Below are 288,358 nucleotides of genomic sequence, written 5' to 3' on the forward strand. Positions count from 1 at the left end.
TTAGAAGAGAACATAAGACAAAAAGTTTCAACCTCTAGTTAATTTAAAATTTTTTAGGACACAAAAAAACTCCTTAAACCTTGTTATAAAGAATGAATTAAGAAAATGAAAGATAAAATTGAAAGACAATATAATAATATTTATAAAACATGTCTGATAAAATACCAGTACTCAAAATATATAAATAACTTTGTAACTCAATAATAACATAACAAACAACCCAAAATAAATAAAAAATATTTTAATTAACATTATATTATAGAAGATATGTGGTTGACAAAAAACACATGAAAAGATGATTAGCAACATTTATTTATTAGAGAAATACAAATTAAAAATCACCATTAAATTATACTACACTCTTATTGAAATGATTTTTATAACTGACAATATTGAATTCTGGAAATGTGCAAGCAAATGGAACTTTTATACACTGCTGATGGTACTGTCACTTTGCAAAAACAGCATTATAATTTTCCTACTAATAAGAAAACTAAGACTCTGAAGCTCAAACTTGCCAGAGAACACATATTCATTGTGGTGCAGATCTTAAACTCATATCTAATTTAAAATACTATTCTCTTTCTAGTATACTCTACTATCGTTGTCTGAAAAAGTAAGGAATGAAACAAATGCATACACCCTCACAGAATAATAACTTTAATGACAGTTGGCAATAATTCCCAGCCGCAAAGTGCATTACAGTGACTGAATTTGTAGAACTCTTGAGAAGTCTGTGTGAGTTGCAGGCATAGGGTATACAGAACTCTGCTTCCTATCCTCCATCTGAAGCACTCACACTCTTTTACCCCACCAACCTGTGCTCATGCTCATTGTCAATTGGCGGTCTTCACAGGAGAGGGGCAGACTGTGTGTCTAACGTAACTCTTCATGATATACCAATTATTCCAGCCTCAAATCAAGCAGAGGCTAAAATACTGGTACAGCCCAGAAAATCAAAGATATCTGAAATGAAACAGAAACCCTAGAACTTTGAAGAGTCTTCTGTTGTTTTTGTTGTGTTCTCATTGTTAGGTCACAAGACAACCAATTTTCTTCTCACAGATATAGTGCGAGCGTTTGTTACCGTCAGAAGAAATAATCTTCCCTTCTGTCGTCATCCTTGCACAGTTTCCTTTCTTAGACTCTTCAAAATTGCTTAACATAAAATAGAAGCATATAAATGATGTAAAACATTCATTCACTATTGCAGACACAATAAAAAATATTGACCAAAGTTAAGGTGGTAGGTTTTTCTTACATTATATACATTACCTCTCGGTGCCCTAGGGTCTCTGAAAGAGTATCTTAAGAGAAATATAAGCATGAAGTTCTAAAAGCTGCAAAGACTTTTTCTCTCCATTTATTCATTTACTGAGTTTAAGTCGTTATGATATGTGTGTGTACATGTATGTACATATATATGTATGTATACATGCTTATATATATGTGTGTGCATTTTTCCCTGTACACTTTCAGAAGTGTAAACCAGAATCTGTGATTATAGAAATTCTTACTTTGCTTCTATTCTAGAGACTTACATTTTGTTAAATGGGTGTGAGCCATCTTCCCATGACCATTGACTGCTGGTTCCTTTACGGTACAACCCAATCCAAGAGAGAGAGTGCAATTGGCTTTGAATGAACTTCTGTTATAAAAGAAATATGTTTTGTTAGTAAGAATCCTTTTATAATTCTAAAATAAAGATGACCTTGTTGATATTTTTATTATTGTGAAAAACCAAAAATATAGAGATCATCTTCATCCTGATTTTATTTAAATTGTAAAATAATGGAAGCTCAGCTTTTGGTATTTTTTTAAATATAGAGGTATAATTGTGACAAAAAAAACTACTCTCTTAATTTACATATGTTTATTTAGAATTACTGAAATCTTTTAATTTGCTTTCAATACTATGGCTGTAGCTTAAAAATGAGTTCTGAGGAAAGTCTGATTTCTGCTTTGGGCTCCAGGTGTGAAAGCTCACACTTTTCACTCCTTTTCTAATATTTCTGTAAGAATTCAGGGTGGGTTTAGTATAGTTATATAAGTATTTTTAAAAATCTGGTCACCATTCATGTAAATCTTATATATATTTATCTCTAAAATGTCATCAATTTATGATAAACAGAGATAGTATTGAAATATCACATTTGCTCCCTTACCAGGCCATTTGTTTTAAGGTTTATCTTTTTATTAATTTTAGAGAGAGAGGAAGGGAGAGAGACACACACAGACAGGATAATTGATCTATTCCTGTATGTGCCCTGACCCAGGGATTGGACCAGCAACCTCAGTACTTTGGAAGGATGCTCCAACCAACCGGTCTATCTGGAGTTTGGCCAATTCTCAATATAAATATTTTTATATAAGCTCTTTACCTTGTCAGTAAGCAAAATCGATTTTTAAAAATTTGTTTTATTAACAGCAATTGCAATTTTCTGGTTAAAAATGGAAATATATTGATATAAAAGTTTATATTAATTTTAGGTGTATAATGTAGTAAGCTCCTATTTGTACATATACAAAATGATTACCACATTGTCTAGTTAACATCTATTGCCATACAGGCAGTTATCTGTTGTACTAAAAATAAGATTAATTCAGACTTTGCAAATGTTTATTTTCTAGATTCAAATTTTTCTTTGTTTTCTGGATCGTTTTTAAGTTTATATTCTTTTATAGTGACTCTTGAGTTGTTGAAAGCCATAAATATGGATAATTGGATTATCCAATCACTAAGAGTGATTCTAGTGTCTTTAATCTATCTTTGACAGAATATTTAAAAACTAATCTTGACATGGACTATTAAGATATATTGCTTTTTTCAGAAATAATAGTAAATAATTTTTGCATTCAAAGCAAAATAAAATGATAAAGATTATGAAATAAGTCAGTTCAGTTTTCTTTGGAAGCTAGTCTGTATTAAAATTTAATAGGATTTAGAAATAATTGACCATCACCTTTAAATTCATATTGTTTTTCTTTTTACCTCTAACTCAGTGGTAATGTTATATTTTATAACTTTTTAAGTGGTAAGATGATTTTTTTTCAGAGGAGCTGAAGCTAAATTTCTATAAAATTATCAGTATAAGACATACAATTTTTCTTCATAAAATAACATATTTTAAGGCTAATATTTTTCTAACAGCATTATTTTTGACTTTGTATTTGCTATCTTGTGGAAATTCTACTTATGGAGGAGTTAGATAAATAAAATTCTAATTTAATTTCCATTTGTATTTCTGACTTTAACATAAGCACTTTGGATCTGAGTCATGTTACTAACGTACACAGTGCTGAGACACTCAAATATTGTGAAGCATTGAGATTTAGCCAATAACTAATGGCCAAATAAATACAGGTGAGAAAAGATAGGTTTATAATTTTGTATATGAAAAACCATTTTCTTGTATTTTATTTATTAATTATTGTATTAGTTATTTGATTACAACTCTAAAGCTACTTTTGCCCACCCCTGTATGGTGTGAGTTGGAAAACAAAGATATACATCACCATTTCTTTTTCATCGTCTATCTTAACAAGTGTGCAGTCCATTTCTTTGCAGAATTTCTTACTGTCTTCAAAGTTCTTAAGTTCATCCGAAAAATAATAACAACTGTTTCTACCACATGACCATTTATAGTCACACGTCCTGCTCTTATTTCCTTGAAAACAAAAGATATTGCCAGAGCAGTTAGTGTGTCTCCTGAAAGGATGTGGAGATGTTGAGAAATCCTACTTAGTCCTTCTAAAACCATTTGCTTTATGAGACTGATAAGTTTCTTTCAGATTACTAAAAAATGCCCTTGCCTGGTTAAAGAGTTTTATTACTTATATTTCTTCAAGTCTATGCATAATATTATTAGAAATTTTAAAGAAATTTTCTAAGATTGATATTTTTCCTCACAACTCAAACTGAAAGAACTTTACAATAAGATGTGCTTCTTTGTACTATCTAGCCTAGTGACTCTCTCTCTTTCTCTCTCTCTTTTAGCAAGAGAGAGAGAAAGAGAGAGAGAGGAACAAAGGAGGGAGAGATAAGAACAGAGAGACAAGAAGGGAGAGAGATGAGAAGCATCAATTCTTCACTGCAGCATCTTAGTTGTTCTTTGATTGCTTTCTGATATGCGCCTTGTCTGGGGGGCTACAGCAGATGAAGTGTCTCCTTGCTCCAGCCAGCAACCTTGGAATCAAACAAGTGACCTTGGGCTTCATGCCAGTGATCTTTAGGTTCAAGCTAGTGACCATGGGGTCATGTCTATGATCCCACACTAAAGCCAGCCACCCTGTGTTCAAGCCAGCGACCTCAGGGTTTCAAATTTGGATCCTCTGCATCCCAAGCCGATGCTCTATCTTCTGTGCCATCACCTGGTCAGGCTAGACCAGAGATTTTCAACCGCAATGGCAGACTGGGATGTCATAAGAAATTTTATAACATGCAGCACGTAACTATTTATTCAGGAGCACTGGCCTCTTTTCCCTTAGATTGTCAAGTAAAAAATGACAGCTAACAAAACAATAGCTGTATGGTGTGAATGAATCAAAATTATACTTAATTTTTTTTTGTCAGATTGACAATAATATATTTTCTGAAGTGCTGCCAAATTTTGGTAATCACCTTATGTGTGTCATGTGTAGAAAAGGTTGAAAATTACTGCTTTTGACTGAATAAAATCTGTAGGTACAGAGACAATCTAAACTTAGTACCTGATCTACATACCCATAATAAAGGTCCTAATAATGAGTACAGGGTCTGGTAAAGAAAACCTAGATTTTTTGTTTGTTTTTCTATTGAACTGGTACTAATTTTAAAAATATAATATTATGCATATAAAAAAATCTAACCTCAAGGACAGGCTGATTTATTTTTGTTCAATTAAATAAAGAAGAAATTTGGACTCCATAATTTGTTTATTCTATAAGAATATTCAAGTTAAGCAGAATATCAGATGATTTAGCAAAACTGAGAAACAATTGTTGGTCTCAGTCTTCAATCCATTTACCTGCATACCTGTGTTAGGTGGTTCCTCTTTGGGAGTTAGGTTTTTAAACGTGGAATTGTCTTCCTTTATTCTGCAGTCCAGTGGCGATTTCTGTGTTTGGCATTTCTGATGAGCCTGGAAAACTTTACTCAACATCATTAGCTCAAGGAGAATATAACATGGCGTTGAATAAAAAGCAGCATTTTAATTTTAATATATTAGTCAATGGTGAAGAGTAAGGGGTATTTTTATTTGTGCCCACTTCAGGCATTACCTCTCAGCATATGATTTACACAGACATCTATCATTTGTTGAAAATACATTAATTAATGAAAACACTTTTTAGTGAACCTTGATGACAGAACAATGAATTATGCAAAGATTTTGTCCTCAAGAAATTCACTCATTGTGATGCTCAGAGTGAGCAGTTAGAGTACTATATGATGGGTGATACAAAGAATATTGAGTGTTGCTGCTGGAACTCAGCAGAGAGTTGAATGACTAAATGGAACGTCTAGAATAGTGTTATGCAATCAGCAAGACTTCACATATTAATGTCTATCTTACATTTGTCTTTTCTTTATGAATGAAAGAAAGGCAAAAAAGTGAAAAAGACACCAAAATTCTAGTTTGCTGCAATAGTTTTCTAAAGTAACAAATGGAATAAACATGAAATATTAAAGTAATGTAATCCAAAGTTATTCAGTACATCAAAAGATAGGTTTCATATAAGGGATTTTAGGGAGATAAGAATGGAAATACAAACAAATATCATGTCATAAAAAGATCAGGTTTTACTCTAAAAAGCACATTAAAATAAAAAATACACAATGCCCCTCACACAATGGTGGCATGATAAGCTTAGCAAAACAGCCAATATGAAATCAACTATTATGAAAAGAAACAAAACAAAACATTTAATATATTTAAAACTTGTCTTAAAGATATATTTTAAATTAAGAAATATCTACTAAATCATGATAAGAACAGTAAGAGTCTGTAAAACTTGAGTCATAACCTGTTCTATTACCCCACCTGAGGTCAACGTCATGGAGTATACACTATAAGTGGTTGTCACCAGAAAAAGTAAGCTCCTTTTCATCTCAGGTCCCAGTCTATGATATCTCTACATAGACATCATGAGCTAAGGCTATCTCTCCAGCATTTTTTATTCCTTCTAGTTCTATGTTGTACAAGTTAAATTCTAGGCAATGCGCTATGGGATTGGGGCTCCTCTCCTCCACCCAACCCATTCCTATAGAGTAGAGAGGAGCTCCCTCGGTTGGAGTAGGTCAAGAATATTGGAGCATTGTTTGCTCTCATGCTCACATTCCAGACTACCTCTCAGTAGGAGAAAGGTAAGCCGAAAAAACCAGAGGTTACTCTGCCTTCCTTCCATGACCTGGCTCATAAAGCAAAGGTGTTACCCAGAAAAGTGGGCCACTGTCTCTGTTTCAAGCATTTCATTAGACAAGGAGCTTTAAATTTTCCCAAAGGAAGTAATTTTATTTGATCTGGAAAGTTCAAGCCTAAGGATGCTCTTGATAACCATGGACACTGAAGGGACTGTGGTGGAGGTGGGACGTGAGGAATAGGGAATGGTTGTAAAGAGCTAAGAAGAGGTTTGTATCTCCATGAAAGCAATCATTTTAAAAATAGTTGAGTCAATTTATTGGAGAGAACGGAAGACGTATCTAAAAAAGCCTTCTTGGGGTGAGTACAAATGTCAAAGACTGGTCTCAATTACTACCCCTGAAAAAATGACAGGCCAAATTAGATTAGACTTTGGGGGAGTTTATTCCTCAGAACATCATCAAAAACTAGAGTCATCAGCCAGCAATTAGTAGAGTCTAACAGATGGCTGTGATACCAACACAAGCAGATATCTTAACCATCTTAAGTGAGATCGGGGAAAGACGGAGTCAAAGAAGACTTTGCTAAAATCACTGTCATCCTTGGGCAATTGTGCACATGCTCAAAGCTCTATCTTCTGGTTGAAAGGCTGAATGCTCTTCCCCTAATATTAGAAACAAGATGACAATATGCATGTCAACACTTTTATTCAACATGGAACTTAAAGGTGTTAATTAGTTAAATTATCCAAGAAATGACATAAAACTATCCAGATAGTCTACGGAGAAAATCTGAAGACATTCACAAAAACTTCTAAGAGCTAGTGAACTACAATGCTACATGGTGTAAGAGCAATATAGAAATATAACCGTATTTCTTTATACTAACAGCAATGTTAAAATTAAATTAAGAGAAAATATTTATAATAGCATAAAAATAATAGAATTCTCATAAAAAAATTTTAAATAGGTAGTGTAAAAATCTACTCTTAAAAATTAGACGACTTTGGAGAAATATTAAAGAACTGAATAAATGGAAAAATGGCTCATATTCACCTCATATCACTTAACAAACATTAACTCAAAAGTGATCATACATGCAAATGTGAAAACTAAAAGTATAAATATTTTAGAAGATATGTGTAAACTCTTGTGATCCTAAATTAGGCAATGGCTTCTTAGATATAACACTCAAACTACAAGTAACAAAAGAAAGAAAGATATATTGGACTTCAAAATTTCAAAGGTTTGTATATCAAAATTTACCAGCAAAAGAGTAAAAATGTAACTAAAATGATGGGAAAATATTTTCAAATCACATATCTGATAAGGGGTTAATATACAATTTAATTCTATATACACAATAAAATATTTTTTGGCAATTTAAAGGAATATCAGACTGATATATTCCATCACAGATGAACCATGGGAACTTTATGTTAAGTGAAAGGATTAGATTGTTGAAAGACATTTTATTATATAATTTTATTTTTATAGAAAGTGTAGAATTGTATAGTAGGAATACTATATTTCATAAACATTGCACATGCAGACATCAAAGAGCTTGGTTTGCAAACCAGGAAGCTTAGAGCCAAGGTCATTAAACAGGATGGTGCTCTTTAAAGTTATACACAGAGAACTATAAATACTCACTGACTGTGATTGACTCTAGCTTCCTTTAATGCAAGACTTCTTAATTATTTTTAATTACCCACAATGTCTAACATGAATAGCAAATAATCTAGAGCCGTGGTTCTCAATTGGGGCTAATTTTTTCCTCCAGAGGGCACTGGCAATATCTGGAAACTTTTAGATGTAACTGCTCTCATCTAGTGAGAAAAGTTCAGGGATGCTGTTAAATATCCTATAATGCATGAAACAACATCCCTAACAAAGAATTACCCCACCACCTACCTTATGACCCAGCAATCCCTCTACTGGGTATATACCCCCAAAACTCAGAAACATTGATACGTAAAGACACATGCAGCCCCATGTTCATTGCAGCATTGTTCACAGTGGCCAGTCCATGGAAACAACCAAAAAGCCCGTCAATAGATGACTGGATAAAGAAGATGTGGCACATATACACTATGGAATACTACTCAGCCATAAGAAAGGATGACATCAGATCATTACAGCAAAATGGTGGGATCTTGATAACTTTATACGAAGTGAAATAAGTAAATCAGAAAAAACCAGGAACTGCATTATTCCATACGTAGGTGGGACATAAAAGTGAGACTAAGAGACATTGATAAGAGTGTGGTTGTTACCGGGGGAGGGGGGAGAGGGAGAGGAGAAGGGGGAGGGGGAGGGGCACAAAGAAAACTAGATAGAAGGTGACAGAGGACAATCTGACTTTGGGTAATGGGTATGCAACATAATTGAACGACAAGATAACCTGGACATGTTATCTTTGTTTGTTTTTTTGTTTTTTTTTTTGTTTTTTTTTGTATTTTTCTGAAGCTGGAAATGGGGAGAGACAGTCAGACAGACTCCCGCATGCGCCTGACCGGGATCCACCTGGCACGCCCACCAGGGGCGACGCTTTGCTGCGACCAGAGCCACTTTAGCGCCTGGGGCAGAGGCCAAGGAGCCATCTCCAGCGCCCAGGCCATCTTTGCTCCAATGGAGCCTTCGCTGCGGGAGGGGAAGAGAGAGGCAGAAAGGAAGGAGAGGGGGAGGGGTGAAGAAGCAGATGGGTGCTTTTTTTATGTGCCCTGGTCGGGAATCAAACCCGGGACCTCTGCACACCAGGCCGACGCTCTACCACTGAGCCAACCAGCCAGGGCCTGGACATGTTATCTTTGAATATATGTATCCTGATTTATTGATGTCACCCCACCAAAATATCAATAGTACTGAAGTTCAGAAACTATAATCTAGAGGAAAACTTGTGAGATGATAATAATAAAAAGTGATAAAATGGGTTTTAGGAAGAAAGAATTAACATCTAGTTAAGGAACTAGAAAATATGTCATGGAGGGTTTTGAAAAGTCATCCATATTTTATAAAACGGGTATGAAATGCATAGGCAGAGATGGGCTGTAGGCAGAAGGCTGTCCAGTGAAGGGAACAGCATGAGCAAATGTGTAAGGAAAAGAAGCTTAGAAAACGTGCGGGAAACAGTGGGTGATCTAGAATAAGTTGAAGCTAATTAGAACATGAGTAAAACTTAAAATTGTTTAGTTTAAATTAGATTATGATTATAAAAGCAAATATAAGTAGGGGAGTTTTAACATAATTCAGTGGAGAATGAAAAAACCATTAATGATTTCTTGGCATTTTAAGGACATGATCAGAAATATATCTGGAGAAGTTTTTGTGCCAATGTCAATAGGATTTTGAAGTCTGTTGATGTTAGGACTCATGAGGAAGCAATTACAATATTATAAGAGAAAAATATATTAAACTGAATTAGGCATTTATAAGAATAAATAATTAGAAAAGTAAATCTGAGCTGCAAAATGAAGGTTCCAAGAGGACTTGATAGTAATTAAAAAATGTCAGAGAGGAGAGAGAAAGTTAATGTGCACACAGCATGATCAACCAGCAGCAAATGCTCATTATACCATTCCTGGCAATATCCTGGATACAATTCAGGCATTATATGTAAAAAACAAAAAACAAGAACAAAAAAACACACACAAACAAAAAACACCAAAAGCTTTTAATGAACTTTGAAATGGCCCAATGATTACATTCGTGATGAAGGCAGAAGGAGGGGTTTCCTCGGTAGAAATGGAGATCATGGCTATGGAACTAGTAGGAGAGAAATACTAGTAAAAATAGTGACTTCTAAGAAAAAGATAATTGATTTAGGCCACAGGTCTTGTTTAACTTACCCATGAATCCCAAGATTCCAGTTGTTAAAAGGAGAAAGAAACAGAAGATTCCAAGAATGAGGCACCAGGTAAATAGAACTGAAGAGAGGAAAAGAGAGATTGAGGAACTCAGCAAATAGAGGACTGAATTAAAGAGGAGAGTTTACAAGGAGACTCCATAATTTAAAAACCTTACCTTTTGAATGTCTTCAGATTTGAAATCATAATTTAAATTGGATACTGACCAATTGGAACCAACAATAGACTGAGAATTAGATGCCTGGGTTCTGCTTTCGATTCTATCCCTGTGTTCTCTTGAGGAAATCATTTATTCTAACTTTACCAAAATAATCCCCTAATTTATCTCAATGATTTATGAATACAAAGAAATATTAGATCTATGTACTTGGTTTTAAAAATGTCATTTTTAAATATACTTTTAAATAAGTCATTTTTATTGATTCCAAATCAAAAGATATATATTATTTTGGAAATATCATATGCTTGCATACACATAACAATTTTCTCATTGGAGCCTTTCTCACTAGTGTCCTTCAACAGTAAGATTAACCACAGCTATTGCAGAGAAGAAATTATAATCCTACCTTTGTATCAGATCATGTTCACTAAATATTGTCTCTTGAAACTTTGTAGAATGAGCGATAGTGATATCAGGAGAGTCACAATTGTTTCCAAAGAAGTTGAAAAGAAACGCTTTTCCTACTTAGTAATGCATGTGTGTGGACAGAACTCAAACTACATTCATTCTCTGGATATTTAATTTTCAATACTGCTTTTTATGAAGGAGTTTAAATTATAAAATATGATTTAAAAAACCTCATGAAACTGGAACACTAATTCAGAACAAAGTTTTCTGCCACATTTTACTTGAATTATGTACACATAGGCTCTGCAATTTGAGGACATATAAGCTGGTCCTCTACATAAACTCTACCTTTTTCTTTAGGTGATCGAGGTCTTGTTATCTTCGTCTGACTGGACTGTGAAGCAGATGTTTTCACATCTGAATAAATATGCTGCTCTTTTATCTCTGGAGATTAAAACAGAGATGTGGTTACTGCTTCATAGTCACGCTATTTCTCACAAAGCATTAGGCTATTAATATGTGTGAATAGAATTGACAAAAGATTTTATTTCTCAAATAAAAGAAATCCATGTAATTGTTTTCTTCTTCCTAGGTAACGTCCATTGGGTAAATCTTTTAAATGACAAAATCTGAAAAATAAGTTAGATATAATATGTCATGTGGTAAATTATGATGAAAATCTTTAGAGAAATGATTTAACAAAGAACAGAAAATTATATCAAGATTCAATAGAAATGGAAAATAATACTCACTTTTTTTTTGTTTCTGCTTCTTAGAAGGAAGATATTTTACATCTGCATATGTTAAATTTTTTTCATTCATTTCTGAAAAATTTTAAGATACATATATAAAAGGCACAAATTGACAGTCTTTTTCTTTTTTTTTCTAAGTTTTCAGGTTCTATCCTTTCTAGGTTCTCTATACATAATTATATTATATTTCATGTCATATAACTATTGATGAATGATTTTACCTTTGTCATTTTTTTCAAGAAAAATTTTTACAATCGGTTATTTTCTTTCCCTTTTTTTAAAATAATCAGTTACTCTCTCTCTTTAGATACTTGGATATTGACATTTTACTTGCTACACCTGGACTTCTCCAAACATAAAATTTAATTTTAAAAGGTTAAAAATGCTATGATTTATAAAATTTTTATACTACTCTTAAAAATTGTCCCTGTCCAGAAAAGTACCAAGTAAAATTTTATGAGTCATTTGTATTGTAAAGTTATATCATGTTACATAATGGATTATTATAAATTTCTCCTTCACAAGCTCTCCTGATACATTTTTTAAAAATTTATCTTCACTTTTGTAAAGACTCAAAGGCAATTTGCTTCCTATAATCTCCTAAAGATTGTTGCCATCTCTATCTACTAACATGATGTTAGAAATGAATTCCTTACAATGGAATGCAAATTGGTTAACGGGTACTCCTATTGGGTGAGTTGAGGTATGCCATAAATTTGAAGGTATATGCTAAAAGCAACTAATTACCTTGAAATATTGATTTTACTTGCAAATTAAAAGTAAATTAACTTGTTTTAAGTACTTTAAATATTATTTAAATATACAGAAATTTATATGGAATAGAATTCTGATTACAGAAAAAGTTTAAATATTCTTATGTCCACTAGTTACTCATGTACCATCAACTTAAACCCTTTTTGCATATTTTTATTTGTTCAACATCATGCTCCATTGTTATATTTTATGAGTAACAAATATATAAACTTCGGTGTGTTTATAATATTCACTATGACATTTAATTATTTCACACAAGATAACGTATCATAAGAAAACAGAAATATATTTATAATGCCTTTAAAAATCCTTACCTCATCTGGAATATATCAAGAAAGTGAACATGTATCACATAAATAGCAAAGTTTAGAGACAGATGTAATATAGAGAATCAAAAAAATAATAATTGATTACATAATTACTTAATTACCCATATCCTGTCCTCAATGATATGCTCTTTCTACGCATTTGTTAATCCAACAGATATATTGAAATATTTGTTAACAAAACTATATTCAACGTTAAACCAAGAAAACTTCATAGGAAGTAATTCACTTACAAAACAATTTTTAGATCTGAATTGCTCAGCTCATGTGCCTGCAAGAATGAATGTAATAGATTTCAAAAAAAAATTTATTCTTTTTGCTCTGTAAATGCAATCAAGTGGCACTGATAACAACGAGAGGTGCTGAGCCCACAGCTGTAGAGATAGTTGGTGATACCTGTGTCAGTGTGGGAGAATTGTTGATGGCAGTGGAGTCTGGTCCAGATGGAAGAGGTGGCCCTGCAAGCAGATGGACTGGATGTGGGTGAGCTGGAGCACAAGGTGATTCTTTTGCGCTCTCTTTCTTATCTGCCCTTGTTACCCATGAGCCTTCAGTATTGGTCAGCTACACAGAGATGTGAGAAAACAGTTCATATTTAATCTTTAGATTTCACCATCTGCATCCTTTCTCATGGAAGAAGGCAGTTATTTTTTAACAGAGGAGATGAGTGGGAAAATTAATTTAAAGGCCATGCCGATTTTGCATAGAATACAAAGTGCACATTTAAAAAAAAAAAAGATCACTATCACCACTATGACAACCACCACCAAATAGCCAAATAGTAAGAATCTAAATATAATCTCTATTACAGAAAATAATGCTATGGGCTTTCAATGGAAATTGTACTTTATGAGAATTTTACATTCACCTTGTAAACTACTATAATATTAGCTAAGTAAAAATACACGAACACTAATAGTCTCCCCACATTCATCTGAAAAAAGTTTGAATAATAAAATTTAAGGTCTTGAGCTTTATTGGAGTGAAAGCCACTTGAACCCTGGTTCTTTTAAAACATATCTAAAACATTTGCTTTATTTTTTGAAACAGTTTTCTATAATATTTTCATAGTCTCTTTTTCAGTTTATTTCAGCATAAATAAAATATACTTAGACAAATCTTCAGGCTTTAATGATTTTTGGTTCCCTTCCCCTCTAGTCTGTGTTCTAATTACAAAAAACAGAAATATATTATCTTTCTCTTCAGTAGTCTGATATAACATGGCCCATGGTGTAATGGGTGAACCATGACTATGTGGTTGAAATACATAGATCTTATCTCAGTAGAAAAAGATTGAAATAGTTTTACTTGTTTCCACCATTCACTAGAATGAAAACACAGTGAAGAAATATATTTCAACTGTGGATTTAATTTATTAAAAAAAAAACATTTGAGTTGGCACATTTGCAAAATTTTTTCATTGGGTTCTAGAATAGAGAAATGATGATTAACCGGAAATTGATTTTGATGTAAAAGTACGTTTTTATAGAAATGATAAAACTGAATGAGTGTAATCAAAAGATTACCACAGGGTGTGAAAGAGTAATGTTTTTATGTTCTGGCTATATGCTCTTATTCGTTTTGTGTGGTCATTTCTCATTTTGTTCTTCTCTCTCCAACTGCTAGAGTTCACTGAGAAACAGGCATCTGGAAAGCTCAACACTTAACACGGTTGTGACTGGAATATGAGAGCTTGAAAGTATTCGCTTAGACTCTAGTTTCTTACATTTGTGAACCCGTCAAGTTTTCTTCAGATCTTCCTAGTACTACTTTCTCCACTTGATCATAAAGTTGTCTCTGATCTACTTCTTGATTCTTTTTTCACTATTATACTTTTGAACAGCAATTTATCTTTTCAAAACAATGATATAATGTAATAATTATTTTCAGCATAAAACACATCTGCTCCATTATTATAAATATTTCACTAATTTTTAAATCTTTCACAATCAACAGAATCGACTATGATTATGTCACTGTACAAATTAGCTTCTCCAATTTTAAAATATTAATTCACTCAAATTATTGAACACTTGGCAAGATGTCAACATTGTGTTAAGCATTTGCAGGTATTATCTCATTTAATCCTGAAATAATTTTAAATTTATAAAAAAATAATAACACATTTTATTATTAGATAATAATACTAACTAATAGGTATTGTTAACATTTTGTTCGGTGTCCTTCTATCTTAATTTCAATACAAACATGTATATAAACACAAAAACATCCAAAACATACAGTATACTGTAGAGTATGTTCATTTCATGTAAGACTCAATTAGCCTTCAGTTAGCACCATGACCAAAAAGCAATCTTCAAGGACTCAGAATTCAAAATACAGAAAGGAGAATAATGCTAAGAAAATATTATCTCTGAGAACAGAATATATATCATCTATGAAGTATACAATATTTTAGAGAAAGAGAGAGGAAGGAAGAGAGGGACAGGAAGGGAGATAGAGAGGGAGAGGGAGAGAGAGAAACATCACCTTTTTGTTCCACCTACTTGTCAACTGATTGACTGAAGTATAATTCTATTCAAAAGTATTTTTTGTGTACTTAATTTTTCAAAAGTTTTTTTAAGCTTTATTTCTCTGATTTAAAAATTAAGAATTCATTTTTATTTTCTAACTTCCTTTATACACTAAACACTAAAAAGTGTAAGTTCATTTTTCTTTCTGTCCCATCTAATATTTCATAATTTGAGCTAATAAGTTACATTTATTAGTATTCAGTATTTTGCCTTTTTTTTAAGCGAAGGAGAGAGACAGATAGGAGTAGAGAGATGAGAAGCATCCATTTGTAGCTGCTTTACTTTAAGTTCGTCGATTGTTTCTCATGCTTACGTTAACTGGGGCACCAAGGGAGGGGGCTCCAGTTGAGCCAGTGAATCAATCCTTGCTCAAGCTAGCAACTTTAGGATCAAACCAGTAACATTTGAATTCAAACCAGTGACATTGGGTTCAAGACAGCTACCATGCTCAAGTCAGCACCCCTGTGCTCAAGCTAGCGAGCCTGTGCTTAAACCAGATGAGCCCACATTCAAGCCAATGACCTTGGGGATTCAAAGCTGAGACCTCAGTGCCTCTGGTCAACATTCTATTGCGCCACTATAGGTCAGACAATATTTTGCTTTTGATGAAAGAAATGCTTTTTACCATGGAAGCAGCATTAAATCGAATTTTAACACGACAATAATCACTCACTAAAATGTTTTAATATCAGTCATACAGAAAATTCTCTCTGACCTTTTGAAAATTGGTGATAAACTTCTATATATATTTTTTGAAATGATTAATAGAGTTAGGTGTTACAAGTTGTTGCATAAAGTATAGTCTTTAAATATAATTTAAAAAATAAATTCATATTTTAGAGTAATTTTGATTTACAGAGAAGTTGCACAGATAGTACATAAAGTTTACTTACAGTCTTCATCTAATTTCCTTTAATGTAATCATCTTACATTACTATAGTAAAACCCAAATTACTAAACAAGGGTACATTAATAATAGTAAAACTAAAAATAAAATAAAATAAAAAAAATAATAGTAAAACTACAGCTTTTAATAGGATTTTATTACTTTTTCCACTCAAGTCCTTTTTCTTTTTAAAGATTCAATTCAGGAAACAATGTGACATTTAGTTATCATGTCTTCTTTATTCTGTGACACCTTCTGTCCTTACTTGTGATGGGGTTTTTTTTTTGTTTTGTGTTTTTTTTCTTTTCTGAAGCTGGAAATGGGGAGAGACAGTCAGACAGACTCCCGCATGCGCCCGACCGGGATCCACCCGGCACGCCCACCAGGGGCGATGCTCTGCCCCTCCGGGGCGTCGCTCTGCTGCGACCAGAGCCACTTTAGCTCCTGGGGCAGAGGCCAAGGAGCGATCCCCAGCGCCCGGGCCATCTCTGCTCCAATGGAGCCTCGGCTGTGGGAGGAGAAGAGAGAGACAGAGAGGAAGGAGGGGGTGGGGGTGGAGAAGCAAATGGGCGCTTCTCCTATGTGCCCTGGCTGGGAATCGAACCCGGGTCCCCCGCACGCCAGGCCGATGCTCTACCGCTGAGCCAACCGGCCAGGGCCTGTGATGGGGTTTTATGTAAAATGGCTCAATTTTTTAATTTTTATTCATCCTGATGTATTTCTCATGTTTAGACTGGAGATATGGGCTTCTAGAAACACTGTTACAAAGATGAAAGCACCCAACTAATAGTTTTATCAGGATTGCAGGGAACCACATGGCATTGGAGGTGATATTAACCTTATCATTTGGTTAGTATAGGCCAGTTTTTTCCATGGTAAAGATACCATTTTCTTCTTTCTTTACTCTGTTTTTTTGTAGGAAAGCCATCAAGTTCAGTCCACCCTGATTAGGCTTAAATTCTCCTCCTAAAGAGGGAATATTTTAAAATCTTCTGTAAGGATTTGTCTTTTCTCTCCCATTTTATAAATTATTCAATTATTTAACCATAATAGTATGGGCTCACAAATATTAATTTTATACCTAAATTATAATCCAATACTCCTTTATTTATTTTGTTGCTTAAATTGTTCTAGCATGGGCCATTGGGAGGTCTTTCAGGTTAGCTCCTTTGTGTCTTTGGCACGCCCCGATCTTTTTATTTTTTGAGTACTTCTTTACCTTCTGGCATTTAATATGGTCTGAGCTCATCCAGCATCTTCTCTGCTGTGTCCTTCGAATCATTTATTTCTCTAAGGAGCTCTAGTTCCTTTTACTGGTGAATAGTATTAGAAACCATGTTCTGGGTGCCGGGTATGTTTGATGCTCCTGGGACTTCATTGTTTCTAGGATTGTTATGCGAACAGAGCCAGGTGATACTAAGCCATGTAGCACACACATATATATTTGTTTATGTATAATCTATTGCATATACATTAAGCTAAACATGAGTTCATACAGATGTTTCTCACTCTAATCCAGTAGCATCAGATTTATTCAAACCTTCTTTCATTGTTATTTGTAGCTTGCCTCTGAAAGTGTTAAACTTGTCTCCCAACGACCACCATTTATTATTGTTTAAACCTAGTATACATGTAAATCAGTTTCAGAAGTTTTAAACCATACCATCATGAGAAACAAACTGACCAAATAGAGTAGTGTTTATGTTCTTTTTCTAGACTTTTCCAACCTTTGACCTTACAAATTTCCAGTCAAATGCCAGTTTCCAAAGCTATTTCAGTCAGTTTTTATATTTTTTCACCACCTTCTGTAGAGTTGCATTATATGTTTGTATATATATTCACAGTCTGCTTGATGTGATACCCTGACATCTCGATTAGTACACAATTCTGTGGACTTTAACAATGTATAGAATCATGTACCTACTAGCCCCGTGTAGTCAACCTTTTTATACCTACCGCCCACTTTTGTATCCGTTAGTAGTAAAATTTTCTAACCGCCCACCAATTCCACAGTAATGGGGATTTATAAAGTAGGGAAGTAACTTTACTTTATAAAATTTATAAAGCAGAGTTACAGCAAGTTAAAGCATATAATAATAATTACTTACCAAGTACTTTATATTGGATTTTGTTAAACTTTGGCACAATAAATCCTTATAAAACAACCTACTATAGTTAAATCTATCTTTTTATTTATACTTTGGTTGCTCTACTACTGCCTACTGTGAAAGCTGGAATGCCCACTAGTGGGTGGTTAGGACCAGGTTGACTACCACTGTACTAGCTTGTAGGATACTGAATAGTCCTTTTACCACAAAAGTTCCCCTGTGCTCCCACTTTGTATTTAATCATTTTTCCCTCCTCTAACGCCTGGCAATTTCTGATTTGTTTTCTGTCTCTATAGTTTTGTTTTTTGCAGAGGTCATATGAATGAAATAATAAAATATGTATTCTTTCATTTAATTTAGTAAAATCACATGATTTATTCCTGTTGTGTGAATCAAGAACCCATTTTATAAAAATAAATTTATTTTGGAAAACTACATAACATAGAATTTACCAATGTAACCATTTTTAAGTGTGTAAGTTAGTGACTTTAAGTACAGTAACAATGTAGTATAACTATCACCACTACCCATTTACAGAACTTTTTAAAAATCATCCTAAACAGTCACTCTATTTTCATTAAACAATTACTGCCATGTTTTTTCTTCCCAGTCCCTGGTAACCAGTATTCTATTTTCTGTTGCTATAATTTGCCTATATTTTCTGCCTTTATTGAATTCCAGATACTTAATATAACTAGAATGATATATTTTTCTGTTTCTTCTAGCTTATTTTGCTCAGCATATTTTCATTGGTCATCCCTGTAGTAGCATGAATCAGAAGTTCATTCCTTTTTACAGGTGAAGAATGTCCTAATATATATATATATATATATAGATATAGATATAGATAGATATAGATATATAGATATATATAGATATAGATATAGATATAGATATATAGTACATTTTGTTTATTCATTCATAAAAACAAAATGTTGGTACTTCAATTGTTTCCATGTTTTGGAATAATGCTGCAATGTGTATTTGGTGTACAAACATCTGTTAGAGTTCCTGCTTATAATTTTTTGCTATATACTTTATATTTTTATAGACTTGCAGGAACATATGGCAATACCTATGTTTAATCTTTGAGTAATTGACAAGTAGTAGTTTTTATACGGGCTGCATCATTTTACATTTCTCTCTCTCTCTCTCTCTTTTTTTTTTTTTTTTTTGCCTTATGATAGACTCTCACATGTGCCCCACCAGGATCCAACCAGCAAGGGGGTTATGCTTTGCGTATCTGAGGCCACTGCTCCGTTGCAACTGGAGCTAGGTTTTAGTGTCCGAGGGCGAGGCAATGGAGCCATCCTTAGTACCCAGGGCCAACTTGCTCCAATTGAGCAATAGCTGCAAAAGGAGAAGAGAGAGATAGAGATAGAGATGGAGAGAGAGAAGCGAGAGTGGGAGGTGTGGAGAAGCAGATGGGTGCTTCTCCCGTGTGCCCTGACTGGGAATCAAACCTGTGACATCCACACGCAGGCCGATGCTCTGCCGCTGAGCAAACCTGCCAGGGCTTTACATTTCTTCCAGCAATGCACAAGAGTTTCAATTTTACATTTTTGCCACCATTTATTTTATTTTAATAGTAACCATCTTAATGGGTGTGCAATGGCATCTCATTATAATTTTGATTTGCATTTCCCTAATAAATATGATGTTGACTAATGACTAATGATCATATTTGTATATCTTCTTTATTTTTAAAAAAGATTTTATTTATTGATTTTATAGAGAGAGGAGAGGGTGGGGAGAGAGAAGTATCAACTCATAGTTGCTTCCCTTTAGTTGTTCATTGTTTGTTTGTTGTATGTTTCTTGATCGGGAAAGTCCAGGGTTTTTAACTGGCAATCTCAGCATTCCAGACCTATGCTCTATCCGTTGTGCTACCACAGATCAGCAATTTGTATATCTTCTTTAGGTAGTGTATATTCAAGTCCTTTGCTTAGTTTTGAATTGAGCTGCTTTTTGTTGAGTTGTAAGAGTACCTTATATATTCTGGATGCCAAACTCTTAGCAGATACATGATTTGCAAATGTTTTCTCCCATTTGAATACTCTTTAGCATTTCTGTATAAGGGCTTTTGTTGACAAACCCTCAGCTTTTAAAATCTGGGAATGGGTAAATTTCTTCCTCTTTTTTTTAAAAGAGAATAAAGCCAGATCTATACTTTTAGATCGACAGTTTTCTATCAGCCCTTTAAATCTGTCATCCCAGTGCTTTCTGGCCATAAAGTTTATGATGATAAATTGGCTGACAACCTTATTGAGAATCGCTTGTGCATGATGTATAATTTCCCTCTTGTGCCTTCAAGATACTCCATTGTCTTTGCCTTTCAACAATTTTATTTCAATGGGGATTGGTGTGGCTTTCTCTGAGTCTTTCCTACTTAGATATTATTCAGCTTGAATTTGTAGATTTTCATTTTAATCAGATTTGAAAAATTTTCAGTCATTATGTCTTCAAATTATCTTTCTGTGTTTTTTTTTTTTGCTTTCTCTCTTTTATCTTCTTAGACTCTCATAATGCATATTATATCTATTTGATGATACCCCACAAGTTCTATTTTATTTTTACTATTTTTTTCTATTTCTCCAATTTATAATTTCAATAATTCTGGGTTGGGTTTTTTTTGAGTTTTAATATGTATTTATTAAAAACATTATCAGGAGGACAATGATGTTTGATTTCTCTTTAAAAAAATGTTCTTTTTCTTCATGCTGTATAATAAAGGTAATGCAAGAGGCTAAGGAGTTATGAGCTTCTTCCTACCTGATTATTTAACTGTATAGCACAGTGTAGTCATTTCTGAAATGCTAGAATAAATAAAAATGTCTCTCTTATGCTTCTCTTTAAAAAGTGATGAATAATGACAGAAAATAGCATAACAAAACTATCTTTTTCTATTCATTTTGTGGTATTAGAGCCAGTAGTTTTACCATCACATTCTACAATTTTTACTTATCCACTTTAATAAGTTGTCACCTCTCTAAATTTAACATCATTCAATACGGAAGTTCACACATTACCACAGAATCTGTACATATTTAGAGAGCCCCTGAAATTGGCTCTGTTCCTGATCCTCTGAGCCAATACTGTATCTATAACCTTATTTAACTGAAAGAGAATTTGAAGGGCAAGTTGGGGGTGATCTGTTGAGACTGTATGAGCTCATCGAGGCTTACTTGTAGACTGTTTCCAAAGTGGTATTTCTGTGTAACTGGTATTCCATGGCTGAGACGGAAGAAACCATTTTTCTTGTTCAGTCTTGCATTGATGTCCTATGAGGAAGGCACTCCCTGCTGCTGCATAGCTGACTGAAGCAGAATGGTCAGGAGCACAGCAGGATGTACCAACCACCTCTTCCCTACTGCCTGTTCCACAGCCGCAGGAAAAAAACAACTCAATAATTCTGTTTCTAAGTTCACCAGTTATTTCTTATGCCTGTTCATCTGTGTTGTTGAAATTTTCCAGTGAATTTACCATTTCAGTTATTTGAATTCCAGTTCCAGAATTATAGTTTGGTCTCTTATTATAATTTTTGTCTCTTTATTGATATTCTCATTTTGTCATATGTAATTTTCTGATTTCTTTTAGTTTATTTTTACTGTTGTTGTTCTTGTTTGTCTCTCTTGAGCATATTTAAGACAGTTGTTTTAAAATCTTTAGTTATTAAATCTGATTTCTAGGCTTCCTCACATTCTCTGTCAACTTAGTTCCTATTAAAAAGCCCCATTTTCCTGTCTCATTGTATGCCTTGTGCTTTTTTTGTTGTTGAAAACTAAGCATCTGATTATAACAATGTAGCAAATCTAAAAACCATATTATTTCCATTCCCCAGGGTTTGTTGAGGTGTTTTTTTTTAACATATATATTATTAAAGATAGTCCATTTTTAAGTGAATTTTCCTAACTATTTTTGCAAAATATATTCCTTGTCATGTCTGGTTACTGAAGTCTAATCTCTGTTCATTTAGTTTGTGTCAGCTAATATTTTGAAAAGATTTTCTTTAATACCAAGACCTAAAGAAACAAACAAGACAAAACACACGCACACAAACATACCAACACACTCAAGAAAGACAGAAGACAATCAAAAAGAACACCAACCAGCCATTAGCCTTTGTTGATTGGCTTTGTGCTGGGACACTCCTTAAATACTTGGTAATTATTGTTCTGAACTAGGAATAGGACTAAGTTTAATGTTTAAGGTCTTTTTGGTTTGTTGCTAAGGATGTGTCTTGTTCTGAGCATTCACATCGCTTTCTAAATACTTCTAAACACATGGCTGCTTTTCATTTTCCATAGAATCTTACCCTAGCTTTTTCTACAGGCTTCAGGCATTCTCTTGTATGTCTTGACCTGTAATATCTTGCTTCGGGGTTCTTTGTGTCTTAGTCCACCTTATACATTTTATAAACAGTGACCATTACTTTCCCTGCCAGAGTTCTGAGTTAGTGAAACAGAGATAAATGCTTTGCATCACTCCTTCATGAATTCTCCAGACAGGTTGGCACTGTTGTGCACGATAATTTGTAAATATTGTTTGTTTTTCTCCCTCTGGTTTGAGGAATGCAACTAGTATCAGACTGCCACCATTTGAAGATCAAGACCACTGCTGTATTAGAGAGGGAGGAATATGGGCAAGTAAAAATGTACAAACTTTCCTTTGACTTTGAGAGTGGCTTTCTCATGATTGGGCATTGGCTTGATTGCTCTAAAATGTTAGACTGTTTTTCAGAGCTCCAACAAAATTGGATCTGCCAGAATCGGCTTGTTTTCAATGCTGCTGTGGGAGAGTGGAGCTTGGAACTTAAAATTGAATTGCAGTAGTATACATCTTTTCTAGTTCTTTCTCAGTTCTTAAAATGCTAGTAGAAATTATGTATAGCATAATTATAATAAGTTCCACGTTTGCTATAGAGGAATTCAAATTTAATCTGTTTCTTATTCTGTTTGTCTCCTCTTTCTCTCCAGATTAATTTTGTATTTTTATGCCCACATGTGGAGAAAGTCAATTCAGTGGCACATTTTATTATCTCAAATGTTTAGTTGAAAATAAGTGGCATACACAGGTTTTGCATTGCATAGCAGCTTTTATGTTTAGTCAATATTACTATGATGTTTGTGGTGGTAGGCATTGAAAAGGAAAAATAGAAAAAATTCTATACTCCAGAGTTACAGTTTTACTTTTCAAGTTAGAATTTCACAATACCTTTTAGGAAGTATGGATAGATGGGGAGAGCATTATACTGAGTGAAATAAACCAGTCAGAGAAAGACAATTATCATATGATTTCACTCTTATGTGTACTCTAATGAACAAAATGAACTAACACCCAAAATAGAGATAGACGTATGTATAGAGAGCAAGCTGACAGCTGTTAATTGGTGGGGCAGAGTGAGGGAGGTGGAGGAATAGAGAAAAATGGATGAAAAAAAGAGGAAAAACTTGTGGACACAGATAACAATGTGGTGATTGTGGGGGAGAGGGAGGAGTGGAGGACAAACGGCGATGGATGAAGACTTGACTTGAGGAGATTAACACACAATGTGCTGTACAGAGATGTCTTGTATAATTGGGCACCTGAATCCCATGTAATAATGTTAACCATTGTCACCCCAGTAAATTCAATTAAAAAATAAATTATTGCTTTGAAAGAATTTTACAGTACCTGAATTTTAATAATAAATTATATAATTTTGGAATATGTTATATATAAATCTCTTAAGAATGTAATACAAGAGAAAAACAACAGGTCAATCTGGTCTATTGTTTGTTTAAGACAAAATGTCTAAGCAATGATCCTTGACTAATAGTAATCTCAAAAATATGTTCAGGTTTGTTTTGATACGTGTGTGTAGGAAGCAGGAATTTTTGTAAAAAGCAACTCCAGTGTTTTATGTATAACATTAATGAAAAATATTTGTTTGCAGAGTTTGCTTAATAAACCATACTTTTTAAGTTCCAGTGAAACAAACAAAAAAGAAATAAGTGCACATCCATACAATTTTGTGATTGAAGTCAGTGTTAAAATGTAAATAAAATGTTGGAAGCGTCCTCAGAGACTGTGTTGTTTGTATTATTTTCCTCTAATTTATATACTGTTCCTTGTAAAGAGAGGAAAACCAGAATCATTGCATTTCTTAATATAACCAAACTTATTTAGTATCTGCAAATAGCAATTGACTTATAAAACTGAATCTCTCAGAGCTATTTATATAGAGTTTGTATGATGATCCAACTTTGTTAACTCCAGGTATGTTGACTTCAACACTGGTTTTCTGAAACAATATGGCATTTTTTTAAAATTATACTGTAAAGTCTTCAATTCAGTTAAGTCAATAAAGCCTTAGATTTTCAAGTTGAAGTGAGGAAATTCTACTGTAAGACATAAGGCTGTATAAAGTTTGAACAAAAAGATTAATAGTGATGACATTCTTAAATAAATATAAGTAACAATTATTAAATTTAGAAAGGTAAATGGAGAGCAAGGATACATTTGTTATGTGTCTATCATTCCTAAATTAAAAAGGAAAAATACATTAACAGTAGAAAAAATTTTAAATAATAGCCTGTACTGATATGAAAATGAAAGATGATGAAGAAAAGATATAATATTTTTCTATTTTATTTAACAATTTTTAGTATTTTGTGTTGTTCTATATTCTTACAAATGTAAAGCATATTCTTTATTGAAAAAATTTAAATGATGCATTAAAATAAAAAAAAGACAATAAGCAGTAGTCATGCACAGTGGTATCTACTGCTAACACTTTAAAAATATACAATTCCATTTTCTTTCTATGGTGGTATGATTTTTAAGTTACACATTTCTATTTATTCAGCTTTATTGAAGTATAATTGACAAATAAAATTGTTAGATATTTAAATTTTTACATTGTGACTATTGGATAAGGTGAAAGGATACTTCCCATCTACTGGTTAACACTTCCATCATACTTTATATATATTTTGAGGGGTTGGGTGGGAATGAGAACACTGAAGTTCTACTTTCTTAGCAAATTTCAATTACACAACACAATGTTATCAACTGCAGTCCCTTGTTTTGTGAATAATAGACCCTCAGACTTTATTCATCTCATAATTGAAAATTGGTATCTTTTGACCAACCTTTTCCTCTTTCTTTCCCTCATAAAAACCACTTTCTACTCTGTTTCCATGAATTTGACTTCTTTAAAAAAAGATTTTTTTTCTAAATGACACCATGCAGTATTTGGTTTTCTTTGTCTGGTTTATTTCACACTTAACATTAATGCCCTCATGATCCATTTGTGTTGTCACAAATGGCAGGATTTCCATCTTTTGAATGGCTTTATAATATTCCATTGTGAGTGTGTGTGTGTGTGTGTGTGTGTGTGTGTGTGTGTGTATGTGTATAAATGTATACATATACTTTTGGAAGGTCGGTGACATTCACTCCCTCCCCCCCACAAATGTATATAAATATTGTTTCTATTTCTTGTCTAGGGAGACTAATGCAGCCTGAGCATGAGATTGCAGATATCTATGGGAGATCCCCTTTTCATTTTCTTTGGATATATACCCAGAAGTGGAATTGTTGGATTATATAGTAGCTCTAATTTTAATTTTTTTGAGGAATCTCCATACTGTTTTCCACAGTGGCTGTACCAGATTACATTTCCATTAACAGTGCAAAAGGGTTCCTTTTTCTCCAAGCCCTCGTCAACATCTGTTATTGTTATCTCGTCGCTTTTTCTTAATAGCCATTCTAACAAGGGTGAGATGCTATGTCATGGTGATTTTTGATTTATTTTTTCTTATTGATAACTGATATTAAGTTGTTGAACAGCTTTTCATGTATCTGTTGGCATTTGTATATTTTTTTTGGAAAAATGTTTCTTCAGTTCTTCTGCCATTTTATTAGTCAGATATTTTCTGCTATTGAGTTGTATGAATTTTAAAAATATTAAATTTTGGATATTAACCTTTTATCAGATATATAATTTTTAAAATATTTCTTTCTTTGTATTTTTCCAAAGTGAGAAACAGGGGATGCAAGGGTGGGGGAAGTCAGACAGACTCCTGCATGCGCCTGACTGGGATCCATCTGGCATGCCCACTAGGGGGTGATGCTCTGCTTATTTGAGCCTTGCTCTGCTGCAACCAGAGCCATTCTAGTGCCTGAGGCAGAGGCCATGGAGCCATCCTCAGCGCCTGGGTCAACTTTGCTCCAATGGAGTTTTGGCTGCAGGAGGTAAAAAGAGAGAGAGAGAAAAAGGAGGGGGGGGGAAGGGTGGAGAAGCAGAAGGGCGCTTCTCCTGTGTGCCCTGGCCGGGAATCGACCCGGGACTTCCACACATGGGGTTGACGCTCTACTGATGAGCCAACTAGCCAGGGCCCTAAAATGTTTTTTCTTATTTTATAGGTTGGCTTTTTATTTTGTTGATGGTTTTCTTTACTGTACAGCTTTTTAGTGAGATGTAGACTTTTTATTCAATTAATTTGTCTACTTGAACATATATCTATGTCACAGAGTAATCTTCAACGTAGTGATTATATAGTATTTCATTATATTAATGGAAAATTAACTAACCCCTCATTTATGGATGCACATCTTTTCTAGTAATCTGGTCCTTGGACACAGTACTGCTATAAGCATTCTCTGTGATAAAGTTTTCCTACAACATGAATTTTTTCTTTATGCCGAGTCACTCCTTTTGCTTTTACTTTCCTATCTCTGTTAGAATTTCTATAAAAACTGATAATTGTAATACATATATATATGCTTATAAAATGAAGGAAATATAAATCAATTTTTACTCTACAGTCCCACTTACCTATGATCATCGACATAAACAATTTTCTATACTAATATGAATTAAACATATTTGCACATATTGTTTTTTCTTCTTTATCATTTTCTCTTTCTCTTGTTCCTTTTTAATTTCCCTCCTGTTTTCCTTTTTTATATGCTATTAAATGTGTTCAATATAATATGCAATTTGCTCTTTATTTCCTTAAACAACAAAACAGATAGAATCTTCCTTCTAGTTCATTCTTTATAGAATTCTCTCTTTAAAATGCATAGCTATTTAATTATCCAAGTAAAGAGGTGGTTAATTATATCATAAGGCTACACAATAAATCAATTTATTTTATTTTACTAGAATGGATGCATCCATGAATGTGATATAGCATACTTCCATATAATTTTTTTTCATATTTTGATTATAAGTGATGTTCAATTATTAATGATTAATACCCCCTCATTTATCTGAATCCTGACCCACTTTGATGTAATCATATCTTTAAATATGGAATAAATAAGTTAAGAAAGAAAAAAATTATTTATAATACAGGCAGAAGATAAAATGGAATATATATTTTTTATTAAATTTTTTCTCTTTTTATTTTATTAAATCCCTGACTTTACTGAGTTCTTTGAGTGAACAGTACTGATCTAATATTCTTTCTATTTAACCAACCTTTATTTTATATATTAAAAGATAAAATGTGATATATATTACTTGTAAGACCACTTGATATGTACTGGACATAAAAGAATGGAAAACATATGATAATTGTTTCTACTTGTGGTATCTGTGTGGTTTCAACCAGACTGGCTCAAGCATACATTAGTTTCTATGAGGTTATGACCCCAATGAGAAAGAGTCATATATCTATTTTTGTTTATGTACACTATCTATTTCTATCCACTGCAAATACTGAGCTTCTTCATGTTAGTTCAATAAATAGCAAAAATAGATTGTTGGTGGCTACCCACACATATTTCTGTGAATAGAACTTTTTAATTGAATATAGTTAGGGTTGCAATGTTACCAAAACACCTTAAGCCAAACTGTCAGTGGATGGATATATAAATTTTATTATGAAATTTTTATTCTCAGATGCCATTTCTTATAAGATATCATTTAAATCTACCTTTGATTAATCCATATCTGTTTTCTTCCCCAGTGTTCTTCTTTTTATTATTAATCTGGTTATCTAGACTCTAGATTCCATATACTTGATGTTTTCCTTCACTATATTCTCAATTCTCATGAGAATATTCACTTTACACTATTCAATTACAATTTTGTTATGAGATTGGTGTTTCTTAACTTGTTTCCAGAGTGATGGAGTGTTACTTGCACAAACCAGATGCTATTAATAAGCTTGTTGTACATAATTTTTATTGTTGTAAACCTACTAGAAATATGTCCAGTAATTGATTCACATGTCCTCTGTGGTTTTTACCAAAGTAAGTTAGTATCATACAATTGTACATAGTTACCACACTTTAGGCCAGGTCTGGACTTCTCATCAACTCTAGGGGGATAGTGACAGCAATATTCTTCACTCACCTACCATCACCTCTGAAGGCTCCCCTTCACCATTCAGCCAGAGAAATAATCCAAAGGCTCCATAATGTCAAGTGCTTCAGACTCTGAACAGCCTCCAGGTGCTCTTTTAATTTAAACCTCTTTTGCCATTTTACTATCTAAATATTTATTTATCATCAATGTTGGTTATGTTTATAGCAAGGACATAAATGTCAAATACTTTCTTTAGTATTTCACAGGCATGGCTGAAAGAGTACTTTTACCTAAAATTAACAAACAATTCTGTATTTCTTGGCTATATATGAAGTTTAACCAATCAATTTAAGTAGTTTTAGGAAAGCTGGATGGGCTGTTGGGTGGAAATGTGATTTGAGTGTTTGAGTTTACTGCTCCTACATTTGTATTTCTATCTTTAAAGATAGTAATAATCTCTTAATTTGAATTCTAATCTCATTTTCTTTAATTATATATTAATTATATAATTTCTATGTTAAAGAAATCACAGAGCAGACAGAGATGATTCCTGTTGTGGACTTGGAATCACCCCTCGCTCTTCCTCTTCCTCCTCCTCCTCCAGAGGATGAATGGGGACCGATTCCCGAGGGCCCCAATGTGGACGGTAAAGTGTACATACTCAATAATTTTATTATTTATATTTTCTCTGTGTTATCTTAAGATACCTCATCCCTTGCTTTTACTGTTCTCCAAGTGGTTATTATTTGGATATTTTAAAATTTAGAGAAAATATAGAGGTTAAAATTTTTTCAAAATGTGTATGGAAGTAAAACAAGAACATTTTATCACAGAGATGTTTGATCATTGTATATATATATTAAGAAGCAGTAGTATGAACCAAACAATTTAACAACCAGCTCTCTGCCTTTATGACCATTTTAAATATAAAAAAACAATATACCAAAAGGTAGTTTATTATTTCATGCACTTAATACTTAATAGAACAATACAAGAGGTACACAAAACACTATAGATTGTTATAAGAGTTTTAAAATGTTAATAAAAATATTAAATAATTCCTGAAAAAAACAAAAATTATTTAAAATATTTCCATATTGCTTCTCCATTGGTGTCCTCACTTGCAGTTTTTTTCACCTGTGGACGGATTGAACATTATTATGGGAGCTTAGAATATGCTGTTGCGCAGATGAACATTACAAAAGGAATGTAAATTTGTGATTTTCACATTGGGCAGCTGCCCAGGCGCCCACTTTAGAGAGAACCCTGATCACAAGTGCCATTTTAACAACTGGTTTGCCAAACTCAACAAAAAAATATCGTTTTTGTTGAACTGGTGCTAACCGGTTGAATCCCACCACTGTTAAGAAGCATATTTAAGGATAGAAGAAGCCATTTTTACAAATTTGGACCAGTTTTCTCATGTGAAAGTGAGACACTTAGATGCACTGAAGGTATAAATTTCAGCAAAATTGTAAAAAGAAAAAAAGGAATTACATTACTACATGACTGTCACCTTTTGATCATAATTAAATTTCACATTGTTTAGTAGAGCAGGGTCTCTCAGTTTCACATTGCTGACATTATGGGATAGAAAGAATTCTATCTTAATACTAGAATCAATTTCACATAATTTAGTATTTCCCTCATATAATGATACTAATGAGGATAATGTAATCTCAACTGAAATTTTATACCTAGTGTTTAAGGATATTTAATAATATCTATATGTGAAATTTTTATCTGTGTGGGAAGTCCTCAAGACCACACTCATGTTTAATGATTCTCTAAAAGAACTCATAGGACTGGGCATACAGTTTTCTTAAGCTGAGATTTATGGCAGCAGAATTGCAAAAGCAAAACCACCAAAGGGAAAAGGTATGTGAAGTGAAGTTGTGGGGAGACCAGGCTCAAGTTATAAGGACCCTCTCCCAGCAGAGTCACACAGGTCATGTGAATTTCCTCAACAACAAGTTATGACAACGCCTGTCAAATGTTGCTCACCAAAGAACTCACTGGAGAATCAGTGTTCAGGGTGCTGACTGGGAGTTGATCACCTAGGCAGCCCCTGGTTGGCATGTAACAAAGTTTCAGTCATCTAGAATGAAAACATGTGTTTATCACAAAGTATAATATATGGTTTGCAGAAACAGTTTAGGCCCAGTGAGCCACTCTTACCAGGTCATTGATGTGGGAACGCTCCTGAAATCTAAGTTTCCACATGCCAGCCAAGGCAGTCTTATAAGCAGGCCTTGTAGGACAGTAGCCAGGTTCATTCTTTTCTTCACCTCCTTTTAAATAGTTTTTATGTTTTTCATTCAACCTAATAGTTTATAATAAATCACACATTGGATTTTATCATTCATAAAATTGAGGATATTTTAAAAACAATAATAAGTGAAAAATAATGACATTAATTTTCAAATAACTGGAGCTGACATTATCTCTGATTTTCACTCTGTTTCTTAGCTTTTACCTTTCCCTATTCACTATGTGAAATAACTCTTGTGATCCTGGGAATCTTCAGTCTGCTGCTCTTGATGTTATGTGGATTCCTTGGATATCAGTGTAAGTTTCATTACCGTATTTCCCCATGTCAAGATGCACCCTTTTTCGAAAAATTTGGAGTCTAAAACCTGGGTGCGTCTTATACAGTGCTTGTAGATATTTTTACTTGCTTTTCACACTTGTTGTGGAGTTGTATGAATTTTATGATGAATAAAACTTGAGTTCAATAACTTTATGTAACACAGTTGTTGTTTTTTTTTTAATTTCGGGCCCCAATATCAAGATGTGTCTTATACATGGGAGCATCTTATCATGGGGAAATATAGTAATTATCGGGAGTGGGTATGAAAATTAATAGCCTATTTGTCAAATTGTCATACTTCTTTAAACCATTTTCAGATACTAGTTTTTGGTAAATGTATTATTGCCATGCTGAATAGAAAAAAAGAGAAATGACATGAAAATATCACAACTTTTAACTATATGAATAAATTTAATTTTGTGACCTCTCAAGTGTACATTTTTTTCTAGGGGGGATATATTATTGCAATACTCCATAAGATATTGATAGTAATGATTAAGTATTATGATTATTTTGAAAATTATAACTTACTAAGAAATTTACTTCAATGAATTTGCTGTTGTCTTTACTCTGAAAATAGAAAACTTCTTTGACAATTTGTTCAAATTATTCATGTGGCCAGGAGCTTATATTAAATCAATAGAATGCTTTTATTTTTAAAATCATTTGCTATCTGTTATTTTAAAATAGTAAGTTGTCTTTGATGACATTAGTTTGAAATTCAAAAATTTAGACTTTTGTTTAGGAAGTGAAATTCTACCAATTAAATCAACCAGTCATAAAAACAAAAGATTTGGGACAATTGTTATTGTTTTTGTTTGTTTTAATTGCATTGAACCATTTTTCTAATGATAGAAACACTTTGAAACATAAGAAATTATGACAAATTATAGATTTAGACTAGACTTTAGAAATAATAGTGAATAAATTAAAATATACTTAGCTAAATATTTTTTCTAGTTTTTGAAAACATTTATAGGGGAATTTATTAAAGAGAAAACTAAAATTTAAACTTCATAGTCTAATACAGTACTGTTTCATAATGGAGGATGTACTTTATATGTATTTGGGATTCTTATTCTTAGACTTTCAAAGTGTTCAGGCATCAGAGATCAAGATGAAGAACCTTAATGAATGGGTTGAGTATTTCCAAAACAAAACAGAAAACTTTCTTCAGATTCAAGAAGTTCTTGAACAAAATAAAGGTAATATCAGAACTAGAATAAATTACTTTTACAGAATGCTAGATTGTTTTTCTTGTATCAGCCCTCAAATTGTTGTTTTCACTGTGGAATAAAAAACTCTCTAATATAGCAATATGCACTGTGGAATAAGAAACTCTCTAGTATAGCAACATGATGTCTTCTTCCCTCTTTAATTCTTCATTCCATCTTCTGAAACTCAGTCTTGTATTTACCATAGTATCTTCCTATATTAATTTATTGGTCAATAATTCATTTATTTATCCCATTTATTCAGTGCACACTAGATGCCAACCACTAGGCTGGTAATCAAAAATAAATATAATATGAACTCTGCCCTTGGGAGGCTTAGAGAAAACATATAAGCCAGAAATAAAGTGTCAAGGTGAGTAGTAAAAGTTTATGCAAGATATTCAGGGACCATAAAAGTAGAACTCAAATATCTGAAAAGCAATCATGTTTTCATTATATACAAAGTAATTAGAAATTTTTTTATGATAATTAAATTATAATATAAAAGCAGTCTATGTTTATGATAAATAAATACTTTGCAAAGACCTTGCATTAAAATGTTATTTTTTCATGTGATGTATTAAACTTATATTGAACAATTAAATGAACTATTTGAGTCTATTTTAATGACTTATCATGTTACAAAACTAGTTTAGTTTTGTTTTAATTGAGATGAGATTAACATATATTGTGCAAGTTTGAGGGTACGATATGTCGGTTAGATACAGTTATGTATTGCAATATGAGTCCTACAGCAGTGTTGCCTAACACCTTCATCATGTCACGTAACTGTCACTTCCTTTTTGTGTTGAGAACACGTACGATCTAGTCTCTTAACAACTTTGAGTTTATAGTACTGTATTGTTGCTTATAATCACTATGTTTGTGCATTTTAAAAGGCTGGTATCTAAGCAATCAATTATTTCCACCAGAGATGAAACTAACTCAGTAGGGAAGGAAACTGGACTAAAATTACTTGCATATTTTGCCACTTGATCATTATTATGACTCTTGAAATGGTGAAAAAAAATCAGATGTAACGTGTTCCTATCTAATGACAAGTCTCTTTGTCCTCTACAGCAACCATCAAGTGGCTCCGAAAGCAGAATGAGTATCTCACTGAGGCTTTACAAGGACTCAATGCGAAACAAGGTAATTTAGAAGTGAGATAATTCTGAGTTGTTGACAGTTCTTAATAACAGTCTCATTCTTTTTTTTTTTTTTTCTTTTTCTGAAGCTGGAAACGGGGAGAGACAGACTCCCGCATGCGCCCGACCGGGATCCACCCGGCACGCCCACCAGGGGGCGATGCTCTGCCCACCAGGGGGCGATGCTCTGCCCCTCCGGGGCGTCGCTCTGCCGCGACCAGAGCCACTCTAGCGCCTGGGGCAGAGGCCAAGGAGCCATCCCCAGCGCCCGGGCCATCTTTGCTCCAATGGAGCCTTCGCTGCCGGAGGGGAAGAGAGAGACAGAGAGGAAGGAGGGGGGGTGTGGGGAAGCAAATGGGCACTTCTCCTATGTGCCCTGGCCAGGAATCGAACCCAGGTCCCCTGAACGCCAGGCCGACGCTCTACCGCTGAGCCAAGTGGCCAGGGCCAACAGTCTCATTTTTTTAAGAGGGAAAAGCTATGAAGCAGTAAAGCCTTGTTTATGAGCATCTTTCGGCTCTCAGTGATAAATATTTTTTTTCCTAGGAGACCAGTGTGGACTTCCTCTGCATCACTGGGTGCAATACGGAGACCAGTGTTACCACCAAAGCGTGGCCATGGTTTCTTGGTTAAACTGTTCTGATCTTTGTGTTTCATTGAATGCTACATTTTTAAAGACAGAACGGAATCAGTTGATGGTGAGATTGTATTTCATTCTTTAATTCTGAATTCAGACAAACAGCAGGTACCAGTCAAAGGAAGAGTTCAGCTACAGATCTAAAACCACGGAAAAGGACACTTTCTCATTTAATTTTTTCCTCATCTTTCTGGTGTGCTCCACTTCAGCGTGCCACACATGCCCGCCCTGCAGAAAACTTGCATTTGTCCTCCTCTGTATGTGTTGCTCTTTCAGCTATAATCACAGCTGATTGCTTTTTCTCCTTCAGTATTTGTTCAGTTGTCACTCTCTCAAGAAACCTAGCCAGACAGTCCTATTTAAAATGGCAACTTGTATGTCATGGCTCTTCTCCCCCACCAGATGCCCTCCTCTGTACTCTTCTCACCTTCCTCTAATTTTTAAGAGTACTTGTCACATTTTGACATATCATATCATTCATATGTTCATTTATTTCATCAGGTCCAACCACCCCTCAGGCAATTATTTTTCTCATTTTTACTGAATGATATATCTCAGACTCGAAGAACAGAAACAGAGTTGAATAAATAATAAAAATGAGTCTTAGAAAGTAATTCTTTTTTTTGCTGTAGTGTCCTCTTAAATATAAAATTTTTCATTTGTTTTGTTTCTTCTTTTTTATTTAATCCCTGGTTTGAGAAATGTATAGACAACAGCAGTCTAAATCTTTTTTGATATTTTATTTATCAGTAGGCATGCATAGTTTTTATTATCATATTATTTATTTCTCACTTGATACAAGTTCCATATATTCAGCCTTAATACCCTTTTACTATGAATACCTTTGTGGGTTCTGGCTCCCTCAGAATATCATGAAGTTACTTGCAGTGAATCAGACTTGGCTTGGCCTGTCTTATAAGGAAGCAGACAATGGATGGAAGTGGGAGGACGGCTCCTCTCCTTCTGGCCTGTAAGTACATAATTCAGTTCCTTATTATTTTTTTGTGTGTGTGTATTTTTCTGAAGTTGGAAACGGGGAGGCAGTCAGGCAGACTCCCGCATGCGCCCAACTGGGATCCACCTGGCATGCTCACCAGGGGGCGATGCTCTGCCCATCTTGGGGCCCCGCTCTGCCGCAACCAGAGCCATTCTAGCACCTGAGGCAGAGGCCTTGGAGCCATCCTCAGCACCTGGGCCAACTTTGTTCCAATGGAGCAAAAGGAGGGGAAGAGAGATACAGAGAGAAGGGAGAGGGGGAGGGGTAGAGAAGCAGATGGACACTTCTCCTGTGTGCCCTGGCCAGGAATCAAACCCGGACTCCTGCACGCCAGGCCGATGCTCTACCACTGAGCCAACCGGCCAGGGCCAGTTCCTTATTTCTTTTGCAATATTTTTTTGCTTGAAGAATTGAAAAAAATAGAGATGATTACTGGGGACAGAATTTAGGCCTTTTTATTCCTTGCTCTCATTATTTCATATTATACTGTTAGCATGTTATAAATTAGAAAGTCATTTAGATGTTTCATAATTTGTATATGTATGCCTCTAATATTAGATGCTCTGATGATTACTATCTTAGATAATGAATATTATATAGGGATGACCCTGATTATATATAAATTTGGAACATCTTTAGTACAGAATTGCTGGTCCTTAGCCAAAGAATTGGGCCTAAAAGTTTCAAGAACATATTGTGAAATTGTTATCCAGAAACATTGCATTAGATAACTATGACAATTAAATTAACAAGTGATTTTATCATTCCATGACAATCTTATTTAATATATCAAAGTATCAAAGTTTTGATAGCTGATTATTTTAATTTTGTTTTCTTAGGTTATTTTCTGATGTTTAGTGAGGCTGTTTTACACGCACACACACACATATACAGGGTAGGAAAAAGTAAGTTTATAGTTTTTTATATGGAAAAAAACATGCAGGTTATGATTATTACAATAGTTTTATATTCTCTGTTTTGTGTACTAACAGTTGTAAAGCTACGGTTGCCCAACCCTGTATGTTATCAACACATACCTATATAGTATTCTAAGCTTCATGAGTAATTTTGGCTGACTTTTGTATCTAATGTAATGTATTCACAAGCTAACTTTCCTTTCTTGGTCATGCATGATTTAGTAGTTTCTATTGTGCTGATCTGTACTTAAAGATCATTTTATAACCCAGGTTGTCTAAGCACTTACATGTCTGTCTCATCTCTCCTATAAATGTGTCAGTTCTTTAAAAAGAGGGAGAAAGCCTTTGCTTCCCCACAACTCCTGGTATAATACATTTCACATAGTATGTTCTTAAATAATGCTATTTAATCTGAATACAGTGCGTATGGCTAATGACTTGTGTTTTTTTTATTTCTCAGGGGTTTACCAGAACCAAGTGTGGATTTCCAGGGGAAATGTGTGTATGTAAATGCAGGCACCATTGGGACTGATAACTGCACCAGGTCCTCCTCATGCCTGTGTGAGAAGGCTGTCAACTAATTAGGCAGAAGAAGAATGTGAAAGAACAGCTAGGTTGTTTTAATCCCAGTATTTAAGATTCAAGATCTGCCTGTCTTTAGTCTTGTCTACTATTATTTCAAGTTTTTCTTGTCTTTTTTTCCCATGGCAGAAAGAAATAAATTAGTTTATGGTTAAAGGACCCAAGATATATGATTATAGAAAAAAAATAACATGGTAGCCCCCCAAACTTAGAAGTGTCAGAACTTCTTTGATTTTGTGAAAATTGTATAATAGTTAATAAACATGCTATTTATCATAAATAATTTTGAATCTTTTTATATTTAAAAATGTATTCATTTAGAATTGTGATTTCATGGAAACAAGCCTTCAGAACAAATGTAATCAAAGAAATAAACGATAAATAACATTTACAAAGAATGACAAACATAAAGAAATATGAATAGTTACATGAAGCAAAAATTAAAAACACAAATTCAACTAAAACAAATTTCTGAGGCAATTTATAAAATTGTTTGCAGAAATCTTCCTAGCAGATTGAAATGTCAGTTTTACTTACATCTTTAATCCCTTATTTTCATCTTAATAGAAAAGATATATTTCTTGTGAAAGGCTACTTTTGAATGGACTCTAATCCATCTCCTACTTGCATTTTGTTTCAACTTTTTATTACTCCCCTCACATACAGGTAACCACTTCCATTTAAAATGCCTTACCTTTAATACATTAATATAACCATGCATTGCTCTCCATCCCATTAATCTTTTATGAGTTTTTCTTCAAAGTAAACGTACTTGCGCAAAGAGTCAACACTGGTTATACAGGTTCTCACTTTCCAATCATTACTCAGAATATTGTTACAGATCTTACCTTTTTCCTCTTTATTGAAACTGCTTTTGTGTTTGCTCAGGTAGTTTAATTCATAAATTCAATTTATGTTAATGCTTAAACTACCAACAGTCTACTGTTGCATTTTTGACATTATTATTATTACATCATCATTATTATTGTTGAACACAGTATTATTTTGCTTTCTGCAGTTTGTCTTTCTTAGTTTTCTTTTGACCATTCTCATCCTATAGACTATCTTATTTGTGAAATTTTCTCTAATTGCTTTCTTATATTTTTTAGCTTGAATGTTTCATTAGAGAATATTTATTTCACTTGGGATGATAATTTCATTTATTGACACAGGTTCAGCAAAGAAACTTTTGGTGTATAAGATAAGAGACCAACCCTAGACTCAATATCTTTTATTATGCTTCCTATATGCTTGACGTTCCGCATGTTATTCTACATCCATGAGTCTCAGATTCTTAATTCATAAGAGTGGGATGATAATAGCTATAACTCATAGATATTTGCAGATTAATTTGGATAGGACGTTTGAAGCATTTAGAAGAATGACTAGAACACAGTAAATGTTCGATAGGTGTTTGCTATTGCTTTTATATGAGAAGAAAAGTTTTAAGCTCTTTGTAAACTGTAAAACACTATATGATTTAAAAGTGTTCTTATTATGTACGATGATGGTACAATGTAGAAATTTTAGTGATTAAAATGCTTGCTATTTATAAATATCACATTAAATTTTTTATATCTTTATCTGCCTCCCCTTTTATGTCTTTCACTCCTACCTATTCTCTTATTTTTTTCAATTATCTATATTCTTTTATTTACTATCTTTTTTTCTTTTACTTATTCTACATGTCAGGTAGGCTTTATTTATTACAAGTGACAAAAACAAGGTTCAATCTAGTGTGGGTATAATGAGAAAACTTTTGGAAATACACTTGATGGTTATATATAAGTGAAGGAAACTTTGACTTGACAAACCATAAGAAAGGTAATGATACAGCTTAGCCACAGGGAAACCAGGAGCTAAGAGCTTGAACTCTACCAGAATTCTCTGTTGCTTTTTTCTGCTTTTTCTTTTCAGTTTGGTATTTATTATTTTTTATGTATTTAGATTTCTTTCATTTAATAGAAAACATGGAGAACATTCTCATTTGATAGCATCTATCAATGAGAGATTCTTCTTATTTAGAGTCACATGAAAAAAATAATAAATAATATCATGTTAAGAAAGAGCTTAGCCTAACCAGGCAGTGGCGCAGTGGATAGAGTGTTGGATTGGGATGCGGAGGACCCAGGTTTGAGACCCCGAGGTTGCCAGCTTGAACGCAGGCTTATCTGGCTTGAGCAAAATAAAAAATGCTCACCAGCTTGGACCCAAGGTTGCTGGCTCAAGTAAAGTGTTACTCGGTCTGCTGAAGGCCCGCGGTCAATGCACATATGAGAAAGCAATCAATGAACAACTAAGGTGTTGCAACAAAAAACTGATGATTGATGCTTCTCATCTCTCCGTTCCTGTCTGTCTATCCCTATCTATCCCTCTGACTCTCTCTCTCTCTGTCCCTGTAAAGAAAAAAAAAAGAAAAGAAAAGAAAAAGCTTAGCTCTAAAAAAATTTTGGCCACCTCAGCCATAGCCATATGTATTGGAGGGCAAGAAGTTCTTAGGGAATGGATGTGTGCTGGTGGACAATAGCATAAAACCCCTTACAATTATATACTATTTTCCTTATACAAATAAATGTGCCAAAAATCAAACACATTCTTCAAGGAAGCCTCAAAATTTTTTGAAAAGTAAATAAAATAATAATTAGCATATATTTAAAATTTACATGGTGTTAGCCAGGCCAGATAGCTTGGTTGGTTAGAGTAGCATCCTCATGTGCAGTTTGCTGGTTGATCCCTAGTCAGGGCACATACAGGAACAGATAGATGTTTCTGTCTGTCTATCTCCTTTCTCACTATATAATCAATAAATAAAGAATTTAAAATTTACTTGGTGCCAAGTGGTGTTATAACTGATTTACATGTATTAATCAATTCAATTCTGAAGATAATTCTATAAGTATATTACAATATTTTTTACAAAAGAGAACTGGTTAACTGTTCTAGTATCATAAAACTTGCTAGTAACAGAGATAGAATTTGAACTCAGATAGCTTAGTATCAATGTCTACACCTTGAATTACACTAACATGTATATCTGCTCACACACCTACTCAAAGAAACATTGAGGTTAAGTATAATATGCCATATAATGGCAGGTAAGATCATATTGGAAGCCTTAGAAAGCAGTAAATATAAATTTTTAATGATTCCATATTTGATACAAACTAATGAGGAATTCAGAAGATGACTCAGGCTTTTGCAGTTTTGCAAAATTGCAGTAATATTTAAAGAACATGTTCTCTAGAGATTACATATAAAGAGACACAACTCAGACCTAAGTGTGAATTAGGACAGGCATTCTAGTGAATTTATGCCTATAAATATACCTCAATATATAGCAGAAATCTTAAATTGTTTTTTTAATATGTGGCCAGTCAGGTTCCTAGGGATATATTATTTGAAACAAAGACTGTTCTCATTAAAAGTCCTCTTGGGATCAACACTTTTTGGGAGGGAAGATAGTTTTAGACAGAAAAAGATGTGATGAACTGACTACTCAGTTTTAGGCAACTTCATAAGGATCTCAATAGCTAAGAAAGTCCTTCAGAGTAATCCCAAATTGGGGTGTGGGTTGTGTCTTTACACTTCTTGTGTCACCCAAGCATGGGATGGCGTGGCCATAAAAAGGGTAACAATCTTGGTGAAGCAGATGTCTTAAACTGGGGACAATGTCTCTGGACTGAGACCTAAAAGCTCTCATGTGTCAGCATTGTTAGCATTTGTGGAAGTTAGTACTGTAGACATAAAGGGGAATCAGGATACACTACCACATTTATAACAGAATAAAAAGAAGCTCAAACCTGAAGGACTGAGTTGGAATTAGGCAGAAGAAACTTGATGTTATAGAGAAAATAGCATATGTAAATGACATAAGGAAGTGGTAGAATCGATTTTGGCTGAAATACAATGTAAGTAAAGACTGAAAAGCACTAAAGAACCACTTATGGTTTCATATTGTTTAGGAGTTTGTGCTTAACATGGTGGAAATCTACTCAAATATTTTAAGCGAAGAATATTTAATCATATTTGTGATGTATGAAGATCTCAACTGCTGCGATATGATCAATGACTGGCCTGGGATTAATGTTGGAGACTGAGAGTAGTAAAGAATGTATTACAGTGGTCAGAAAGAGAGTTGTTGGAAAATAAAAAAAGAGTGAGAGAATTATGAATTGAATTGGGAGGAGTCAATTTATATTCTAGGGTGCTTAGACACTGCCCATTGTACAAAAAGGAATACTCAGTAATCATTCAACTCCTAGTGAAAGGTGGTAAAATATACAGGGGCACTTTTATTACCCACTTGAATCAGACATTTAGATTAGTGGATCACATCCAGTGATATGGGTGGGCAGCCATTTGGCTCATGACTCCATTCAGGAGGGATCACAGAAGAAAAGAAAGTTTATAGAAGTCCAAAATAGTAAGATTTGGGCATAGTAAATTTGATATATATATGTGAACTATACAGCTGATTATATGCTCTGAAAAAAAGAACCTGGTTTGTTTCATGAAACAAAATGCTGAGATCCTGTTTTATAAACTCCTACTTTTCAACTCACATGCATATAATCAACATAGAACAAATATAGCTTGAATAAAAATGCTCAAAGTATAATTTATCTAGCAAGTAAACTTTATTTTCACCAGTAAAAAGAGGGTTTTTAGATATTCCCTAATGAAATAGAAGCAAATGAGAAAAAGGCACTTTTGAAAAGTCTCCTCTGATTCATTCAGAATGATGTTGACCTTAGGGCCTCCCATCCTGTTTGAATGCTGGACAGGTTTTGTTGTAAAGAAGAAATGGCAAGAAATTTCTAAAGATATCAAAGGGAAAGATAAGGTTTATTTCATCCTGGGGTAGTGGCAAAGCTTTGAAAAAATTCAAACTGAATATGGTTTTTGAAATCTACTTTAACCCTGACGATGTTGTTTATTTGCAGAAAAAGAAATCCTCTGCAGGGGAATTCCAGTCATTTTATTCATATCACTTCTGAGTGGTTGTAATGAAAAAGCATCAACAGGGCAACATCAAAGATAAGGGAAAGTTTACAAGTCAGGTTTCTCATTCTCACACAATCATTAAATAGAAACAAAAAGTAAGGACATCTAGAAGATTAAAACACCAGACAAGAAGTTGGTTTTGAGATAACAATCTATGTTTTAAAAATAATCCACATTTGTCAGTGAAGCTCTGAAAGTGTCAGAGTTTCATAAAATACTTTTGCCTAAATACAAAATTTATTTACAATCTCTTGTCTCATGTTGACTTATTTCATTACTAGATTACAGACTTAAGGTTAGAAGATGGTTACTGTGTTATGAGTATTATTGTATATTATCATAGCTTTAGAGCAAATCAAAAAATAATTTACATTTCTTAGTTCCTGAAAAATAACTAGCTTTCCCCGAGATTGAGTCGCATACACTGAAACAATAATGGAGACTGTAGAATACAATGCACAGTTTGACTTTGTTAATTAACTTTTGCATTTCATAAATAAATAAATAAATAAATAAATAAATAAATAAGGAGGGGAAATTTTTCTTCTTTCTAAATCCTAGCATTAAATAGAGTTAGTTAATTAAATGCTTCCCCTGGGACTTGCCGTGTAAGATGACATATTTACAGGGGGGTTATGTGAACGTCTTTGGGAGCTATTTACTCTGTCTTCTTTGTGGGAGAATTTTGGAACTCTGTTCTATGACCTGCACTCACCCTGGACAAAATTTTTGAGCATAGGTCTGATGCTAATTTGCTGATGTCCAGTGACACTTTTCTAGAAGCCAGTGCTTAGCAGATTGAAGGGTAGCAGCATCAGGTTGACTCTTCCTATTATCAATTTATTTTTGTACAGACATTGTTTTTAATGGGATGTCAATAGCAACTGTATTGGCAATACTATACAGACACAATTTAGAACTGGAAATGTCCTAACAAATTATAACAAATATACTTTATTTTATATCTTCTTGGCTCTTCATCTTTTCATCTGAGCTATATGGAATTCATATTCTTTAACCAAATTTAATGTTACTATTATATTGTTTCAAGAACACATTTTTTTAAATTAATTTTTCAACAAATACTAATTGAGCCTCTCCTTTATGCTGAGCAGTCTTCTAGAATCCAAAAATATATAAATGGACAGAACTAAAAAGTCACTGTCCACAGGGAGTGGTTTTATAGTGTAAAAAAGGCAGACAGTGAATGAATAAATTACATATGTGATAAACAATTACAAGTGCTAGTGAGAAAAATAAAGCAGTGAAGGGTGTCAAGTTGCCAAAGGAAGGATGCACAAGGCCTGGTGAGTTTTATAAGAAATTTATTATGCATCTGGGAACAGATAGGCTTGAGACCCAAGTGCTGTCCGCAGTCAGAAGAAGAGAAGCCTTAGCGGATATAAGACGGGGTTTGGTGGTACTTCCCACAGCAGGGCCACACTTCTGCTACCTGAGGCTGTTAAACAACGGGGAGAGGAGGTGGTGCTAAGTAGCAGAATGTTCAGATAAATGGTGGGGCGTGTGTGGGGGGGTGTTAACTGGCAGGATGTCTGAGGGTTGGGCGGAGGAAAAATATCAATCAGGATTGCTCCAGTGGAGAGCTGGGGGGGGAGGGACTGCCCCGCATCGGGTCACCTAAAGTTCAATGTGGCTGGCTGAGGTTTCAGTACAGGGCCCTGGACCGGAACCTAACAAAGGGTATTTTGCAGTTGAAGGAGGGACTGCATGTTTAAATAAAGCAGTCAGGGTGTGCCTTAGCTAATCCATGTTAAGTTCTGTTTTCATTTTGATAATTAAATAAATTTTGACATTCTTTTTTATTTTTATTATTTCTTATTTTTGTTGTTGTTAAATGCCTTCTTGACAGTATAATTATTCATTATTAATAAAACACATGAAAAACTAATAGAACTGTAATTTATGCATAAAAGATTAAAATAAATTACTGAAGTTAAACAGTTTGTAGAAAAGTAGAACATTGATAACATTCTACTTCTTTGTTTTATTGTTGTTACTTCATGGCACAAAGGCCATGAGTAAGGAAAAACAAGGCGGGATGGTTAATGTTTCCTTCATGACGTCAAAAGTGGGTAGAGAGCCCGTCTAAAAAATATTGATAGAGAGATAATGACAGTTATCTAAATCCAAATTTCCTAATATAACCTAAAAACATATATTTATGACATAAAAAATAAACACAAAATTTACACAAATTTAGTATGACTAGGAGCCAGAAAACATCAAAACTTCAAATTACCTGTAAATAGAAATATAACTACCAATTTCTAGTGTAGTTATTTCTAAGCAACCTTTTATGAAGCTCTAGAGACTTTAGAAAACTGGGGACTTCTCCAGGAAAAGAAAGATCACATTCATTGTGAAAATCCTAAAAAAAAGAGTCCTAGTTGATGTGGGCTGGAAACAAGAAAAAGACTTCCAAGTGCATTTTAGAGCCTTACTCTTTAAGAGTCAGTCTCGGGAAGAAAACACTGGGGAGAAAGAAAGGCTGAAGACAGAAGAAGCACATCTAGAACCTGCGCAGTGAAGGGAAAATAAGCAAGTATATGTGTGTAAAGTAGGGAGGGTGTTAGGGTGTGTTAGACAAACTTGACATTTTAAAAAACACCTTCCTTCCTCTCTCCGAAATCCACTTAAGAGGCTGCATTGCAATATCTTGACAGAAGAGGCCACTCTTGACCTAGGAATCTAACAATACCCACCTGCACTCCCAGTCCACAAAAACTATTTCTCACCTAATTAAGATATAGGAAGAACACAGAAAAGGACAATAAAAACATTTAAGCTGATGTAAATTCTCCCATTAAAAACAAATGTGAAACATAAAAGAACTAACCCAACACTCTAAACTGATTTAAATAACCTAAAATACAAAATTTAGAAACAAACCAAAAATTCACAAGGAACAAGACCAAAGTAGAAAAAAAAAATACAATTGTCTTTTTTCCCCCATTTTCACTCACCTACTTTTATAGAAAATTTTGTAATCTAAATAATAGAATGGCTAGCTACAAGATGCTTCCTAGGAACATTCTTTATTTTAGTCTCTTTCAATATTAACTTTCTTATATAAATATTTACTAAATTTACATTTCAGCATCATGTACGTTTTTTTCTGAAAACTTCAATGTTAAATTACTTCTGACATTAATATATTTTCATTTCTTTCTTTATATATATCATACCAAATGACATACCTGACTCCTTCTGGCTATCAAATCATATCTAGTTTCTTTTCTTCATGTTAATTTTCACCATATTCCTTATATTTGGATATTATATTATGTAATTTATGCTGGATAAACCCTTTATAAGACATTTTAAGTAATATTTTTCTAACAATTATAGACCATCAAAAGACCAGAAAAATTGGGCCAATGAAATAGAAGTTATCAAAAATCAGATGGTTAAGTTTATATACAACTTGGGAAATTAAGGTAGGAACTAAGAATGTGGCCCTGCACATTGAAGAAATGTTTGTAGTTTCAACTCCTGAGGAAGTTTTCAATGAAGCTATAGTTGATACTTGTTCTGTTCTTTTTGCTTTAGTAATTTAGTGAAGAAATTTTAGTTGATCCATAGATGGCTGTAATTCTCTAACTTTCCTTAATAATAAAAAAAAACCTTTTCTCTAACTTTAATCACAATTACACCCCCCAGAAAGATGATAGGTGTGTAGATATAGACTTTCTGTCATTAAAAAAGTATTTCTTAAAATAAATGTTCATTCATATCCAACTCTAGGTAATTTTTTTTTTATTACTTTTTTTTTTTAATTTTTAGAGAGCAGAGAGAGAGAGAGAGAGAAAGAGAGAGAGAAGGGGGAGGGAGGAGCAGGAAGCATCAACTCCCAAATGTGCCTTGACCAGGCAAGTCCAGGGTTTTGAACCGGCGACCTCAGCATTCCAGGTCAACGCTTTATCCACTGAGCCACCACAGGTCGCTATTCATATCCAACTCTAGAAGTACCGATTGATTTTATATTATTTATATAATTTTTTCATTTTAATCATTTTTAACACTGATGCCAAGAGAAAAATCAAAACAAAAATGAGTATTTAAAAATATGTATATCTTTATACATTATCCTGGAAAACACTGAAAAAACCAAACTCTATATAGAAAAACTTGAAATTCTTCAGAATTTCAGAAACGTCAAAAAATCTAAAACTTTGCCAGAAATCTGGGTTCCTACCTCACTAAAGTTGACAAAGAAGTAATTTGAAATATAGACCCTTCATCTCATTCTGTGTCTTATTCTGTTTTTGATCTTATCTCTAAAATTATTTTTCTTATATTTGACTGGCAAATTGCAATGTTATTATTAGCACATAATAAATATTACTTATTCTCTTGGAGTTAGTATTCAATATAAAACAAAAGTCCATACCTGTGACAATAAAAATATTTGGGTAGCTTTCTCTATGAGATAGAATGGAGTTGTTCATAACTGATGCAGATTTTTGTCAAGAAAATGTAGGTATGCAGATAAATTGCCAAAGAAAAACTCATATGGAAACATTAGTCAACTATCAAACTAAAACTGGAAAATTTCCAAATTTTTTGTCTGAGAGCACTGAATATGTACAATGTTCAGGTAGCAGAAAATTGTAGGTTTATTAACTTCAAGAGACAATGAAATATGTAGTGTGAAAGGAAAAAAAGAAATTTCAGGAGGGACTTCGGAAAAGAAAAGTCATAGAATGGGTGTGCCACAAAATACATTACTATAATCACCTTACTTTTTTGCTAAACACATAACTATCTATACAGGTGCAGAGGAGAGCAGACGGAGGCCAGTGAAAAAAGGGGATCCTGTAAGCTGAAAGCACTAATCGGAATTTCCGTTGTTGGCCAATACAATGGAGAACAAGTTTGGAGTTTGACTACAGCCATGTTTACTGACCCATGAACAAAAATTATTCTTTAGAGGAACACAGTAGAATCCAGAGTTTTGAAAATATATTGTTTATGATATCCAGTGTTCAATAAATGTCATTAGCTATGCAAAAAAACCAAGAAAATAAAATCCATATTTTATTTTATTTTTTAAGTGAGAGGAGAGGAGATAGTGAGACAGACTTCTGCATGTGTCCTGACCAAGATTCACCTGGCAACCCCAGTCTGGGATTGATGCTCAGACCAACCGAGCTATCCTCAGTTCCAGGGCCACACTCGAACCTATGGAGCCACTGGCTGAGAGAGGGTAGGGAGAGAGGGCAGGGAGAGAAGCAGATGGTCTCTTCTCATGTGTGCCCTGACAGGAATTGAGCCTGGGATGTTCATACGATAGCCTGGTGTTCTATCCACGGAGCAAACCAGCCAGAGCCTGAAATCCATATTTTAAGTATATATTAACCAACAGAGCCCAATCCCTAGGTGAACCAGATGTTGCAATTAACAGTCAAGGCTTTTAAAGCAGCTTTTACACATATACTCGAAAAGTATATGCTTATAATGTTTATACAGTAAGAGGATATCAGCAGAGAAGGAGAAACTTTAAATTAAATAACTTAAAATTATAAGCTATAATAAACAACTGAAATGAAATATTTTTTGAAGGATTAAGCAACAGATTAGAGATGCCAGAAATTTAAGTAAATGAACTTTTAAATCTATGTGAGTGCATCAAGCTTCAAAATTATTTGTAATTAAAATATTTTGAACTGAATAGGAAATAAAAATAGAATGTAATGAACATTTGTGGAATGCAGGTAAAGTAGTACTTAGAAATTTAAAACTTCAAATGCTTTTAAGAGAAAATAAGTTTTCATATCAGTTAATTATAAGCTTCCACTTAAGAAATAATGAAGTATAGAAAATGAAATATAAAACAATGTAGAAAGGAACTAATTAAGATAAGAGTAGAAATAAAACAAAAACATAAAATGAAAATCAGTAAACCAAAGCCAGTTTTTAAAAAGAATAAGAACATTGATAAAGCTCTAGGTAGATTGCCTAAGAGAGAGAAAAGAGAAAATCAGAAATGAAAAAGACATAGCTATAGATTCCACAAATATTAAAATAAAATAATATTTGTTAAAAAATAATAAACCATACAGGTAGATCCTTCCCAACCAGGAACATCTATTCTGTTTCATTAATATATTACATCTACTCTTATGCTAATAGCCACACTGTCTTGATGTAATCTATAATTATTGCCTTTCATTTTTGATGTCAGTAATTTGTGTCTTCTCTTTTGCTTGATTAGCATGACTAGAATTTTATCTATTTTAATGATATTTTTAAAGAGCCAGGTTTTGGTTTCACTTATTTTTTCTCTTTTGCTTTCTGTTTTCAATTACAATTATTTCTGCTCTAATTTTTATATATTTGCTTTAGGCTTAAATTACTATTCTTACTCAAAGCTAGGATTTTAGATATTTTTATTTTTCTATTGTATGCAGACAACGCAAAATTTTTTCCCATAAGCACTGCTTTTTCTATACCTCACAAATTTTGATAAATATTTTTTCATATAGTTTAAAATATATTTTATTTTCTCTTTAAACTTCTTCCTTTATGCATTTGTTCTTATAACAGTCTTGTTTAATCTTCAATTATTTGGAGATTTTTCAGCTGTCTTTTATGACTGATTTTTATATTAATTCCATTGTGGTCTATGAAAATACTTTGTATGACTTTCATTTGTTTAAAGTTGTTAAAGTATATTTTATAAATGTAAATATAGTTTATCTTGAAGAATGTTCCATGCAAGTTTGAGAAGTATATATATTCTGCTATTGTTGGATGAATTATTCTAAACATGTAAAGCAAAGGAGATATTTATTTGAGTTACATCTTAAATATTATTTTGTACTTTTCTATATGTGGTTCAGAAAAATAGAAGTTCTAGAAAATAGCATTAATCTTATATGTTGGTCAAATAAGTTTGTAAATATGATATATATGTTTGCTCGCTTGTGACTTTTATTGGGTGTGGGGGACAGGCTATAAGCAGGCCAGGTCGTTGTAGCCTAAGGTTTGGTTTTGGGACTAAGCTTTTCCCCACACCCTTGACTGATTGTATGATCTGGGTGGTGCACTCTCATGAGGAATCCAATTATGCCTTGGATGGGTGACTTTGTATCGGGGACTTCCTTGTTTGTATATTGGATTAAGGGATTTTGGTTTTCTACACTATAAAGTGGGACAGACCAGGAGCTTGGACACACAGTTCCTGCTATCACAATTGCAGGGGCTTCCCTGATCCCTGGCCCTTCATGGGAAGAGCTGGTTTTCTGCTTTTCCCTTGTCTTCTTTTGTGGTTTGCCTGTCTTGGTGAGACACCAATAAATAGGATGGCCCCCCATCCTCTGACTCCGCCATTTCTTTATCGTCTGCCTGAATCCAATGGGAACCTGCATGTAAATGGCCACGATGGTGGCTCCTGGCCTTACACTATACCATATATTTATTCACTGAATTCACATTAATTGAATTCACATTTTTGGTTAGTTACTTTGTTAGTCTTAGAATTGTGAAGATAAGTAAACAATGCATCAAGATACTTGTTGTTTATGAGGGAGCAAGACACAGACATAACAAAGCAGAGAAATGTGACAACAGTAAAGGTGAGCCTAGGTTGTGTTAAAAAGATGTAAAATAGGCCTCATACTGCTGTGAGCCAGTGTGGCTAGTAATTCCAGGTCCTAGGTGGGAACGGCACAGAATTAAGAAAATAGGCTTAGAGAAAAAAGAACATGGGATCGAGAGGCCTCTGCAATGCTGATGGCAAGAACAGAACGCTGTCAACACCCACTTCCTGCTTTATTTATAGGGCAAAGTGGGCCATTAGCAAGTCAAAGAAATCTCTGATCACATTTCCAAGGCAACTCAAGAATTCTACCAAGCGCAGAACACCCCCACCATACATAACATCTTAACTTCACAAGGCGAAGGATAAAAGAAAACTTGCCTCCAGTCTTTCCAGCGACATGGGGGGCAGGATGAGCATAAACAATCCAGCAGTATAGCAAAATAGCCTTTAACAACTTCACAGAACAAGTGAGGTAGGCGGTTGGGCAGACTGTCAGTTTACTGCCAGTTCCCCACACCTCTGTCCCCCAAAAATCTAAACTGCAAAGACCCTGTTGGCTTTCAGTCCCCAACATCATACAAATGTAGGTTATGAAATAAATTCTTCTAAAAATAGTTTTCTGCAATAGTGAGATTTAACCAAATGAAAGAGAGTAAAGATTATTTCAGACATCCTGACTGGTGGTGGCACAGTGGATAAATTGTCAACCTGTGATGCTGAGGTCCCAGATTTGAAACTTCAAGCTTGCTGGTTTCAATCTAGGGTCATCCAGCTTGAGTGCAGGCTCATCAGCTTGATTACAGTTTCACCACCTTGAGCACAGGTCACCCGTTTGAGTGTAAGGTCATAGACATTATCCCATGGTTGCTGGCCTAAGCCCAAAGATCACTGGCTTGAAGACCAAGATCACTAGCTTGTCCAAAGGATCATTGGCTTGGCTTGAGCTCCTTGGTCAAGGTACATATGAGAAGCAATCAATGAACAGCTAAAGTGATGCAACTATAAGTTGATGTTTCTCATCTCTCTCCCTTCTTGTCTCTTTCATTTTGTAAAATATTTGATTGTCTAATCATTATACTGTACACCTGAAATTAGCACAAAATAATATTGAATGTAAATGGTAATTGAAAAAATATATGAAATTTTTTTTATTGAAAAAGAAAAAGTAAAGCCGTTACTGTCTGCAGATGACATGATACTGTGTATAGAAAACCCTACAGACACCACCAAAAAACTAGAACTGATAAATAAATTCAGTAAAATAACAGGATATAAAATAAAAATCCAAAAATCAGTTTCACTTTTACACACCAATAATGAACTATCTAGAAAGAAAAACTGAGCAAACAATCTCATTAACAATTGCAACAAAAAATTTTAAAACATTGGAATAAATTTAACCAAAGATGTAAAAAATCTGTATTTGGAAAGTTATAAGACACTGAAGAAATAAATTAAAGAAGATACAAATAAGTAGAAGCATATACCACATTCATGGATAGAAAGAATTTACATTATTAACATGTTCAAGTTACCCAAAGAATCTATAAATTCAATACAATTCCTATCAAGATATCAATGGTATATTTCACAAACATTCCAAAAATTTATATGGAACCACAAAAGACCCCAAATAAATATAATAATCTTGAAAAAAAAGAAAAGAATAAAGTTGAAGGAGTCATGTTACCTCATATCAAACTATACTACAAGGCCATAGTAATCAAAAGAGCATGGTACTAGCATTAAAACAGACATACTGTATAGATCAACAGAACAGAGTAAAAAACCCAGAAATAAACCTATGCCTTTATGGTCAATTAATATTCAAAAAAGGAGGTAAGAACATACAATGGGGTAAAAATAGTCCATTCAAGCTCTGGTTAGTTAACTCAGTCAGAACATTTTGTCCTATACATTGATGTTGTGGGTTCTATCTCTGGGTGATGGCACATATGGGGAACAACCAATGAATGAACAATTAAGTAAAAAACAAATGTCTCTCTCTCTTTCTTTTACTCTCTCTTTCTCTCAAATCAATAATAATAATTATTATTATAAAAAGATAGTCTGCCTTTTCTTGTGGCACAGTAGATAAAGTATCATCCTATAGCACCAAGGTCACTGGTTTGATCCTAGAGTTGCCAAGTCCAGGGTTGCAAGCTCCAGCTTGGGGTTGCTGGCTTGAGCTGGGGTCTCTGATCCCAAGGTTGCTAGCTCTATCTTTGGGGAATCAGTAATGCCTGATTCTGGGGTTACTGGCTCTATCTTGGGGTCACTGGCTGCATCCTGAGGGCACCAGCTCAACCACAAGGTTTCTGGTTTGTGCCTTGGACAGATCTTGATCCCAAGAACACCAGCTCAATTCTGAAAATGCTGGTTTGATCACAAGGGCACTGACTGAACTTCCAGTTTGAGCACCAGTCAGGGTACATATGAGAAGCAATTAATGGCACAACTAATTGGAACAAGTTGATTTCTCTCTCTCTCTTTTCTCTCTCTTCCTTTCTCTCTCTCTCTCAAAGACAGTCTACTCAATAAATGATATTGGGAAAACTGAACAGATATGTGTAAAAAAATAAAATTATACCACCTTCTTATACCATACACAAGAATAAACTAAAAATGGATTAAAGACTTACATGTAAGACATGAAACCATAAAACCCCCAAAAGAAAACATAAGCAACATAATCTGAAACATTTCTCATAACAATATACTTTTCTGATGCATCTCATTGGGCAAGGGGGACAAAATAAATACATAAATAAATAAATGAGACTACATCAAACTAAAATGTTTCTGAACAACAAAAGAAACCATCTCTATAATGAAAAGACAAACCACTGAATAGAAGAACATATTTGTCAATGATACATTTTATAAGGGGTAAATTACCAAAATTTATAAAGAACATATACAACTCAAAACTAAGAAAACAACAATACAATTAGAAAATGGGTGAAGGATCTGAATAGATGGCTAATAGTCATACAAAAAAAAAAAATGCTCAGCATCATTTATCATCAAAGAGATAAAAATTAAAACCACAATGAAGTATCACTTCACACTTGTCAGAACAGCTATCAACCATAAATTAACAAATAGCAAGTGCTGGCAAGAATGTGGAGGAAAGGGAACCCTGAGGTACTCAGTCTGTGCAATTAGGAAAGACAGGGATTTAGATAAGAAAGAGCATCTCAGAAAAGGTCTCCGCAAGCTGAGACATTTGACTTCTGCCCTCTGAACGATCTTTAACAGCAGCTCTTTCATCAGATACTCCAACTGGAAGGGCACTGCTTGAGAGGACAGCTACAGAAACCACCAAAGGCAATTTTTTGGGTTGAAAGATAGCCAACATTAATAGTGCTTACACATGTTCCATGGGATGGTCTCTCAACATACACTGACTCAGCCCATGTGCAGGGCCAGGAAACCTCTAAGTTCAACTCCATAGGATTGGGTAAAATGTATAGTTTAATAGCTGAGACGTGTCTAGCTTCCTACATAAGTCCACATCCTCTCCTGTGCTGTCACTCAATATCTGGAAATACTGGTACAAAGAAAAAAACAAGGGCTCCATTTTGTAGAAACAGAGGTGAGTCCTCCATCCAAATATAGCTTAACAATTCTGCCTACATGCCATTTCTGGATGAATAGTCAAAATGTCAGACCCCAGCCATGTTGTCATAGCAGAAAAGTGACCTCAGCTCTTGGGATCTATAGTCAAGGAACATGACAGAACCCAGGTCATTCTTTTTTGCTCACTTAATCTACAAAGATGACCAGCTATCCTGCCTCTCACTGTTGGCCTATTAAACACCCTTTATCAACTTCAACTTAAAACAAAAACCTCTCCTTGCAGGTAAAGATCTCACGGGTGCCAATGACCTTTGTTGGTGGAACAGGTGAGCTGTGAAGCCCAGAGTTTGTTCCTTAAACTGGAGAGACCTGCGCCGGAACTAAGATTGAGAAGATGGTTCCCATGTACTGCTTCCTCTTTGTTTTCCTCTGTTGGCACCTGCACTGTCTTTCCCATAAGGCCTTAAAAGTTAAAGACTTTCTGTCTCAATGTTTTCGTATACCTGTCAAGTAACAACAACAAAAAGAAAAAATATTTGTTGGCTCTCAGGAACTATGAACAATTGGAAAAGAGGTGGTGTAACCTCTATGCTCAGGAAACACAAGTGAAACATGACCAATAAAATTAAATGTATACAAAAACTAAAAATATGTATAACAGAATAATAAATAGAAAAATCACTGTGAGTGTGAGTGGGTGTATGCAGCAGGCATCTTTGTTCACACCTGTAGGTGTATAGCAGGAGGCAGATTTAATGGCGGGCACACAGGGCGCACGCCCTGGGCCCCAACTTCTGAAGGGCCCTGCAAAACCCCAACTTTACACTTTTTTCTAATGATAAGGGGCCCAATATTTTCTTTTGCACCTGAGGCCTCAACCGACCTAAATCCACCTTGTGTACAGCAAACACCAGCACTGCCAAGGCTGTGGTGGAGTCTCTGTGGCTTTCAGGGGATGTGTAGCTCAGCCCATGACGACAATATGGTCAGAGGTGCTATTTACTGTTTGGCTGAAATAATGGTTTGAAATATGTGTGAATTACTTAATGCAAAGGTTTGAAATCAGGTATATCTGTAAACATATTTTTTGACAACAGAAATACTAAAAATAAGATAAAATAGACAAATTTTATAGCAATATAGTGAAGAAGACACAAGCAGAGAAAATGAGATTGATTTAAAGATATTCACAAATATTTTAGAAAGCAGGAAGAAAGACTAAGCTTTTATATACTTATCAGCATTATAAAGTTACCCATGCATACAGAAGTGGAAGGAAAATTGAAAGGTTAGGGATTATGTGAATATACATTATATCAAAATTAAATTACCTTAAATTCAATTGTTAGAAATTATTAAATAAATATATAAATTAATTATTCAAAGTGAAACTACTATCCATGAATTAAAAAATCACTACTGATTACTGGATTATACATAATCGAATACTGTAGGCAGTGTTTGATCAAGTATTTCAACAATTAAACTTTCATGCTGTGAATTTCAACTGTCCACAACATTAGACTGAGATATTTATTATTAACTCTGTGGGTTGACATTTAAGGCTAGCACAACATCTTATTGTCACACTTTCAATTTGAAAAACATCCTATGTATCAGTGAAACTTTTCTCCTGATGTCAGAATATTATTTTGAAATTTAGCTTTGGTTTTAGAAAAGATATAGGGGCCTTTGATTCAGAAATGACTTGGAACCTCACACTGTTTACAATGGATTAAGACTGATGATTCCCAAAGTACCATAAATGCAATCCTACTGGGTTCCCTCTTCATCCTTTATGTTTTGAATTTTTGGTGTTTCAATGGTGCAACTTTGATCTTTGAGGGGTTTTTTTTTTCTACACTGAATCTATAAAGCCAATATTGTCATACAAGTCATGGATAGTGCTGAGATTAAAATGTCCTCAAATTTGAAAAACATCAATGTCTTTAAGTAGTCCATCTTAATCTGGTGTTGTCCATTATAATTTCTCAACTGCTGCATTTCTTCAAATGAAGTTATTTGAGATATGGAATATGATCTTTTCATATGCTTTTAAGTTGTCATTTCATTGCCCTCAGATTGTAGTTTATTCAGCTAACACTTTGAATCTTAGGTTCTCTTTGAAGTTTTTCCAGTCTGAACTTCCGTTCTTCCAATAAAGCCTGTGGGTAGGCAACAATGGCACATGCCATACTCAACTTCCATGTTCACTTATTCTATCCACATGTACTAAAGTAGGGTTCATAAGGTGCTGGATACTGTTTCTGCATCATTATCAGAATGGTTTACAAGATTTGTAAACTCAAAAGTGGGAACTCCTTCTATAGTGAACTGCAGGGAGTTTATTTGAAGAAACTATAATTTTGAAAGCATATTTGTTTTGTGTTGAATGACCAGCACTGGAGGAGAAACTGTAGAGATGGTTAGTGCCTATGGCTCAGCATGTGGAAGAATGATGAAGAATAAAGCTGTCATCTTTATTCCTACAGACAGCACAGACATATTCCTACAGACAGCAGAAGCTCCAGAGTCTGTGGATATGAAAAATATGGCTGATTCTGCATGACATGTTCATCTCCTGTGGTGGCATTAGCTCAAATATAGATCTTAGATTGATTACTGTACACCACCATATCAATACTTAGGGTGCTGGAAGCTGTGTAAATAAACAGTGGGATGATTTCTATTTAAAGTGTGACTAATGACCAAAGAGGAATTTTTGGAGGTTTGTGGTCTACAGGATGCAATTTTGAAGAATTGTTTCTATGTGCTAATTCTGGTTTTATTTCAATTTCTTTGAACTCCTGTTGAAATAGTCTGAATATTGTATTGGCAATTAGCAAAAGACTTTGAGCTATTTAGTAAATTGTTGGTGATTCTGAAATAGTTTTGTGAATTGATGGGCATGTAGATGTTACAAGTATGGTGGCCTTCCTAATCTGGCTATTGGGTTTAGATATGTGACAGAGGACTACATTTAGGAGAGATAGTCAAGGGATCAGGTTTTAAAGACTGATAGAAAAAGTTCTACTTCCATGAATTTTATTCCCTTCTCTTTCTTGTGGTGAACATTCTGCAACTGCAAATTCAAGTGGACAGAAATAATGTGATTACATAGACCAGAAATTCCAAAATCAGCTGTAAAATAGAAGTCTCATTCACAATAAAGACACTTTGCACTGTTTTGAGGAAGAACAGCATAGGAGACATCAAAGTTGTTATGATTATATAACATGACCTGGATACAACTTCCAGCACTTTAGGTTAACAGAATTGTCAGGGTTCTTGGAATTATATTGAGACACTCAGTCAAACCACTGGTCAACTAGAAGTATAAGACCTAATGTAGCTAGAATATCCCAATAGTAGTCATCTCTCAATTAAAACATTTTTTTCTTCTCCCTTACAACCTACAACAACATGATGGTTTCAGATTCGACCCATAGGGGGTACACCTCAGCCCTGGGTCCTCCCTTTCTTAGTTGAAGAAGAGGAGTGGAAAGGGAGAGAGTGGTTGCATCATTACTCCCAAGTTCCCAATCCATGGCCTCAGTTGGTGTGGTCCTTCCCCTCTGACAACCAAACCCTCTCCTTTCTCCCCTCCTCCTTACTCCTTCTCAACCCAACCACATTCTCATCTCTTTTGCAATGGCTAGTCCCCATTATTTTTCAGAGTATTAATTCATTTTTTGACTCTATTTATGAGGAACATGGAATAAAATAATAGCAAATATATTGTTTAAAAATCTATAGTAAAGGCCCTGGCCGGTTGGCTCAGTGGTAGAGCATCGGCCTGGCGTGCCGGGGACCTGGGTTCGATTCCCGGCCAGGGCACACAGGAGAAGCTCCCATTTGCTTCTCCACCCCCCCTTCCTCTCTGTCTCTCTCTCTTCCCCTCCCGCAGCCAAGGCTCCATTGGAGCAAAGATGGCCCGGGCGCTGGGGATGGCTCCTTGGCCTCTGCCCCAGGCGCTAGAGTGGCTCTGGTCACGGCAGAGCGACGCCCCAGAGGGGCAGAGCATCACCCCTGGTGGGCGTGCCGAGTGGATCCCGGTCGGGCTCATGCAGGAGTCTGTCTGACTGTCTCTCCCCGTTTCCAGCTTCAGAAAAATACAAAAAAAAAATCTATAGTAAAAAAGACTCTTAATTAACAATTCTGGGAACAAATTGATTTTATCACTATCATATTTCATTGTATGTTTTATATATATAGTATTAATATATAACATATAATATTATGATGTCCTTTATATAGGTTATATTTTCTCATACTTTAATAAATAAAGAGTATTTTTCCCATGAACATATCATCTGTAGCTCACTAACACAAAATGTGTTAATAAATGGCTCTTCTAAAAAATCTATATTTTAGAATTTTCTCAGTGCTATTGCATATACATTATTTCTTATTATTTTAATGACTATAATATTTTATGGTATGCATTGCATACAAGATAAAGAAAAAGTAAGTTTACAGTTGTTCACATGGAAAATCATACAGTAATTAATAAATAATAATACAAGAGTAAACTCCATGTTTTGTGTACTCACAACTGTAAACTTACTTTTGCCAAATCCTGTATTTAAACATTTCCTTTCTGAAAGATATCAGTCATTGACATGTAAAAATATTATGAACTTTTTGACTCCCCAGAGCCATTAGTTCATTAGTTAGTATGAGAAATTTATGTACAGAATAAATTTTCAGATATGTATATTCAAACATTTCTACATAACCCCTAAAAACATGTTTGCCAATCCTAACATCTCTTTTCTCATCAATTTTACCAATACGATGATGAAAATGAATGATCTTAAATTTATTGAAATTATATTTCACTTATCAGTGAGAATTCAGCATTTTTTCACATTTAATCAATTTTAGTGTGTATGTGTGTGCAATGTGTATTTATATTTTTTCCCATTTACCAAGGTTGACTGTCTTTTACTTATTGATCTGTATGTGCTCTTAATTTTTGTAACTATACATTAACTCTTATATAAATGATAAATATTTTGTTTTTCTTTTGTCTGGCTAAATATGTTATTTTTAAAGTTTTCTTTATTTTGTATTCTTTGTAGCTTTTCTCAAACAAAGATTACAGATAAATTTTATGTTTTCTTCTTTACAGAATTACTTATATTTAATATTTCATTCACTTACTGTAAGCTTTTAAGCATAAGAAGCTGTTTTTTTCCAAAAACATATCTCAAGTTATTCATATTTAAGTTATTGAATATTTTATAATTTATTGCATGCTAACACTCTTAAGTAGCATTTTTGGTGTCTACAACATCTCAAGTCATAGAATGATAAGAAATAACAGACATAGAGTCTATCCTGTTGTAACTTCAAGTTTTTGGAGAAAAAAAATCTATTAGTCCAATGACCATAGAAATTATTTAAAAATTACACTTTTAGTGTTTCTAAAGAAAAAAAAAGTCAAGTCTAAACATGTATTTAAAGGCATAATTGACCTAGTTTAAGAGTTCCCTGAAGTTTAACTAAGGGAGAAAAAGTTAAAACAGGTATTAAAATTTGAATTCCTATAGTTACTTAGGTAAAGAAAAGAGGAGAAAGTATATATAAAGACCCAGTGATGTTAATAGGATTGGCTCATACAATTAATGAAGATGCAGTGGCAAAAGCTGAGAGATGGGAGCCAGTGTGTTATCAGGTGGAGCTGAAAAGGCAGGGTCAGAGCACAGGCAGGCAGTTTGAGAATCATTTATTATCTAAAATTGGACAAACCTTGTAATTGAGATAGATGTGCAGAGAATAAGTATGAGAACTCCAAGTTTCTCTTTTAACAAGATGAAAAATTGTGACTTTTACTAAGACAAGAACATATTTGAGAAGATGATATTGTTTGTTTTGTTTTTATTTTAAGGGTGTTGCATTATAGTTGTTAATATTTAAAACATTAAGAGGAGATGTTACCTGACAAGGAAATAAGTGAACTGACACTTGAAGTACTGCTGGCACATACACATTAAACACTTGCTTATAGGTGGTAAAACAGGAAGTGTGAAGAGACCAAGAAAATACAGAATAAGAAAAGAAGTGTTTAAAAAGAAGGGAGTGATATATGGTGTTGAATGCTATGAAAAGCTCAAATAAAAGAGAAATAAAAAATCAATTTAGTGAAGTGAGATGACTTATGACCAAAAGGAGAGCTGATGCCATAGAGTCATCGGGCAGGAGCCAGGTTGTAATGACTTGAGCAGTGGGATTAAAATATAAGAAATGGAGATGAAATGCAGACAGAACTTTAAGAACTTCATTTTTTATGAGTGACAGAGTGTAAGGGTAGTAGGTAAGCTGGTGAGAAGACTACTACTAAGAAACCATTGAATATTCAAATGGAAAGAGGAGTGATGAATAGTATGTGGATTGTGGGTGGCAGGAGTGGATGGATCCAAATACAGATGACATTGGCCTCATGGAAGAGGAAGTAGAACACGTCTCTAACAGAGAAGAGAAAATGTGGGCATGATAGAGAAAGCAGAGAAATTTTTAGTCTAATAATCTGGTGGTTTCTATCAATCTGTGAAGTAGGTCATCTTCTAAAAATAGGAGAGGATGTGGATGAACCAGAGATTTGTTAAGAATGAAGAATGTGTGATAAAATTAACTTCAGAGAATGTGAAAGAGTGGTGACCTGAAAAAAGCAACAGAGCTCCTAACAATTGTAAAACAATTTTCTTTCTTTAAATTTTATTTTATTTTTAAATTATTTTTTTATTTTTTAATTACAGTTGACCTATATTAGTTTCACACATACAACCTGGTGGTTAAATTTTTTAGTGATCATCCTGATAAATTTTGTACCTATCTGACATCATACATAGCTATTAAATATTACTGACTATATTTCTTATGCTATATATTCCCATGACTATCTGTAAAACTAATTTGTACTACTTAATCCCTTCACCTTGTTCTCCCATCTGCCCAACTGCTCTCCCACTTGGCAACCTCCAAAATGTTCTTTGTGTTTATGAGTCTGTTTCCGTTCTGCTTGTTCATTTATTTTGATTTTTAGATTTAATTTTTGACAGGTATATATTTATTGTTTATAATTTTTTATTTTCTTCTTTTTTTTTTAAAGAGGACCCTTTAACAGTTCATGTAATACTGGTTTAGTGGTGATGAACTCTGTTAGTTTTTTCTTGTCTGGGAAACTCTTTTATATCCTTCCATTCTAAATGGTACCTTTGCTGGGTAATCTTGGTAGTCCTTGCTTTTCATCATTTTGGATATTTCTTGTGACTCCCTTCTGGCCTGAAAGTTTTTATTAAAAAATCAGCTGACAGTGTTATGGGAGTTCCCTTGTAATTAACTAACTGTTTTCTTTTTACTACTTTTAATATTCTCCCTTTGTTTTTAACTTTTTGTATTTTAATTATGATGTATGTTGGTGTGGACCTGTTTGGGTTCCTCTTATTTGAGACTTTGCACTTCTTGGACTTGTATGTCTATTTCATTCATCAGGATAGAAAATTTTTTTGTCATTATTTTTTCAAATAGGTTTTTAATTTCTTGCACTGTCTCTTCTCTTATCAGCATCTTTTTTGATGTAATGTTGATACCCTTGAAGTTGTCCCAGAAGCTTCTTATACTATCCTGATTTTTTGGATTGTTTTTTCTTTTGCTGTTCTAATTGGATATTTTTTGCTTTCTGATATTCCAAATTGCTGAGTTGATTCTTGATGTCACCTACTGTTGATTCCCTGTAAATTATTCATTTCAATTAGGGTAGACTTGATTCCTGATTGGTTCTTTTTTTGTGGTTTCTATTTCCTATTTTATGCCTTTGAAGTTCTCACTAAGTTTCTTGAGCATTCTAATAACCATTGAATTAAATTCTGTATCTGGTGGTGTGTTTGCGTCCATTTCAATTAGTTCTTTTTATGCAGACTTCTTTTGTTCTTTCATTTGGGATTTGTTTCTTTGTCTGAATTTTGACCGCTTCCTTATATTTGTTTCTAGGCATTAGGTAGAGCTGCTACATCTCTCGGACTTGGTAAGGTACCCTTGTATAGTAAGTGTCCTGTAAGGCACAGTGGTGCAGCCTCACTAGTCACCCGAGCTGGGTTTTCCAGGGGCACACCTGTGTGGACTGTGTGCATTGTCCTTGTCTAGTTGGGCCTCGATTGTTGTTGGTGTCGCTGGGAGGAATTGAGTCCCACCCAGGCCAATTGGCTGTTATGATTGGCTATGACTACAGCAGAGAAGCTACTGTGTAAAAGCTGACCCAGTGGAGCAAGACTTGCTTCAGTGTGGCTTTGGTGCTCATTGAATCTATCCTTTGAGTATATCATTTGCAGAGGTAATAGAGTTGTAATTTTTTATGGTCTGAAGGTGTCAACCTATTGTGCTGGCTCTGGGGTCTCCAGGGAGGTTCAAGGTCAGCCACTGCCTGTGCCCTGCTTGGGACCACCCTGCATGAGCTACAGAGGAATGCGCATATGGCTTCTAGTTGTACTGGGTTTGGAGGTGCCCAAGAGAGGTTAAGCTGCAAATCAAGGCTGGCTGCTGCTACTTCCTGGCCTGGGGTCACTGAATAAGAGGTACTGGGTATACAAAGGACAGATGCTGCTTGATTGAGAGATTTTAGGAAAGTCCAAATCACAAGGCAAGAGATTCCATACGTATGAAAAAGCCACTAGAAACAGTTTGGGTTGGCCTACACAATGAGTGGGGAAAAGTCTCAGGAAATCACCAAGATGAGTGAATGGTGTAAGGCCATGTGGATGGAGATGCAGATATGGTACCTGCCTGCTAACTCTGTGTGTGGGGTTCTTAAGAAAGGAATACTGGCTTATGCCAGTGTTTTTGTCTGTCAAAAAGCTGCCACCAGCTCTTGCTCTGGTTTCTTTCAAGCTGCTGCCCCAGTGCTGGAGCTCAGAGGGAGTAAGTCCAAATAAGCCTGAGGGAGGGCCCTTTACAAGAAACTGTCTGGTACTCCAGCAGCCCTCTGACTCATTTAGCCACAATCCCTGCTGGTTTTTAAAACCAGAAGTATGGGGACTTCTCTTCTTGGTAGTGGAACCCAAGCCTGTAGGGTCCAGTATGGGGCTGGAACCTCTTGCTCCTCAGGGGCATCTCCACAGCTGAAATATCCCTTCTGGTTTTAAACTACCACATGTGGGTATAAGACCAGACTATCCTGTGTCTCTGCCCCTACTATCAGTCTTGATGCAGCGATTTCTTTAACTTATTAGTTGCAGGATTTGCATTTAGCTTGATTACAGGTAGTTCTGAATGATGGTTGTTCTCTGGTTTTGTTTTAATTTTGATGTTGTTATGGGAGGATTCAAGTACCACATTTGCTTATGGCATCATCTTGACAAGATGTCTAAAGCGATTTTATGTTAGTGACTACAAATTTATATTACAATAAATCTGATCTGTTTTAAAAGCACTTGGTTTCTCAGACATTGATAAAGAGAAACAGTAATTAATTTCACTTATAGGATCAATGATTTGTTGAACATTGGAATAAAAAGAAGTTCAAGGAAGTTAGTGTATTGACAGAAGAGAAACATGTTATGAAATCAAGTCAGACATGAAAAAGGTGAAGAAAGAAGCAGACTGACACATTAGAACAAAGTGGAGTTACAGACTGGGCTAGAGACACTAATGCCATCAAAGACTGGCTAATTGTAAATTTATATTTAAAAGAGATGAACCAGCAAGCTAGAAAGTTAAGGGTGCTTCTGGAGGGTAGGAGACCTTAATAAGACAGTTTTGAGTGAAATCATATATAGGATATAAAACTGAAACTCATAGACACAAACAATAATATGGTGGTTACCAGAGGGTGGGGAGAGGGTGTAAAAGGTAAGGGTGGCCAAATGCATGCTAACAGAAGATGATTTGAGTTTGGGTAATGAGCACACAATATAACATATGGATGATATACCACAGAAATGTGCACTTGAAGCCTATGTAATCTTACTAACCAAATTTAATTTAAAAAGACAGTTTTGAGACGAAACATTTAAACCGATGACAAAGACCAAACTGTGCCCACAGAAATGGTTGGCTGCGGCACAGTGGGGAAGTAATTTGGTGATGGGGAAGCAATGTGACCGGGTGACCAGGGTGTAGAAAGTTCGTAAACACTGATGAATCAGAAGGCTGTGATTAATTGTCACTGATGAATAAAGAGGCTGCCTAAGAGGACATAGGCAACACTGAGAAGCAGAAAAGTGAATTTTAATAACACTCATAGGTAAGTGGGAGAGGCTTGAGGAGAAATCAGTACTAAGGTTCTGAGTTAGCAGGTACCAACTGACAAGAGAAACACATTTGGAAATATTTAGTAAGGCAATTTTTTTTTATGTCCACCATCTGGTGACCCTTGAAGTCCTTCAAATTATATATGGTTATTATTCAAACTATATATAGTTACTTATTATAACACACCAGACTGTGTTATACTATATTATAATATATATGGTAATAAATAAATGTAATATTGAAACTCATAGGGTAGGGAGGTGGCAGAGAATAAAGGGTAATGGGGGCCAAATATATTATATATGATGGCAGATTATTTGAGCCTGGGTGGGGAACACATAATATAATATAGAAATTATGTATCATAGAAAAGTATACTTGAAACCTATATAATCTTATTAACTGATTTTGCTCTAATAAATTAAAATTGAAAAAGCCAGTTTTAAGAGAAAATATTTGAAGGTATGACATAAACCATCATAGGTGTTCCCATGGGGGTGGTTGGCTGAGGCGCAGTGGAGAAGTCATTTGGAGATGGGGATGCAGTCTATGGCCATACCACCCTGACCGCGCCCGATCTCGTCTGGAGATGGGGATGCAAAGAGACTGAGTGGCCAGGATGTAAGAGGTTCGTGAATGTGGACATAAATTATTTATTACGACTTTAACAAGTAAAGCCAAATACTATAAAATTTATATTCTGACAAATCTTCATACACTTTCTATGAATCCTATGATACTCTTTTCCCATGTACCCTCTAACACAATATATCATTTGGCTCACTTTTTTTTCTTTAAGACCTTAGACTTGATATGGGGATATTCTTATTAAGCAATATTTAAATTTAATATTTTTTCATCATTTTTATATTAAAACGTCTATAGTTTATATAATACTCTTCATATTACCAAAGACCACAGCATACTAAAGCAACATTTTTACTTCCTGATCAGCATTTTGTGAGGGAATCAAACTACAAATCAGTTTTTACAGAAGAATTTCCTTTGTAGATTTTCACAATGTTTTGATTAACAAAATATGTCATCATTTGATTATTTTTTATCTAAAATTTTGTCTGGAGGTTTTTAAGCCACATTATCTACTGTATAATTTTATTAATTCCAGTCTGCAACAATATTATATATTTTTTCAAATCTATGATTCTCTTAATAAAATTATTTTCAGCGTTAGTTTTCAAGTCAGTGAGTGTGATTGCTTCTGCTTATTTCCTTCTCTCAAGAAGTTAAAATTGTACTCCATTTTATATTAATTTCAAATATCATTTTAGAACATATTAAATGACAGTTTGGGAAAATATAATTTCTATAAAAATGAGGTACATGTTTATTTCATAAACAATGCTATGAAATGTAAGTATAGTTATTCCTTTTACTTTGTAATGCTTCTTTGCCTTGAAATATTTCTGTTGTTTTATTTTTTCAACTGTCGAGTCTCTTTTCTCAGATTAAATCATTGAATAAGCCAGCAGTTTCTCAGTTTTTCGAAACCTTGGATAAGTTGGTGTGTTTGTTTTCGGTTTCTCTTTTTTTGTTTATTTTTTGAGAGAAAGAGACAGGGAGACAGGAACGTTGAGCTGTTCCTGCATGTCCCCCTGACTGGGGGTCTAACCAGAAACCTCTGTACTTTGGGATGATTCTCCAACCAACCGAGCTATCCAGCCACGGCTTAATTATTTTTATCTATTGATTGATTTTTAGAGAGACAGAGAGAGGAAAGGAGAGAGGAGAGAGTGGAAAGAGAAGTATTTATTTGTTGTTCCATTCAGGCATGTATTTATTGGTTGTTTCACAGGTGTGCCCTGACTGGGATTGAACCTGCAACCTTGTTGTTTTAGAATGATGCTCTTAACCGATTGCGCTACTTGGCCAAGGCCTGTTATTGGATTTTGATAAACACTGACAAATTATATCCCAGAAAGAAAATATTTAGATTAATCAGAGGTTAATAAAGTTATACAGGTTTAATTAACCAATGTCACCCCAACACATTTAATAAAAAATATAAAAAGAAGCACGTGTAAACAAAGGTTTGAGAGTTGTTGTTTTTTTGTACATTGTCCAACTCTGTGTGATTACATTTAGTTTATACTTAGTAACTTTATAGGTGAAAATGTAGCATATCAATATTTTAGCTTGATGTCTGATTAGTGATGAAATAGAAAGGTTTTATTTTAAACTTTACTTTTATTACAAATATGGCTTATGGTAACTAATGTAATAATTGTTCAGTTCACAATGTTAGATTGAAAGCTACTGTTAGGCCATTTAACATTTATACTGTATTTTATTTTTATGTTTAGAAAGAGAGAGACAAGAAGAGAGAGAAATGAGAAGCGTCAACTCATTGTTGAGTCACTTTAGTTGTGCATTGATTGCTATTCCTATGTGCCTTGATCGGGGGCACCAGCTAAGCCAATGACCCCTTGCTCAAACCAGCAACCTTGGGATCAAGCCAGTGACCATGGGGTCATGTCTATGATCCTACGCTCAAGCCAGTGGCTCCGCACTCAAGCTGGTGAGCCCGCGCTCAAGCCGGCAACCTCTGGGTTTTGAACCTGGGTCGTCCACACCCCACGCTGAAGCTCTATGCACTGTGCCACTGCCTGGTCAGGCCATCTGCACTATCAATGCCAGTTATAAGTCCTAAAGGCCACCTGTGCTTTGGAACAAGTGGTTATAAATTCAGAGTTTTTTACAACTCCTTCCTCAGATTGATAATTCACTATGATAATTCATAAAACTTTAGGAAAACATTTATGTTTGCCAGCTTATTTACTCAGGAACAGCCAAGTTAAAGACACACATAGGACATGTGGCATGTACTCATCATGGAATATTATTCAGCCTTAAGAAAGAAGGGAATCCTGCCATTTCTGTCAGCATACATGGACCTAGAAGACATGCTAAGTTAAATAAGCCACACACTGAGAGACAAATACTTTATGATCCAAATTTTATGAAGAATCTTAAATAGTCAAACTCATGGAACCAGAGTATAGAATAGTGATTACTGGAGATATATTGTAAAACATAGAGTTTAGAGTTCACATTTCTGTTTTGTGTATATCAGTTTTATTAAGCATTCTTACCAAAAAAGAAAAAAATGTTTTTAAAAATAAGGGTGGTGGTGGCCCTGGACGGTTGGCTCAGCAGTAGAGTGTCGGCCTGGCGTGTGGGGGACCCGGGGTTCAATTCCCGGCCAGGGCACATAGGAGAAGCGCCCATTTACTTCACCCCCCCCCACCCTCTCTTTTCTCTCTGTCTCTCGCTTCCCCTCCCGCAGCCAAGGCTCCATTGGAGCAAAGATGGCCCGGGCGCTGGGGATGGCTTCTTGGCCTCTGCCCCAGGCGCTAGAGTGGCTCTGGTCTCCGCAGAGCGACGCCCCGGAGGGGCAGAACATCGCCCCCTGGCGGGCAGAGCGTCGCCCCTGGTGGGCGTGCTGGGTGGTTCCCGGTTGGGTGCATGCGGGAGTCTGTCTGACTGTCTCTCCCCGTTTCCAGCTTCAGAAAAATACAAAAAAAAATAATAATAATAAGGGTGGTGGAACTTTTGGAACTGCTGATTAGTTTATAAACTTAATTTTGTCGATTGTTTCATGGGTGTATTTTATTTTCAAACTCTTCAATTTGTATATATGAAATATATATAGTTGTTTGTATGTCAATCATACCACAATGAAGTGTTTTGTTTTTTTAAAAACAACTAAATTTCTTTTATACATGTAGGATTTCTCAGATTTTCTGTTTGTTGTATTGTATTTTGGTAATTTATATTTTCTGAGAATATTTTATTTTGTATAGATAGCAATTATATAAATAATTGTTTAATATCTTTAAGAATTATAAAATTGCTTATATTTCTTTCTACATAAAAATTATTTAAGTCTTCTATTTTTTTCTTCAGTAATTTTATAATGGGTTTTCAATGAAAATCCTGTGGCCTTCTTAATCATCTCTATTGTTATTTTTGTTTTTGCCATTAAATACTAATCCTTATTGTTTTTATATACTTTGCCTTCGCTTACTTATTTTTTAAAATTTATTTATTAATTTTTTAGAGAGAGGAAGGAAGGAAGGAAGAGAGAGAGATACATAAACATCGATCTGTTCTGTATGTATCCTGACTGAGGATTGAACTGGCAACATTTGCATATTGGGACATTGCTCACCAACTGAGCTATCCAGCCAGGATTATTAATTTAATTTGCTTTTCAAATTTAACTTTTTATGATACATGCTCAGATATTGATATTTGTTTCCTTTTTACCTACTATGTGTATTTAGCCAATTAATTTTACAGTAAAGCCATTTGATATATTATATTTCTCTTCTAACTCTCCTTTTCCAAGAGAAAAGAAGGGAGATAAAGAGACAAACTCCCGCATGCACCCTGACAGGGATCCATCCAGCACCCCCATCTGGAGTAGACATTCTGCCCATCTGGGGCCATGTTTGCAACTGAGCTATTTTTAGCTCCTGAGGCAGAAACCCACAGAACCATCTTTAGCACCCAGGGCCAATGCACTGGAACCAACTGAGCCATGGCTGTGGGAGGGGAGGAGAGAGAGAAAGAGAGAAGACAAGATGGAAGGGTGGAAAAGCAGTAGGTTGCTTCACCCGTGTGCCTTGACAGGGAATCTAACTGGGACATCCACATACCAGGCCTAGCTCTACCACTGAGCCAACCAGCCAGAACTTTTTCATTGTAATTTATATAAAATTATAAACATGCATTGTAACCTTTAATCTATCTATATGTTTTTATCAGTATATTACTGAATTAAAATCATATAAGGATTTTCAAAAATATTTTTAGTTATTTTTATTTAAGGTACACTGGTTAAATAACTTGTAATAATGAAATGCTTTATATCAATTGTTAAAATATGGCTAATGTAAACCAAGAAATCAATTTTTAAATTTGATTTCTTTTAAATGAACTAAAATTAATATAACTTTAGCATCTTTAGTGTGGCAATTTTCTACTGGTTTGTATTACATAGACTCTATTTTGTTTTTACTTTTATCTTTTCATTGCTTATATTAAAGGTGTGTCTCAAAAATGAATAGATAAAAAAATAAAATACATACATATGTATAATTGAGTAATAGATAACCATAAAAAAGAAGGAAACCTGTCATTTGCTACAACATGGATGAACCTAGAGGCAGTGCTTCATATTTGAACTGAAAATTATTTTATTTATATTTAATACAATTAGTATTTATTTGGGTCCAAATATATCTTTACTATTTTCTTTCTATTTAAAGTATAGACATATGTTATTATTTTATTTTTATAACTTCTTTAAAATTAATTTTTTTTATTTTCCTATTTTCCTCCACTAAAGATTGTTAATTCAATAAGCCTTAACTATATTTTCAATATCAGGGAGAACACTTTGTATAGTATATGATTGTCTAATTACAATGCTGTACACCTGAAGCTAATACAAAATAATATTGAGTGTAAACTGTAAGTGAATACTAGAATTTAAAAAAAAGAACTGAAGCAGAGAAATGGATATGCTGTTTTGGGAATGATAGACTTTGTGCCAGGCACAATATAATTAAAAATTTGGTAATTTCTCAGTATAATTAGTGACAAATACCATTAAATACTTGCCAGTATGGAATGTTATTTTAAGACTTTTTCTATGATAATGCAAGTAAAATAATATGGATATGAGGAAAAGACATATGTAATGCCAACATTTAGCATCCTACTTCTAAAGGTAAAATTTAAGATAGTTAACAGAAATAAGTTTGCTGTGTTTGTGACTGAGTTGGCAACAAATTAACTGCATGGGTGGTTAAGCCTATCCCTCATACTTTGTAGAACATGGAAACAATTTCTCAGAAGTGTTTGAAAATGGACAATCTAAGTGACACACTTAGAGAGGTATATTTGTCCTTTCAGCTGGAGCCCAAAGTCTCCTGTATTCTGGAGGTGTGTGATGAGAAGAACTGATTTCAAAATAGCCAAAGTGTGAGGATTTCCTGTTCAAACCTAGTGATACATTGATGAGATATTTACTTTTTCCACTATTGCTTCACTCTGAGTCTTCACAGCGCAGTCTGTGAAGGTCACAGATATTGTTTATTTTGGTCCTGAAATTATATTTTAAAATTTCTTCTTTTATTATCCAGCTATCACCTCCCCTTTAAAGGATGCACGGCACTCCAGCTAACAGAAGGTATGTGTCACTACTCTCCTGTTTCTCTACTAGACCATCTCATACAGTGGGAGAAAACAAAGGCTAAATGTGATGCAACTGAGGAAAAATTAGTAAACAACAAAATCAAATTGGAACATTAGTGTTTTTATTTGAATAATTCAGGGTAGAAAGAAACCATAAAATAGGAATTATGTTGAAATATTTCTTAAAGTATTCAAATTATTATCTGTAGAGAATTAATCAAGTGCATATACTCATGCATAATTTGGTTTGTAAATTATAATTTAAACTGAAACTCACGATAAGAAAAAATTAATTTTGGATTTCATAATCAGTACAAGGTCTGTTTTCTTTTTGTATGAAAATATGTTAATTTATACTTTGCCTAACTTTCTAAATAGACACTTTAAAAATAATTCATCTCATGATGAAGATTAAACAAATTCCTTATACATGTATTATGTTGAATAAAATCAGCTTGATTTTTACTAAAAATCAGGATAAGATTGTTTTTCTAAAATATGAAACTAGGCTTAATTATAAATAAACAAAGTACTTTTTAAATTTTTGAACAAACATTGCATAAAAGATATACCATACTGATTAAACTTCTGTTTACTAAATTATTTTACAAAGTATAACTGATATGAAGCAGAAATAATAACATGAAAATTGTGACTGAAATAATAATTAAGATAATTAATATTTATTGAGAGTATGTGTCAGGTAGAGTGTTAAATTTTACATGCAATATATCTTACATATTACTTCCATTTTAAATTACTAAAGTAGGTTACTTAACACCAAGCAACTTTTTAAAGGTCAAGCGTTGTAAGTTTCAAAGCCAGGATTAATTCCTGTCTCTCTGACTACAGAGCCCTTTGACTGAATTATTAAATTACATGATCATCTTATGGGTTCTGATCATACCCATTAAATAATAAACTAGTTTTGTAAAAAATTATTTAAAATATTTTTGTTTTAATTTTTATTATTTTTAGTTTATAGATAAATTTAATGTGTCAGGTAACATTTTCCAACATATTAGACATTTCTTTAAATTTTTAATTATTTCTCAGAACTGTTCAACCACTCAAAACAAAGGACCTTTTGGTAACAATTTCAATAAATAAATATAAATCACTAAGTAAATACAATTCAGTACAGGAAAATAATATATATGCCAACACAACCATTTTCCATTTTTAAAGCACTTAGTCTTTAGTATTGGATTTTAAAATTATCATAAATGCTGTGTCTCTTTTTTCTAATAAAACATTTAATTTTGAGACAGACATTCTAATGATCTCTAAATATTTCTGTGGAATCTGACTTTAAGTTAATGAAAATGTTATTAGTGTACTTCTATATTCTTCACTAATTATGTCTTTTTATAGCTCCAACAAATAATATATCAACAAATGTAAAGTAACTTTTAAAAATGTATTTTACCATGAGATATTGTTTAAAACTAGAAGGAATTTAAAAGAATTTTAAATTCTTTAACTGGGAAATGAGCCAAACATTCACCGTCTACCCTGTCCATTTTTTTCTATAAGGGATCTCTTCATTGCATGTAACATTTATTTGTAAGTACACTTAGAGCACAGTCTTGGAAACCACTCAGCTGCAGAGATGAATAACCAAAGAGTAACCTATGCAGAACTGAATGTGGCCAAGTATTCAAAGAGGCAGCAGGTGAAACATAAAGGGACTAAAGGCTCCATTTTAGTAACTGAGCAAGAAATAACCTATGCAGAATTAAATCTTCAAAATGCTTCTCAAGATCTTCAAGGGAATGACAAGCATGACCACTGCAAAGGTAACACGCTTAATAGATACACAGTATAACTGTCTTAGGATGTGCATTTGGGGTGCAGAGGTGTGGGGGAACAGTATAAGATAAGCTCCATTATTTTTCATCTCTAAGGATCAAAACTTGAAGTTGGAATATGATATTCTAAGATGAAAGTTAGGACTAATTTTATTCAAGCATTGTTGTAAGGAGTAGTCTTTGACCAACAACTCACAGAGAATTCTATTTCCTGAAAATGCAGTGGTATATTCTGAGAGAAAGATTATAGTGGGAAATAAGAGTTTGGGGTCCAAGTTTATGTATATGATTCTCTGTGTAAACTGTCTAACAACTGTCTCCACCTCTTCTTTACTAGTGTTATTTTTTCTCTTCCTGCAGATTCCCCATCACCCCCAGGGAAGCTCATTGCTGGGGTGCTGGGAGTCATCTGCCTTGTCCTGATGTCCACTGTGGTAACCGTAGCTGTTATTCCCTGCAAGTAAATTTTTTTAAGATTATACAGAACTTTTCACTTTAATGATCATCAGTGCCTCTAAACACTTCATGAAATTAAGGACTAGAGTTTTTCATTTTAAAGTATACATTTAAAATAAATGTAGAATGGTTTTCTTTTACTTTATCAAATGCATAAAATAATGATATTAGTAAAGAATATTTTACATGTACTCATGTATTCTGACTTTATAAGTCAAAGAAATGCTTGAGGAGACTGAAAGACATTATGAAGAAATGCAAATTCATTTCGAGTTTGGTTAAACCAATATACCTTAAAGAAGGTTGATGAAGTATGGTCCATTAGCCTTTTAAAATATTTCCCCCTAAAACTTTATTAATTTTTCTTGTTAAATCAATTTTATTACAGATATTTCTCATCCTAGACAATACAGTAATCTTCATCAAGAAACAAAAATTGTTATGATTTATTTAGATTAATTAATTTTTTTAAGAATTACTTTAATTTTGTAGCTACTGTAATGCTGGAGAAGAACACTTCATCCCCAGAGACAATGACCCACAAAGGTACATGATGAATTTCAAAGTTTTGACATTAGAAGATTTTATTTTGTCTCTATCTTAGGCTAGACAAAAATGATAACATATTTTTGGGGGGAGACAGAAAAAATAAAATGAACAACAAATTTTTATAAATAATTAATATAGAAGAGTTGTCTCTTTTATGCAACAATATAAAAATGTTCATTTAAAATCACTGTAGCCATTGCTGGTGATTCATTTAAATTTTCTACTGCTCTAATATAACAAGAGATAAGTAATTTTTCTTTTCTTAAAAAGTAGTTTCATTCATTGAGTTTTAGGACATGTAGAGAGTGGATATTTTTGTTTGTGTGTTTTCTTTTTATGGGTATATAAATTAGATGTCAGGCTGACCCTTCCCTGTGAGTGTGTATGGGTGTGTTTTTTTTATATAGCTCAGCTTGTGGGATTGCATAGATATATTATACACCTATATATTTATTCCTATGCAAGTACATAAGTTGATTTTCATTTTTAAAAATTCAAATTGTTATTGGGTAATAATCCATAATCTCTTTTCAGAATATTACTGTGGTCGTTGTCCATCAGAGTGGTTTACATATTCCAACAATTGCTATTACATTTTTACTGAAAATAAAACATGGAAGGAGAGTCTGATGGCCTGTGCTTCTAAGAACTCTAGCCTGCTCTACATAGATAATGAAGAAGAAATGGTAAGAGATTACATATTTCATGCACTTTATTAAAGGCTTGTTTCAGTTAGTATTATATTTGCAGAATCCATCCACATTTTTGTACATCTTTGTAGCTAATGTATGTATAACATTCATTGTTTATAATATTTTATATTTTTATATCACTAATAAACGTTTGCTAATTTCCAGTCTTGCTTTTCATAGAAAACTGTGCTTCTATAAATGTTTGGTTTCTAAAATAAACTTTGTTATTTAATTTTAGTTTGTCTCAAGGACACTTAATGAATCATAATTGAGCAGATTGATTTCAAGGGGTATAGAAACACGTACTTACAAATCAGGTCACAGAGTTTGCAGACTCCTCAGCCCTGCTCCCGTGTATTCTCTCATCACTTCTCCTCCCTCATCACTTACCACTGTGCTGACTTAAAATTATAGGCTCTTTGTTTGCTTATGAACCTCATAAAATGAAATTGTACATATACATTTCTCTTCCGTCTCTTTTCACTCTCATATGATATTGTTGCTTCTCATTTATTGAATTTATTAGTGGTTTGTTAATTTTCACTGTTGAGTTATATGAATGCATCATTTTCAAATCCATTCTATCTGATGTCTTTTATTAAGGAATGTGAATTTCATACCCTCAGGGAAAAAGTGCCTTGCTGAGCGGATTACTTTTAGTCATAAGATTCTCATTGCTGGTCCCACCTCCAATCTGCCTAGCCTGGTTCTCTCTTCGGAGGAGGAGAATCTTTTCTTCTGATTGCTTTTGTTAGCAGGTGTCCTGGGATCATCTTCCTGGGTTTGCCTGGTGTTGCAGGGCAGGATTCTCTCTGCAACACAGAAGAGAAATGGCTTCCTTGAGCTACTTCCTATTGACAGGTTGGGTGTTGGAAAGTATCAAGCTTAAGCCCCTTTCTTCAGCTGGGTGGGGACATAAGGTACCCTGTCAATCTGTTGTTTCCTAATCCTGGGGTACTGACCATTTTTCCTTTCTCTTCCCACCTTTCCGAATCCTCCTTGACTTCTATCTTTCATTAATTCCTGAATTTACAGTTGTAGTTAGCAGAGAAATGAGTCTCTGACCCCTGGATCGTGGATTCTACCTACACAGACACCGATCAGTTTGGGGCTTGTCTAATTAAAGAATGATGTGGGGTCTGAAAAACAAATTTTTGGCTTTCACGCCATTTATTCATTTTTTTAAAAATTTTATTAGAAAATTAAATTTGTCAGGTGACATGGGTCAATGAATATATAGATTTCAGATAAACATTTCTATATCATTTGAACTGTTGATTATGTTGTTTGCCCATCACTCAAAGTCAAATAATTTTCCATCACCTTATATTTGTCTCTTTTTATACCCTTCCCTCTACCCCTTTTCCCCATCCCTCTCCCCTATGTCGTCCTCGCCCTGGTAATTACTTTACTTTTAACTATGTCCACGAGTCTCAGTTTTATATTCTCCCTATGTGTGAAATCATACAGCTCTTAACATTTTTTGATCTACTTATTTCACTCAGTATAATGTTCTCAAGGTCCATCTATGTTGTTGTATATGCAGAGACAGATTAATGCTGGTTGAGGTCCCAGCTGCAGAAGAAAATATTGGACCCCTTAAAAAAAAGACAGAAAAAAATACCTGTTAACCATATTTTTAAGTAAATAAAAATATTATGTGCTATTAATGTTAAAATTGCACATATGAGATCAAATTTGGTGTCAGTAGAAAGAAGTATAAAGTTGGGATTTTGCAGGGTCATTCAGAAGTTGGGCCCCAAGTGTGTTACCGGTGTACGCACTGTTAAATCCGCAGCTGCGTAAATGTCACTATGGTTGAGTAGTATTCCATTTTATATATGTACCACATTATCTTTATCCAATCCTCTATCAAGGGACACTTTGGGTGTTTCCATGTCTTAGCCACTGTGCATAATGCTGCAGTAAACATGGGGGTGCACGTATCTTTACATACAAATGTTTTTGAGTTTGGGGGGTAGATACCCAATACAGGGATTGCTGGGTCATATGGTAGTTTTATTCTTAATGTTTTGAGGTACCACCATATTTTCATCCATCTCTACCAGTTTACATTTCCACCAGCAGTGAATTAAGGTTCCTATTACTTCAGAGACTTTCCAACACTTGCTATTATCTCTCTTGTTGATAATAGCCAATCTAAGAGGTGAGAGGTGGTATCTCATTGTAGTTTTGATTTTGTATTTCTCAAAAAGCTCATGAAGATGATCATCTTTTCATATATCTGTTGGCCATTTGTATGTCCTCTTGAGAGACAAGTCTGTTCAGTCGTATCCCCATTTTTAATTAGATTGTTTGCTTGTTTGTTGCTGAGCTTTGTGAGTTCTATATATAAATATATTTTGTATATTAACCCTTTATCAGAGATGTAGTTTGCCAATATCATATCTCATTTAGTTGGCTGCTTATTAGTTTAGCTGTCAATTTCTTTTGCTGTGCAGAAGCTTTTTAGTATGATGTAGTCCCATTCATTTATGTTTGCTTTTATTTCCCTTGCCTTTGGGGTAAAATTCATGAATTGTTCTCTACAGCCAAGGTCCACGAGTTTAGTACCTATGTTTTCTTCTATGTAATTTATAGTTTCAGATCTTATATTTAGGTTTTTGATCCACTTTGAATTAATTTTTGTGCAGGTGAACAGAATGTAGTCAAATATCATTCTTTTGCATGTGGCTTTCCAGTTTTCCCAGCACCATTTTTGAAGAGGCTTTCTTTTCTCTACTGTGTGTCTTTGGCTTTTTTCATATATATGTGGTTTTATTTCTGGGCTCTCAATTCTCTTTCATTGGTCTGTATTTCTGTTTTTCTGGCAATACCATGCTGCTTTGATTATCATGGCTTTCTAGTATAATTTGAAGTCAGGTAGTTTGATGCCACCAGCTTCATTCTTTTTCTCAGGATTGCTTTGGCTATTCGGGGTTTTTTATGGTTCCATACAAACCTGGTAATTTTTTGTTCTATTTCTTTAAAAAATGGCATTTGGATATTGATAAAGATTTCATTGAATTTATTTATTGCTTTGGGTAATATAGCCATTTTCTCTATGTTGATTCTTCCAATCCATGAACAGGAATATTTTTCCAATTCACTGTGTCTTTTTTAATTTCTTTCAATAATGTTTTGTAGTTTTCAGTATATAGGTCCTTCACATCCTTTGTTAAGTTTATTCCTATTTATTTTATTTTTTTTTCAAGTGTAAATGAATTGTAAATGGGTTTTTTTTTAGTTGATTTTCTGAAGTTTCAGTGTTGGGATATAGAAAAGCAATAGACTTATCCATATTGATTTTGTATTCTGTGACTGTACTGTATGGTTTACTGTTTCTAATAGTTTTTTGGTTGTCTTTGGGGTTTTCTATATACAGGATCATGCCATATGCAGAAAGTGATACCTTTACTTTTTTCCCCCTGATATTTATGTCTTTATTTCTTTTTCCTGATCGCTCAGGCTACGACTTCCAGAACTATGTTGATTAAATAAGTGTGGAGAGAGTGGCATCCTTGTCTTGTCCTGATTTTAGAGGAAAAATCTTCATTTTTTTCACCATTTAGTCGGATAATAACTGTTAGTTTGTCATATATGACCTTTATTATGCTGAGATACTTTTCTTTTAGTCCTATTTTATTGAGTGTTTTAAACATAAGGAGATGTTGTATCTTATTGAATGCCTTTTCTGTATCTATTGATAGGATCATATACTTTTTGTTCTTTGTTTTGTTGATGTGACTTATTACATTGATCGATTTCCATAAGTTGAACCATCCTTGTGTTCCTAATCCTTGTTTTAAAATGCTAATCAAGTGAGAATGAATTCAGTTGATTGTGATGTATTATTTTTTAAATGTGGTTTTGTATTCGATTAGCTAGAATTATTTTTAGGATTTTTGCATCTATATTCATTAGAGATATTGGTCTATTGTTTTCCTTTTTTGTGTTGTCCTTATGTATTTCTTTAATTACAATACTTTAATTTATAAAATAGATAATAAAAACTCTGATCTCTAAGAAATAGTAGAAAACTATGTTGATTTAGTCATGATACCAAATACTTTAAATAAGTATTTGTAATTGTATTTAAAGTTTTAGTATGCTAGTTTTGTCAACATGGGTAACTACTAAATAGAATAAATCAAAATTTTCTTTTTTAACTTAAGACCTAAAATGCTAAGCATAAATGTTTCAGTTAATTTAAAATCATACATACAAACATGGCTGACAGTTTTTTAACTACATTAAAAGTGATATATATATATATATATATATTTATATATATATACCAACATATTGGTTTATAGAAGCTTCACTTACTATAACTCTAAAGTTGAAAAAACCCAAAGGTCCATCAAGAGGAGAAAGGACCAACCATTTATTTAGTGTTCAATTAGGATATAACACTTTTGTTTTGTTCTAAATTGAAGAATCCTTTGAAAAAATACATTGCTTGCATTTAAGAAACGTATAAACTTTCATAAGAGTTATGTAAATAGAAATTCTTTATTTTAGGTAGAAATTTCTGCATTCCATATCGCCTCCATCATGGACTGGAGTCTTTCGTAACAGCAGTGATCAGCCATGGGCTTGGATAGATGGTTCAACTTCCAAACCAAAGTAAGTTGTTCATACTTAGATGCTACATAAAAAAAAGATATAAGAGAGAACAAGTCAGTATTGAACAACTGTACTACATTTGTTTAAGTACAATTCTAAACATGAAGAATTATGATCAAAGTTAGTGAAATGTTGACATCAATATTAAAAAATGCATACCCTGTTTTCCTAATAACTGGACTCTTACTAATATTATATAAAAAATATCATTACCAATTTTCAAAATATTCTTCTATTACAGTTACATGGAAAATGCTACTTATTGTTTTATGGATTGCCCCCATGCAATGTAACAACAAAATTATGCATTTTTATCTGTTACAGTGTAGCAGAGTTGTCATCTGATGGAGGTAACTGTGCTGTGCTAACCCAATATGGCCTCACATCATGGAGTTGTGGATCTCTAAAAGCATATATTTGCAAGCATAAACTTTAGCGTTAGGACACTTGAGTTTGGATTCTGTTGGGTAACTTTATTATTTGTGAAATGTAAATAAAATTATGATTGCATAAGTCTTCAAATGAATTATGTTATTTTTTCTAATAATAAAAAAACTTCATAAAAATTATTGGAAAGTAATGTACATATCCTAAAGTTTATTACTTTTAGTTTCTGGCATTTTTATGTGAATATATTTGTGGCATTCAACTTTCTACAAGATCACATGTTGCATGAGTTGATTTAAATGAAATATCAAGAATAGACAAACCCACAGAGGCAGAAAGTAGATTGATTCTTGGTTATCAAAGGCTGAGAGCATGTGGGAATAGAAAATGACTGCTAATTGCTACACTGCTTCTTTGGGGACTGAAAACATTCTAAACTTTGATAGCTGTCGCCACAGAGACAATGACTTCTCAGAGACCACATGACGTGTACCAAGGGACCTAGGGGAGACTGCCTCACAATTCCCTATACAGGTTTTATGAGATAGCCCTGACACCCAGTCCTTACAGGTACTTACTGATACACACAAAATAGAAGCAGGGACAAGAAGGAGGAAGTCAGAAAGCATAGAGAGAATGTGGAAGTCACGAAGGAGAACGTCTTTAGAGCAGATTAATGGGCAAGCAAAACAGCTCAAATGTCCCCATCCAACTGATTAATCAGATTTGCTAGTTCTATTCCTATTGTACTGCATTCAGCACAGTGTTGTGTTCAGTATTTTTGTCAGTAAGGTCACTGTGGCCTTTGCCTCAGGGCACTGAACTCTGTCCCTACTTTATATTCCTATTCCGGGCCTCTACAAGCTGAAATGGTGGCAAATATTTTAAATGTAATAAAAATCAGCAATATATACACTCTAAATGCATAAAATTTATGCTTTGTAAATTATACCTCAGTAAAACTTGGGATTATGTTTGGGACTTTATTTTAACTTAAAGTAACTTATAAATTATTTAAATCTCCATTTATGATTATATACTTCAATTTTTTACTTATGTTGAACTTATTAGGCACATTCAGATTTGTAAGGCCAGAGGCCACCGCCATCATCATGTCTGTGCAGGTTCTCATTGAATTCGGACAGATGGTAAAGAACAGTAGAGCCAATGAAGGTGGGCCATTCTGTTTATTAAAGTCTCGCATTGGCCGATGAGCAAACAGGCAGGAAAACATTTCCCTTTCCTTCAGAACTCCCAAAGCCCTGACGCATTCTCTGGTTCCACAATCAGGAGAATCTTTTCCTGGTTCCTCTTAGAATCAAAGGCCTCCAGTCTTAGTAGAGCTCGCAAAACCCCTCAGCTCTGGTTCCCCCTCTGCATTCCTTCTTCTCTCTCAGCAAAACTGCCTTGGCCCATTCTGGCCAGTTCACTCAGCAGTAGAGTGATGGCCTAGCGTGTGGAAGTCCCGTGCTTGATTCCCGACCATGGTCACACAGGAGAAGTGCCCATCTGTTTCTCTGCCCTTCTCCTTTCCTTTCTCTGTGTGTCTCTCTCCTCCTCCTGCAGCGGGGCTCTATTGGAGCAAAGTTGGCTTGGGCACTGAGGATGGCTCCATGCCTCTGCGTCAGGTGCTAGAATGGCTCCAGTTGTAGCAGAGCAATGTCCCTGATAGGCCAAACATAGCCTCCTTGTGGGTATGCAGGTTGGATCCCGGTCCAGTCCTTGCAGCAGTCTGTCTGTCTACCCCCCACCCCTCGCGTCTCACTTCAGAAAATACAAAAAAAAAAAAAAACCCAAACAAACAAAACAAACAAACAAACAAAAACTGCCTGGGGTCACAAAGATCCCTCCTCTAGCAAATACTAGCAAAACAATGGCTGTGCCAAGCAGGAATACAATCTGCAATTTGCAATCAACTGCACTTCTCTGAGGGCAAGCACACACATGGCTGCCCAGCATCATTTTAAAACAAAAGTGAGCAAACAAAATACAAATTTTACAAACTTATTTGCCCAACAAGATTCAAAAGAAAAAACATTGCTAATGGTTTGGACACTCAATCTGTTCTTATAAAACCTCATTCATCTCCACAATGATTACTACCTTATATTGTAACAGTGCTGTAACAGTTCCCTACTGGTGTGGTGGCATGATTTATTTTTTCATCTTTTTCCTGTGTTTTTTTTTTCTTTCTTTCTTTTTTTTTTTTTTTTTTTGTATTTTTCTGAAGTTGGAAATGGGGAGGCAGTCAGACAGACTCTTGCATGCGCCCAACCGGGATCCACCTGGCCTGCCCACCAGGGGGTGATTCTCCGCCCATCTGGGCCATCGCTCTGCTGCAACCAGAGCCATTCTAGCACCTGAGGCAGAGGCCACAGAGCCATTCTAAGCACCGGGGCAAACCTTGCTCCAATGGAGACTCAGCTGTGGGAGAGGAAGAGAGAGACAGAGAGGAAGGAGAAGGGAAGGGGTGGAGAAGCAGATGGGCGCTTCTCCTGTGTGCCCTGGCCGGGAATCAAACCCGGGACTCCTGCATGCCAGGCCAATGTTCTACCACTGAGCCAACCGGCCACGGCCTCCTCTGTGTCTTTATGTTTATGTAAAGAAGTGCCTCATCAAGGCAGAAGACAGTTATTTAAAATAAAACATTCTTGAAATTTAAATTGAAAATTATTTTATTTATATTTAATATAATTATTGAATTATATACTATTATTTATATCTTCTATTTATATGTGTATAGTTATAATTAAGTATTACATATTTATCATTTAACTGGGATAAACACTACCATTTATTTAAACTTTATCTTTTCTTGGTTTTTTAATCTTTCACAAGAAACACTTTTATTTTCATTTTTTTTTACAAAAACTTGTTAATTTATTATGCTTTAAATATTCTTTTATTAGTGCTCTGCATATTAAAGAATATATTCTTTACTCATAAACTCTCACCAATTAGTGCATTTATACTATCACAAAAGTTGATCTACCATTTAAATTTATTTACTGCTTATGTTGTATTTGTTCCCTTCAATTCCAATACAAATATTTATTTATTTATTTATTTTTTATTTTTCTGAAGTGAGAAGCAAGGAGGCAGAGAGACAGACTCCCATGTAAGTCTGACCGGGATACAGCCGGCATGCCCACCAGGGGGTGATGCTCTGCCCATCTGAGGTGTTGCTCCGGTGCAATCAGAGCCTTTCTAGTTTCTGAGGCAGAGGCCATGGCGCTATCCTCAGCACCCAGGCCAACTTTGCTCCAATGGAGTCTTGGCAGTAGCAGAAGAACAGAAAGAGAGAAAGGAGAGGGGGAAGGGTGGAGAAGCAGATGGGCACTTCTCATGTGTTCCCTGGCTGGGAATTGAACTAGGACCTCCAGAAGCCAGGCCGTCACTCTACCACTGAGCCAGTTGGCCAGGGCTCAATTATTTATTTTAAAATTTGAAACCTTATCATTAATATTCTATTCACCCCATATCCAGATAAATACATTCACATAATTTATTTTATGCAACACCACTTTTCTTTGTGTACATCATTGTTTTATAAATTTTTAAAAAATTCATTGATCCTAGGAGAGGAAGTGGGAAAGAGAGAGAGAGGGAGATAAAGAAACATCCATTTGTTGTTCTATTTATTTATGCATTCATTGGTTGATTCTTACATATGTCCTGACTGAGGACTCAAACCCACAGCTTCAGGGCATCAGGATGACGTTTTTAAAAGGCGAAAGATTTATATGCGATCTGAAGAGAAACCAGAGTATAGGATGATGTTTTTAACCAACTGAACTACCTGGCCAGGTGTTGCAGGTTAGAAGGAGAAACAAGATGTCTTCAAAGTGACAAAAAACAAGGACCTACAACCAAGATTACTCTACCCTGAAAAGCTATCATTTAAAATTGAAGGACTTATAAAGAGCTTCTCAGACAAGAAAAATTCTGAAAGAATTCATCACCAAGCCAAAACTACATAATTTTTAAAAGTTTTCCTGTTGAGAAGAGAAAATATGAACAATAAAATGGTAATAAATATATATTTATTAACAATTGAGACTAAAAAATCAAAATAAACAAACAGAACAGAAAGAGATTCATAGATACAGAGAATGTTTTAATGGTAGCTAGGCTAATCAAGTAAAAAAGAAGGTCCAAATCAATCAAATTATAAAGAGAAAGGAGATGTTACAATTGAAATGACAGGAATTCAAAGGATCATAAAAGGCTACTATGAACAATTATATACCAACAAATTGGACAACTTAAAAGAATTAAAATTATTTTATTATTATTCTAATTAGTTACTTTTTATTTATTTTTATTAATATTATTTATTGTGTTAACATAAACTGAAGTCTTCCACTCAATATAACCACCTCACCCGCCCCACGTGTCCCACATTACACCCCCTTTCTTCCCCTCCCCCAAATTTATCCCCACCTTCCCTCATCCCCTTCCCTCTGACAGATGCCCCTATGTTCCCTGTGACCCTGCTTCTGCCTGTATTCTGCTACTAAGTTTACCTTGTTCATTAGATTTCACATATAAGTGAGATCATATGTTCTTTCTGGTTCTATATAAATTTTTGAAATATTTGTTCTGTATCTTTAAAGTATGCCATTAGTACTTTGATAGGAATTTCATTGAATTTATAGATTGCTTTTGGTAATATAGACATTTTAATGATGTTTATTCTTTCTCTCTATGAACATGGTATATGCTTCCACTAGTTTGTATCTTCCTTGATTCTTTTATCAATGTTTTATAGTTTTCCTCATCAAGTCTTTTATCTCCTTGATAAATTTACTCCTAGGTATTTTATGTTTTTGTTGCAAAAGTGAAGGGGATTGTTTCCTAAATCTCTATTTCAGACTGTTTATTGTTGGTGTGTAAAAATGCCACTGATTTCTGAATATTAATTTTGTATCCTACCACCTTGCTGAATTTATTTACCAGGTCTAGTCATTTTTTGACTGAGACTTTAGGGTTTTCTATGTACAGTATCATATCAAATAATGTACAGTATCAAGCAAATAATGATAGTTTTACTTCTTTTCCAATTTGGATGCCTTTTATTTCTTTTTCTTCTCTGATTGCTGTGGCTAGGACTTCCGGAACTATGTTGAATAAGAGTGGTGAAAGGAGGCACCTCTGCCTTGTTCCTGATCTTAAGAGATTGCTTTTAATTTTTGCCCACTGAATATGATCTTGTCTGTTGATTTATCATAGATGGGCTTTACTAAGTTGAGGTATGTTCCCTGTATTCTGACTTTGCTGAGAGTTTTGATCATAAATGGGTGCTGGATTTTATCAGATGCTTTTTCTGCATCTATTGATAAAGTCATATGATTTTTATTCTTTATTTTCATGATGAATCACATTTATTGATTTGCAAATATTGTACCAGCCTTTCCCAGAATAAATTTCACTTGATCAAGATGTGTAATCTTTTTGATGTATTGTTGGATCTGCTTTGCTAATATTTTGTTGAGAATTTTATCATCTATGTTCATCAGAAATATTGGCCTATAGTTCCTACAGTTTTTTTTTTTCTTTGCTGTGTCTTTATTTGGTTTTGGAATGAGGCTAATGCTTGCCTCATAAACAGAGTTTGGAAGTCTTCCCTCCTCTTGAATTTTTTGAAATAGCTTGAGAAGGATAGGTGTTTGTTCCTTTGAAAGTTTGGTAAAATTTGCCTGTGTAGCCATCCGGTCCAGGAATTTTGTTTACTGAGAGTTTTTTGATAATTGTTTCTATTTCATTTGCTGTAATCTGTTTGTTTAAGTTTTCTGATTCTTACAGACTGAGTTTTGGAAAATTGTGTGTTTCTAGGAATTTATCCACTTTGCTTAGGTTGTCCAATTTTTTGGCATATAGATCTTCATAGTATTTTCTTACAATCCTTTGTATTTCTGCTGTGTCAGTTGTTACTTCTCTACTTTCATTTCTAATTTTATTTGAGTTTTCTCTCTTTTTTTTCTTGATGAATCTGGTTAAAGGTTTGTTAATATTGTTTACTTTTTAAAGAACTAGATGTTGGTTTTATTGATTTTTTATTTATTTTTTAACCTCTATGTCTTTTAATTCTGCTCTGATCTTTATTATTTTTTTTATTCTACCTCTATTTTATTTTTTATTCTTTTTGATGCAGGGTTATGTTGTTTATTTGAGCTTTTTCTTGCTTGTTTAGGTATGTCTTACATGCTATGAACTTCTCTCTCAGGACTGGTTTTGCTGTGTCTCATAGATTTTGAATTGTTGCATGTTCATTTTTATTTGTTTGAAGGAAATTTTTGATTTATTATTGATCTCATTGTTAACTCTTTTATTATTGAATAATATACTTTTGATCCTCAAAGTGTTTGAATATTTTTTAGTTTTTCTATTGTAGTTGATTTCTAGTTTAATGTAATTGTGATCAGAGATGATGGTTGATATGATTTCAATCTTCTTTAATTTATTGAGATTTGTTTTTTGTTCTAAAATGTGGTCTATCCTAGAGAGTGTACCATAAGCAATTGAAAAGAATGTATATTTTGCTGCTTTGGGGTGAAAGGTTCTGAAGATATCAATTAAATTGCAGTTGATCTAGTGTGTCTTTGAAAGCTGCCATTTTATTGTTCATTTTCTGTCTCAAGGACCTATCCATTGATATTAGTGGGGAGTTAAAATCCTCTAATATTATAGTATTGTTGTCAATCTTTTCCTTTATGTCCATCAAAATCTGCTTTATATATTTAGGTGCTCCTGTGTTAGGCACATAAATATTTACAATGGTTATATCCTCCTGTTGGATTTCTCACTTTATAATTTTGTAGTGACCTTCTTTATCCCTTACAATAGCCTTTGTTTTACAGGCTATTTTGTCAGATATAAGAATTGATACCCCAGCTTTTTTTTCATTTCTGTTTGCATAAAATAATTTTTTTTCATCCCTTCACTTTCAGTCTATGTGTATCTTTTGATCTGAACTGGGTCTCTTGTAGACAGCATATGTATGGGTTTTGTTTTCTTATCCATGCAGCTAACCTATGTCTTTTGATTGGAGCACTTAATCCATTTACATTTAAGATTATTATTGACATGTATTTATTGTCATTTTATTTTTTAAATCTTAAAGTAGTCTTGGTTGTAGTTTCTTGTTTTGCATCACTTTAAATATTTCTTGCCAATCCTTTCTGGCCTACAGTGTTTCTGGTGACAAGTCAGATGTCATCTTTATGGGGGTTCCTCTTTAAGTAATACCTGCTTTTCTCTTGCAACTTTTAGTATTCTTTCCTTTTCTCTTAACTTTGGCATTTTGATTATGATGTGTCTTGGTGTAGACCTCCTTGAGTTCATCTTTAATGGGACTCTATGTGCTTCATGACTTTGTATGACTTTTTCCTTCATCAATTTAGGGATATTTTCAACTATGATATCTTAAAACAGGTTCTCTAGTCCTTGTTCATTCTCTTCTCCTTCAGGAACCCCTATGATGTGGATGTTGTTTTTCTTCATGTTGTCTCAGAGGTCCCTTAGAGTTTCAACAGTGATTTTGGACAACTTTTCATTTTGCTGCTTTGCTTCTGTGCTTTCATTCATCTTGTCCTCGAAATCACTAATTTGATCCTCTGCTTTATCCAGGCTGTTTCTGATCCCTTCTAGTGCAGTCTTCATTTCTGATATTGTATATTGTAATTTTTATTTCTGGCTGGTTCTTTTTTATAATTTCAATTTTTGTTTGTTTGTTTGTTTTGATGCTTGATATCTCTTTATTTAGGTACTCATTATGACAAGCCATTGTTGCTCTGTGGTCCTTGAGCATCCTTAAAATCATTATTTTAAACTTTGTGTATGATAGTTTGTTTACTTTCATTTCACTTAGTTCTTTTTCTTGAGATTTCTCTTGTTGATTCATTTGGGTCAAATTGCTGTGTCTACCAATTTTGTCTGTGTATTAGACAATGCTGTCTGACTTTGAAATTTGTTGTGGTATCTTTATGAGGAAGATAAGCTTAGTGGTACTGACCTCCAGGCCACGTGCATTCCTTGCTTTAGGAATGCTTCTTGAGGGTACTATTTTTCCTCATGTTGTATGTGAGTATTAGATGCTGTTGGTCCTTTCATAGGTACTGTTATCCCTTCAGGCTAACTGATTCTAAGAATGAACCTTGATCATGTATATTAGACACTCTTCAGTGTCTGCCCTATTTGGCATCTTTATTCTCCAGTGTGTGTGTGTGTGTGGTGCCTGCTGTAGTCCTCCTTTATGCATGCTGATTGTGTAGTTAGCTGAGTTGATGCTGTCTGCCATCCACTACTGGATGTGTTGGTTCTAGATCTTCTTGGGTTGTGATCAGCCATTATTTGTAATTTTCCATGAGTTACTTGTCTGGAGCTACTGTTCTGTTTGCTGTTTTTGTTTGTGTTTCTTGTGCCTAGGTAGTGTGAGAGGGGCCAACCTGTGTGTAAGGATCAGCTTCCTGCTGCTTAGAGATGACAGCAGCTTCATAAAAGCCCAAAGCTCCATAAGATTTGCCTCCTCGTTACAACTGCTACAACTCTATTTGCAGCTGCCTAGTCTTCCCACAGAGTCTTCTGTAGAAAAACTATAGTGTGGGCTCAGACTGACCTCACTCAACCAACCCCTCTACAGTTTGCAGGCTTGTGGATAAAAGCAGCTGAGGTTGGGAATACAACTATAGTCACACCCCCAACTTCAAGGAGTCTCTTGTTCAGGGGCTAAAGAGGGGGAACATAGCCTCTACTCTATAGTCTGATCCCTCAGCCACTGCTGGGTACTCAAATTTTATTTCTTCCAGCAAGTTAAGCAGCAGGTTTAGATCTATTGGAGCTAACAGTTCCCTCTGTAGAAGTTCTTACAGCTGATGAGACCCTGATTTCAGGAAGGAAGACTGAGAGAGTATTCCCCTAGGGCTGACTGTGCCCCCCCCAGAAAGTGTCTGAGCCCCTTAACCAGATTCAACAATAGGCTCACAGGGATTCACACTTTAAATATCCATGCTGTAAGCCTCTTTCCCTCCCCCCTGTGGAATCTAGTCCAGTAGGACAGAATATCCAGCATCTAGGCCAACTCACTGTGAACCTCCACCCTATCCAATGCACATGAGCCACGGTGCAGATGCTGATCATTGATAGCACAACTGAACTCATCTGGGCCAAGTGTGAGGAGCCCTTCATTGAGATACCTACTAACAATGGTTGTTAGGTACTGAACCGATGATCCCCACCAACTCCCACTGGATCTGTCAGCCCTGGGCCTCCCTGGAGAGAACCCAGCTCAGACCAGTGGAAGACACTGCCTGTGACTGGCCCTCTGCAATCATCTTGGAGCTTCAAGCAATTTAGAGTTTTTGACTGCCTCTGCTGGGCCCAGGTGCACATGGAAATACCAAGTTTCACAGCTAAGCTAGCTTTTAGCCACACAGGACCTGGTGGAAGGTTTGCATAAAAAGCCAAGGTTCTCTGAGCCTTGCTTCTTGCAACCTCTGTCTGCTGTCTGCTTGTTGGGTTCAGCCACTGAAAAATCCTCTGGTAGAGTCTGGATCCTGGAGTTATTCAGGGATTACAAAGGGTGGTGGCTGTGGTTCCCGCTTCTCAGTCCCAAGTGTCAGTTTGTCCAGACTTTTATCACAGACATCAAAAGGGCCCCCCAGGAGTTTAGTGGGTATGTCCTCTGAAAGCCAGATGTGTGGTCTGTCTATAGTCTGGACAGTTTCTACTGAGTTTCCTGTGAGGTGGAAACATCAGTAATAGACTTGGGATCTTGCAGGAGAAGCTGTGGCCTCAACATGAGAACACTGAGTCATTTATGCTCCCACTGCCTCCAGGTTTCTCAGCAGACCCTGGTCTCCTTGGCTGGGGCTGGAGAGACTCCTGTCCTGAGTGGGACAGTGCTTTACCCCAGGTTGATGCTGCTCAGAGTGGACTGTTCCACACAAGAAAGATAGTGACTGCAGTATTGGAGAATGACTCAGCACAGGGATTTTAGTGGCTGCCCCCTACGATGTCTCTCCTTGGCCCTCCAACTTCACACTCTCCTCATGCAACTCCCGTCTTCTCAGCTCTCCCTTTCCAAAACACCGAGTAATGGGCTATGAATGAGTTTTTCTGCATTGACCCTTTCAGAAGGAGCCTGCTTTTCTAAGAGCTCCCATCTCTTTCTCACAGACAGAAACTTTGGCTCTTTTTACCACTAAATGCTGTCTGGGCACCTCTTCTAGGCTCTGGAGTTCTAGGCTGGGGATCTAGGCCTGGGGCTGAGCACCCACACCTTTCAGGGTGACCCTCCCTGCTGTAAGAGTCCATCCAAACTCTCAGCCACCACTTGCTCCTGGGAGCGAGGCAGCCCTTTCCATGTAACCGCCCTTCTAACCAGTCTCGGTGTGACTTCTGTGATTCTTGGTTATAGACTCCTCTTTGTTTAGTCTGAAGTTGATTTTTCAAGATGATTGTTCTTTTTTTTTTTTTTTTTTTTTTTTTTTTTTTTTTTTTACAGAGGCAGAGATAGACAGGGACAGACAGAGATGAGAAGCATCAATCATCAGTTTCTCGTTGCGCATTGCGACTTCTTAGTTGTTCATTGATTGCTTTCTCACATGTGCCTTGACCGTGGGCCTTCAGCAGACCGAGTAACCCCCTGCTGGAGCCAGCGACCTTGGGTCCAAGCTGGTGAGCTCTTTGCTCAAGCCAGATGAGCCCGCGCTCAAGCTGGCGACCTCGGGGTCTTGAACCTGGGTCCTTCCGCATCCCAGTCCGACGCTCTATCCACTGTGCCACCACCTGGTCAGGCGATTGTTCTTAAATTAAGTTATAATCTAACTTGGTCTTGGGAGGTGGCAATCAGAACTTCCGCCTACTCTGTCACCATCTTGGAATTGACAAATTAAAATTATTTTAAAAACTTACAACTTATCAAGACTTAATCAGGAAGAAATAGAAGATCTAAAGAGACTGATATAGTAAGGAGATTAAACCAGTAATCAAAACGCCTTACAAAGATAAGCTAAGAACCAATGCCTTCACTAGAAGATTTTACAAAACATTTTTTTCTTTCTCCTTTTTTATGTTTTATATATATATATATTTTAATTAAATTTATTTGCATTTTAGTTATTTTACTGTTCATATTGCTACTTTAAAAACAATTTTGTGAAGAAGCAAATGTTGAATACAAAATTTTTTAAGATATTCAAAAGTTAGATGGCTTGCTCTAACACCTTCTATAGAGTATGTTCTACTATTATTTGAGCCTCTTTGTTCATATTTTTTAGGTTTAGACAAATGTCCTAAAATCCTGGAATCATTTTTCAAATAATAACATATCTAAGATATTAATGTATTTTGTACATAATCAAGCATCTATTTTTCTCAAAATGATTCAAAAGATTGAAGGTGAATACATTTTAACTACAGAAGTTAGTCTTACTTTGAATGACTTTATCTTTTAATATAAATCTCATTTTGAAGAAAAATTTTTTTCCTTTAATTATAAAAAGAAAATTGTCAGACTTAGTTGGTTCAAATCTGGACATAACAGAAAAGTTTATAAATGAAGTGCAGAATTTTTACCAGACATGTTTTCAATATATCAAAGAATGGTCTGAAACAAACAGCACAGAAAAAAAACAGTTTTCAATGGTGTTTTTTGACTTCATCACAAATATATTGGACAAATATTAAATCTTGTCTTGAGTTTTTATCTAAAGAAGTGCCAGACATCAAAATAGATGACAGTTGTCTCTTTGAAGAAATTAGAAGACTGAATGTATATTTAAATTCTAAAAAATTAATACAATCGGAAAATGAACACATCGAAATTGATAAAAGATTGGGTGGAAATATTCAGCCATTTCTGAAATGAACATATTCCATGTGAAAATTTATTTATTTTTGTTAAATTTACATAGTGCTGCCCTGGAACTAATGCAGCAGTTGAAAGAGTTTTTTCAATTGCTAATGATTTTTGGACAAGTGAGAAATCAAGATTGAATATTGATGCTCTAGCTGCAGCACTTGCTGTAAAATTCAGTATGAAGAATATTTCTTGTTCAGATATTTCCAACACATTGTCAATGACACATTGACAAAAAATATTCATTCAATGGAAAAGTACTCATTTAGATAATATCTAGAGTACCATTTTTCTTACAATTATTATTAAAAATTAATAGGCATGTAAGCATAATTACAATATAAAATATTAAAAATGTTTTTATTATGCATTTATCATATTACAGTATATTATTGTTGCAATAAATAAAATGTTTCTTTAAATTATGATAGTTTTCTATTTATTTTTGTCCTCCTTTTCATTGTAAAAATGTTAGTCACCTTAGTTATAATCAATTATTAAGTATTATGTAGTTATCATTTAATTAGGATAAACTATCATTTATTTGAAGTCTAACTTTCTTATCTTTCACAACAAATATTTTTATTCTCACTTTTATCTATAAAAGTTAATTCAATACGCTTTAAATATTCTTTTATTAGTTTCCTCCATTTAATTGCATACATTCTTTACTCATAAATTCTAAAAATTAATATGCTTACACTCTCAAAAATAATGAGATATCATCTCACACCAGTCAGAATGGCGCTCATCAATGAAACAACACAGAATAAAGGCTGGCGAGGATGTGGAGAAAAGGGAACCCTCCTGCACTGCTGGTGGGAATGCAGACTGGTGCAGCCACTGTGGAAAACAGATGGAGATTCCTCAAGAAATTAAAAATCGAACTGCCTTTTGACCCAGCTATACCACTTTTAGGAATATACCCCCAAAACACCATAGCACTGTTTGAAACGAAGAAATGCACCCATGTTTATGGCAGCATTGTTCACAATAGCGAAGATCTGGAAACAACCCAAGTGTCTGTCAGTGGACGAGTGGATTAAAAAGCTTTGGTACATATATACTATGAAATACTACTCAGCCATAAGAAATGATGACATCGGATCATTTACAACAACATGGATGGACCTTGATAACATTATAATGAGCGAAATAAGTAAATAAGAAAAACTAAGAACTACATGATTCCATACATAGGTGGGGCATAAAAATGAGACTCAGAGACATGGACAAGAGTGTGGGGGTTACAGGGTTGGAAGGAGGAGAAGGAGGGGGTTGGGGGAGGGGAGGGGCACAAAGAAAACCAGTTAGAAGGTGATGGAAGATAATTGAACTTTGGGTGATGGGAATGCAGCATAATCAAATATCAAAATAACCTAGAGATGTTTTCTCTGAACATATGTACCCTGATTTATCAATGTCACTCCATTAAAATTAATTAAATAACAAAAAAAGTCAAAAATAAATGAAACATCTACTTTTATTTACTGCTTATGCTACATTCTTTCTCTTGAATTCTAATACCAGTATTTCTTTTAAAATTTAAAACATTATCATTAATATTTTATCAACTCAATAGAGAGATATATTCACATAATTTATTTCATACAATTTCTCTTTTCTTTCTATATATTTGTTTTTATCTAAAAATAAATATTTCATATTTAGAGATTCAAATATTTTCTTTTGTTAGTGTCAGTTAATAATTCTCTCCATTTTTAAAGTTTCTTGAAAATAATTGCATTATATTGAAAATGTATTTTCACGTGATATTGAACTTGTCTATCTCCTATGTGTTACTAGATGTTATTATTAAAAATAATCATAATCAAATATAGTAAGATATATATTTATATATATATAATATATATATATATTTTTATACCATAAAATTAAATTATAATTATATTATTTTGAGTAATTTTTATTGTATTTATATTGTTTGAGTACATGTTTAGATAAAGTTAAATGCCAGAAAAAAACCCTATATTATTACATGTAACAAAGGAAACAATATAAAAAATGTTATTTTATTGGAAAAACAAAAATGATTAACTATAAGAATATTAATTCTATAAAGACAGCATTAGTGCGAGTTACATTATTTGGCATTATTAATAAATGACATGATAATTCTACAATGTGGTAATGGAAAAGAAAATATTATTAATTAAATTTAAGAAATAAAAATGTTCCACCATGGCCATATAACTTGGTTGGTTAGAGTATTATCCTGTTGTGCAGATATTGCTGGTTTGATCCTCAATCAAAGCACATACAGAAACAGATGGATGGTTCTGTCTGTCTCCAGAAGTGGATTAAGGTCTGTTGAGGCCCTAGGGTGCAGAAGAAAATATTGCACCCCTTAAAAAGAAGAAAGACAGGGAAAATAATAATACATGTTAATTCTATTTTAAAATACATGAAAATATTATGTACTATTAATGTCAAAATTGCATATATAAAAGCAAACTTGATGTAGTTAGAAAAAAGTGTGAAGTTGGGATTTTGTAGGGTCCTTCAGAAGTCGGGGCCCAGGGCACCCATCGTTAAATCCTGGTGCACCCATCGTTAAATCCCCTTCTTTTTGCTTCTCTCTCTCTCCCTTCCTTTCTCTCTAGAATCAACAAATAAATTTTTTTATAGCGAATAATGCTCTGAAAGCCAAGTAACTCTGCATCTTTTTTTTATTTATTCATTTTAGAGAGGAGAGGGAGAGACAGTGAGAGAGAGAGGAGAAACAGAGAGAGAGAAGGGGGGAGGAGCAGGAAGCATCAACTCCCATATGTGCCTTGACCAGGCAAGCCCAGTGTTTCGAACTGGTGACCTCAGCATTTCCAGGTTGATGCTTTATCCACTGCACCACCACAGGTCAGGCCACAAATAATTTTTTTAATTAAATAATGTTCATAGGTACAAATGAAATTGGAAACACAACACACTAAAACAAAAACAGTTTTAAGAGGAAAGTTTATGTCAAACAATCTATGTCTTACAAAAGCAAAATATTCAAACTGAACCCAAATTCAGCAGAAGAAACAAAATATAGATTAGAGCAGATATAAATGAAATAGAGAACTGAAAAAGAATATAGAAAGGATTAAGTAAACTAAGACTTGGTTCTTTGTTTTTTTGTATTTTTTCAAAGTGAGAAGCAGGTGTGGGGTGGGGGGGTTGCAGACACAGACTCCCTCATGCACCCCACTGGGATCCACCCTGCTTGCCAACCACATGGCAATGCTCAGCCCCTCTGAGGCATTGCTACAGTGCAATCAGAGCCATTCTAGTGCCTGAGATGGAGGTCATGGAGCCATCCTCAGTGCTCAGGCCAACTTTGCCCCAATGGAGCCTTGGCTGCGGAAAGGGAAGAGTAAGATAGAGGGGGAAGGGTGGAGAAGGAGATGGGTGCTTCTCCTGTGTGCTCTGGTCGGGAATTGAACCCAGGACTTCCACATGCTGGGGTGACTCTACTGCTGAGCCAAACGACCAGGGCCAGAGCTAGTTCTTTGAAAAGATAAAAAAAAATTGACAAATTCTTAACTAGTCTAATCAAGTAAAAAAGAGGTAGGACCCAAATCAACAAAATTTTAAATAAAAAAGGGAAACCACAGAAATTCAAAAAATCTAAAAGAAGCTACTATAAACAATTATATGCCAATAAACTGGAAACTTAGAAGAAATGAAAATATTTTAGAAATATAAAACTTACCAAGACTTAATCAGGAAGAAACAGAAATCTAGATAGGTCAATTATTACTATGAAGATTGAATCAGTAATCTAAAACTACCAATGAAGAAAAACTCAGGATCATATGGTTTCATTGAAAAATTTTACCAAATATTTTTAAAGGTATTTATATTCTTTATAATTTAGTTTATTGGGATGACATTGGGTCCCCAAAACACATCAGCTCCAGGTGTACAACTCAAAAAACTATCATCTACACACAACATCATGCACCCATCACCCCAAACAACGTCTCCAACTCCAGCTCTACCAAGAGATTCTCGCAGGTGGTTTAGGTTGGATGCAGCCAGTTGACCCCTCTGCAAGAATAAACACATTTGGGCAGAGCTGTAGGTCTCAGGAGGACAAATCAAGAGTCCCTCATTGGGGGTTGTGCCTGCCAAGCCTACAGGAGGGGGTCAATCATTTCATTCCAGTTCCAGACAATAGATTCAAAGAACACACACTCTGAATACCCAGGTCCAAGCAGAACTCCCTTCCCTGTGCAGACCTGAGCTAGCAGGGAGGAGTATATGAGATTGATAAGAGCAGATCCAGTCTCTTGTTGTGGGTGGTGGCCACAGCCAGTAGGAGCAGGGCAGACACTTCTTCCATTTCCCAGGGTAGCACAAGCTGAGCTCACAGGGAAATAGGAGTGTTCCCCCATCCTCATGCAATGTAGCCACACAACCCAGCACCTGCTCACCGGATTCCCAGACAAAACTCTTCCCAGAAGATATTGTCCGAGCTCTGTGTGACACTCTGATTTCCCTACCTGACTGTATTCAGCAGGACAGGCTGCTCAAGTGATTCAGCAGAAGAGAGGAGAGTACTTACTTACTGGCTGTGCACTCAAGGTGAGGAAGACCAGTCCCCTTTCTAAAGCCACATGGTTCAGTCATTATCTGAGTTTCTGCCAAGACCCCAAAGGTCATTGCTGGGTACAGCCAGCAGACCACTCTGCAGCACCCGAGAACAGCAGAGTGGCATCACCAGCAGTCAGGCAGTGCACTCCCCAGGCTGGTGCTGTAACAATAGGAGTGCTCATCTTTGGGAATGTGGCTTCTGGGTCTCTGGCAGGCTCTCTTCTCTCCCAGGCAAGATGAATGTCCATCGATTTTCATCACCAGATATTATGTGAACTCTGCCTCATATCTCTGTTGCTCTGAGTTGGGGATTCCTGTGAGCTTGAGACCCCACACCCTGAGCAGAGGAAGTTTTCCAACAAAATAGTCCTCCAGCTTCTCAGCCTTTGCATGTGGGTGCAGAGCCAGCCCTTTCTGTGTCTCTGCCCTTCTTATCAGACTCTGTGTGGCTTCTTCTGTAAATCCTTGGTTATATCAGTTAACCATAATCAAATGTAACTTAACTCTGGGATGCAAGGATTGTTTAATGTACACAAATCAATCAATATAATACCTCATATTAACAGAATGAAAGAAAAAACAACATGGTTATCTCAATAAATGTAGATAAAGCATTTAATGAAATTATCCTGATAAAACTGGTCATAGCAGTAACATATCTCAACAAAATCTGTAACATTTCTACACACTAACAACAAAACTTCTGATACAGAAGTATAAAATTTACTCACTTTACATTAACAAGAGCAATAAAATACTTAGAAATACATTTAACTGAGGAAGTGAAAGATCTTTGCGCTGAAAATTACAAGACACTGTTGAACAAAATTGAAGACATAAAGGGGAAGGTATTTTAAGTTCATGTATTGGAAGAATTAATATTGCCAAATTGCCAATACTACCAAAAACCATTATATAGTCAATGTAATAACTATCAAGATTCCAAAGGCATATTTTTAGAAGTAGAAAATACACTCTTACATGTATGCAACCATAAAAAGCCTGGAAAAGTTTTTAAAAATTTGAGAAAGAAAAACAAAACAGGAGGTAGCACATGTCCTGATTACAATCCACACTATACAGCTTGAGTCATCAAATACTGTATGATCTCTTATGTAGAATCTAAAAACAGAAACAATAACAAAAAATAAATTTATTGAAAAAAATCAGACTTGTGGTTGTAGAAAGTGAGGGTTGGGAGAGAGAATAAACTAAAGGAAGGTGGTGAAAAGTACAAAGTTAGATATACGATAAAAAAGTATATGGGATGTTATGTACAACATGACTACAGATATAGAGATAACACTTCTATAAGATATATAGTAGTTTTTCCTGTGTCTGCAGGGCATACATTGCAAGACTTCCAGTGGATGACTGAAACCATAAATACTACCATACTCTGCATATACTATGCTTTTTCTCATACATACTTATGACAAAATTTAAATTATAAATTAGACACAGTAAGAGATCAACATTAACAAATAATAAAATAGAACAATTTTAACAATGTACTGTAATATAAGTTTTGTTATTATGGTCTCTTTTTCTCTCACACACACAATATCTTACTGTACTGTATTCACCCTCCATTTTTGTTGATGTGAGATAATAAATACATATGTAGTTACATAAAGTGAGGTGAAAGACGTAGGTATTGTGACATTGCAGTAAGCTACTGTTAACCTGTCAATATGTCGGATGGAAGATAATCTGTTCAGGATGATGCTGGACCATTAAGTATGACAATGTCAATGATTCGAAGTCAGGAGCAGACTATGTCAATGCTTAGGGATCAATAGATGAAGGAGTTATTTTGCTGAATAATTTTTGAAGAACACTGTTACTGGCAGTTGTTGTGTCTTTCTTTTTGACTCATCATTGTGTTGCTGCAAAGGTTATAATGCTTTGGTGATCACATGAGTCACTTTAAGGCTGCATTCCATTAGATTATTTTATTCCATAAATTTTGGAAAATAAGGGTTATTTGAACAAAACCACTGTGATGCCACCATAGTCTATCTAATAACCTGGGTAGCTACTATGTGATTAATAGACAGGTAACATTTATAGGGTTAATATGCCTCTTTATTTTCTTTTATTGTATCTATGTGAGAAAATGAATATTAGCTGAACCTACTGTGGTTACCATTTAGCAATATATGTAAATCACAGCACTATGCAGTAAATTTGTAGTTCTTTTGATGATCATGTGTCATTTAACTAGTTCTTTATTAGTCTACATTTTCTGCCCTTTCTATTTTTTTTTAAATAAGAGAGAACATAGTAAGTTACTTTTGTTTTCCATTACATGAATAGGGTTTGTCATTTACAACAAATATTTCTATGAAAATACAGACAATGAGTAAAGATTGAAAAACAAATCAACAAAAAATATAATTAGTAGTTATGTACTAATTTAATCTTTGTCATAGTGATATAGTTCAATATTGTTTAATATTTTGTCCTTCACAGAGACATTATTTTACCTAGGGAAATTTAAATAACATTTAAGAATAATAAAATAAGGGCCTGACCGGTTATCTCAGTGGTAGAGCAGTCTGTGAACCACAGATATTGTTTGTTTACAAGAGTAACCTGGTCTCCCACTAAAGGATGCACGACTTTCTGGCTACAGAAGGTATGTGTCTCTACTCTCCTGTCTCTCTGTTAGCCTATCTCATGTGGTGGGAGATTACAAATGCTAGATGTGATGCAGGTGAGGTACAATTACTATACAACAAAATCAAAGAGATGCTGTTATCTTTATTTAAATAATTCACGAGGAAAAACAAGAATAAAATATAAAATATTTTGTAGAATATTTAAAACTTCACATTTTTGTTTATATGAAATTATTCTAATTTATAGATACATGTATAACTGAGTGTGTTAATCAAAACAATTTAAATTAAAATCCTATAAGAATTATGACAAGGAAGAGTTATTTTTATTTTATAATAAATATAGGTATAAGTATGTATATTATTTAAGTTTATCCCAATCTTTAAAAGAAATCCAAAAAATAAATTCTTTAAATTATGGAGGTCAAATATAATATCTTCTACATTTACATAGATTGAATCTTAGGTAGTTGGCTTTTAATAAAGTCAGAGTAAAATAGTTCCTATTTAGAATAAGTGAGAAATGATTATTCTGACTTTATCTAAGGTACAAATATTAAAATGATTTTAGAGGATAATATATGATTACATGTCCATATATATGTGCATATATCTATATTTATATATATTAATTTTATAACTCAAGACATGCTTTAAGGCACAGTATTGAGAAATATAAATTAATTTTTGAGATTAGTTAATCGTTAATCCAAATTCTTTTTTTTTTTTTTTTTTTTAAATAAATTTTTATTAATGGTAATGGGATGACATTAATAAATCAGGGTACATATATTCAAAGAAAACATGTCTAGGTTATTTTGTCATTAAATTATGTTGCATACCCCTCGCCCAAAGTCAGATTGTCCTTCGCCACCCTCTATCTAGTTCTCTGTGCCCCTCCCCCTCCCCCTAACTCTCCCCCTGTCCTCCCTCCCCCCACCCCTGGCAACCACCACACTCCTGTCCATGTCTCTTAGTCTCATTTTTATGTTCCACCAATGTATGGAATCATGTAGTTCTTGTTTTTTTCTGATTTACTTATTTCACTCCTTATAATGTCATCAAGATCCCACCATTTTGCTGTAAATGATCTGATGTCATCGTTTCTTATGGCTGAGTAGTATTCCATAGTGTATATGTGCCACATCTTCTTTATCCAGTCCTCTATTGAAGGGCTTTTTGGTTGTTTCCATGTCTTGGCCACCGTGAACAGTGCTGCAATGAACATGGGGCTACATGTGTCTTCAGGTATCAATGTTTCTGAGTTTTGGGGGTATATACCCAGTAGAGGGATTGCTGGGTCATAAGGTAGTTCTATTTGCAGTTTTTTGAGGAACCACCATACTTTCCTCCATAATGGTTGTACTACCTTACAGTCCCACCAACAGTGAATGAGGGTTCCTTTTTCTCCACAGCCTCTCCAACATTTGCTATTACCCGTCTTGCTGATCATAGCTAATCTAACAGGTGTGAGGTGGTATCTCATTGTAGTTTTGATTTGCATTTCCCTAATAACTAATGAAGCTGAGCATTTTTTCATATATCTGTTGGCCATTTGTATCTCTTCCTGGGAGAAGTGTCTATTCATGTCTTCTTCCCATTTTTTTATTGGATTGTTTGTTTGTTTGTTGTTGAGTTTTATGAGTTCTTTGTAAATTTTGGAAATTAGGCCCTTATCTGAGCTGTTGTTTGAAAATATCATTTCCCATTTAGTTGGCTGTCTGTTTATTTTTATATCAGTTTCTCTTGCTGAGCAAAAACTTTTTATTCTGATGTAGTCCCATTCATTTATCTTTGCCTTCACTTCTCTTGCCATTGGAGTCAAGTTCATAAAATGTTCTTTAAAACCTAGGTCCATGAGTTTAGTACCTATGTCTTCTTCTATGTACTTTATTGTTTCAGGTCTTATATTTAGGTCTTTGATCCATTTTGAATTAATTTTAGTACACGGGGACAGGCTGTAGTCGAGTTTCATTCTTTTGCATGTGGCTTTCCAGTTTTCCCAACACCATTTGTTGAAGAGGCTTTCTTTTCTCCATTGTGTGTTGTTGGCCCCTTTATCAAAGATTATTTGACCATATATATGTGGTTTTATTTCTGGGCTTTCTATTCTGTTCCATTGGTCTGAGTGTCTATTTTTCTGCCAATATCATGCTGTTTTGATTATTGTGGCCCTATAATATAGTTTAAAGTCAGGTATTGTAATGCCCCCAGCTTCATTCTTTTTCCTTAGGATTGTTTTGGCTATTCAGGGTTTTTTATAATTCCATATAAATCTGATGATTTTTTGTTCCATTTCTTTAAAAAATGTCATAGGAATTTTGATGGGAATTGCATTAAATTTATATATTGCTTTGGGTAATATGGCCATTTTAATTATATTTATTCTTCCTATCCAGGAACAAGGAATATTTTTCCATCTCATTGTGTCTTTTTCTATTTCTCTTAATAATGCCTTGTAGTTTTCGTTATATAGGTCCTTTACATTCTTTGTTATGTTTATTCCTAGGTATTTAATTTTTTTGTTGCAATCGTGAAGGGGATTATTTTTTTGAGTTCGTTTTCTAATATTTCATTGTTGGCATATAGAAAGGCTATGGACTTTTGTATGTTAATTTTGTATCCTGCGACCTTACTGTATTGGTTTATTGTTTCTAATAATCTTTTTGTGGAGTCCTTCGGGTTTTCGATGTATAGGATCATATCATCAGCAAAAAGTGATACCTTTACTTCTTCTTTTCCAATATGGATGCCTTTTATTTCTTTGTCTTGTCTGATTGCTCTGGCCAGAACTTCTAGCACCACGTTAAATAAGAGTGGAGAGAGTGGACAACCCTGTCTTGTTCCTGATTTAAGGGGGAAAGCCTTCAGTTTAGTGCCATTTAATATGATGTTAGCTGATGGTTTATCATATATGGCCTTTATCATGTTGAGATATTTTCCTTCTATACCCATTTTGTTGAGAGTCTTAAACATAAAATTGTGTTGTATTTTATCAAAAGCCTTTTCTGCATCTATTGATAAGATCATGTGGTTTTTGTTCTTTGTTTTGTTGATATGGTGTATTACGTTAACCGTTTTGCGTATGTTGAACCATCCTTGAGATTCTGGGATGAATCCCACTTGATCATGATGTATTATTTTTTTAATATGTTGTTGTATTCGGTTTGCCAGTATTTTGTTTAGAATTTTAGCATCTGTATTCATTAGAGATATTGGTCTGTAGTTTTCTTTCTTTGTGCCATCCTTGCCAGGTTTTGGTATGAGGGTTATGTTGGCCTCATAAAATGTGTTCGGAAGTATTGCTTCTTCTTCAATTTTTTGGAAGACTTTGAGTAGAATAGGAACCAAGTCTTCTTTGAATGTTTGATAGAATTCACTAGTATAACCGTCTGGGCCTGGACTTTTATTTTTGGGGAGGTTTTTAATAGTTTTTTCTATTTCCTCCCTGCTGATTGGTCTGTTTAGGCTTTCCACTTCTTCATGACTCAGTCTAGGAAGGTTGTATTGTTCTAGGAATTTATCCATTTCTTCTAGATTGTTGTATTTGGTGGCATATAATTTTTCATAGTATTCTACAATAATTCTTTGTATATCTATGATGTCTGTGGTGATCTCTCCTCTTTCATTTTGGATTTTATTTATTTGAGTCCTGTGCCTTTTTTCCTTGGTGAGTCTTGCCAAGGGTTTGTCAATTTTGTTGACCTTTTCAAAGAACCAGCTCCTTGTTTTATTGATTTTTTCTATAGTTTTTCTGTTCTCTATTTCATTTATTTCTGCTCTGATTTTTATTATCTCCTTTCTTCGGCTGGTTTTGGGTTGTCTTTGTTCTTCTTTTTCTAGTTCCTTAAGGTGTGAAGTTAAGTGGTTTACTTCGGCTCTCTCTTGTTTGTTCATATAGGCCTGAAGTGATATGAACTTTCCTCTTATTACTGCTTTTGCTGCATCCCAGAGATTCTGATATGTCGTATTTTCATTTTCATTTGTCTGTATGTATCTTTTGATCTCTGCGCTTATTTCTTCTTTGACCCATTCATTTTTTAGAAGTATGTTGTTTAGTTTCCACATTTTTGTGGGTTTTTCCCCCTCTTTTTTGCAGTTGAATTCTAGTTTCAAGGCTTTATGATCAGAAAATATGCTTGGTACAATTTCAATTTTTCTAAATTTGCTGATATTGTCTTTGTGGCCCAACATATGGTCAATTCTTGAGAATGTTCCATGTACACTAGAGAAAAATGTATACTCTGTCGCTTTGGGATGAAGTGTCCTGTAGATGTCTATCATATCCAGGTGTTCTAGTATTTCGTTCAAGGCCACTATATCTTTATTGATTCTCTGTTTGGATGACCGATCTAGAGCCGTCAGCGGAGTATTGAGGTCTCCAAGTATGATTGTATTTTTGTTAGTTTTTGTTTTAAGGTCAATAAGTAGCTGTCTTATATATTTTGGTGCTCCTTGGTTTGGTGCATATATATTAAGGATTGTTATGTCTTCTTGATTCAGTGTCCCCTTAATCATTATGAAGTGACCATTTTTGTCTCTGAGTACTTTTTCTGTCTTGTAGTCAGCATTATCAGATATGAGTATTGCTACACCTGCTTTTTTTTGGGTGTTGTTTGCTTGGAGTATTGTTTTCCAGCCTTTCACTTTGAATTTGTTTTTATCCTTGTTGCTTAGATGTGTTTCTTGTAGGCAGCATATAGTTGGATTTTCTTTTTTAATCCATTCTGCTACTCTGTGTCTTTTTATTGGTAAGTTTAATCCATTTACATTTAGTGTAATTATTGACACTTGTGGGTTCCCTACTACCATTTTATAAATTGCTTTCTGTTAGTTTTGTATCTAGTTTGATTCTTCTCTTTTGTTTTTCTATCATTTGTTTCTGTTTGTTTGTGTTCCATACTTCTTTCCTCTGTTGCTACCTTTTTTAAGTCATGTGTTTTTGTGGTGGTTTTTTCAAGGGTGGTTACCATTAAGTAATGAAAAGGGTACCTACCATATTCATTGTAGTACCCTATCTTATAAGTATTTCTGCACTTCATCGTCCTTTGCTACTGTTAATCTCCATTCTCTCCCCCCCTTTTTTTTTCCTTTGTTGTCACAGTTTAAGTTTGGTTTTATTGTGTTCTTGGTGGAGCTGTTACTTGTGGTGTTGTTTTATTTTGTTCTTTGAATCTGGTTGGAAAACCCCCTTTAGTATTTCCTGGAGTGGGGGCTTTCTCGTGATAAATTCTCTCATCTTTTCTGTATTTGTGAATGTTTTTATATCTCCTTCATACTTGAAGGATAGCTTTGATGGGTATAGTATTCTTGGCTGAAAGTTCCTCTCTTTCAGGGCCTTAAATATTGGGGTCCACTCTCTTCTAGCTTGTAGAGTTTCTGCTGAGAAATCTGATGATAATCTAATAGGCCTTCCTTTATATGTTGTACTCTTCTTTTCCCTGGCTGCCTTGAGAATTTTTTCTTTGTCATTGGTTTGTGTCATCTTTATTATGATGTGCCTTGGAGTGGGTTTGTTGGGGTTAAGAAAACTCGGTGTTCTGTTTGCTTCTTGAATTTGAGGCTTTAGTTCTTTCCACAGGCTTGGGAAGTTCTCGTCTATTATTTGTTTGAGTATATTCTCCATTCCATTTTCTTTCTCTTCTCCCTCTGATATACCTATTATTCTTATGTTATTCTTTCTGATGGAGTCAGATAATTCCTGTAGGGCTTTCTCATTTTTTATTATTTTTGAGTCTCTTTCTTCTTCTCTCTGTTGTGCCTCAAGTTGTTTGTCTTCTATTTCACTAATCCTATCTTCAATCTGGGTTGTTCTGCTAGCTAAGCTTGTTACCTCGTTTTTCAGCTCGTGAATTGAGTTTTTCATTTCTGTTTGATTTGTTTTTATAGTTTCAATTTCCTTGGTAATATATTCTTTGTGTTCATTGAGTTGTTTTCTGATCTCCCTATATTGCCTTTCCGTGTTTTCTTGTATATCTCTGAGTATTTTTAAGATTTCTATTTTAAATTCTCTGTCATTTAGCTCCAAGGCTTCCAATATGTTAAGTCTTTTCTCCATAGATTTTTCCACATCTATTTGTGTTACCTCTCTTTCTTTTGTATCCATAATATTCGATTTCCTCTTTCTTATTGGCATCTGCGGGTGGTCTTGTTGATAGCACACCGGCGCACTTTCTCGCGGCTTGAATGAACGTCCCTGCGGTAGCTTCCTCCACACCCTCGTCTCTCAGATTCGAGTGATAACAGTCCTTTTGCTTTCAGTTTGCTCCGAAGATAAATTTTCCTGTTTCTAGTTGATAAATTTGTTGTGATTTTGGGGAGATCTGTCGGACGCGCTGCTCACGGCGCCATTTCCGTGACGTCACCCAGATCCGTTAATCCAAATTCTGTAAGAGAAGGTGAATTTTGATTTTCTTGGCTTTTGTATTATTTTTCTTCTAAATTACCATTGCTTTATTAATTTTTTATAAAAATAATTTTATTCCAAATTATTATAATCCTAAACAAAACACCATATTTCAATGTAGAAAAAGAAGGGTTATCATTTTATTTAGATCAATATTTTTTTAATGAAAATTATTTTTCTAGCTAAAGAAAACCAGAAGAATAATTCTTCCTCGACAACCAAGAACCAGACAGGGACAACAGTATTTTCTAAGTTATGATATTAGTACAGTTCATAATTTTTTCTGACATAAAGAAGTAAAAAAATCATAGTTTTGGGGAGGGATCATTAATTATAATACTGGGCAATAAATGTTCATACTTAGTGAGTATAGAAAAGTGTTTTCTTATGCAACAATATGAGGAAACATTTATTTAAAATCATCATAACCATTGTTGCCAATACATTCAAAGATAATTTTTGTATTCTACAAAAGTAGTTTTATTCATTGGCATTCAAGATATGTATAGAGTGGATTTTTTGTGTGTGTGTTTGCTTCATATGGGCACATAGATTAGAAAAAGAGAGGCTGTCCCTTCTCTGTGAGTGAGTGTGAAAGTATTTTTTTTTATATGGGCCAACCACTGAAGGTGTATACATATGTTTCTGCATGAATGTGTCTATATCTATGCAAATTAATTTAATTTTTTTTAAATTTGAAGTGATTTTGGATAATAACTCAGGATCTTTTTTTAGCATACCACTGTGATCGTTGCCCAAAGGAGTGGTTACTGAATTTCAACAACTGCTATTACATTAGTACTGAAAGAAAAGCTTGGAATGAGAGTCTGACGGCCTGTGCTTCCAAGAACTCTAGCCTGCTCTACATAGATGGTGAAGAGGAAGTGGTAAGATTCTAATTGTTTCCAACATTTTACTTAGCAGCTTAATTTACACAATATTTGTAGAATTCATTCCTATTGAATATATATTTATAGTTCATTTCTTTTAAAGGCTGCTAATACTACATTGTTTGACTCTATATTTTATTCATATTTTATGCCATTAATACTCATTTGAAAATATCTCGTTCTTGCTTTTTAAAGACAACCATGCTTCTATAAATGTTTTTTCTAACATAAACATTGCTACTTAATTTTGCAATACCTCATGCAAAGTAACGATATCATGATTGTGCAGATTAATCACAAACTGAGAAGCCTCATGTAATTACAAATCATATCATGAAGCAGAAGTGGCCAGTCCGCAGTGGCCCTGCTCCTGTGCACTCTCTCATAGCTTCTCCCCCTTCTCACTTAGGCATGGTTCTGACTGTTTAATACAAACTGTTTGTTTTATTTTGAACTTTATATAATGGAAATGATTCGTTATACATTTTATGTGTCTTCTTCTACTCCCCTTATGATATTTTTGCATTTTGTCCATAATACTGGATTCATTGTTAGTCGTTAATTTTCACTGCTGTGCTTTGTACGCATGACACTTTATTCTACTCAGAATATAGTTGTTTTTTAATGTGTAGCATTATGAATAATTATTTTATAAAAATCCATGACTTTGTTACTAATATTGTATTTTAAATAATTTACATTATATATAAATGTCATATATGTCTTATTTATATAGTATAAAATTATATTTATAATAATATAAAAATAATTACTAAATACAATTATATTATTATAGTTGTATATGTGTACAATTATAATTTATTGTCTTCAATGCACAGTGAAATTGTATGGACATAAATATATTCATATGTCAAATTCATTAGATTATCCCATCATTTTCTAGTTAATTGTTTAAATACACATTTATTCAATAGTTTTATGATTTAAAACTCAGTACTCTCAAGGAATTTTAATGCTATAAATTCTGATTATTAGATAAAAGTATCATTATCACACTAATGGACATTTTTCTGATTACTGATAGATTGAATACATCTTTCTCATCACTCATCATTATGAAATTCTCTATTGTGAGACTCAGAAGTGACTATCTATGTCTCTCAACCATTTCTCCTGTATGTGGCCTGTCATTTTCCTTCCTAGAAATTACTATATTTTGAGTATGAGCTATTTTTTGAATTTATAAGATGGAAATAACTTATTTAACTGTTACTTACATTTTTATTCTTATTTGGTGTCTTTTAATGACCAAAATACATTAATGTTCCCATAGTCCAATATCTTATTTTGTATGTTAGTGACTACTTTGGACCTATTTCAAAAGTTAACCAAAGTTCATGAAGATAATCTCCTACCTTGCACTTAGGGTTTATCTTTTCTCTTTTTTGACTAACTTTTACACTAAAAACTATAATATATTGAAAATTTATATATTTCTGACACTGTATTTGTGTTGCTGTGTGGTAAAAGTAAAGATTACATTTTCCTACATAATTGTTTAATTGGTATATATAATTTATAACAGATGATCTTCTTTAAAAAATATATGCATAGGTTTATTCATTTTAACATAAATTTTTTTTTTAAATAAATTTTTATTAATGGTAATGGGATGACATTAATAAATCAGGGTACATATATTCAAAGAAAACATGACTAGGTTATTTTGTCATTAAATTATGTTGCATACCCCTCGCCCAAAGTCAGATTGTCCTTCGCCACCCTCTATCTAGTTCTCTGTGCCCCTCCCCCTCCCCCTAACTCTCCCCCTGTCCTCCCTCCCCCCCACCCCTGGTAACCACCACACTCTTGTCCATGTCTCTTAGTCTCATTTTTATGTTCCACGATTCCATACATTGGTGGAACATAAAATTTAAGACATGGTTCATTCATTGTGTCTCAAAAATTATTTTTCTGTCTCTCTCTTAGAGAGTGTTTACACCAATGTTGATTATCCTAATACTGTTTCAAAGGTTTCAGAGTCTCCATTAATTTTTCTTTCTTTTTCTCTATTTTCTCAGGAATTAGTCATTCTATTATTCCATTTTTAATTTCATCATTTATTCTTCTGAATTTTAAAACTTATGTACATATAGTAAATTTTTCAATGTATTTTCCAACTCAGAAATTTTATTTGATTCTTTCATATAGGTTTTAGTTTTCTAATTGTTGTCAATGCTATCAGATTTTCATATAGTTATTTGAACATAGTTTTTTATACATAAATACATATTTATAATAATTTCTTTAAGATATTTTTAAAATAAACCCAATATCTTATTCCAATAAAATTTAGATTTTATTGAGAAATTTTCCCCCGAGTATGGAAGATTTTTTTCAGTTCCTTGGCATGTTCTCTAATATTTTATAAGTATATATTTTTCATAATATAGTATAGTAAATATGTAATCTGCATCTTTCTTTGATTTATTTTTTTTGTAACTTGAATAAACTATTACTGAGAATCTTCTGTTTTGAGATTCTGCTTATTCAGTTTTTTAATTCTCATTTTTTTTTAAAATCTGGTTTACCTGGGATTCTCATTGTTTATTTTTTTTAGTGTGGCTTATCTGAGATGCCTGTGTATAAGCATAACTTAGTTGACAACCAATGATTTTTAAAATATATTCTATACCTCCTACAGTCAGTATGTCTTCTGCCTCTGCTATTTGATGCACTTATGTGTGTGTTTGTATAAGGAAGTACTAAAACTTTGAAATCAGTTTTTAAAGTCCACTTGGCTCTTTTTTATTGAACCATCTAGTTTCTTCTACACATGTGCACATTTCTTTCTTTCATTTGAGCATATGTAGAGAGATGATGTCACCTCTCTTATTGTACTCTCATTTCTGGTACCTTCTTGTTATATTTATGGCTGACACTATGCCTGACACCATGGAGAGCACAACCTTGGACTAGGAAATGGATGGTTCTCCTCATTTACTATGTACTGCTTACAGCACTCTGAGCTGAAAAAGTAGTGGACAATATAACAACCCCTTCCACTGCTAACCAAGTCTGCCCCAGTGACAACAACACCATAAATATATGCAACTTTCCCCAAATTGTAAATAAAATTAGAATTAAAGATATAATTAAAAATTATAATTCTTAGTGAGCTCAGATGGGAATTGAGGGAGACATGGGAGCATGCTAGACAAGAAGACACAAATTTGCTCTATTCTTACTTGAATCCGTAGCAACTTTTCCAATAATAAGTAACCATAAGTTATTGTTAGTCTTTCATCAGAGCTATGAAATAGTCTGCTTCACTTAATCATACCAATATTTTCATGATGTGTCCAATTGAAAGACTATAAATTAGGGAGAAGTAACTTTATTTGCTTTTCTCATTCTTAAATTTATTTAACTTTAAATATTTTAATTGAAAATACACAATTTACATAGTTACTTAATATTTCATTTGTTCCCTTTTGAAGTCTTATAGCTTGCCATTAAAATGTTACCTTTGCTATCAAACTGCTAAGAAGAATATAATTAAATACAAAATATAAACAAAGATAATACTTTCTACAGTATGGAGAATAGTGCATTAAAACAAAATTTTTTTAAAGAAATAAGTGAGTTAATTGGCAAATATTTAATTCTTTGTTTAATAAAGAATGATACGGAATGATTACCTATGTATGAAAGTGAAGAACAAATTGTAGTTTTTAGGTTTTGAAACTTTTATTCAAAAGTTGTGTTTAAATTGCCAGTTTTAAAACAGTTAAGACAATGCAAAGCACAACATAGAGAATATAGTGAACACTATTCTAATAACCATGCATGGTGTCCGATGCACACCAGATTTATTGATGTGAGCACCTCTCAGGTTATACAAATGTCCATTCAACATGCTGTACAACCAAAACCAAAACTAAATTTTAGCCAACTACCAAAAAAGTTTTTTTTTAAAGTTAATTTTGAAAACAAGGTAGCTGAAAATACTAATTTGGCCTCTTTTCTGAGGTAAGTTTATTAGTTTCTGAAATCATTCTTTAATATGAATAAATAATAATATAAATAAAAACCACATTCAAAATTTTACATACAATTAAAACCCATAGGACAAATAATTATAATATAGTCATTTAAATTGCAAAGGTTAAAAGTTTTGTTTGGATTTTCATTGTTAACTCAGTTGTAGATTTCCATATTTTTTTAATGGCTTGTGCAACTCACAACTACATTCAGGAAACTTTTCTCTGATATTTGCAGCCCTTGACAGTTGCTGGTTGGCTTGTTGGACATGCACCCCTACATTTTCAAGTTTGGTTTCTTTACTGTCATACCTCCTTGATCATAAATTGTCATTCCCAAATTTTTAAATAGTTCATTAACATCCATAATGTCAATTTCAATATCCCTAACAAAAGGCTCTTTCTTGAATAAAGCAAGGGTCATTCTCTGTCATTTCTTTATCCTGCACCTGCATTTCAGGATGAGTGTGGCTTTCCCAGGATACAAGATTCCTATGTTTGAGCTCTCCTCGGAAAAACCACCAGATTCTCTGAAACAGGCTCCCACTTAAGCAACAAAGAGTTTCTCTTTTTTTAGCAGCTTATTCTTGACCTATGGAAAGTTTGTCAGTGATGTGATCTCAGCCACTAAGCGTCATCCTGTATTTTCTGTTGATGTTGTTTAATGGGGGTGGTGGCCAGAAGTCCAAACTCTTTAAAGTACTTATCTATTTCTTTGGAAAGTTGGTTAGGACACTGCTACTTATGTGACAGCTGTTGACTCAGTTCACTTAAATCTTGAGGTGTCCCATGTTGCTTTGAGTCCTCTGTATTGCAAGAAAATATTGTGTGATCATGTGGATGTTGGATATACTGGGTCAGCTGGGTGGTTCACCAACAATTTATGGAGTGTAAGACTTGATTGATTTAATAAGTCTCCAATTTCATCAGATATGGTTTGATTTTTTTTTCTTACTGATTTCATCAGATGCTGGTGGGCTGTGTGCAGTTTGTTTGGCAGTCACCCTGAGCTCACGGGATTCCTCCTCCTCCTCCATCTGCAGGCTTACTTTATGTTTCCAAATACAAATCTGTATGCAGCGTTTACTTAATTTCTCATAAAATTGTTTTCTCATAGACTTTTTTGAGCATTTTGAATATATTTCCATGGATTCACTCTCCCACAGACACAATAATAATTTGTGGCTACAGCCAAATGGCTCTACTTTCTTTTCCAAACTGTAAGTCTCCTGAGACTTATATAATTTATGCCTTCATGCTTGCTAAGTTAGGAATTAACCTTAGAAAGAAAAACAATGTGTGAAAAATTATATAAATAAACTAAGCTTTTCTGTAGAGAAATTATGAGAAATATTCTGATTTACATATGTAATTATTACTCTAAACTATTTATTCAATACAATATTAAGTTATATATTACCAAATTAATGATATATTATCTCTGTATTTCAGATTCTCAAAAACTTCACATTTGAACAAGAATTTTACATTTGTGACATTTCAGAGACACATGGTCTCTTCTAAACCTTGTTCAGAAAAAGGAACATATGTTTGTAAGCACCAAGCACATTAGATTACCTAAATTTGGTACAATGATATTCTGACCATCACTAACTAACACAGTTTTAGTTTCTTCATACACTATGTGTTATTTTAGGTAAAACTATTTATAAGGTATTATTTTGAGACTATTTTTTTTTCTGAAGTTGGAAATGGGAGGCAGTCAGACAGACTCCTGCATGCGCCTGACCGGGATCCACCCGGCATGCCCACCAGGGGGCGATGCTCTGCCCCTCTGGGGCGTTGCTTTGTTGCAACCAGGGCCATTCTAGCACCTGAGGCAGAGGCCATGGAGCCATCCTCAGTGCCCAGGCCAACTTTGCTCCAATGGAGCCTTGGCTGCAGGAGGGGAAGAGAGAGACAGAGAGGAAGGAGAGGGGGAGGGGTGGAGAAGCAGATGGGCGCTTCTCCTGTGTGCCCTGGCGGGGAATTGAAACCTGGACTACTGCACGCCAGGCAGATGCTCTACCACTGAGCCAACCGGCCAGGGCTATTTTGAGACCATTTCAAGTTCACATCAATATTAATAATAAGGTGCTGTGAAGTGTGCAGAATGTTCCCATGATCAACATCACTAACCATAGTGCTACAATATTACTGAGAATAAATCTACTTTGAAACATCATAGTCATTTAAAGTCTACAGTTCATCTAACACTTTACCTTTGGAATTGTAAAATACTTTCAAATCTATGTCTATATTAATTTTTAAATAATCTTTATCCAGGTACATGTTATATATTTGTAAAACTTCTGCTAGAAATTAAAATAAATCATGTAAAAATAATTATGAATTATAATATCAAGAACTTTTAATTCTTAGTCTATAATAAAGTGAATAATATCACACATACTTTCAGGTTAATTGATTTGTCTTAGTTTTTATGTGTTGAAAATGAGGACTAAACATTCTTAAGCAGCAAAGTATATATATAAGTCAGTCGACTCAGGTAAATAAAACCATGAGATATTTGATATAAAGAAGTATTAACTATTTTGGGGGGTAACCTACAAAGAGGACATAAAAGATAATTATAAAATATACCATAGGGTTAAATAAGAGTACAAAGGGTGGAATCACATGGAACAAAGGTCCACTTCTTTAGCATGGGTGTTAGACTTCACGGAAGACAGTTCACTACGGAAAACTATACAGTACACCTGTTTTCTTGGAGCAGTTTCAAGTCTGCAGCCAATATTGGAGAGGATGGATCTCAAGCTCTGCCTGATAAGCAGGAAGACCTCCCTGTCAGTGTCAGCAGGCAGGGGCTGCAGGAAAGGGAACTCTAACTCTGACTAGCTGCAGAAACTTTGTGAGAGGTGGATACCACAAGCACTGCCTGCATGCATGCAGCTGTCCAACACCCCACTGTAGCCAAAAGGAGAAAACACTGTGAAAGCAGGAAGAAGAGCCCTTTCTCTGAAATTTCTCTTCATTGCCTTTATTGGCAAAACATCAAATGAGCTGATGAAAAAAAAGGTTATGGGATCTAGCACAATTGTCTCTGAAAGAGCAATGAAGATAGAATTGGAGCTGAGAGTACTAAATTCTTTTTTCTATTTTTTAAATTTCTCTATTTTACTGATGTGAGAAGCTGGGAGGCAGATAGAGAGACTTCAGCATGCGCCCAACCGAGATCCACCAGGCATGCCCTCTAGGTGGTGATGCTCTGCCCATCTGGGGCATTGCTCCATTTCAACCAGAGCCATTCTAGCACATGAGGGGGAAGCCATGGAGCCATCCTTAGCGCCCAGGCCTACTTTGCTCCAATGGCGCCTTGGCTGCAGGAAGGGAAGAGAGAGACAGAGGGAAAGAGGGGGGGGATGGTTGAGAATCTGATGGTCCCTTCTCCTGTGTGCTCTGACTGGCAATTGAACCCAGGACTTCTACACGCCAGGCTGATGCTTTATCACTGAGCCAACAATCCAGACATTGAGAGTACTAAATTCTTAATTGGCAATCAAGGTTATCATGCAACAAAACAAGATTACTATATATTTTAATATGCTCACTTTCTCAAAGAATGGAACCAATACATACATTTTCAGAATCTATTTTTGTGCAACATTATCAATGATTAGATTCATTTTTAATAGAAATGAGTGGTTTCATTGGAAATAATCAGTGTCCTTTCATAGTTTTTACATGTTTTTGTTTTTCTCTTCTGGAGTTTAGATACTTTCAAAGTACTTTGTTTATTAAATTCTCTGCCTTTCCCTTTTGACACTCTTAATTACTATGCTTAAGAGCATACTTTGATACAATAAATATTCAATAATGAAAAGAATAAAAAATAAGAAAATATTCACATAAGTCAAACTGTCAGTTACTGAGAATTTGGATAAACTTTAATACATTGACAGTCATTCAAAGATATTTTCACTATAATTCAATTATATCAGTATGCTTTATTTGCAAAGTAAAATAATTGTCATATACATTTATCTTTTTGAATATAGATGTAGTCTCTACATTCTCTATAGTTATTATTTATATTCACATAGAAGCAATATGTCAAAATTCAAAATAGTTTTCTTACAATCTGTACTTTGTAGCTGTATGTAATTGATAAAGTTGAGTTACAAACAACAGTTACATTGGCATTTAAGAACAAACATTTATTTCATTCAATTATTTCTCATTCCCATTTGTGGTTTGGTTGGCTTTCAGTTGACTAGGCTGGGCAAATGTGTGCCTAGCTGCAAACCACAAATTCAGTTCAGGTCTTTTTTATATCCTTTATTCTCTGCACAATGGGCTAGCTGGCACATGACCTTCTCACTGCAGTGATTAGTCACTCTCAGAGGGTCTAACAGAAATGTGTTTCTCAATGCTTTTGCTCAAAACTCATAAACTGTTACTTTCACAATCACATTATATTTTCAAAATAGGACACACAGCCAACATGATTAATTGTCTTCAAAGTGTACTTTTCTCTGAATTGTCAGAGGGAATAAATGTATGTGCAGCAAAAAAAAAGTCATCTAAGCTATAACAATAGCCATGGGATCAAGTGGAGAAGAGTAGCATACCAGTAGTTATGACCATATGTATGAGTTACAGAAATTCTAGAAGTCAAAATATAAAATCCCCACATACTTTGTACAGCCACATTGCTCCTTACATAATTTCAATATTGCTAGATATTTCTTTGTATTTTAACTAAATTACTTAACAAATCTATGGAAATATTATATCATGATAGAAAACATTTTTCTCATATTTAAAGTACCAGTTATCATTATGGAGAGACAGAAATCATTATACTTATGAGGAGAAGTCACTAAACTAAATGATCAGAAGGAGAAGTCTGAATGGGTAATTAATTAATCAAAGCCAGTATTTACAAATAAAAATAATCAGACTTTCTTGGACACCGTTGGAGAAATGATGACTTGTCTGATGACTTGTTAAATTCTTGTTTATTTCAACAGCTACGTCTTTAATATAAAATTACTCTGACAAGGAGCATCATAGTGACTAAAGTGTTTGTCTGAACCTTCCTACCCTTCACAGATATTCAGCATAAGTAGCAAAAAGAGAAATAATAAGCAAGATATGGGAGATGGAGAATCTTCTTGGAACCATAAGAAAGACAGATATTTTGTGATGGTTAGGAGCAAATTTGTCAACACTGCTGGTTTTCACACCAACTTAATGTCTTTATCTAAATATATTATAACATTCTGAATGTATCTCAAGGAATTGCAATTCCTTTTGACAGATGGTACTCCCAATTCCTCAATACTTTGTTCAAAATATTTTCATGCATCATTCATTACTTCCTAAAATCTTATATTTTAATGTTCTTGGCTTACACCAGACATACTTATTTTATTTCTTTCTCTTTCTTCCTTTCCCACAACCATGACTCGATTGGTTCAAGCACATTGGCCTGGGTTCTGAGGATGGCTTTATGGAGCCTCTTCCTCAGGTGCTAAAAATAGCTTAGTTGTGCCTGACTTGTGGTGGCGCAGTGGATAAAGCTTCGACCTGGAACGCTGAGGTCACCGGTTCAAAACCCTGGGTTTGCCCAGTCAAGGCACATATGGGAGTTGATGCTTCCTGCTCCTCACCCTCCTCTCTCTCCCCACTTCTTTAAAATGAATAAATAAAATCTTTAAAAATAGCTTAGTTGCAAGCATAGTCCCAGATGAATAGAGCATTGGCCCCAGATGGGGGTCACTGGGTGGGTCACTGGGTTGATCCCAGTAAGGGCACAATTGGGAATATTTCTCTCCCCTCTTCTCATTTGGAAAAGAAGTAAAAAAAAAGCAAAAAGAAAATGGGATAAAAATCATATTATCAAATTTTTTTTAATTTTTGCAAATATTATTTTATTTATTTTACAGTGGATATTCAATATCATTTTATATTAGTGTCAGATATACAGCCTAGTGGTTATATATTCATATAACTCATGAAATGATTCCCAAATAAGCCTAGCAACAACATGATACCATATGTAGCTAGTTCAATATTATTGGCTATATTTCCTGTTTTACATCCCCATGACAACTTTGTAACTAATAATTTATAGAATTTTTTTTAGACTTTTCCTATTTAGCAGGGTTGCATATCAATTGAAATTTTTATAATCTGGGATTTATTTTGTTACTTTCACCCCCTTTGGGAAAACATTAAAGTTATATCTCTTAGTAAATTTCAATTACAAAATACAATATTATTACCTGTAGTCACTATGTAATACATTAGATCCTTAGGCCTTATTCATCTTATAATTGAAAGATTAACTCTATTACCAGCCTCCCCTATTTTCTCCACCCTCAGCCCCCAGCAACTGCTTTCCAACCAATCTGATAGTTTTAAATTCCACATATAACTGATACCATACAGTTCTTGTCTTTCTCTGTCTCACTTATTTCACTAAGCAAAATGTCTTCAGGTTCCTCCTTGTCACAAATGACAGAAATTTCTTTTTCTCATGACTGAATAATAACACTGGGGAACAAAATTTTTGTTGCATCCACAAAAACACATGTTCTTACCTAATTCGAGTGTGCAGATCTCAAATCTGACATTAGTTTTTCTCTTTAAGCTACAGTTTTTTTTGCAATTTAAGGTTTTAGGTTTTCATCTTATTGTAAAATTTTCAACATTTAGTTTAACATAATGAAGTAGAATGTCTTCTTGGGCATCATCTTTGTGAAAATATAATAATTTATATAATGCAGTAAATACACTAAAAGATATGATTGCATCAGAATTTGTGTACAATTTCAAAATAGAACATATTAAAACACTTATTTTAATCATAAAATTTGTGCAAAACTTATATAATTCTATTCAGGAAAAAATTTGAGTTTGTAGCTCTTGCATTTGTGTACTTGTTGAGGACAATCTCGTTTGATGCTCCAGCAGTAATTTGCTCATCACTAACAGCTCCAAGATTTTCAGGAAACTTATCAAGATGACTGTTCAGGAAGTAAATCTTAACGCTTATGTTATATCCAATGTCACAGAAAGCCAACAGCATTCTTTGAACCAGAAGTTCATAGTTTTCTGCTGTTTTGTTGCCAAGGAAGTTTTTTGTAACTGCCACAAAAGACTGCATTGCTGCCTTCTCCTCCTTATTCATCTTCCTGACAAATTCTTTGTCACATATGAGGGTTTGAATTTGAGGTTCATTGAATACACCTCCTTTTATCTTCTCAAAAGACAAGGCAGGAAAAGCAGAAATATTGATAATATGTTGAAAGCAATCATTTTCTCTATTCAAAGTCTGAACAAACTGCTTCATTAAGCCAAGTTTAATGTGAAGTGTGTGTGGGGGGGAATGATCCTGTCTCGATTAACTACAGAGTCATTCACAATATTTTGCATCCCTACTTCCAGAGCTTCACGTTTTGGCCGCTCTTTCTGTGTCCAGCATTTCTCCCAAGCTCAGCTATCCCACAAACACAGAAAGCAAGGATACTTCGTGAAACCTCTCTGTTGTCCTAGCAGGAAATTTACCATTTTAAGATCCACACAAATGATCCAGTTATGCTCCTCATACTTCAGAAAGTCGAGGACAATTTTTATGTCATTCTTACTAAGTCATTCAATTTGGGTTGGCTAAACTGCTGAGGGGTTAATGACTGGCACCAGAAGAAGACCCTTCATATTCTACAACCATTTCCTCATGCATCTTATCAAAATACACTTGATCAGCATGTTTGCTTCCTTTGTCCTTAGAAAAAATAAAATCATTGAAAACTGGAACCGGGAGTGTCTCAGAGTGTGGGATAAGTTGTATTGCTGAAGGAATATTAGGATATGTGATCATATGTCGTTTTTCCTTCCCGATACCCTTTGTATGGATCAGACAGAAATAACAGTTACTACTGTGGTCCGTAGGTTCACACCAAACCATGGGAATAGCAAAAGGCATTCTTTTGCATTTTCTTTTTGTCCAGTCATGAAGCGTTTCCTCACAATTATGACACACAATATAAAGAGCCCAATTCTTGTCTTGATCGCTAAGGGGAACTTGAAAATAGGCAAAATATGCACGTGTCACAAATAATGAACTATTGCGCCTTTGTGGTTAAAATGTGTAACAGCCACATATATAACAGAAGGTGTCAGGACTATTCTTACATTTACGCCCACTCGAAGAAGCCATGATTCAATCTTAAAACAAAATAAGAGGGTGTTTTTATCAGATATTTTTTTACATTTAAAAACAACTACAATTATGTCAAAGTGATGTTTGTAAAACATTAATTGCCTTGTGGTTGTGTTCAACCCAAGATTCGTTGCCCTTTAACTCCAATTTAAAAACCAGTGCATGCCAAAACTGTAACAAAAAGAAATTAAAATTGCATAAAAACTAGAGCATGCACCAAAAAACAGGTTTCAGATTTAGAATCAGTGAAGCAGAAATATATAGAAACAGTTCTAAAACCTCAAGCAACAAAAATTAAAAAAAATTTCCCCAGTGTAATCCATTTTGTGTGTGTGTCTGTGTGTATCATTTTTTATGCACTCATCCATGAGGACACTTAGATTGCTTTTATATGTTAATTATGGTGACTAATACTTCAATAAACATAGGGGTACATATATTTCTTCAAAAATAATTTTGTCATTTTCTTTAGATGTATACCCAAAAAATATTTATGGTAGATCATATGGTGCTTTTAATTTATGTACCAATAATATATAAACATTTTCTCTTTTCTTGATACAGTATGACAAAGATGAAAAGAATTTATCTTATACACACTAGACAATTTAGATTTAAAGTTTTATTTCTTCTTATATTCATGTGTCATTTAACTTGTGCTTTCAAAGTTTACCTTTTCTGTTCTTTCTAGTTTAAGTTCAGTAAAATTTTTTTAAATTACATTTGTTTTTCTTTTACACAGTTAGACTTGGGCTTTTGTCATTTACAACAGATATTTCTATTGAAACACAGGCAACTAATTATAATGAATTAATGAATAAAATCATGAGTAAAATATAATACTTCAATCTCTTATACTATGGTATAGTTCAATGCTGTTTAATGTTTTCTCATTCATAGAATCATGGTGGGTTTTTTTTTCTTTTTTTAAATGAGAGAAACAGAAAGAGGGACAGGTAGGGACAGACAGGAAGGGAGAGAGATGAGAATGATCAATTCTTTGTCCCAGCACCTTATTTTACATTGATTGCTTTCTTACATGTGCTTTGATTGGGGTGCAGGAGGCTCCAGTCGAGCCAGTGACCCCTTTCTCAAGCCAGCAACCTTGAGCTCAAGTCAGCCACCTTGAGCTTCAAGCCAGCGACCTTTGCGCTCAAGCCAGCAGCCATGGAGTCATGTCTATGATCCCACACTCAAGCCAGTGACCCCGCACTCAAGCTGATGAGCCCCTGTTCAAGCTGGTGAGCTCAGAGTTTTGAATCTGGGTCCCTGTATCCCAGGCAGACACTTTTTCCACTGCGCCACCACCTGGTTAAAAAGAAACATTTATTTTTATCAGAGGAGATATAAATAACATATATAAAAATAATAAAATTAAATGCTACAATTTTAAAAACTAGGGCAGAAACATTGAAAAGATAAGTTTTGGAATTAATATTTGTGACATCTACCATCAGTTGAAAATATAATCCTTCAGATTTTCTGTGACAAATATAATTATCTATTGTTAACAAAATTCTGACTTTAAATATTTTCCATTATAATAAAAATAACAATGAGAGTATAAATAAAATTTGGTAATGCCAGTATTTAGTAACCTTGACTTATATTTACATCTAAGATACTCTGAATAAGACCTAAATTTTCAGTGTGTGTGATTTTAAGATGGAATTAAGTTATCCACATGGATGTGCATATCTTTTGTCCAAGAAATCTGTTACAATATAAAAAGATTGTAAAAGATTTCTCAGAGGCACTTAGAAATAGACGAACTAAATGACACACTACAAGCTGAAAGTCTCTTATATTCTGAAGGTGTGATGAGATAAACCATTTTCAAAATTGCCCAAGTGTAAGAATTTCCTGTCAAAACTTTAAGTGACACAGTGATGAGAAATGAACATTTTTCTACTTGTGCTTCTCTCTGTCTTCACAGGGCAGCCTCTGAACCACAGATATTGTTTGTTCACAAGAGAAACCTAGTTTCCCAGTAAAGGATGCACGATTTTCTGACTCCCAGAGGTATGTGTCTACGCTCCTCTCTCTCTCACTGGCTCAATTTATTTAATGGGAAATTAAAAATGCTAGATGTGATACAACTGGAGTTCAATTAATATACAATCAAATCAAAGACAACATTGTTTCCTTTCCTTATTTGTGCAATTTATAGAGTAAAAAGATTAAAACATAAAATATGTTGAAGGAGATCTTAAAATATTCAAATATTTTCTTGTGCTAAACTACTAACTAGCATACATACATAGATATTCTGTTATGAAAATCAATGTAATTTAAATGAAATTTCATTAGCATCAATAAGAGAAAGAGTTAACTTTGAATTTGTAATTAATGGATATAATTATTTATGTATATTATTTTATATTTACCTAGATTTTAGAAATAGATTCTTAAAATAAATTCATCAGATCATGAAGGTCAAACATATTGTCTCATACATGCACTTCAATTAAATAAGAGCAGTTTTACTTGAAATAAAACTCAGGAATTAGTAGCCTCTGTAAACTGCTTATTTAAACTAAACCATATACAATCTAAAACTTTTTAGAAATTGAACAGAACTGTAAAATGAGATGCCACACTGATGAGAGAGTTCTGTAGACCGAATTATGTTACATTGATATGAATCAGAAATAGTAACATGGCAATCGTGTCAAAATAATTAAATGAGTTTCATATTGAAAGATTATAAATGCCATATTGAGGATCATGTTTTACATGCTTTGCATCTTAAGTATTTTTATTACCACTTTAGATTAGTAAACTAGGTTGCTAGACACCAAATAACTTTGAGTCATATATTGTAAATATCAAAGCCAGAATTTATTTTTGATCTCACTGACTATGGAGCCCATTGATTAAATTATTGAATTGCATTATCTGATATATAGTTAAACAACCTTTTTTGACTTTGACAGCCATAGCTCTCATTATAAGTTTTTACCAACAATATTTCTCCATAAATTATCTGTGTGTTTATTATATTATGGATTCATAACTATTAAATGAAGTACAAGTTGCTTGTGTAAAATAGTTTTTAGAATCCATTATTCTTCTATTTCTTTTGTTATTTATTAATTTTGGGGTGTAATTAACTTTAGTGTGTCATGTATCATTTTTCAACATCTAAAATATTTCATTAAAATTTAATGATTTCTCAGAATCCAACAATCACTCAAGATAAAATATCATTTGATACCATCTTATCTGGTCTTTTAATAAATGAGTGCAAGTGACTAAAATAAAATTAATTTATTGCAGGAAATTACTATGTATGTTAACACTGTTGTGCCCCCAAGTGTAGAACACTTGACTTTTAACCATTAGTGGATTTAAAAATTGTCATAAAAATTAATGCATCACTTTTTTCTCTGTACAGCATTTTAATTTTTACAGTTATCATAACAATGTTAAAATGTTTTAGTGGACTCTGACTTTAATAAAGATATTATTCTGACCTTCTTCTTCTTTACCTACTCATTACTTTTGATTGCTTCAAAGAATATCATGTCAAACACAGAGTATCATTTTAAGAGCTATTATTCTAACATTAAACACTATTTTAAATCTCCAAGCAAATTAGAATAAGCTTTACATTGGTTACATGTAAAGTGAGTCCTACTTATCTCACACTCCACCCACATCAACTATCCTATGGATCTTGTAATTATTCACATCATGTATTTACTACACAAGTCCTGTAATTGTAAGAATCATTCCTGATATTACTCAGCTGCAGAGATGGATATACAACAAGAAAACAACTCTGAACTAAATCTGGCTAAGTACTCAAGAAGACAGCAAGTGAAAGGTAAGAGCTTAAAAAGCTCCATTATTATTACCTAAACTGCAAATATCCTATGTGGCAATAAACTTTCAAATACTTCTCAAGATCTTCAATGGAATGACAAAAATGGCCACTGCAAAAGTGACACATTCAATACACACACAGTATAACTGTTCTAAGATGGACAGTTGGTGTGCAGAGGTTTGGGAGAAAAAGCAGTGAATTAGTTCACATTTTTACTCATGAGGATCCTAACTTAAAGTTGGAATACCATATTCTAATATGAAATCTGAAGACTAATTTCTTTCAGGCATTGTTATAAGGTGTAGTCTGTGACCAACAGCTCATGTGGCATTATATTTCTAAAAATACAATAGTGTATTTTTGAGAGGAAGATTACAGTGGTAGATATGGATTTGGAGTTCAAGATTATGTATATGAGTCGCTGTGCATGTAGGTTCTCTTGTATGTAAACTGTCAAAACAATGTTTCCTTTCTCTCCTGGCAGGTTCATCATCTCCTCCAGAGAAGCTCATTGCTGTGATCCTAGGAGTCCTCTGCTTTATCCTGATGTATAGTATAATAAGAGCGTTACAGTTTATTCCCAGTAAGTTTTTAAAAGATTTTAAGGGAACTTCTCACTTTAATGAATCTTAGTGCTTCTAAAATTTCATAATATTATGGAATAGAACTCTCATTCTAATGTATGTATTTAGATAATCATGGAGTGTTTTTCTGAATTAGTCAAATGCATAAATAACAGAATGATTGTAGAGAGTATGTTACATATATTTATATGTTCTAGTTTCATAACTCAAAGACATACTTTAGAAATCTAAAAGACCTTATTGAGAAATGCAAATTAATTCTTGAGATTGTTTAAACCAATATTGTAGTAATAGTGAAGAGTGATGCTATGGTCTTTTAAAATTTTCTCAAATGTTTTTTTTTTATGGATTTTTTCTTGATAAAATCAATTTAATCCACATTTTCGGCTCCTATACAGTATACCAAATTTCAAACAAACAAAAAACAAACCTAAGATTATTATTATTTATTTATATTAATGTTAATTTCTATAATAACAATCACTGCAACTTTTTCAAGGTACAGTAATACTGGAGCAGAGCCGTTCACCCCCAATAAGAGAGATGATACCATCTTATCTGGAGAAAGGTACATTATGATTTCAAAGTTTTGTTATTAGCACAGTTTTTATTTTTCTCTGTTTTGGGGAAAGCAAAAATGTAATATGTTTGTGGAGGAGAACATAAATTATAAAATATAGCAATAAATGTTCAAAAATAATGGTTATAGAAGGCTCCTTGTTATCTAACAATATGAAGAAGCATTCATTTAAAATCAACATACCCATTGTTGCCCAGTGGCTCAAAATTCCTACTGGTCTATAGGATGAGACAAATATCATTGTTATTCTAAAAAAAAGTCATTTTATTCATTGACTTCCAGAACATTAGAGAGTTAATATTTTGATTTGTGTGTATTCTTTACATGATCACAGAAAATAGAAAATGAGAGGTGACTCTTCTCCTTGAGTGTGTAGTTTTATTTTTTGCTTTATATGTATCTGCCCATGATATGTAGACATAATACACAAATCTGTAAATACCTATGCACGTATTTAATTTTTATACTTCAAATTATGTTTGGTTAAAAATCTATAATTTTTCTTTAGCATATTATTGTGGTCGTTGTCCACCAGAGTGGTTTACTATTTCCAACAATTGCTATTACATTTTTACTGAAAATAAAACATGGAAGGAGAGTTTGATGGCCTGTGCTTCTAAGAACTCTAGCCTGCTCTACATAGATAATGAAGAAGAAATGGTAAGAGATTAACTATTTCATACAATTTATTAAAGGCTTGTTTCAGTTAGTATTATATTTGCAGAGTTCATCAGCATTTTTATACATCTTTGTAGCTAACGTATGTATAACATTCATTGTTTATAATATTTTATATTTTTATATCACTAATGAACGTTTGCTAATTTCAAGTCTTACTTTCCATAGAAACCTGTGCTTCTATAAAAGTTTGATTTCTAAAATAAACTTTGTTATTTAATTTTAGTTTATATCAAGGACACTTAATGTATTATAATTGAGCAGATTGATTACAAGGGGAATAGAAACACGTACTTACAAATCAGGTCACAGAGTTTGCAGACTCCTCAGCCCTGCTCCCGTGTATTCTCTCATCACTTCTCCCTCATCACTTACCACTGTGCTGACTTAAAATTATAGGCTGTTTGCTTATGAACCTCATAAAATGAAATTGCACAGTATACACCTTTCTTCTGTCTCGTTTAACTCTCATATGATATTGTTGCTTCTCATCTATTGAATTTATTTGTAGTTTGTTAATTTTCACTGTTGAGTTATATGAATGCATCATTTTTAAATCCATTCTATCTGATGTCTTTCATTAGAGAATGTGAATCTTATGCCCTCAGGGAAAAAGTACTTTGGTAGGTCCATTACTTTTAGTCATAAGATTCTCATTGCTGGTCCCACCTCCAATCTGCCTATCCTGGTTCTCTCTTGAAGGGGGGGAGAAAAATCACTTCTTCTGATTGCTTTTGTTAGCGGGTGTCCTGGGATCTTTCTCTTGGGTTTGTCTGGTGTTACAGGGCAGGATTCTCTCTGCAACACAGAAGAGAAATGGCTTCCTTGAGCTACTTCCTATTGACAGGTTGGGTGTTGGAAAGTATCAAGCTTAAGCCTCTTTCTTCACCTGGGTGGAGACATAAGGTACCCTGTCAATCTGTTGTTTCCTAATCCTGGGGTACTGACCATTTTCCCTTTCTCTTTCCACCTTTCAGAGTCTTCCTTGACTTGTATCTTTCATTAGTTCCTGAATTTACAGTTGTAGTTAGCAGAGAAATGAGTCTCTGACCCCTGGATCATGGATTCTACCTACATAGACACTGATCAGTTTGGGGCTTGTCTAATTAAAAATTATGTGGGGTCTAAAAAACAAATTTTTGGCTTTCATGCCATTTATTCATTTTTTAAAAAATTTTATTAGAAAATTAAACTTAATATGTGACATGGGTCAATGAGTATATAGATTTCAGATAAACATTTCTATATCATTAGAACTGTTGATTATGTTGTATGCCCATCACCCAAAGTCAAATCATTTTCCATCACCTTATATTTGTCTCTTTTTACACCGTTTCCTCTACTCCCTTTCCCTGTTCCTCTCCCCTACGTCACCCTCGCCCTGGTAATCACTTCACTTTTATCTATGTCCACGAGTCTCAGTTTTATATTCTCCCTATGTGTGAAATCATACAGTTCTTAACATTTTTTTATCTACTTATTTTACTCAATATAATGTTCTCAAGGTCCATCTATGTTGTTATAAATGCAGAGGCTTACTAAGGCTTATTGAGGCCCCAGGTGCAAAAGAAAATATTGAGCTCCTTAAAAAAAAAAGAGAGAGACAAGGAAAAAAATACTGTTAACCATGTTTTTTAAAAAATAAAAAAATATTATGTGTTATTAATGTTAAAATTAAACATATAAAACCAAATTTGGTGTCATTAGAAAGAAGTATTAAGTTGGGGTTTTTTGGGTCTTTCAGAAGTTGGGTCCCTAGGCGTGTGACCGGTGCTCCCACCATTAAATTCGTAGCTGCGTAAATGTCACTATGGCTGAGTAGTATTCCATTTTATATATGTACCACATTGTCTTTAGCCTATTCTCTATGAAGGGACACTTTGGGTGTTTCCATGTCTTAGGCACTGTGCATAATGCTGCAGTAAACATGGGGGTGCATGTATCTTTACATACAAATGTTTTTGAGTTTTGGGGGTAGATATCCCATAGAGGGATTGCTAGGTCATATGGTAGTTTTATTCTTAATGTTTTGAGGTACCACCATATTTTCATCCATAATATCTCTACCAGTTTACATTCCCACCAGCAGTGAATGAGGTTTCCTTTTTCTTCCCTGACTTTCCAACACTTGCTATTACCTCTCTTGTTGATAATAACCAATCTAAGAGGTGTGAGGTGGTATCTCATTGTAGTTTTGATTTGTATTTCTCAAATGCTAGTGAAGATGATCATCTTTTCATATATCTGTTGGCCATTTGTATATTCTCTTGAGAGATGAATCTGTTCAGTCCTCTCCCCATCTTTTAATTAGATTGTTAGCTTGTTTTTGCTAAGCTTTGTGAGTTCTTTATATATTTTGTATATTAACTCTTTATCAGAGCTGTTGTTTGCAAATATAATCTCTCATTTAGTTGGCTGCTTATTAGTTTTGTTGACAGTTTCTTTTGCTTTGCAGAAGCTTTTTAGTATGATGTAGTCCCATTCATTTATGTTTTCCATTACTTCCCTTTCCTTTGGGGTCAAATTCTTGAATTGTTCTCTACAGCCAAGGTCCACGAGTTTAATACCTATGTTTTCTTCTATGTAATTTATAGTTTCAGATCTTATATTTAAGTTTTGATCCATTTTGCATTAATTTTTGTGCAAGGGGACAAAATGTAGTCAAGTATCATTCTTTTGCATGTGGCTTTCCAGTTTTCCCAGCACCATTTTTGAAGAGGCTTTCTTTTCTCCATTGTGTGTTTTTGGTTCCTTTGTCAAAGATGATTTTCCATATATATGTAATTTTATTTCTGGGCTCTCAATTCTGTTCCATTGGTCTGTATGTCTGTTTTTCTGCATATACCATGCTGTTTTAATTATTGTGGTGCTCTAGTATAATTTAAAGTCAGGTAGTGTGATACTGCCAGCTTCATTCTTTTTTCTCAGGATTGCTTTGGCTGTTCAGGATTTTTATGGTTCCATACCAACCTAGTAATTTTTTGTTCTATTTCTTTAACAAATGGCATTTGGATTTAGTAAGGATTGCATTAAATTTATATATTGCTTTGGGTAATATAGCCATTTTCTCTATGTTGATTTTTCAAACCCATGAACATGAATATTTTTCCAATTCATTGTGTTCTTTTCAATTTCTTTTAACAATGTTTTGTAGTTTTCAGTATATAGGTCTTTCACATCCTTTGTTAAATTTATTCCTAGCTATTTTATCTTTTTGTTTCAATTGTAAAATAAATTGGGTTTTTCTAGTTCATTTTCTGAAGTTTCATTGTTGGCATATAGAAAAACAATACACTTATGCATATTGATTTTTTATTCTGTTACTGTACTGTATTGATTTCCTGTTTCTAATAGTTTTTTGGTTGTCTTTGGGGTTTTCTTTATACAGGATCATGTCATCTGCAAAAAGTGATACCTTTACTTTTTCTTTCCTGATTGATACCTTTTATTTCTTTCTCTTGTTTGATCTTCCTGGCTAAGACTTCCAGAACTATGTTGATTGAGTAAGAGTGGAGAGAGTGGGCAACCTTGACTTGTCCTGATTTTAAAGGAAAAGCCTTCATTTTTTTCACCATTTAGTCTGATAATAACTGATAGTTTTTCATATATGACCTTTATTATGTTGAGATACTTTTCTTCTAGTTCAATTTTATTGAGTGTTTTAAACATAAAGGGATGTTGTACCTTATCGAATGCTTTTTCTGCATCTATTGATAGGATCATATAATTTTTGTTCTTTCTTTTGTTGAATTGACTTATTACATTGATCGATTTCCATATGTTGAACCATCCTTGTGCTCCTAATCCTTGTGTTAAAATGCTAATCAAGTGGGAATAAATTCTACTTGAATATGATGTATTATTATTTTTTTTTCTTAATTTTTCTGAAGCTGGAAACAGGGAGAGACAGTCAGACAGACTCCCGCATGCGCCCGACCGGGATCCACCCGGCACGCCCACCAGGGGCGACGCTCTGCCCACCAGGGGGCGATGCTCTGCCCATCCTGGGCGTCGCCATGTTGCGACCAGAGCCACTCTAGCGCCTGAGGCAGAGGCCACAGAGCCATCTCCAGCGCCCAGGCCATCCTTGATCCAATGGAGCCTTGGCTGCGGGAGGGGAAGAGAGAGACAGAAAGGAAAGCACGGCGGAGGGGTGGAGAAGCAAATGGGCGCTTCTCCTGTGTGCCCTGGCCGGGAATCAAACCTGGGTCCTCCGCACGCTAGGCCGACGCTCTACTGCTGAGCCAACCGGCCAGGGCCGATGTATTATTTTTTAAATGTGTTTTTGTAATCAATTTTCTAGTATTTTTTTTTTTAGGATTTCTGTATCTCTATTCATTAGAGATGTTGGTCTGTAATTTTTTTGTGTGTTGTCTTTATTTATTTCTTTAATTACAACTCTTTAATTTTCAAAATAGATAATAAGAACTCTGATCTCTAAGAAATATGTTGATTTAGTCATGATACCTTATACTTTAAATAAGTATTTATAAATGTATTTAAAGTTTTGCTATGTTAGTTTTGTCAACATGGGTAACTACTAAATAGTATAAATCAAAATTTTCTTTATTAACCTAAGAAGAACAAAAATACTAAATTAAATGTTTCAGTTAATTTAAATCATACATACAAACATGGCTGACAGTTTTTTAACTACATTAAAAGTGATTTATATATATATATATATTGGTTTATAGAAGCTTCACTTACAATAACTCCAAAGTTGAAACAACCCAAAGGTCCATCAAGAGGAGAAAGTAACAGCCATTTATTTAGTGTTCAATTAGGATCTAACACTTTTATTTTGTTCTAAGTTGAAGGATCCTTTGAAAAAATACATTGCTTGCATTTAAAAAACTATAAACTTTCATAAGAGTTATTTAAATAAAAATTCTTTATTTTGAGGTAGAAATTTCTGATTTCCATATTACCTCCATCATGGACTGGAGTCTTCCGTAACAGCAGTGATCAGCCATGGGCGTGGATAGATGGTTCAACTTCCAAACTAAAGTAAGTTATTCATCTTTAAATGTTATGTAAAGGAAAGATATAAGAGAGAACAAGTTAGTATTGAACAACTGTACTACATTTGTTTAAATACAATTCTAAACATTAAGAATTATTATCAAAGTGAATGAAATGTTGATATATTAAAAAATGCATAACCTGTTTTCTTAATAACCAATTCTTACTATTAATATATAAAAAATATTATTACCCATTTTCAAAATATTCTATTACAGTTACATGAAAATGCTACTTATTATTTCATAGATTGCCCCCATGCAATGTAACAACAAAATTATGCATTTTTCTCCCTTACAGTGTAGCAGAGTTGTCATCTGGTGAAGGTAACTGTGCTGTGCTAACCCAATATGGTCTCACATCATGGATCTGTGAATCTCCAAAAGCATATATTTGCAAGCACAAACTTTAGCGTTAAGACACTGAGTTTTAATTCTGTTGGGTAACTTTATTATTCATGAAATGTAAATAAAATTATAATTGCATAAGTCTTCAAATGAATTATGTTATTTTTTTCTAATAATCAAAAAAATCATTGTAATTATTGGAAAATAATGTACATATCCTAAAGTTTTATTACGTACACTGTCTGGCGCATTTTTGTGAATGTTATATTTGTGGCATTCAACTTTCTGCAAGATCACATGTTGCATGAATTGATTTAAATGAAATATCAAGAATAGGCAAACCCACCGAGGCAGAAAGTGGATTGATTCGTGTTTGTCAAAGGCTGAGGGTATGTGGAAATAGGAAATTACTGCTAACTGCTACACTGCTTCTTTGGGGGCTGAAAACATTCTAAACTTTGATAGCTGTTGCCACAGAGACAATAACTTCTCAGAGACCACATGGCGTGTGTAAAACCAGTAGCTCCATACTCTATCACAGCTACCTGGCCCATGCAGGTTCGCAATAGCTTCGGACAGACGGTAATGAAACAATGGAGCCAAAACTGGTGGGCCATTAGCTTTAATCCTAGCTTGTACCTGTCAGCCAAGAAATACACACAGTGCGAAAACACTTCCCTTTCCATTTAGGGCTCCCAAAGCCACTGACTCATCTGAGTATTCCTAGGATCAAAGGTTTCTACCTTACCAGGCTTACTCACCTCTGTTCTCTATCCCCTTCTCTCTAAACAAACTCTGCACTAACTGGCTTCTTCTTCAGCACTCTACCATCTTGGCTGCCTCTCCTCTCCTTTATGTAGCCTTTTTCTGCTCTGCTATAGCATGGGCTTCTCCTAGAACATAATCACTCTTCCCCTGGAACAACAGTCTCTCTTCCTTTGAAAACCTTTTGGCACGAAAGCACTCCCTGACATATATTAACATAATCACGCCCATCCCAAGCAAGAAGTGCAGCTAATATCATCACCTGGACAATGGGCTTCCATGTGGGCAATGCCATCTTTAACAAAGTGTGCATAATATATTTTATCTGTCAAAAAATCCACCTCTATGCTCACTTTACTACCCACAATCTACACTACCAGTATCCCTGTGCAAAGAATTTAGGCACATTACACATATTACAACAATATGACAAATCATACAATTTCAACAATTACAAAGGTACATTTCACCAGTCTCTGAGCACTTTGCCAAAAGTGCAAAATGTCCTCGGACTTCTTTCTAGCCTTGGGAAAAGCTTCCTGGGGCAGGGGATGGCCTCCAGCTAAGCTGCCCCTCACCCCCATCAGAGTATTTCACATTGTCCAAATTCTGTAAGTCCATCCAACAAAAGAACCAGTTCCCACTCTGGTCATAGTCTAGGAATCAGTCCACACACATGGGAACTCAGCCACCCCCATCATCCCTGGCATTTTGGCAGATCTTACACTCTCCCAAAGAGGAGCATGTGGCAATGTCAATCAACATTTCCATCTCTAGAGAGCTTGATAACATCAACCCCTATGTCCCAAAATTGCAGACATACCAAGGGCATAGTAAGTACTCCTTGCTGTTGGGCTCTCACCTTCTGGAGACTGCAGATTGCAACTCCAGCTTGATTCTCCCCATCCTCCAATGAAGAACTGAAAACACCAGCTCCTGCTGACTGGCTTGAGCCCTTGGCCTCCTGCCGCTGCTGACTCTCCATAATGTCCAGGGCAATCTGCAACTCATGAACCTGTGATTCCTTCTCCAGTGGATTCTTCATTTCCAGGTGAATTTTGTGAACCTGGTCAGCCTCCTCCAGTGCTTACTCCAGCTCCACGGTTGGCATCTCTTTCTCCAATGTTTGCTCCAGCTCCTTCTACTGCTCGGTTTGCAGGTCCCGGGTAGCCTCTTCCACAGAACTCTCGATTTCCTCCCACATGGCTGTAGAAGTCAGCCAGCCTACAGCCCCCAAAGGATAGCCATGGGGACCATAACAGCAGATAGTTCTTTACTCCACAGCTGTAAGGTGACGGTGGCTCCTTGCTGATCTGTATTGAATCCTGCCACAGACTATGCCAAATGTAAAGCCAGTAGCCGAGGTCACCATCAAGCTACCTGGCCCATGCAGGTTCACAGTAGATTCGGACAGATGGTAATGAAACAATAGAGCCAAGAACTGGTAGGCCATTAGCTTTAATCCAAGCTTGCACTCATCGGCCAAAAAATACACACAGTGGGAAAACAATTCCCTTTCCATTCAGGGCTCCCACAGCCACTGATTAACCGAGTTTCCTAGAATCAAATGTTCTACCTCACCAGCCTTACTCACCTCTGTTCTCCATCTCCTTCTCTCTAAACAAACTGCACTAACTGGCTTTTCCTGTAGCACTCCACCATCTTGGCTGCTTCTCTTCTCCTCCATGTGGCCTTTTTCTGCTCTCCTAAAGCACTGGCTTCTCCTAGAACGTAATCACTCTTCCCTTGGAACAACATGATCTCTCTTCCTTTTAAAATGTTTTGGTGTGAAAGCCCTCCACCAACACATATTAACATAAATACGCCCATCCCAAGCAAGAAGGGCAACTAATATTATCACCTGGGTGACAGGCTACCATGTGGACAGTGCCATCTTTAACAAAGTAAGCATAATATATTTTATCTGCCCAACATTGTGCAGCTAGAGACCTAGGGGAGACAGCTTCACAATTCCCTATACAGATTTCATGAGACAGCCCTGACACCCAGTCCTTACAGGTATTTATTGACACAAAATATAAGCAGGAACAAGAATGAGGAAGTCAGAAAGCATAGAAGAGAATAAGGAAGTCATGAAGGGGAACATCTTTAGAGCAGATTAAAGGGCAAACAAAGTAGCTCAAATGTCCCCATCCAACTGATTAATCAGATTTGCTAGTTCTATTCCTATTGTGCTGCACTCAGCACAGTGTTGTGTTCAGTATTTTTGTCAGTAAGGTCACTGTGGCCTTTGCCTCAGGACACTGAACTCTGTCCCTATTTTATATTCCTATTCAGGTCCTCTACAAGCTGAAATGGTGGGAAATACTGTAAATGTAATGAAAAATAGCAATATATACACTCTAAATACATAAACTTTATGCTTTGTAAATTATACCTCAGTAAAACTTGGGATTATGCTTGGGACTTCATTTTAATTTAAAGTAATTTATAAATTATTTAAATCTCCATTTATGATTATTTACTTCAATTTTTTACTTACATTGAACTTATTAGGTATATTCAGATATGTAAGGCCAGAGGCCATGTTGGTCAAATAAGTTTGTAAATATAATATATATATTTGCTTGCTTATAGTTTGCATTGGGTGTGGGGGCAAGCTGGAAGCCAGCAAAGTTGTTATAGCCTAAGGTTTAGTTTTAAGACTAAGCTTTTTACAACACCCTTGACTGTTGCATGATATGGGGTGGTGCACACTTATGAGGAATCCTATTATGCCTCAAATAAATGACTTTGTATCAGAGACTTTCTTGTTTGTATATTGGATTAAAGATTTTGATTTCTACAGTATAAAATGGGGCAGACCGGAAGCTTGCTCTCTCTCAGTTCTTGAAATTAGCATTGGAGAGAAGAATAGAGAAAGGCCACTTGGAGGATAGGAGAAGCAGCCAAGATGGTGGAGTGCTGAAGGAGAAGCCAGTTTGTGCAGAGTTTGTACAGAGAGGAAAAGATGAGGAACAGAGGTAAATAAGGCTGGTGAGGTAGAAACTTTGATTCTAGGAAACTCAGATAAATCAGTAACTTTGGGAGCCCTGAATGGAAAGGGAAGTGTTTTCCCACTGTGTATATTTCTTGCCCATAGGGTGCAAGCTAGCTTTAAATGTAATGGCCCACCAGTTCTTGGATCCATTATTTCATTACCATCTGTCCAAATCTAATGCAAATATACATGGGCCAGGTGGCTGAGATTGTGGCCATGGCTACTGGCTTTATATTTGGTGAAGTTGGCAGGATTTGATACAGATCGATATGGAGCCACCACTACCTTTGAGTGGTGGAGTAGAGGACTGGCTGCTGTTATATTTCCCTATGGCTGTCCATTTTGGGGCCGTAGGCTGGCTGACTTATACAGCCATGCATGAGTAAACCGAGAGGCTACCTGGGACCTGCAAACCGAGCAGTGGAAGGAGCTGGAGCAAACGTGGGAGAAAGAGATGTTGACCCTGGAGCTGAAGCAAGCACCACAGGAGGCTGACCAGGTTCGTGAGACTTACCTGGAAATGGAACAAGTGTTGTAGAAAAAAATCATAGGTTTATGAGTTGAAGATTGCCCTGAGCCAGGTGCAGCAGGAGACCGGGGCTGAGGCCAGGGCCAGGGTGGCAAGGACCATGGGGAGGCAGGTGGAGGTGGCTCAAAGCTCAAGCTCAGTGGTGGGAGCTGGCATTTCCAGCTCCTCTCCTGAGGATGAGAAGGCTGAAGATGCTGCCTGCAGTCTCCAGAAGGTGAGAGCACAGCAGCTAGAAGTACCTACTATGCCCCTGGTAGGTCTGTGATTTTTGGGACATAGGGGGAATGCCATCATGCTCTCCAGAGGAGAGATGGAAATGCTGACTGCCATTGCCATGTGCTCCTCTTTGGGAGAGTGTAAGACCTGCCAGGATGGCAGAAATGAAGGGGGTGGCTGAGGCCCCATGTACGTGGATTGATTCTTGGACTATGACCAGAGTGGACACTGGCTCTTTTGTTGGATGGACTTAAAAATTTTGGACAATGTGAATACTCTGATGGGGGTGAAGGGTGGCTTTGCTGGAGGCCCTTTCCCTGTCCTGGGAAGCTTTTCCTATGCCTAGAAAGAAGGCCAAGGATATTTTGCACTTTTGGCAAAGTGCTCAGAAACTAGTGATATGTACTTTAGTAATTGTTGAACTTGTATAATTTATCATGTTGTTGTAATTTGTGTAATGTGCCTAATTTCCTCGTGCAGGTATACCTGTGCTTTAAATTGTGAAGCAAGCAAAAGGGGTAGAATGTGGTCAAATAAGTTTGTAAATATGATATATATATATAATTTTTTTTTTTGCTTGCTTATAGTTTGCATTTGGTGTGGGGGGCAAGCTGGAAGCCAGCAAAGTTGTTATACCCTAAGGTTTAGTTTTAAGACTAAGCTTTTCACCATACCCTTGACTTTTGCATGATATGGGGTGGTGCACTCTTATGAGAAATCCCATTATGCCTAAAATAAGTGACTTTGTATCTGAAACTTTCTTGTTTGTATATTGAAATAAAGGTTTTAATTTCTTATAAAATGGGGCAGACTAAGAGCTTGCTCTCTCTCAGTTCCAGAAATTAGCATTAGAAAGAAAAGTAGAGAAAGACCATGTGGAGGATAGGAGAAACAGCCAAGATGGCGGAGTGCTTAAGGAGAAGCCAGTTTGTGCAGAGTTTGTACAGAGAGAAAAAGATGGGGAACAGAGGTAAATAAGGCTGGTGAGGTAGAGACTCAGATTCTAGGAAACTCAGATAAGTCCTGAATAGAAAGAGAAGTGTTTTTGCACCGTGTGTATTTCTTGCCCACTGGGTCAAGCTAGGTTTAAATGTAATGGCCCACCAGTTCTTGGCTCCACTGTTTCATTACCGTCTGTCCGTATCAAATGCGAAACTGCAGGGGGCCAGGAGGCTGTAATGGTGGCCGTGGCTACTGGCTTTACAGGCCACCTCCATTATTGTGGCCATGCAGGTTCTCATTAAATTCAGACAGATGGTAAATAAACAGTGGAGCCAAAAAAGGTGAGCCAATTTGTTTGTTAAAGTCTCGCACTGGCCGATGAGCAAACAAGCAGGGAAAACACTTCCCTTTCATTCAGAACTCCCAAAGCCCTGATGCATTCTCCATTTCCACAATCAGAAGAATATTCTCCTGGTTCCTCTTAGAGTCAAAGGCCCCAACAAGCCTCAGTAGAGCTCTCAAAGCCCCTCAGCTTTAGTTCCCCATCTGCTCTCCTTCTTCTCTCTCTGCATGACTACTTGGGCCTGCCCTGGCCTGTTGGCTCAGCGGTAGAGTGCTCAGCCCTGCTTGTGGAATTCCCGAGTTTGATTGCCGGCCAGGGCACACAGGAGAAGTGCCCATCTGTTTCTCCACCCTTCTTCCTCTTCTTTCTCTCTGTCTCTTCCCCTTCCGCAGCAGAGCTCCATTGGAGCAAAGTTGGCCCAGGCACTGAGGATTGCTCCATGGCCTCTGCCTCAGGCACTAGAATGGCTCTTGTTGCAGCAGAGCAATGCCCCATATGGGCCAAGTATCACCCCCTAGTGGGTATGCCAGGTGGATCCCAGTCTGGCGTATGTGGGAGTCAGTCTGCCTGCCCCCCCTTCTCACTTTGGAACAAACAAACAAACAAACAAAAAACTGCCTGGGCCCACAAAGACCTCTCCTCCAGCAAACACTAGCAAAACAAAGGCCCCTCCCAAGCAGGAATGTGATCTGCAATTTGCAATCAACTGCCCTGCTCTGAGGGCAAGCACACACGTGGCTGCCCAGAATCATTTTTTAACAATAAAGTGAGCAAACAAAAAATACAAATTTTGCAAATTTATTTGCCCAACAAGATTCAAAAGAAAAACATTGCTAATGGTTTAGACACTCAATCTGTTCTTATGAAATTTGCTCCATCATCTCCACAATGATTACTACCTTATACTGTAACAGTGCTGTAACAGTTCCCTACTGGTGTGGTGCATGATTTATTTTTTCATCTTTTTCCTCTTGTCTCTTTATGTTTATGTTAAAGAAATGCCTCATCAAGACAGAAGACAGGTATTTTAAATAAAACATTCATGAAATTTAAATTGAAAATTATTTTATTTATATTTAATATAATTATTAATTATACTATTATTCATATTTTTATTTATATGTGTCAATATAGTTATAATTAAGTATTACATATTTATCATTTAATTGGGAAAAACACTACCATTTATTTAAACTTTATCATTTTTTTGTTTTTTAATCTTTCACAAGAAATACTTTTATTTTTACTTTTTTTTACAAAAACTTGTTGATTTATTATGCATTAAATATTCTTTCATTAATGGTCTGCTTATTAAAGAATAAATTCTTTACTCAAAACTCATCAGTTAGTGCATTTACACTATCACAAAAGTAGATCTACCATTTAAATTTATTTACTGCTTATGTTGTATTTGTTCTCTTATATTCTAATACAAATATTTATTTATTTATTTATTTATCTATCTATCTATTTATTTATTTATTTGAAGTGAGAATCAGGGATGCAGAGAGACAGACTCTCGTGTGTGCCCAACCAGGATATACTTGGCATACTCACCAGAGTGTGATGCTCTGCCTACCTGGGGTGTTGCTCTGCTGCAATCAGAGCCTTTCTAGTTCCTGAGGTGGAGGCTATGGAGCTGTCCTCAACAACAAGGCCAACTTTGCTCCAATGGAGCCTTGGCAGTGGGAGAAGAAGAGATAGAGAGAAAGGAGAGGAGGAAGGGTGGAGAAGTAGATGGGCCCTTCTCATGTGTTCCCTGACTGGGAGTTCAACTTGGGACCTCCACAAGCCAGTTTGACACTCTACCACTGAGCTAGTTGGCCAGGACTCAAATATTTATTTTAAAATTTGAAACCTTATCATTAATATTCTATCCACCCCATATCCAGACAGATATATTCACATAATTTATTTTATACAACATCACTTTTCTTTGTGTACATCTATGTTTTATGAATTTTTTTTAAAAAAATCATGGATCCTTAGAGAACAAGAGGAAAAGAGAGAGAGAGAGAGAGAGAGAGAGAGAGAGAGAGAGAGAGAGAGTGCTAAAGAAACATCAGCCTGACCAGGCAGTGACGCAGAGGATAGAGCATCTGACTAGGATGTGGAAGACCCAGATTCGAGACCCTGAGGTCACCAGCTTGAGCGAGGGCTCATCTGATTAGAGCAAAGCTCACCAGCTTGGACTCAAGGTCTCTGGCTTGAGCAAGGGGTTACTTGGCCTGCTGTAGCCCCACGGTCAAGGCACGTATGAGAAAACAATCAATGAACAACTAAGCTGTTGCAACGAAAAACTAATGATTGATGCTTCTCATCTCTCTCCATTTCTGTCTGTCTCTATCTATCCCTCTCTCTGACTCTCTCTCTGTCCTTTAAAAAAAAAAAAGAAACATCAATTTCTTGTTCCATTTATTTATGCATTCATTGGTTGATTCTTACATATGTCCTGACTGAGGAATCAAACCCATAACTTCAGTGCATCAGGATGATGTTTTTAACCAACTGAACTACCTGGCCAGGTGTGGATCTGTCTCAAAAGAACCATTGCAGTTTAGAAAAAGAAACAAGAAGTCTTCAAAGTGACAAAAAAACAAGGACCTACAACCAAGATTACTCTACATGAAAAGCTATCATTTAAAATTGAAGGACTTACAAAAAGCTTCTCAGATAAGAAAAAAGCTGAAGGAATTCATTCCCACCATACCAAAACTACATAATTTTAAAAAGTTTTTCTTGTTGAGAAATAAAGGTATGAACAATAAAATAGCAATAAATATATATTTATTAACAATTGAGACTAAAAAGCAAAATAAACAAACAAATAGGACAGAAACAGACTCATAGATACAGAGAATGTTTTAATGGTAGCTACACTAATCAAGTAAAAAATAGGTAGGGTCCAAATCAATCAACTTATAAAGAGAAAGGAGATGTTACAATTGAAATGACAGGAATTTAAAGGATCATAAAAGGCTACTATGAACAATTATATACCAACAATCTGGGCAACATAGAAGAATTAAAATTATTTTATTATTATTTTAATAAGTTTTTTATTTATTTTTATTAATATTGATTTATTGTGTTGACATTAACTGAAGTGTTCCACTCAATATAACAACTTCACCTGCCCCACGTGTCGCACAATACACCCCCTTTGTTCCTCTCCCCCAAAGCCTTCCCCCCTTCCCTCTGGATTTGCTCTCCTGCTATTTGTATCTAAGTGTAATGTATATATAATTTCACTAATCCCTTTACCTTCTCTGATACATCCCCTCATTCCCTTTCCTCTGACAGATGACCCTATGTTTCCTGTGACCCTGCTTCTGTCTGTATTCCACTACTAAGTTCACTTTGTTCATTAGATTCCACATATAAGTGAGATCATATGATATTTTTCTTTTTCTGCCTGATTTATTCCACTGAGCATAATAATCTTCAGGTCCATCCATGCCATTGCAAAAGGTAAGTTGTCATTCTTTTTTACAGCCACATAGTATTTCATTGAGTATATGTATCACAACTTTTTAATTCACTCATCCACTGATGGACACTTGGGTTGTTTCCATATCTTGGCTATTGCAAACAATGCTGCAATAAGCATGGGGGTGCATTTTTTCTTTTGAATTGGTGATTTGTTATTCTTAGGATATATTCCTAGAAGTGGGATAGCTGGGTCAAAAGGCAGTTCCATTTTTGTTTGAAGAAATGCCATACTGTTTTTCACAGTGGCTGCACAAGTCTGCATTCCAACCAGTAGCGCAGGAGGGTTCCCTTTTCTTCACACCCTCACCAGCACTTATTGTGTGTTGATTTATTAATGAGTGCCATCCTGACAGATGTGAGGTAGTATCCTATTGTGGCTTTAATTTTCATTTCTCTGATGATTAGTGACATTGAACATTTTTTCATCTACCTGTTTGCCATCTGTTTGTCCTCTTTGGAGAAGTGTCTATTCAGTTCCTTTGCCCATTTTTTATTTTTTGTATTTTTCTGAAGTTGGAAACGGGAAGGCAGTCAGACAGACTCCCACATGCACCCGACTGGAATCCACCCGGCATGCTTTATATATTTAGGTGCTATGTTAGGCACATAAATATTTACAATGGTTATATCTTCCTGTTGGATTGCTCACTTTATTATTATGTACTGCCTTCTTTATCCCTTATGATAGCCTTTGTTTGACAGGCTATTTTTTCAGATATAAGTATTGCTACCACCACTTATTTTCATTGCTATTTGCATGAAATAACTTTTTCATCCCTTCACTTTCAGTCTATGTGTACCTTTTGTACTGAACTGGGTCTCTTGTACACAGCATATGTATGGATTTTGTTTTTTTATCCATGCAACTACCCAATGTCTTTTGATTGGAGCACTTAATCCATTTACATTTAAGGTAATTATTGACATGTATTTATTGTCATTTTATTCTTTAAATCAACAGTCTTCTTCCATTTGAATTCGCTTTCCTTTGCTCTTTTTATAGCAGGGCCCTTAACATTTCTTGCAGTTCTGGTTTGGTTGTAATAAATATCTAGAGTGTTTTTTAGTCTGGGAAACCTTTTGTTTTCCCTTCAATTTTAAATGATAACCTTGCTAGGTAAAGCAGTACTGGTTGTAGGTTCTTGTTTTGCACCACTTTAAAATATTTCTTGCCAATCTTTTCTTGCCTAAAGTGTTTCTGTTGACAAGTCATGTCATTCTTATGGGGGTTCCTCTGTAGGTAATTAACTGCTTTTCTCTTGCAGCTTTTAGTATTCTTTCTCTGTCTCTTAACTTTGGCATTTTAATTATGATGTGTCTTGGTGTAGAACTCCTTTGGTTCATTTTTAATGGGACTCTTTGTGCTTCTTGACCTTGTATGACTTTTTCCGTCATCAATTTAGGGAAATTTTCAGCTATGATATCTTGAAACAGGTTCTCTAGTCCTTGTTCATTCTCTTCTCCTTCAGGAAGCCGTATGATATGGATGTTGTATTTCTTCATGTTGTCTCAAGGTCTCTTAGAGTTTCTTCGGTGTTTTTGGTCATCTTTTCATTTTGCTGCTTTGCTTCTGTGATTTCATTTATCTTGTTCTCTAAATCACTAGTTCAATTCTCTGCTTCATTCAGACTGATTGCTGATCCCTTGTAGTGCAGTCTTCATTTCTGATATTGTATTTGTCATTTCTGGCTGAGGTTTTTATTTTTTATAATTTCAATGTTGGCTTTTTTCGTTTCTTTGTTTTGATTCTTGATATCTCCTTATTTAGGTACTCATTATGACTAGCCATTGTTGTCCTAAGGTCCTTGAGCATCCTAAAAATGATTATTTTAAACTTTGTGTATGGTAGTTTGTTTACTTCAATTTCACTTAATTCTTTTTCTTAAAATTTTTCTTATTGATTCATTTGGGTCTAATTTCTTTGTCTACCAATTTTGTCTGTGTATTAGGTAATGCTGTCTGACTTTGAAATTTGTTGTAATATCTTTATCAAGAAAATGGGCACAGTGGTACTGACATTTAGGCCACCTGCATTTACTGCTCTAGGAATGGTTTGTTTGTTTTTTCAGAAACAGAGAGAGAGTCAGAGAGAGGGATAGATAGGGACAGACAGACAAGAACAGAGAGAGATGAGAAGCATCAATCATTAATTTTTCATTGCGACACCTTAGTTGTTCATTGATTGCTTTCTCATATGTGTGTTGACCTTGGGCCTTCAGCAGATCAAGTAACCCCTTGCTCAAGCCAGTGACCTTGGGTCCAAGTTGGTGAGCTTTGCTCAAACCAGATAAGCCTGTGCTCAAGCTGGCAACCTCGGGGTTTCAAAACCGGGTCCTCTACATCCCAGTTCAACACTCTATCCACTGCGCCGTTGCCTAGTCAGGCAGGAATGCTTCTTGAGGGTACTATTTTTCCTCTGGTTGTATGTGAGTATTAGATGCTGTTGGTCCTTTCATGGGTGCTGTTATCCCTTCAGGCTGGCTAGCTCTAAGGACTAAACTTGATCATGTATATTAGACACTGTGCAGTGTCTGTCCTATATGGCATCTTTATTTTCCAGTATGTGGTGCCTGCTGTAGTCCTCATTTATGTGTGCTGCTTGTGTAGTTAGCTGAGTTTACAGTTGATGCTGTCTGCCATCCACTGTTAGATGTGTTGGTTCTAGGTTTTCTTGGGTTGTGATCAGACATTGTAATCTTCCATAGGTTACCCGTCTGGAGTTACTATTCTGTTTGCTGTTTTTGTTTGCATTTTTTGTGCTTGGGTAGTGTGGGAGGGGCCAAATTTTGTGTAAGGATCACCTTCCTCCTGCTTAGAGATGAAAGTAGCTCTGTAAATGCCCCAAGCTCCATAAGATTTGCCTCCACTTTTCAGCTGCTCCATCTCATTTTGCAGATGCTTAGTCTTCCCACAGAGTCTTCTATAGAAAGACTGTAGTGTGGGTTCAGATTGGCCTCACCAAACTAACCCCTTTACAGATTGCACACTTGGTGGATAAGGGCAGCTGATGTTGGGAATACAACAGTAGTCAGACCCCCAACTTCAGGGGTTCTCTTGTTCAGGGGTTCAGTAGGGAAAACATAGCCTCTACTATATAGCTTGATCTCTCAGCCAATGCCAGATACTCACATTTTATTTCTCCCCAGCAAGGTAAGCAGCAGGATCAAATAGAGTGTGACCAACAGTTCCCTCTGCAGAAGTGATTATACAGCTCATGAGACCCTGGTCTCAGGAAGGAGGATTGAGAGAGTACTCCTCTGGGGCTGACTGTTCCTCCCCTCCAGAAAGTGTCTAAGCCCCTCAACCAGATCCAACAATAGGCTCACAGGGACCCACACTTTAAATATCCATGTTGCAAGTGTCTTTCCCTCCCCCCTGTGGAATCTAGTCTAGCAAGGCAGGATATCCAGCATCCAAACCAACAGACAGTGAAGCTCCACCTTATCCAATGCACATGAGCCGCTGTGCAGTTGGTGATCATTGATAGCACAACTCACCTCATCTAGGCCAGGTGTGAGGAGCCCCTTCCTTAAGATACCTTCCTAACAAGGGTTGTTAGGTACTGATCTGATGGTCTCTGCCAACTGCCACTGGATCTGCCAGCCCGGAGCCTCCCTGGAGAGAACCCATCTCACACCAGTGGGAGACACTGCCTGTGACTGGCCCCAGTAACCATCTTCAAGCTACAAGCAATCCAGAGTTTGTGGCTGCCTCTGCTGGGCCCAGGTGCACATAGAAATACCAAGTTTAACACCTAGGCTAGCTTTTAGCCACATAGAACCTGGTGGAAGGTCTGCATAAAAAGCCAAGGTTTGTCTGACCAGGCAGTAGCGCAGTAGATAGAGCATCGGACTGGGATGCGGAAGACCCAGGTTCGAGACCCTGAGGTCGCCAGCTTGAGCACAGGCTCAGCTGATTTGAGCAAAGCTCACCATCTTAGACCCAAGGTCACTGGCTTGAGCAAGGGGTTACTTGATCTGCTGAAGGCCTGCGGTCAAGTCACATATGAGAAAACAATCAATGAACAACTAAGGTGTCACAACGAAAAACTAATGATTGATACTTCTCATCTCTCTCTGTTCCTGTCTGTCTATACCTTTGTCTGACTCTCTCTCTGTCTCTGTAAAAAAAAAAAGCCAAGGTTCTCTGAGCCTCGCCTTCTGCTACCTCTGTGTGCTGTCTGCTTGTTGAGCTCAGCCACTAAAAAAATCTTCTGGTAGAGTCTGGATCCTTGGGGCAAGTCTGTGATTAGGAAGAGTGGTGATTGTGGTTCCTGCTCCTCAGCACCGATTTTAGTCTGTCCAGACTTTTATCACAGACCTCAGTAGGGTGCCCCAGGGGTTTAGTGGGTGTGGCCTCTGAGACTCAGACTTGTGGTCTGTCTGCAGTCTGGACACTTTCTACTGAGTTTCCTGTGAGGTGGAAGCACCAGTCATAACTTGGGATCTTGCAGGGGAAGCTGCAGCCTCAACACAAGAACACTGAGTCATTGATGCTCCCACTGCCTCCGGGTTTCTCAGCAGGCCTTGGTCTCCTTGGGTGGGGCTGGAGAGACTACTGAGGGTGGGGCAGTTTCTTTGTCCCAGGCTGATGCCGCTCAGAGTGGACTGCTTCACTCAAGAAAGATGGTGACTGCAGTATTGGAGAATGACTCAGCACAGGGGTTTAGGTAGACAACCCCTACCCTCTCTTTGGCCCTCCAATTTTCCACTCTCCTCATGCAACTCCTATGCTCTCAGCTCTCCCACTCCAGAGCCCTGGATAAGTGGCTGTAAAGGAGGTTTTCTGCATTGACTCTTTAAGAAGGAGCCTGCTTCTCTAAGAGCTTTCATATCTTTCTCACAGACAGAAACCTCAGCTCTTTTTACCACTAAATGCTGTCTGGGCACATCTTCTAGGCTCTTGGGCTCTAGGCTGGGGCTCTAGGCCTGGAGCTGAGCACCCCCTACTCTCAGGGTGACCCTCTCTGCTATGAGAGTCCCTCCAAACCCTCAGCCACCACTTGCTCCTGGGAGCGGGGCAGCCTTTTCCGTGTCTCTGCCCTTCCAACCAGTCTTGGTGTGACTTCTTCTGTGATTCTTGGTTATAGACTCTTCTTTGTTTAGTCTAAAGTTGGTTTTCAAGTTGATTGTTATTAAATTAAGTTCTAATCTAATTTGGTCTTGGGACATGGCAATTGGAACTTCGCCTACTCTGTCACCATCTTGGAATTGACAAATTAAAATTATTTTAAAAACATACAACTTACCAAGACTTAATCAGGAAGAAATAGAAAATCTAGAGACTGATATAGTAAGGATATTGAATCAGTAATCGAAACACTTACAAAGATAAGCTCAGAACCATTTGCCTTCACCAGAAGATTTTACAAAGTATAATATATATATATATATTAATTGAATTTATTGGGTGACACTAGTTCACAAAGCCATACAAACTAAAAAGGTTTAGTTTTATGTTTCAAGTGTAAAATTCAATGAAACATTCTGTGCACACTGCATTGTGTGCCCATCACGCCCAGCAAAGTCTCTTTCAGGCCCCATTCTCCCCTCCCCTTCCGTTGCCAACCTCCACCAACTCCCAACCCTTTTTCCTTCTGGCTGTCACCACACGGTTTCTGTATCAATGTGTCTCATATATATAATAGATAGTTCTCATTTTTAGAAATTCTTTCTGTTTGGTGCTCTACTTGGGTGCTTCCTTGTATCTTTTCCTTTCAATCACTGATTCAATTCCTTGAATCATAAAACCTGCTTTTGATTTCTTACAATATATTCTTCATTTCAGATATTGTAGTCTTTGTTTCTGAGTGGTCCTTTTAGTGGATTCTATGTTCCTTTTAATGCTTACTGTTTCTTTGTTTAAGTTTTCACTGAAATTATCCATCTTCCTCTAAAGTCCTTGAGCATCATTATAAACATTGTTTCAAATTCAGCATTGGTATCTTGGTCGATTCTATTATATTTAATTATTTTTCTGAGGACTTTTCTTGTTTTTCCATTTTGTTTTCTTATTTTGTCTATGTGTACTACATAGATCTGTTATTATGTCAACTTGTCATGATGGCTTTATAATGTAGAAGTCTTGTTGGTCTAAATGTCATAATCTTTTAGATCACTTAACTTTAGTACTTCAAGAATTTTTTTTTTGTAGATTATGTACACCCTTTTATAATATTTGAGTCTTGAATGCTGTTAGCCCTTTTGTGGGTAGAGTGTACCCTTCTGGCTGGCTGACTGACTATAGGATAACCTTCGGTCACTGTGTATGAGTCATTGTGAAGCAGCTTCCCCCTGAGGTAAGTTGTTCCCAAGCAGGGTCTGGTGCCTGCCTGAATCCCTTTTAGGGTATGCCACTTATATGGCTAGTTGGATTGAGCTCTGGTGTATTCTGAAGCCTACCACCTGTTGTGATGTTTCTGGGTCCATAAGGAAGGCATTCAAGTACCAGTCAATGTCAGATATTGTGTGTAAATGGCATTGGGTTTCCTGTCTGGAGCCACCACGTTGTTCACTGTTTGTGTCTGTGTAAGCTAGGACCAGGTTTTACATGGGAGGGGCCAGCTGTGTATCAGAATTGGCTTCCTGAAATTCTCAGTTGGGGGTAGATCAATAAAGGGCCAAGCTCCCTCAGGTCCATCTTCACCTGTCAGTTACTCAACTTCACCCTGATGTTGATTAGTCTTCCTCCAGGGCCTTCCAAAGAAAAATTGTGAGTGGGCCCAGGCTGGCATTACCCACAGACCCTTTCATAGGTCTCAAGCTTGGTAGGGTGGGGCTACCAGGGTTAGGTAGACAAGGTTAGTGATTGTCACTGAGGGGTCATGCAGTCAGGTACTCATTGAGGTAAAAGTGGCACCTACTCCAGAGACAAACCACTTAGTATCTGACAGAATCTCCCACTCCATCACCCACAGAAGGAGTGTCCTGTATGTTCAGGTTGGGTGCAGCCAGCCATCTTCTCTGCAGAGGAAGTTCATTTAGGCAGAGCGACAGGGCTCAGGATGACAGGTCAAAAGAGTCCCTCATTTTGGCTGATTCTTGCTGAGCCCACAGGATGTGGCCTAACATTTTGTTTCAGTCCCTGACAATAACCACCACGAGACAAATACAGCAAATGTCCCAGTTCTGTGTACCACTCCGTTCTGAGGAACTGAGCTCAGCAGGACAGAGTATCCAGACTTATAAAAGCAGATACAATATTCCACTGGGAAAGGTGCCTGCAAGCCTGTAGGAGGGGCATGAGCATTTATTCCTTTTTCTGGGATAGCACAGGTTGAGCTCGCAAGAAGAATAAGAGTGGCTCCCCACCACTGCAACCCAACACCTGCCTGTTTGATTCCTTGACAAAAACCTCCCTAGGAGACATGTGCTTAAAGTCTTCCTCTGTACAGCACTCTGATTTCCCTGCGCAGCTGAACTCAGCAAGGTGGGGCTGGCCAAGTGATTCAGCTGTTTGGGAGCAGGGGTTGGCTCTAACTGTGCACTTGAGGTGGAGAAGTCAGTCCCCTTTCCATAGCCACACCGTTCAGTCACTGTCTGAGTCTCTGCCAAGAGCTTCCTCAGAAAACAGTGCCCAAAGGTCAGTGCTGGGTGCAGCCAGCAGATCACTCCCCCAGAAAATGGCAGTCCCGAGCATGGCAGACAGGTGTCATCAACAGTTGGGGGACCAGGAAGTGTACTCCCCAGGCTGGAACTATAACAATGAGAGTGCTTATCGCTGGGAAGCTGGTGTCTGGGTCTCTCACAGACTCCCTTCCCTTTCAGGTGAGCTGAATCCTCACTGATTTTCACAACCAGATGCTTATGGGCTCTTCTCCTATCCTTGGTGTTTTGGGTTGTAGATTCTCACATGGGGTTGAGACCTCATGATCCTGGGGGAAAGGGGTTTTGCAGCAGAGATATTCTCGCAGCTTCTCAACCACTAGATGTGGGTGTAGAGGCGAACCTTTCCAAATCTCCGCCCTTCTTACCAGTCTCTATGTAGCTTCTTCTGTAACTGATTATAATATTTCAGTTCAGCTGGGCTTTAGTTGGTTATTCTGATTAGTTTCTCTATAATTTACTTGTAAATCCAATAAGGTACCAAGAACAAGTGAGTGTAGCTTCTACCTACTCTGCAGCCATCTTGAAATCTCTTTACAAAACATTTAAAAAAAAACAAAAATTAACATCATTTCTTTTCAAACTTATCAAAAGAATTAGAGTATGAGCACTCCAAAACTTATTTTATGGGGCCAGCATTATCCTGAAACCAAAACTATAAAAGGGAATTACAAAAAAAAAAAAAAAAAAAAAAAGCACTATAGGCCAATACCCCTAATAAGTAAATACAAAATTTCTCAAAAAAAATTCTAACAAATCAAATTGAGTAATAAATTAAAAGGATAATTCACTATGATCAAATGAGATTTATACCTGGGGTGCAAGGATGATTTAACACACCCAAATTAGTCAGTGTGATGCTTCACAGTAATACAATGGAAGAATAAACTACATGATTATCTTAACAACTGCATAAAAAGCATTTTACAAACTTCAACATTTACCATGATAGAAACTCCAACAAAATCAGTAACATTTCTATAGTAACAACAAAACTTTTGACAAAGAAATAAATTGATTTTATTTGCAATAGAATTAATACAATAAAATACTTAGGAATACATTTAACTAAGAAGGTGAAAGATCTCTACACAGAAAACTACAAGATGATGATGAAAGTAATCAAATACACAAATTAACAGGTAAAAACAGATACCACACTTGAACTTAGCCAGAAGTCTGAGAAGACAATTGAAGACAAATAAATGGGAAGGTATTCCATGTTCAATTTTTGGAAACATTAGTATTCTTAGAATGCAAATTATGAATGGCATATTTTTTAGAAGTAAAAAAACAACAACACTCCTACATATATGTAACCACAAAAAAATGTTGAATGCTCAAAGAAATCTGAGGGAAAAAAGAAAAAGCAGGAGGTATCATGCATCTTGGTTTCAAGCTATACTATGATGCTTTAGTCATCAAATACTGTATGACTACATATGTAGAATCTAAAAACAACAAAAACAATAACATCCAAAACAACAAACTCACAGAAAAAGAGTCCAACTTGTGGTTATCAAAGGTGGGAGGTGGAGGGACAGAAGGAATTAAAGAAAGGTGCTCAAAAATCACAATGTTCAGCTATTAGATAAACAAAAGTACTAGGGATATAATGTATTGTACAACATGACTATAGCTAACACGAATGTAAGGTATACACTGGTTTCCTCTGTGTCTGTAGGAAGTACATTACGAGACTCCCAGGGGATGGCTGAAACCATGAATAGTACTGAACCCTGTATATACTATGTTTTTGTCTATGCAGACATTTACATACATATTTTAAAGTTTAATTTAGCAATTAGGCACAGTAAGAAATTAACCACAATAACTAATAATTAAATAGAACAATTATAACAATATACTGTAAAAAAAGTTTTATGAATGTGGTCTCTCCCTTTCTCCTAAAATATCTTGTACTGTACTCAGCCTTCTTTTTCTTGTGATGATGTAAAGTGAGATAAATGATGTAGGTATTGTGATGTAGCATTCGGCTACTTTTGACCTTCTGTCAATATGTCACATAGAGATTCATCTGTTCAGAAAGTTGATGAATCACGTCATGATGATGTCACTAGTTCAATTTCAGGAGCAGATCATGTCAATGGTTAGGGATCGATATTTGAAGGGTTCTTTGGCAAATACTTTTGGAAGAACTCTGTTTCTGGAAGTTGCTGTGTTTTTTTTCAACTCATCTATGTGTTACTGCAAAGATATTATACTTTGGTGATCATATGGGTGACTTTAAGGCTGCATTCCATCTGATGATCTCATTCCTTAAGTTTATAAAATAAGGGTAACTTGAGCACAGGCATTGCAAAACCACAACAGTCTATGTAATAACCTAGATGGCTACTATATGATTAATAAACAAGTACTGTATACAGTATGAATACTCTGTGTCTTATTTATTTTCTTTTTATTGTATCTATATGAAAAGATGCATGTTAGTTGAATTTATTGTGGTAATCATTTCACAATATATAATATTTAAATGAAACTATCATGTGGTAAAGTTTTGTTTCATTTTGATGCTCATGCGTTATTTAACTTGTCTTTTAAAACTACATTTTGTACCCTTTGTATTTTTTAATACGGGGAAAATTACTTATCCATTTATTTTTAAGATTTAACTTATTTATTTTAGAAACAAGAGAGAGAAAGAAGGAGAGAGAGAGAGAGAGAGAGAGAGAGAGAGAGAGAGAGAAGGGAGAGGAGCAGAAAGCATTAACACCCATATGTGCCTTGACCAGGCAAGCCCAGGGTTTCAACCAGAGACTTCAGCATTCCAAGTTGATGATTTATCTACTGCATCACCACAGGTCAGGTTTAAAATGAAAACTAACTTTGTTTTCCCCTACATATTTAGACTTGGGCTTTTGTCATTTACAACAAATACTTCTATTAAAATACAGACATTTATGATTGAAAAATCAATCAACAAATATATAATCAGTAGATATGTAATAATCTCAATCATAATGATATAGTCCAATTTTGTTTGTTTTTTCCTATATGAAAATATTATTTTTACTAAGGAAAATCTAAATAACACTTAAGAATTATAAATAGAAAGGAATTTTAAGAACTAGGGCAGAGAAACTGAGAAATCTCAGAATTAATGATTGTTGTGACAGTTACTGTAAAAGTAAAAACGTTGTGATCCTTCAGACAACTATCAAAATCTTTGGTAACAAAGATCATTAATACCTATTGTTAATGAGATTATGATTTTAGATTTTTTCCTCATTATATTAGAAATGCTGGCCCTGGCCAGTTGTCTCAGCTGTTAGAGCCTTGGCACAGTGTGTGGATGTCCTGGGTCCAACTCCCTGTCAGGGCAAATGAGAAAAGTAATTGTCTGCTTTTCTATCTCTCCCAGTCCCCCTTCTCTCTTTTTCCCCTCTCACAGCAGTGACTGCTTTGGTTCAGGCCTCGCGGGGAGCGCTGAGCATAGCTTGGTCAGAGCAAATTGCTTGGTTGATTCAAACATCAGCCTCAGACAGGGGTTGCTGGGTGGATCCTGGTCGGGGCACATGCGAAAGTCTGTCTCAATATCTTCCATCTTCTCACTTAAAAAAACAAAAACAAACAAACAAAAAACAAAAGATATGCCATAATGGGAATATAAGAAAAAGATGTATGCAATGGCAAGATTTAAAAACTCTATCTAAGAGTAGAATTTAAACATCTAAGATCCTCTTAGCAAGGCCTAAATTTTCAGAGTTTGGGAATAACATAAAAATAGGTTAACAGCATGGGTGGTCAAGTCTTTTGTTCCCTGATGTCTTTTGGAAGAAGAAAACAATTTCTCAGAGGCATTTGCCAATGCCAAACTAAATGACACACTACCAGCACAAAATATCCTATATTGTGGAGGTGTTTAATAAGATAAAGTGTATCAAAAATAGCCCAAGTGCAAGAATTTCCTGTTCAAACTTTAAGTGACACATTAATGAGAAATCTACATTTTCCACTCATACTTCACTTTGAGCCTTCACAGATCAGCCTGTGAACCACAGAGATTGTTTGTTTACAAGAGTAACCTGGTCTCCCACTAAAGGATGTATGACTTTCTGGCTACAGAAGGTATGTGTCTCTACTCTCCTGTCTCTCTGTTAGCCTATCTCATGTGGTGGGAGATTACAAATGTTAGATGTGATGCAAGTACAATTAACAGACAACAAAATCAAATAATTTTGATTTAAATAATTAAAATTTAATTTAATTTTAATTATTTATAATTAAATATTTAAATAACACAGAGTATAAAAATAAGAATGAAATATGAAAGATGTTGGAGGAGACCTTGCCTGTGGAAAGTTATTCAAACTTATACATACATAAATAAGTGTGTTAATCAGAACAGTTTAAAGAAAAATCCTGTCAGAATCATGACAAGGAAGAGTAATTTTTTCATTCTATAATCAATATAGGTATAATTATATATATTCTTTTATATTTACCGCAGCCTTTAAATAAAGATCCTAAACATGAATTCTTTGAATTATGGAGATCATGCATAATACCTTCTACACTTACTTAGATAAAATAGAAGTATTTCGCTTTAAATAAAAATTAGGATGAAGTAGCTTCCAGAAAATACTAACTTAAGTTTAATTATAAATAATCAAAATACTTTAAAAAATTTAAGAAACATGGCAAGTAAAGGTATTACAATAATAAAGAGCTTCTTGCTTAATGAATTACGGTACAGCATTTAATTGATATGAATCAGAAATAACGTGGAAAATATGTTCAAATAAGAATTAGTATAATTGACATTAAGAGCTTATAAAAACAAGATTAAATATTAAATGTTTTACATGCATTACATCTATATATTTGTATCTTATTTTATATTAGTAAATTAAAGTGCTAAATACTAAGTAATTTTGTAAAGGTCCTACATTGTACATTTCAAGGCCAGAATTCATTGCAGAACTCATTGGCCCTAGAGCCCATTAACTGAATTATTCAGTTACATTATTTGATTACTTACTATTGCTTATACAACTAAAAGTATCTTCACTGACTTTGACAGCCATAGGACCTTTTTGGAAGTTTGAAACAAAAGTGTTCTAATATAAGTGATTTACTCATTTATTTTCCATTTTATGGTTTTATATCTTTGTCATTAACTCAATTGCCAATTTCTTGTGTTACATAAGTATTTAAAAATGTACTGTTGTTTTGTTGTAGATTATTTAGATTTTGAATAAGTTTAGTGTAACTAAAAGATTTTTCAACATATAACACATTTTTTCAATTGTAATAATTTCTCATAACTCCACATTCAAAGTAAAAGATCATTTGATAACAATTTATCCCCTTTCATAAATAAAAATATGTCACTAAATAAAATTTAGTTCAGAAAATTACTGTATCTGCCAACATGACTAATGACCATTTTTAGAGCATACAATCTTTAATCATTATTTGATTTCTAATAGAAGCATTCTAATGGCGTTAAAATAGTTCTGTGAAACCTGACTTTAATGAAGATGTTATTACTTATGATATTCTTTATTCCTCACTGATATACTGTTTTGTATGGCTCCAGTAAATTATATATGGTCAAATGTAAAATATCTTAAAAATTGCATCTACCATGAGGCACTTGTTTAAAGATCTAAGAAATTTAAAACCAGAAGTTTAGCTTCTTCAGCTGGGAAGCCCTAGCCTTCACTCCGCCCAGTTTTACTGCACTAGGATCTCATTACCACATATACCATTTACTTGTAAGCACAGTTCTCTTGTAGCACAGTCCTGGACATCACTCAGCTACAGAGATGAATAACCAGGGAGTAACTTATGCAGAACTGAATCTGGTTAATGACTCAAAGAGACAGCAAGTAAAACCAAAGAACACTAAGCGCTCCATTGCAGTAACTGAGAAGGAAATAACCTATGCAGACTTAAATCTTCCAAGTGCTTCTCAAGATTTTCATGGGAATGACAAGAATGACAACTGCAAAGGTAACGCACTTGATAGAAATATAGTTAAACCAATCTAGGATGTGCAGTTAGGGTGCAGAATGTGTTACAGAACAGTAGGAAATAAGATCATATGTTTTTCATCCCTAAGGATCAGAATTTGAAGTTGGAATATGGGACTCAAGATGAAAGCAGAGGACTAATTTTATTCAGGCACTATATTAAGGAATAGTCTTCGACTACTTATGGAGCACTGTATTTACTGAAAGTTCTGAGAGAAAGATTACAGCGGGAGATATGGGCTTGGGGTCCAAGTTTATGCATATGATTCTCTGTATAAACTTTCTAACAATTGTCTCTACTTCTCCATTCTCGGTGTTTCCTTTTCTCCCATTGCACACTCCCCATCACCTCCAGGGAAGCTCACTGCTGGGGTCCTGGGAGTCGTCAGCCTTGTCTTGATGTCCACAGTGGTAACGATAGTGGTTATTCCTCGTATGTAAATTTTTGCAAGATTATAAAGAACTTTTCACTTTAATAATTATCAGTGCCTCTAAACACTTCATAATATTAAAATGTGTGCATTTAGACTAAGTGCAAAATGGTTATTTTGAATTAATCTAAGGTATAACTATTAGAATGATTTTAGAGAGTTTATATGTATAAGCCCATATGTATCCACATATATCTAAATATTTTTTTGATTTTATAACTCAAGATGTGTTTTGAGGCACATTACTGAGAAATACAAATTAATTTTTGAGATTGTTTAATCAAGATGCTGTAAGAGAAGGTAAAATTTTGTTCTCTTGGCTTTTGCCTTACTTTTCCTCTAAATTATGATTGCTCCATTAACTTTTTTGTAAAAGCAGTTTTATTCCAAAATATTATAATCTGAGATAATATATTATATTTATTTCAATGTAGAAGCAAAAGTATTATAATTTTATTTATGTCAATATCGGGTTTCTTATAATTTTTTTTTCAGCTAATGAAAACCAAGAGAAAAATAATTCCTCCTTGATAACCAAGAACCAGACAGGTAACATTATTTTGTAAGTTTTGATACTAGAACAGTTCATACTTTGTAACTGATATAATGTAATCAACAAAATTATAGTTTGTTGGGAGGGAGGGGAACATAAATTATAATACTCAGCAATGAATGTTTATAAATAATGAGTACAGAAGAGTGTTTTTATACAACAGTAGAAAAATATATTCACTCTAATTATCATACCCATGATTACCAATTAACTATAAACAATTTTTGTATTCTACAAACGTGGCTTCAACATTGACATTCAGTACATTTGAGAGCAGATACTTTTGTTTCTGTGTTTGCTTCATACGGGCACAGAGTTAGGGAATGAGAGGCTGACCCTTCTCTGTGAGTGCGTGTGAGTGTGTTTGCTTTTACATGGACCAGCCAGTGATGGAGTATCCATATTTCTGCACAAATGTGTCCATGCCTCTATAAATATGTAAATTATTTTCTTTAATTTAAATGGTTTTTGGACAATAACTCATGATTTTTCTTCAGCATATCACTGTAGTCATTGTCCAAAGGAGTGGTTACTATATTCCAACAACTGCTATTACATTAGTACTGAAAGAAAAGCTTGGAATGAGAGTCTGATGGCCTGTGCTTCTAAGAACTCTAGCCTGCTCTACATAGATAGTGAAGAAGAAGTGGTAAGATTTTAATTGTTTCCAGCATTTTGTTTACCAGGTTAATTTAGTCTATATTTTAGAATTTATTCCCATTTTGTATATATTTGTGGCTTATTTCTTTTAAAGGCTGATAATATTACATTGTTTGACTATAATATTTTATTTATATTTTCTATTTTATTTATATTTTCTACCATTAATGCTCATATGATAATTTGCAGTTCTTGCTTATCAGAAACATCCATGTATCTATAAATCCTTTTTTTTCTAATGTAAACTTTGTTACTTAACTTTGCTGTACGTCATGGCAAGTAAAGATATCATGACTGTGCAGATTAATTCTGACCTGCAATGCCCCATGTAATTACTAATTAGATCATGAAGTAGAAGTTGCCAGTCCATAGTAGCCCTGCTCCTGTGCACCTTCTCATACCTTCCCCACTTTCTCACTTAACCATTATTTTGATTTTTATATGAGTAATTATCTTTTCTTAATGTTGAACTTTATTTTTTTTATAATAAATTTTTATTAATGATAATGGGATGACATTAATAAATCAGGGTACATATATTCAAAGAAGACATGTCTAGGTTATTTTGTCATTAAATTATGTTGCATACCCCTCGCCCAAAGTCAGATTGTCCTCCGCCTCCCTCTATCTAGTTCTCTGTGCCCCTCCCCCTCCCCCTAACTCTCTCCCTCCCTCCCTACCATGTCCTTCCTCCCCCCACCCCTGGTAACCACCACACTCTTGTCCATGTCTCTTAGTCACGTTTTTATGTTCCACCAATGTATGGAATCATGTAGTTCTTGGTTTTTTCTGATTTACTTATTTCACTCCGTATAATGTTATCAAGATCCCACCATTTTCCTGTAAATGATCTGATGTCATCATTTCTTATGGCTGAGTAGTATTCCATAGTGTATATGTGCCACATCTTCTTTATCCAGTCTTCTATTGAAGGGGTTTTTGGTTGTTTCCATGTGTTGGCCACTGTGAACAGTGCTGCAATGAACATGGGGCTACATGTGTCTTTACGTATCAATGTTTCTGAGGTTTTGGGGTATATACCCAGTAGAGGGATTGCTGGGTCATAAGGTAGTTCTATTTGCAGTTTTCTGAGGAACCACCATACTTTCCTCCATAATGGTTGTACTACTTTACAGTCCCACCAACAGTGGATGAGAGTTCCCTTTTCTCCGCAGCCTCTCCAACATTTGCTATTACCCGTCTTGTTGATAATAGCTAATCTAACAGGGGTGAGGTGGTATCTCATTGAAGTTTTGATTTGCATTTCTCTAATAACTAATGAAGCTGAGCATCTTTTCATATATCTGTTGGCCATTTGTATTTCTTCCTGGGAGAAGTGTCTATTCATGTCCTCTTCCCATTTTTTTATTGGATTGTTTGTTTGTTTGTTGTTGAGTTTTATGAGTTCTTTGTAAATTTTGGATATTAGGCCCTTATCTGAGCTGTTGTTTGAAAATATCATTTCCCATTTAGTTGGCTGTCTGTTTATTTTTATATCAGTTTCTCTTGCTGAGCAAAAACTTTTTATTCTGATGTAGTCCCATTCATTTATCTTTGCCTTCACTTCTCTTGCCATTGGAGTCAAGTTCATAAAATGTTCTTTAAAACCCAGGTCCATGAGTTTAGTACCTATGTCTTCTTCTATGTACTTTATTGTTTCAGGTCTTATATTTAGGTCTTTGATCCATTTTGAATTAATTTTAGTACATGGGGACAGGCTGTAGTCGAGTTTCATTCTTTTGCATGTGGCTTTCCAGTTTTCCCACCACCATTTGTTGAAGAGGCTTTCTTTTCTCCATTGTGTGTTGTTGGCCCCTTTATCAAAGATTATTTGACCATATATATGTGGTTTTATTTCTGGGCTTTCTATTCTGTTCCATTGGTCTGAGTGTCTATTTTTCTGCCAATACCATGCTGTTTTGATTATCGTGGCCCTCTAATATATTTTAAAGTCAGGTATTGTAATGCCCCCAGCTTCATTCTTTTTCCTTAGGATTGTTTTGGCTATTCAGGGTTTTTTATAATTCCATATAAATCTGATGATTTTTTGTTCCATTTCTTTAAAAAATGTCATAGGAATTTTGATGGGAATTGCATTAAATTTATATATTGCTTTGGGTAATATGGCCATTTTAATTATATTTATTCTTCCTATCCAGGAACAAGGAATATTTTTCCATCTCATTGTGTCTTTTTCTATTTCTCTTAATAATGCCTTGTAGTTTTCGTTATATAGGTCCTTTACATTCTTTGTTATGTTTATTCCTAGGTATTTAATTTTTTTGTTGCAATCGTGAAGGGGATTATTTTTTTGAGTTCGTTTTCTAATATTTCATTGTTGGCATATAGAAAGGCTATGGACTTTTGTATGTTAATTTTGTATCCTGCGACCTTACTGTATTGGTTTATTGTTTCTAATAATCTTTTTGTGGAGTCCTTCGGGTTTTCGATGTATAGGATCATATCATCAGCAAAAAGTGATACCTTTACTTCTTTTCCGATATGGATGCCTTTTATTTCTTTGTCTTGTCTGATTGCTCTGGCCAGAACTTCTAGCACCACGTTAAATAAGAGTGGAGAGAGTGGACAACCCTGTCTTGTTTCTGATTTAAGGTAGAAAGTCCTCAGTTTTATGCCGTTTAATATGATGTTGGCTGATGGTTTATCATATATGGCCTTTATCATGTTGAGATATTTTCCTTCTATACCCATTTTGTTGAGAGTCTTAAACATAAAATTGTGTTGTATTTTATCAAAAGCCTTTTCTGCATCTATTGATAAGATCATGTGGTGTTTGTTCTTTGTTTTGTTGATATGGTGTATTACGTTAACCGTTTTGCGTATGTTAAACCATCCTTGAGATTCTGGGATGAATCCCACTTGATCATGATGTATTATTTTTTTAATATGTTGTTGTATTCGGTTTGCCAGTATTTTGTTTAGTATTTTAGTATCTGTATTCATTAGAGATATTGGTCTGTAGTTTTCTTTCTTTGTGCCATCCTTGCCAGGTTTTGGTATGAGGGTTATGTTGGCCTCATAAAATGTATTTGGAAGTATTGCTTCTTCTTCAATTTTTTGGAAGACTTTGAGTAGAATAGGAACCAAGTCTTCTTTGAATGTTTGATAGAATTCACTAGTATAACCATCTGGGCCTGGACTTTTATTTTGGGGGAGGTTTTTAATAGTTTTTTCTATTTCCTCCCTGCTGATTGGTCTGTTTAGGCTTTCCACTTCTTCATGACTCAGTCTAGGAAGGTTGTATTGTTCTAGGAATTTATCCATTTCTTCTAGATTGTTGTATTTGGTGGCATATAATTTTTCATAGTATTCTACAATAATTCTTTGTATATCTATGATGTCTGTGGTGATCTCTCCTCTTTCATTTTGGATTTTATTTATTTGAGTCCTGTGCCTTTTTTCCTAGGTGAGTCTTGCCAAGGGTTTGTCAATTTTGTTGATCTTTTCAAAGAACCAGCTCCTTGTTTTATTGATTTTTTTCTATAGTTTTTCTGTTCTCTATTTCATTTATTTCTGCTCTGATTTTTATTATCTCCTTTCTTCAGCTGGTTTTGGGTTGTCTTTGTTCTTCTTTTTCTAGTTCCTTAAGGTGTGAAGTTAAGTGGTTTACATTGGCTCTCTCTTGTTTGTTCATATAGGCCTGAAGTGATATGAACTTTCCTCTTATTACTGCTTTTGCTGCATCCCAGAGATTCTGATATGTGGTATTTTCATTTTCATTTGTCTGTATATATCTTTTGATCTCTGCGCTTATTTCTTCTTTGACCCATTCATTTTTTAGAAGTATGTTGTTTAGTTTCCACATTTTTGTGGGTTTTTCCCCCTCTTTTTTGCAGCTGAATTCTAGTTTCAAGGCTTTATGATCAGAAAATATGCTTGGTACAATTTCAATTTTTCTAAATTTGCTGATATTGTCTTTGTGGCCCAACATATGGTCAATTCTTGAGAATGTTCCATGTACACTAGAGAAAAATGTATACTCTGTCGCTTTGGGATGAAGTGTCCTGTAGATGTCTATCATATCCAGGTGTTGTAGTATTTCGTTTAAGGCCACTATATCTTTATTGATTCTCTGTTTGGATGACCGATCTAGAGCCGTCAGCGGTGTATTGAGGTCTCCAAGTATGATTGTATTTTTGTTAGTTTTTGTTTTAAGGTCAATAAGTAGCTGTCTTATATATTTTGGTGCTCCTTGGTTTGGTGCATATATATTAAGGATTGTTATGTCTTCTTGATTCAACTTCCCCTTAATCATTATGAAATGACCATTTTTGTCTCTGAGTACTTTTTCTGTCTTGTAGTCAGCATTATTAGATATGAGTATTGCTACACCTGCAGTTTTTTGGGTGTTGTTTGCTTGGAGTATTGTTTTCCAGCCTTTCACTTTGAATTTGTTTTTATCTTGTTGCTTAGATGTGTTTCTTGTAGGCAGCATATAGTTGGATTTTCTTTTTTAATCCATTCTGCTACTCTGTGTCTTTTTATTGGTAAGTTTAATCCATTTACATTTAGTGTAATTATTGACACTTGTGGGTTCCCTACTGCCATTTTATAAATTGCTTTCTGTTAGTTTTGTATCTAGTTTGATTCTTCTCTTTTGTTTTTCTATCATTTGTTTTTGTTTGTTTGTGTTCCATACTTCTTTCCTCTGTTGCTACCTTTTTTAAGTCATGTGTTTTTGTGGTGGTTTTTTCTAGGGTGGTTACCATTAAGTAATGAAAAGGGTACCTACCATATTCATTGTAGTACCCTATCTTATAAGTATTTCTGCACTTCATCGTCCTTTGCTACTGTTAATCTCCATTCTCTCCCCCCTTTTTTTTCCTTTGTTGTCACAGTTTAAGTTTGGTTTTATTGTGTTCTTGGTGGAGCTGTTACTTGTGGTGTTGTTTTCTTTTGTTCTTTGAATCTGGTTGGAAAACCCCCTTTAGTATTTCCTGGAGTGGGGGCTTTCTGTTGATAAATTCTCTCATCTTTTCTGTATTTGTGAATGTTTTTATATCTCCTTCATACTTGAAGGATAGCTTTGATGGGTATAGTATTCTTGGCTGAAAGTTCCTCTCTTTCAGGGCTTTAAATATTGGGGTCCACTCTCTCCTAGCTTGTAGAGTTTCTGCTGAGAAATCTGATGATAATCTAATAGGCCTTCCTTTATATGTTGTACTCTTCTTTTCCCTGGCTGCCTTGAGAATTTTTTCTTTGTCATTGGTTTGTGTTCTTTATTATGATGTGCCTTGGAGTGGGTTTGTTGGGGTTAAGAAAACTCGGTGTTCTGTTTGCTTCTTGAATTTGAGGCTTTAGTTCTTTCCACAGGCTTGGGAAGTTCTCGTCTATTATTTGTTTGAGTATATTCTCCATAGCATTTTCTCTCTCTTCTCCCTCTGATATACCTATTATTCTTATGTTATTCTTTCTGATGGAGTCAGACAAATCCTGTAGGGCTTTCTCATTTTTTATTATTTTTGAGTCTCTTTCTTCTTCTCTCTGTTGTGCCTCAAGTTGTTTGTCTTCTATTTCACTAATCCTATCTTCAATCTGGGCTGTTCTGCTAGCTAAGCTTGTTAGCTCGTTTTTCAGCTCGTGAATTGAGTTTTTCAGTTCTGTTTGATTTGTTTTTATAGTTTCAATTTCCTTGGTAATATATTCTTTGTGTTCATTGAGTTGTTTTCTGATCTCCCTAAATTGTCTTTCTGTGTTTTCTTGTATATCTCTGAGTATTTTTAAGATTTCTATTTTAAATTCTCTGTCATTTAGCTCCAAGGCTTCCAATATGTTAAGTCTTTTCTCTATAGATTTTTCCACATCTATTTGTGTTACCTCTCTTTCTTTTGTATCCATAATATTCGATTTCCTCTTTCTTATTGGCATCTGAGGGTAGTCTTGTTGATAGCACTAATTAGAATTAATAAAGAGTAAAAAGTAAAAAAAAAAAAAAAGGTAAAACACCCCACAAAAAAAAACCAGTAATAATTTATTATTTCCCCCTTTTTTCTTTCTTCTCTTTCCCTCCTCTCCCCTCCTCAGGGAAATATAGTGATGACCTGTGAATTATATTATGCTAAATGGAACAAAAACTGCCTATAATGGAGGGCCTGATTTGGGGTGAAGAGTTCAAGGGGCAAAAAAAGGGAGTAGGGACCTACTAAATGCAAAAAAAAAAAAAAAAAAAAAAAAAAAGAAGAAAATCTTAGACAAGGATAAGATGATTTGCTTGTAAGTAATGGTCGACTAAGAGATATAATGAGAGGGATAAGAGGGAACCAGAAAAAAGGAGAAAAAAAAAGAATAATAAAGAAAAAAATAAAAATAATAAGTAAAAATCTGTTGTATTAAGTGGAGCGAAGTCTAAATACAATGGAGACCTTGGGCTGGGAGGAATGCTAGTGAGTTAAAAAGCAACATAAAAAGTACCCAAAATGCCACAAAAATAAACAAACAAACAAACAAAAAAAAACAAAAGCGAAAAAGAAAAAGAAAACCAAAAAAAACCCCTTGAGTCCTAAATTAACTAATTTGTTCGTGATTGAGGATTAAATGGGAGGAAAAGTAAAATGAGAAAAGAAAAAACAAATAGAAAGGAAAAAATAAGAAAAAGAGAAAAACGAAGGAAGAAAAAAAAAGGAAGAGAAAAAAGCAAAATAAAGCAAAACAAAAAAAAAAAAAAAAGAGGAAAGAGTGAGAGTTAAGTGTTTTGGAGTATAACCTTAAAGGAGGGTGAGGATAAAGATAAGAAATAAAATGTAACACTCATGGGTAATGTAGTTCAAGAAAAGGGAAGCATAATATGGGCAGAGAATAGAAGGACCGAGGTGGAGGAAATAGAAATAATAATAATAAAGGCAATAAGATAGAAGAAACAAACAACAGCAAAAAAAAAAAATTAGTGGAACAAGTTGTAAAGTCTGTGGATTTTTCTTGATTTTGAGAGGTTAACTTCTTCCTTTTTCTTTTCTCTCCCTCTTCCTGGTCAGTCACTCTGTACCCCAGGCTCTGCCCCTGTGTCACACTTAGGTAGGGATTTGCAGTTGATGGGATTCTATGGCAATGTCATATAATTGGCTTTAGTCTTGCTGGTAGTCAAGGCTTGTTGGTGTTTGCAAGGTCCAACGATGAGAGAGTTTGCTTTCCTGGAGTCTCTCTCCTAGTCCCCCCTTCCTGAATTAGCAGCCTGGTGATCCAGCTATAAGGCTGCTACTGCTTCTGCCTGGGGAGTAAGAGGCTCAAAGAGCTAGGAAATCCCCACTCTATCCCCACTCAGTGCAAGGCTTTGGGAAAGGCTCTGGCAGTCAGAGCCTCCAGTGTAATCAGGCGGGGGTGGGAGTCAATTGTTGTCAAGGTGACTGTTCAGCGCCTAGCATTCAGTTGGACCACTCAACCCAGGCTTTCCACACTTTGTAGCCTGTTTTGGCTGGGAAGAAGAGGCACTATTCTCTGCTTGCGACTAGTGTAGTAAAGATCTTATTATCTGCCAAGTCCCTCTTGTTAGCGTTTATCCCTGAATATGGAGGCTCTATCAATCAGAAGTTGCCCCTGCCCCTTTAGCGAGAGGTACTAAGAAATATCACGCCTCTTGTCTTGGATCGCTGAACTGAGAGAGATCTTATCAATTAGAGCCCGTGGGTGCGCAGATTTCATGGGTTAAGCTAATTTCAGTGTTTGGGTCCGCAGCTGTGCTCCCGAAGGTATTTCAGGCTGCCTGCGCGCGCCCCTCCCCCAACGCTTGATTGTTAGCTTGAATGGCTGGGTGAGGTGCCCTGCCCGCGGAGAGAATCTCCCAAGTAGGGAAGACTGCCCTGGCGCCTCTCCCGCTCACCCCGCCGCTGGTGGCTGGGGCGCACCGTGCGCAGGATAATGGGGCACCCTGGGTGTGCGGGCCAGTAGGGTGCACCGGGCGCAGGATAATGGGGCACCCTGGGTGTGCGGGCCAGTAGGGTACGCGTGCAAATGGGGCGCTCCAGGCACCAGTGGCTGGGGACTCTCACTCGCAGTGCACGGGCCACTGGGAACGTTAGTGGTGCTCGCTCTGCAACCGGACCGGGCGCGCGCCGGCGGCTGCTCGCCTCTCCCGAGTGTGGGCTGACTCACCACAGGCGCGCCCCCTCCGCGGCTTGAATGAATGTTCCTGCGGTAGTTATCTTCCTCCACACCCTCGTCTCTCAGATTCAAGTGATAACAGTCCTTTCGCTTTCAGTTTGTGTGGAACTCCGGAATGCTCCGAGGATAAATTTTTCTGTTTCTAGTTGATAAATTTGTTGTGATTTTGGGGAGATCTGTCGGACGCGCTGCTCACGGCACCATTTCCGTGACGTCACTCTCCTCCTGAACTTTATATAAAGAGTCATTCATTAGGTATTTGATATCTCCTTTAACTCCCATATGATATTTTTGCAATTTATATGTATTATTGCCTTAATCTTTAGTTTGTTGATTTTTCCTGCTATTTTGTATACACATGACACTTTATTCTTCTCTACAAGAATATAGTTGATTTTTAATGTGTCAGCATTACAAATAATTATTTTATGAAAATTTTTATATATTTTCTCAAATATTTAAAATAATGTATTTAAAATAATGTGCATTACATATAAATGCTACATATATCATATTTATGTAACATAAATATTATATTTATAATATATTAATAATTTATAAATACAACTTTAATATTATAATGGTATAAGTGTATAATTATAACTTACTATCCTCTATATATCAAATAGAAATAGCAAGTTCATCGATATATACATATGAAAAATTTATTAGATTATCCCACCACTTTCTTGTTTATTATGTTAATACACATTTTATCCAATAATTTTTTATCCAACACTAAGTACTATCAGGAATTTTAATGCTATAAGTTTGATCACTATATGAAAGTGTCATTATGACATTAATGGGCACTTTCCTGATTACTGAGAGATTGAGCACATCATCTAGGCAGTAATCATTATGAGATTCTCTATTGTGAGAATGAGAAGTGACTGTTCATGTCTCTTGCCAATTTCCCCTGTATGTTGCCTAATATTTTCCTTTCTAGAAATTGTTATATTTGGAGCATGAGACCTTTTTATGCTTTATAAGACAGAAATAGTACTTTTGACTGTTATTTACATTATTATTCTCATATTGGAATCTTTTCATGACCTAAATATATTAATGTTACCCTGATCCAATATCTTATTTTGCCTGTTAGTGATTATAGGGGGCCCATCAAAACTTAGTCAATATTCATAAAGGTAATCAACTACATTACTCTTAGGGTTTATCTTCTTTATTAATGGTCAACTTATACATTTGGAACTATAATACTCTGAAAATTTATTCTTTGTGCTGCTGTCTTTGCCATGCTGTGTGGTAGAAGTGAAGTTGATACTTTTCTCATTATCTAATTGATGGAGTATAATCTTTAGCAGATGATCCTTTCTTCATGAATAAGTTTATACACATGGGTCTATATATATTTTAACATAAAATTTAAGAGGCTGTTCATTTGTCTTAAAAACTATTTTTCTCTCTGTTTTTGTATTCTCAGACAATAATCACACCTATGTCAGTTTTCCTAATATTGTTCTAAAGGCTTCTGGGTCTCCATTAATATTTGACTTTCTTTCTCTTTAGCCTCAGGAATTAATCATTTCTTTACTCTGCTTTAATGTCATCAGTTCCTCTTTCACATGTCAAAATTTATGTAAATGTAGTACATTTTTCAATGGAGGTAATGTATTTTCAACTCTGAATTTTTGTTTGATTCATTCATACAGTTTTTATTTCTTTAATTATTCTGTCACTGCCATTATATTTTTGTGTTATTATTTGAACATAGTTTTTATAATTTATATATACATTTAAATTTATAACGATTATTTAAAAATATTTTTCTAATGACTTCAACATCTCAGTAAAAGTTAAATCTATTGACTGATTTTCCCCCTAAGAGTATGAAAGACATTTCTCAGGTTCTTTGCATGTTTTCTAATTTTGTATAAGTACATATTTTTGATAATATAGTATAGTAAGTATAAAATCTGCTTCACTTTTCTTCAATTTATTAATCTTTTTTGTAGTTTGGAAAGCATTTACCGTAGAATCTTCTCTTTGGAAATGTATATATACTTGTTTATTTGTATATTTATCCTAGCTTACCCAGGATTCTCCTTGCGTATGCAACCTTAGTAAAACAACCAAAGATTTTTATAAAATGTATTAAAATATCTCAAGTCAGTATGGCTTCTAACCTCTATTGTTTGATGACCATGTGTGTGTGCGTGTGTGTGTGTGTGCATGTGTGTGTATGTGTGTGTGTGTATAGGAGAGTGCTCATTACCTTGATATCAATTTTCAAAGATACCATTGGCTTTTATTTTTACTGAATTATCATTGTTTCTTCTACACTTGTGCTCTATTTTTTCCCAAAAGCCAGAATGTGTAGAAAGATGATGTCACCTCTCCAATTGTTTCTTATTTCTAGTATTATACTTTCCTGTTATATTTCTGGCTGGCACTTCTGGCTGGCACCGTGCTTGACACCATGTGGTGCACAACTTCAGACTGCAAAAAGGATGTTCTTCGTTTATCACCTGGTGCATTCAGCACTCTGAGCTGAATATGTAGTAGGCTATTTGCCAACCTCTTCCACTGCTAATCAAGTCTGCCCCTGTGGCGACACCATTGATATTTGCAGCTTTCTTCAAATTGTAAAAATCATCATTCTTACTCACTGAGGTAAAACAGGGATGGAAGAGGGAGACATGGTAGCATCCTAGATGGGAAGACTTACATTTGCTGTATTCTTCTTTCTCGAATCTCTATCAAGTCTATCAATAATAAATAATCACAAGTTATTATTAGTTCTTGATCAGCTTTCAGAGCTGTGAAATCTTTTATTTTGTCCATTTGTCCTTTTCATTTTATCTTACCAATACATTTCCCTAATGTGTTCATTGTGCAAAAAGATATCGTAAATTGAAGGACTGCAACTTATAAAAATATTAACTTTATGTTTTTCATTTAAAATTATCTTCATGTTGGTTGCAAATATGAAATTTACATGGTTACTTAATATTTTATTTGTTCTCATTTTAAGTCTTATAGCTTGGGATATAGCATTACCTTCACTATCAAACTGTTAAATAAGAATACTATAAAACAAAGACTATGAGATAAAATAATCCTTTTACAATATTCATATTAGTGCATTAAAGGGAAGATAAATTAAGGAAAGAAGTGAGTTAATTGACATGCATCTAATTACTTCTTCAATGAAGACTGGTACAAAACAGTTGGTTACCTATATATGAAAATGAAGAACAGCTTAAAACCTTATACATTATAAACTTTTATCCAAAAGAGGTTCTTTAAAATGCCAGTTATAAAAATTGTCATGATGATGAAAAGCACAACACAGAGAACATAGTGAACAATTTTCTAATAATCATGCATGGTGTCTGATGGGCTCCACATCCATTAGGGTGATCACCTTTTAACATAGAAAAACATCCATTCAACATGCTGTATACTTGAACCCAAACAAAATACAAAGCCAAATGCAACTAAATACCAACATTTTTATAATAGTTTGTTCTTTAAATGAGTTATCTGAATGTATCATTTTGGCATTATTTTCTGAAGTAAATTTATTAGTTACCAAAATCATTCTCTGTTTAATTTCAATGAAACCTGCATTTAAAATCTCAACATACAAATAGAAACCAGAGTCAAAATAATGATAACAGAGTCATTTAAATAATAAAGGTTAAGAGTTTTCTTCTTCATTGCTAGCCTCTTGTAGATTTCTGTATTTCTTTAACAGCTTGTGCAGCTACATGCAGAAATGCTTTTTCTCATACTCTCTTGTCCTTGGCAGTTGCTGGTTGGCTTGTTGGACATGCACTGCTACATTTTCAACTTTGGCTTCTATGCTGTCTGTCATACGTCCTTGCTCATGAATTGTCATTCATGAATCTTTAAATAGTTATTAATATCGATCATATCAGCTACAAGTTGCCTAATCGAAGACTCTCTCTTGAACAAGGCAGAGGTCATCCTCTGTCATTTCCTCATTCTGCACTTGCACTTGAGGTTGAGTGTGGCTCTCCCAGGTTACAAGATTCCTGTGTTTGAGCTCTCCTCAGGAAAACCACTGATTCTTTAGAAAAGGTTCCCACAGGAACAACAAAATTTTTTTTCAGCTGCTTGCCTCTCGTCCTTTGGAAAGTTTGTCAGTGACGTGATCTCAGCCACTAGCAATCTTGTATTTTCATTTGATATTGTTCATTGGGAATGGTGTTCAGATTCCAAACCCTTTAATGGACTTATTTGTTTATTTGGCAAGTCGGTTATGATTCTGCTGCTTTTGTTGCAGATGTTGAGTGAATTTAGGTGAATCTTGAGGTGTTGTACATTGTTTCAGGGTCCTCTGTATTTCCACAGAACATGTGTGATCTCAGGGTGTTGGATATGCTGGGCCAGCTGGGTAGGTGACCAACAATTTCTTGACTATACAATGCAGTTGACTTGCTTAGTCACTAATTTCATCAGATGCTGGTGGTCTGTGTGCAGTTTACTGAGCAGTCACCCTGACCACCTCAAGTTCCTCTTCCCCATCCCTCTGCAGGCCTACTTTGTGTTTACAAATTCAAATCAGTATACAAGCTTTAACTTAATTTCTCATAAAATATGTGTTCTTACAGACTTTTTTGACCCTTTTCCATATATTTTCATGGATTGAACTCTCCCACAGAAACAATATCAAGTCGTTTCGGCAAAAAGGCACAGTTCTGTCTACAGAACAGTAAGTTTCCTGAGAACTCATATAATTTATGCCTTTATGCTTGCTAAATCAGGAATTAATCTTTGTAATAAAAAGCAATGTGAACAATTTTATAAAGAAACTGTTTTTTAGTAATATTATGAAAAATATTTAGATTTATATGTAACTATTATTCTGAAGAGTTTATTTATTATAATATTAAGTTATATATTACTAGATAAATGATGAGTTATCTCTGTATTTCAGATCCTCAACAACTGCAGATTTAAACAAGAATTGTACAATTGCAATATTTCAGTGGCCCGTGAATCTCCAGTCTCAATCCTGCTCAGAAACAATAACATATGTCTGTAAGCACCAGGCACTTTAGCTTACCTAAATTCAGTAAAATGATCATCTCAGCATCTGTAAAGAACACATTTTTAATTTCTTCGCAAACATTTCAGTTATATTTATAGAACTATTTGTTAAGATATTCTTCTGATACCATTTTCTGGTTCACAACAAAATTAAGCAATGAATACTGAGATATTCTGTGATATATCCCCTTTTTCCTAAGCATGCAGAGCCTCCCAGTGATCAACATCACTCATCAGAGTGGTACTTTTGTTACTGAGAATGAATCGACTTTGCTACATCATAGTCACTGAAAGTGACTGGTTTACCTGACTCTTTATCCTTGGTATTCTAGAATCATTTTTAAACCATATTAATTTTTAAAATATGTATTCTGGTACATATTATATATATCTAAGATTTCAGGTATTTATTAAAATTAATTATGTTTTGATTATGAATTATAACAAAAGCTATTATTTCTAGGTCTATAATAATGTAAATAATATATTACTCATTTACAAATCAATTAATTTGATCTAGCCCTTGAGTGTTGGAAATGAGAACTAAATATCCAAGAGATTCACAGAGTTTAAGTCAGTCAAGTCAGGAAAGAGAAATTAGGAGCAGCTTGGTTTAAAGAATTTTAAAATATTATTGTTGGAGATAGGCTGCACAGAGCAGCAAGAAGAAAATTTTGAATTGTACCAGAGTGTTATTAAGGGTACTAAGCATGATATCACATGGAGCCAGGTGCACCTCTTCAGATGGCTGTTAAATGTCATTGAAGACAAAGTCAGCACAGAAAACTCTATGGTTGACGTGTTCACTGGATGCTCTGGGACAGAGCGGTTCCAAGTCTGCTGGCCGATATTGGAGAGGACTGATCTCAAGCTGTGCAGATGAGCAGGAAGACCTCCCTGTCATTGTCAGCAATCAGAGGCCAGAGGAAAGGGAACTCTGACTAGACACAGAAACTTGCAGGAAGGGGAACACCACAAGCACTCCCTGCATGCATGTTGTCCATCACACCTCTGTGGCCACAGGAGAGAAACAACATGAAACCCAGATGCAGAGTCCTTTTCCTGCAGTGTCTCTGGATTGAGCAGACAGGGGAAACAATGATAAAGACCTAGCGCGATTGTCTCAGAAAGGACAATAAAGATAGCTTTGGAGTTGAAAGTAATACATTGTCAGTTTGCCCTTGTTACTATGCAACAACTCCATGGCTTCTACATAAAATCTGTTTGGAATGGCCCATTTCTCAGAGGGTGAAACCAAAATATATGTCTTTTGCGTCTAGTTTGGTGCCGCATTATGAATGATTTGTTTTATTTTTGCTTCTGACAAGTGGTTTGATTGGGTAATATTCAGTGCCTTTTGGTATTTTTTACATGTCTGTTTTTCCACTACTGGATTGTAGGTATTTTAAAAAGTACCTTGTTTTATTAAATTCTCTTACTCCCCTTTTTGACACTTTTAATTAGTATGTTTGGAAGCATATTTAATGAAAACAATAAAGTGTTAAATAAATTATTTAAAAGGAAATAATATTCGTATGAGTCAGTTACTGAGACTCTGGGATAAACTTTAGTAATTTGAGAATTCTTCAGAATAATTTTTATTATATTTCAATTAGAAGTGGTAGTGCTTTCTTATTACAAAATAAATTAATAGTCCATATACATTTATTTCTTTGAATATGAATTTAGCTTTTAACATCTTTATATTTATTCTTTCTATTTACATAGATAAAATATCAATATTCAAAATTATAATGTGTATGTTGTGGCTGTATCTAACCGCTGAAGTTGTGTAAACACACTTGCATTGACATTTAAGAACAAGTATATTTTATTCATTTATTTCTATTTTCTCTTTTTTGGTATGTTTAATTTCCAGTGATAAAGCTGAATATATATGGGCTTAGCTCCAAAGCAAAGAATTAGTTCAGATCCCATTTATATATTTTATTCTCTGAACAGTGGACTACCTGGAAGACCTTCCCATAGCGGTGATTAACAACTCTCAGCAGGTTTAACCAATATGGGATTTCTTTTATATATATGCTGAGACAGACTCCCACATGCATCCTTACCTGGATCCATGTAGCAACCTCATCTGAGGCCAATACTCTAGTATTTAGCTATTTTTAGTGCCTGAGACTGATGTGCTCAAACAGAGTTATCCTCAGTGCCAGGGGCTGCATGGGAACCAATCCAGTTGCAAGAATACAAAAGGGGGAGAAGCTTCAGGAAGTTGGTGGCCACTTCTCCTGTGTGCCTTGACTAGGAGTCGATCCCTGGATGTCCATAGGCCTGGCCAGTGCTCCATGCACTGAACAACCAATCAGGGCCCAACATGTGCCTCTTAATGCTTGTACTTGATTTCATAAACTGGTATTTTTCCGATCACATTATGTAATCAAAACAAGTTATATAGCCAACCTTATTAATTTTCTGAAATGTACACTCTTCTCATAGTGGTTAGAGGGATGAAATGTGGATTCACTGACAATAATCTAATCTACAATAATAGTCATCAGAACATGTGGAGAAGAGAGTGGTGTACCAAAATTATGACCACGTGTCAGAATTATGAAAATCCCAGATGCCAGAATATAAAATACAACATATATTCTACACTGAAATAGTTCCTCACATAATTTCAATATTGCTAGATATGTTGTATTTTTATTAAATTGATAAAAAATTAATATAAATATTATTTCATGATATAAAACATTTTCTCAAAATTACAATTCCAGTTTTCAATATGGAGAGACAAACAAAGATCATCAAACTTTTGAGGTGATGTCCCCAAACCAAATGATCAGGGGAATAAGCCTGAATAGGTAATTAATTGATCAAAGCCAATATTTTCAAATGAAAGTAATCAGACTTTCTGTGACAGTGTTGGGGAAATGGTGACCTTTGTGTATACAGTTAAATTCCTGTTCATCTCAACAGCTGCTTCTCTGATGTAAAATGTCTCTGACAAGCAGCATCATAGTGACTGAAGCATTTACTTCAATTGCTCTACCTTTAACAGATATTAAGCATAAAAAAAGAAAAGAGAAATAAGAAACAAGGTATGGGAGATGAAGACTTTTCTTGAGACCATAAGGAAGACTGACATTTTGTGATGATCAGGGGCAAATTTGTAGATATTAGTACTTTTCACACCAACTTCCTGTCTTTCTTCATATTTGGTATTCCCAATGGATCCAGGTAAAATCAAAGTTTCCTCTGATTCATGGTACACCCAGATGGTTCAAAATGTTTTCATGCATCATTAATTACTTCTTAATTTTTATATTTTAATGTACTTTGACTTATACCAGAAAGACTTATTCTATCATAGTTCTGCAGGTTTAAAATCTAAAATGAAGGCTTGAACAAGGCCGTCTTCACTATGAAGACACTGGAGCTGACTCTGTACTGTACATTTCTTTTAGTTTTGTGTGTAACTCTGAGTCCTTGGCATTCCATGACTACAGACACATTACCTCTGTCTCTGTCTTCTCATTCTTCTGCATGTGAACCTCTTTGTTTTTTTCCTAATTATTCTTTTTATAGGACATCATATGTATTATATAAGGCCCATCTTACACCAGTATACCGTCATCTTAACTTGATTACATTTGCAAAGACCCTATATCCAATTCAGGACATATTCACTGACTCTTGTAGACATTAATTTGGGGGTTGGAGGTGTGTGAAAATGTGATACTAGAAAATGACTAAAAATAACAAGTTATTTTCACAACTTTTGTCTGGACATCATTGTAACAGGAAATAATATTTGGTTTTGTATTTGTAAAAACTGACTTTCAACCATGTATATGTTAAAGGTTGGCAGTGTGATGTGAAGGCTCTCAGAAGGGAAGGGAAAATGCTCTGGCATAAAATGAGAAGCAGCAGTTCCCCAAGAATTCATCTCCTCATAACATAGCAAGTCTTTCAGCATTCTTAACACTTTAAAACATAACAAGCTGAAAATGACTTCCTCAAAACAGGTTTTATTAGAGAATAGTGAAAATTATTTTAAAATAATTAACTTATACACCATTACAGATATAGTACATTGCATAACACTTAAATTCCTTAATTTTATCAACATGATATATTTTATTTTTTTCACAACTTAAACTCTTCCATTATTTTAGGCATCAATAAAACAGAGTACATAAATTTTAAATGGCACAAACTAATATATAAAAGTATTACAAATGATAAATGTTAATAGGGAACATTTAACTGATATTTCTACTCAAATGGGGTAAGGAAATTCATAAGATATATATATATATAATCCACAAGATATTTAATATGTAAAATTGCAGGATCTCATCTGCACATTGATTATCTAGCTATTTTATGATTAATACAAAAGACTGCAGTATGAACTTCTTTAAACAAACTGTGATTTTCTTAGCCTGAGCCAATCTCAAATGAAAATTGTCAAAATCTTAATTTGATTTAACTTGATTGCATTTAAACTAAGCTTTAATAGACTTGTTTTTCTTTCAAAGACATAGACTCACAATTATATTGTTGACAATATGTTTTATTACCTGTTTAAGATAACCTACTACTCTTTTCATAGCTCTTCATAACATCAATGCCTGTTAAAGATAAGATTTGTTTAAAGAATTCTTTTGTAGGTCCTGGCTGGGTTGTTCAGTGGATAGAGCATTGAACTGGTGCATGGAGATCGCAGGTTAGATCTGAGATCAATACACATACTAGAAGCAACTAACGAGGGCATACTAAAAATGGAACAACTAAAAGGAACAACAAGTTAATGCATTTTTTCTCTCTCTAGCTCTCCCTTCCCCACTCTCTTCCTTGAATCAATGAAAAAATAAAACAAGACTTCTATTGTACTATTTCCATAAGAAGTAGAGAGACCACAACAAATAGTGGTTTTTTGCCTATTTATGCTTCATAATTTAAAAGGTTATGTTTTCTTTTTTAAAAAAATATTGAATTTATTGAGTGACATTGGTTAATAAAATTATATGGACTTTACCTGTACAATTCTATGATATGTACATCATCTGTATATTATATTGTGTGTTCACCACCCCAAGTCAAGTCTCATTTCATCCTTGTTTATCTCCTATTTACCGTCTCCTCCTTCCCCCACCCCATTTCCCTCATGTAATCCCCATACTGTTGTCTATGATTTTTTTCTCAGCTTAATCTCTTCACTTTTTTCACCCAGCCTCCCACGCCCCAACCTCTCTGAAAGCTGTCAGTCTGTTCTCTGTGTCTAGGAGTCTGTTTCTATTTTGTTTATTATTTTATTTTGTATATTTTATAGCACATATAAGTAAAATCACATGGCATTTGTATGTTTACAATCACCTAACATTTACTGATTCAGACAGTTTAGGGACAGAGGGAAAATCAGAGAGAAAAATAATGACAAAAAATGGCAATATATGTAATATCTGAGACTAAATAATTTTCTTTCTCTTTTTTTCTTTTCTCAAGTGAGAGGAGGGGGAATAGACAGACAGGTTCCTACATGCAGTGCAACAGGGATCCACCTGGCGACCCCCATCTGGTGCCGAAGCTCTGCCCATCTGGGGTCATCCTCTCAACCCGAGCTATATTTTTTTATTAATTTTAATGGGGTGAAATTAATATATCAGGATATATATGTTTAGAGAAAAATCTCCAGGTTATTTTGACAATTAATTATGTTGCATACCCATCACCTAAAGTCAAAATGTCTTCTGTTACCTTCTATCTGGTTTTTTTGTGACCCTTCTCTCGCCCCACCCTGGTAATCACCACACTCTTGTTCATGTCTCTTAGTCTCTTTTTTTATGTCCCACCTATGTATGGAATCATGCAGTTCTTGCTTTTTTCTGATTTACTTATTTTACTCCATATAATGTTATCAAGATCCATCCATGTTGTTGTAAATATCCGATGTCATCATTTCTTATGGCTGAGTAGTATTCCATAGTATATATGTGCCATATCTTGCTTTATCCAGTCATCTATTGAAGGGCTTTTTGGTTGTTTCTATCTCTTGGCCACTGTGAACAATGCTGCAATGAACATGATGCTGCATGTGTCTTAACGTACCAATGTTTTTGAGTTTGGGGGTATATACCCAGTAGAGGTATTGCTGAGTCATATGGTAGTTCTATTTTTAGTTTTTTTAGGAAACACCATAGTTTATTCCATAATGAAACAATAAAGTATAAATACATAGTAGAAAACATAGGAACTAAACTCATGAACCTTGGTTTTAAAGATCATTTTATGAATTTGACTCCAAAGGCAAGGGAAGTGAAGGCAAAGATAAATGAATGGGACCACATTAGACTAAGAAGTTTTTGCACAGCAAGAGAAACAGACAACAAAACAAACAGACAGGCAACTAAACTGGAGATGATATTTTCAAACAACAGCTCAGATAAGGGTTTAATATCCAAAATATACAAAGAACTCATAAAACTCAACAACAAACAAACAAACAATCCAATAAAAAAAAAAGGAAGAGGACATAAACAGACACTTCTCCAAGGAAGAAATACAAATGGCCAACAGATATATGAAAAGATGCCAAGCTATTTTTAATACCTAAGGTAGAGGCTCACCGATCAATCCTCAGCACCTGGGGTTACATGCTCAAATCTATAGAGCCATGGCTCTAGGAAAGGAAGAGGGAAAGAGAGACTTCTCACTCTGCATTGGCTGTTAGTGAAGGTTTAAGATTTAGGTTAAAATGCAATAGATTTTTTAAATATATATATATATATATTTTTGGGAATATTTATTATCTTGTTCTCCAGTCTTTTATAAATTGGGGTTTTTTGTTTATTTATTTATTTATTGGATTTTGTGTTTTCTGCTTTTAATATTGGCATGCATCAGCTTTGGAGATAGATAGACCAAGGTTCAAATTCTGAACAAATTAGGATTGTAACATCCCTATCTCTGTGATCTTGAAAAAGAAAACTGCATCTTATTTTTCTCATCTGTAAAATGAGAGCAAAACTACATTACTCGATGTTTTAATTATTATCGGAGTTACTAGCACATTCTAGGTACTCCCAGATTTTAGCTCCTTTTCTTTCCATTGATGGCGGGTAACTTCAAATCCTTTTTGGGAGGAGATATGTCGGAGCTATGATAACACAAGGGTTTGGTGTGTTAATGTTTCACTTTCTATTTTTTGAGAACATGGGAAGATAATACTGTTTCTCTCAATTACTTTATCTATAAAATTCAAAAAATAATCATTGTGTATCACCTCAGAAAAGTAACTTGATATGCTAAGAATATAATTTCTAGTTTCAATGATCAAGTTTTTGTGTTAATCACATATAAATGTAGCTTTTTCCCTAGTATTTATGTATAAATTCATCTTATATTTCTTGAGGAAATTGAAGGTAAAATAATTCATATCCTGAATGGTTATAATGTATCTAGGGGAAAGTAAAAGAGATGCGCTCTCAGCTCTCAGCTCTAGGCTTGTAGTGCTAAGATATTATTAGTGGCTGAAGCATTATAATGCTAATATTTAAAAAGCAGCCAAATAGAACTGGTTAGATAGACACACAGACTGCTAGCAGAACTGGGTGTCAGAACAAACTGAATGTCAGGACCTGGGAGGTCAATTTCCTGGGACTGAAAAACCAATTTTTGATGTTTCAGGGAGGGGAGGGTAATTCAGCAGTTACTAAATGAAGGTAGTTCAAAATATAAACTATAAATGGATACATAAGAATGAAATGAACAAAGAGTATTTTTCTCCAGTTTCCTTTATGTTATGGGTTTTATGCATGGATCTAAGATTACAGGTACCAAATATTGTGTTTAATATATGTGCCCCATAAAAAGAAAGTACAGGGAGATTATAACTTCACACTAGAATATGTTGTAGCCATGAGAAAGAGTACTGCTAGCTGCCAGGAACCTGTCTGCGACCAGGATTCCTGACCAAGGTAACAAAGCAAACTATACACCGACAAGTACAGTCCTGGAAAAAATTACTAGATAAAAAATATAGAAGAAGAAACAAAGAAACAACACCAAAAGGTTAGTAGACTTTGAGTAGCAAAGCAATGGGTGATCATTTATCCTTCTCATATTGTGTCTTATTTTAAATATTTCATATTTATCATATTTCCTATAAGAAATACATATACTTTTAATGATTAACACCCATTAACTTCACATTTTGCTAGGGTACAAGGAATCCAGCATCTTTTGTTATTGCTTGCTGACTCTCCCTGGGGTCTTTCTCACAGGATGAATTTGAAATGGTCAGTTTCCCAATAGGTTTATTACATACACTAAGCCCATAAGCTTAACTCCAAGATCAAAATGCTAGTATTCAAGATAAAGAATCCTTTTCATTTAACATTTTCACAGAGAAATTTTAGCTATTAAAATGTAACTATGTGGTTAAAATTTAAATTACCACTATAAGGTAAAATAGGTTTCAGATTTTTAAAATCTATGCTAATGAGAAAAAAGTTTAGAAGAGGGAATTTAATATGAGGAATAGGATGTGTGAGGAGGGCAGGAAAAGAAGGAAGAAGTGAACAAAAGAAAAGAGAAGGTTGTTTAACCATTAGAAAATAGGGGACCATACTTTTAAAAACCAAGGTTACTAAAGTTCAGTTAAAACTCTATCATTCGTGTTTGAAAAAATAAAACCTGGGAAGTCAATTGTTATAATTTTTTATATAATACATAATGTCTAGTAAACTTCTCAAACAAAAAAGAAAGTTCAAACTATCCTTATTATACATGCTTATGCCCTTGTGCCGTCTCCCCATAGAATATAAAAGTCATCACCAGTGTGACCAAGTGGCCAGCCATGCCCCTGACTCCTCCCCAGTGTCCCCTGCACCCCCACTGGTCTGCACTACTGAGGAGTCTGAGGCCCATCTGCTCTGAGGACCATGCACGGTATTGCATTCCTTCACTCCCTTCTGTGGGTAAGATTTCGCTTGCACATTGGATTAACCACCTTCAGAGCACTCTCTCTCAGGACTTCACATGACAAGATAACAATAAATATTATTGAAAACTTTAATGTTGACTTCAGAGACAGTGACCACTTTAGTCGATGATGACTCACAACTGGGATCTCTGAGAATTAGGAGATGTAGAGGAGGTTTAAAGCACGCACAGACTAAGGACTTCCGCAGGGCAGGCAGAAGTCCCCAGGTGCACCTCAGTTGAGTGTGTCTAGATGTGCCCTGGTTAGCTACATATGGGTGCATTGGCTGGATGCCTTCAAACGTCCTATCCTGTTAGTAAACACACGCGTGCCTGGCATGCCCACCAGGGTGGCTGTGCTCCCAGGCATGGGAGGGGTCCCAGATCTCTCCATCTCTGTGCAGATTCTTGGGGGCTCCTAGGTCTGCTGAGTGCCCCCTTTAAAGCCTTGCTATGCCTCTGTACTCTCCTTTGTAAAGCTTTGTAACCTGTTTTGTTACTTGCATCAGTATGTGGCCTATTCTCATGTGAAGTATATTCAAAGATTTGAATGTCTGCACATTCCTACCAACAGGAAAGGATGAGTTAATTAAAAGCTTAACTAATTCTGCTCACCTGACTCTCACACGGCTTTTTCTTGGGACCTGGCTGCCATCCAGGTCCTGAAGGGTGGTGATGACCAGTGCCAGCTCCCCAGCTGCTGGGGAACATGAGGCCCAGATTACCACCCAGTGGCCAGATTTTTTTTTTTTTTTTTTGTATTTTTCTGAAGCTGGAAACGGGGAGAGACAGACAGACACCCGCATGCGCCCGACTGGGATACACCCAGCACGCCCACCAGGGGGCGACGCTCTGCCCCTCTGGGGCGTCACTCTGTTACGACCAGAGCCACTCTAGCGCCTGGGGCAGAGGCCAAGGAGCCATCCCCAGCACCCGGGCCATCTTTGCTCCAATGGAGCCTCGGCTGCTGGAGGGAAAGAGAGAGACAGAGAGGAAGGGGGTGGTGGAGAAGCAAATGGGTGCTTCTCCTATGTGCCCTGGCCGGGAATTGAACCCAGGTCCCCCGCACGCCAGGCCGACACTCTACCGCTGAGCCAACCGGCCAGGGCAAGATTATTATATATTAAAACAAATAAGAGCCTGACCAGATGGTGGCACAGTGGATAGAGTGTCGGACTGGGATACGGAAGACCCAGGTTCGAGACCCCGAGGTTGCCAGCTTGAGCACGGGCTCATCTCATTTGAGCAAAAAAGCTCACCAGCTTGGACCCAAGGTCTCTGGATTGAGCAAGGGGTTGCTCAGTCTGCTAAAGGCCCGCGGTCAAGGCACATATGAGAAAGCAATCAATGAACAACTAAGGTGTTGCAACAAAAAACTGATGCTTCTCATCCCTCTCCATTCCTGTTTGTCTGTCCCTATCTATACCTCTCTCTGACTCTCTCTCTGTCTCTGTAAAACAAACAAACAAAAAAAACAAATAAGAAATAGATAACTCAGTCTTATTGACATGCTATCATCTTCTTAACTCTGTCAACACTGTGAGGCTCTCATCCTGCAAAAGGATCTCTGTTCAGGGCCACAGTCATTAAACATGCTGCCTGTTTCTCTCCCACATCCAACCTTTCCCCAAATATGAAACTGACACATTTTGCAAGTAACAAAAGTGAAGGATTTTTGAAGCAGCAGTTACAGAAAATACAATTGTCTAGCTCCACAAAAAAGCATAAAAGAGGAACTCTGCCCAGTTTACAATCTACATTTTTCAAAAATGGGTTGATTCTAACTATAAATCCATACCATCTTTGTACAATAAGGAAAGAAAAATCTCCAGCTCTGAGATCCTGCCTTCTAGAAACCAAAAGAACTGCTCTTTTCTCAGTGGAGGGAGCGTTGCTTTTATTGAGCTAAGAATGGAGAAGCATAGGGTCACTTCTTCTGTGTGCCCTGTCCAAGAATCAAACCTGGTATGTGCACACGCTAGGCCAACAATTTACCACTGAGCCAATAATCAAAGGCCATTAAGTTTCTTTCAATATTTCTCTGGTAACTCATTTTAGACTAAATTTCACAAATAAGTTAATTGGTGGCAAAATAAACACGTTGGTCATTATTATTTCCCTCTACAATGGTGTAATAAAAAAAATCTCCTTGATGCCATAAACAGTGCTTTATTATACTAGTTCAGAAAATTAAAAACTGATGGCAGAAAAATTAAGCTTAAAACTTTAAATAAGTTAGACTTTTTTCTACTAAAAAAGGAACACTTCTGTAAACCTTTTCTTTTTTTTAATGAACATGTATATTATATTCTTTAGGGAATATTTGTTTGTGTTGTCATTTCTCTTTTGTGGTAATGAAGTGCATGCTTTTAGGACCATACTTTCATCCCATAAGTTTCTGACCTCTATTATACTTCTCAGAATATAACAGATAATAAGTAATGACATTGTTCACAGGGCTTTTAAAAGTTTTAATAAGAGAATAGAATAAAACCATATTATAGAATTTTCTTTATGTGTTCAAATAAAATTTTATTTTTTATTCTGCTATTACAGTTGAGATTTAATATATTTTATATTAGTTTCAGGTGTACATCATAGTGGATAAACATTTATATAACTTTTGAAATAATCCCTAAATGAGTCTGGGACCCACCTGGCTTCATATACAGTCATTACAGTACTACTGACTATATTCCCTATGCTTTACGTCCCCATGACAATTTTGTAATGAACAATTTATAGAATTTTCTTTTTATAACTTTTCATATTCAACAGGGTTGCTTATCAGTTGTAACTTTTATAATCTGGGGTTCATTTTGTTACCTTTCTTCTCCTTAGGAGAGAACATCAAAGTTCCAGTTGCATGTCTTAGTAAGTTTTAATTATACATTCCGGTGTTATTGACTATAGTCACCATGTAATATGTGACATCCTTGGGCTGTATTCATGTTTTTTGTTTGTACCCTTTACCAACCTCCTTCATTATCTCCACCCCAGACCTTGCCAATCACTTTTCTACACATTTGATATTTTTAAATTTCTCATATAAATAATACCATGAAATATTTGTTTTCCTCTGTATAGCTCATTTCAGGAAGCAAATGCCTTCAGGTTCATCCCTGTCACAAATGACAGAAGTTTTTTTCCCACATGGCTGAATGATAGTCCATTCTGTGTTAGATATGTGCATGTGTGTGTATGTGCATAAAATTTTCTTTATCCATTTATCCAGTGGAGACACTAAGGTTGCTTTTAAAGCTCAACTAAGGTGAAGAATATTTCAAGGAACACAAAAGTATGCATATCTCTTCAAAATAATTATGTCATTTTCTTAGGTATATACCTAGAAGTATGATTGCTGAATCGCATGGTACTTTCTATTTAAATTTACTTACCAATGATATATAATCATTTTCACTTTTTATGATACAATATGACAAGAATAAAAAGTACTCTATCTGATATACAATAGATAATTTAGATTTAATGTTTTATTTTTCTGATATTAATGTGTCTTTTAACTTGTGTTTTCAAAGTCTACCTTTTCTGCCCTCCCCAGTTTCAGATAGATAAAATTTTTTAAAATTGCCTTTGTTTTCCTCTTACATAGTTAGATGGGCTTTTGACATTCACAACAAATATATGTATTAACATACAGACAACTAATTGTAATGGGAAGAGCTAGTGATTAGTATAATGAGTGGTAATTTAATATTTTAATTTATTACATGATGGAATGGTTTATTGTTGTTTTATATTTAATCCTTCAAAGAGGTGTTTATTTTTCTCAGGGGAAATGTAAGTGATTTATATAAACATAATAAAATAAACTGCAGTGATTTTAAGAAGTAGGAAAGAGTAGATAAGTTTGGAAAGTAATATTTGCAACAGTTACCATAAGTTAAAAATGTAGCAGTTCTTTAAAGTATCAATAACATCTACCATTGTGTACCTTTTTTTAATGGGATTACAATTTTTATTACTTCTATTATAATATAAATAACATAATGACTGTACAAATAAAATTAAGTAAGGCCATTATTTTGCAACATTGCTTAAAAATACTGAAGAGTAGAACTTAAACTTCTAAGATAGCTTTTATTCTTGTACTCTTTTTTAAATTGTATTTGTTTGCAATAATAAAATTCTGTGTTTAATAAACTATATGCTTCAGGAGTACAATTTCAAAATACATATCTGCATATTGTATTATGTATTCACCAACCCAAGTCAAGTCTCCTTCCTTCACCATCTATCCTCCCCTTTACCCTCCTCCCCCGCCTCTCACCACCTTTTCTTCTTGACATTCCCATAGTGTTGTCTGTCTCTATGAGGTTTCCCTTTGTTCAATCAATACCTTTACCTTTTCACTCCGTCTCCAAACCCTTACCTCTCTGACATCTGTCAGTTTGTTATCCGTATCAATGAGTCTGTTTCTCTTTTTTTTAGTTTACTTTGTTCATTATATTCCACATATAAGTAAAGTCATATGGTACTTGTCATTTTCTGGCAGGCTTATTTAACTTAGCATATAATCTCCAAGTCCATCTATGCTATTGCAGAAGGTAAGATTTTCTTCTTTTTACAGCTGAGTAGTATTCCATTGTGTAAATATACCACAGTTGTTTTTTTTTTTTTTTTTTTTTCTGAAGCTGGAAACGGGAGAGACAGTCAGACTCCCGCATGCGCCCGACCGGGATCCACCCGGCACGCCCACCAGGGGTGACACTCTGCTCACCAGAGGGAGATGCTCTGCCCCTCCAGGGCGTCGCTCTGCAGCGACCAGAGCCACTCTAGCGCCTGGGACAGAGGCCAAGGAGCCATCCCCAGCGCCCGGGCCATCTTTGCTCCAATGGAGCCTTGGCTGTGGGAGGGGAAGAGAGAGATAGAGAGGAAGGGGGGGGTGGAGAAGCAAATGGGCGCTTCTCCTATGTGCCCTGGCCGGGAATCGAACCCGGGTCCCCCGCACACCAGGCCGACGCTCTACCGCTGAGCCACAGCTTTTTTATCCACTCATCTACTGATGGAAACTAGAGGTGATTTCATATTTTGGCTATTGTAAATATTGCTGCAGTGAACAGTAATGCATATATTTATTTAAATTTACATTTTAGGTTTCTTTGGCTTTATTCCCAGAAGTGGAATTGCAGATTCATAAAGCTATAGCAATAAAATCTCACACATTTCTCATAGCAATAGTTTTTCTGACATATTACTTCAGGCCAGGGAAACAAAAAATGGTAAATAATTGTGATGATATCAAACCAAAAAGCCTTTGCACTGCAAAAGAAATCATCACCAAAATGAAAAGACAGTCAATTGAACGGGAGAATATACTTGCCAGTTCATCTGATAAGGGCTTAATATCCACAATTTATAAGAACTTATAACATTCAAAACCAAAAACAAACAAACACTACAATTAAGAAATGGCCAAAAGGCCTAACTAAACACATCTCCAAAGAAGCCAATAGACATATGAAAAGGTGTTCCACATCACTAATCATCAGAGAAATGCAAATTAAAACCACAATGACATACCCCTTCATACCTGTTAGAAAGGTTATCATCAAGAAGTCCACAAACAAGTTTTAGTGAGGATGTGGAGAAAAGGGAATCCTCGTGTACTGTTGATGGGAATGCAAGTGGGGGCAGTCACTGTGGATAGCAGAATGGAGTTATCTCAGAAGACTAAAACGGAACTGCCCTCTCAGATACTCTGAACAAGGTCTACGCTTTCAGTGTGTGTGATTTTAGAACAGAAATAAATTAACAACGTGAGTGGTCAAATCTTTTGTCCCAGAAATAAATATTTCTTAGAGGCGCTTACCAATAGACAAATTAATGAGGTACCTAAAGCTCAAAGTCCTATATTCTGAGGGTTGATGAGTTAAGTCAGCTTCAAAATTGCCCAAGTGTAAGAATTTCCTGTCTAAACTTTAAGTGACGCAGTGATGAGTAATCAACCTTTTTTTCCTTAGCCTCACCATCAGTCTTCACAGGGCAGCCTCTGAACCATAGATACTGTTTGGTCACAGGAGCACCCTGATCTCCTCGGAGAGGATGCAGGACTTTCTGACTCCCACTGGTATGTGTCTCTACTCTTTCTCTCAATGGCCCAATTCATTTAAGGGAAATTACACAGGCTAGATGTGATAGAACGGAAGTACCATTAATACACAAACAAATCTATAAAAATATTGGTGTCCTTATTTGTAAAAATTAGGGTAAAGCGAATAAATTATAAAATGTGTTGGAAGATATCTTAAAATATTTAAATTTTGGCTATGAAAAATTATTAAAGAACATGTATCCAGGCGTATTTGGCTTTGAAAACCAATATAACTTAAAATGACATCCCATAGCATGAATAAAAAGAACTGATAACTTTGGATTTTATAATTAATAAATATATTTCTATATGTATATTATTTTAATTTACTCCAGCTTAAAAAATAGATTCTTGAAATGAAATTACCAAATTGTGAAGGTCAAACATAATTCCTTCTAAATGCAATTCTATTAAATAAAAGCTGTTTGGTAATACAAATCTCTATTTAAGAACCTCTGAAAATGCTTATTTAAACTTAGTTATGAACGATCAAAAGACATTTTAGAAATTGAACAAAATGTTACAAAAAGAGATGGCACACTGATAAGAAGCTCCTGTAAAATCAATTATATTACATTATCTGATATGATCAGAAACAGTAGCATAATAACTGTGTTAAAATAATTACAATGAGTTACATTTTGAAAGGTTATAAATGTTAGCTTGAGTTTTAAGTGTTTTATATGCATTGTATTTTACTAATTTTAGTTCTCACTTTAGATTAGGAGTTCAATTCTAGACATTAAATAAATTTTGAAATGTCATACATTACAAATTTCAAAGATAAATTTTTCTAGATCTCACAGACTATAGAGCCTAGTGACTGAATTACTAAATTACAGTGTGATTTATTTCATTTGCTTAAACATTGAAGTTACCTATTGACATTGACCCCCATAAGATGATTCTGGCAGTTTGCACCAAGAGTGTTTTTTCATAATTGACTACATATTTATTTATTATTTTATGATATCATATCTTAACCATTAAATAAATTGCAAATTACTTGTGTAAACTACTAAGTATTTTTTAAAATCCATTATTGTTCTATTGCTTTATTATTTATTAAGTTTGGTTAACTTTATTGTGTCATATAACATTTTACAGTGACCCCGAGGTTGCTGGCTCGAGCAAGGGGTTACTCGGTCTGCTGTAGGCCCATAGTCATGAGTGCCATTCTGACAAGTGTGAGGTGGTATCTCATTGTGGTTTTTATTTGCATTTCGCTGATAATTAATGATGTTGAAAATTTTTTCATGTGCCTATTGGTCATCTGTATATCATCTTTGGAGAACTGTCTATTCAGTTCCTTTGCCCATTTTTTATTTAGATTATTTACCTTCCTGGTGTTGAGTTTTAGAGGTTCTTTATAAATTTTGGTTATTAACCCCTTATTAGACATATTGGAGAATATGTTCTCCCATTGTGTGAGTTGTCTTTTTATTTTGTTAATGGTGTCCTTTGCTGTTCAAAAGCTTTTTAGATTGATATAGTCCATTGTTTATTTTTTTTTTTATTTCACTTGCCCATTGGGATATATTGGCCAAAAATATTCCTATGAGAGATACTGAAGAGTTTATTGCCTATGTTTTCTTCCAATATTTTTATGGTTTTGCAACTTACATTTAAGACTTTTATTCATTTTGAGTTTATTTTTGTGAATGGTGTAAGTTTGTGGTCTAGTTTCATTGTTTTTTGGGGTTTTTTTTGCATGTACCTGTGCAATTTCCCCAACACAATTCATTAAAGAGACTGTCTTTATTCCATTGTATATTCTTGCCTATTTTGTCAAATATCAATTGACCACAAAGGCATGGGTTTATTTCTGGTTGTTATACTTTAAACTGTTCAGAATGTTGGGACACTTTAGTGTTTCCATCAAAGTATGTATTTAAGAATAGAAATTAAGAGTGTCAAAATGGGTCAGCAGAGAATTTAATAAAACAAGATATTTTCAAAATATCAAAAATAAAAAAGAGTATTAACACAGACATGTAAAAAATGCCAAAAGACACTGATTGTTAGCCAGGAAAATCACCCTTCTTCCAAAAATGAATCTAATCACTGATAATACTGCACCAAAATAAACCCACTCTCCCAAGAAGACATACAAATGACCAACAGGTATATAAAAACATGCTCATCTTTGTTATCTATTAGAGAAATGCAAATCAAAACTACAATGGAATACCAGCACACACCTGTTAGATTGGCTTTTATCAACAAGACGGGTAATAACAAATGTTGTAGAGGCAGTAGAGAATGAGGAATCCTTATTCATTGCTGGTGGGAATGTAAGCTGGTGCAATCATTATGGAAGATGGTATGGTGGTTCCTCAAGAAATTAAGAATAGAATTACCATGTGATCCAGGAATCCCTCTTCTAGTTATCTACGCCCCCCCCCAAATTGAAAGCATTAGTACATAAAGACACATGCAACCCCATGTTCATTGCAGCATTATTCACAATAGCCAAGTCATGAAAACAACCAAAGTGTCCCTTGATAGAGGATTGGATAAAGAATATCTGATACATATGTGGTGTGTTTGTGGAATACTACACAGACATACGAAATGATGACAGATTGACATTTGCGACACCATAGATGAACCTTGAGAACATGATACTAAATGAAATAAGTAAATCAAAAAAAGCTAAGAGCTGTATGATTTCACACACAGTTGGGATATAACACTGTGATCAGGGACATAGATAAATGTTGAAGGGGTGGAGTGAGGAGGGGAGTAAAGAGAAACAAATATACAATGACGAAAAATGATTTAACTTTGGGTGATGGCGCACACGCAATGAGCAGTTAAAATGTTATAGAGATGTTCACCTGAAACCCAAGTACTTTTATTGACCAATGTCACCCAATTAAATTTATTAAAAAAATAGACTCAGAAGATTAATTAATATGTTGGTTCCAATCTCTGAACAACTGGGGTATATTCAAATCATTTTATATAGAAAAACATGGGATTGTTGCATAATAACTTAACTGTTAATTAAAAATTTATTACTTTCAATTCCAAACATATATTTATTGCCTTTCTTAGACAATGGTGCTAGATCCTATAAATTTTTTCTCCCTGTCAGCTCACTCAATGTTTTGTCTTTAAAAAGCATGATAAAGATGCTTCAGAAAAAGCACTATTCAGAGTTTCAAGTGTTTTCTCTTCTGTGGCTACAGCAGTGTGATGGACAGCTGCACGCATGCAGGGAGTGTTTGTGGTGTTTGCCCCTCAGCAAGTTTCTTTGTCTAGTCAGAGTTCCCTCTCCTCTGCCTTCTGTTTTCTGACAATGGTAGGGAGGTCTTCCTGCTTGTTGGCACAGCTTGAGATTCATCTTCAGCAATATGGGCCTCAGACTTGGATCTACTCTGTCGCAGAGCATCCAGTGAACATGTCTGCATATAGTTGTCTGCAGACATGTTGTCTTCAATGAAGCCTAACACCCATCCTGAAGAAGTGCACCTGGCTCCCATGTGATTCCACCTTTTGTACTCTTCTTAACCCTCTGGTATATTTTATAATTTTCTTCTAAACCTTGCTTGAAGTCTAGCACAACAAACAATATTTAATAATCTTTAAACCAAGCTCTCCTTGGTTTCTCTTTAATGGCACGACTGACTTATACAACATGCTACTCCTGAGATGTTCAGTTCTCATTTTTTTAATGTTTTTTTTTAAAGATTTTATTTATTCATTATAGAGAGGGGAGAGAGAGAGAGAAGGGGGAGGAGCAAGAAACATCAACTCCCATATGTACCTTGGCCAGGCAAGCCCAGGGTTTTGAACCAGCAACCTCAGCGTTTCCAGGTTGATGCTTTATCCACTGCGCCACCACAGGTCAGGCCAGTTCTCATTTTTAACATTCAAGGGCTAGGTCAAATTAATTAATTTGAAAATATGTGTGATGTAATTCACATTATTATAGACTTAGAAATAATATATCTTGTTATAATTCATAAACTATACATGATTTATTTTAATAAACACCTGAAATTTTAGAAATGTATATGTACCTGAATACATTTTTTTAAATTAATATATATATTTTTAAATATATATATATATAATTTAAAAATGATTCTAGAATACAAAGGATGGAGAGTTAGGTAAATAAGGTACTTTAAGTGACTATAATGTAGCAAAGTCGATTCATTCTCAGTAACAAAAGTACCACTCTGATGAGTGATGTTGATCACTGGGAGGCTCTGCATGTGTGGGCACAGAGGGAATATAGAATATCTCAGTACCTATCTCTTAATTTTGTTGTGAACCTAAAAATGGTCTCAAAAGAATATCTTAACAAATAGTTCTATAAATGTAAATGAAATGTTCTGGAAGATATTAAAAATGTGCTTTTTATCGATGCTGAGATTATCATTTTACTGAATTTAAGTAAGCTAAAGTGCTAAGTGCTTACAGATATATGTTCTTATTTCTGAGCAGGATGCAGAATGGAGCGTCTGAGGCCACTGAAATCTCGCAAATGTACAATTCTTGTCCAAATCTGCAGTTGTTGAGGATCTGAAATACAAAGATAATAAATCATTAATCTGGTAATATATAACTTAATATTGTAATAAATAAAGTATTTAGAGTAATAGTAATATAAATCTAGATATTTCTCATAACTTTTCTAAGAAACAGTTTATATAATTGTTCACACACTGCTTTTTATTTCAAAGATTAATTCCTGACTTAGCAAGCATGAAAGCAAAAATTATATGAGTTCTCAGGAGACTTACTGTTCTGAAGACAAAACTGAGCCACTTAGCCAAAACAATGAATTATTATTATTTCTGTGGTAGAGTCCAATCCATGATAACATGTTGAAAATGCTCAAAAAATTCTGTAAGAAAACAAATTTTATGAGAAACAAAGTAAAAGCTAGAGAAGGGGGAAGAGGTTAAGAAAGTCAAGGTGACTGACTGCTCAGTAAACAGCACACCAGCATGTGATGAAAATAATGAATAAGCAAATCAGCAAATCAACCACGTCATACATTCCCGGAATTGTTGGTGACCCACCCAGCTGGCCCAGCATGTCCAACACCCTGAGGGATCACACATGTTCAGTGGAAATACAGAGGACCCTGAATCACCTTGGAACACCTCAAGATTCATCTGAATTGAGTCAATAGCTGCCACATAAGCAACAGTGTTTTAACCAATTTGCCAAAGAAACAGATAAGTCTATTAAAGGGTTTGGATCTCTACCCTCCATCCCCCAGTGAACAACAACCAAAGAAAATACAGCAGGATCATTTAGTGGCTGAGATCACATTACTGAGAAACTTTCCAAAGGTCCAGAACAAGCTGCTGAAAAAGAGAAAGTTTGTTGCTCAAATTAAGAGCCAGTTCCAGAGAATCTGGAGGTTTCCTTGAGAAGAGCTCAAAACAAAGAAATCTTGTATCCTGGAAAAGCCAAATTCAACCTCAAGTGCAGGTGCAGGATGAGGAAATGACAGAGGATGACCTCTGCTTTATTCAAGGGAGAGTCTTTTGTTAGGCACCTTGAAGCAGATAATATGGATGTTACTGAACTATTTAAACATTTGAGAGTGAGAATTCATAAGCAAGGACCTATGATAGATAGCATGGAAGCTAAAGTTGAAAATGTAGAGATGAATTTTTAACAGGTCAACCAGTAACTGTCAAGGGCAGCAGAAGACCAGAAAAGAATTTTTGCATGTTTCTGTGAGATGCGCAAGCCACTAAAAAAGTATAGGAATCTACAACTGGAATAGTAATGAAGAATGGAACAAAATTCTTAACCTTTATATTTTTTTGCTGTATGATTTTTGTTATAATTTTTTGTATTTTTCTGAAGTGAGAAGCGGGGAGGCAGTCAGACAGACTCCTGCATTCGCCCGACTGGGATCCACCGGCATGCCCACGAGGGGATGATGCTCAGCCCATCTGGGTCATTGTTCTGTTACAACTGGAGCCATTCTAGTGCCTGAGGCAGAGGCCTTGGAGCCATCCTCAGCACCTGGGCCAACTTTGCTCCAGTAGAGCCTTGGCTGCGGGATGGGAAGAGAGAGACAAAGAGAAAGGAGATGGGGAAGGGTAGAGAAGCAGATGGGCTCTTCTCCTGTGTGCCATGGCTGGGGATCAAACTGGGGACTTCCACATGCCAACACTTTACTGCTGAGCCCACTGACCAGGTCCTTAATTGTTATATTTTAAATGACTGTATCATCATTATTTTGGCTCTGATTTTTACTTGTTATGCTGAGATTTTCAATTCAGTTTCTGTTAAAATTAAACAATGGAATGATTTGGTAACTAATAAATTTACCTTAGGAAATGCCAAATTCTTATTTTCAGAGAATTCATTTTGAAGAACAAACTATACAGGTAATAAACATTTTTTTTAAATTTAGATTACAGTAAACTTTCAAGATTGTTTTGGTTTTGAGTTTACAGCATGTTGAATTGACATTTGTATACCTCTACTGATGGTCACCCCAATGAGTCTGGTTCCCATCTGACACCATGCATGGTTATTAGAATATTGTTCATTATATTTTTTTATAATTTTTTTTATTTATTCATTTTAGAGAGGAGAGAGATTGAGAGGGAGACAGAGAGGAGAGAGAGACAGAGAGAGAAGGTGGGGAGGAGCTGGAAGCGTCAACTCCCATATGTGCCTTGACCAGGCAAGCCCAGGGTTTCGAACTGGTGACCTCAGCATTTCCAGGTTGACACTTTATCCACTGCGCCACCACAGGTCAGGCTCATTATATTTTTGATGATGTGCTTTGCATCATCATGATGGTTTTTATATCTGACAATTTAAAGAACCACTTTTGGATAAAAGTACACAATATATAATATAAGCTTTCAAACTGTTCTTCACTTTTATACATAAGTAAACATTTTGAACCATTCTTCATTAAATAAGGAATTAGATGTTTGCCAATTAATTCACTTTTCTCTTTAAATCAATTCTGTTTTAATCCACTAATCTGAATACTATAAACAGTATTATCCTAGATTCTAGTTTGTATTTTATAATATTCTTATATAACAGTTTGAAAGAGAAGGTAATGTTTAAATGATTTTTCCCCTTCTTTTCTAAGTGAGAGGAGGTGAGTGAGATACACAACCAGATTCCTATTTGCACCTTGACCAGAATCCACCCAGAAACCTTTGTCTGGGGCTGATGCTTTGCTCCTTTGTGGGCATACTGTCAACCAAGCTATTTTTAGCACCTGAAGCAAAGGCTCCACTGAGCCATCCTTAGTGCCCAGGACCAATGTGCTCAAATCAATCAAGCCATGGCCACAAAGAAGCAGATAGTATTTTCTCCTGTGTGCCCTGAATGGGAACCAAACCCAGGACATCCACATCCTAGGCCAACACTTTAACACTGAGCCAATCGGCCAGGGCAACACAAAAATAATTTTAGAAATAAAAAAATAAAGTTATTTCTTTCTAAGTGATAGTCTTACAATTTATCTATATTTTTACATATTTGACCCATTAGAAAAATGAATTGGTATGATTAAGTGAAAAGGACAAATGAACAAAAACAACAATTTCTCAGCTCTGAAAGTTGAGCAGAAACTAATAAAAACTTATGATAATTTATTATTGGAAAAGCTGCTAAAGATTTAAGTAAGAATAGAGCAAATTTGTTTCTTCTTGTCTAAAATGCTCCCAGATCTCCCCTAATTCTTATCTTAGCTCAGTGAGTAAGAATGATGCTTTTTACAATTTAAGGAGGGCTGCAAATATCAATGGTGTTGCCACATGGGCAGACTTGCCACTGAATTTTCAACAGAGTGCTGAATGCACTGATTAATAAATGAGGAAGACCATCACTTTTGTAGTCCAAGTTGTGCTTTCCATTCTGCCAAGCACAGTGTCAGCACTAAATATAATAAGAAGGTTTTAAAATGAGAGTACAATAATAGAGATGACATCAGATCTCTACACATGCTTGGCTGATGGGAAAAAATGAAAAAATGTGCAGAAAATACAAGAATGGTCCAGTTAAAATGAAAACCCATGGGGACTTTGAGAACTGATTTTAAAGTAATGAGCACTCTCCTACACACACACAGACACACACAGACACACACACACACACACACAGATACTACATCAAGTAGCAAAGAATGGAAGCAATATTGATGTATTGATGAGGTATTTGGATACATTTTTAAAAAGCATTGGTTTTCAACCACGCTTTGCATACACAAGGCAAATTCTGGGTAAGCCAGGTTACACAAATAAATAAGAAGAATTCTAAAAACTGAATAAACACACTACAAAAGAGAAGATTCTATAGTAAAAGCTATTCAAATTACAAAAATAACTGTATTTAAGAAAGATGAAGCAGAATTTATACTATGCTATATTATCAAAAATATGTAATTATAAAAAATTAGAAAACGTACAAAGAACCTAAAAATGTCTTCTATGCTCTCTGGGGAAAATTAGTCAATAGAATCTAGCTTTTACTGGAATAAAATGTTGAAGTTATTAGAAAAGATTTTTAAATAATCATTATAAATTTAAATTTATATTTATACATAAATTATGCAAACTATGTTCAGGACCTGGCCAGTTTGCGCATTGATAGAGCTTCTGCTTGGCGTGTAGATATCCTGGGTTCATTCTCAGTCATTCTCCTGGGCTCACAAGAGATGTGATCATCTGCTTCTCTTCCACTTCCCCTCCCCTTTCTTCCTCTCTCTCTCTTTCTCTGCCGTAGCCATGGCTTGATTGGTTTGAGCGCATGGGCCCCAGCGCCCAGGACACATGCTATGAGGATGGCTATGTGGAGCTTCTACCTCGGGTGCTAAAAATAGCTCAGTTGTAAGTGTCCCCAGGTGGGCAGAGCATCAGCCCCAAATGAGGGTCAACAGGTGAATCCCGGTCTTGGTGCATGCAGGAGCTTGTCTATCTCCCCTCCTCTCACTTGAAAAAGAAAAATACACTATGTTCTAATAATATAAAAATATAATGGCAGTGACAGAACAATTAGAGAAATAAAAATAATATGAATAAATCAAATAAAAATCAGAGTTAAAAATACCTACATTGAAAAATTCCATACATTTACATAAACTTTGAGATGCAGAATATGAATTGATGACATTGAAAGACAAAAGAAAAAAATTATAATTCCTGAGGCTAAAGAGAAAGACAAAAATTAACGGAGACTCAGAGACTTTAGAACAGTATCAAAAACTAATAGAGATGTAAATATTGTCTGAAAATAGAAGAAACAGAAAAATAGTTTTTGAGACACAATGAAGGAACGATTTCTTATACTTTATGTTAAAATATATAGAGGCGCATGTGTATAAAGTTATTCATGAGAAAAGAATTATCTAATATAAATTATGCCCCATCAATTAAATAATACTGTAGAAAATATAAATCTCACCAGACACCATGACAAACACAGCAACACAAAAATATAAATTCTCAATGTATTATAGATCTAAATGAAGAAGTTAATAAATAAAATAAAGATAAGCCCTAAAGAGTAGTGTAGCATATTATCTTCAGGAATATTGACTAACTTTTGCTGGGTTTAAAATACTCCCTAGTGCCCAAAATGAGATATTGTACTATGGCAACATAAATATATTAAGGTCATTAAAAGAATTAAATCTGAAAATAAAAATGTAAGTAACAGTCAAAAAGAATTACACCTTATAAATTTTAAAAAGAACACAAACCTCAAATATAACAACTTATACTAAGGAAAATAACAGGCAGCATAGAGGAAAAATTCAAGAGACAGTCTGCTCTTTGTCATAATAGAGACTTTCATAGTGATTATTGCCTACAAAGATGTGTTCAACCCATCAGTAATCAGAAAAATTCCTGTTAATGTCATAGTAATACATTTATAAAATGATCAGAATTTATAACATGAAAATACCTAAGATTTGGGTCATGAAAGTATTGTATAAAATGTGTATTTACACAATAAACTTGAAAATGCTCGGATAATCCAATATATTTGACATATACAAACTTTTATGATGCTATTTCATTCTGATGCATAGAGGATAATAAATTTTAACTATACACATATACAATTATAATATAATTATATTTATAAATTATTGTTATATTTTAAATATAATATGCTACATAAATATGATGTGTGTAATATTTATATATAATATAAATTATTTTAAATATAAATACAATAGAATATTTGGGAAAAAGACATACACAAAGACTTTTATAAAATAATTATTCATAATACCTACACATTAAAAAAACAATTATATTCTGAATAGAAAAAATTTAAATGTCATGTATATACAATAGAGCAATGAAATTTAACAAGAGATAAATGTAGTAATACAGATAAATTTCAAAAATATCATATGAGAGACAAAGGAGACAGATAAAATGCTTAATAAATTATTTTCATTATATAAAGTTCAACATTAAGCAAAGATATTTTTTAATATAAAAATCAAAATAGTGATTAAGTGAGGAGGAGAGAAGTTAAGAGAGGGTACACAGAATGCAACTACTTGTGGACTAGTAACTTCTACTTCATAATCTAATTTGTAATTACATGGTGCTTTTCAGTTGGTAATTGATCTGTAAAATAATGATATGCTCACTTTCCATGAGGTATGGTAAAATTAAGTATCACAATTTAGGAGAAAAGAGGCATGGTTGTCTACAAAAATCAAGAACTGGAAATTATCAAATGACCATTAGTGGCATAAAATATAAATAAAATATTATAGTCAAACAATGTAATATTAGCAGCCTTTAAAAGACATAAACCACAAACATATACAAAAATAAGAATGAATTCTACAAATATAGACCAAATTGACCTGGTAAACAAAATGCTGGAAACAATTAAAATCTTACCATTTCTTCTTCATTATCTATGTAGAGCAGGCTAGAGTTCTTAGAAGCACAGGCAAGTGAACTCTGATTCCAGGCTTTTCTTTCAGTACTAATATAATAGCAGTTGTTGGAATATAGTAACCACTCCTTTGGACAACGACCACAGTGATAGGCTGAAGAAAGATCATGAGTTATTATCCGAAAGCTATTTGAATTCTAAAATATGAAAATTAATTTACATGTTTGCATAGGTATAGACACACACATTTGTGCAGGTATTTATATATATATCCTCACCGGCTGGTCTGTAGAAAAGCCAACGCACTCACAGAGAGGGGTCAGCTTCTCATTCCCTAATCTATGTGCCCGTATGAAGCAAACACACAAAAGTATCCACTCTCTAAATGTCCTGAATGTCAATGAATAAAACCACTTTTGTAGAATACAAGAATTGTTTTCAGCCAATAAGCAACAATGAGTATGATGATTTTAAACGAATATTTCTTCATATTGTTCCATAAGAAACATTCTTCTGTACTCATTATTTATAAATATTCATTGGATAGTATGATAATTTGTGTCCCTGTCCAAAAAAAAAAAAACTAATATCAAAACTTAGAAAAGAGTTATGTACCTGTCTGATTCTTGGTTGTCAAGGAAGATTTATTTTTCTTCAATATTACATTAGCTAGAAAAAAAAGTAATTCTTATTAAAAATTAATATTGATCTAATTAGAACCCTAATATCTTTGTTTCTACATTAAAATATAATATATTGTCTAGGATTAGAATAATTTAGAATAAAATTGATTTTACCAAAAAAATTAGATGAAGCAATGATGATTTGAGAGAAAAAATATTCAAAATCCAAGAGAACCAAACTTCATCATCTCTTTTCCATTTGGATTAACCAATCTCAAAAATTAATTTGTATTAATAATGTGCCTAAAGTATGCCTTCAGTTATAAAATCAAAATATATGTGGATATATATAAACTACTCTCTAAAATTATTTTGTTATTTATACCCTGGATAAATTCAAAATAATCATTTCACACTTACTCTAAATGCATACTTTAAAAATCAGAGTTCTGTTCCATAATATTATAAAATTTTAGAGTCACTGAGATTCATTCAAGTGAGAAGTTCTCTGAAAATATTGTAACAACTTACTCACAGGGAATAAAATGCAACACTCTTACTACAGCATAAATCAAGATGAGACAGATGACTCCTAGGATTCCAGCAATGAGCTTCTCTGGAGGTGATGATGAACCTGCAGAGAGAGAATCGATAGGTGGAGACATTACTTAGATAGTTTATATAAAAAAGAACCCACATGCACAAGGAATCATATACATCATCTTGAACCCCAAATACATAACTCCCACTGTAATCTTCTCTTAGAAACACCATTGCATTTTCAGGAAATAACAACGGCCTAAGAGTTGCTGGTCTAAGACTACACCTTACAACAATGTCTGAATAAAATTCATTCTCAGATTTCATATTATTACACTGTATCCCAACTTTAATTCCTATCCTCACAACTCAAAAATAGGTGAGCTAATTACTTATTTGGTCCACTACACCTCTGCATGCCATCTGCACATAGTAGAAGAGTTATACTGTGTGTCTATTAAATGTGTCATTTTTGCAGTGGTCAGTCTTGTCATTCCATTGAAGATCGGGAGATGTATTTTGAAAGTTTATTCCCACATAAAATATTTACTGTTCAGTTTTTTAAATGGAGCTTTTCATTCTCTTACCTCTCACTTTCTGTCCCCTTGTGTCCTTGGCCAGACTCATTTCTGAGTAGTTTTCTTGATGGATCTCCATCTCTGCAGCTGAGTCAGACCAGGGATGGTGCCTATGATAACAATACCTGAGTGGTAAATAAATGATATGAATAATGCCAAGATCCCTATGATAGTCACTGTGGGTGGAGTCTGAGATAAGTAAGAGGACTCACTTTGCCTTGGACCAAAGTGAAGTCTTGTTCTAATTTACTTAAGGATTTAAATAAGTATTTCATAATAGAATAATGGCTCTTAAAATGCTATCTTATATTTAGCACTATATTGTTTGAAGCAATGAAAAGTAGAACTTAGTGAAGAATAGAGAAAGTCAGAATAATAACATGTTTATTAAAGTCAGAGCCCACTGAATAATTTTAACACTATTAGAATAACTGTGAAAATTAAAAGGCTGTATTGAAAGAAATACAGTTTTTATGACAATTTTTAAATGCATCAATGGTTAAAGATTGAGTGCTTTAAAGTTGGGGAACTAGTAGTGTTCCCATATATAGCAGTTTCCTGTATATAAAGATTTATTTAGTCAAATTTATTTAAGGGCAGATGAGGACTATCAAAAAATACTTTAATTTGAATAATTGTGGGGTCTTGAAAAATTAAAATTTAGTAAAATATTATATATGTTATAAAATGTTACATGACAACTAAAGTTAACCAAACCTTAATAAATAATAAAGCAATAGAACAATAATGGATTTTAAAAAATACTAAGTAGTTTACACAAGTAATTTGCAATATATTTAATGGTTAAGATATGATATCATAAAATAATAAATAAATATGTAGTCAATTATAAAAAAAACACTCTTGCTGCAAACTTCCAGAAACATCTTATGGCCGTCAAAGTCAGTAGGTAACTTCAATGTTTAAGCAAATGAAATAAATCAGACACTGTAATTTAGTAATTCAGTCACTGGGCTCTATAGTCTGTGAGATCTAGAAAAATTTTGGCTTTGAAATTTGTAATGCATGACATTTAAAATTTATTCAGTGTCTAGAATTGAACTTACTAATCTAAAGTTAGAACAAAAATTTGTACAATATAATGCATGTAAAACACTTAAAACGCAAGCTAACATTTATAACCTTTCAATATGTAACTCATTTTAATTATTTTAACTCAGTTGCTGTTCTATTATTTCTGATTTATATCAGATAATGTAATATAATTCATTCTACAGGAGTTTCTTATCAATGTGGTATCTTTTTTTCTAACATTTTGTCCAATTTCTTAAAAGTTTTTTGATTGTTTATAATTAAGTTTAAATAAGCATTTTTTCAGAGATCCCTAAATCCAAATTTGTATTACCAAACAGCTTTTATTTAATTGAACTGCATTTAGAAGGAATTATGTTTGACCTTCACAATTTGGCAAATTCATTTCAAGAATCTATTTTTAAAGTATAAGGTAAATTAAAATAAAAGTATATCTATTAATTTCAAAATCCAAAGTTACTAGTACTTTCTCTTCATGCTATGTATGGGATGTCATTTTAAGTTATATTGGTTTTCAAACCCAAATACACCTGGGTGTATGCTCTAGTAATTTTCTACAGGCAAAAATTTAAATATTTTAAGATATCTTCCAACATATTTCATATTTTATTTTACTCTCTTTACCCTAATTTGTACAAATAAGGACACCAATATTTTCATAGATTTATTTCTATATTAATGGTACTTCCATTGTATCACATCTAGCCTGTGCAATTTTCCATTAAATAAATTGTGCCACTGAGAGAGAGAGGAATAAAGACACATACCTGTGGGAGTCAGAAAGTCCTGCATCCTTTCCGGGGAGATCAGGGTGCTCCTGTGATCAAACAATATCTGTGGTTCAGAGGCTGCCCTGTGAAGACTGATGGTGAGGCTAAGGAAAAAAAGGTTGATTGCTCATCACTGCGTCACTTAAAGTTTGGACAGGAAATTCTTACACTTGGGCAATTTTGAAGCTGATTTAACTCATCACATCCTCAGAATATAGGACACTTTGAGCTTTAGGTACCTCATTAATTTGTCTATTGGTAAGCGCCTCTAAGAAATTTTTATTTCTGGGACAAAAGATTTGACCACTCACGTTGTTAACTTATTTCTGTTCTAAAATCACACACACTGAAAGCTTAGGCCTTGTTCTGAGAGTATCTGAGAGGGCAGTTCCGTTTTAATCTTCTGAGATAACTCCATTCTGCTATCCACAGTGACTGCCCCCACTTGCATTCCCATCGACAGTACACGAGGATTCCCTTTTCTCCATATCCTCACTAAAACTTTTTGTGGACTTTTTTTTTATTATTTATTCATTTTAGAGAGGAGAGAGAATGAAAGAGAGAGAGAGAAAGAGAGAGAGAGAGAGAGAGAGAGAGAGAGAGAGAGAGAGAAAGAAGGGGGGAGGAGCAGGAAGCATCAACTCCCATATGTGACTTGACCAGACAAGTGCAGGGTTTCGAACCAGTGACCTCAGTGTTCCAGGATGATGCTTTATCCACTGCGCCACCACAGGTCAGGTGGACTTCTTGATGATAACCATTCTAATAGGTATGAAGGGATATGTCATTGTGGTTTTAATTTGCATTTCTCTGACGATTAGTGAATTTGAACACCTTTTCATATGTCTATTGGCTTCTTTGGAGATGTGTTTAGTCGGGTCTTTTGGTCATTTCTTAATCTAAGTGTTTGTTTTTGGTTTTGAGTGTTATTAGTTCCTATAAATTGTGGATATTAGGGCCTTATCAGAAAAACTGGCAAGAATGTTCTCTCATTCAGTTTTGATTGTCTTTTCATTTTGTTGACAGTTACTTTTGCAGTGCAAAAGCTTTTTGGTTTGATGTCATCACAATTATTTACCATTTTTTGTTTCCCTTGACTGAAGTGAGCAGTGGTGGAGGAGGGTAAAGGGGAGGATAGATGGTGAAGGAGGAAAGAGACTTCACTTGGGCTGGTGGATACATAATACAATATACAGATATGTATTGTGAAATTGTACTCCTGAAACATATACTTTTATTAAGCAGAGAATTTTAGTTCTCACTTCCTGTCTGTCTGTTCTTATCTGTCCTTCTTTCTATCTCTCTCTGTCTCTGTCACACAAAAGAAAGAATAAACACAAAATTTTATTACCACAAACAAATATAATTTTTAAAAAAGTGCAAAAGAAAAGCTATCTTAGAAGTTTAAGTTCTATTCTTCAGTCCTCTTAAGCAACGTTGCTAAATAATGGCATTACCTAATTTTATTTGTACTCTCATTATGTTCTTTATATTATAAAGGAAGTAATAAAATAGTAATCCCATTAACAGGCACATAATGGTAGATATCATTAATACTCTAAAGAACTGCTACATTTTAACTTATGGTAACTGTAAACAAATATTACTTTCAAAACTTATCTACTCTGCCCTACTTCTTAAAATCACTGCATTCTATTTTATTATGTTTACATAGATCAGTAACATTTCTCCTGAAAAAAATTAACACCTCTTTGAAGGACAAAATATTAAACAACATTAAATCATTCTATTATGTAATAAATTAAAATATTAAATAATCACTCATTATATTTTTCATTAACTCATCTTCCCATTACAATTAGTTGTCTAAATTTTAATACATATATCATATTTGTTATGAATGTCAAAAGCCCATCTAACTATCAATATATAAGAGGAAAACAAATGCAATTTAAAACAATTTTATTTATCTAAAACTGGGGAGGGCAGAAAAGGTAGACTTTGAAAACACATGTTAAAAAACATTAATATCAGGAGAAATAAAACATTAAATCTAAATTATTTAATGTATATCAGATGATATTCTTTTCATCCTTGTCATATTGTATCATAGAAAGTGGACATGTTTATATATCATTGGTAAGTAAATTTAAATTGAAAGTACCATGTGATTTAGCAATCATACTTCTAGGTATATACCAAAGATAATTACTTAATGTTTTGAAGACATTTGCATACAATTGTGTTCATTGAAGTATTCTTCACCTTACTTGAGATATTTTTTTATTAATGTTAACGGGGTGATATTGATAAATCAGGGTACATACATTCAGAGAAAATATCTCCAGATTATTTTGAGATTTGATTATGTTGCATACCCCTCACCCAAAGTCAAATTGTCTTCCTACACCTTCTATATGGTTTTCTTTGTGCCCCTTCCCTTCCCTTACCCCTCCCTCACCTTCCTCCACCCACTCCCACTCCAGGTTACCATCACATTCTTGTCCATGTCTCTGAGTCTCATTTTATTGTAAATGATCCGATATCATCATTTCTTATGGCTGAGTAGTATTCCATAGTACATATGTACCAAAGCTTTTTAATCTACTCATCCTCTGACAGACACTAGGGCTGTTTCCAGATCTTCCTATTGTGAACAATGCTGCCATAAACATGGGGGTACATTTCTCCTTTCGGAACAGTGCTATGGTGTTCTTAGGGTATATTCCTAAAAGTGGGAGAGCTGAGTCAAAAGGTAGTTCGACTTTTAATTTTTTGAGGAATCTCCATACTGTTTTCCACTGTGGCTGCACCAGTCTGCATTCCCACCAGCAGTGCAGGAGGATTTCCTTTTCTCCACATCCTTGCCAGCACTTATTCTGTGTTGCTTTGTTGATGAGCGCCATTCTGACTGGTGTGAGGTGATATCTCATTGTGGTTTTAATTTGCATTTCTCTAATGATTAGTGAAGTTGAGCATTTTTTCATATGCCTATTGGCCATCTGTATGTCTTCTTTGGAGAAGTGTCTATTCATTTCTTTTGCCCATTTTAGATTGGATTGACTTCCTCCTGTTGAGTTTTACAAGTTCTTTATAAATTTTGGTTATTAACCCCTTATCAGATGTATTATCGAATATGTTCTCCCATTGTGTGGTTTGACTTTTTATTCTGTTCTTTTTGTCTTTAGCTGTGCAAAAGCTTTTTAGTTTGATATACTCCCATTTGTTTATCCTGTCTTTTATTTCACTTCCCCGTGGAGATAAGTCAGCAAATATTTTGCTGCAAGAAATGTCAGAGAGCTTACTGCCTATGTTTTCTTCTAATATGCTTATGGTTTAATGGCTTACATTTAAGTCTTTTATCCATTTTGAGTTTATTTTTTGTGAATGGTTTAAGTTGGTGGTATAGTTTCATTTTTTTGCAGGTAAGTGTCCAATTTTCCCAACACCATTTGTTAAAGAAGCTGTCTTTACTCCATTGTATTTCCTTACCTCCTTTGTCACATATCAGTTGTCCATAAAAGTATTGGTATATTTCTGGGTTCTCTGTTCTGTTCCATTGATCTATATGCCTGTTCTTATGCCAGTGCCAGGCTGTTTTGAGTACAATGGCCTTGTAGTATAACTTGATATCGGGAAGTGTGATACCTCCCGCTTTATTTGTCCGTTTCAAGATTGCTGAGGCTATTCGTGTTCTTTTTCGTTCCATATAAATTTTTGAAATAAGTGTTCTATATCTTGGAAGTATGTCATTGGTAATTTAATTGGTATTGCATTAAATTTATAAATTTCTTTGTGTAATATAGACATTTTAATGATGTTTATTCTTCCTAACCATGAGCACGATATATGTCTCCACTTGTTTGTATCTTCCTTGATTTCTTTTATCAATGTTTTATAATTTTCTGAGTACAAGTCTTTAATCTCCTTGGTTAAATTTACTCCTAGTACTTTATTTTTTTGGTTGCAATAGGGAAGGGATTGTTTCCTTAATTTCCTTTTCTGACAGTTCATTGCTGATGTATAAAAATTTCTCTGATTTTTGAGTATTAATTTTATATCCTACCACCTCACTGAATTCATTTATCAGGTCCAGTAGTTTTTTGACTGAGATTTAGGGTTTTTGATATACAATATTATATCATCTGCAAATAATGATAGTGTTACTTCTTCTTTTCCAATTTGGATGGCTTTTATTTCTTCTTCTTGTCTGATTGCTGTGGTTAGGACTTCCAGGATTATGTTCAATAAGAGTGGTAAAAGGGGGCACCACTGTCTTGTTCCTGATCTTAAGGGGATTTCTTTTAATTTTTGCCCATTGGGTATGATATTGGCTGTGGGTTTGTCATAGATAGCCTCTATCATGTTGAGGTATGTTCCTTGTACTCCCACTTTGCTGAGATTTGAGCATGAATGGGCGCTGGGTTTTACTGAATGCTTTTTCTGCATCTATTGAAATTATCATGTGGTTTTTCTCCTTCCTTTGTTTATGTGATGAATCACATTGATTGATTTGCAAATTTTGAACCAGCCTTGCTTCCTCAGAGTAAATCCCACTTCATCATGGTGTATGATTTTTTAATATATTGCTGGATCGGTTTACTAATATTTTGTTGAAGATTTTAGCATCTATATTCATCAGGGATATTCACCTATAATTTTCATTCTTTGTGTTGTCTTTGCCTGGTTTTGGAATTACAATTATACTCATCTCATAAAAGGAACTTGGAAGTCTTTCTTCCTCTTGAACTTTTGAAATACCCTGAGATGGATAGGAGTTAGTTCTTCTTTTAATATTTGGTATAATTCATTTGTGAAGCCATCAGGCCAAAGATTTTCTTGGGAGTTTTTGATAACTGTTTCTATCTCATTTGTTGTAATCGGTCTGTTTAGGTTTTATGAATCTTCCAGATTGATTTTTGGATGATTGCATGTTTCAAGAAATTTGTCCATTTCATCAAAGTTGTCTAGTTTTTTGGCATACAGTTCTTCATAGTACTTTCTTACAATATTTTGTATTTCTGTTGTGTCAGTTGTTATATCTCCACTCTCATTTCTTATTTTATTTATTTGAGTCCTCTCACTTTTTTTCTTGGTGAGTCTAATTAAAGGTTCATTGATCTTGTTTACCTTTTCAAAGAACCAGCTCCTGGTTTCATTGATCCTCTGTATTGTTTCTTTAGCCTCTATGTCATTTATTTCCACTCTGATCTTTATTATTTCCTTCCTTCTACTACCTCTGGGCTTTACTTGTTGTTCTTTTTCTAGTTCTTTTAGGTGCAGGGTCAAGTTGTTTATTTCAGCTTTTTCTAACTTCTTAAAGTATGCCTGTAGTGCTATGAACTTCTCTCTTAGTACTACTCTTTCTGTGTCCCATAAATTTTGAATTGTTGCATGTTCACTAGTATTTGTTTCTAGGAATTTTTTTATTTCTTCTTTGATCTCATTGTTAATCCATTCATTATTTAACAACCTGCTATTTAGTTTCCATGTGTTTGAGAATTTTTTAGCTTTTCTGTTGTGGTTGATTTCTAGTTTCAAGCCATTGTGATCAGAGATATTGCTTGATATGATTTCAGTCTTCTTAAATTTGTAGAGATCGCTTTTCTGTCCTAACATGTGGTCTATCCTAGAGAATGTACCATGAGCACTTGAAAAGAATGTGTATTCTGCAGCTTTAGGGTAAAAGGTTCTGAAGTTATCTATTAAATTCAGTTGATCTAGTGTGTCCTTTACATCTGCTGTTTCTTTGTTAATTTTTTTCTTGAGGATCTCTCTAGTGATGTTAGTGGGGTATTGAAATTCCCTACTATTATAGTATTGCTGTTCATCTCACCCTTTATATCCATCAAAGTCTGCTTTATATATTTAGGTGCTCCTATATTAGGTGTGTAGATATTTATAATGGTTATATCTTCCTGTTGGATTGCTCCCTTTATCATTATGTAGTGGCCTTCTTTATCTCTTCCTATAGCCATTGTTTTAAAGTACATTTTGTCTGATATAAGTATTGCTACCTCAGCTTTTTTTCCATTTCCATTTGCATGAAATATTTTTTCCATACTTTTACCTTCAGTCTATGTGCATCTTTTGTTTTAAGGAGTGTCTGTTTTAGACAGTCTAGCTTGGTGTTGTCTGCCTCCAATTTTCAGTTGTGTTATTTCTAGATCTTCTTCAGTTGGCATGTACAAGTCCTGTTTTCTTATCCATGCAGCTACCCTATGTCTTTTGATTGGGTCATTTAATCCATTTACATTTAAGGTTATTATTAATATGTAGTTGTTTATTGAAATTTTATTCTTTAAAGCTGTATTTCTTTTTTGCTATATTCTTTGCCCACTTTGATCTGTTTATAACAGGCCCCTTAACATTTCTTGCAGCATCAGTTTGGTTGTAATGAATTCCTTGAGGTTTTGTTTTTTTTTTTTTTTGGTCTGGGAAGCTTTTTATTTCTCCTTCAATTTTAAATGATAGCCTTGCTGGATAAAGTAGTCTAGGTTGTAGGTTCTTGTTCTGCTTTACTTTGAATATTTCTTGCCATTCCCTTCAGGCCTCAAGTGTTTCTGTTGAGAAGTCTGATGTCTTCCTTATGGGGGCTCTTTGTAGGTCATAGCCTTTTTTTCTCTAGCAGCTTTTAATATTTTCTCTTTATCACTTAGCTTTGGTATTTTAATTATGATGTGTCTTGGTGTAGATTTCTTTGGGTTTCTCTTTAATGGAGTTCTCTGTGCTTCTTGAACTTGTGAGAGTTTTTCCTGAATTAATTTAGAGAGGTTTTTAGCTATGACATTATTGAACAAAGTCTCTATTCCTTGTTCTTTCTCGTCTTCTTCAGGAATCTCTATGATGCAGATGTTATTTATCTTCATGTTGCCACAGAGCTCTCTTAGAGTTTCTTCAGACTTTTTGAGTTTCTTTTCTTTTTTTTTGCTCTGCTTCCAGGCCTTTGTTCAACTTGTCTCTAACTTGCTGATTCTATCCTAAGCTTCATCCATCCTGTTTTTAATCCTTCCATTGTGGTCTTCATTTCTGATATTGTATTTGTCATCTCTGACTGATTCCTTTTTAATATTTCATTGTCCTTTTTTATACTCCCTATTTCTTTATTTAGGTGTTTGTAATGACCATCCATTGTTTCTCTAAGATCCATAAGCATCCTAACAATCATTATTTTAAACTCTGCATCTGGAAGTTTGGTTATTTCCATATCACTCAGTTCATTTCCTGGAGGTTTCTCTCGTGGTTTCATTTGGATTGCACTTCTCTGTCTTCTCATTATGTCTGTGTGTTTTGGTGTATTGTTTGTAGAGCTGGTTGAGTCTAGCTTGGTGTTGTCTGCCTCCAATTTTCAGTTGTGTTATTTCTAGGTCTTCTTAAGTTGGCATCAGCTGTTATTTGTAATCCAGTTTTGGATTTGGCTTTTCTAGTAGAATTGCTTTGAAGTCTTGATTTGTTTGTTGTTTCTCAGTTTTCTTAACATGTGGTAGTCTTGTTTACTAATCTCAGCAGGGGGGTTATTTGAAACTGTATCCAGGAATGCATGGCTGTAACCTGAAACTCATGAAGGCCTGATCTGCCAGTTACTCTCTCCGGGGGTGGGGTGTTTACTCAGCTTCAGTAGGGGAGATCTATCTTAGATCACCATGTAGACTTGATATACTGCCCCTCCTCCTTACTTCTTGTTTTCAACTGTGTCTTGTTGTGCTGATTGGAGCTGGACGGATGTCTGGAGATGGGTCACCGGAAACTACTTTAGTCTTGTATTGTGTGGAAAAATCAACTCCTCCCCCAGCTTTAGCCATGTCCAGCACTGGATGAGTCAGCTTCTCAGGTAATCCCATGCATTCCTTTGCCCCTCACCTTCTGTCTCTCTTTCTCTCCTTTTTTCTTTTGGAAGACTAGCCAGGCCTTTGAACACACTTCATTCCCAGGTCCCCAAGAAAGTGACTGTGAGCTATATTTTCTGCTCTTTTCCTTGGAGTGAGAGCCCTTCTGGGCTCTCAGCCTCACCCCCACTCTGTTTCTGTAAGCAGGGGAGACCCAACACTTCTCAATTCTCCCTACCAGACTTGTTGTGGCTTCTTCTTTGCTCCTTAGTTTTTGAGAGCTGTTCTTGTAGTCCAGAGTTGGTTTTTTATGCTGATTGTTCCTAAATTAACTTGTAATACAGTTTGGTGGTGTGAGCTGGGAGTCTGTGTATCTGCCTATTTTGCTGCCAATTTCAGGTTTCTTAGTTGAGGTTTAAAAGCAACCTTAGTGTCTTCACTGGATGAATGGATAAAGAAAATTTTATATACATACACACATATGCACATATCCAACACAGAATGGACTATCACTCAAGCATAAGGGAAAAATTTTTCTGTCATTTGTGACAGGGATGACCTGAAGGTATTATGCTTCCTGAAATAAGCTACACAGAGGAAGTCAAATATTTCATGGTATTATTTATATGTAAAATTTTAAAAATATCAAATTTGTAGAAAAATGATTATCATGGTTTGGGATGTAGAAATTAAGAAGGCAGTATATAGTACAAGCAAAAAATCATGAATATACCTCAAGGATTTCAAGTATTACATGGTGACTATAGTCAATGCCACTGAAATGTATAGTTAAAACTTACTAAGAGATAAAACTGGAAGTTAGATGTTCTCTTCTAAGAAAAATAAAGGTAACAAAATAAACCCCAGATTATAAAAGTTACAACTGATATGAAACCCTGTTGATTATGAAAAGTTATAAAAAGAAAATTCTATAAATTGTTCATTACAAAATTTTCATGAGATGTAAAGCATAGGGAATATAGTCGGTAGTACTGTAATGATTATTTATGAAGCCGGGTTGGTACTAGACTTATTTAGGGATTATTACAAAAGTTATATAAATGTCTATCCACTATGATGTACACCTGAGGCTAATATAAAATGTATTAAATCTCAACTGTAATTGCAGAATAAAAAATAAAATAAAATTGTATTTGCAAAACATAAAAAACGTTCTATAATATTGTTTTATCCCATTCTCTCAGTAAAACTTTCATAAAGCCCTGTGAACAATGTCTTTACTTCTTACCTGTTATATACTGAGAAGCATAATGAATGTCAGAAAGTTATGGGATGAAAGCGTGGTCTTAAAAACATTCACTTTGGCACTGGCCAGTTGTCTCAGTGTGTAGAAGTCTGCACCCTACGTGTGGAAGTCCCGGGTTTGATTCCCAGCCAGGCCACCTTGCAGAAGTGCCCATCTGCTTCTCCACCCCTTCTCCTCAACTTTTTCTCTCTCTCTTCCCCTCCTGCAGCCAAGGCTCCATTGGATCAAAGTTGTCCCAGGCTCTGAAGATGGCTCCATGATCTCTGCTTCAAGTGCTAGGATGGTTCCTGTTGCTAAGGGACAACACCGAAGATGGGCGGAGTATCACCCCCTGGTGGGTTGGCCGGGTGGATCCCAGTCGGGTCCATGTGAGAGTCTGTCTGTCTGACTTCCCATTTCTTACTTCAGAAAAATAAAAAAATTAAAAAAGAAACAAACAAAATCATGTACTTTATTAACAAAGAAGAGAAATGATGACACAAACAGCTTTCCCTAAGAATATGATATCCATATTCATTTGAAAAAAGAAAAGGTTAACAGAAGTTTTCTTATTTTCAGAGAAAAAGGTCTAACTTATTTAAAGTTCTAAACTTAATTTTTAAGCCATCAGTTTTTATTTTTCTGAACTAGTAAAATAAAGCATTATGTTTATGGCATCAAGGAGTTTTATTTCCATTAAACCATTGCAGAGGGAAACAATAATCTGACCGATGTCTTTATTTTGCAACCAACTGACTTATCCGTGAAATGTAGTCTAAAATGAGTTACCACAGAAATGTTCACTCAAAAAAAGTTATCGGCCCTGGCTGGTTGGTTCAGAGGTAGAGCGTCAGCCTAGCATGTGGAAGTCCCACATGATTCTTGGTCAGGGTACACAGGAGAAGCGCCCATCTGCTTCTCCATTCTTCCCCCTTTCCCTTCTTTGTCTCTCTCTCTCTCTTCCCCTCCCAGAGCCATGGCTCCATTGATTTAAGCACGTAAATTCTAGGTGCTGAGGAAAGTTCGGTGGAGGCTCTGCCTGCAAGGATGACCCCAGACGGGCTAAGCACCAGCTCCAGATGGGGGTTACCAGGTGGATTTTTGTTGAGGCACACATGGGAGTCTGTTTGTCTATCCCTCCTCCTCTCACTTGAAAAAAAAAGAAATAAAAAGAAAGAAAATTATTTAGTTTCAGATATCACATATATTGCCATTCTTTCATCATTATTTTTCTCTCTAATTTTCACTCTGTCCCTAAACTGTCAGAATCAGTAAATGTTAGGTGATTGTAAACAGACAAATGCCATGTGATTTTACTTATATATGCCATCAAATGTACAAAATAAGCTAACATCAAACATAATAGAAATAGACTCCTAGATACAGAGAACAGACTGACAGCTGTCAGAGAGGTTGGGGTGTGGGAGGCTGGGTGAAAAAGTGAAGGGATTAAGCTGAGAAAAAAACATAGACAACAGTATGGGGATTACATGAAAGAAATGGGGTGGGGGAAGGAAGAGACGGTAAATAGGAGATAAATGGGGATGAAATGAGACTTGACTTGGGGTGGTGAACACACAATATAATATACAGACGATGTACATATCATAGAATTGTAGAGGTAAAGTCCATATAATTTTATTATCCACTGTCAACTCAATAAATTCAATAGCTTTTTAAAAAAGAAAACATAGCCTTTTAGTCTGAAGCATAAATAGGTAAAGAATCACTATTTTTCTGGTCTCCCTACTATTTTGGGAATAGTACAATAGAACTCTTGTTTTATTTTTTCACTGATTCAAGGAAGAGAAGGGGAAGGGAGAGCTAGAGAGAGCGAAAAAAGCATTAAATTGTTTCACTTAGTTGTTCTATTTTTTAAGTATGCTCTCATTGGTTGCTTCTAGTATGTGTATTGATCTCAGATCTAACCTGCGACCTCCGTGCACCAGGACAATGCTCTATCCACTCAATGACCTGGCCATGGCCAACAGAAAAATTCTTTAAACAAATCTTATCATTAACAGGCACTGAATGTTATGAAGAACTATGAAAAGAGTAGTTGGCTATCTTAAACAGGTAATAAAACATATTGTCAACTACATAAATTGTGAGTCTAATTCTCTAAGAAAAAAAGAGGTCTATTAAAGCTTAGTTTTGCCTCTAAATCAAATTAAGATTTTGACAATTTTTAATTTGAGATTGGCTCAGGATAAGAAAATCACAGTTTGTTTAAAGACATTCATACTGCAGTCTTTTGTATTAACCATAAAACAGCTAGATAATCTATGCGCAGATGAGATTCTGCAATTTTACATATTTAATGTCTTGTGGATTTTTATATTTTTATAAATTTCATCACACCTTTGTAGTAGAAATACCAGTTAACTGGTTTCAATTAACATTTACCATTTGTAATACTTTTATATATTAGTTTGTACCATTTAAATTTTATGTACTCTGTTTTACTAATGCCTAAAAGAATGGAAGAGTTTAAATTGTGGGAAAAAAACATACAATGTTAATAAAATGAATGTATTTAAATGTCATGCAATGTGTTATATCTGTAACTGTATATAAGGCAATTATTCTAAAAAGATTCATTTTTCTCTTATAAAACCAATTTTGAAGAGGTGGTTTCACGATGTTATATGCTAGAGAATTTTCCCTTCTCTTCTGAGAGCCTTCACTTCACACTGCCAACCCTTAACATATACATGGTTGGAAATCAGTTTTTACAAATACTGAACCAAATATTATTTCCTGTTACAATGACGCCCAGACAAAAGATGTGGACATAATTTGTTGTTTTTAGTCATTTTCTAGTATCGCATTTTCACACACCTCCAACTCTCAAATTGATGTCTACTAGAGCCAGTGAATATGTCCTGAATTGGATATAGGGTCTTTGCAAATGCAATCAAGTTAAGATGAGGGTATACTGGTGTAAGATGGGCCTTATATACTACATATGATGTCCTATAAAAAGAGAAACATTCGGACAAAAAGACAGAGATTCACAAGCAGAAGAATGATAAACAAAGACAGAGACTGAAGTAATATGTCTGTAAGCCAAGGAATGCCTAGGACTCAGAGTTACAACCAAAACTAAAAGAAATATATACAGTACAGAGTGAGCCCTGGAGTCTTCATAGTGAAGATAGTCCTGTTCATGCCTTCATTTCACACTTCAAACATGCAGAACTGTGATAGAATAAGTCTTTCTGATGTAAGTCAGAGTACATTAGAACATATACAGTAGTTGACAATGTGTTGTTTATATCTGCTTAAGATAACCAACTGCTCATTTTATCATTTCTTCATAACATTCAGCACCTGTCAATGATACAATTTGTTTAAAAGATACTTTTCTATTAGCCCCACAAAAAGTAAAGAGACTAGACCACATGGTGATTCTTTGCCTATTTATGCCTCTAAGTTAAAAGGCCATGTTTTTTATTATTCTGTAATATTTACTGATTTTGACAGCTTAGGGGCAATGGGGAAAAGCAGAGAAAAAATAACCACAAAAAGAATGGCAATATGCATTATACCTGAGTCTAAGCAATTTTCTTTTGAGTGAATATTTCCCATATAATTCAGTTTAGACCAATTTACACAGCTAAGCCAAATGATTACATAGTAATAATATGTCAGATTATTATCACTCTCTAATGTTGTGATAAAAATAATTTCCAGGATGCCATGAACACATTTCTTTTTCTAAATTTATTATGTTGACATGATTTCAAGTGTCCCACTCAGTATAGCACCTTCCACACACGACATTGTACCTTCCCATGGCCCCATGCAAAATCTCTTTCCACCCTTATTTTTCCTCCCTCCTGTTGCCTTCCCCTACCTTCATCTGCTTTCCCTCTGGCTATTGCTAACATGTTATATGCTAGAAAATTTTCTCTTCTCTTCTGAGAGCCTTCACATCACATGTTGTGATGCTAAAATGTTGTCTCTGTGTGTGTGTGTGTAAGTGTGTGTGTGTGTGTGCATGTTCTGGCTCATCCTTTCACCTTCTTTGTTTCAGTCTGCTCTTCCCATTCCTTCTGACAGCTGTCCATCTGTTCCCTGTGACACTTCTTCTGTTTCTATTTTGTTCCTCAGTTTATTGTGCTCATTAGATTCCACATATAAGTGAGATCATATGGTATTTGTGTTTCTGTGCATTCATTTTATTAGTTAAGAAAATTTAAAACTGCTGGCATAAAAATTAAGACAATAACCTTAAATAACTTAGCCTTTTTGTTACAGAATAGGGAAACTTCAGCTTTTTTATTTCAAATGAACATACATATCATATTCTTAGAGAAAGTTGTATGTGTTGTCTTTTCTCTATTTTTATGTGGTCATGAAGTGCATGTTTTTAAGACCACACTTTCATCCCATAAGTTTCTGGCCTCCATTATTCTTCTCAGAATATAACAGGTAATAAGTAATGACATTGTTCACAGGGCTTTCAAAAATTGCATTTAAAGATTTGAATAAAGCCATTTTATAGAGTTTCTCTTTTTACCTTTTGAAAATACAAGTTTATTTTATTTGTTTATTTTTTAACTACACTTTATATTCAATATTATTTTGCAAAATTTCAAGTGTATAGCATAGCCATTAGACATTTATGCAACTTAAAAAGTGATCTCTAAATAAGTCTAGACCCACCTGGTACCAAATTTAATTATTTTAATGTTGTTGACTAGATTCCCTGTGGTTTAGAACCCTGGGACAATTCTGTAACTACCAATTTATGAAATATTCTTTTGAACTTCTCATATTCAACAGGGTTGCATATCAGTTGAGGTTTTACAATCTTGGATTTATTTTGTTACTTTTCTTCTCTTTAATGAGAACATTTAAGTTCTCTTTGTAAATGGCAATTATACAATACAGTGTTATTGACTATAGCCACCACGCAATACATTAGATCCCTAGGCATATTCATCTTATAACTGAAAGTCTGTACTCTTTTACCAAACCTCATTTATTTTCTCCACCTCCAGACATTGGCAACCAATTTTCTATGAATTTGATATTTTTATTTTCCACATATAAATGATAACATGCAGTATTTGTCTTCCTCTGTCTAGTTTATTTCACTCAACAGAATTCCTCAGGTTCATGGTCACAAATGAAAGAAATTTATTTTTCGCATGGCTCAATGACAATCCATTGTGTATGTGTATTCTTATGTGTGTGAACATTTTCTTTATTCAATCACCCACTGAAGACACTTAGTTTGCTTTCATACCTGAATTGTGATGAAGAATGCTTCAATGAACATAGGAGTACAGATATCTTTTCAAGATAATCATGGGAATATACACAGTAGTAGACTTATTGGATCACATAGAACTTACAATTTTAATTTACTTACCAATGATATAAAAACAATTCCCCTTTTCTTGATACAATATGAGCTGAATAAAAATAGTTCCATCTGATACACACTAGATAATTTAGATTTAACATTTTATTTCTTTGATATTAGTATGTTATTTCATTTGTGTTTTCAAGTCTACTTTTCCTGCCCTCCCCAGTTGTGGTTAGGGAAAATTTCTAAACATTACATTTGTTTTTCTCCTACATATTTAGATTAACGTTTTTGTCATTTAAGCAATTATTTCTGTAAAATACATACAACAAATTATGAGAAGAGGATGAGTTAATGAATAATGTAATGAGTAGTAATTTAATACTTCAATCTCTTACATTATGGTATAGTTCAATGTTACTTAATGTTTAATTTTTCACAAAGGCATTTATTTTTAGCAAGGGAAATATAAATTACTTATATAAAGATAATAAAATTAATTGAAGCAATTATAATAACTAAGGTGGGAAGATTGAAAGTTTGAGAATTAATATTTGTGAAAGTTACTGTAATTTGAGAATATAGTAATTCTTCAGAACATTAATGATAAATATCATTAAGTACTATTGTTACTGGGATTCTGCATTTATATTTTCCCATTATAATAAAAATAACATGATAAGAGTATAAAGAAAATTATGTAATGCCAATATTTAGAAAATTGTCTATGAGTAGCAAAGTAAGTACACTTTTTTTGGGGGGGGGTCTATTTTTTTGTATTTTTCTGAAGTTGGAAACGGGGAGGCAGTCAGACAGACTCCCACATGCGCCCGACCGGGATCCACCTGGCACGCCCACCAGGGGGCGATGCTCCGCCCATCTGGGGCATCGCTCTGTTGCAACTAGAGTCATTCCAGCGCCCGAGGCAGAGGCCACAGAGCTATCCTCAGCGCCCGGGGCCAACTTTGCTCCAATGGAGCCCTCGCTGCGGGAGAGAGACAGAGAGGAAGGAGAGGAGGAGGGGTGGAGAAGCAGATGGGCGCTTCTCCTGTGTGCCCTGGCCGGAAATCGAACCCAGGACTCCTGCACGCCAGGCCAACGCTCTACCACTGAGCCAACCGGCCAGGGCTTAAGTACACTTTTTTTAAAGCTGTTATTCATTTTAGAGATGGGGAGAGAGAGAGAGAGAGAGAGAGAGAGAGAGAAGGGGTATGGAGCAAGTAGCATTAACTCCCATATGTGCCTTGACCAAGCAAGCCCAAGGTTTTGAACCGGTGACCTTAGTGTTCCAAGTCGTCACGTTATCCACTGCACCACCACAGGTCAGGCTCTAAGACATTCTTAACGAGGCCTAAATTTTCAGTGTCTGTGTTTTTAATATGGAAGTTAAGTTAACAGCACTGGGCACTGGTAATCAAGCCTTTTGTCCCAGAAATATTTTAGAATATGAATTTCTAAAGTCACTTACCAATGTACGTACTAAATGATACACTACAAGCTCAAAGTCTCCATATTTTGAAGGTGAGTATGAGATAAATCATCTTCAAAATTGCCAAAGTGTAAGAATTTCCTGTTCAAACTGTAAGTAATACAGTGATGACAAATCTGTTTTTTCTACTATTGTTTCAGTGAATATTATATTAATATAATTCATTCATATTTTTGTTACAAATTGTCCTTATTTAAAATCTGTATGCTATTTCAGTGTTTGACTTCATAATATTTTATATTTTATACCACTAGTGCACATTTGCTAATTTGCAGGCTTTTATAAATGTTTGGTTTCTAAAATAAACTTTGCCAGTTAATGTTACCTTTTTTCAAGGAAATTAAACATATATATCATAACTGAGCAAATTTATCACAAGGGAAATGGAAACATGTACTTACAAATCATGTCACAGATAGAGTGTGCAGACTCCTCAGCCCTGCTCCCGTGTATTCTCTCATCACTTCTCCTCCCTCATCACTTACCACTGTGCTGACTTTTAATATTCTAGTCTAATATTCTAGTCTCTTTGTTTTTGAATCTCATATACTGAAATCACACAGTATACATTTTACTTATCTCTTTTCATTCCCATATGATGTTGTTGCACTTTATCTATATCGCATTAATCTGCAGTTTAATTTCTCCTGTTGAGTTATGTAAATGTAATATTTTAAAATCCATTCTATCTGATGTCATTCATTGGGGAAATAAGTCTCATGCTTTCAGAGATAAAGAGTGTACTGTGTCCATTAGTTTTAGTCATAAGATTGTCTTTGCTAGACCCACCTCCAAAAGCCTACTTTGGTTTAGAAGAAAAAGAAGCACTTCCTGTGATTATTTTTGTTGACAGCTTACCTGATGGATCACCCTCATAGGCTTGCCAGGTGTTGCTGGACAGGATTCCCACTGAAACACAGAGAAGAAACTACCTCCTATTGCTGGGCTGTGTATTAGGAAGTGGCAGGTCTAAGTCACTTTCTAGTTTTGAGTGGAGATACAAGATACCCTGTCACTTGGCTGTTTCTTAAGCCTGAGGAACCACACCATTTTCCCTTTCTCTTTTTTCTTTCAGAATTCTCTTTGTATCTTTCATTAGTCCCAGAATTTATTGTTATTTTTCTCTATGACACCATCAGAGCTTTAAGAAAGTTTACCAGAAAAACCCCTCAATTCTTAAAATATAGGCTAGATTTAATAAAATTTCTATTTATTTCATTGTATTTCAATAATTTTCTATTTAATGTAGATGTTAAAATGTATTCATAATATGACTTTATTATCTCTTAGTATCTGTAATTATGATAATGCTATTCCCATGTTTATTCTATATATAAAAGATTTGTATTTTTGATTTTATTCAAGTCATTTGTCAATTTTATTATTTTCAATAAGAATAACTTTGACCTGTTGATCCTCATTACTATAATTTCGTTCTTTGTCTTGATTTTGATTTTTTTGTGTGTGTTTTCTTTTTTCATTAGGATTTAATTTCTCATAATTTTAGCTTTTCCATTTTTAGGTTCTTGAGATGCATGCTTGGGTTTCTTTGTTTGTTGTGGTAAAACACGTATTTAAGCAGCCAATACTTCCAGGACAGATTTTTACTGTTACATTTCACTTGTAACTCTTGTAACAATTGTGATCGTTTGTTACAGTCACTTCTTGGACTCATACATTATTTAGAACTTTATTACTGAATTTAAAACCATGTAAAATTTTTTTAAATTTTGGATTATTGACTGTTATTTTTGGTAAACTACTGTTAGAGAATTTTCTGTAAAGCTGTAAATGTTTCATATCTTTATTGAAATGTGGCTAGTGTGTCAGAGAAAACTATCTTAAAATTTTATTTTTAATTAATTAAAGTTTAAACTTGAATACCCACATTTCTTGTGCTTACCTAAGGAACTTGATGAGTAGTTACTGCAGTGACACCACGTACCATATATTTTGTAATAACATTCTTGGTAATATGAGTTTACAGAGTGGGGCAAGAGTAGGCTTATAGCAGTTCATATGAAAAAATAAATCAACAATTAATATGTAATAATAAAACAATAATCTCTGTTTCACAAACTCACGACTATAAACCTACTTTTGTCCCACCCTAGATAGTGCATTTTTTGAATATTTTATGTAAACTGAAAAATATTAGTGTTCTATACTTCTATATAGTGTGTGTGTGTTGGTCAACTATTTAAAACTTTCTGTAGTACTTTTTATATATCTGCTTCTTTGGTAAGTAGTGAGAGAAAATTGTCTAATTCTCCATTTATGCTTATTTGCTTCTTCATTTTTTTTACTTATGATGAACTTATATTATTAGGTACATACAGATTTAAAATAAAAACACTGCCTGACCTGTGGTGCCTCAGTGAATGAAGCTGGACCTGGAATGCTGAGGTTGCCATTTGGAAACACCAGGCTTACCAAATCAGGACACAGACAAGAATTAACTATGAGTTGGTGTTTCCTGCTCCTCCCCATGCCTTTCACTCTCTATCTCTCGTCTCTTTAAAATCAATTATATATATAGTAAAAAGAATAAAAATAAAATAAAAACATTGCTAATTGGACACTCAATCTGTTCTTATGAAACACGCTTCATCATTTTCAATAGTAAGTCTTGTCTTACATTGTGACAGCGCATTATCTGTAACAGCTTCCTACTGTTTGTGTTACATGCATTACTTTTTTATTATTTTCCTCCCAAGCATATTTCTGTTTATAAGAAAGAAGTGTCTCATCGCAATAGTCAACAGTTATTTAAAATATATTCTTGTAATTTAAATAGAAAATTATTCTATTTCTATCAAATATAATTATTAAATTATTATATAAGTATTATGTAATATTTACATATTTTATGTATATGATGTATATGTATAAATATATAGTTATAATTAATTAAGTGTTATATAGTTACCATTTAATTGGGATAACACTGCTGTTAATTTGAACTCTACTTTTTCTGTTTTCTTATCATTCACTATATTTTTATTTTCAGTTCTGTTTATAAAAATTTGTTAATTCAATATGCTTTAAATATTCTTCTACTAGTGGCCTGCATTTATAGCATGCATTCTTTATTCATTAAAATCTAACCAATCAGTACATTTATACTAACAAAAGTAGACTGACCATGTTCTTTTATACTGCTAACAAAAATTAGGGAATATTTTAAAATGAATATAAAGCAATACAAAATGCATTTTCTTTCTTTTTATTAAGCAAGAACATCAAAAAAGGAAACAACATATCAAAAAAGTTGTTCAATTATGCAAATGAGATGCAAAACCAACATTTATTTCAATGTTGAAAATGCACTATACAAAAGCCTGAAAGTACTAGAGTATCTGCAAGTTCCCTGATCTTGAAAGTGCACATCATGCAGTTTGCCAGCCCTTGCAATGCCCCTGTAGCACGATTTGCCCAAATGCGAAGCCTGGAGAACCATAGGATGTCCTAAAGCTGGTCAAACAGAAAAGACGGGGCAACAGCACTTGGAACATCCCAAAGCGTGATTAGCAGACTATAGTATCACTTTCAAGAGACTGACATAGTACCAAGAAGACAAGGGCAGGGTAGACTATTTGACATAACAGCAAGAGATGACCATTACTTAACCTTATTGGCAAGAAGGAATAGGCACAGCAATGCAACAGAGCTGTGGGGACAGATTCTTGCTGCCACTAGATAACAGATATGCACCTAGACAATACAAAATAAGCTCCATTGTGTTGTACTGCATGCCCGGTGACCAATGATATGCATCTCATTATCTGCTGAATACCGTAGAACCCATAAAAGGTGGGCAGATGAGCATCATTACTGAACTTGTGATGAGTAGTCAACTGTCTTCTTCTCTGATAAGTCATGGTTCAGTCTGCAGCCTGACAATCATTCTGTCCTGATCTGGCGTGAATAAGGAGGAACATGGGAGAATCCATGTTTCATGTGAAAAAGGGACTCTTTTGGTGGTGGTGGAATCATGGTGTGGGCTGGCATCAGCATTGGTGGTTATACTGACCTCCACATCATCAAAAATAGATCGCTGACTGCTGTCAGATAATGAGATGAGGTCCTGCACCTTATAATGGTACCTTAGGCTGGAGCAGTTTGAAACAACTTTCTTTTCATGATGATAGTGCAAAGCCCCACCATGCGCACCTTGTCGACAACATGCTTCTGGAGGCAGGAAACAATTGCATGGACCGGCTTTTCTGTTCTCCAGGCCTGAATCCCACTGAACATGCTTGGGATGCACTGAGAAGACATCTGGCAAATCATCCAATGTCTCCCACAACACTTCTTGAGCTGGAAGTTGCCCTGCAGTGAGAGGGGCAGAGATCCGACAATTGCTCAACAGTCTGATCCTGTCCATGCCTCATTGCTGTCAGTGTGTTTTGCAGTCCTGGGTTGACTATACACCCTACTGAACAGTCAATGTGTGGCACTCTCATCCAGTTTGACGTGTCTGTTCACCCCACCAATATGTCACTTGCTGTTCAATCAACATAATTGAGTTTGCATCTCATTTGCATAACAAATTTCTTTAACTTATTGTTTGTTTTTCTGATGTTATTGTTTAATAAAAAAATCAAATGCTTCTTTTTTATCATTTTATATTCATTTTGAAACATCGTCTAATTTTTGTGAGCAGTCTATTTACTGCTTATGCTATATTTTCTCCCTTGAATTGTAATACAAGTATTTGTTTTTAAATTGGAAACATTATCATTAATATTTTATCAAGTCAATATCTAGATGGATATAGCAACACAATTTATTACATGAAACTTCTCTTCTTTCTGTACATCCAAGTTTCCATTTAGAACAGGGGTTGAGAACCTTTTTGGCTGAGAGAGCCATGAATGCAACATATTTTAAAATGTAATTCCGTGAGAGTCAAACAATATGTTTAACACTAAATACAAGTAAACGTGTGCATTTTATGTAAGACCAACACTTTTAAAGTACAATTAAGTCCTCTGAATTCTTTTTCATAATGTTGTTAGGCTGTTGCTAACCAATGATGAATAAAGTACTTCTTACCATTAATACGACTTCTGGTGCTGCATGGTTTTGCTGATGGCTTTGTAGCCTGGTTGATACGTGGTGAGGATAAACTTCATGCAGGCGTTGAGACTTTCATCCATTAAATGTGATCGTAGGTTGGTCTTAACATTCTTTAGATGTGAGAAAGACTGCTCACATGCATACCTAGAGCCAAACATTGTCAGTACAGCAATACTTACATGCTGCAGTGTGTGGTATGTGACCGAAAGCATGTTCCAAGTTTTGAAAATCAGCTGGTCTGTGGGTTGAAGTTTTTTCATTTCTCCCCATTTGTGTTTGCTCACCAACTCTGCTTGCTGTCATAGAAGTCTTTCCAAATCTTCACTCAGTGACTTGAACTTATTCACCCACATGTCTGAGGCTTTCAGGTCAGCAGCTTATAGCTCAAAATCTCTGATGGAGACACCGGGGATGTAACTCAGTTCGATACTGTCCACTGCACACTCTTGTAGATGGGTGATAAACTTAAAAAGACAAGTGCACTCACAAAATTCTCCAAAATGCGCTTTGAATGACTGCAGGAGATTAGATGTGAAGCCCGATAGCTGCTGGAGATCAAGATGTTGAGCAGGGTCACTTACTATGTATAAATCTTTAAACTCTCCCAGTTTTTCAAAGTGTAGTAAATGACCTGTTTCAATGTCGGGGATGAAGAGTTTCAGCTGTTTTCAAATGCAAACACTGCTTGTTGAAGGGATAAGACTGTATTTCCAACGCCTTGCATTTTCACATTGAGCTGGTTCAGATATTCAGTCATGTCCATGAGACAGTAGAATTTCAGGAGCCACACAGTGTTAGCTAACTCAGGATGCTCGATGTTTTTCATTTCAAGAAAAGTCCGAATTTTGCTCAGACAAGCCACAAAACGGCTGAGCACCTACCCTCCTGACAACCAACACACATTGCTGTGCAGAAGCAGACCAGGATAATTATTCCCAACTTTATCCAGCAGTGTTTTAAACTGGCAATCATTTAAAGCTTGGGCAACAACAAAGTTGACCACCCAAATGACCAGTGACATCACCTCACCAAGCTGCTCACCACACATCTGAGCACACAGTGCCTCCTGATGTAGGATGCAGTGAAAACTTAGGATGGGTCTCTTTTCATGTTCACAAGAAAGTGCTATGACTCCTCTGTTTTTCCCCACCACGCATGGAGCACCATCAGTACACACTGAGATAAGTTTTTCTATCGGTAGATTTTTTTTTCTTTAGCGAACTCAGTGAAAGACTTGAATAAATCCTCCCCTTTTGTTGTCTCTTTCATAAGCAAAACAGTAGGACTTTCCTCATGTACTGTGTCACTGACAGCGTACCTTGCAATCACGCTGAACTGGAATAAATTGCTTATGTCTGTTGACTCATCCAAAGCAAGAGAAAAGAATGGTGCTGCATTTATGTCTTTCACTTGTGTTGCCTCAATTTGATTTGCCATTATGATGGTAAGATCAAGAATAGTTCTTGCCAACAGTGCCATGTCTTTTATTCGTTTGATTATCTTGTCTTTATCCAAAAAGTCATCAAAAGTTCATTGGCAACATCAAGCATGAATGTCTTGGCATACTCCCATCTGTGATTGGTTTTCTGTTTCTCACAATTGCTAAAGCACCAGCAAAGCTAGATGAATTTCAGTCACCTTGTTAGGTCCAATCACGGAATTGCTGCTGACAAGCTTGCACTCTGCACAGTGGCTCTTGACATGCTTTCTTCCTGCTGTCCCCGATGGATATTTTGATGAAATATAGTAAGGCATGTGTTGAAGTGCTGCTTTATACATATTTGACCGTTTCATTGATGCAATTTTATCATTGCATATTAGACACATGTAGAACCTGCTCTCTCCACAAAGGCAAATTCTTCTGTCCATTCCTGCTGAAAAGTATGATACTCCTCATCTTTTTTCTTTTAGCCATATTCTTCTCCCAAAGAGTTTCTGCAATTAGCTAACTGACTACTTGATTAAAAGGAGAGAAGTTTACTTCCTGACCTCACAACGACCTGTGTAAGCTATGCATTATCCAATAAAAATTTGGTGTTGTCCTGGAGGACAGCTTTGATTGGCTCCAGCCACCCACAACCATGAACATGAGCGGTAGGAAATGAATGGATTGTAATACATGAGAATGTTTTATATTTTTAACGTTATTATTATTTTTATTAAGGATTTGTCTGCAAGCCAGATGTGGCCTTCAAAAGAGCCACATCTGAATCGCGAGCCATAGGTTTCCAACCCCTGATCTAGAAAAACTGTTTCATCTTTAGAAGATCTAAGTATTTTCTTAAGTTTCTGCCAGTTAGTAATTTCTACAATTTTAGAATTCCTTGAAAATAAATGCATTTGCCATCATATTGAAAAGGCATTTTCACTTGGTATTGAATTTTAGTTTGTCTATCTCTCTTGTGTTTATAGATATTGTTATTTAAAATAATCATAGTCAAATGTCATCAAAGATATATGTATATTTACAAATATATTTATATATATAATACATATCATGAAGACTGAATTCTAACTATACGTTCTTTTGGGAAATTTTTATTATCTTAATATTGTCTGAATACAGGTTTCAATATAGTTAAATGCTAGAAAAAAATATCTTTACATGTAACAAAAGACATGATATATATAATATTATTTAACTGGGAAAACCAAAGTAAATACTATAAGAATAAACATATCAATTTTATAGACATTAGTGAGATTTAAACTATTTGGCATTATTAATAAATGACATATAATTCCACAATGTGGTGATGGAAAGTAAAATATTATAAATTTAATTTGTGGAAATATAATGTTTTGCTCTGGCCAGATGGTTTGGTTGGTTAGAGCATCAACCTGATGTATGTATGTTGCCAGTTCAATCCACAATCAGGGCTCATACGGAAACAGATCGATGATTCTGTCTCTCTCTCTATCCCTTTCTCTCTCTCTAGAATCAATAATTTGTTTTATTTTAAAATAATGTTATAGATACAAATGAAGTAGAAAACAATACACCAAAAAAAAGCAGTTCTAAAAGGAAAGTTGATGTCATTAAATGCTTACAATAAAGAAAGAAAAATCCCATAAAAACAACCTAACTATGCCTTAGGAAAGCAAAAAAATAAAAAATAAAAAAATAGAATCCAAAGTCAGCAGAAGAAAGGAAATACAGATTAAAGCAAATATAAAGGAAATAGAGAACTGAAAAACAATAGAAAAGATTGAATGAAAGGCAGAAATTGTGGGCTGAACCAAAAACACAAGGCTAGTGTGTTCAAAAAGAAAAAAATATTTTTAAAATGCCTGGGTGCAGGGGGTGTTCTAAGATGTCATGGCAACAGAGTAGGAGGACTTTCCAACTGCCACCTCCCAGGACCAAATTGGATTACAACTTAATTTAAGAACAAGCATCTTGAAAATCAAACTTTGGACTAAATGAAGAGGTGTCTATAACAAAGTGTAAAGCCAGTAGCCACGGCTACCATCACAGCTGCCTGGCTCATGCAGGTTCGCATTGGATTCAGACAGACGGTAATGAAGCAATGGAGCCAGGAACTGGTGGGCCATTACCTTTAATCCTAGCTTGCACCCAGAGGGCAAGTAAAAACACACACTGGGCTCCAAAACCCACTCATTCAGGGCTCACAAAGCTACTGACTTATCCGAGTTTCCTAGAATCAAAGGTTTCTAGCTCACTAGCCTTATTCACCTCTGTTCCCCATCTCCATCTCTCTGCACAAACTCTGCACTAACTGGCTTCTCCTTCAGCATTCTGCCATCTTGGCTGCTTCCCATGGCCTCCTCCACAGGGCCTTTCTCTGCTCTGCTCTGGCACGGGCTCCTCATAGAACATAATCACTCTTCTCTTGAACAATGCGATCTCTCTTCCTTTTAAAATCTTTTGGCACAAGTCCTCCCTCAACACATATTAACATAATCATGCCCATCTGAGGCAATCACCTGGGCAAAGGGCTTCCACGTGGGCAGCGCCATCTTTAACAAAGTGAGCATAATATATTTTATCTGCCCAACACCAAGGATCACCGAAGAAGCCACACTGAGACTGGTAGGAAAGGAGGAGGTGTGGAAAGGGCTGCCCTCGCTCATGAGAGCAGGAATAAGCAATGGCTGAGAGTCCAGAGGAACACTCATGGTGAGGAGGTTTACCCTGAAAGGTGTGGGTACTCAGCCCAGGTCTGCAGCCCCAGCCTAGAACCCCAGAGCCTAGAAGAGGCCTCCAGACAGAATTTGGCAGTGAGAAGAGCAGGGTCTCCGTATGTGAGAAAGAAACAGAGCTCTGAAGATGTAGGTTCCGTCTTAAAGGGCCCACGCAGAAAATCTTATTCACAGCCACTTCCTTCACTGGGGCCCAGTGGAGGAAGAGCTGAGAGGACTGGAGCTGCATGAGGAGAGTGTAAAATTGGAGGCCCAGGGAGATACACTATGGAGGATGGCCACTGGAACCCCTGTACTGAGTCATTCTCCAATACTGCAGTTTCCACCTTTTTCTTGGCAGAGCAGTTTCCTCTGTGTGGCATCATCCTGGGGAAAAGCAACAGCTCCACCCTCAGGAGTCTCTCCTAATCCAGTCATGGCAACAGGTTTTTCTGAGAGGCCGGGAAGCAAGGGGTGTGTCAGTGACTAAGTGTTTTACTGTTAAGACTAGAGCTTCCCCACACACACACTCTCCCGAGCCTATGAAAGGTGTTTCTGCCTAACCGGAGACTCAGTGAAAACTGTTGGGAGAGCAGGCAGACCACACCTCTGGGTCTCAGAGGCTATACCCACTGGACTTCACACCCAGCTAGGTCTGTGAAAAAAGTCTAAACAGACTGACACCAAAATGTGGAGCCACACCCACCACCCTTCCTAATCCCTGAACAGAGTCTGAATCCACAGACTCTAGCAGAGGTTTTTTCAGCAGCATAGCCCAACAAGCAGACAGCACACAGAGGCTGCAGGATACTAGACTCAGGGATACTTGACTTTTTAAGCGGACCTTCCCTGTGCTCATGGATAGGAAGAATAAACATCATTAAATGTCTGTATTACCCAAAAGCAATCTATAGATTTAATGCAATTCTTATTAAAATAGTAATAGCATACTTCAAAGATATAGAACAGGTATTTTAAAACTTTATATGGAACCAAAGAAGAACATGAATAGCCTCATCAATCTTAAAAGTGAAGAATACAGTGGGTGGTATCACACTTCCTGATATCAAGTTATTCTCCAAGGCCTTTGTACTCAAAACACCTTGGTCCTGCATAAGAATAGGCATACAGATCAATGGAACAGAACAGAGAAGCCAGAAATAAAACCAAGCCTTTATGGTCAATTGATATTTGACAAAAGAGGCAAAAGTATACAACGGAGTAAAGACAGTCTCTTTAATAAATGGTGTTGGGATAATTGGACAGGTACATGCCAAAAAATGAAACTAGACCACCAAATTACACCTTTCACAAAAATAAACTCTAAGTTGATAAAAGACTTAAATATAAGTTGAAAAACCATAAACATCTTGAAAGAAAACATAAACAGTAAACTCTCTCACAGTAATATTTTTGCCCATTAATCTCCACAGGGAAGTGAAATAAAGGACAAGATAAACAAATGGAAGGATATCAAACTAAAAAACTTTAGCACAGAAAAAGACACCATGAACAAAATAAAAAGACAACCCACACAATGGGAGAACATATTTGCTAATACGTCTGATAAGGGGTTAATAACCAAAATTTATAAAGAACTTTTAAAACCCAACAACACCAGAAATGTAAACAACCCAATTAGAAAATGGACAAAAGAACTGAATAGACACTTCTTCAAAGAATACATATAGATGGCCAATAAGCATATGAAAAGATGTTCAAAGTTACTAATCATCAGAGAAATGCAAATTAAACCACAGTGAGATACCTGTCAGAATGGTATTATTAACAAATCAATACACAATACACAATAAGTGCTGGTGAGGATGTGGAGAAAAGGGAACCCTCCTGCACCACTAGAGGGAATGGACACTTTCAGTCACTGTGGAGAAAAGCTTGGCATTTCCTCAAAAAATAAAAAATAAACTGCCTTTTGACCCAGCTATTCCACTATTAGGAATATATCCTAAGAATACCAAATCACTGATTCAAAAGAAGATATGCACCCCCATTTTTTATTGCAGCATTGTTTACAATAGCCAAATTCTGTCAATAGCCCAAGTGTCTGTTAGTAGATGAGTGGATTAACACAGTGGACTACTATGTGGACTTGAATGAGAAGGAAGTCTTACCTTTTGAGATGGCATGGATGGACCTGGTAATTATTATTCTAAGTAAAATAAGCAAGGCAGAGTAAGACATATATTATATGATCTCACTTATATGTGGAATCTAATGAACAATGTGATCTGAGGAATGGAATAGAGGTAGAGTCAAGGTCACAGTGAGCAGAGGGACAATTGTCAGAGGGAAGGGGGATGAGGGGATGGAATCAGAGAAGGTGAAGGGATTAGTGAAATTATATATGCATAACACAGAGATACAGATAATAGGACAGCAAATCTCAGAGAGAACTGGCGATGGAGTTGAGGGGGGCAAAAGGGGTGTAATGGAGGACATGGGGGTGGGTGGTGACGGTGATATATGAATGGGACACTTGAATCCATTTTAACACAATAAATTAAAATTAATAAAAATTTAAAAAGAAAATAATACCATCTTTAATAAATATTAATACAAGAATAATCTCTTTCACACAGTCACTACTGTAAACCGACTTTTGCCTCACCCTATATATATAGTGCATTTTAAAAAAAAATTTTTATATAAACAAAAAATATTTGTGTTCTATACTTGTATATACCATGTGTGTATTGGTTAATTGTTTAAAACTTTCTATAGTATTTTCGATATATCTCCCTCTTTGATGGTGCAGTGGATAGTGTCCACTTGGAACGCTGATGTCTCCAGTTTGAAATGCCGGGCTTGCCTGGTCAAGGCACATATGGGTGTTGATGCTTCCTGCTCCTCCCCCCCCCCACTTTCTCCCCTCTATCTCTCTCCTCTCTAAAATGAATAAACAAAATCTTTAAGAATATAAAAAAAATATATTGTAAATTATTTGGAAACTCATTTTGTTCTTTTTTTTTTTTTTACAGGGACAGCGAGAGAGTTAGAGAGAGGGATAGATAGGAACAGACAGACAGGAACGGAGAGAGATCAGAAGCATCAATCATCAGTTTTTTGTTGTGACCCCTTAGTTGTTCATTGATTGCTTTCTCATATGTGCCTTGACCGTGGGGCTACAGCAGACCGAGTAACCCCTTGCTTGAGCCAGTGACCTTGGTCCAAGCTGGTGAGCTTTTGCTTAAACCAGATGAGCCCGTGCTCAAGCTAGCGACATCAGAGTCTCGAACCTGCGTCCTCCGTGTCACAGTCCGATGCTCTATCCACTGCACTACCGCCTGGTCAGACTCAATCTGTTGTTAGAAACATTCTTCATCATCTACAACAATAATTCTTCCCTTATATTGTGACAGTACATTAACTATATCAGTTTCCTAACTGTTTATGTTACATGCTTTTACTTTTTTATCTTTAAACGCCCATGTGTCTTTATGTTCATATTCAAGCAGTGTCTCATTAAGACAGACAACAGTTATTTAAAGTATAAATATTCCATGAATTTGAATAAAAGTTTATCCTATATACATTTAATATAATTAAATTAGCATGATTTATATATTTCATATATATGTGTAAATATACAGTTATAATAAAAAATTAAGTATTATGTAGTTATTTATATGGGGTGAACAATAACATTTATTTGAAGTTTAACTTTTATTTTTATATTCCACAATAAATTCTATTTTTATTTTCACTTTTGTCTATAAAAGTTTGTCAAGTCAATATGTTTTCAATATTCCCTCATTAGTGGCCTTCATTTTATAGCATAAATTCTTAACCTATAAAGTCTAGGAATTAGTATGGTTATACTCTCAAGACCAATTATCTACTTTTATTTACTGCTTATGCCATATTTGGTCCCTTGAATTCTAATACAAGTGTTTGTTTTAAAATTGGAAACTTTATCATTAATATTTTATAAACTCAATAGCCACATAATTTATTTCATACAATTCCTCTTTTTTCTGTATATTCAAGTTCTCATCTAAAAAAAGTGCTTCATTTTTAGAAGACTCAAATGTTTTCTTTAGTTAAGGTCAGTTAATAATTCTCTCCATTTTTAAAATTTCTTGAGAATCAGTGTATCTTATTAAAAGCAAATTTATTTTCACTTGATATTGAATAATAGTTTGTCTATCTCTCATGAGTTATTAGATGTTATTATTAAAAATAATCATAATCAAATATAGTCAGAGATATCTATATATTTACATATGTACATATATAATACATACAGATATATCATATATTTTTATATCATAAAAATTAAATTCTAACTATACATTATTTTAAGTAATTTTTATTGTTTTTATATTGCCTGAGTGTATGTTTTAATAAAGTTAAATGCCAGGAAAAAAAAACATATCTTCATATGTAATAAGGGAAACAATATGAAGAAAATTATTTAATTGGGAAAACAAAAGTGAATGAATATAAGACTATCAACTTCATAAAGACAGTATTAGTTCATGTTATTTTATTAGTTATTATTAATTAATGAAATAATTCTATAATGTGAAAATAGAAAAAAAGATTATTAAGTTAACTTATGAAATAATAAGGTTCCACTATTGCCTGATGACTTGGTTGATTAGAGTATTATCCTGTTGTACAGATATTGTTGATTTAATCCTCAATCAAAGCACATACAGAAACAGATCAATGGTTCTGTCTCTCTATCTTCCTCTCTCTCTAGTGTCAACAAGTAAATTATAAAATTTTTAAATAATATTCATACATACAAATGAAATTGGAAACACAACACACCAGAACAAATGCAGTTTTAAGAGGGAAGTTTATGTCAATAAAAGCCCAATTAAAAAGAAAGAAAGAGGCCTGACCTGTGAGGGTGCAGTGGATAAAGCGTCGACCTGGAAATGCTGAGGTCACTGGTTCAAAACCCTGGGCTTGCCTGGTCAAGGCACATATGGGAGTTGATGCTTCCAGCTCCTTCCCCCTTCTCTCTCTCTGTCTCTCCCCTCTCTATTTCTCTGTCTCTCCCTCTCCTCTCTAAAATGAATAAATAAAAAATTAAAAAATAAATAAAAAAAGAAAGATCCCAAACAAACAACCTAACTATGTCTTAAGAAAGCAAAACAACAAAATGAACCCAAAGTCAGCAGAAGAAAAGAAATACAGATTAGAGCAGACATAAATGAAAAAAAGAACTGAAAAAAATTAGATAGGATTAAGAAAAATAAGAGCTGGTTCTTTGAAAATATAAACAAAATTGACAAATTCTTAACTAGTTTAACCAGGTAAAAAAGAGGTAGGACCCAAATCAACAAAAAGGGAAACCACAGAAATTCAAAAAATAAAACAGGCTACCATGAACAATTATATGTCGACAAACTGGAAAACTTAGAAGAAATGGAAATATTTTAGAAGTATTAAACTTATTAAGACTTAATCAAGAAAAAACAGAAAATCTAAATAGGCCAATTATTATTATGGAGATTGAACCTATAATCAAAAACTACCAATGAAGAAAAACCCAGGACCATATGGCTTCACTGAAAATTTTACCAAACATTTTTTAAAGTTATTTATATTCTCTATAACTGAATCGACTTGAATGCCATTGGGTCCCCAAAACACACAGGTTCCAAGTATACAACTCAAAAAACTATCATCTTCTCACACAACATCGTGCACCCATCACCCCCAAGCAGTCTCCAACTCCAGCTCTGCCAATAACATTGTGCAGTTGGTTTAGGTTGGGTGCAGCCAGTTGACTCCCACTCCCGCAAGGATAACATTTGGGCAGAGCTGCAGGTCTCAGGAGGACAAATCAAAAGAGTCTGTCATCAGGGGTTGTGCCTGCCAAGCCTACAGGAGGTGGCCAATTTCTTTATTCCAGTACCAGACAATAGATTCAAGGGACACACATTCTGAATACCGCAGCTCCAAGCAAAACTCCCTTCCCCATGCTGAACTCAGCTCCATAAAGAAGAGTATCTGGGAATTGGAAGGGCAGATCCAAACAGTCTCCTGTTGTGGGTGGTGGCCACAGGCCTGTAGGAGCAGGACAGGCACTTTTTCCATTTCCCAGGGTACCACAAGCTGAGCTCACAGGGAAATAGAAGTGTTCCCCCACCCTTGTGCAATGTAGCCACACAACCCAGCACCTGCTCACCAGATTCCCAGACAAAACGCTTCCCAGGAGACATTCTTTAAATTCCCAGCTCTGCCTGGACTCTGATTTCCCTTCCTGACTGAACTCAGCAGGACAGGCTGCCCAAGTGATTCAGCAGGAGAGAGGAGAATATTTACTGGCTGTGCACTCAAGGTGAGGAAGACGGGTCCCCTTCCTAAAGCCACATGGTTCAGTTATTGTCTGAGTCTCTTCCAAGACCCCAAAGGCCATTGCTGGGTACAGCCAGCAGACCACTATGTGACACTCGAGCACGGCAGAGTGGCATCACCAGTAGTCAGGCAGTGCACTCCCCAGGCTGGTGCTATAACAATAGGAGTGCTCATCTTTGGGAAGGTGGCTCTGGGTCTCTGGCAGACTCCCTTCTCTCCCAGGCAGGATGATTCTCTACAGATTTTCACCACTAGATGTTATGTGGGCTCTTCCTCATATCTCTGTTGCTCAGGGTTCGGGATCCCTGTGAGCTTGAGACCCCACATCCTGAGCAGAGGAAGTTTTGCAACCCAATAGTTCTCCAGCTTCTCAGCCTGTGCATGTGGGTGTGGAGCCAGCCCTTTCTGTGTCTCTACCCTTCTTATCAGACTCTATGTGGCTTCTTCTCTAAATCCTTGGTTATATCAGTTAACCATAATCAAATGGAACTTAAACCTGGAATGCAAGAATGGTTTAACATACACAAATCAATCAATGTAATATATCAAATTAATAGAATGAAAGGAAAACAACATGATTATCTCAATAAATGTAAAGAATTTAATGAAATTGCCATGATAAAAACTCCATGTGGTGAGAGATTACAAATGCTACATGTGATGCAGGTGAGGTACAATTAATATACAACAAAATCAGAGATGCTGTTATCTTTATTTAAGTAATTCAGGTGAGAAAACAAGAATAAAATATGAAATGTTTTGGAGGATATTTAAAATTTCACATTCTTGCCTGTGGAGAATTATTCTAGTTCACACACACATGTATAATTGAGTGTGTTAATCAAAACAATGTAAAGTAAAATCCTATAAGAATTATAACAAGTAAAAGTTATTCTTTTATTTTGTAATCAATATAGGTATAATTATATATATATAATTTCATTTTAGCCCAACCTTTGAAAGAGATTCAAAAAAATAAATTCTTTGAATTATGGAGGTCAAATATAATACCTTTTACATTTACTTAGATTAAATTTTAGGCTGTTGACTTTTAATAAAATCAGAATAAAGTAGTTTTTATAAAATGCTAATATAAGCTTAATTATAAAAAAATTAAAGACTTTAAAAAATTTTTACAAACACTGCAAGTAAAGAAACCACACTGATAAAGAGATTCTTGTTTAATGAATTATAAATTAATTAGAAATAACATGGAAAATGTGTTCATATAAGAATTAGCATAACTAACATATTCTTGAACACTTAAAAAACAATATTAAATGTTCTATATATATTATATCTACATATTTTTATTCTTACTTTATATTAGTAAGTTAAGCTGCTAGATACTAATTACCTTTTGTAAAGGTCAATTTTAAATTTCAAATCCAGAATTAATTCTATAGTTCACTGGCCACAGAGCCCATTGACTGAATTATTGTTACATTATTTGATTCATTACTGTTGCTTACACAACTAAAAGTACCCTCACTGACAGCCATAGAAACTTTTCGGAAGTTTGAGAAAAATAGTGTTCTAATATAATGATCTACGCACTTGTTTATCATATTATATGTTTTCTATCTCTTCCATTAACTCAATTGCCAATTTCTTGTGTTACATTACATTTTTAAAAATCTCATTGCTGTTTTGTTGCAATATCGTTTAGGCATTTAATAAGTTCAGTGTGATTGTATGATGTTTCAACATATAAAATATTTTTTAATTGTAAATTTTTTTAAACTCCACACCATTAAAAATAAAATATTATTTGATAACAACTTATCACCTGAAATGCTGAGATCACCAGTTCAAAACTCCAGACTTGCTTGGTCAAGGCACATATAAGACTTGATAGCAATTTATCACCTTTTTATAAATAAATGTATTTCACTAAATTAAATTGACTTCATTTAGAAAATTTCTATATGTGCCAACATGACTAATGCCCCACCATAAGAATATTCAGTCAGTAATCATTTCATGACTTCATATTTATTATAAATATTGTGTCTCTTTTTCTAAGATAGTGGCTTAATTTTTTAGCAAGAGAGAGAGAGAGAGAGACAGAGAGCAGTTTAATTTTTTATCGAGAGAGAGAGAGACAGAGACAGATAAGAAGGGGGAGAGATGAGATGCATCATCTTCTAGTTGCAACCCTTTGGTTGTTCATTGATTGCTTCTCATAAGTAGCCCTTTCAGCTTTTAATACAAACATAGTAAGAGAGTCAAAATACTTCTGTGGAATCTGACTTTAAATTAACACGGATATTATTACTTATGATATTTTTTATTCCTCAATGATTTATTGCTTTTTTCCCTCCAATAAATTATATATAGCCAAATGTAGACTATCTTAAAAATTGAATCTACCATGAGGTACTTTTTAAAGATCTAAGATTTTTAAAACCAGAACTTCAGTTTTTTCAACTGGGAAATGAGCCCTAATACCCTCTACCCTGCCCAGTTTTTCTGCACTAGGATCTCATTACTGCATATGTCATTTACTTGTAAGCACAGTTATTTTCAACCACAGTCCGCAGAACCCACTCAGCAACAGAGATGAACAACCAAGGAGTAACCTATGCAGACTTGAATCTGGTTAATGATTCCAAGAGACAGCAAGTACAGCGTAAGAGCACCAAACGCTCCATTTCAGTAACTGAGCAGGAAATAACCTATGCAGACTTAAATTTTCAAAATACTTTTCAGGATCTTCAAGGGAATGACAAGAATGACCACTGCAAAGGTAACACATTTAATAGACATACAGTATAATATACAGATGTGCAGCTGGGATGCAGAGATGTGTGAGAACAGTAGAAAATGAGCTAACATATTTTTCATCATTACGGATCAGAACTAGAAGTTGGAATATGGTGTTCAAAATGAAAGCTGAAGACTAATTTTATTCAGACATTGTTGTAGGTGCGGTCTTTGACCAATAACTTATGGAGCATTAATTTTCTGAAAATGCTTTGGTACATTCCAAAAGATTACAGTGGTAGGTTTGAATGTGAGGTCTGGTGTCTGTATGTGATTCTCTGTGTATAAACTAACATTTGTCTTTCTCCTTTCCTGGTGTTTCCTTTTCTCTCCCTGCAAATTCCCCATCACTGCCCGGGAAGCTCATTGCTGGGGTGCTGGGAGTCATCTGCCTTGTCCTGATGTCCACTGTGGTAACTGTAGCTGTTCTTCCCTGTAAGTAAATTTTTGTAAGATTATACAGAACTTTTCACTTTAATGATCATCAGTGCCTCTAAACACTTCTAATGTTATAGAATAGAACTTATTTTATAATATGCATTTAGACTAAGTGAGAAATGGTTATTCTGAATTTATCTAAGGTAAAAATATTAGAATAATTTTAGAGAATAGTTTATGCATTCATTTCCATATATATACACATATATTTATATATATATATTGACTTTATAACTCAAGGTATGCTTTAAGACACATTATTGAGAAATACAAATTAATTCTTGAGATTGGTTCATCCAAATGCTGTAAGAGAAGGTGAAATTAGTTGGGGTTTTTTTTTGGGGGGGGGGCTTTTGTATTAATTTTCCTCTAAATTACTATTGCTTCATTCTTTTTTATAAAAACCATTTTATTCCCAGTTATTCTAATCCTAAACAATACAACAAATTTCAATGTAGAAAAAAAGTATTATGATATTATTTAGATCAATATTTTTTACAAGAATTACTTTTTTTTTTCTAGCTAATAAAAACCAGGAGAAGAATAATTCTTCCCTGATAACCAAGAACCAGACAGGGACAACAATATTTTGTAAGTTGTGATATTAGTACAGTTCAAACCTTTTATCTGACATAAAAGAAGTAAAAAGATCATAGTTTTTGAGGGAATCATTAATTATAATTTTGGGCAGTAAATGTTCATATTTAGTGAGTATAGAAAAGTGTTTTCTTTTGCAGCAATATGAAGAAACATTTATTTAAAATAGTTATAACCACTGTTGTCTATTTGTTCAAAATAACTTTTGTATTTTAAAAAAGTGGTTCTGTTCATTGACATTCAGGATATGTAGAGAGTGGATATTTTATGTGTCTGTTTGCTTCACACGGGCACATAGATTAAAGGAGAGGCTGACCCTTCTCTGTGAGTGATTGTGAATGTGTTTTCTTTTATATGGACCAGCCAGTGAGGGTTTATACATATGTTCTGTATACCAATGTATCTATACATATGCAAATTAATTTAATTTTTTTTAAATTTGATGTGTTTTTGGATAACTCATGATCTTTCTTCAGCATATCACTGTGGTTGATGTCCAAAGGAGTGGTTATTGTATTCCATCAACTGCTATTATATTAGTTTTGAAAAAAAGAACTGGAATGAGAGTCTGATGGCCTGTGCTTCTAAGAACACTAGCCTGCTCTACATAGATAATGAAAAAGAAGTGGTAAGATTTTAAATGTTTCCAACATTTAACTTAGCAGCTTAACTTACACTATTTTTGTAGAATTCATTCTTATTTCATATATATTTGTAGTTGATGTCTCTTTCTCTCTCTCTCTCTCTCTCTTTTTTTTTTTTTTGGTATTTTTCTGAAGTTGGAAGGCAGAGAGACAGACTCGCACCTCACACATGTTCCCGACTGGGCACCAGCATGCCTACTAGGGGGTGATGCTCTGCCCACCTGGGGCATTGCATCCTCCAACCAGAGCTATTCTAGCACCTGAGGTGGAGGCTATAGAGCCATCCTCAGCGCCCGGGCCAACATTGCTCCAGTGGAATCTTGGCTGCAGGAGGGAAAGAGAGAGAGACAGGGAGGAAAGAGAGGAGGAAGGGTGGAGAAGCAGATGGGCATTTCTCCTGTGTGCCCTGGACAGGAATCGAACCCAGGATATTAAGACTTGACTCCAATGCTCTACCACTAAGCCAACGAGCCGGGCTAGTTCACTTCTTTTAAAGGCTGCTAATATTACATTGTTTGACTCTAATATTTTATTCATATTTTATGCCATTGATACTCATTTGATAATTTTCAGTTCTTGCTTTTCAGAGATAACCATGCTTCTATAAATGTTTTTTTTATTTCTAACATAAACATTGCCACTTAATTTTGTGATACCTCATGGAAAGTAAATATATCATAGTTGTGCAGATTAAGTACAAACTACAAAGCCCCATGTAATTACAAATCAGATCATGAAGTAGAAGTTGCCAGTCCACAGTGGCCCCACTTCTATGCACCTTCTCATAGCTTCACCCCCTCCTCACTTAATAATTATTCTGATTTTTTATTATAAATTATCTTTGCTTAATGTTGAACTTTATATAAAAGGAGTCACTTATTATGCATTTTATATGTCTCCTTTAATTACCATATGATATTTTTCAATTTATCCATATAACTGCATTTCTCTTTATTTTCACTGCTGTATTGTAGATTCATGACATTTTAAATCTATTGTATTTAGAATATAGATTTTATTAATGTGTAGGTATTATAAGTATTTTATGAAAATCTTCGTGTATGTTTTTTCCAGATATTATGTTACATTTAAAATAATTTATATGATATATAAATGTTACATAAGACATATCTATTTATATAAGATAAATATTATATTGATAACTATATAATAATTTATAAGCACAATTATATTGTTATAACTGTATATGTATATAATTATAATTTATTGTCTTTTATGTGTCAGAATGAAATAGCAGCATCATAAATATTGGTTTATCCCAGCATTTTCTAGTTTATTGTTGAAATACACATTTTACCCAATAATTTCATAATTCAAAACTTAGGCATTATCATGCAATAAATTCTAAATATTATATTAAACTGTCATTATGATATTAATGGGCCTTTTACTGATTACTGATAGATTGAATACAACTTTCTAGGCAGTAATCATTAAGAAATTCTCTATCGTAAAAATGAGAAGTGACTTTTCAAGTTTCTTGATAATTTCTCTTTTATGTTGCCTATTTTTTTCTTTCAGGAAGTTGTTATATTTTGAGTATGAGCTCTTCTGTAATTTATAAGCTGGAAATTGCTATATTTACCATTAATTACACTTCTATTTTCTTTTTTTTTTCTTTTTTTTTTTTGGAAGCTGGAAACGGGGAGGAAGTCAGACAGACTCCCGCATGCGCCCGACCGGGATCCACCCGGCATGCCCACCAGGGGGCGATGTTCTGTCCCTCTGGGGCTTCTCTCCCTTGCATCCAGAGCCACCCTAGTGCCTGAGGCAGAGGCCACAGAGCCATCCCCAGCGCCCAGGCCATCTCTGCTCCAATGGAGCCTCGGCTGGGTTGCGGGAGGGGAAGAGAGAGACAGAGAGGAAGGAGAGGGGGAGGGGTGGAGAAGCAGATGGGTGCTTCTCCTGTGTGCCCTGGCCAGGAATTGAACCCGGGACTCCTGCACGCCAGGCCGACGTTCTATCGCTGAGCCAACCTGCAAGGGCCTCACTTCTATTTTCTGATTGGAATCTTTTTTTTATATTTTGTCAAGATAGAGAACTTTAGAAAGACACACAGAGAGAGACAAAGGTAGACAAGAAGAGAGATCATCAACTCATAGTTGTAGCACTTTAGTAGTTTATTGATTGCTTTATCATATGTGCCTTGAACAAGGGGCTTCAGCAGAGCCAGTGAAATCTTGCCCAAACCAGCAACCACAAGTCACATATATATTCCCAAGTTCAAGCTGGCAACCCCGTTCTCAAGCTGGATGAGCCCACACTCAAGCCAGTGACCTCAGAGTTTCAAATCTCGGTCCTCAGCATTCCAGATCAATACTCATTTTACTGCACCAGCAATGGGTCAGGCTCATATTGAAGTCTTTTAATGATCAGAATTTATTAATGTTACCATAGTCCAATATCTCGTTTTGGTTTTTAGTGATAAATTTGGACCTATTTCAGAAATTAGGTTAAGTTCATGAAGATAATCTGCTACATTACTCCTTAGGGTTTATATATTGATTAACTTATACATTTAAATCTATAATACAGAAAGAATTTATATCCTGTGCTGGTATATTTGTGATGCTCTTAGTAGAAATGAAGTTTATACTTTTCTACATCATATCTAATTAATTAAACATAATTTATAGCAGGTGGTCTTTTCTTCATAACTAACTTAATATACATGACTATATATTTTTAACATAAAGTATAAGAATTTGTTCATTTATTATTTCTTTCAAATTATTTTTCTGTCTTTTTCTATCTCTCTTCATATTATTCAGACAAATTTTACACTAATATAAATTCCCTGATACTGTTTTTAAAAGTCCCTGAGGCTCCATTAATTTTTCTCTCCTTTTCTCTCTAGCTTCAAGAGTGAATAATTTCTTTACTTCATCTTTAATTTCATCAATTCTTTCTTCTGAATCTCAAATCTTATGTAAACGTAGTGAATGTTTCAATGCAGGTAATGTTTTTTCAACTCTGAATTTTTATTTGATTTATTTATATAGATTTGGTTTTTCTAATCATCACTGCCATCACGTTTTTATATACAGTTGTTATTGAAACATAGTTTTTTAATTTTATATATAAATAAAAATTCATAATAATTATTTTAAAATATTTTTCTAATAAAACCAACATCTTATCCTAGTAATATACTGCTCACAAAAATTAAGGGATATTTCAAAATGAATATGAAGCTATAAAATTTCCCCTAATTTTTCTGAGCAGTGTAGTAAGATTCTATTGACTGATTTTCCCCCTGAGAGTAAGAAAGATATTTTTCAGATTCTTTACATGTTTTCTAATTTTCTGTAAGTACATATTTTTTATAATATAGTATAGTATGAATTCTCCTTCAACCTTAGTAGTTTTATTCTTTTGTAACTTGAATAAGTTTTTACTGTAAAATGTTCCATTTTTAGTGTGTTTATTTCATTTTTAAAATTTTTGTTTATTTGTATTTTTAGCCCAGCTTACCCAGAATTTCCCTTGAGTATACCTTGCCTACTTGACAACCAACGTTTTTTTAAAATGAATACAAATGCCTCATGTCAGTATGACTTCTGCCTTCTGCTATTTTATGTACTTGTGTGTGTGTGTGTGTGTTGTGTGTGTGTGTGTGTATGTATAGGGGAGTATTAATAACTTTAAAAACAGTCCTCAAAGTCCCCTTTGGCTTTTTTTACTGGATCATCATCTACACATGGGCACAAATTTTTCCATTAGCCAAACATGTAGAAAGCTGGTGTCATTTCTCTTATTGTACCTTCATTTTCAGTATCTCCTGTTATATTTCTGGCTGGCACTGTCCTTGACACCGTGAAGAGTACAACCTCAGACTAGGAAATGAATAGTTTTCCTCATTTATTACTTGGTGCATTCAGCACTCAGCGGAAAATGTAGCAGACAATTTACCAACCTATTCCACTGCTAATCAAGTCTACCCTTATGGCAACAACATCAGTAAAATTTTCAGCCTTCCTCTAACTGTAAAAATTTCAACTCTTACTCACTGAGCTATGCTAGGGATTGGAGGAGACATGGGAGCATCCTAGACAAGAAGACTCATATATGCTCTTGAATCCTTAGCAGCTTTTCCCATAATAAATCATTAAAAGTTCTTATTAGTTTCGGATCATCTTTCAGAGCTGTGAAATTGCTAATTTTGTCCATTTGTCCTTCTCACTTACTCATACCAATGCATTTTCTTAATGTGTCCAATGTGTAAAATTATATTATAAATTGAATGACTACAAATTAAAAAGAATTAACTTTGTTTTTCTCATTTTTAAAATTATCTTTGTTTTGGTTTCTAATACACTATTTACATAGTTATTTAATATTTTATTTGTTTACCTATGAAGTCTTGAGCTTGTCATATACAACATTACCTTTGCTATCAAACTGCTAATAAGAATATTATTAGCAACAACCAGTTTTCTTTTTTCAGCAACTTGTTCTGGAACTTTGGAAAGTTTGTCAGTGACTTGATCTCGGCTACTTAGTGATCCTTCTGTATTTTCATTTAACTCTGTTTAGTAGGGGTGGAGGGCAGTGATCCAAACCCTTTTATGTACTTATCTGTTTCTTTGGCAAACTAGATAAGACACTGCTGCTTATCTAGTGTCTTATCTGCTGTGGATTCCATTCCAGTGAATCTTAAGGTGTCCCATGCAGCTTTAGAGTCCTCTGTTTTTCTACAAAAGATTGTGTGATCATCTGGACTTTGAATATGCTGGGCGAGCTGGGTGGGGTATCAACAATTCCTGAATGTAAGACTTGAATGATTTGATAACTCACCAACTTAATCAGATGTGGGTTGATTTTCCTTTTTTAAAATTTATTTATTTTCTTACTGATTTCATCAGATACTGGTAGATTGTGTGCAGTTTTTTAGCAATCACCCTGACGTCATGGGTTTCCTCCTCCTCATCCATTTTAGGCCTATTTTCTGTTTCCAAATTCAAATCCATATGCAAGCATTTTCTTAATTTCTCATAATATTTGTTTTCTCATAGAATTTTTTGAGCATTTTCAAAATATTACCATGGCTTGGACTCTCCCACAGAAACAATAATAATTTGTGGGTACGGGCAAATGGCTCAACATTCTCTTCCAAACTGAGTTTCTTGAGACTCATATATTCATGTCTCCATGCTTTCTAGGTTAGGAATTAATCTTAGAAAGAAAAAAAACAATGTGTGAAAAATTATGTAAATAAATTAAGCTTTTCTGTAGAGAAATTGTGAGAAATATTCAGATTTAGATATGTAACTATTTCTCTAAATAAATTTATTAATTACAACATTAAGTTATATTTTACCAGATTAATGATATATTATCTCTGTATTTCGGATTCTCAAACACTTCACATTTGAAAAAGAATTGTACATTTAGGCCCTGGCCGGTTGGCTCAGCGGTAGAGCGTCGGCCTGGCGTGCGGGGGACCCTGGTTCGATTCCTGGCCAGGGCACATAGGAGAAGCGCCCATTTGCTTCTCCACCCCCGCCCCCTCCCTCCTCTCTGTCTCTCTCTTCCTCTCCCGCAGCCAAGGCTCCATTGGAGCAAAGATGGCCCGGGCCCTGGGGATGGCTCCTTGGCCTCTGCCCCAGGTGCTAGAGTGGCTCTGGTCGCGGCAAAGCAACGCCCCAGAGGGGCAGAGCATCGCCCCCTGGTGGGCAGAGCTTCGCCCCTGGTGGGCGTGCCGGGTGGATCCCGGTCGGGCGCATGCGGGAGTCTCTCTGACTGTCTCTCCCCATTTCCAGCTTCAGAAAAAAAAAAAAAACAATTTGTGGGATTTCAAAGACCCATGCTCTCTTCTAAACCCTGTTCAGAAGAGGGAACATATATTTGTAAACACCAAGCACCTAAATTTGGTACAATGATAATCTCACCATCTCTAAGTAGCAGTTTTAGTTTCTTCAAAAACTATATGATTATTTTTATAAAGCTATTTTTAGGACATCACTTAGAGATGATTTTCAGATTCACAACAAAATTAAAAGAAGCTACTGTGATTTCCTATATTCCCCGTCACCACACAGGCAGAGCCTCCCTGTTATCAGCATCACTCACCAGTGGTACGTTTGTTCCTGAGAATGAATCTACTTTGAAACATCATAACAGTTAAAGCTCATAGTCTGTCTGATTCGTCACCCTTGGGATTATAGAATATTATTATATCTATATTTATATTACCTAAAAAAACATCATATTTATCTAGCCTAACCAGGTGGTGGTACAGTGGATAGAGCGTCAGACTGGGATGTGGAAGGACCCAGATTCAAGACCCCGAGGTTGCCAGCTTGAGCGCAGGCTCATCTGGCTTGAACCAAAAGCTCACCAGCTTGAACTCAAGGTCGCTAGCTTGAGCAAGGGGTATTCGGTCTGCTGAAGGCCTGCAGTCAAGGCACATACGAGAAAGCAATCAATGAACAACTAAGGTGTCGCAAGGATAAACTGATGATTGATGCTTCTCATCTCTCTCCGTTCCTGTCTGTCCCTATCTATCCCTCTCTCTGACTCTTTCTCTGTCCCTGTAAAAAAAAAAGAAAAAAAAATCTATCCAGGTACATGTAATACCTTTCTAAAACTTCTGATAAAAATTAAAATTAATTATGTATAAATTTTGAATTATAACATCAAGAACTTTTATTTCTTAGTCTTGAATAAACTGAATATCACATATATTTTCAAATTAATTGATTTGACCTAGACCTTATATGTTGAAAATGAGGACGGAACATTCCAAAGTGATAATGTGTATAAATCCATCAAGTCAGGAGAGAAACCATGAGCTATTTGATTTGAAAAAGTTTTAAACTTGACCTGTGGTGGCACAGTGGATAAAGTGTCAACATGGGAATGCTGAGGTCACCGGTTCAAAACCCTGGACTTGCCTGGCCAAGGCACATATGAGAGTTGATGTTTTCTGCTCCTCTCCCTTCTCTCTCTCTCTAAAAAAAAAAAAGCCTGAATAAAGTTAAAAATAAAATAAAAAATAGATAAATAAAAAAGTATTAACTCTTTCTGGGGATAACCTACAAAGAGGACATACAAGAAAATTATAAAATGTACCACATGTCAAAGAACAGTACAAAGAGTGGAATTACACGGAAGCCAGGTCCACTTCTTCAGCATGGGTGTTTGATTTCACTAAAGACATTTCACTACGAAAAACTATACAGTAGATATGTTTTCTTGGAGAAGTTCCAAGTCTGCCGTCCGATATTGAAGAGGATGGACCTCAAGCTGTGCCTGACAAGCAGGAAGACCTCCCTGTCAATGTCAGCAGGCAGGGCCTGGAGGCGGGGGAACTCCTGAGTGTGACTAGCCACAGAAACTTGCTGGAGGGTGGACACCACAAGCACTGCCTACATGCATGCAGCTGTCCACCACCTCACTGTAGACAAAGGAGAGAAAACTCTATGAAACAAGAAAGAAGAACCCTTTCTCTAACATGTCTCTCCATTGCCTTTTACTGGTAAAATGTAAAAGTGAGCAGACAAAGGAAAAAAGGTTATAGGACCCACAACATTGCCTCAAAAAAGGCAATAAAGATATCTTGGGCCTGACCTGTGGTGGTGCAGTGGATAAAGCGTCGACCTGGAAATGCTGAGGTCGCTGGTTCGAAACCCTGGGCTTGCCTGGTCAAGGCACATATGGGAGTTGATGCTTCCAGCTCCTCCCCCCTGCCTCTCTCTCCTCTCTCGCTCTCTGTCTCTCTCTCTCCCTCTCTCTCTCCTCTCTAAAAAAAAAAAAAATGAATAAATAAAAAATTTTAAAAAAAAATTAAAAAAAAAAAAAGATATCTTGGGAGTTGAGAGTAATAAATTCTTAATTGACATTTAAGTTACTATGCCATGAACCCCAAAGTTTCTATAAAAATCTATTTTAATATGTCTCACTTACTCAGAGAAAGGAACTATCATATATATCTTCTATTTGGGGGCAGCTTTATCAATGATTAGATTCATTGTTTTAACTCTATTGGATTTTAGACATTTTGATGTTACCTTGTTTTATTAAATTTTCTGCCTCCCCCTTTTGACACTCTTAGTCACTATGCTTAGAAATATACTTTGATGGAAAAATATATTTAAATTATGAATAAAATAAAAATTAAACAGATAAATTATTTGTGTGGGTTAAACAGTTAATTATTGATATATTTTGGGATAACTTTAGTAATTAGTCAATCATTCAGAGATATTTTTACCATAATTCAATTTCAATTGGGAGAGATGCTACACTTGCTTATAATCTAAAAAATACATTAACAGTTCATATATATTTATCTCTTTGAATACAGTTCTTATCTTTGTACTATATATAAAATATATTTATTCCTTATGTTCACAATGAGAAAATATGTCAGTATTCAAAATTACTTTCATATAATAGGTACATATAGCTATATCTAATTTCTGAAGCTGTGTTATAAGCAACACAGTTGCATTGACATTTAAACCAAACATTTATTTTGTTCATTTTTCTTTTACCCATTTGTGGTTTGGTTGGTTTCCAGGCATGTGTATGCTTAGTTCAAAACCACAGATTTAGATCAAGTTTTTTTTATGTATTTCATTCTTTGAACTGTGGGCTACTTGGAACACAACTTTCTAGTAGCAGAGATTAGCAACTCTCAGTGGGTCTAAAGAAATGTGCTTCTTAATGCTTGAGCTCAGACCTCATAAACTGTTACCTTCCCAATCACATGATTTTATCAGAAGAGGTCACATGGCCAAACTCATAATGGTCTGCAAAGCATACTCTTCTCATAATAGTTAAAGGGAAGAAATGTACATTCACTACCAGACAATCTAAGCTACTGTTATAACAATAGGAACATGTGGAAAGGAAGGTAGTGTACCAGGAGTTAGGACCATCTTATAAGATATGGAATTCCAGAATTCAATATATAAAATATCCACATTTGTTTTACATTCACATGATTTCTCACACAATTGCAGCTTTTGCAGGCATAAGTTTCTTTATATTTAATTATATTAATTAACAAATTAATAGATATATTATAAAGATTTCCTCAATATTATAGTATCAGTTTTCATTATAGAGTAACAAACAAGAATCATCAAACTTTGGAGAAGTCACCAAATTAAATGATCAGGAGAATAAATCTGAATAAGTAATTAGTTAACCAAAGCCAATATTTCTAATAAAAGTAATTAGACTTTCTGAGATGGATTTGGGAAAGGGTGATTTTTATGCATATAAGTATATCTCTGTTCATCTCAACAGCTACTTCTCTGATGTAAAATAACTATGACAAGCAGCATCATAGTGATTGAAGAGTTTGTCTGATCTGCTCTACCCTTCACAGATTTTCAGCATAAATAACAAAAAGAGAAATAAGAATAAGGTGTGAGAAATGGAAAATCTCCTTGAGACCATAACAAAGACTGATATTTTGTAATGATTAGGAGCAAATTTGTCGGCATTGCTGGTTTTCACACCAACTTCATGTCTCTGTCCAAATATAACATTCCCAGTGGATCCCAATGAAATTAAAGTTCCCTGTAACAGTAGAAGGTACTCGCAACTACTCACACTTTATTCAAAATGTCTTTATGTAACATTTATTACCTCCTAACATGATATATTTTAGTTTTTTCTGATGTACACCAAAAATATTTACTCTATTACAGTTCTGGAGGCTTGAAGTCTAAAAGGAAGGTATGAACAGGGCTGGCTTCACTTTGAAGACTCCAGAGGAAACTGTCTCATGCATTTCTCTTAGTTTGGGATGTAGCTCTGCGTCCTTGGCATTCCTTGGCTTATAGACATATTGCTTCAGTCTTTGGCTTTATCATCTCATTCTTCTCCCTGTGTGTCTCTTTCTCTGTGTCCAAATGTCCCTCTTCTGGACATCATGGGTATTCATTAAAGCCCATCCTACACCAGTATAAGCTCATCTTAACTTGATTACATTTGCAAAGGTCCTGTTCCTAATTAAGATCAGATTCACTGGCTCTAGTAGACATTAATTTGGGGTTTGGTGTTATGGGCATGTGGTTCTAGAAAATGAGTAAAAAGAACAGGCTAATGTTCAGATCTTTTGTCTGAGTATTATTGTAACTGGAAATAATGTGCTTGGGTGTTTGTAAAAGCTCACTTCCAAACATATATTTACACATGTTAAATTTTGGCAATGTGATATGAAAGCTATCAAAGAGATGGTAAAAATATGCTGGCATAAAATCAAAAGAAACCTAGAATTTACCTCTTCGTGAAATTTCAAGTATTTCATCATTCTTAACACTTTAAATTATAACTATCAAAATACCCAAGTAAATGTGTTTTATTAGAGATTAATAATAATTATTTCTGAATAGTTAACTCATACAGTACACGTATATCAATTTTTGCATGATACTTAATTTGATCAACATTGAATATTTTATTCTTTCCAAAATTTAAAGTCTTTCATTCTTGTAGGTGTTAATAAGACAGAGTGATAAAATTTAAAACAATATATACAAGTATCAAAAAGATAAATGGTAAAGATGCCTGTTAACTGAAATTTCTACCATAAAGGGATAGAAAAGTTCACAAGCCATGTAAAAATCCACAAGGTATCTGATGATGTAAAATTATAGAATCTCATCTACATGTAGGTTATCCAGATGTTTTACATTTATACAGAGACTACAATATAAATTTCCATAGTTAGACTGTGATTTCCTTAACCTGACTCAGCATTAAATTTGGAAATGTCAAAATTTTAATTTGATTTAGAGGAAAATATTATCTTTACCTCATTTTTTCAAGACATAGACTCACAATTTACATAGTTGAGAATGTGTTTATTACTTGCTTAAAAATAGCTCAAAATGCTTTACACAGTTACTTTATAACATTCAGCACCTGTCAATAAGATCTGTTAAAAAAAAACCAAAAAAAAAAACCAACACTGTTGTATTATTTTCATAAGAAGTAGACCTTCAATAGATGATTGGATAAAGAAGATGTGGTACATATTTACTATGGAATACTACTCAGCCATAAGAAATAATGACATTTACAACAACATAGATGGATCTTGATAACATTATATGGAGTGAAATAAGTAAATCAGAAAAACTAAGAACTGCATGATTCCATACATAGGTGGGACATAAAAACGAGACTAAGAGACATGGACAAAAGTGTGGTGATTACGGGAGGGGGAAAGGAAAGGGAGGGGCACAAAGAAAACCAGATAGAAGGTGACAGAAGACAATTTGACTTTGGGTGATGGGTATGCAGCATAATTAAATGTCAAAATAACCTGGAGATGTTTTCTATGAACATATGTACCCTGATTTATTAATGTAACACCATTAAAATTAATAAAAAATTAAATTAAATTAAATTAAAAAAAGAAGTGGAGACCACATTGAATGATGATTCTGCACTATTTTATAGTTCAATTTTTAAAAGGTCAAAGTTTTCTTTCTTTTTTCTTTTTGACTTTTTATTAAACTTATTGGGGGCACATTGATTATTAAAATTATGTAGGTTTCAGGTGTACAGCCCTATAACACATCATGTGCACATTGTATTGTGTGTTCACCACCCAGTCAAGTCTCTTTCCCTCACCATTTCTCTTCTTTACCCTCTTCTGCCTCACCCCACCCCCCTTTCCCTGTTGTAATTCCCATACTGCTATTTTTGTCCATGAGGGTTTTCTTTGCTTTATCCTTTCAATTGTTTTTACCCAGCCTCCCAAACCCCGATCTCTCTGACAGCTGTCAGTTTTTTCTCCATTTCTAGGAGTCTGTATCTATATTGTTTATTAATCTATTTTGTACATTTGATACCATATATAATGGTATTTGTGTTTCACATTCCTATAACATTTACTGATTCTGATAGTTTAGGGACAGAGAGGAAAATAACTACAAAAATAATGGCAATATATGTGATACCTGAGACTTGATCATTTTATTTTGAGTATTTTCAAGACAATTCATGTCAGACTAATTTAACCAGATAAGCCAATTGGTTACAAAATAAAAACATTGGTTAGATTATTGTTTCTCTCTCAATGCTGTAATGGAAATAATCTCCTTGATGCCTTAAACACATTTCCTTGTTTTTCTATTTCAGAAAATTAAAAACGGTATGATAATTAAGCTTAAAACTTTAAATAATTTAGCCTTATTCTCTCAAAATAACAAAACTTCTACTAACATTTTTTTCTCTCAAATGAACGAGCATATCACATTCTTAAGAAAAGTTGTTTGTGTTGTTTTTTCTTTTGTGTTAATGAGTGCATGTTTTTAAGACCAGACTTTCATCCCATAATTTTCTGACCTCATCTCAAAATGTAACAGGTATAAAAAATGACATTGTTCCCTAAGCTTTCAAGAACTGCACTTAGAGATAAAACCACATTTTAGAATTTCATTTTATCTTCTGCAAATGCAATTTTATTTTATTTTTTAATTACAAATGACATTCAGTATTATTTTCTATTCATTTCAGATGTACAACATAGTGGTTGTACATTTATATAACTGATGAAGTGATTCCTAAATAAGTCTGGTGCCAACCTGGCACCATATATAGCTATTTAAATATTATTGACTACCTTCTTTGTGCTTTATATCCCCATTACAATTTCTTAACTACCAATTTATAGTCTTTTTTTGTAACTTATCATATTCAGTAGGGTTGCGTATCAATTGAGATTTTTACAATCTGGTGTTTGTTTTGTCTTTCTTTGTCTTGTGAGAACATTTAAGGTCTATCCCTTAGTAAATTTCAATTATATACTACAGTGTTACTGGCTATAGTCATCAAGATCCTTTGGCCTTATTCATCTTATAATTGAAAGTGTGTACCTTTTTACCAACCACCCCTTACTTTCTCCACTCCCAGACCTTGGCACATTTCTACAAATTTGATATTTTTAAATAACGTATATAAATGATTCCCTGCAGTGTTTGTCTTTCTCAGTCTAGCTAATATTACTAAGCAAAATGCCTTCAACTTCATCCTGGTCACAAATGACAGACATTTTTTTTTCTCATGCTGAATAATGTCCCCTCTCTGTGAGTATGCCTGTGGCTTTTTCTGTGTCCATTCATCCACTGAAGACACTGACATAGCTGTAATTATGGTAAAGAATTAATTACGATGAAGAATGCTTTAATGAGCATGGGAGTACAGATACCTCTTCAAAATAATCATGTCATTTTCTTTGGATATGTACCCAGAAGGTAAAATGCTAGATCATATGATACTTTCCATTTTAATTTACCTATCCCTGATAAACATTTCCCTTTTTTCTGATACTATATGAGAAATTTGGAAAGAATTCTATTTGATTCACACTAGATAATTGAAATTTTAAAATTTGTTTATTGATTGATTTTTGTAGAGAGGGTAAAGACAGAGAGAGAAAGATAGGGAGATTGAGAAAGAGGAGGGAGAAGTAATTGTTTCCTGTATGTGCCTTGAACAGGCAAGCCCTGGGACTCAATCCAGTGACCTCAGCATTCCAGGTCGATGCTTTATCCACTGTGCCAACACAAATCAGGTTACATAATTTTTAGATTTAAAGCTTTGTTTCTTCTGATCATCATGTATCATTTAACTTGTGTTTTCAAAATCTCCTTTTCTGCCCTCCCTAGTTTTGCTGAAGTAGAATTTTTAAAAATTGCATTTGTTTTCTCCTTATGTAGTTAGACATGGGTTTTTGTCATTACACCAATATTTCTATCAAAATACAGACAACTAATTATGATGAGAACATGAATTAATGAATAATGTAATGAATAGTAATTTAATATTTTAATCTCTTACTTTATTATATAGTATAATATTATTTAATGTTTTATTCTTTACAGAGGCATATATATTTATATTTTTATCAGAGAGAATACAAATTACTCATACAAAAATAATAAAGCTAAAAGCTACAATTTTAAGAACTAAAGCAGTGAGATTGAGAAAATAAGTTTTGGAATTAATATTTGTGATAGTTACCTTCAGTTGAAAATGTAGTGATTCTTCAAATTTTTGTGACAAATACAATTAAATACCTGATGTAATGGGATCATGATTTTAGATTATTTCCATTATAATACCATAATACCATAAATATAATACCAAAAAATACCATAATGAAAGTATAAATAAAATTAAATATACCAGTATTTAATAACATTTCCTGAAGATAGAAGTTAAACATATAAGATACTCCCCTTTTATTGTACACTTTTTTCTTTTCTTTTTTAATTGCATATATTGGGGTGACATTTGGTTAATATAATTTTACAGTCATGAGTGTACCATTATTTTTTAATTTAGAAATTAATTTAATGGGCTAACATTGATCAATAAGAGAACATGGGTTTCTGGTAAACATTTTTATACTATTTGAAGAGTTGATTGTGTTGTGTGCCCATCACCCAAAGTCAAATCATTTTCTTTCACCAAACACTTGTTCCCTGTACTACACTCAATGTAAAATTCTATAATACTTCATCTGTACATTGCACTGTGTGTTCACCACTTGAAGTCAAGTCTCCCTCCATCACCATTTATTCTTCCTGTACCTTCTTCTACATCCTCCACCACCCTTTCACTCTTTTTTTTTTTTTTTTTTGTTACAGAGACAGAGAAAGACAAATGAGGACAGACAGACAGGAAGGTAGAGATATGAGAAGCATCAATTCTTCGTTGCATCACCTTAGATGTTCATTGACTGCCTTCTTATATATGTTTTGATGGGGGGGGCTACAGCAGACCGAAAGACCCCTTGCTCAAGCCAGTGACCTTAGGCTCAAGCTGATGAGCCTTGCTCAAACCTGACGAGCCTGTGCTCAAACTGGCAACGTTAGAGTCTTGAACCTGGGTCCTCCACACACCAGTCCTATGCTCTATCCACTGCATCACCGCCTGGTCAAGCTCCCCTTTCACACTTATAATCACCATTTTGTTGTCCGTGTTTGTGAGGGGGTTATTTTGCTTAATTAATTTTCCCTTTTTCGCCCAGCCCCAGCCTTCTTTGCTCTCTGACACCTATCAGTCTGTTCTCTGCATCTATGAATCTGTTTCTATTTTAGTTCTTAGTTTATTTTATTCATTTGACTCCACATATAAGTGAAATTACTTGTCTTTCTCTGACTGGCTTACCTAACATTTTACTTATAGTAATAATCTCCAGGTACATTTATACTGTCACAAAAGGTAAGATTTCCTTCTTTTTATGGCTGAATAGTATTCCATTGTGTAAATGTATCACAACTTTGTTTTTCATTCATCTACTGATGAGCACATGATTTGCTTTCCTGTCTTGGCTATTATATATAATAATGCAATAAACATAGAAGTGCATAAACTCTTTTAAATTAGAGTTTTGGGTTTCTTTGAATATACTGTATTCCCAAAACAGGAATTGCTGGGCCATCACGCAACATAGGCAATAAAATACTGGGCGTTTCCTTTAGCAATATTTTTTCTGATATCACCTTGGGCAGGGGAAACAACAACAACAAAAAAGAATAGACAAATGGGAATAAATCAAAACAAAAAAGTTTTTGCACAGCAAAGGAAACTATTAATAAAATGAAAAGACAACCTACTGAATGGGAGAACCTATTTCCTGATACATCTAAGGGCTTAACATAAAAAATTTATAAGGAACTTAAAAAACTGAACACTAAAAGTCAAACAACCTAATTAGAAAATGGATAAAGGACCTGAATAGACACATTTCCAAAGAAAACATACAGATAAACAATAAACATATGAAAAGATGTTCAATGTCACTAATCACCAGAGAAATACAAATGAAAATCACAATGAGATATCACCTCACACCCATTGCAATGGCTATCATCAATAAACTCACAAACAAATGCTGGTGGAGATGTTGACAAGAGAGCTCTCATGCACTGTTGGAGAGAATGCATATCTGTGCAGCCACTGTGGAAAGCAATATGGAGTTGCCTCCTAAAGTGAAAGGGAAAATTACTTTATTATCCAAAATACTCTAAATGAGGCCTAAGTTTTCAGTGTGTGTGATTTGAAGATGGAAGTAAGTTAACAACAGGGAGATCATGTCTTTTGTCCTAGGTATCTTTTAGAATATGAAAATAACTTTCTCAGAGGCTCTTACCAATGGACTGACTAAATAATGCACTAGAAGCTCAAAGTGTCCTATATTCTGAAGGTGTATATGAGAAAAACCAACTTCAAAATTGCCCATGTGTAAGAATTTCCTGTCCAAACTTTAAGTGACACAGTGATGAGAAATCTACTTTTTTCTACTTTTGCTTCACTGTCAATCCTCACAGGGCAGCCTCTGAACCACAGATTCTGTTTGTTTACAGGAGCACCCTGGTCTCCCAGTAAAGGATGCCTGACTTTCTGACTCCCAGAGGTATGTGCACTCCTCCCCTCTCTACTGGCCCAATTCATTCAATGGGAAATTGCAAATGCTAGATGTGATACAACTGAAGTACAATTAATATACAATCAAACCAAATCAAATATTGGTGTCCTTATTTGTACAAATTAGGGTTAAAAGAGTAAAATATGAAATATGTTGGAGGATATCTTAAAATGTTCAAATATTTGCCTGTAAAATTACTAAAAAGCATGCACACAGGTGTTATTTGGGTTTGAATATCAGTATAATTTAAATAAAATCTTAAAAGCATCAAGACAAGATACAAGTAACTTTAGATTTTGTAATTAATGGATATAATTATAAATATGTATTATTTTATATTTAACCAGACTTTAAAAATAAATTCTTAAAGTGAATTTATTAAATCATGAAAGTCAAACATAATTCCTCATGCACGTACTTTAATTAAATAAGGCTATTCAATTTGTAATTAAAACCAGGATTTAGTAATCTTTGTAAAATGTTTATTTAAACTTGAACATAAACAATCAGAAGATGTTTTAGAAATTGAATAAACATTGTAGAAAGAAATGCCACACTGGTAAGAAACTTTTGTGGAAATGGTATGAATCGGAAATGGCCATTGTGTTGAAATAGTTCAAATGAGTAACATATTATTATTGATAGTTTATAAATGTCAGATTGTGAACAGTTTTATATTCATGTATTTTACATATTTTTATTTCTACTTTTGATTGGTAAATTAGGTTTCTGGACACTAAATAATATTAAAAGTCGTACATTAGAAATTTTAAAGCCAGAATTTATTATAGATCTCACATACTGCAGAACCACTGACTAAATCTTTAAATTACATTACCTAAAATAATTCTGTTATCTGACTTATTATATCTGCCTACATACTAACATTATCTTTACTGACTTTGAAAGCTATAGGAACTTTCTGGAAGTTTTTACCAACAGTGCTCCTCCATAAATGTTCCACACATTTACCATTATATGGTTTCATATCTTAACCACTAAATAATTTGCAAGTTTTTTGTGTAAAATGAGTACTTTAAAAAAAATCCTTTAATAAATGGGAAATGCAAATAAAAAGTCTACAACCACTGTGTGGGACACACCCAGTTTTTAGACCCCCAATTTTTCAAAAAAAGGTGCATCGTATACTTGGGGAAATACGGTATTATGCCATTTCATTGAACAGGAAACAGAGGCTTCTATAGGCCATCTAAGGAGATCCAGCTAATGGCTGGACTCCAAAGACTTTGCTTCTAACACTATATCATGCTCTTATCCAAACACAGAATGGGCCTCTGTCTTTGATAAGAGGGGCTCTGACCTTGTGACTGGGCACTAGGTTCACCATGATCTTTTTATATCCTAATTGACTTATGGCACCCTTGACATCTCTAAGTGCCTCATTTCCCCATCTCTCTTCCTTCGGGTTGGCCTTTTGCCTAAGCCGCTAAAGGAAACCAGACAAAACAACATGGGACAAAACAGGCACGCTTCATTTATTCCACTAAAATGTGGACCTCTCAATGCAATGGGTGCCTCCAGAGATTTTATGCCAATAACTTCAAAAGCCCCATGACCTGCTTTCTTTACCTAGGTTCCGGTTTAATTTTGACGGTGACCATCATCCTGGTAGGAGTGGATATCCACAGGCTCTCCTTTGCCAATTATCACAGGGCTTGTTTTGAGGTTTATATTCCTAAGATCTTTGGGTGAAATCCAGTTCCAATTCAGAAAACACAGTGAAGGACTTACAACACTGATTTCTGTCATAGGTATAAAATTAGCCACCTATTTCCATGTATACAGATGTTATTTTTTTTTATAATTACTTCTTTATTAAATTACTCATGTCTCAGTAAAAAAAAATACTTTAATGTTCTATAGCTTTAATTTATTCAATTTTTGATAACTAGTGCCTTGTATAACATTTTTCAACACATAAAATATTTTATTAAATTTTAATGATTTCTCAGAACTCCACAATCATTCAAAATAAATACCATTTGATAACACCTCAAATGTTGTATTAGTAAATAAATGTAAGTGACTAAATAGAATTAATTTATTGCATTATACAGGCAGTCCCCAAGGTTACAAAAGATAGAGTTTCCATAGTTTGTTCTTCAGTTGTATTTGTATGTAAACTGGAACAAGTACATTTATCTATAAATTAAACTTAGATGTTTGCCTTAATATAGAATTTATTTTGACCTTTTTTTGCATATATGTACCTAAATATTTTCAAATATATAGAATCTATATTGTTCATAAACTGGGGCACTTTTGTATGCTAACACTACCATCCCCACTACTATGGAACACTCAATCTATATACATTAGTGGATACAAAAATTGGTAAATTTTTTATAGCATTGTAATTTTTACAGTTATTATAATAGTCTTAAAATGTTTCAGTGAAATCTGACTTCAATAATGATATTATTATTATTATTATTACTATGGCCTTTTTTATTATTCACTAACTTAAACTTTTCAATTCTTCAACCTATAATAATGTGTGAAACATAGAATATCATTATAAGAACTATTAATCTACATGAAACACTTATTCAAATCTCTAAAATAGAACAAGACTTCACATTGGTCAAATGCAAAGTGAATTGTAAATGCAATTGCATATTTCAGACTCCACCCACATCGAATAGTCTAGAGATAGTCATTATTCACATCATTTGTTAACTACACTAAGTATTGTAATCATAGGCACCCTCCCTGATACTACTGAGCAGCAGAAATGGTAACTTTTTTTATTCAATGAGAAAACTACTCAGAACTAAATCTGGCTAAGAATACAAGAAGACAGCAAATGAAAGGTAAGGGCATAAAAAATTCCATTTTACTAACTTTACAGCAAATATCCTATGTGGGAATAGCTATTTTTTTTTCTTTTTCTTTTTTTGGGGTGGGGGGGGAGACAGAAACGAATAGACAAGAAGGGAAACAGATGAGAAAGATCAACTCACAATTGCTTCACCTTAGTTGTTCATTATTGCTTCTCATAAGTGCCTTGACTGGGGTGCTCATGCCAAGCCAGTGACCCTTTGTTTGAGCTGCAAGCCAGCGACTCTGGGTTCAAGTCAGTTACTGTGGGATCATGTCGATGATACAATACTCAAGCCAGCAACCTTGGGGTTTTACCCTGAGACCTCAGCTTCCAAGGTTGATTCTCTGTCCACCGTGCAACCACCAGTCAAGAAATGGGAATAGACTTTTAAAATGATTCTCAAAAGCTTCAATGGAATAACAAGGATGAACACTGCGAATGTGACACATTGTATAAGACACAGAGTATAATTGTTTTATGATGTGCAGATGGCGTGAAGAGGTGTGAGGAAAGAGTAGGGAATTACCTCACATATTTTAATTTGTGGGTTCAGAGGTTAAAGTTAGGATACAGGATTCTATTATGAAATCTAAGGACTAATTTTATTCAATTATTGTTGTAAGGTGCAGTCTTTGACCAATAACACATGGCACATTATATTTCCTGGAAATGCAATGGTATATTCTAAGAGAAAGATTACAGTGGTCGATAGGGTTTGAGATGCAAGATTATGTATATGATTCTCCCTGTGCATGTGGGTTCTCTTGTATGTCAACCATCAATGTCTCCATCCCCTTCCTTTCTCTCCCTGCAGGTTCACCATCGCCTCCAGAGAAGCTTATTGCTGGGATCCTGGGAGTTGTCTGCCTTGTCTTGTACACTATAGTAAGAATGATGCCCTTTGTGCCCTGTAAGTTTTCTAAAGATTTAAGAATATAGTTTTGATATATGTCAAGGCCACTAAGTTTCATAATATTTTGAATCCTAACTCTCGTTTTAAAGTGTGCATTTAGATAAATATAGAATGTTATTCAGATTTTATTTTAGATATAAATATCAGAAAATTTTTAGAAAGTAGTTTAAAAATATATCATATATATCCATATATATTATAACTTTATAACTCAAGGCATACTTTAGGCAAATTATTGAGAAATACAAATTAATTCTTGAGACTGGTTAATATAAATACTGTAAGGGAAAGTGAAGTTTGGTTCTTTAGGTTTTAAAGTGTCTTTTCTCCAAATTTTTATTGTTTTATTAATTTTTCTTGGTAAAATAAATTTTAATCCAGATTATCTAATCCTAAGCAATATACTATACTTCAAAGAAACAAAAGTTGATTTATTTAGATCAATATTACATTTTTTTCTATTACTTTTTTTTTTCTAGTCAATGTAAGACTGGAGCAGAATAAATCTTCTTTGAAAACCGGGATCCAGAAAGGTAAATCATTATTTTTTAAGTTCTAATGTTAGTATAGTTGGTATTTATCTTAGCCTAGGGCAGTCAAAAATAATGTTTTTTTTTAGGGGGCATAAATTATAATACAAGGAAATAAATGTTCATAGTTAGTATAGAAAAGTGTTTTTTATGCAGCAATATGAGGAAATATTTATTTAAAATCATTATAACCATTGTTGTCAATAGCCTTCAAGATATTATTGGTATTCCAAAATGAGGTTTTGTTCATTGAAATTCAGGACATATAGAGCAAGGGTTGGGAACCTATGGCTCACAAACCAGATGTGACTCTTTTGATGGCTGCACCTAGCTCTCAGAAAAATCTTTAATAAAAAAAATAATAATATTAAAAATATAAAACATTCTCATGTATTACAATCCATTCATTTCCTACTGCTCATGTTCACGGTTGTGGGTGGCTAAAGCCAATCACAGCTGTCCTTCGGGACAACACCAAATTTTTATTGACTAATGCGTAATGTACACAGGTCGTTGTGAGGTCAGGAAATAAACTTCCCTCATTTTCATCAAGTAGTCAGCTAGCTAATAGCAGAAATCCTTTTGGTGAAGAAGATGGCTAAAAGAAAAAAAGATGAGGAGTATTGTACTTTTCAGCAGGAGTGAACAGAGGAATTCACCTTTGTGGAGAGAGCAGGTTCTGAATGTGTCTAATATGCAATGATAAAATTGCAAGGATGAAACAGTCAAATATAAAGCGGCACCTCAACACACGCCATACTACATTTTCATCGAAATATCCAGCGGGGGATAACAGGAAGAAAGCATGTCAAGAGCTATTGTGCAGAGTGCAAGCTAGTCAGCAGCAACTCAGTGTTTGGACCCAACAAAGTGACTGGAATTCAGCTAGCTTTGCTGGCGCTTTAGCAATTGTGAGAAACAGAAAGCCATACCCACATATGGGGAGTATGCCAAAACATTCATGATTGATGATGCCAATAAACTTTTTGACGACTTTTCAAATAAAGACAAGATAATCAAATGAATAAAAGACATGCCTCTGTCAGCAAGAACTGTTCACGATCATACCGTCATGATGGCAAATCAAATTTAGGCAACACAAGTGAAGGACATAAATACAGCACCATTCTTTTCTCTTGCTTTGGTTGAGTCAACAGACGTAAGCCATTTATCCTAGTTCAGTGTGATTGCAAGGTATGCTGTCAGTGACACACTACGTGAGGAAAGTCTTACTGTTTTGCCTATGAAAGAGACAACAAGAGGGGAGGACTTATTCAAGTCTTTCTCTGAGTTCGCTAAAGAAAAAAATCTACCGATGGATAAACTTATTTTGGTGTGTACTGATGTGCTCCATGCATGGTGGGGAAAAACAGAGTGTTCATAGTGCATCCTTGTGAACATAAAAAGAGACCCATCCTAAGTTTTCACTGCATCCTACATCAGGAGGCGCTTTGTGCTCAGATGTGTGGTGAGCAGCTTGGTGAGGTGATGTCACTGGTCATTCAGGTGATCAACTTCATTGTGGCCCGAGCTTTAAATGATTTCCAATTTAAAACACTGCTGGATGAAGTTGGGAATTATTATCCTGGTCTGCTTCTGCACAGCAATATGCGTTGGTTGTCAAGAGGGAAGGTACTCAGCCGTTTCGTGGCTTGTCTCAGTGAAATCCAGACTTTTCTTGAAATAAAAAACATCGAGCATCCTGAGTTAGCTAACACTGTGTGGCTCCTGAAGTTCTGCTATCTTGTGGACATGACTGAACATCTAAACCAGCTCAATGTGAAAATGCAAGGTGTTGGAAATACAGTCTTATCCCTTCAACAAGCAATGTTTGCATTTGACAACAAGCCGGAACTCTTCATTGCCAGCATTGAAACAGGTCATTTACTACACTTTGAAAAACTGGGAGAGTTTAAAGATGCATGCATAGTAAGTGACCCTGCTCAACATCTTGATCTCCAGCAGTTAGCAGGCTTCACATCTAAACTCCCGCAGTCATTCAAAGCACACTTTGGAGAATTTTGTGAGCGCACTCATCTTTTTAATTTCTTCACGCATCCACACTAGTATGCAGTGGACAGCACCAACCTGGTTACATCCCTGGTGTCTTCATCAGAGATTTTGAGATACAAGCTGCTAGCTGAAGGCCTCAGATGTGTGGATGAATAAGTTCAAGTCACTGAATGAAAATTTGGAAAGACTTGCACGACAGCAATCAGAGTTGGCGAACAAACACAAATGGGGAATAATAAAAAAAACTTCAACCCGCTGTCCAGCTGATTGTCAAAACTTGGAACGCACTTCTCATCACAGACCACACACTGCAGCATGTGAGTATTGCTGTACTGACAATGTTTGGTTCTATGTATATATGTGAGCTGTCTTTCTCACATCTAAAGAATGTTAAGACCAACCTACAATCACATTTATCAGATGCAAATCTCAATGCCTGCAAGAAGCTTAACCTCACCACATATCAACCAGACTACAAAGCCATCAGCAAAACCATGCAGCATCAGAAGTTGCATTAATGGTAAGAAGTATTTTATTCATCACTGGTTAGCAACAGCATAACAAAGTTATTAAAAAGAATTTATAGACTTATTTGTCCTTTAAAAGTGTTGGTCTTACATAAAATGCAAAATTTACTTGTATTTAGTGTTAAACATATTGTATGGCTCTCATGGAATTACATTTTTAAAAAAGGTTCCTGACCCCTGATATAGAGAGTAGATACTTTTGTTTGTGCATATGCTTCATATGGGCATATAGATTAGAGAAGGAGAGGCTGACCTTTCTCTGTGAGTGCATGTGAGTGTGTTTGCTTTTACATGGACCAGTCGGTGAAGGTGTGTGTGTGTGTGTGTGTATGTGTATATATATATATATATATACACATACACACACACACATATACACAAAATTTATATAGATATATTTTGCACAAATGTGTCTATGCCTGTTCAAATTAAGTTTTTTTTAAATTTGAAGTGTTTTTGGATATTAACTCATGATCTTCCTTCAGGATGTCACAGTGGTCATTGTCCAAAGGAGTGGTTACGGTATTCCAACAACTGCTATTACATTAGATCTGAAAAAAAGCCTGGACTGACAGTCTGACAGCATGTACTTCTATGCATGCTAGCCTGCTCTACATAGATGATGAATAAGTGATAAGATTTTTATTGTTTTCAACATTTTACTTAGCAGATTAATTTATACAATATTTGTAGAATTCATCCCTATTTTGTATATAATTGTAGTTAATTTATTTTAAAAGCTGCTAATATTACATTGTTTAAATCTATAGTACTTTATTCATATTTTATGCCATAAATACTCATTTGATAATTTCCAGTTCTTGCTTTTTAGAGACAACCATGTTTATATAAATTTTTTTTCCAACATAAACATTGCTACTTAATTTTGCAATACCTCATGGAAAGTAAAGATATCATGGATGTGCAGATAATTACAAACTGCAAAGCCCCATGTAATTACAAATCAGATCATGAAGCCGAAGTTGCCAGTCCGTGGTGTCCCCGCTCCTCTGCACCCTCTCAAAGCTTCTCCTGCTCCTCACTTAAACTTTATTTTGATTTTTTATATTATAAATTATCTTTGCTTAATGTTGAACTTTATATAATGGGAGTCATTCATTATGCATTTTGTGTGTCTCCTTTAACTCCCATATTACTGCCTTTCTCTTTAGTTTATTCATTTTCACTGCTGTATTATAGATACATGACATTTTAAATCTATTCTACTTAGAATATAGATTTTATTTAATGTGTAGGTATTATAAGTATTCTATGAAAATTCTCATGTGTATTTTTTCCAAATATTATATTATATTATATATAAAATAATTTGCCTGACCTGTGGTGGCACAGTGGATAAAGCGTTGACCTGGAATGCTGAAGTTGCCGGTTTAAAACCCTGGGCTTGCCCGGTCAAGGCACATATGGGAGTTGAAGCTTCCTGCCCCTCCCCCCTTCTCCCTCTCTCTCTCTCTCTCTCTCTCTCTCTCTCTCAATCTCTCTCTCTCCTCTAAAATGAATAAATAAGTAAAAATAATTATAAAAATAATTTATATGATATAAAAATGTTACATATGACATCTATTTATATAAGATAAATATTATATTGATAAATATACAATAACAATTTATAAAAACAATTATATTATTACAATTGTATATGTGTATAATTAAAATTTATTATTCTCGATGTGTTAGAATAAAATAACAGCATTCAATATTTGTTTATTTCAGCATTTTCTAGTTCATCATTGAAATACACATTTTATCCAATAATTTTATTATCCAAACCTTAGTCGGGCATTTTTATGCTATAAATTCTGATCATTATATAAAACTCACTATGACATTAATGGGCATTTTATTGATTGCTGATAGATTGAATACATCTTTCTAGACAGTAATCATAATGAAATTCTCTATTGAAGAATAAGAAATGATTGTTCAAGTTTCTTGACCATTTCTCTTGTATGTTGACATTTTTTTTCTTCTAGGAAGTTGTTAGATTTTAGGTATGAGCTCTTTTTTGAATTTATAGAATGGAAATTGCTATATTTACCTTTAATTACATTTCTATTCTCTTATGGGAGTTGATTTTGTTTTAGTTTTTGTTTTTGCTTTTTGATAAGAGTGAGAGCATGAAAGGACATAGAGAGACAGACAGGAAGGAAGAGAGATGAGATCATCAACTCATGTTTGAAGCACATTAGCTGTTCACTGATTTAATTTTCATATGTTCCTTGACCGGGGGGCTGCAGCAGAGCCAGTGGCTTTTTGATCAAGCCAGCAACCATGGGTCATGTCTATGTTGCCACATTCAAGCTGGCAACCCTGTTCTCAAGCTTGATGAGCCCGTACTCAAGCCAGTGACCTCAGAGTTTTAAATCTGGGTTCTCAGAGTCCCAGGTCAATGCCCTATCTACTGCACCAGCAACTGGTCAGGTTCATATTGGAATCTTTTAATGATTAAAATTTACTTATGTTACCATAGCCCAATATCTCATTTTGGTTTTTAGTGATAATTTTGGACCTATTTCAGAAATGGTTTAAGTTCATGAAGATAATCTGCTACATTACTCTTTAGGGTTTAACTTTTTTCTTTATTAACATACATTTGAATCTATATTACCTAGAGAATTAGTATCCTGTGCTGGCGTATTTGAGATGCTCTTGGTAGAAATAAAGTTTACTGGATTCTTTTGTACATCATTATCTAATTGATTAAACATAATTTATAGCAGATGATCTTTTCTTCATAACTAACTTAATATACATGACTGTGTATATTTTTAACATAAAGTTTATGAATTTGTTCATTTATTATGTCTTTCAAATTATTTTTCTGCTTTTCTATCTCCATATTCTCAGACAAATTTTACACTAATGTAGTTTCCCTGATACTGTTTTTAAAAGTCCCTGACTCTCCATTAATTTTTCTTTTTTTCTCTCTAGCTTCAGAAGTGAATAATTTCTTTACTCCATGTTTATTTTATCAATTCTTTCTTCTGAATCTCAAAATTTATGTAAATGTAGTGAATGTTTCAATGAAGGTAATGTTTTTTCAAACCCGAATTTTTATTTGATTTATTTATATAATATTGATTTTTCTAATCATTCTGTAACTGCCATATTTTCATATACTGATTTGACCATAGTTTTTGATAATTTATGTATAAATATAAATTTATAGTTAGTACTTTAAAAATATATTTTTAGTAAACCTAACATTTTATCCCAATAATTAGTTAGATTCTATTGACTGCTTCCCCCTGAGAATCTGAACAAAATTTTTAAGGTTCTTTATATGTTTCTAATATTTTGTAAGTATATATTTTTTATTAATTTTAATGGGGTGACATTGATAAATAGGGTACATATGTTCAGAGAAAACATCTTCAAATTATTTTGACACATGATTATGTTGCATACCTCTCACCCAAAGTCAAATTGTCTTCTGTCACCTTCTGTCTGGTTTTCTTTGTGCCCCTCCCCGCATTCCTTCTTTCTCCTTTCTCCCCGCCTCCACCTCCCCTCCACTGATTACCATCACATTCTTGTCCATGTCTCTGAGTCTCATTTTTATGTCCCATCTATGTATGGGATCATATAGTTCTTAGTTTTTTCTGATTTACTTATTTCACTCAGTATAATGTTATCAAGGTCCATCCATGTTATTGTAAATGATCCGATGTCATCATTTCTTATGGCTGAGTAGTATTCCATAGTATATATGTACCAAAGCTTATTAATCCACTCGTCCACTGATGAACACTTGGGCTGTTTCTAGATCTTCGCTACTGTGAACAATATTCATCTCATTCTTCTCCTTATATGTCTCTGTCTCTGCCTCCAAATGTCCCTCCTTTGGACATCATATTTATTCATTAAAGCCCACCCTACACCAATATGACCTCATCTTAGCTTGATTACATTTGCAAAGGTCTTGTTCCTAATTAAGGTCATATTCACTGGCTCTAATAGACATTAATTTTGGGTATGAGGGCTATACACATGTGATACTAAAAATGTGTCAAAAGACAGGTTAAGGTCCAGATATTTTGTCTGAGTATCATTATTACTGGAAATAATTTGCTTTGGTGTTTGTGAAAATTCACTTCCAAACATATACATGTTAAATGCTGGCAGTGTGATGTGAAGGCTCTGAAAGAGACAGAAAAAATGTCCTGGTATAAAATCCAAAGAAAGCTAGAATTTATATGTCCATGAGATTTCAAGTATTTTAACATTCTTAACACTTTAAATTATAACTATCAAAATACTCAAGTAAATATCTTTTTTTTTAAATTTTTCTGAAGTTGGAAATGGGGGGGGCAGTCAGACAGACTCCCGCATGTGCCCGACCTGGATCCACCCAGCATGCCCACCAGGGGGCAATGCTCTGCCAATCTGGGGCACTCTGTTGCAACCAGAGCCATCCTCAGCGCCCGGGGCCAACTTTGCTCCAATGGAGCCTTGGCTGCGGGAGGGGAAGAGAGAGACAGAGAGGAAAGAGAGGGGGAGAGGTTGAGAAGCAGATGGGCGCAGATGTCTTTTATTAGAGATTAATGATAGTTATTTCCAAATAGTTACCTCATACGCAGTTATACATATATCACTTTTTGCATGACACTTTAATTTGATCAACATTGAATATTTTATTCTTTTCAAAATTTAAAGTCTTTCATTCTTTTAGGGATTATTAAGACAGAGTAACAAAATTTAGAGGGCCCATACCAATATGTACAAGTTTCAAAAAAAGATGAATGGTAAAGACGCCTGTTAACTGGAATTTCTATCATAAAAGGATAGCAAAATTCACAAGCAGTGTAAAAATCCACAAGGTATCTGATGGTGTAAAATTATAGGATTTCATCTACATTAGGTTATCCAGTTGTTTTACAGTTAATACAAAGACTACAGTCTGAATTTCCTTAATTAGACTGTGATTTCTTGAATCTGAGTCAACATCAAATTTGAAATTGTCAAAACATTAATTTTATTTAGAGTTAAATCTTATCTTTACTTCATTTTTCAAGACAAAGATTCACAATTTAGAAACCAATGAGTGACCTGAGAAAAATGGCGGCTTGAGAGATACTCCTGATCTTTCCCCTTGAAATTTCAAGAAATTCAACAACTAAACATAGAGAAAAAAATCTCAAGAACACCAGAAATATACACACACCAGAAAAAGGTATGATTGGGTAAAAAGGTGGCTAAAAATAAAATATTCTCAGAAGGAAAAAATACGAAGGACCGGGTATCTTGTTTTCCTCACTGATCTGAGGAATGGGTACTTTTATTTGGAGCCAGGCCAAGTGTCGAGACTGAGATAGAGGGGAAGGAGCTGAGTTAGTGTATGCTCAAACAAAAGAAAGAAGGCACCTGCTGCGCCTGAGATCATGGATGCTGGGCATGCGCAGTGCATGGGTGGTGGTCTCCACCTGAAATTGTCAGACCTGGATGTCCCCATGGGTTAGTGCCAGCGTCTTTGTGCATTCACAGCTCCACTAGCACCGGAGCTGGGCGCGCACACAGGCCAGAGTCCTTAGCTGGAGACTGCCAGCACTGGGCGCCTCGGTGGGCCAGTGCGAACATCTGTGTGAATTATGGGCACTGCCTCAGATCACAAGAACTGGGCGCCTGCGAGGGCCAGAGCCAATGTCTGCGTAAATTGCTGTAGTCGTGGGAGCTGGACATGCAGGTAGCATAACGCGTGATCCCAAACAGCGCAGGAGAAGCCAGAGGAGATCAGACCCATGGCATCATGCTGAGGCATGCTAGATCTGCCTGTGGTCCATAGAATATTGCCTGTGTGTAGCCGAGAAGTGCTTGATCTGCAATCTGTGCCCTACCTTGCCTGTTCATGCTGGTGGCTCCCAATGCCCCTGGCTTTCCCAGAGCAGTGCTTTGAGCGGTACTGGGGTAAGGACCTGTCTACGCATAGCTTCCCTTGGTGTGCAAACAGTGGCTGAGAGGTATACCACAGCTAAGTCTCTAGGCTGCCAGCTCAGTTGGAAGGCCGGCTCAGTTGGAGGGACATGGGGAGAGGCACTTGGAGAACTAAGACTGCCATTGCTAGAGCCTTAAAATTACAAAGCCCTAAAAAGCCCCCCTACCTGCAAGACTGAGACCCAGCCTACATCATACCATAGTGACACATCAGCAGACCTCTGCTCAAGAGTGCCACAGAAGCAAAACTTGTAATATAGCACCACTCGCTGAAAAAAACAAAGAAGTCACATCTCAAAACCAGGAAAAAATTACATTTTTAAAAGCTTTTTGTCATTTTTTTGTCTTTCTTTTTACTTTTTTCCTTTTTTTTTAAACTTCATTATCTCTAGTTATTATATTTTTCATTCTTGTTTTTTTGAGGGTTTAATTTATGAAACTTTTACTACTTTTTATTTGTTCTTTTAATTTCACTATTTTTTTCTTTTCTCTCTCTTTCCTTTTCTTCTTGTTTCTCTTTTTATCTTTCTTTTTTATTTTTTTGCTCTCATTCAAACATCATTTATCATCAAATTATTATATTTGGACTCATATTTTTTGTGGCATTTTGCTTGTTTTTTACTTCATTTCTTCTCTCTTTTTATTCCATTTTTCCATTTTCTGCTCCTTGTTCTCTGTACTGTTTGTTCCACTTACCATTATAGAATTTTTAGTTTTTCACTGTTTTTTTATTTTTTCAAGTTTTATTTTATTTTTTAATTATCTCTTGTTAGAGTTATTAACAAGGAAAAAGATATCAAATATTATAGATACAAAAGACAGAAACATAGCTCAGATAGATGATAAAAAATCTCTAGAAAAAAGTTTAAATTACTTGGAAACCTTGAAGTTAAATGACAGAGAATTCAAAACTGAAGTTCTAAAAATACTCAATGAGATACCAGAAATCACTGAAAGGCTACTTAGTAAGCTCAAAAATACTTTAATGAGTAAGAAGAGCACTTCACCAAGGAAATTAAAACTATAAAAAGAAACTAAAGAAAAATTAAAAAAAACTCAATACATAATCTGAAAAATGAAGTAACTGCTTAGCTAATAGAATGGGCCTGATAGAGGAAGAAATTAGTGACATAGAAGACAGGCAACTAGAGATGCTATAGAGAGAAGAGAGAGACTCATGAATTTAAAAAAATGAGAAAGCCCCATAAGAATTGTCTGACTTCATTGGGAAGCGCAATATAAGAATAATGGGTATATCAGAAGGAGAAGAGAGAGAAAAAGGAATGGAGAACATATTCAAACAAATAATTAATGAGAGCTTCTCAGGCATATGGAAAAAACTAGAGCATCGAATCCAAGAAGCAAACAGAACACCAAGTTACCTTAACCCAAACAGACCTCCTCCAAGGCATATTGTAATGAAATTATCATAAATCAATGACAAAGTAAAAAGTCTTCAAGGAAGCTAGGATAAAGAAGAATACAACATATAAAGGAAGTTTTATTAGGTTATCATCAGATTTCTCAGCAGAAACTCTACAAGCCAGAAGACAGTGGACCTCAATATTTAAATTACTGAAAGAGAGGAACTTTCAGCCAAGAATACTATATCTATCAAAGTTAACCTTTAAATATAAAGAGGAAATAAAAACATTCACAGATATAGAGAAAATGAGAAAATTTATCACCAGAAAACCACCACTTCAGGAAATAGGATTATCTAACCAGATTTAAAAAAAAACAAAATCACTAGTAAAAGCTCCAACAACATTACAATAAAAACAAGGATAATCTGTGACAACAAAAACAAAAAAAAGGTAGAAGACAAAGATTAGCAGTAGCAAAGAAGAATGGAGTGCAGAAGCACTCACGAGATAATGGACTACAATGAATATGATATATATTTTTTTAATTACCTAATGGTAACCACCCCTGAAAATACCACTACTAAAACACATAGCTTAAAAAAAGAAAAAACATGATATAGAAGTATAGAATACAACCAAACAAAAACAAATGACAGAAAAACATAAAAGAAAAACCAAACAAGAAACTGAGTTATCAGAAAGCAATATATAAAATGGCAATAGAAAATTCTCATGTCAGTAACTACATTAAATGTAAATGGATGCAACTAACCAAAGAAAAGGCACAGAGTAGCAGAGTGGATCAAAAAATAAAATCCAGCAGTATGTTGCTTTCAAGAAACACATCTAAACTACAAAGATAAAAGCAGATTCAAAGTGAAAGGTTAGAAAATGATTCTCTAAGTATATAATGTCCAAAGATAAGCAGGTGTAGCCATAATCATAGTTGACAATGTTGAGTACAAGACAACAAAGGTAATCAGAGACAAAGATGGTCATTTCATAATGATAAAGAGGACATTGAATCAAGAAGACATAACACTAATTAATATATATTCACCAAACCAAGGAACACCAAAGTATATAAGACATCTATTAACTGATCTAAAAATAAAGACCGACAAAAATACAATACAATCATACTTGGAGACCTCAATACACCAGTGATGGCTCTGGATCATTCATTCAAACAGAAAATCAATAAAGAAATATTGGCCTTAAACGAAACACTAGAACAATTGGATATGATAGACATCTATAGAACATTTCATCCCAAAATGCCAGAGTATACATTTTTCTCCAGTGTACATGGAACATTCTCAAGAACTGACCACATGTTGGACCAGAAAACTAACATCAACAAATTCAGAAAAATGGAAATTATACCAAGCACATTCAAAGCTTTAAGCACATTAAAGCTTTGAAACTAGAATTCAACTTCAAAAAAGAAGTAAAAAAACACACAAAAATGGGGAAATTAAACAATATACTTCTAAAAAATGAGTGGGTCAAAGAAGAAATAAAAGCAGAGATCAAAAAATATATATACAGAGAAACAAAAATGATAACACAACATATCAGAATCTCTGGGATTTGGCTAAAGTAGCAATAAGAGGGAAGTTTATATCATTACAGGCTTATATGAACAAATATGAGAGAGCCCAAGTAATCAACTTTACATCACATCTTAAGGAACTAGAAACACAAGCAACAAAAAACCAGCAGAAGAAAAGAAATTAAAAAAAGTAGAATAGAAATAAATGAAATACAGAACAGAAAAACTATAGGAAAAATCAATAAAACAAGGTGCTGGTTCTTTGAAAAGATCAACAAAATCTAAAAACCCAAGGCAAGACATATAAACAAGATCCAAAATGAAAGAAGAGAAAGTACTGTTGGAGACAGAAAAGTAAACAGGGTATTTTGTAGTTTGAATATCTAGGTGACAGAGGTGATGGTCCCAACCTCCCAACCTCACCTGCCTAATTAAGTTAACAAAGGGCTGTGTTTCTCTGTTCATTCTGCCTGCCCATGTTCCCCAAAAGAGACTGGAAGCTAGTTTCTTTTTGGTATAAAGTTAGATTTACTAGTATGATAGGGGTTGTCTTTGAGTTGCCTTGGAAACTTAATTGAATTGCTAATGGCTCATATTACCCACAAATAAAGAAGAATGTCTTTCTGGGGGCAGCCATGTTTCAGCAGCCAGAAACAGCAGTGATTGTTTGCAAAAAGTCGTGGCTTCCTCCCAAACACATCTGTATATATCTTTAAGTCTTTATCTTTAATTCAGTTTTATACCATTTTCCTCTTGGGACCCTGGAATAGACTCATTGCATAGGATGCAGAAAAGTACCACAAATATCATAGATATAAGAAGGATTATTGTAGAATACTATGAAAAACTATATGCCATCAAATATAAATATATAGAAGAAATGGATAAATTCCTAGAACAATACAATCTTCCTTGACTGAATCATGAAGAAATAGAAAGCCTAAACAGACCTATAGTAAGGAGGAAATATAAACCACTATCAAAAACTTCCCCAAAAATAAAAGTCCAGTGCCAGACAGCTATACTAGTGAATTCTATCAAACATTCAAAGATTTGGTTCCCAGTCTTCTCAAAGTCTTCAAAAAAATTGAAGAAAAAGCAATGCTTCCAAACAAATTTTATGAGAACAACATAACCCTCATACCAAAATCTGGCAAGGACAATACAAAAAAAGAAAACTACAGACCAATATATCTAAGGAATACAGATGCAAAAATCCTAAACAAAATACTAGCAAATAGAATAGAACAACACATTAAAAAATAATTCACCCTGGCTGTTTGGCTCAGTGGTAGAGCATCGGCCTGGCGTGCAGGAGTCCCGGGTTTGATTCCTGGCCAGGACACAGAGGATAAGTGCCCATCTGCTTCTCCACCTCTGCCCCTCTCCTTCCTCTCTGTCTCTCTATTCCCCTCCCGTAGCCAAGGCTCCATTGGAGCAAAAAGTTGGCCCGGGCACTGAGGATGGCTCTATGGCCTCTGCCTCAGGTGCTAGAATGGCCCTGGTTGCAACAGAGTAATGCCTCAGATGGGCAGAGCAATGCCCCCTGGTGGGCATGCCGGGTGGATTGCGGTTGGGCGCATGCGAGAGACTGTCTGACTGCCTCCCCATTTCCAGCTTCAAAAAATACACACACAGGCCCTGGCCGGTTGGCTCAGCGGTAGAGCGTCGGCCTGGCGTGTGGGGGACCCAGGTTCGATTCCTGGCCAGGGCACATAGGAGAAGCGCCCATTTGCTTCTCCACCCCCCCCTCCTTCCTCTCTGTCTCTCTCTTCCCCTCCCGCAGCTAAGGCTCCATTGGAGCAAAGATGGCCCGGGCGCTGGGGATGGCTCCTTGGCGTCTGCCCCAGGCGCTGGAGTGGCTCTGGTCATGGCAGACCGACGCCCCGGAGGGGCAGAGCATTGCCCCCTGGTGGGCAGAGCATCACCCCTGGTGGGCGTGCCCGGTGGATCCTGGTCGGGCGCATGCAGGAGTCTGTCTGACTGTCTCTTCCTGTTTCCAGCTTCAGAAAAATACCAAAAAAAAAAAAAAAAAAATACACACACAAAAAAATAATAATTCACCATGATCAAGTGGGATTCATACTAGAATCACAAAGATGGTTCAACATACATAAAACAATTAACATAATACAATATATCAACAAAACAAAGAGCAAAAACCATATGATCCTATCAATACATGCAGAAACGGCATTCATTAAAATACAACATCATTTTATGTTTTAAACACACAATAAAATGGGTTTATAAGGAAAATATCTCAACATAATTAAGGTCATTTATGACAAACCATCAGCTAAAATCATAATAAATGGCAAAAAAACTGAAAAAGTTTCCTCTAAAATCAGGAACAAAACAAGACTGCCCACTCCTACTCAATGTAGTGCTGGAAGTTCTAACCAGAGCAATCAGACAAGAGAAAGAAATAAAAGGCATTCATATTGGAAAAGAAGAAGTAAATGTTATACTTTTTTACAGATAACATGATCCTGTATATAGAAAACCCAAAAACCTCCACAGAAAGACTTTTAGAAACAATAAAAGAATACAGTAAGTTCCCAGGATACAAAATTAATATACATAAGTCTATTGCTTTCTTATATTCCAACAATGAAACTTTGAAAAATTAACTCCAACAAATAAACCCTTTTATAGTTGCAACAACAACAAAAAATACCTAGGAATAAACATAACAAAGAATGTAAAGGACCTATATACTGAAAACTACAAAGCATTATTAAAAAAAGGATATTGAAAAAGACACAATGAAATGGAAAAATATTTTTTGTTCTTGGATAGGAAGAATATAGTTAAAATGCCCATATTACCCAAAGCAGTATACAAATTTAATGCAATTTCCATCAAAATTCCAATGTAATTTTTAAAAGAAATGGAACAAAATATTACCAGGTTTGTATGGAACCATAAAAACTCCGAATAACCGGCCCTGGCCGGTTGGCTCAGCGGTAGAGCATCAGCCTGGCGTGCGGGGGACCCGGGTTCGATTCCCGGCCAGGGCACATAGGAGAAGCGCCCATTTGCTTCTCCACCCCCACCCCCTCCTTCCTCTCTGTCTCTCTCTTCCCCTCCCGCAGCCAAGGCTCCATTGGAGCAAAGATGGCCCAGACGCTGGGTATGGCTCCTTGGCCTCTGCCCCAGGTGCTAGAGTGGCTCTGGTCACGGCAGAGCGATGCCCCGGAGGGGCAGAGCATCGCCCCCTGGTGGGCAGAGCGTCGCCCCTGGTGGGCGTGCCGGGTGGATCCTGGTCGGGCGCATGCGGGAGTCTGTCTGACTGTCTCTCCCCGTTTCCAGCTTCAGAAAAAAAAAAAAAACAAAAAAAAAAACTCCGAATAACCAAAGTAAACCTAAGGAAAAAAATAAAGCTGGAGACATTACAATACCTAACTTCAAATTATACTATAGAGCCACGATAATCAAAACAGCATGGTATTGAAAGAAAAATAGACACACAGACTAATGGAACAGAATAGAGAGCCCAGAAATTAAACCACATATATGCGGCCAAATTATCTTTGACAAAAAAGCCAAAAACATACAATGGAGAAAAGAAAGCTCCTTCAATAAATGGTGTTGGGAAAATTGGAAAGCCACATACAAAAGAATAAAACTTGACTATAATTTGTTTTCCAAAAATTAATTCAAAATGGATCAAAAACCTAAATATAAGATCTTAAACAATAAATAACATAGAAGAAAACATAGGTACTAAACTCATGGACCTTGGATGTGGAGAACATTTTATAAATTTGACCCCAAAGGCAAGACAAGTAAAGGCAAAGATAAATGAAAGGGACTACGTCAAACTAAGAAACTTCTGCACAGCAAAAGAAACTGACATCAACAACAACAAAAAAACAGGAAGCCAACTAAATGGGAGACTATTTTCAAACAACAGCTCAGATAAGGGCTTAATTTCCAAAAAGTATAAAGAACTCACAAAATTCAGCAATAAACAAGCAAATAATCCAATAAAAAATGGGAAGAGGACATGAACAGACACTTCTCCCAGAAAGAAATGCAAATATGAAAAGATGCTCATCTTCATTAGTTATTAGAGAAATGCAAATCAAAACTACAATGAGATACCTGTTAAATTAGCTTTTATCAATGAGACAGGTGTTGGAGAGGCTGTGGAGAAAAAGAAACTATCATTCACTGTTAGTGGGAATGTAAATTAGTACAGCCATTATAGAAGAAAGTATAGTAGTTCCTCAAAAAATTAAGAACAAAACTACCATATGACCCAGCAATCCCTTTACTGGGTATATACACTCAAAACTCAAAAAACATTGGTACATAAAGACACATGCACCCCCATGTTTATCGCAGCATTGTTCACAGTGGCCAAGACAGGAAATGCCCTTCAGTAGAGAATTGGATAAAGAAATGTGGTACATACATACAATGGAATACTACTCAGCTATAAGAAATGATGATATAGTATCATTTACGACAGTATGGATGGACCTTGATAACATTATACTGAGTGAAATAAGTAAACCAGAAAAAATTAAGAACTGTATGATTCCATACATAGGTGTGACAAAAAATTGAGACTCATGGACATAGATAAGAGTGCAGTAGTTACCAGGAGGAGAGGAAGGAAGGAGAAGGAGGGAGTGGGGAGAGGGAGGGGCTTAAAGAGAAACAAATGTAGGGTGACATAGGATGATTTGCCTTTGGGTGATGAGTATACAGCATAATCGAATGTCCAAATGATGTAAAGATGTTTTCTCTAAATCTATGTACTGTGGTAGACCAATGTCATCCCATTAAATTTAATTGTCTAAATAAAAAATAAAATAAAACAATCAAAACCTTCAGAATAAAAAAAACCATGAAAGAAATACTTTGGGATTTGAGACAAGGCAAACATTTTATAGATCTAAAACCAAAGCACAACTCAGAAAATAAAAAATATACTTTGGAAATAAAAAATAATAAATAAATGGATAAAACACCTGAATAGAAACTTCTCCAAAGAAAACATATAGATAAACAATAAACATGAAAAGAAGATTAATGTCACTAATCACCAGAGAAATACAAACTGAAACACAATATGATATCACCTCACACCCATTACAATGGCTATCATCAATAAATCCACAAACAAATGCTGGTGGGGATGTTGACAAGAGAGCTCTCATGCACTGCTGGTGAGAATGCAGATCTGTGCAGCCACTGTGGAAAGCAGTGTGGAGTTACCTCCCAAAATGAAAAGGGAATTACCTTATTATCCCAAATACACTAAACAAGGCCTAAGTTTTCAGTGTGTATGGTTTGGAGATGGAAATAACTTAACAACAAGGAGGTCATGTCTTTTGTTCCAGGTATCTTTTAGAATATGAAAGAAATTTTCTCAGAGGCTCTTTAATGGACTGACTAAATGATGCAAGAGAAACTCAAAGAGTCCTATATTCTGAAGGTGTGTATGAGAAAAACCAACTTCAAAATTGCCCAAGTGTAAGAATTTCCTGTCCAAACTTTAAGTGACACAGTGATGAGAAATCTACTTTTTTCTACTCTTGCTTCACTGTCAGTGTTAACTGGGCAGCCTCTGAACCACAGATGTTGTTCATTCACAGGAGCACCCTGGTCTCCCAGTAAAGGATGCCTGACTTTCTGACTCCCAGAGGTATGTGTCTCTCCTCTCCTCTCTCCACTGGCCCAATTCATTTAATGGGAAATTGCAAATGCTAGATGTGATACAACTGAAGTACAATTAATATACAATCAAATCAAATCAAATATTGGTGTCCTTATTTGTACAATTTAGGATTAAAAGAGTAAAACACAAAATATCTTGGAAGATATCATAAAAAGTTCAAATATTTGCCTGTAAAATTACTAAAAAGCATGCACACAGGTGTTATTTGGGTTTGAATATCAGTATAATTTAAATGAAATCTTGTAAGCATCAAGACAAGGAACAGGTAACTTTGGATTTTGAATTAATGGATATATTTATAAATGTGTACTATTTTATATTTAACCAGACTTTAAAAATAGATTCTTAAAATGAATTCATTAAATAATGAAAGTCAAACATAATTCCTCATTCACGCACTCTGATTAAATAAAGCTCTTCAATTGGCAATAAAAATCGGGATTTAGTAGTCTTTGTAAAATGTTTATTTAAACTTGAACATAATCAGAAGATGTTTTAGAAATTGAATAAACATTGTAGAAGGAGATGCCACACTGATAAGAGACTTTTGTGAAATGAATTATGTTGCATTGTCTGGAATGAATCAGAAATGGCAATTGTGTTGAAATAATTCAAATGAGTAACATAAATAGTTTATAAATGTCATATTGTGAACAGTTTTATAGTCATGTATTTTTCATATTTTTATTTCCACTTTTGATTGGTAAACTAGGTTTCTGGACAATAAATAATATTAAAGGTCATACATTAAAAATTTTAAAGCCAGAATTTATATAGATCTTACAGACTACAGAGCCATTAATTAAATCTTTAAATTACATTATCTAAAAAATATATATAAATTTTAAAAATTTCATTACCTGATTTATTACATCTTTCTACATACTAAGGTTACCTTTACTGACTTTGAAAGCCATAGGATCTTTCTGGAAGTTTATACCCACAGTGCTCCTCCACAAATGTTCCACACATTTATCATTTTATGGTTTCATATCTTAACCACTAGATAATTACAAGTTACTTGTGTAAAGTAAGTACTTTAAAAAATTCTTTCATGCTCTATTGCTTTTATTACTTATTCAGTTTTGGATGACTAGTGCATCATGTAACATTTTTCAATATATAAAATATTTCATTAAATCTTAATGATTTCTCTAAAACTCCACAATCATTCAAAATAAATGTCATTTGATGACACCTCATCTGCTCTATTAATAAATAAGTGTAAGTGACTAAATGGAATTAATTTATTGCATGAAATGACTATACAGGCAGTCCCCAGGTAACAAAAGATATAGCTTCCGTAGTTTGTTCTTCAGTTGTATTTGTATGTAAGTTGGAAAAGGAACATTTTTCTATTAAATTAAACTTAGATGTTTGCCTTAATGTAGAATTTATTTTGACCTTTCATTGCATATATGTATCTAAATATTTTTAAACCTGTAGAATCTATATTGTCCATAACTTGGGAGCCTGATTATGCTAAAACTACTATTCCTTGCTAATGTGGAACACTCAATCTTTAACCATTAGTGGATACAAAAATTGGTGGATTTTTTTTATTTTATAGCATTGTAATTTTTGCAGTTATTATAACAGTCTTAAAATCTTTCAGTGAAATCTGATTTCAATGATGATATTATTATAATTATTTTGGCCTTTTTCATTATTCACTAACTTAAACATCTCACTTCTTCAACCTATAATAACATGTGAAACATAGCATAACATTATAAGAACAATTATTCTATCATGAAACACTTATTTAAATCTCTAAAATAGAACAAGTCTTCACATTGGTTAGATGCAAAAGTGAATATGGTTGCATATCTCAGACTCCACCCACATCAAATAGTCTAGAGATAATCATTATTCACATCATTTATTAACTACCCTAAGTATTGTAATCATAGGCACCCTCCCTGATACTACTCAGCAGCAGAAATGGTAACTTATTTTATTCAATGAGAAAACTACTCAGGACTAAATCTGGCTAAGAACACAAGGAGACAGAAAATGAAAGGTAAGGGTATGAAAAATTCCATTTTACTAACTGTACAACAATATCCTATGTGGGAATAGCTTATTTTTTTTCTTTTTCTTTTTTTCTTTTGAGAAACAGAAAGAGTGAGAGAGAGAGAAAGACAGACAGGAAGGGAGACAGATGAAAAACATCAACTCATAGTTGCGCCATTTTAGTTGTTCATTATTGCTTCTCATACGTGCCTTGACTGGGGTCCTCAAGCCGAGCTAGTGACCCTTTGCTTGAGCTGCAAGCCAGTGACCTTTGGGCTAAAGCCAGTGACCATGAGAAAATATTGATGATTCAATGCTCAAACCAGTGACCTTGGGGTTTTGCCCTGAGACCTCAGTGTCCTTGGTCAATGCTCTATCCACTGCACCAACAACCAGCCTGGTTGTGGGAATAGACTTTCAAAATATTCTCAAAATCTTCAATGGAATGACAGGAATTACCACTGCAAATGTGACACATTTTATAGACACACAGTATAATTGTTTTATGATGTGCAGATGGCATGAAGAGATGTGAGGAAAGAGTAGGGAATTAGCTCACATATTTTCATTTGTGAGGTTCAGAGGTTAAAGTCAGAATACAGGATTCTATTATGAAATCTAAGGACTAATTTTATTCAGGCATTATTGTAAAGTGCAGTCTTTGACCAGCAGGTCATGGAGCATTATATATCCTAAAAATGTAATGGTATATTCCAGGAAAAGATTACAGTGGTAGGTAATGTTTGAGATTCAAGATTATATATATGATTCCCTGTGCATGTGAGTTTTCTTGTATGTAAACTGTCTAACAATGTCTCCATCCCTCCTTTCTCTCCCTGCAGATTCACTGTCGCCTCCAGAGAAGCTTATTGCTGGGATCCTGGGAGTTGTCTGCCTTGTCTTGTACACTATAGTAAGAATGATGCACTTTATGCCCTGTAAGTTTTCAAAAGATTTAACGAATATAGATTTAATGTATCTCAGTGCCACTAAAATTTATAACATTATGGAACATACAACTCTCGTTTTGAAGTGTGCATTTAGATAAATGTAGAATGTTCTTTAGACTTTATTTTAGGTATAAATATCAGGACAATAGTTAGAAAATAGTTTAAAAACAGACCATATATATCCATATATGTATATTATAACTGTATAACTAAAGGCATGCTTTAGGCAAAGTATTGAGAAATATAAATTAATTCTTGAGATTGATTAATTTAAATACTGTAAGAGAATATGAAGTTTGATTCTTTAGACTTTGAAGTATTTCCCCCCAAATTTTTGTTGTTTCATCAATTTTTCTTAGCAAAATACATTTTATTCCAGATTATCTAATCTTAGACAATATACTACATTTCAAAGAAAAGAAAGTTATGATTTATTTAGATCATTATTAAATATTCTATTAAAATTACTTTTTCTCTAGCTAATGTAACACTGGAGCAGAATAACTTTTCCTTGATAACTGGGATCCACAAAGGTACATCGTTATTTTTTAAGTTCTGATGTTAGTATAGTTTGTATTTGTCTTTAGCATAGAGCAGTCAAAAATAATATTTTATTTTGGAGACATAATTATAATACCAGTCATTAAATGTTCATAATTAGCCAGTATAGAAAAGTGATTTCTCTTTTTTTTTTTTTTTTTTTTTTTTGTATTTTTCTGAAGTTGGAAACAGGGAGGCAGTCAGACAGACTCCCTCATGCAATCGACCGGGATCCACACAGCATGCCCACCAGGGGGTGATGCTCTGCCCATCTGAGGGGTCGCTCTGTTGCAACCAGAGCCATTCTAGCACCTGAGGCAAAGGCCATAGAGCCATCCTCAGCACCCGGGGCCAATTTTTCTCCAATGGAGCCTTGGCTGCGGGAGGGAAAGAGAGAGACAGAGAGGAAGGAGAGGGGGAGGGGTGGAGAAGCAGATGGGCACTTCTCCTGTGTGCCCTGGCCCGGAATCGAACCTGGGACTCCTGCATGCCAGGCCGATGCTCTACCACTGAGCCAACCGGCCAGGGCCTGAAAAGTGATTTCTTAAGCAGCAATATAAAGAAATATTTATTTAAAATCATTATAATTGTGCATTTGCTTCATATGGGCACATTGATTAGGAAATGAGAGGCTGATCCTTCTCTGTGAGCATTGTGAGTGAGTTTACTTTTACAAGCCAGTGAGGGTGTATACATATGTTCTGCACAAATGTGTCTATGCCTGTGCAAATGTGGAAATTTATTTTCAACTCAATGAAATTTAAAAGGTTTTTCGATAGTAACTCATAATCTTTCTTCAGCATGTTACTGTGTTCGATGTCCAAAGGAGTGGTTACTGTATTCCAACAACTGCTATTACATTAGTACTGTAAAAAAAGCCTGGACTGAGAGTCTGATGGCCTGTGCCTCTAAGAACTCTAGTCTGCTCTACATAGATAATGAAGAAGAAGTGGTAAGATTTTAATTTTTTCCAACATTGTATTTACCAGTTTAATTTAATCTACATTTTAGAATTCATTCCTATCTTTGTATATATTTGTAGGGTACTTATTTTAAAACCTGTTAATATCTTATTGTTGACTCTATAGTATTTTGTTCATATTTTAGGGCCTTAATACTCATTTAATAATTTTCAGTTTCTGTTTTTAAAAGAAAACCATGTTTCTATATATGTTTTTTCTCTTAAGTCAACTTTGCTACTTAATTTTACCATACATCAAGAAAACTAAAGATATCATAGTTGTGCAGATTAATCACAAACTGCGAAACCCCATGTAATTACAAATCAGATCATGAAGCAGAAGTGGCCAGTCCGCGGTGGCCCCGCTCCTGTGCACTTTCTCATAGCTTCTCCCCCTCCTCACTTAGGCATGGTTCTGATTGTTTTATTACAAACTCTCTTTGTTTCATTTTGACTTTATATAATGAAAATTATTCATTATAATTTTATGTGTCTTCTTCAACTCTCATATGATATTTTTGCATTTTGTTTATAATACTGCATTTATCTTCAGTCATTAATTTTCACTGCTGTGCTGTATACACATGACATTTTAATCTATTCTACTCAGAATATAGTTGTTTTTTAATGTCAGCCATTATGAATAATTATTTTATAAAAATCTATGTGTATGTTTTTTTTACAAGTATTGTATTTTAAATAATTTACACTATATAAATGCCACATGTTTTATTTGTATAGTACAAAATAATATTTATAATAATATAATAATAATTACTAAATACAGTTATGTTGTATATGTGTACAACTATAATTTATTGTCTTCTATGCACAATGAAATTATATGGGCATAAATATATGCATATGCCAAATTTATTAGATTATCGCAACATTTTTTACTTAATTGTGTAAATACACATTTTATCCAGTAGTTTTATGATTTAAAACTGAGAACTCTCAAGAATTTTAATGCTATAAGTTGTGATCATTACATAAAAGTATCATTATCACACTAATCAGGACATTTTCCTGATTACTGATTGATTGAACACATCTTTCTCAGCACTCATCATTATGAAATTCTCTACTGTGAGACTCAGAAGTGACTATCTGTGTCTATAAACCATTTCTCCTGTATGTGACCTGTTATTTTTCTTCCGAGACATAATTATATTTTGTGAATGAGCTCTTTCTTTAAATTTATAAGATGGAAATAACTCACTTGACTGTTACTTACATTTTTATTTTTATTTTTATACAGTATTAGAGTCTTTTAATGACCAAAATACATTAATGTTGCCATAGTCCAATATCTCATTTTGGGTGTTAGTGATTACTTTGGACCTATTTCAAGAGTTAACCAAAGTTCATGAAGATAATCTCCTACCTTGCACTTAGGATTTATCTTTTCTCTTTATTGACTAACTTTCACACTGAGAACTATAATACACTGACAATTTAAATTTTTGTGACACTGTATTTGTGTTACTGTGTGGTAAAAGTGAAGGTTACTTTTTCCTACATCATTGTTTAATTGATATATATATAATTTATAACAGGTAATCTTCTTTATAAATAAATTTATATGCATAAGTTTATACATTTTTAACACAAAATTAAAACATTGTTTATTCATTGTGTCTCAAAAATTATTTTTCTGTCTTTCTCTGTGTTCTCAGAGAGTATGTTGATTATCCTGATACTATTCTAAAAGGTCTCTGAGGCTCTATTAATTTTCCTCTCTTTTTCTCTATTTCCTCAGGAATTAGTCATTCTATTATTCCATCTTTAATTTCATCATTTTTTCTTCTGAATCTCAAAACTTATGTACATATAGTAAATTTTTCAGTGTATTTTCCAACTCAAAATTTTATTTAAATCTTTCATATTAGTTTTAGTTCTCTAGTTGTTGTCATTGCTATCAGATTTTCATATAGTTATTTAACATAATTTTTTATAATTTATACATAAATACAAAATATATATTTATAACAATTACTTTAAGATATTTTTCAAATAAATCCAACATCTTATCCCAATAAAATTTATATTTTATTGACAAATTTTGCCCCCTGATTATGGAAGATTTTTTCAGTTACTTTGAATGTTTTTTAATATTTTATATGTATATATTTTTTATAATATAGTATAGTAAATATGTAGTCTGCATCTTTCTTAGATTTATTTTTTGTAACTTGAATAAACTTTTACTGAAAAACTTCTCTTTTGAGATTTTACTTATTCAGTTTTTTAAATTCTCACTTTTAAAAAAAAATTTTTTTAATACATTTTAGAGAGGAGAGAGAGAGAGACAGAAAGAGAGAGAGAGAGGAGAGAGAGACGGGGGGGGGGAGGAGCTGGAAGCATCAACTCCCATATGTGCCTTGACCAGGCAAGCCCAGGGTTTCGAACCGGCAACCTCAGCATTTCCAGGTCGACGCTTTATCCACTGCGTCACCACAGGTCAGGCCAATTCTCACTTTTTATTAATCTGTTTTACCTAGAATCACCCATGTATAAGCATAGGTTAGTTGACAGCCAATGATTTTTAAAATGTATTCTATACCTCCTAAAGTCAGTATGGCTTCAGCCCTCTGCTATTGGATTCACTTATGTGTATGTGCATGTATAGGGAACTACTAATGACTTTGAAATCAATTTTCAAAGTCCCCTTGGCTCTTTTTTACTAAACTATCTTAGTTTCTTCTACACATGTGCACATTTCTTTCTTTCATTTAAGCATATGTAGGAAGCTGATGTCATCTCTCTTATTGTACTCTCATTTCTGGTACCTTCTGGTTATATTTATGGCTGACACTCTGCCTGACACCATGGAGAGCACAACCTTGGACTAGGAAATGAATGGTTCTCCTCATTTACTACGTACTGCATACAGCACTCTGAGCTGAAAAAGTAGTGGACAATTTAACAACCCCTTCCACTGCTAACCAAGTCTGCCCCTGTGACAACAACACCATTAATATTTGCAGATTTCCCCAAATTACAAATAAAATTAGAATTAAAGTTATAATTAAAAATTATAATTCTCATTCAGTGAGCTCAGTTGGGGATTGAAGGAGACATGAAAGCATCCTAGACAAGAAGACACAAATTTGCTCTATTCTTACATGAATCCCTAGCAGCTTTTCCAATAATAAGTAATCATAAATTATCGTTAGTCTTATATCAGAGCTGTGAAATTGTCTGCTTCACTTAATCATAACAATATATTTTCTTAATGTGTCCAGTTGAAAGACTATAAATTAGGGAGAAGTAACTTTGCTTTTCTCATTCTTAAATTTAACTTTGAATATTTTAATTGCAAATACACAATTTACATAGTTACTTAATATTTTATTTGTTCCCTTTTAAAGTCCTATAGCTTAACATTAAAATGTTACCTTTGCTATTAAACTGCTAATAAGAATATAATTAAATATAAAATATAAACAAAGATAATACTTTCTTTGGTATGAAGAACAGTGCATTAAAACAAAATTTTTAAAAATCGGTGAGTTAATTGGCAAATATTTAATTCTTTGTTTAAAAAAATGATACACAATGATTACCTATGTATGATACTGAAAAACAAATTATAGCTTTTAGGTTTTGAAACTTTTATTGAGAAGTTGTGTTTAAATTGCCAGTTTTAAAATAGTCAAGACAATGCAAAGCACACCATAGAGAAGATAGTTAACAATATTTTAATAGCCATGCATGGTGTCCGATGTACATCAGATTTATTGATGTGAGCATCTCTCAGGTTATACAAACATCCATTCAACATGCTGTATACCCAAAACCAAAATTAAATTTTAGCCCACTACCAAAAACGGTTTTTTAAAAAGTTGATTTTCAAAATACGGTAGCTGCAAGTACTAATTTGGCCTCTTTTCTGAGGTAAATTTATTAATTTCTGAAATCATTCTCACAGTTTAATATGAATAAGAAACACATTCAAAATTTTACATACAATTAAAACCCAGAAGACAAATAATTATAATATAGTCATTTAAAATGCAAAAGTTAAAAGTTTTGTTTGGTTTTTCATTGTTAACTCTGTTGTAGATTTCCATATATTTTAATGGCTTGTGCATCTCACAACTACATTCAAGAAACTTTTCTCAGCTATTTGCAACTCTTGACAGTTGTTGGTTGGCTTGTGGGACATGCACCCCTACATTTTCAACTTTGGTTTCTATGCTGTCATATCTCATTGATAATAAATTGTCATTCCCAAATTTTTAAATAGTTCATTAACATCCATAATGTCAATTTCAAGTTGCCTAACAGAAGACTCTCTCTTGAATAAAGCAAAGGTCATTCTCTGTCATTTCCTCATCCTGCACCTGCATTTCAGGATGAGTGTGGCTTTCCCAGGATATAAGATTCCTATGTTTGAGCTCTCCTCAGGAAAACACCAGATTCTCTGAAACAGGCTCCCACTCAAGCAACAACCAGCTTCTCTTTTTTCAGCAGCTTATTCTTTTTTTTTTAATGAATAAATTTTTATTAATTTTAATGGAGTGACATCAGTAAATCAGGGTACATATATTCAAAGAAAACATGTCCAGTTATCTTGTCATTCAATTATGTTGCATACCCATCACCCAAAGTCAGATTGTCCTCCGTTACCTTCTATCTAGTTTTCTTTGTGCCCCTCCCTTTCCCTCTCCCCCTCTCAATCCTTCCGTCCCCCCCCCCATAACTACCACACTCTTATCCATGTCTTAGTCTCATTTTTATGTCCCACCAACGTATGGAATCATACATTTCTTGTTTTTTTCTGATTTACTTATTTCACTCCATATAATGTTATCAAGATCCCACCATTTTGTTGTAAATGATCCAATGCCATCATTTCTTATGGCTGAGTAGTGACATCAGCAGCTTATTCTTGACCTATGGAAAGTTTGTCAGTGATGTGATCTCAGTCACTAAGTGATCATCCTGTATTTTCTGTTGATGTTGTTTAATGGGGGTAGTGGGCAGAGGTCCAAACTCTTTAATTGTACTTACCTGTTTCTTTGGCAAGTTGGTTAGGATACTGCTGCTTATGTGACAGCTGTTGACTCAGTTCACTTAAATCTTGTGGTGTCCCATGTAGCTTTAGAGTCCTTTGTATTGCAACAAAAGATTGTGTGATCATCTGGATGTTGGATATACTGGGTCAGCTGGGTGGGAACAATTCATGGAGTGTAAGACTTGATTGATTTGATAAGTCACCAATTTCATCAGATGTGGGTTGATTTTTTTTTCTCTCTTACTAATTTCATCAGATGCTAGTGGGCTGAGTGCAGTTTGTTTAGCAGTCACCCTGACCTCGTGGGATTCCTCCACTTCCTCCATCTGCAGGCTTACTTTGTGCTTCCAAATTCAAATCTGTATGCAAGTGTTTGCTTAATTTCTCATAAAATTTGTTTTCTCATAGAATTTTTTGAGCATTTTCAATATCTTTCCATGGATTGAACTCTCCCACAGAAACAATAATAATTTGTGGCTACAGCCAAATGGCTCAACTTTCTCTTCCAAACTGTAAGTTTCTTGAAACTCATATATTTTATGCCTTCATGCTGCTTAGGTTATGAATTAATCTTAGAAAGAAAAAGCAATGTTTGAAAAATTGTATAAATAAACTAAGATTTTCTGTAGAGAAATTATAAGAAATATTCAGATTTACATATGTAATTATTACTTTAAATAAATGATTCAATACAATGTTGTTATATACTACCAGATTAATGATATATTATCTCTGTATTTCAGATTCCCAAGTACTTCCCATTTGAACAAGAATTGTACATTTGTGACATTTCAGAGACCCATGCTCTCTTCTAAATTTTGTTCAGAATAAGGAACATATGTTTGTAAGCACCAAGCATGTTAGATTACCTAAATTTGGTACAATGATATTCTGACCATCACTAACTAATACAGTTTTAGTTTCTTCATACACTATGCGCTTATTTCTGTAAAACTACTTCTTTTTTCATATATAAATAAATTTTTATTAATATTAATGGGGTGACATCAATAAATCAGGGTACAAATATTCAAAGAAAACATGTCCAGGTTATCTTGTCATTCAACTATGTTGCATACCCATCACCCAAAGTCAGATTGTCCTCCATCACCTTCTATCTGGTTTTCTTGGTGCCCCTCCCCCTCCTCCTTCTCCTTTCCATATTTTCCTCCTGCGCCCCCCCCCCCCCCGTAACCAACACACTCTTGTCCCTGTCTCTTAGTCTCGTTTTTATGTCCCACCAATGTATGAATTCATGTAGTTCTTGGTTTTTTCTGATTTACTTATCTCACTCTGTATAATGTTATCAAGATCCCACCATTTTGTTGTAAATGATCCGATGTCATCATTTCTTATGGCTGAGTAATATTCCATAGTGAATATGTACCTCATCTTCTTTATCCAGTCTTCTATTGAAAGGCTTTTTGGTTGTTTCCATGTCTTGGCCACTGTGAACAATGCTGCAATGAACATGGGGCTACATGTGTCTTTACGTATCAATGTTTCTGAGTTTTAGGGGTATATACCCAGTAGAGGGATTGCTGGGTCATAAGGTAGTTCTATTTTCAGTTTTTTGAGGAACCACCATACTTTCTTCCATAATGGTTGTACTACTTTACATTCCCACCAACAGTGGATGAGGGTTCCTTTTTCTCCATAGCCTCTCCAACACTTGCTATTACCTGTCTTGTTGATAATAGCTAATCTAACAGGTGTGAGGTGGTATCTCATTGTAGTTTTGATTTGCATTTCTCTAATAACTATTGAAGATGAGCATCTTTTCATATATCTGTTGGCCATTTGTATTTCTTCCTGGGCGAAGTGTCTGTTCATGTCCTCTTTCCATTTTTTTATTGGATTGTTTGTGTGTTGTTGAGTTTTATGAGTTCTTTGTAAATTTTGGATATTAGGCCCTTATCTGAGCTGTTGTTTGAAAATATCAGTTCCCATTTAGTTGGCTGTCTGTTTATTTTGTTGTCAGTTTCTCTTGCTGAACAAAAACTTTTTAGTCTGATGTAGTCTTATTCATTTATCTTTGCTTTCACTTCTTTTGCCTTTGGAGTCAAATTCATAAAATACTCTTTAATACCCAGGTCCATGAGTTTAGTACCTATGTCTTCTTCTATGTACTTTATTGTTTCAGGGCTTATATTTAGGTCTTTGATCCATTTTGAATTAATTTTAGTACAAGGGGAAAAACTGTAGTAGAGTTTCATTCTTTTGCATGTGGCTTTCCAGTTTTCCCAGCACCATTTGTTAAAGAGGCTTTCATTTCTCCATTGTGTGTTGTTTGCCCCTTAATCGAAAATTATTTGACCATGTATACGCGGTTTTATTTCTTGACTTTATATTCTTTTTCATTGGTCTCAGTGTCTATTTTTCTGCAAATACCATGCTGTTTTGATTGTCGTGTCTTTATAATACAGTTTGAATTCAGGTATTGTAATGCCCCCAGCTTCATTGTTTTATCTTAGGATTGCTTTGGCTATTCAGGGTTTTTTATAATTCCATATAAATCTGATGATTTTTTGTTCCATTTCTTTAAAAATGTCATAGGAATTTTGATGGGAATTGCATTAAATTTATAAATTGCTTTGGGTAATATGGCCATTTTAATTATATTTATTCTTCCTATCGAAGAACAAGGAATATTTTTAAATCTCATTGTGTCTTTTTCGATTACCCTTAACAATGCTTTGTAGTTTTCGTTATATAGGTCCTTTACATTCTGTGTTATGTTTATTCTTAGGTATTTTATTTTTTTTGTTGCAATCATGAAGGGGATTATTTTTTTGAGTTTGTTCTTAAATGTTTCATTGTTGGTATATAGAAAGGCTATGGACTTTTGTATATTAATTTTGTATCCTGTGACCTTACTGTATTGGTTTATTGTTTCTAGTAATGTTTCTGTGGAGTCTTTGGGGTTTTCCATGTATAGGATCATATCATCAGCAAAAAGTGATACCTTTACTTCTTCTTTTCCAATATGGATGCCTTTTATTTCTTTGTCTTGTCTGATTGCTCTGGCCAGAACTTCTAGCACCACGTTAAATAAGAGTGGAGAGAGTGGACAACCCTGTCGTGTTCCTGATTTAAGGAGGAAAGTCCTCAGTTTTATGCCATTTAATATGATGGTGGCTGATGGTTTATCATATATGGCCTTTATCATGTTGAGATATTTTCCTTCTATACCCATTTTGTTGAGAGTCTTAAACATAAAGTTGTGTTGTATTTTATTGAATGCCTTTTCTGCATCTATTGATAAGATCATGTGGTTTTTGTTCTTTGTTTTGTTGATATGGAGTATTACATTAACCGTTTTATGTATGTTGAACCATTCTTGAGATTCTGGGATGAATCCCACTTGATCATGATGTATTATTTTTTTAATATGTTGTTGTATTCGATTTGCCAGTATTTTGTTTAGTATTTTAGCATCTGTATTTATTAGAGATATTGGTCTGTAGTTTCTTTTTTTGTGCCTTCCTTGTCAGGTTTAGGTATGAGGGTTATGTTGACCTCATAAAATATGTTTGGATGTATTGCTTCTTCTTCAATTTTTGGGAAGACTATGAGTAGAATAGGAACCAAGTCTTCTTTGAATGTTTGATAGAATTCACTAGTATAACCATCTGGGCCTGGACTTTTTTTTGGAGGGGGAGGTTTTTAATAGTTTTTTCTATTTCCTCCTTGCTAATTGGTCTGTTTAGGCTTTCTGCTTCTTCATGATTCAGTCTGGGAAGGTTGTATTGTTCTAGGAATGTATCAATTTCTTCTAGATTGTTGAATTTGGTGGCATATAGTTTTTCATAGTATTCTACAATAATTCTTTGTATATCTATGATGTCCGTGGTGATTTCTCCTCTTTCATTTTGGATTTTGTTTATATGAGTCCTTTCTCTTTTTTCCTTGGTGAGTCTTGCCAAAGGTTTGTCAATTTTGTTGATCTTTTCAAAGAACAAGCTCCTTGTTTTATTAATTATTTCTATAGTTTTTCTGTTCTCAATTTCATTTATTTCTGCTCTGATTTTTATTATTTTCTTTCCTCGGCTGTTTTTGGGTGTCTTTGTTTTTCTTTTTCTAGTTCCTTAAGGTGTGAAGTTAAGTGGTTCACTTTGGCTCTCTCTTGTTTGTTCATATAGGCCTGAAGTGATATGAACTTTCTTCTTATTTCTGCTTTTGCTGCATCCCAGAGATTCTGATATGTCGTATTGTCATTTTCATTTGTCTGTATATAGCTATTGATATCTGAGCTTATTTCTTCTTTGACCCATTTGTTTTTTAAAAGTATGTTGTTTAAAAGTATGTAAGTTTCTACATTTTTGTGGGTTTTTTCCTCTTTTTTGCAGTTGAATTCTAGTTTCAAGGCTTTAGGATCAGAAAATATGCTTGGTACAATTTCAATTTTTCTTAATTTCCTGATGTTATTTTTGTGGCCCAACATATAGTCAATTCTTGAGAGTGTATCATGTACACTAGAGAAAAATGTATACTCTGTCACTTTGGGATGAAGTGTCCTGTAGATGTCTATCACATCCAGGTGCTCTAGTATTTTGTTTAAGGCCAATGTATATTTATTGATTTTCTGTCTGGATGAATGATCTAGAGCCATCAGCAGTATATTGAGGTCTTCAAGTATGATTGTATTTTTGTCAGTTTTTGTTTTTAGGTCAATAAGTAGCTGTCTTATATATTTTGGTGCTCCTTGGTTTGGTACATATATATTAAGAATTGTTATGTCTTCTTGATTCAGTGTCCCCTTAATCATTATGAAATGACCATTTTTGCCTCTGAGTACTTTCTCTGTCTTGTAGTCAGCATTATTAGATATGAGTATCACTACACCTGCTTTTTTTTTTGGATGTTATTTGCTTGGAGTATTGTTTTCCAGCCTTTCACTTTGAATTTTTTTTTATCCTGTTGCTTAGATGTGTTTCTTGTAGGCAGCATACAGTTGGATTTTCTTTTTTAATCCATTCTGCTACTCTGTGTCTTTTTATTGGTGAATTTAATCCATTTACATTTAGTGTAATTATTGACACTTGTGGGTTCCCTATTGTCATTTTATAAATTGCTTTCTGTTAATTTTGTATCTTGTTTGAATCTTCTCTTTTGTTTTTCTATCATATGTTTTTGTTTTGTTGTATTCCATACTTCTTTCCTCTGTTGCTACCTTTTTTAAGTCATGTGCTTCTGTGGTGGTTTTTTCAAAGGTGGTTACCATTAAGTAATGAAAAGGGTACCTACCATATTCATTGTAGTACCCTCTCTTATGAGTGTTTCTGTTCTTCATCGTCCATTGCTACTGTTAATCTCAGTCCTCTACCCTTTTTTTTTACTTTTGTTGTCACAGTTTAAATTTGGTTTTATTGTGTTCTTGGTGGAGCTTTTACTGTGGTTTTGTTTTGTTTTGTTCATTGATTCTGGTTGGAAAACATCCTTTAATATTTCCTGGAGTGGGAGTTTTCTGATGATGAATTCCCTCATCTTTTCTGTATCTGTGAATGTTTTTATTTCTCCTTCATATTTGAAGGATAGCTTTGATGGGTATAGTATTCTTGGCTGAAAGTTCCTCTCTTTCAGGGCTCTAAATATTGGGTTCCACTCTATTCTAGCTTGTAGAGTTTCTGCTGAGAAATCTGGTGATAATCTAATAGGCCTTCCTTTATATGTTGTATTCTTCTTTTCCCTGGCTGCCTTGAGAATTTTTTCCTTTGTCGTTTGTTTGTGCCAATTTCATTATGATGTGCCTTGGAGTAGGTTTGTTGGGGTTTAAAAAAACTCGGAGTTCTTTTTGCTTCTTGAATTTGAGGCTTTAGTTCTTTCCACAGGCTTGGGAAGTTCCCATCTATTATTTGTTTGAATATGTTCTTCATTCTATTTTTTCTCTCTTCTCCTTCTGATATACCTATTATTCTTATGTTATTCTTTTTGATGGAGTCAGACAATTCCTGTAGGGCTTTCTCATTTTTTTTTAATTTTTGAGTCTGTTTCTTCTTTTCTTTGTTGTGCCTGAAGTTGCTTGTCTTCTATATCACTAATCTTACCTTCTATCTGGCCTGTTCTATTAGCTAAGCTTATTATCTCATTTTTGAGTTCATAAATTGAGTTTTTCATCTCTGTTTGATTTGTTTTTATAGTTTCAATTTTTTTGCTAATATATTGTTTGCTATCGTTGAGTTGTTTTCTAAGCTCCCTAAATTGCCTTTCTGTGTTTTTTTTATATATCTCTGAGTATTTTTAGGATTTCCATTTTAAATTCTCTGTAATTTAACTCCAAGATTTCTAATATATTAAATTTTTTCTCCATAGATTTTTCCACACCTATCTGTGCTACTTCTCTATCTTTTGTATCCATGATATTCGATTTCCTTTTTCTTAATGGCATCTGAGGGTGGTCTTGTTGATAGTACTAATGAGAATTGATAAAGAATAAAAAGTTAAAAAAAGGAAAAAAATGGAATTTTTGGAAAATAAAAACACATGCACAAAAATTTATTATTTCCTCCCCCCCTTTTTTTTCTCTAATCTTCCTCTTCCCTCTTCTTTAGGAAAATATCATGATGAAATGTGAATTATATTATGTTAAATGGAACAAAAACTGCCTATAACGGAGGGCCTGATTTGGGGGGAAGTGTTCAAGGGGCAAAAAAGGAAGTAGGGATCCACAAAATGAAAAAAGGAAAAAATTTGGGTCAAGTATAAAATGATTTGCTTGTAAGTGATGGTCAACTAAGAGATATAATGAGAGGGATAAGAGGGAAATAGGAAAAATGAAAAAAAATAACTATTGTATTAAGTGTAGCAGATACTAAATAGAATGGAGATCCTGGGTTGGGAGGAATACTAATGAGTTAAAAAGCGAAGTAAAAAGCACCCAAAATGCCACAAAAAAAATGGAGTACCAATTTAAATAATTTGTTTGTGATTAAGGATTGAATGAGAGGAAAAGTAAAAGGAGAAAACTAATAGAGAGGGAGAAATAAGAAAAAGGGGAAAGGAAAAAAAGAAATAAGAAAAAAAACAAAAAGAGAGAAAGAGTTAAGGGTTTTGGAGTGTAACCCTCATGGGGAGTAAGGAAGAAGAAAAGAAATAAAATGTAACACTTATGGGTAGTGTAGTTCAAGAAGAGAAAAGAATAAGACAGGCAGAGAATAAAAGGACGAAGGTGGAGGAAATAGAAATAATAAAGGCAAGAAGGTGAAAGAAACAAAAAAAAAATAGTGGAACAGTTTATAAATTCTGGGGATTTTTCTTGATTTTGAGAGGTTAACTTCTTCCTTTTTCTTTCCTCTCCCTCTTTCTGATCAGTGACTCTATACCCCAGGCTCTGCCCCTGTGGCCTGCTTAGTAGAGATTTGCAGTTGATGAGATTCTACAGTGATGTCATATATTAGGCTTCAGTCTTGTTGGTAGTCAAGGCTTGTTAGCATTTGCAGGCTCCAACAATGAGAGAGTCCGTTTTCCCGGAGCCTCTCTCTTAGTCTATGCTTCCTGAATTAGCAGCCTGATGATCCAGCTATGAGGCTGCCGCTGCCGCTGCCTTTGCCTCTGCCTGGGGAGTAAGAGGCTCAAAGAGCTGGCAAATCCCTACTCTATCCCCACTCAACGCAGGGCTCTGGGTAAGGCTCTGGCAATCAGAGCCGCCAGCGTAATCAGGCGGGGCTGGGAGCCAATTGCTCTCAAGGTGACTTTCTCTGAGCCTCCAGGCCTATTCAGCATGCCTAGCACTCTGTGGGACCACTCTCCCTAGGCTTTCTGCACTTTGTAATCTGTTTTGGCTGGGAAGAAGATGCCCTAGTCGCTGCCTTCAGTACAGGAGGTCTTAACATCTGCCAAGTCCCTCTTTTTAGCGTATATCCCTGAGTATGAAAGCTCTACCAATCAGAAGTTGCCCCCACCTCTTTAGCAAGAGGCACTAAAAATATCATGCCTCTTGTCTTATATCTCTGAACTGAGAGAGATCTTGTCAGTTAGAGCCACTTAGGTCAGTTGGGAGGTGAGCAGACTGTGGGTTAAGCTAATTTCAGTGATTGGATCCACTGATCTGCTTCAGAAAGGACTGCAAGCTGCCTGCGTGCCCCTCCCCTGACACTCAATTGTTAGCTTTAATGGCTGGGTGAGGTGCCCCGCCCATCCAGAGAAGCTCGGGCATAGGGAAGTTTGCTTTGTCGCACTCCCCTCGTGCCGCTGGCAGCTGATGCTCGCAGTGCGGGCGTTTGCTCATGTTGTGGGTGTTAGCTCACGTGGGCTGATTCATCACAGGCACACTCTTTCCTCGGCTTGAACAAATGTCCGTGCAGCAGCCTAGCTTCCTCCACACCCTTAGCCCCACCCCCACTCTCAGTTCCAAGTGAAGGCAGCCTTTGCTCAGGTTAGTGAGGAAGGCAGAGTGTTTCTTTGTCTGTCTTATTTCCTTCAGGGTTGATTATATATTTAGTCAATTTTTCACTCAATCCTACCTTTGCCTTTAGTGTGTGGAACTCCCAGACACTCCAAGGATAGATCTTTCTGTCTCTGGTTGATGGACTTATTGAAATTTTGGAGAGATTTGTCGGTCACGTTCCTCACGGTCCATTTCTCTGATGTCACTCGTAAAACTATTTCTAAGACATTATTTTGAGATCATTTTCAGGTTCACAACAATATTAAGAGGAAGGTACTATGATGCGTGCAGAGCTTCCCGGTTATCACCATCACTCACCACAGTGCTACAATGTTACTGAGAATAAATTTACTTTGAAACATCATAATCACTTTAAGTCTACAGTTCATCTAACACTTTACCTTTAGTATTGTAAAATACTATCAAATCTATATCTATGCTAATTTTTAAATAATATTTATCCAGGTATATTTTATATATTTCTAAATCTGGTAGAAATGAAAATAAATCATGTAAAAATAATTATGAATTATAATATCCAGAACTTTTATTCCTTAGTCTATAATAAAGTAAACAATATCACATATGTTTTCAAGTTAATTGATTTGACTTAGATTTTATGTGTTGAAAATGAGGAGTGAACATTCTAAAGCAGCAAGGTATATAAATCAGTCAACTCAGGAGAGAGAGACCATGAGATATTTGATTTAAAGAACTATTAACTCTTTGTTGGAGATAACGTTCAAAGAGGACATAAAAGAAAGTTATAAGATGTACCATAGGGTTAAATAAGAGTACAGCAGATGAAATCACATGGAAGCCAGGTCCACTTTTTCAGCCTGGGTGTTAGACTTCATGGAAGACATTTCACTACAGAAAACTATACAGTCACATGTTCTTTTGGACCAGTTCCAAGTCTGCCGTCCAATATTGAAGACGATGGATCTCAAGCTGTGCCTGACAAGCAGGAAGACCTCCCTGTCAGTGTCAGCAGGCAGGTTCTGGAGGAGGGGGAACTCCTGAGTGTGACTAGCTACAGAAACTTGCTGGAGGGTGGACACCACAAGCACTGCCTGCATGCATGCAGCTGTCCACCACCCCACTGTAGGCAAAGGAGAGAAAACTCTATGAAACAAGGAAGAAGAGCCCTTTCTCTGATGTTTCTCTCCATTGCTTTTATTAGCAAAACATCAAGTGAGCTGACAAGAAAAAAGGTTATGGGATCTAGTGCCATTGTCTCTGAAAAGGCAATAAAGATAGAATTGGAGCTGAGAATAGTAAATCCTAATTAGCAATCTAGGTTATCATGCAACAACCCAAGGTTTCTATATAAAAGCTACTTTAATATGCCTCACTTTCTCATAGAATGGAACCAGCATAAACATTTTTGAAATCTATTTTGGTGTAGCATTATCAATGATTAGATTCATTTTTGGTAGAAATGAGTGGTTTCATTGGGAAATAAACAGTGTCCTTTCATAGTTTTACATGTTTATGTTTTCTCTTCTGGAGTTTAGATACTTTGGATGTACTTTGTTTTATTAAATTCTCTGTCTCTGTCTTTTGACACTCTTAATTACTATGCTTGAAAGCATATTTTGATGGAATAAATAAAGTATCAATAATGAAAAAAATTAAAAGGATAAAATATTCATGTGAGTCAAACTGTTAGTTACTGAGAATTTGGGATTAACTAATAATTTGACAGTCATTCTGAGATATCACTATAATTCAATTACATGTGGGTGTTCTTTATTTTGCAAAATAGTCATATACATTTATCTCTTTGAATATAGATATAGTTTCTATATTCTCTATAGTTATTATTTATATTCACATAAAGGAAATATGTCAATATTCAACATTGTTTCTTACAATCTATACTTTGTAACAGTATCTAATTGCTGAAGTTGTGTTATAAGCATCACAGTTACAATGACATTTTAAAACATTTATTTCATTCTATTATTTTTCACTCCCATTTGTGGTATGGTTGGCTTTCAGTTGACAAGGCTGGGCAAATGTGTGCTTAGCTGCAAACCACAGATTCAGTTCAGGTCTTTTTTATATACTTTAATCTCTGAACAATCTGTTATCTGGCACATGACCTTCTCATAGCAGTGATTAGCCACTCTCAGATGGTCTAGCAGAAATGTGCTTCTTGATATATGTGCTCAGAACTATTAAACTGTTACTTTCACAATCACATTTTATTTTCAAAACAGGACACATGGCCAACCATATTAATTGTCTTCAAACTGTACTTTTTTTAAAATTGTCAGATGGAATAAATGTATGTTCACCAAAAA

General features: G+C 34.9%; 5 protein-coding genes, 1 long non-coding RNA gene and 5 pseudogenes across 7 annotated transcripts; 5 read left to right on the forward strand and 6 right to left on the reverse strand.

The window, feature by feature from the left end:
- Positions 1-280: 280 nt before the first annotated feature.
- On the reverse strand, positions 281-15,559 carry LOC136389369 (natural killer cells antigen CD94-like). 2 transcript variants are annotated; one of them, XM_066361175.1, is made up of 9 exons: positions 15,471-15,559; positions 13,020-13,187; positions 11,524-11,595; positions 11,120-11,215; positions 10,186-10,263; positions 5,015-5,128; positions 3,517-3,668; positions 1,542-1,648; positions 281-1,158 (listed from the first exon to the last, which is right to left on the reverse strand). In XM_066361175.1, exons 3-9 carry the CDS (start codon positions 11,591-11,593, stop codon positions 1,032-1,034), a joined length of 744 nt encoding a protein of 247 aa, XP_066217272.1. In that variant the 5' UTR covers positions 11,594-11,595; positions 13,020-13,187; positions 15,471-15,559; the 3' UTR covers positions 281-1,031. The 2 variants fall into 2 exon arrangements, with proteins under 2 accessions (XP_066217272.1, XP_066217273.1); XM_066361176.1 differs by lacking the exon at positions 15,471-15,559 and adding an exon at positions 14,865-14,919.
- Positions 15,560-21,058: 5,499 nt separating this feature from the next.
- Positions 21,059-21,383, reverse strand: LOC136389370 (transcription initiation factor IIA subunit 2 pseudogene; annotated as a pseudogene).
- Positions 21,384-28,445: 7,062 nt separating this feature from the next.
- Positions 28,446-36,796, forward strand: LOC136389371 (C-type lectin domain family 9 member A-like). The gene is made up of 8 exons (XM_066361178.1): positions 28,446-28,597; positions 28,975-29,097; positions 30,921-31,019; positions 32,127-32,246; positions 33,336-33,407; positions 33,950-34,101; positions 34,907-35,010; positions 36,415-36,796. The coding sequence occupies exons 1-8, from the start codon at positions 28,564-28,566 to the stop codon at positions 36,533-36,535; spliced, it is 825 nt and encodes a 274-aa protein (XP_066217275.1). The 5' UTR covers positions 28,446-28,563; the 3' UTR covers positions 36,536-36,796.
- A 33,926-nt stretch (positions 36,797-70,722) lies between these two features.
- On the forward strand, positions 70,723-77,732 carry LOC136389372 (NKG2-A/NKG2-B type II integral membrane protein-like). The gene is made up of 6 exons (XM_066361179.1): positions 70,723-70,958; positions 71,331-71,426; positions 71,919-71,972; positions 72,510-72,661; positions 77,196-77,296; positions 77,621-77,732. Exons 1-6 carry the CDS (start codon positions 70,772-70,774, stop codon positions 77,730-77,732), a joined length of 702 nt encoding a protein of 233 aa, XP_066217276.1. The 5' UTR covers positions 70,723-70,771.
- Positions 77,733-108,215: 30,483 nt separating this feature from the next.
- Positions 108,216-108,899, reverse strand: LOC136388355 (syntaxin-7 pseudogene; annotated as a pseudogene).
- Positions 108,900-121,796: 12,897 nt separating this feature from the next.
- LOC136389373 (uncharacterized) lies at positions 121,797-127,388 on the forward strand. The gene is made up of 3 exons (XR_010748301.1): positions 121,797-121,907; positions 126,835-126,935; positions 127,251-127,388. It is a non-coding gene; the product is annotated as an uncharacterized lncRNA (long non-coding RNA).
- A 22,596-nt stretch (positions 127,389-149,984) lies between these two features.
- Positions 149,985-235,533, forward strand: LOC136388356 (NKG2-A/NKG2-B type II integral membrane protein-like). The gene is made up of 5 exons (XM_066360255.1): positions 149,985-150,171; positions 150,529-150,624; positions 151,118-151,171; positions 151,673-151,824; positions 235,387-235,533. Exons 1-5 carry the CDS (start codon positions 149,985-149,987, stop codon positions 235,531-235,533), a joined length of 636 nt encoding a protein of 211 aa, XP_066216352.1.
- On the reverse strand, positions 163,681-167,075 carry LOC136406459 (syntaxin-7 pseudogene; annotated as a pseudogene).
- LOC136407086 (NKG2-A/NKG2-B type II integral membrane protein-like) lies at positions 172,053-192,758 on the reverse strand. Its single transcript, XM_066387893.1, has 9 exons — positions 192,689-192,758; positions 192,572-192,628; positions 192,097-192,195; positions 191,550-191,607; positions 190,941-191,109; positions 184,818-184,921; positions 184,493-184,596; positions 174,561-174,645; positions 172,053-172,119 (listed from the first exon to the last, which is right to left on the reverse strand). Exons 1-9 carry the CDS (start codon positions 192,756-192,758, stop codon positions 172,053-172,055), a joined length of 813 nt encoding a protein of 270 aa, XP_066243990.1.
- On the forward strand, positions 185,114-185,818 carry LOC136375686 (syntaxin-7 pseudogene; annotated as a pseudogene).
- A 41,231-nt stretch (positions 235,534-276,764) lies between the features above and the next one.
- Positions 276,765-277,989, reverse strand: LOC136388357 (syntaxin-7 pseudogene; annotated as a pseudogene).
- Positions 277,990-288,358: the final 10,369 nt, after the last annotated feature.

This window comes from Saccopteryx leptura, chromosome 1 (genome assembly GCF_036850995.1).
Source record: "Saccopteryx leptura isolate mSacLep1 chromosome 1, mSacLep1_pri_phased_curated, whole genome shotgun sequence".
Classification (NCBI taxonomy): domain Eukaryota; kingdom Metazoa; phylum Chordata; class Mammalia; order Chiroptera; family Emballonuridae; genus Saccopteryx; species Saccopteryx leptura.

Excerpts from the sequence above, each read along its gene's own strand:
- LOC136389369 (XM_066361175.1), bottom strand. The coding sequence starts at position 11,593 with ATGAATGAAAAAAATTTAACATATGCAGATGTAAAATATCTTCCTTCT. Across the intron at positions 11,216-11,523 it reads GAAGCAGAAACAAAAAAAAA|AGATAAAAGAGCAGCATATT; the intron begins GTGAGTATTATT and ends TTTAATCTCCAG. Across the intron at positions 3,669-5,014 it reads AGAGGAACCACCTAACACAG|GAAATAAGAGCAGGACGTGT; the intron begins GTATGCAGGTAA and ends TTTGTTTTCAAG.
- LOC136389371 (XM_066361178.1), top strand. The coding sequence starts at position 28,564 with ATGTCAAGTGCTTCAGACTCTGAACAGCCTCCAG. Across the intron at positions 32,247-33,335 it reads AGTTCTTGAACAAAATAAAG|CAACCATCAAGTGGCTCCGA; the intron begins GTAATATCAGAA and ends TGTCCTCTACAG. Across the intron at positions 34,102-34,906 it reads CAGAACGGAATCAGTTGATG|AATATCATGAAGTTACTTGC; the intron begins GTGAGATTGTAT and ends TGGCTCCCTCAG.
- LOC136389372 (XM_066361179.1), top strand. The coding sequence starts at position 70,772 with ATGAATAACCAAAGAGTAACCTATGCAGAACTGAATGTGGCCAAGTAT. Across the intron at positions 71,427-71,918 it reads AACCGTAGCTGTTATTCCCT|CTACTGTAATGCTGGAGAAG; the intron begins GCAAGTAAATTT and ends TTAATTTTGTAG. Across the intron at positions 72,662-77,195 it reads TAGATAATGAAGAAGAAATG|AAATTTCTGCATTCCATATC; the intron begins GTAAGAGATTAC and ends TATTTTAGGTAG.
- LOC136388356 (XM_066360255.1), top strand. The coding sequence starts at position 149,985 with ATGAATAACCAGGGAGTAACTTATGCAGAACTGAATCTGGTTAATGAC. Across the intron at positions 150,172-150,528 it reads CAAGAATGACAACTGCAAAG|ACTCCCCATCACCTCCAGGG; the intron begins GTAACGCACTTG and ends CTCCCATTGCAC. Across the intron at positions 150,625-151,117 it reads AACGATAGTGGTTATTCCTC|CTAATGAAAACCAAGAGAAA; the intron begins GTATGTAAATTT and ends TTTTTTTTTCAG.
- LOC136407086 (XM_066387893.1), bottom strand. The coding sequence starts at position 192,758 with ATGGAGATCCATCAAGAAAACTACTCAGAAATGAGTCTGGCCAAGGAC. Across the intron at positions 191,110-191,549 it reads ACCAAGAATCAGACAGGTAC|TCATGATCTTTCTTCAGCCT; the intron begins ATAACTCTTTTC and ends TCGGATAATAAC. Across the intron at positions 174,646-184,492 it reads AGAAATAAGAACATATATCT|CAGCTGGGGAGCTGGCACTG; the intron begins GTAAGCACTTAG and ends CATGTTCCCCAG.